This window comes from Lynx canadensis, chromosome C1 (assembly GCF_007474595.2).
Source record: "Lynx canadensis isolate LIC74 chromosome C1, mLynCan4.pri.v2, whole genome shotgun sequence".
Lineage (NCBI taxonomy): Eukaryota > Metazoa > Chordata > Mammalia > Carnivora > Felidae > Lynx > Lynx canadensis.
The window spans coordinates 7,501-264,964 of record NC_044310.1 but is presented as its reverse complement, the minus strand read 5'-3'; the positions used below and the strand labels follow the sequence as shown (position 1 = coordinate 264,964).

Below are 257,464 nucleotides of genomic sequence, written 5' to 3'. Positions count from 1 at the left end.
TTTATCAGGTAAGGTGGCATCAGGGGACAAGCGGTGGTTGTGACAATCCCGAGGGGGGCAGAGCCCGACCCACACCGCCAGGCGCCCTCACCCCCGTGGAGCAAGGCAGCTCCGGCCTGGGGCGGGGAGCCTGGGCCTTCAGGGCAGGGCGCACCCTGTGCCTAAGGTGCTACTGGGGCCCCCGAGGGGCCCCTTGTCTGATGCAACCCCAGCACCAGGAAAGGCAGGCGTCAGCTGGGCTGTTGTCACGGCAGGGAGGGAGCTCCGCACTCCTGCACCCCCTGGCGCCCCCGGGCCCCGGGGGTGGGGCCTGCCCTTGGCTCCCGCTGGCAGAGGCCTGAGCCCACCTGGGGGCCCTGGCGTGGTGAGGTTCCTTCTGCATCTCCAGGTCCTTGGGGCCCGGCCGAGTTGTCTGGGCCGTGGACCAGCTGCCCTCCCCGGTCCCCCTCCAGCGGAGAAAGCAAGCTAACGAGGCCACTGGGCCCAGCTATCCCCCTCCACCTGGGTAATTGGTCTCCAAAGGCAGAAAAGTGTCATGGAGATGCCTGAGGCTGCCACCAGGGATGGGGCTCGGGAAAATTACCACCCTCTTTTTCCACTCGTTGGAGTCTAATTGTGCTCTGGGGCCGCCCACCCGGCACCAAGCAGATTTGTTTTTCAGACACACACGAGGGAAGCCTGGCTTCCCTGTTTCCAGGGGCACAGATGCCTTCCTGAGCTGAGCCTTCCAGGGCCCATCCACACAGAAACTGGGGGGCAGCCGCCTCAGGAGTGAGAGGGCCCGGTGGCCCCAAGCAACACCTGGATCCTATTCTGATGGGATTTGGTTTGATGGGAGACGTGTTTACCAAGGGAGTATTTTTTAATTGAGGTGAAATTCACATAGCATAAAGCTCACCATTTTACAGTGAACAACTCAGTGGCATTTAGTGCTCTCACGATGTTGTACAACCACCGTCAGCATCTAGTTCCAGAACATTTTAGCCCCCTGAAGGAAGACCCACCAGGTGGCCCCCTGGCCCCAGGAGCCCCCAATGTGCCTCTGTCTCCATGCGCTGGCTGGTCTGGACACTCCTATCAGTGACCCCCACAGCGGCATTGGTCCCGCCACCCTCCCTGTGCTGCTCACCGACGCCAGCAGGAGATCCCCCCCACCCTCTTGCCCACCCTTCGGGTCGGACAACAGGAGGCGTGGAAATCCATCCACAGACGATTTGTTCACAGTCTGGGCCCTGACCTGTGGGCAGCAGAGGGAGAAGCCGGCAGGGTGCCCTGAGGGGGAGGGGTTTGGGGGAGGAGCCACTGCTCCACAGGATGGGACGGGGGGGGGGGGGGGGGGGCGAGGCTACCGGGAGGGGGTGACGCAGCACAAGGGAAGCTGGTGGCCTGGGGTGCAGTGGAAATCCGAGGCAGGGCCGGCAGGGTTGGGAGGAGGCACAGAGGACGCAGCTTTGGGAAACTGTGACATGATGGCCACCCAGACGGACCCCTAGGGTGTCAGTGGCCCGAGGACCAGCTCCCGTGGGACTCTCGGGTTCGAGAGATCGTTTGTGAAGAGAATCTATGCCCTTCGACAAGCTCGCTGGGCACGAGAGGGGCAGCGGTCGGGAAGGAGTCTGAGCTATTGTAACAAGGTGCTGAGGGTTCACCCCTGAGAAGGGTCAGGGCTCGGCTGAGCCTTCGGCTGTGCCTCGACACTTTGCTTAGAACAGTGGGGGTGGGGGGTGGGGGAGGGCATCTGGGTGGCTCGGTTGGTTAAGCTTCTGACTTTGGCTCAGCTCATGATTTCACGGCTCGTGGGTTCAACCCCCACCTTGGGCTCTGGGCTGACAGCTCAGAACCTGGAGCCTGCTCCGAGTTCTATGTCTCCCTCTCTCTCTGCCCCTCCCCTGCTCGTGCTCTGACCGGCTCTCAAAAATGAACAGTAAAAACAGACCAAAAAAGAATTGTTGGTGAGATTGCTGTCACAGCACCCGTGGCTCTGCTAGGTCTGGGTTGGCCTTTCCAAGACACTCGGATTCCAGCATAGCTGGATGGGTTAGGGGCTGGGGTGTAGCAGCGGGGAAAGAAGGGCTCTGGGGACCGGCCTGGGCCTGCCTGTCAGTGGGAGGAAGAAGAGGCAGACGTGGCCGCTGGTGCACAGGTGCTGGGACCTGAGGCGTCCCAGCCGCATCCGAGGACAGCGTGAGGGGGGAGGGCGATGGAGGGAGCTAGACCAGTGGGAGAAGGTCACTGTGACCTTGGCGGGAGGGAGGAGCCAGGCTACGAGTTCTAGAAGTGCTGAGGGAGGAGGCAGTGCGTTTTTTTGTGTGTTGCAGAGGAACAGGTTGGAACTGGAGACATCACTGGGGCCAAGCAGGGTCTTGTTTAAAGTTTATTTATTTTGAGAGAGACAGAGAGAATGGGGGAGGGACAGAGAGAGAGAAAAAAATCCCAAGCAGGCTCTGTGCTGTCAGCACAGACTCGGGGCTCGATCCCATGAAACGTGAGATCATGACCTGAGCTGAAATCGAGAGTCGGATGCTCAGCTGCCTGAGCCCCCAGGTGCCCCAAGGAGGGTCTTGTTTAGAGACCTAGGGAACCAAGGGAGCTGGCACCTTCTGACACTGGGGCAGGGCGGGACCCCCAAGGCTAGGGAGGAACAGCATAGATGGACCCATGAAGGGCACTGACCAGGGCGAGGTGGGGGGTTCACAGGCTGCAGGCCTGTTCATGGAGGCTGGGGTTGTAGGGTGGGGCAGAGAGGCCTCTGTGAGGGCAGCACGTAGTGGGAGGGTGTAGGAAGGCCTGTTACACAGAGGGTGGACCCTCGTCCCTGACCGGTGGGGACAGGAGTGGGTACAGTGAGCCCTGTTTGAGAAGCAGGGCTGTGTGGGTGAGGGTGGAGGAAGTGGGCGTGGTCATCTGCGACGGGGCCCTGGGCAGGGGCATGTGCCCCTGCTCAGCTCTGGACCTGGAGTCCGGGACACCTGGGGGCCTTTGAGGAGAGGGAATGGGGACAGTCTGAGGGAGAAGCCCAGGGCTGCTTTGATGACAGTGATGGGCCAATATCCTGCCCAGCCAGATGGAGCAGGTGGGCTGGGCCTCAAGTCCTTTCGGAAAGTGGACCCTGCCCCCACCCTGGGTCTAAGTGGAGTCTGGGGGCGGCAACACAGGCCCCTTTCCGGTGCCCGCACCTGTGCCATGGGTGGGGCCTCCTCTCCTCCCCCATGCTGTGGGCCTCTGGTCTGGCTGAGGCTTGGGACCTGACCCTATGCAGTGCCTCGGGGATCCCTGCATCACATTGGGGTGCATGGTCCTCCAGGGCCCCACTCATTTCTGCCTCAGGGTCGGGTGAGGGCTGGGCCAGGGTCCCAGGGATGTGGGAGCCTCTTGAAGACCCACGGTCCCGTTGGGTTGTTTACTGGCCTTGATTGATGGGTGTCCTGGCGGCCAGAGGTTCCTCCTGGAGCCAGATGTAAAGAGACGTCTCCAGGGCTTCTGTCTCTGGGGGTGGGGGTGAGGGCTGGACGCCTAACTAACCTGTCAGGGGCTACTGGACTGCAAAGCTGGGTTGGGCAAGACACCCCATGGCCTGTGCTGGAGACAGAGTATGGCCACTCAGCCACTGAGGCTTCTGGAACCATCCAAGCAAAGTGCAGATGCGTCTGCATCAAGTAGTGATAACCAGGAAAGCTGGAGATCACACGAACAGAAGTCACTCACAAGCAGCCTCGAGTAGTGGATGGGGGGCGGGGGGGGGTACAGGTAACGTGGGCGCCGCGGGCGAGTCCAGTGACTAACCTTAGGGGAATGTCGTGCCCTCGCGGGGCATTCCACACCTCAAACCTGCCTCGGCCACAAGGCACCCACGGCAGCCCTGTCCTGCAGACCCGGAGCTTGGGGTGAAGCAGGAGTCACTAGGGGACCCAGGGGAGGTCCCCGTGCCTGGAATGCTCAGCAGGTTCTCTCACCCTCATTCTGACTTGAGCCCTGAAGCTGCTGCCTCAGAGATGGGGGCCCAAGGCAGAGGGTACCCCATACCCATCACCCTGGCTGCTCTGCTGCCCTCAGGGGGCCCAGGGAAGCTGCCTGAACCTCTTAGGCTGAAACCAGACCTACCCCTGAAGGCAGTTCTCCACCTGATGCACAGGGATCCCTTGCCCCACGCCCACCCCTGGTTAGCATCCTGGGAAGCTCCCCAAGTCCTGGCCCCACCTGCTCCCCACGGGGCACAGATCACTCTCAGGAGTGTGCCTCTGGGCTGGGCTCTCCGGGCAGCACACCTTGGACAGGGTGTGAGATGCTGGAGGTCACGTGCTCACCCCAGGGCGTCACCCCAGGGCACGGCCTCTTGTCCGAAAAGCTCCCCCACCTGGCCGTGCCTCCCTGGGGGCATCGCCCCTCAGATCTCACTCTACGGACTCCCAGAGACTCCCTCATGTGTCCCCCCAACTCTGCCTGGGTGTTGAGAAGCACTGGGATCACACGGGGGCACCCCAGGCCCTGTGTCTAGGGTGGGGCAGTAGAGGGGGCAGCTCCTAGCCCACCGCCACTCGGCTGCCGCCCCTGGGCCCAGCTCACTCTGGCTGCCCTCCCTCCTCAGGGTCACATGGGGGGTCCTCCCTCCCCGCCAAGCACGGTGCCCCTTTAGACATGGCCCACACCCCCATCATCAAACATCCATGGACGGGGTCACCTCCGTCCCTTTGGGTTCCAGGTCACCTATCCTGCTCTCTGAGGGGGTGGCTCCCATCCGGGGTTGCTGCCCCCGGACCCCCCTGAGGCATCAACTTCTTCCTCATGTCTGGGCCCCAGGCCAGCTCTGGTCAGGCGAGAGTACACGTGTGTACACGTCAACACCCGTGTGTCCTGTGGACGGACTCCGGGAGCATCTGCGAGGGGCTTGTCTGGGGTCCCAGGGTCCTGAGCAGACTCCGTGTCAGGCGCTGAGGTCAGGATTGGGGTGCGGGTAGGGTTCACGAGGAGAGGCTCGCACACGGGCGTGCAGCGCGCGTGTGGAAATGCAGGCGAGCATCCGTAGGCAGGTAGACAGGTGTGTGGCACGGACGTTCACGTGCGGGGCTGCACACATGTGCACACGCAGCGTCCCCAGGACTCTGTCCCCGCTTCCCGATGCCAGGTGGTAACAGTGAGGGAGGGATGGCATTGGGCCATTGAGGGCGCAGCTCTGCCCTCAGAGGAGCAGGGCGGGGGGGGGGGGGGTTCCACCTGGCAGGAGCCTCTGTGCTTCTGACTGTTTGCAAGGGAGGCTTTCTGGTTCTTTTCCTTAGGGAGCCCCAGAGGAGACCAGCTCGGACCCCGGGCCTTGAGCAGGAGGGTCTGTGGTGGCTGGGAGGGGCCTCGGGCAGGGGCTGGCCGGGAGGGGCCTGAGATGCCTCCCTGTTGGGGGGGGGGGCGCGGGGGGCTCTGCAGGGCCAGAGTGGACCAGGAGGCGGCTGGGGGTGCGGTGGGAGTTGGGCCTAGGTCAGCTCACCCCAGGCAGCTGTGGGGAGGCCCCCGTTGTCAGATGCCTGCTCCCCCAAGTCTCTCACACCCCAGTGCCATCCCCATCCTGGGGAACAAAGCTGAAAGGGAAGAGCGGTCTAGGGACATCGGCCCTGACCGGTGCCCAGTAGGGAAGGAGCAAGTCCCCGCTTCCGGGAGATACGGGTGCAGGACCAGAAAGACAGAGGAGCAGACCCACAAGACGTGGGATTTCGTGCAGGAAAAGGAGGAGCTGGTGATTCACCCCCTGGGGGTGGGGTGCGCAGAAGAATGTAGATCTCTCCTGACAGCGTTCACAAGATAGGACACCCAGAGCCCAGTGCTGCAGGGAGGACGGGTACAAAGCTGACCACATAGCCTATCGTACAATACAACGCAGTGTGAACACTCACAAGAGGCAAAACACCCAGATACAAAGCACTGAGAAAGGAAAGACACCTGAGCAAACTTAAACTTCAAGACAAGGCTGGCAGAAGGGTTGTAACGAGTCCCACGGGATCAGGGGAGACTGTGCCCACCTCCTCCCACCTCATCCTCCCCCTCAAGGGCACCCCCGGGCACGTTCGCTGGAGATGTCTGGGGGTGTCCTGGCTTTTGCTCAGGACCCAGGAGTCCTGAGGCCACCCCGCCGCCACCTGACGCTCCCTGCTAAGCCTCCTTCGTTGTGAGGGACACCTCTCCCCCTTGTCCTTCCCCTTCTCTGCCTTTTGTCTTTTCCGAAGCAAATCCCAGCTCCGGGCCTGAAGCGGAAGCGAAAAGCAGCCCTGAGTGACCGCAGCCGCCGGGAGCCCAGGAGGGCGCCGCTGTCGCCAGGAGCCCAGGAACCGCGGCTGGAGAGACGCTGCCTTGGTCTCCGGGCTAAGGCCTCGTGCCGTCAAGAAGCCGCCCATAGAAATGAAGCACATCTCTGTCTAAACACAGAGCAACTACACTTTCATTGGCGGGTCCTGCCATCTTGGACCCCAAGTTCTCCTCCACGCGCTGCCCATAACCTAACGCCAGCAGCCACCGCTCGGGGCGCCCTGCCGAGCTCCAGAACCCAGATCCCCAGAAGCTAGGGCCGGGCCATCTGGTGACCTCCCCGGCAGCTGCCACGCTCAGGACAGTGCTGACCCCAAGCTGGAGAGAGCTGTGGTCCTGGCCGGGCAGCGAGCGGACTCCCGGCCCACAGACTCCTAGCGGAGAGGGCAAAATGGGGTGTCTCGCTCAGGTCAAGCCAGAGCCTGCGTCAAGCAAGGACGCAAGTAGCGAAGGGTACCACAGCTACCAGATCTCAGGGAGACCCGCACCGGCTGACGACACCCCAGGACTGATAACAGGCGGAAGCAGAGGAGGCCTGCAGGGGCCCTAGACTGATTAAATCTGAGTTTGGTTCGCTAGCTCCCCACCCCCTCTGTGTCTTGTCTGTTGTGTGGCTGCTCTTGTGTTTTGCTCTGTGTGCTGTGTGAGAAGCCAAGTTTAATCACGTGGTGAAATGTCATCGAGTTTGGAATCCTGAACTTGCTTTATAATTGTGACTAACTCTGCCTTCCGACTGGGTAAGGCTGACCTGGCCGAAAGACACAACTTGCGTGTGCGCCTTCCTAGCGTGCTCATGACACCTGGGCAGGACGGCCCCTCTGTCCTCCGTGCTCCAGGGGCTACCACGTGGGCCAGGAGCACAGCTTTTGGCCACCGTTCTGTCCCTCCCTTCAAGAAACGCAGCGCTGGCCCCACTGTCCTGACTTCGGGGGCTAGCACGTATTTGCTTGACACGAAGGGCACTCAAGACGGCTGCCACCTACCACCTAAGCAAACGAGGCTTTAACACCCGTCACCAGGGAGGACACAATCCTGGGCTGAAAGACGCTTCCTTTAAATTGCACACGCTCGAACTCAGCTTTCTGGAAAATCCACTGCATTCCATAGACTAGCAAAGCCAGGGCTGGCCCTGCTTGGGAAGGGCCTGTCTCGGCCTTGACCGGGGCCCTCCCGCGTGCCCCCTGTGCCTGGGCTCCTGCTCCACGAACCCACAGGGCTTGGAGCTCCCTGCCCCTGTCTCTCAGGGGTTCCCCTACGGTGCCTGCCCAGAGAACGAGGTTGCTGAGTTTCCAGATTGTGATGGAAGCTCAGGGAAGCGGTCAGACCCAGGGAGAGGAAGGGCCACACCCTGTTCTGAGAAGGTGGAAAGCAGGAAGGAGCTCACGGCTCCCAGCCAGGTGGAGCCCGTGTGGGTGGGACGGGCCTGGCCTGGCCAGCCGGTGAGATTGGCGGCGGGTCAAGACCGCTCCAGTCCTAGTGAGACCCAAGAAAGCAAAGCCTGTGTGTGGTTCTCTGTGAGGCTGATATAGTCAGTGTGCTGCCTCCCAGTGCCCCTCACCCCCCATAGACGAGCAGGAGGCCTGAAGGCCACGGTGGGGGTGGGGGGCCACCTCTGGAAATGAACTGAACGGGGTGAGAGGTGGATGGCCCAGGACAGGGCCAGAGGACACTGCAATGCTGGTGCCTGGCTGCCAGCTCCAGACGCACATTCCTCTGTGTGTGTGCACGCCGGTGGCTGTACATGGGGGATATGGGGGGTTGGGAGGGGGTGACCTTGTGTACGTGTTACTGGACACATGTGTGACTAGCGTGTGCGTGAGACAAACCTGAAAGGGAAGAGCGGTTTGGGGACATCGGCCCTCACAGGTGTCCAAGAGGGAAGGAGCAAGTCCCCGAATCCCAGAGATACGGGTGCAGGTCCCATATGCGGAGCCCGGAGGAGGAAGGCAGTTGGAGGCACGAGGAAGGGGACTGGGAGGGGCCCAGAAGGGCAGGGGGTGCGGGTGGCCCAGGCTCCTGACCCTCTGGGGGTGGGCTGTGCCTGAGAGGCCAGAGAGACCCCAGCCCTCCTTCCCACTAATGCTGCTTGTGTCTCCCCCTTCCGTCAGCTCCTGTGACAGAACACCCTGAACCCTTCCTCAAGGTCACAGCGATTTGGACCCAGGCCCAGAGGCTGTGCCACAGCCCTGAAGCGGGCCAGCTGGGGGTTGGAGGGGTCCTTTCTCCAGGAAGCCCCTCCCTCTGTAGGTCCCCAAAGCCCCCAGGGGGATGCTCCTGCATTTAGGCTGGGGGGGGGGGCGGTGCCTGGGACACTGCAGGTGGCCTAGTCCCCAGAAGGACCCACACAAGGCCCACTGCAGAGGGCTGGGGAGCTGAGGACCACAGGATCCAGGCCTTGTGATGGGGCGGGGGGGGGGCCCACGACCCAGCACAGGGCTGGGGAGGCTGGGGCTGTAAGGCGCCTGCCCTTCTCCAGGAAACCCGCTCCGAAGGGGTGATAGGGACACATAGGCGCGCCATGAGAAGCATGCTTGCCTGCCTGCCTTCCCCAGGCTCCCCTTCTGTCCACGGCGCAGCCTGAGAGGCTGGGGAGGGGCCCATGCAGACGTGGGGCAGGAGGTTGGGGCAACCTCGGGCCTCTTAACCCCACACTCACATCTTCCCGCCGGGTCCCCCCCCCCCCACCTCACCGCCTCGCACAGACCAGGGGAGGGGGTGTGGACACCCCGCCTGGAGGATCCGCCCCTCAGAGCCAGCGCAGGCAGGGGCGGGCCACCCGCCTTTGTCTCCCACACCTGGCAGGGCTCGGGTTTCCTTATGCAAAGCTGGGCTTCCCACCCACCCTCCCAGGATGGGCCCAGTCCCCAGGGTGAGGCCACCACAAAGCACCCTGCTTGCTTTGTTAGCTGGAAAACCAAAGAAGAGGCGGGGCTGAGGGGTCGAGGACAGGTGCCCGACTCCAGAGGCCCTGGTGCCCGTGAGTTTGCAGAGGGAGTGGGAGGAGGGCTGCCTTGGTCCCCCTCCTAGTCTCGATTGGACCCAGCCGACCAGCAGGAGTGAGGCCGCTATCCCCACAAAGGTGCATGTGGCCAAGTACTCAGGGCAAATTGAACTCCTGGGCCTGGGACAGGCCTCTGGCCCTCTTGCGGCCGTAGGTTTGCCACCCCGCCCCCAGGGTCCCAAGCAGATCGGTGGGGAGAGGGTTAAGCTGGCCTGGGTGGTGCACCTCTGTTTGCAGGAGAAATGCACCTGCTCCCGAGTTAATCCAGACAAATGAAGGTGAGACTGCATGAGTCCCCCAGAAGAGAGATCCGCCCTCCTGTCTGTCTCTGGCAGCCTCACCTAGGCAGAGGCACTCGTCTCCACCCCAGAGCCTGCTCCCACCCGCTTCCGGCCTTCCGGGCCCAGAGGGCGGGACGCAGGCGTCTGTGCACATCAGAGAAGTTCTGTATTTGGGCTGTACCAGCAGGAGTGCAGCCTCAGCACCGTGCCGCCCCGCCCCCCTGCCGGCAGCCGTCCAGGCCCGGAGCCCTGCACCCCAAGAGCTGAGACCCCCATCCCGCGCTCTGTGCCCCCTTTGTTGTCTGGGAGTGACGGGAGCCGTCCCTCAAGGTAAAGGCCCTCGTGGCACCCACAACACTGTTGCTTCAGACGCACAGCAGAGACCGGGGCTCCCTCTGCGGCTTGACAACTGACATCCCACGGGCCACCAGCAGCCTCTCCAGTACAGGTACCTCTGACCCACCTCACTCTGCTACAAGGTGGCCACAGCTGCAAATCGCCCCCCCCCCCCCCCCCCCCCCACCGCCAGCCCAACCCAGCCTGTCCACCTGGTGTGCCCAGAGCCTGGTCCCACGGTCCCGCAGTCCTCCACTCACCAGCCCCCAGACACTGTGTCCTACAGGCCTCTGCTCAGCCCAGACCTCCAAGGGCTGCCTCCTGCACCCCCCCAGCACCCCCCTGTGTTTCTCAGCTCTGCCTGCACCCCACGGGCTGCCCCTGCCCCACCTCCCCAGGGCACAGAGAGCTGGGGAGTAAGTGGCTCTCTTGGCCTCGGAGGATATGTGTGGGCACAAAGCTGCGGATGTGGACCCCCCTCCCTTAGTTCCCTCTATGGGCACCCGGGAGCTGAGGAGGGGGCCATGGCAGGCCCTCAGCCCAGGCTTGGGCACGCACCGTTACCCCTGTGGCCACAGGCCACAATGACCCCGAGGCCCTGCTTTCTGGCCTAGGGACACCGGTGCTCCTGTGTGATTCACATCCCACACGGGAGCGCGTCAGGAGGACAGGGAGTGGCTTAGGAGACACTCCCGCCTGCGGATTATTACGCCTCCCACCTCAGTGTTCACTGGCTGCACCCGGCGGCTTGAGATCCTGGTGGGTGTTTTCACTGTGGAAATGGGCAAATGCCACAACCGGGTGCCCACCCCCGGGGCCAGCTGTTAAACATTCACCAGCTTACCATGGCCTGGGACATCCCACTCCCTGGAGAGGGAGGTGGCAAGACCTTCCAGTCCCTGCCCAGGAAGTTGTGGACGGGGTGTGAGGGCACTGGCCTCGTGACCCAAATGCCCTTGGGCAGCCTTCGGCCTGGTCAGCAGGACGGTAGGAGCAGTGGACAGTGGCCTTGGGACCTGGTTTCCCACAGAGCCCTGGGGGATGGTCAGAGGCTGCAGGCGGCACACCGCTTTGGGAGGTGGGGTCACAGAGAGGGGCTCTCCCTAAACCCTCGGAAGCCACAGGCATGTTGGTCTGGGCCTAAGTTGGAGCAGCCCTCTGGTGGCACTGCTGGAGGGGAGTGTGATTATGGTCAGGTGGCCCACCCGCCCCTCCACACCACTCTCTTCCGGCCTGGAGGAAACCTGGTTTAAAAAAAGCCATGCCCCCTCACAAATGGGACACTGATGAGGCTCGGGTTTGAGCCAAGGTCAGTGTCGGCCACAGATTGGGCCCCAGCCTCCATCTGTCCTCTTCCCTGGCCTTGGTGGTCGGTCCACCCCTCCTCAACAAGACCCTGCTGTCCCCAAGGACTTCTCATGGGGCCAGTCCTTCTGTGGGACTTCACCCTGTCACCAGATCCCATATTCCACCTCTGAAAGCTGTTTCCTGGGGGCCAACACAGATGTGGGCCCCCAACATAGATGCCGGCTCTAGGGTCCTCTTTGTGACCACGTTCTGGGCACCTGTTCACAGAACACTGGAAAGAGTTGGCACCCATCCTGTGGGGGATCCATGGGGGTCCTGCAGAGTCCTTCCCAAGACAGTGAGAAGTTCTCAGAGATGCCCAGGGTGTGATGGCAGCTCTGGGGCCCCAGGGTCACGGGCCTGCCTGTGTGGGGACCTTCCCTCCCTCAAGGCCACCACACAGTGATGTCCTGGGAGGTAGGGATGGCTCTCTCGGATGTTGTTGTTGGGATGTTATTGGGGTTAACAGGATGTGAGGAATGGGTTTATGGAGAGAAGTGGCTGATCTGTTCTGGTTTTCCGAGTGGGATGGCGGGAAGGGAGGGGGCAGAAGGCCCGAGAGGGGTCTGTGCAAGGAGAGGGCAAGCCTGGACTTGGATTTCCCAGTGAGCTGATGTTCAGTTGTGCCTCTGTTTCTTAGGAGACACAGAAGCTTTCGTGTCTTCCCGACCACTAACTCTTCACAGGCCCAAGCAAGGGAACTTACGAGGAAGATGTGCGAATTAATCAAACTGTTCTCTTTCAGGAAAACCAAACACGGAATCTACTCTCTAGGACACTTCCCTCTCCCAAGACCAATGGCCCACTGGGTCAAACTCCAGAAAACTATACGCTTGTCCAAACAGACCCAGGAACCCCTAGCCTAGCCTGTCAAATCATTCCATGGGCAGACATTGTGGGTGTCCCCAAAGTTCCTGCTACTGATCCTGGCACAGACCTGACAGATTAGAGGGAAAGGCCATGGTTCTGTTCCTTGAGGTGGGGGGCGGGGGGGGGACAGGTTTCTACAGAAACAGTTAAAGCCCCACCCAGGGTTAATCAAGCAGGGGAAGGAGTGAGACATTCAAATGCAAGGCCAGTTGTCCCACTGGCTGCCTTCCCACCACTGCCCGGGAGCAGAGACTCTGAATCTAATGCAGGAGCCCCCCCGCAGGGACCAACCAGCTTGACACCGGGGCCTACCGAGCCCCTGGGCTAGTGGGGAGGACGTCATGTGCCTCCAGCTCCCAGCCCCTCTCACTCATGGCCCCCTGAGCAGTAGAGAAGATATTTGTGCACACAGGAGCGTCACGCTTGCGATGACCCCACTTGGGAAGGACGCACCAACAGCCAAAGACTGGAGACCCTGGCCCACCACCGGGGGCACTACAGATAGACCAGAACCCCTTCCCGGGCACCATGGACAGACTGCACACACTCAACGCGCCCAGCCAGCCCTTGCGAGTGCTCTCTCTGCCTCCCATCACACGCTGTGAGCTGCCGCAGGACACCTTCCCTCGGGCCTCCTTGCAGGCTCCCAGTGGAGTGCTCCTGATCCCTGCATCCCCCATAGCACGAGAGCTTGCTCTCCCCACAGGCGCCTGTGTAGCTGTCGGTGCTTCACTTGTTCGGTTTTGCAAATGTGACTCCTCCCAAGCGACACTTCACCTCCAATGAAGCCAGGTGCCCACCCAGGAACCCTTACAACAGGTGCACAGTCCCCACCGCCCAGGGTTCTCAGCTGCCTCCTGGGGGTTGTCACCCTCAAAATGATGGCTGATACTCTGCAGGGTAGCTTGGCCTGCTCCCCAAGGCCAGAAGCTCCTTCTCTGCCCAGTCTTGCTTCTCTGTTCTCTGAGGCACCCCTCCCCACAGTACTCCTCTTGCACAGGATCCCCTGCCCCAGGCTCTGCTTCCAGAAAATGAGCCAGTGTCTGAGTTTTGCCTTCCCGAGAACTAGTGAATCTGAACTTTTCTCAATTCTGATGGCCCATGGATGTGATCATTGGCTCACTGGGCCATGGGCCACTCCTATCTTTCCATAGAATATCTTGTGTTTTTCTTTTCTTTTTTAAAAAAATTTTTAAAAATGTTTATTTATTTTTGAAAAAGAGAGAGGCAGAGTGTGAGCAGGGGCGGGGGAGGGGCAGAGAGAGAGGGAGACACAGAACTTGAAGTGGGGTCCAGGTTCTGTACTGTCAGCACAGAGCCTGATGCGGGGCGCCAACTCACAAGCTGTGAGATCATGACCTGAGCTGAAGTCAGATGCTTAACTGACTGAGCCACTCAGGCGTCCCTATCTTGTGTTTTGCTTGACAATTTATCAGTTCTTAATTCTGATTCAACTCTGATTTAACTTTGCTATAGCAAGCATGACTGTAAGGAAATAGGTGCAGAAATGTATTTATCACGTTTCTTCAGAGTCTGTACAAGAGGAAAACTTAAAAAGGAGAGATTATTAATATCCTCAATGAGATGAGAGGAAATAGTGTGATCACAGTAAAAGATCAGAATGCTGTAGAAATAAATATTCAGAGAACAAAAATGTACTCTTGGAAATTAATATTACAGAAGAATGAAAAGCTCGATGAAGGAGTTGGAACACGGAATAAAAGCATTTCCTTGGAAGTGAAGCCACAATACTGGGAAAAGGAATTCAGAAAGGTCATTAGGGGCCTGCCAAAGAGGTCCAGGATCCTGATATTTACCACAGAAAGAGGAAACAGAGAAAAGGGAAGAAAAGAAATAATTTAAAATTAGTAATTCAAGAAAATTTTTTGGAACTGAAGGACAGGAATTCCCAGACCAAAAGAGCCACCGGGCATCTAGCAGAAGGGATGGAAATGAATCCACACAAAGGTCATTTTCATGAACCGTCAGATCACTCGGGACAAAAAGAAGCCCCTAAACACCTCTAGCAAGAAGAAACAAGTGGTTTCCATACCACAGATCAGGACTTAAACAACGTCGCCTTTACCCACAGCAGCATCAGAAGCTGGGAGACACTGAAACAGTTCTCACGTTATGGAGGGAAATGGTTCTATACCCAACCAAACTATCACACAAGTGGATTAAAGGTATTTTAAAGCCTTGTGTCTGCCATGTGCCCTTTCTCAGGAAGCTACTGAAGGACGTGCTCCACTAGAACAGGGACTAATTAAGAAAGAGCAAGCCTCAGATCCAGGAAAATCCAACCCAGGGGAGCAGCAAAAGGAATCTTCAGGATGCAGATCAAGGAGTTCTTGAGGGGCCAGCCCTGCCGCAGACCCAGGGAGAGCTGACCAGGCCTGGGGCAGGGCAGAAGCTCCCGGAGGTACCTCCTTAGAAATACTCCGTGTGTTTGAATTTAAGGCACTGGCAAGAATCTAAGGATGAATTAGCAATGAGTTCAGAGAAAACTCAGCAAGCATGAGAAAAGAAAGGTGATTATTAACTCCAGGGAAAACAACACGTGTGTGGGGTGGAACAATAACCGTGGCATGCCACAGGCCTGGTATGAATACAAATCTAATCCCTGAGTACAGAGCTAACTAAAATTATAACTCCATTGAAAACAGGGGGCACAAGTGTGGGGAGAGGTGGAAGGAGTAAAAGCTATTGTCCATAGAATGAATTCAGTGGACAATACCTAAAACAGAAACACCAGGAAACTGTGGTTTAATCATGTTGTTGCACAGATGCATGTAAATAACGCAAAAGTTACCTGGAATATGGAAGTTGTCTTTGGGGACAGCATAGGGGGTGACTGGGAGGCCGTGTTTGTCCAAGCCTCATAGGAATGCCTGACTCTTAAGCTACATACAAGTATAACTTTGATAAAAAATGAAATAAGGGGCGCCTGGGTGGCTCAGTTGGTTGAGCGCCCAACTTTGGCTCAGGTCATGATCTAATGGTTCGTGAGTTTGAGCCCCACATCGGTTTGCTGCTGTCAGCACAGAGCCCCCTTCAGATCCTGTGTACCCACCCCCTGCAGCCCTTCCCCCACTCACGGCCACATGCTCTCTCTCTCTCCCTCTCTCTCAAAAATAAATACACATTAAACAAATGAAATAAAAATTCAGTCGGTATACTTTGCACCCTGTGAGGCCTGGCAACCACTTCAGTAATGTTGAAATGACCTGTAATTAAAGCTCAAACTTCTCTGCTCTCCTACGATAAGTGACCTTGTCACACTCTCCACTCCTCTTTTGATAGTTGATATTCAGCAGGGACAACATCCGTTTCCCCGTGATGGGGTCTCACGGAGTCTAGCGCTCCCACCCTGAGTCCACCGTTCTGGGCAGGCATAGTCTCCGCCACATTCTGCCCATTTTGTCATGAGACCATCAAGGCTTAGCCCTACTGTGGACCGTCCTGTGTTTTAGGCCACGTCTTGTTTCATGTCCTCACATTACCGTGACACCCTGGGCTCCGAATCTCAGCAGGGTTCAATTTCAGCTTTGATGGAGGAAGCTGGCCCTACCCCAGCCAGTCATGAATTCCGCACCTTTAGAGTAGTTACGCATAGTACACGTGTGTCTTGTGAAATGGAATAACTTTGGTTTCCTTGCCGGCACTTTCTGGCCATTGTCACGTCTGGGAAACGGGAATGATCTCAGTCTTGATCCCTTTCTCCTTGGGCCCCCAGGATCCTGGCTGTCATCTTCAGAGATGGCCAGGTAATAAGTGAACATTCTAGGGACTTAACAATCATTCTTTCCCGGAGGATGCTCGAAAACACCCACACCATTCGCAGAGGGCAAAGACCCCCATTCTGCTGGGGAGACTGTGTGTCACCACATGGCCTTTGTATGCAGCCACATGGGGCTGGATTTCCAACAGGTCACAGAGCTGTGGGATCTCGGGCAGCCTGCCCAGCCAGCACAGGCCCAGTGCCCCCTCCGCCCCCCCCTCCCCCCCCCCCCCCCATGCCCCGATATCTTCCAACACTCCCAAAGATGGGCCTTGGGCACAGTCCCTCCCCCTCCCCCAACCAATAGCAGAAACACCACCAGTTTTCTGTAAGACCCCTTCAGCTGACGCAGCCCCTTCCAAAGGCCCCCACTCTTTCTCTCTTGAAAGCTCATGGGCTAGGACCTCCCCATGGTCCCTCATGTTTCAGTGCCATCGGCAGCACCAGGACATCCCAGAGACTGTGGGCTGGACCACAGCTCCGAAAGAATAAGTTCAGGTTGGTGGGGACTTTCAGGCCAGCTCCGATTACAAGTGATGAGGTCACTGTAGACCCCACGAGACAAACCTCTCCCTGACGCTTTCCCAGAAGCCTCGGTCCTACCTGGTCCCTGTGGGGACAGCTGGGCGGCGGGGCAGGTGGGCAGGTCGGCCGGCTCGGCTCCCAGGGCTGCCTTATCGTGGCCTGGCTGGGCGGAATGTGGTGGAAACCTTTGCCTGGTACAACCGGCCTCTGCAGCACAGCCCAGGAATTTTGCGTTGAATAATTTTTAACTTCTGCTCTGAGAAAAAACCAGGGCTGTATATAGTGTCTGTCTACATAGGAATGCCAAGCGGCTTTCACTTAAAAGTAAATACCTCAATAATAACAAGGAAACCTGCCTTGGGAGAAAAAAAGAGAGAAAAGAACAGAAGAGGAAAGCAGTCACAGGGGCTTAGGGACCATTCGGCTGGTCTTACCTCTCCTTCTGTGGTGAAGCCGGGGCGCTGACTCCCTCACACTCTGGGTACAAAGCCGGCTTGGCGGCCGCTCCCCCACCCCTCATCCCCCCCACCTTCCCCGGCCTCTAACTCCTCACCCAGGACTGATTTCTCTCAACAGCCTCGGATTTCAGGAAGTGCTGGGGCCAGGCACCATTTCTGCCACCTGCAGACCCCGACTTCCATACTCCTGGCATTAGTTCTATATTCTTCCAGGGCTTGGGCCTGCAATCCTGTGGCTGCAGGAGACAGAGGCCGCCTGGAGCTCCAGTGGGCCCTGGGGACGATGGCAGAGGGGACGGCCTGGCCGGCCCTGCCCAGGGTGACCATCATACAGCAAGCGGGAGCTGGGAAACTCACAGCCTGAGGCCAAAGTTTTCCTTCAAAGACCTCGAGTCTTTCTTCAGCTCCAAGACAGGCGTGACCGACACCCTCGACGTCCCGGGAGAGGCCCACGGATCCACGCAGGAGGGTGCTGGGCTGCCACGGGAGGTGGTATCACCATCCACTGCAGAGGGTGGGGAGCCAGGGGGCCCAGCTCTGTTCTGCCACATGGGCCACAGGCTCAGCTCCCGGGGAGTCGCCACAGGGAACCCTATGTGTTGGAGGGACTGAGCCTGGAAGGGGCTTAGGTCCAGCCTCTGGGGGTGGGGCCAAGCAGCGGGGCCAGATACAAGGGTCCTGGGCAGGTGGTCGGGAGGGGCTGGCTCCCACCACCCTTCCCCACCGTGGCTCCCCAGCCTCTTCACAAAACACTGTGTGGTCCCTGGACGCCCCTAGGCTTGTTCAGGAACAGCAGAAAGCTCATTTTGCAATGACCCAGCATGTGCATCATGGCAGCTACAGGCCACATGTCCAAGCAGGGCGGACACTCATCCCGGCCCGTGTTGGGAGTAAACCTCAGGAACATGCATGGGGAGCAGGGGCTCCCCTCAGGACACGCCCTCTTGCACGCTGGATGCCAAGGGGTGAGTACGGAATGGGAGACGCAGCAAACCCGGGCGAGGCCACAGGCCAGGATCCCGACGGTTGAGGGGTAACCTGTTGGGGTGTGGGCTCAGGCTGCAGGTGGCTGGGGCTCCTCGGACAGGAGAGCTCTGGTCCTTCTTACCGCGGGTGAGGGGAGAGGTCGTGCCCCCACCACTGCCCGCACCGCCCACGGGCCACAGGGTTGCTTTAAGCGTGGGCGCTGTCAGCCCCCAGTGTGCTGAGCTGGCTGACGCTCCTTCCACCTGTGTTTGTCCTGCACCGGGTTCAGGATGTGTCAGTTGGCCCTCGAGCTTCCAGAAAGGCTCCCAGCCCCGTGTGCTGCCCTCTGGGGCTGCCCGCCCACGCGCCTGCCGCTTCCCTGACAGCACGGCAGGGACGCCCACTCCCTGCTGTCCACACCCCAGCCAGGCTGCCTCGTCCACACCTGCCCACACACTCCACGTTGGACAGTCTGGTGGTGAATTCTCGTGATTCGCTTTGCGTGTCGCCAACTGCTAATGTGCTTGACCTTGTCAAGCCCCGGGCTCGGGGCCCCCTCTTCTGGAACATGCTTCCCCACGTGGGGCCCCGGGCTCAGGACCCCCTCTTCCGGGACATGCTTCCCCACACGGCCCCGGGCTCAGGGCCCTCTTCTGGAACACTCATAGCCTTTGCTCCTTTTCTCACTTTTTTGGGGTGGGATTTCTATTCTTTTCCTGTTAAGTTGCAGAATTCCTTATATACCTTAGATAGCAGTCCCTATGGATTTACTCACTTCAGTGAACTCGGGTCCCGTCACGTCCCTTGGTCAGGAGTCCCTGACCTTGATATAACCAAACGCATCCACCTTTGCCATGATGTCTTGTACATGTGTACATGTGAGGTTTTGTTTAGGGTCTCCGTCTGTCCCTCCCAGGCCACCAGGCATCAGCGAGTTCTCTGGCCCGTCTCGCGCCACGTGGTAACCCTGTTTCCCCTGCCCCGGCCCAGCTGACCTGCCCGGGTACAGCTGCTTCTCCCCCGCCGCTGTGTCTCTCCTTGCCCAAACCAGCTGGCTGGTGAAGCTGTCGCTTTGCCAAGTGCCCCCACCTCCTGGAAGAGCTGGCCCCCCTTCCCTCTTTTTTGATATTTGCTTGGTTATCCTTTTTGTTTTTTCATATCTCGTTCCCGAAAATTTTCCGTCTGTAATTTGGAATAGGATTGCATGGACTTTGGAGATTCATGAGGAAAACTTGTGTTTGTATAACGCTCACTTCCCCCATCTCAGAACCGAGAGCCTCTCGCTGGTTCAGATCAGCGTCCACAGGCTTTATTTGAGGTTTGCTGTTCTCTCCACAGACGCTGTGTGTATTCCCAGGGTGACTCCCAGATACTTGACCGTTTTCCCGGCTATCGTGAGTTCTTTGTTTTCCCGGATGGGTTAATGCTAGTTTATAGAATACTATTGGTTTTTTTCATTGTTAAAAATGAAGTGAAATTTACGTAACATAAAATTAACCTCCTTCTTCTTCTTCTTCTTCTTCTTCTTCTTCTTCTTCTTCTTCTTCTTCTTTTTTAATTTAAGTGGCCTCTGTGCCCAAACGTGGGGCTTGAACTCATGGTGTCAAGAGCCAAATGTTCTACCAATTGAGCCACCCGAGTGCCTAGGCGCCGTGATGTATTGTTTTAAATACACTGTTTCATTTGATTAGCTGCGGAGAGGATTTCCATTTTGAGAGCCAAAGGCTGCATCCCTGCCCCACAGGCCCGCGCAGCAGGGCCACCTCCCCATGGGCACTGCTTGACCTTTCTCTGCCCTGACCTCCCCTTGGCCTTCCCCCTCTTGGGTCGGGGCAGGGTCCACAAACCTCAAAGCAAACCCCAGGCTTCGAAGCACACGGGGAGGCCTGTCTCCCTGCTGCCCCTGTTCCCTGTGCTGGGCACTGGGCGTGAGGTCCCTTCCCTCCCATCCCGGGGGCATCGTGAGGCCCCTGGAGACTTGGGGGACCATCAGTAGCGTCCTCATAGCCACAGCAGGTGCTGTGTGTGCGTGTGTGTGTGTGTGTGTGCGTGTGTGTGGTAAGATGTGGATTTAGTGACATTTAAATGCTTATGCAGGTTCTCGGGGAATCCAACAAAGGGAACATTCCAGCACGCAGGGAGCAGGGAACACACCTCACCCTTTCCAAGGGAAAATATGACAGAAAAAGAGCCGAGTGTCCTTCACATTAGACATTTAAAGGACTGAGAAGTTAGAACTCCCAGGCTTTCACAGGAACTCCTCTTCAAAAGAAGCACCGGCAGGCACACTTGGGAAAATGTCCAGCGCCAGCAGTTAGAGGAGCACAGAAGCATCAGGCACCATGAGTTCAAGTTTATTCAAACACTAACACCGCTGTGAGTGTATGTAAAAAGTATACGCCAAACGGGGTGCATCCTGGGGTGTCTGCTGGCGGCTGTCAAATCGGAACCCTCGCACCCGCCTCTCAGGAAAGCCCACCAATGTTGCAGCAGTAAGACCACGCAGGGGACAGAGGAGCAGAGGGGGACCCCAACTACCCCCGGATGGAACCCACAAGCTCTGACCAGGAGCAGTGAGTGCCAGGCACTGAGGCTGTGTCCCTAAAGGACAGAGAGCAGGTCTTGGGAGATGGGGCGGCTTTAGTCAGGGGGCAGCATGTGGACTGAGCAATGAAAAGGAGGCAGGGGGTGAGGGTCTTAGTTTCGAAATGGCCTGAGTGAGCAAGTGGAGGGGGTGGGGGAGAGGGCAGGTGCAGTTTAGGAGGCCAGGCAAGGCTTTGGGAAGAGAGTTATGTCCCAGGAAGGCAGGCGTGGCCAAGGAGCAGGTACGGCGGGTGACACGTGTTGCTGGGGTGGGAGCAGGGCCAGAGCGCATGGGACCTTGCCGACTGGCTGGGGCCAAGGGTTGGATGTGAGGAAGCCACGAATGTACAGGGTTGACACAAGACGAGACGTCCCAGTGCCTGGCAGGAGTGACAAATGGGGACAGCAAACAGGCCAGGAGGAACCGTGCTTCCGCGGAACAGGTCTGATGATGGGGGCGACGAGCAGGCCCAAGCCAGAGAGGGTCGGAGAGCGGTCATTCTGGAGCCCCGACCACATCCCCAGGCAGCTGAGGGGCCAGGGAGGTTGTGTGTGCCCCACAAGCAGGGGCCTCTCACGTGTCCAGAGGAGAGAAGGGCAGCACCAGCTGTGAGCCTCTTTCAGCCCCTAGGAAGCTCCAGGACACCGGGGGAGAGGCCTCCCCACGCCCACCAGCATGTATGGTGGTGGGAACACTGCCCTGGGAGGACTGCCTTGGAGAGGGTCTGCTGGGCGTGTGTGTGCAAGTATGTGTGTGTTTGTGCGTGCGTGTGTGTGTGGTGTCCCCCCCCCCCCCATGTACGTTGCCAGGGAGGTGACAAAGGACCGGGTCCAGCCCTTTGCTGGGAAGCCTGCCCAGGTCCCAGGCTGTCTGGAGTTCAGGGAGCCTGGGCTTGGCCACAGGTCGGAAAAGTGAGACTCCACAGGCCGGGGCAGTTGCAGGGACCAAAGCAGCCAGGAGGGCCCGGAGGCCCTGGTGGGGCAGCGGCTGACTGGTGGCGGAAAATGCCTCCCCCCGCCCCAGGCCCCGGTGTGCGGGGCACCCTCAAAAGGCGGGGGGCTCACAGCTGACGGCCGTCCATTGTCCTCAAGATGGGAGGGATGCCTGTGACGTGTGGGAGCCAACGAAGAGAAGTCGCTCTCTGACGATGTGTGGCTTCCAGGAGCCAGCGGGTTGGAACGGCACCAAGCCAGGCCCATCTGCACCGAGCAAAGAGGAAGGCACCTGACGCCCGCAGCCCACGCAGGGGAGTGCGATGCTGGCCACCCTCGGCCCCAGGGCGCCTCCTGGGGGGCCGTCAGCGAGGTGGTCAGGGGTGGGCTGTGGGCGCCCGGAAGGGAACAGCCTGCTCCCAGCCGTTAGCCGCCTCCAGAACTGCACAAATGGCACAACGTGGGAGGCTCGCCGTGAGCTCTCCTTAGAGCCCGCTCGGCCCACAGCGCTGAGCTCGGCCAGCCCTGGCGGGAGGGCATCTGCAGGCCCCAGGCGGACGGCACCAGCTCTTGAAAGCGGCCAGCCATTCCCATGTTTACCTGAGCCGGATCACCGGTCACCCGCTGGGGTCCCACTGGAATACAAAGCTGGAAGCCTCACGGCGGGCAGGCGTGTGCTGTGCGCACCAAACAAGATGCGCCAGCGCACGGGGTCCCCTGATCACGTGGGAAATACGCACAAGCGGAAGAAGAAAGTCAACACCAGCGCCGATCCGCTCCTAACAGGCACCAGCACCGGCACTTTGGTGCCTTTCCTCGTAAACTTTTTCTACACGTTGACGCAAGAACTGGGTTAAAAACCAATCACGCTTTTTCGCATTCGAGACCGCACTAGATTTTCTCCCTTTTTTGTTATGACATGCTCAGCACACATGTCTGAGTAGCTGCCTGTCATGATATCATCTGCCCACAACGGGGTTTGCTCAAGTTGGTTTCTGGGGTGTCAGGCGAGCGCCTCATCTCTTGTTTCGGGTTAGAATTCTAGGGACAAGTTCCGAGGGCCAGCACCCTGGGCAGCCGGTATGCCGGTTTCTGTCGACTTACAGATGAGCCACGGGGATGCCGAGTTGCTCACCCCAGGTCTGGCCGGGGGCAGGGACTGAGAACCTGGTCCCAAGCTCTGCCGGCTGGCCATGTCCTGGGGTCCCCATGGAGGGGAAGACCCCACGCCTTCCTCGGGGTCACTGAGACCTGCCCAAGGCCGGCACTCTGGGGTGGCCGAGGGTCCCCGCTCTCAGCCAGAGCTGTGGGGCCTCCCTCGACCCCTCCTCACCTGCGCCCTCTGCCTCCCTGCCCGGTTTCCCTTTTCTCAGCAGGATGGCTGCCTTGGTGGGTCAGGACCAGCTGTGGGGTCTGCCCCAGGCTTTTGCCAACTTGAAGGCGGCTGTGTGCTTCATGTCTGCACCAGGGAACTGCAGGGGGGGTGGTTCTGTCAGCAGGAGAGTGACCCTCATCTGGGACCAGGCTCCTCCCCGCCTGGACGGCACAGTTCTCTGGAGGAATGTGAGTCAGGATTCCTCGTGCCGTGTCCCCTCCGTGTGCACAGAGAGCAGAGAGGAACGAGGTCTTGACCACGTGGCAGGCCCCAGGAGATCCCCACGGGCTTAGGGAGAGGTCAGGAGCTGCTGAGTCTGTGTGGCGGGGTCCCTAGAAGACACCTCAGCCACGACAGCCCCTTCCAAGGTGAGCACGTGGTGCCACCAGGAGAGGCCTGCAGGGTGCCCAGGGGCTCCAACTGGACACACCCTACGGCCCCCTTCCCACTGCTCCCCAGGTCTGGGGTGAGGGCAGCCGTGCCGCACCTGAGGCAACACTTCACTGAGGGCCGGCCTCAGGCGTCTTTCCAGACCGCAGCCCTCGTACAATGAAGGCTACGGATCCCTTTCATCACCTTCGCCTCCACTATCACATCATCAGCACACAGAGACTCAGCACCAGGACACGTCCTGTCCCCCACAGGCCACTGGCCACCTCCCAGCACCATGACGCCCCACACCTTCTGCACAGGGGATAGGTGTCCGAGCACCCGTCCCCATGGCCTCCTGCTCCCATCCCCCGGCGCCCTCCCGCTGCCCCCACCCTGACAAACTTCCTGCTCATGCTCTGCCGCCATGGCTCTGAGAAGCTTCTTGCGGCCTTCGTCCTGGTGAGCCCTTAACTGCCAAATAAATATTTGCCCAGGGTGGGGCTTGGTGCTCAGGGTTAAGTATTAAATGGGCCTAAAGTCAGAGGATCCTGTGGCAGCCGTATAAGGGCCCGGGCGGCCATGGGAGCACGGGAGATGACAGATGTATTGTCAGGCCACATCCTGGGCCCCCCTCTTCAGACTGGAAGGCAGAGGTCACCCCTCAGCCGACCCGGCATCAGGCAAAGGCCAGCAAAGGGACTGAGCAGAACAGAGGCACTGGGAAATCGGGGGGGGGGGGAATGTGAGGGGCACAGGAAGCCATCATCCATGCCAGAGGCCAGCCAGCCGGTGGCAGGTCCCACAGGTGAACAGAGTGTAGTAAAGGGGCCTCCATGTTGACCTGTGTCCCTGTGGCTGCATGAGCTACCTATCACTGCATGACAAGTGATCCCACGTGTTGTGTGTGCAAGGACAGGCATCTGTCTTCTTTCTGTGGCTCAGGGAGCAGAACAGTGGCCTAGGGGAGGCTGCACTGTGGTATGGGGCGGGGCTGCATCACCTCAGAGCTCGGTGGGAGGCTCCCCCAGGGCGGGCAGTCCTAGAGAGAGCCCAGAGACAGGCTGCAGCCTTCTCAGAACCAATCTGGAAAGTGCTGCCCTCGGAATTATGTTGCATCGCGTCCACCTGGAGGTAAGTGCGGAATCAGGGAGGGGAGGGGCGGCACAGGGGACAAATACCTCACAGTGGGACGCCTGAGGCAGCTTGGAGGTTGCCCACCATGGGTGCTTCCATTCAGAACAGCCACTGGTCAGGATCACTGCCCACTCCCTGTTGTTTCCTTTTGCTTTTTCCTGGAAGCCATTCATCTCATTTAGGGTGTGCTTGTTTGTGATTGGTTGGTTGAGTATCAAGTGGGAGGAGTTTCGAAAAGATACACCTTTCAACAAAATTCAACTGGGAACAGGCCTTCTCTCCAGAGACCCCAGGAACCCACATGCACGCTGAGGTCCCTGCTACCTGTGGTCTGACAACATCTTGTTCTACAGAAATGTTGGCACACGTCGTCCTTATCTGGTCTTTTCTTTTTTTTTTTTTTTAATTTTTTTTTAATTTTTTTTTTTTTCAACGTTTATCTATCCCTGGGACAGAGAGAGACAGAGCATGAACGGGGGAGGGGCAGAGAGAGAGGGAGACACAGAATGGGAAACAGGCTCCAGGCTCCGAGCCACCAGCCCAGAGCCCGACGCGGGGCTCGAACCCACGGACCGCGAGATCGCGACCCGGCTGAAGTCGGACGCTCAACCGACTGCGCCACCCAGGCGCCCCTTATCTGGTCTTTTCAAGCATTAAACAATTTCATAAGAACGGCCCCGTGTGTGGTCATTCCATCCGTTTATACTGTACCTCAGTCACTCTGCAGCACCTGAGTCTCCAAGCCAAGCCAGAATCTGGGTTGGTTTTGTGTCACCTTGGCTGGGCCACGAGGGGCCCCAGAAACGTGGTCAAGCATTATTCAGGTGTTTTTGTGAGGGTGATTTTGGATGAGATTAATGTTTGTAGAGGTGGAGGGAGTAAGGCAGATGGTCCTCTCCAGCAAAGGTGGGCCTCGTCTGATCCACTGAGAGCCTGAACAGAACAAAAAGGCCAACCCTCCCCCACTAAGAGGGGATCGCTGCTGCCTGATCACCTTCAAGACGGGATATAGGTCTTTTCCTGCCTGTGCACTGGGCCTGGAGCTAAAGCATCAGCTCTCTGGGTCTCTGCCTTGCCAAGTGCATCTTGGGACTTCTCAGCCTCCACAATCTGATGAGCACATTCTTCACAGTAGATCTTTATACAGGTTCTGTTCCTCTAGAGAACCTTGACCAACACATACCCGACACATACTTTCCCAGTGAGTGGTTGACGGTGGGTTGCATCTTGCTCATCTAATGGAGCAGAAGGGACAGGGGGTGGGCCTGCCCGCCTCAGGGGTCCAGTGTATCTATCCCGCCCACGCTGCCCCCCCGGGTCAGAGATATGCCAGCCACTCTAGACCTGTGCATCAGCCTCACATCCAGGCCCAGGGGCTGGTGAGCGACTCTGGGGGGTGAGGGTCACCTTGTGACTCAGAGAAAAGATTGGGTTTCTCAGGTCATGAGAGGGGCCTCGGCAAGTTTCCAGAAGCAGGAAGACAGGCTCCCTGGAGAAGGAGCAGTCTTCACGTGCTCGCAGAGGTGCTCAGAGTGTGTGTGTGGGGGGCGGGGGGAGTGTGATGGCCCCGGGTTTGCCAGGTTTCCTCTGAGGTGCTGGTGAGGGTTTGGGGGAGGGGGGCAGGAACCCATGATCTGGTGCTTTCGGATGCCTGGGACAGGAGGTTCTGGGTGTTACAGGTTGAAGGCAGGATCCCTTCCTCCCCACCAACCTCAGGAGCACTCTGACATTCCTCACTGTGGAGGGGCCAGCGTTCAGGCCCTGAGAACCCCCATTTGAGCACTTCCCTGAGAAAGGGTCTAGGTTCTCACCTGTGTATCAGAATGGCATGGTGTCAGGGGTCCAGGCTGGACTCCCGCTGGACAGGGACGCCACCTGCAGGCAGACTTGAGAACGTGCCGCCCCCGGGGGATGGGCAATCCAGTGCTGGCAGACGAGATCCCGTGGCCCCAGACCAAAGGGAGGATGGGGTCCCATTTCAGCCCCGCAGCAGGTGGCTAGGTGAGGCCCCGCAGACCAAGGATCGAGGTCACCGGGGCAGTATCCCTGTGCCCAGGCCCCAGCTAGGGGGTGGTCGAGCCCTAAAGGCAGCGTGACCTTGGTCAGAGATGGGGCGTGTCCTCCAGCTTCAGAGGTTTGCTAATAACAAACAGGATACTGGCTTCCCTGCAAGGCTGATTTCTTGAATTTCTGAGAAAGTTCCAGCCAAGGCTGAAGTGCTCTTTGGCTCAGTGAGTAGGGAGCACTCGGGGCCCAGGGGGCTCAGCTTGACAGGCCTAGTATCCATGAGGCCAGCACTCTCCAGGCCCTGTCCCCACCCAGCCCTGTGGCTGACTCAAGGACAAGTATTCACACTGTGTCCTCGTAGCCCATGGCTCCTGGGGGAGCACTGCCGCGTGCTGGGTTCCTGTCGTAGGTGCCAGGCCTGCCGATGGCCACCGCTGAACACCTCGAGTGGTAGGCATCCCAGCAAGGCCCCCCCCTCCGCTCACACCCTCGAAAGGCAAAGACAGGGTAGGGTAGGGCAGTCTGGGGCGTCCAGCTCGGCTCCCCCCCTGGTCTCCGCACACATGCTCCTCACACACCCCACAGCCTAGGGAAATGGGCCTGGTTGCGGAGGACAGGGTGGGGGGTGTTGTAAACACAGCAATTAAGGCCCTCTCTAATGGCAGGCAATTAATTAGCTGATGATTGAGCCTCGCCCAGCTCCCCGGCTGTTTGGGAAGAGCCACCAACTTTCGCCTGCTCCCGGTACTGTGCAGGTAGGAGGTGGATGGGGGCACCAGGCAGGCAGAGGGGCCTGAGCCTGCCCACCTCTGCACACGTCCCTGAACAGCTGTGTGGAAGCCAGGGCACCTTCCCCGGAACTGCAGGGACACTCTCCCAGGCCTGCTCCCCCTCCCCACCCCACACCCCCCTTCCCGCCTGGAGCAATGAGCCCAGGCATGCCTCTTCCCTCAGGCTGGCCCAGGAACCTCCTTCCTGAAGCAACATCATAAAGGCCTCAGATGCTCCTGCAACCCCTGGGAAGCTGGCTGTTTTGCTCAGGCTCCTCTGGGACAATCCTGGCCCAAGAGAGTGTGGCTAGTCCGGGGCTCTGTTGGCAGCTCAACAAGGGCTTCCCGTCTTTCAGGAGCCGCAGGCCCCCTTTGTCCAAATAGCCACATTATAGGAAAAAGCTGAGCATAAGGAAGGTGACTGGGTTTCAGGAGACAGAACGGAAACCGATGACCCAGAGACGGCCGGCCGATAAGCAGCAGACAGCTGCAGGTACCGCCCGGCACTCGGGCCCCCCCAGCAGTAGGACCTTCCTAAAGACATGGGGCACATCACGGCTGAGGAGACAAGCGCGTGAGCCGTGAGCTGACCTGGCCACTGAGGCTCCTCTCCTGCCCCCTATCCCCGAGTGTGGCCTCCCCACTCCCAGCAGCTGCTCCGGGACACACTTTGGAGGTGGTGAGGTGTGGACAACGCCTGCACGCGTGACAGACTCACTGAAGGCCTCTGTATACACTTTTAAGATTTGGTGCATGGGTGCAGGGATGCATTTGTCCTGGGGCTGCCCAAGACTAGCCTCTACCTAAGTTCCCTTGTTTATTAAAGCGGCCACCTACCCAGCGTCCTGCCTCTTTCTTTTGTCTCGCCTGCCCTCTGCTTTGGGGACAGTTTCAGATCTCTCCAGGGAGGCTGGCCAACCATCACCGCCCGGGAGTGTGTTTATTCTGTCATTTTATCCCACGTGGGATTCCTGTGACCTCCCTGCAATCGAGATGTGGAGTGTTCCGCCCCACGGAGACCCCTCCTGCTGCCCCTTCTCGCCATCCATGCCGTTCCTGGATTGGATTTCTTCCCCCAGCAAATGCTCATGAGATCCAGCTAAATTGTATGAAACTTATACACAGGTTATTCCAAAGCGTCTCTTAACTTTTTCAACACTGGAGATAAGTTCAGCAGGATTTCACCTTACAACACGAAGTCTGAGAAGTTTCGTCTTGTGAACAGGATTCGGTGGCAAAGCCGACCCTCTCGTGGGATGAGTTCTCTCCGGCATTACACACATAAAACGTGTTCTGATTCCGTTTCAATGCCACACACATTTGTGCATGATGACTTACTGACTGTCCCAGGCTTTCTCAGGCTGAATTTGAAATCTCTGTAGGATGGAAAGGTGTTCATGCAGGGACACAGCCAGCCCAGCGGGCCAAGGCCATGCCCCCACGCTGAGGTCTCTGCAGGATGCTGGCGGGATCCACCCCCTGACCGTGGGGGGTTCTTATGGGCACCAGCCCACGTCCCACGTTGTGTTGCTCCCTGTCCCCTGCAGGGAGCATTCCCCACATGACTGCTGAATGAGATTTTGCCTTTTTGGCCCTTAAGGTAGTAAATATATTTCTTGTTTTAGTCTAGAGAACTTTCTTCAACTTTATGGGCTCCTAAGGAGATGTCTTGTATTATCCACCTAGCCTAATAAAATCTTACATTCTTTCATATTCTCGGCACTGTCTAGCTCATGGGGTTACTTAAAATGTTCCAAGAATGTCTCTCTCGGCCTTTTCTGGGCCACAGGGGGCCACCGCCCATCAGAATTTTCACCTAATGCAGACTTTTCCTCAGTGTTTGCTGGGTGCCCTCACTGACAACAGCTTCACAGATCCTGCTGGCCTTCCCCTGCCCTAGGAGGTGCCGGGCAACCCCCGCCTGCCTTCCACAGGAGGGAGGGGCACTGGGCTGAGGATGGGCCACTGGGCAGGGGTTGGGGGAGCACTGGGGGGGAGGAGGGGCACTGGGTGGGGAGGAGGGGCACTGGGTTGAGGGAGGGGCACTGGGTGGGGAGGGGGGGCACTGGGGGGGGGGGCGGTTCACACCACCCTGCAGTTGCTTGACAGCCAGGACACGAGCTGGAGAGAATACTGCCCTCAGTGCCTGAATGAGGTAGGGGACAGGAGATACTCGTACGGCAAGGCCACGAAGGGACACATGGGGAACCAGAGACAGTCATCCAGGACCACAGCCAGAGGGCAGGAGGCAAGATGTAGAAGTAAGTTGGTCCCTCCCAGGGGCCAGGTTCCCTGACCATCCCAAGGGATGCCCAGGAAGCCTGGGGAAGAGGCTTGAGCTGGGAGGGAGGTGGGGTCTAGCAGGGGCTGAATTTAGATGAGTTGAGGGGCGTGGGGCAGAGAAACGGTCAGCCCTGAGCTCTGTCCTGCCATTGAGCAAAGGGAGAGCCTGTGGGAACCAGCAGTGATGGGGGCGGGGGGGACTGGGTGATGGAATCCTTCGGGTGAGGAACCAGATGGCTGGCTGGGAGTCAGCCTGGCTTATGGCCCAGCCCCCACCAGGGTCCCTGTGGTCAGTTCCTGCCCTCAGAGCCCTAACCCTTAGGTGGACCCCGGGTATAGCTCCTGCATGGGACCCCTCCCCCTACACCTCCACCAGCTTCCTGGGGCCGTGGGCCTGACCTTGCCCTCCAGCTTGGAACCAATCAGGACCAGAATGTTCAGAAAGGCCGAAGCCCACCACTGGGCCTAGCAGGAACAGCCCGCGTTCACCTTCCCACAGCAGCCTCTCTGGCCAGCTCCGTCGGCCCCTGGCGCTCTCACGGCAAGTCTGTCCCTGGAACACTGGCCTGCACACCTGACAGCCGTGCCTGTAACACGTCAACTGCCACAGAGGCCCCCGAGGGGCACCCTGGGCAGCACTCCCACCTCCAATTAAAAAGGCTCGGAGAATGCCGTCTTCCAAGAAAGAGACACAAAAGGACTCTCCCTCCTGTTCTCAATACTCCTGCTTGGAAATATCCTTATGCTGCAAGGCTAGCACTCTATTTTCGCTGAAAAGTCTGGACATTCAGACTTGGGAAGGACGTCCTAAGGTGCATTCTGAAGGGAAGAGAACATCCAGGACGCAGGCACAGAGGCCAGCTGGGAAGGAGGTCGCATGGATGTCCCAGAGCTGGGGAGCCCCGGGTGCCAGAGTCCTGTGGCACCCACGCCCCAGTACACTTGCAACTCCTAACCCTGACCCACACTCACCTCTCACTCAGACACCCCTAGGAAGGCTGACAGGCTCCAAACCCTTTTATTAGCACACGAGAGACTCTATCTATTGAAAAGCTGTGAGTGTGCAGGATGCACACAACTGTTCTTTTTGTCCGGGGGCAGCTCAGAAGCAGAGCCTGAGACCACACTTGTGGAAATTCCACCAGCCACGGGGTCATCCTGTTGGCACAAAGTGAACCCAGCACACTAGACACATAGATCCCATGGACTTTGGAACTCATTGTGGGGAGCAGTCACAGCCCCCTCCCCATCCATGAGTCCTTATGGCTGCAGGGTAGTCTAGTGGGAAGAGTAACCAGTCTGACTGGCCCCACCGGCTGGCACCTGTCTCTTTTCCATCTATTCCTATCCGCAGCGAGGTGCAAGTGCAGGTGAGGCCTGGGTGCCTCCTTGTGCCTGTGCTGGGGAATGGGTGCCCTTCCTGGTTCAGGCTGAGGTCGTAGCTCTCCCGGTTCGCTTACAGGCCCTTGAGGAAAACCGGTCTCAGCCCCATGGGAAAGCAGCCACTCTTTATTCATGATGACCCCCCCCCCTTTGTCCTTTCCTGTCTGCTGTGCTCTGGAGGGCCATCAGGAAGGTATAACCATGCTGGACATACAAAGGGGAGCAGTCAGTCTTACTCTGTTTTCTCCTGGAAGCTCCTTGGCATACCCTTTCTCCAGGGGTCAGCTCTGCATGCCCGCGGGAGGATGGGGGGGTTTGAAAGGCCAGCCTTGGTGTGGACCAAACACTAAGATATCCTATTTAATCCCGACCCCACCCTGTGAGAAAGGCTCTGCATCACCCATGAAAGCTGACCAAGGTCTTTAAAGCAGCAAAACTGGTCTGCAAGGTAAGCCAAGAACAAAGATTCCTTTCTAGGGCTTCACATCAAGAATTCCACAAAGAGCAAACATTTCAAAGGCCTAGTCTCTCCCCAGCTCTTCACTGGGGCCAAGGGCTGGCCTCTCGTCCAGACAGCCAGGACACAGGGGTCTGAAAGGTCTTGAAGGGGCACCCCAGACCTGAGGTAGGAAGTGGAGATTTTACAGCGGGCTTATTAGGAGACACGTCTTCGCTTCCCAAAGGAGTTTTTGCTTTTCAGTGGGCTAGTCGGCTTACTCTCCAGACAAATCATAAAATGGCATTGTCCTCTGCGGATGTTCCTGTCACGTAACCTTGTCATGTGTGTAAGGTCACACCTGTTCTCATTTCCTCTCGTAAAACCGAAAGGTAGCCCTAGAATCAGCCACACGTTGGAGCTCTCTATCCCCCGCCTAAAACCGACAGTATTTGATAAACGTTGTCGCCTTGGGGACGGACTTGGCGGTCTTCATTTCCAGGCGGCCTCCGCTAAAGCGGACATGGGCCGAAGCCCCAGTTAGCTAGGACTTCCTCTAGGGTAACGCGCCGACGCTGACTCCCCGCACCCGTCCCTGCTGACGCTGGGCCGCGGAACACATTGCCTTTCGCGCGCCGCCACCTGCTGGCTTGCATCCCGGGGCTTTCCCGGTCTCCTGGCAACGCCAAAGATGGCCGGCGCGCGAGGACTCCTGGGGAGTGTAGTTCTTCCCCTCCTTTCCATTCTGTCCATGGCTCAGCTATTAGGACCTAGGTGCCCTGGACTACACTTCCTAGGTTGCTCCACGCGCGCCTCCCACAGCCTCGCGAGAACCCTGTGCCGGAACCCATCTGGAGAGAGGGAGCTCTCGCGAGGACCGCCGGTAGTTGTAGTTTGAGGCTGAGGAGAGACTACAGAGGAGTCTACAAGGCTGAGCGGAGACTACGAAGGCGGAGAGACTACAAGTCCCAGGGGGAGAGGCGCGACCGCCTGGAGGGCGGGGGGTACGAAAGAGGAACGCGAAGGGCGCCGGGGTGAGTGATGGGCCGGGGGCGGGCGCGAGGTCTGCAGGGCCGGGGGCGGACCGGGGGCGGACCGGGGGCGGAGGCAGGGGCGCCGGGGGCGGCCTTGGGGCGCGGACGCCCGGGCCGGATGGTCTCCGGCGCGGTGTGGGGCGCGGAACCCGGACAAAGGTCCGCGGGGACCCGGCTCCCCTCCGGCTACCGAACCTCCCGCAGGAGTCGTCATCTGAGAGAGGCCGTCGGTAGCTGGACTCAGGCCCCCTCCCCCGCCCCCGAAGCCGCGGAGCCCCAGGAGGTCTCGCCCTCAGGACCGAACGCAGGCCGGGGTGGGTGGGGGGAGTGTGAGGCCGCCGGCTGTCCTTGGAAGCCGTGTTCACACCGCCACTCTCCCTGGAGGTTGCGGGATCTATTAGACCGTTTATCGCCACGAAATTGTCAAGGTTGAGTCGTTATGCAGGTTTTCGAGGAGTGTGTTGCCACCGTAACAATTTGACTGATGTGTTAGTTCCGGTGTAACTTAAGAGCAGGTCACTAGGGTACATTCGGATACGGCCTTTCAAGGGTTTGAAGGAGTAGCATTTTGGCAAATGCAGCTTTGCCCAAAAACCTGTTTTCTGACAATTCTTAACGGTTTCGTTTGATTCGAAGGTGTCAGCCTTGGCCCCGTTTTTCGTTTTGTGTTTTTCTTAGTATTGCTACATTATAAGGAGGATGCTGACCTAGGTCTTCATCTTTCTCGTGGTTTTTAACCTGAGGAAGGCCTGGACGGGTTCCCGTACCGGGTGGTCAGGGAGCCTGCCTGGATTACTCCCACTCCCGCTCCCAGCCAGGAGCCACTGGATAAGTAGTCTGTGTTCAGGCAGAATCTTAATGGCCACATTGTTTTCAGAAGTTCCTAGAAGGAGATAGAATCTGAATTATCCAAAAAGTTTCTTTTCGTAACACATGCCCCCGCCCTGGTACAGTCCTCCCCGGAGCAGAGCAAACAGATGCATTGGTGGGTGATCACCTGAGTGGGCTGGTCCACAGGGGCACCGCAGGACCCCAAAGGCACCTCCCAGCCCCTCGCTTACTTCTGTCCTCCAAGACAAGCTGTGACCGATCACGTGACTCATTAGAAGCATGAAGGAGTCACCACAGCGCTGAGAGTTCTGCACCTCCAAGGCGAGGGATGCCTTTGAGTGGTTTTCCCGCATGCAGGCCCCAGGCGGAGGCTGCAGGGGTCCACACCCCTGTCAGGTGTGCAGAGGCCGCAGAATGGTGGGCAGTGGGTGCCACGTGGCATTTGTGGCATCGGCCACACGTGTCAACAGACCGGAATGTTTCCTTTCTATCCGGTCAAACCGTGGACGCCATTTATTTTCCATCACAGCTCGAGATGGGACTTTTAGATCGGGAAGCATGTTCGTAAGTTCTCAACGGTTCTTGTCTTCCCGAGAGACGAGTTCCACGTTGGCTTCCTTTGCTTGCTGAGAAGACCATCGGCAGTACCTACTCTGATTGGCGGGGAGGGGTGGGCAACGGGCCTGTGTTGTGCTTCATCAGTGCCTCAGAGCCTGAAGCTGGTGACCCCCTGTCCCCACTCTCCTGTCCTGCCACAGCTGCCTGGAGGCTTGGGGAAGCGAGCTGCAGTGAGCACTTGTGTGCTCACTCTGGGTGAAGAGCCTTTTGCAGGGTCCTCCCCCCAGCCCTAACTCCTTATGGAGGGACCGCAGATAACCCCACCCAGTCAGCCCTGATACATTACTTGCTTAGGGTCACAGCGGCCTGGAGGCTTTATTTCTTCACTGAAACCAGTTCTTCTAAGGAAAAATGAGCTGTGAGAGAACATACAGTACAATTTAAATTCTCACCAAGTTTTGGGGTGCGTGGGTGGCTCAGTCGGTTGAGCATCCGACTTCTGCTCAGGTCACGATCTCCCGGTTCCGAGTTCGAGCCCTGTGTTGGGCTCTGTGCTGACAGCTCGGAGCCTGGAGCCTGCTTCGGGTTCTGTGTCTCCCTCTCTCTGCCCTTCCCGCCGCTCGTGCTCGCTCTCTCTCTCTCTCTCTCTCTCAAAAATAAACATTAAAAAATTTTTTTAAATAAATTAATTAATTCTCACCAAATTTTTCATTGCCACGTAGAAATATTTTTATCCAGTTACTTAACTTTTTCGCTCTGATACGATCAGGACGAATCACATCTATTCAGTCGGTTAGTGAGGTGTAATTCACATGCAGTTACTGACAGATGCACCCAGCTGTGTAACCTGCCCACCGATCATGATAGAAAACATTTCTGTCATCCTGGAAAGGTCTCTCGTGTTGTGGACTGAATGGTGTGTCCCCCAAATCCATATGTTGAAGCCCTAACTCGCAGTGTTTTGGTATTTGGACGCTGGTGGGGCCCTTGGGAGGTGGTCAGGGTTAGATGAGGGCACGAGAATGGACCCCATGGTGGGATTAGTGCCCTTAGGAGAGAAGAGAGAAATCTGGTCACAGGCACAGGGAAGGCTGTGTGACACCGAAAGAAGTTACCATCTGCAGGACGGGAAGGAGGCTGAGCCAGACACGGAATCTCTGGAATCTTCCGGCATCTTGGAGTCTTGGCTCCAGTCCCTCCATGTTGCTGTGTCAGCACTCCTGGGATGTGCACCCCTATCAGTCCTGTGGTGGCACTTGGCTTAGGTGACTAAAGAGGTTATGGACATTGTGCACATCTGTGGGTGTGCTTTCCTTTCTCTTGGGAAAATCCCTGGGAGTGACGCTGCTGGGTTGGGTCTACTGAGCAGAGCAGTGTTTCGGGGTGGCTTTAATTTGCATTTCCTTGAGCTTAGTGATGCTGAGCACCTTCCCACCTGCTCATTACTGCTCACACCTCTTTTCTGAAATGTCTGATCCAGTCTTTTGCCCTTTTTAAAAAATTACCAAGTTGTGAAAGTCCTTTCTATCTTCTGGATACATGGTTTGCCAGATATATATTGCAAATATCTCTCATTCTTTGACTTGCTTATTCATTTATTAATGTTACATCTTAAAAATTAACTTTAAAAATTTTGGAGGAGTTTTAGATTTACAGGAAAGTGTTAAAGATAGCCAGTTTCCCCTACTACAGACATTTAGGTGACTATGGTGCATTTTTCAGAACTGAGAATAGCAGTGCTCACATTCCAGACGGCAGGTGTCACTCAGGTCCACAGCGTCCCTGTCCGGGTCCCACACTGCGCTGAGTTGTCGCAGCTTCTTTGTCCCCTCCGGGATGTGTGTCTCAGCTTCTCTTGCTTTGTCATGACCTTGACAGTTTTGAGGAGGACCACACAGGTGTTGTGTCAAATGTCCCTCGTTTCGGGTTTGTCTCTTGTGTTTTCTCATGGTCAGAGGGGGGTTGTGGCTTGGGGAAAGGACACCCCAGAGGTGAGGTGGCCCTCTTGTCACATCCTATCAGGGGGTCCTGTTGGCCGGTCACCTGGTTCGGGTGGTGCCTGCCGGGTGTTCCTCCTGTCTTCCTGGGCAGCAGCCACTCAGTGAGGCGGTCTCCCTGCGGGGCTGGGGATGAAGCTGTGCCTCCCTCCCGGGAGCGGGGGGGCGGGGGGCAGGGAGCGGCGGGGAAGAACCGCTGTAGTATTTGGAATTCTGGAGGGAGGAGTTCTGTCTCCCCCACGTGCTCACGTTTATCAGCGGTCCCCTCCACCAGCAGGGACTCCTGGATGTGTGTCGTGTACTTGGGGTCCAGTCCCGCACTGTGTTGTTTTGCCCTGGCCGTTGGGGGCTCTTTCATTTGCTTGTTTCGGGGGCACCGCCTTACTTTGTGGCCCTGCCGGGGGCTCCAGGTTCATCTCGTCGTGTGCCCGCCTCAGCCGTAGCGGCAGCCACGTCTCCAAGGAGCCCTGGTGTCTTTTATTGGAGGACGGTGTTTAGAAGCCAAGATCTGGGCACTGGTGTGCAGCTTGCTGCAGCTGTCATGGCCTGAGGTCTTGTTGGCGGATGAAGTTAGATAACGTGTGCGACTCTTTGTCTATGTGTATGTGTGTGTGTGATCTGTGTGTGTGTCTGATCTGTGTGTGTCTGTGATCTGTGTGTGTCTGTGATCTGTGTGTGTGTGCGCGTCTGTGGTCTGTGTGTGTGTGTGTGTGTGTGTGTCTGTGATCTGTGTGTGCGTGTCTGTGATCTGTGTGTGTGTGTGCGTCTGTGGTCTCTGTGTGTGTCTGTGTGTGCGTGTCTGTGATCTGTGTGTGCGTGTCTGTGATCTGTGTGTGTGTGTAACCTTCCTGTGAGAACCTGGCTCCTACAGCCGCCATCGGTTTCTTATCTCTAGCCCCAAGGTGCACACAGAGGCAGTTTCAGAACTGCTCACCCACATTCCACCCCGACGAGAAACAAATTTACCAAGTTGAGTGCAGCTTAAGTGTGGTTCTTTGGATCTTTAGCTTCTTAGTCAAACACCGTTTTCCAGGGGTGCTGAGGTCAGCTCCTTGTTTTGCATCCCCTTCGGTGTATTGTCATATATTTGTGACCCAGTTAGAACCATTGGTCACAGTCTGTGTTCTGTCTTGAGATCCCCAGCATTGTTTGATTTGTGTACATTAAACTTTACTCTCTGTGATACATGATCCTACGGCTTTTGACAAGTCCTAGTCTTGTGTCCACTGTGATGGTGTATTTTGATGAGCAGAAGTTTTTAATGTTGATAAAGTTTAATTTATGAATCGGTTTTCTTTCTTGGTTCATACTTTCTGCGTCCTTTCTAAAAGTCTTTGACTAACCAGGTCACCAAGATATTCCCCTATATTTTCTTCTAGAGGCTTTTTCTGGCTTCAGATTTTACATTTAGCTTCATGATCCATTTCTTAGTTTTCATACTATGTGAGTACAGGTCCAGTTTTTTTTTTAATGCTTATTTATTATTTTGAGAGAGACAGACAGACAGACATGAGCAGGGGAGGGGGCAAAGAGAGAGGGAGACACAGAATCTGAAGCAGGCTCCAGGCTGTGAGCTGTCAGCACAGAGCCTGATGTGGGGCTTGAACCCATGAACCGTGAGATCACGACCTGAGTCCAAGTCTGACGCTTAACCAACTGAACCACCCAGGTGCCCCTGTTTTTATTTATTTTTGAGAAGAGAGAGAGAATGAGCGGGGGGAGGGGTAGAGAGAGGGAGACACAGAATCTGAAGAGGCCCAGGCTCCGAGCTGTCAGCACAGAGCCCGACATGGGCTTGAACCCACGAACCGCGAGATCATGACCTGAGCCAAAGTTGGACGCTCAACCGACTGAGCCACCCAGGTGCCCCTGTATTTTATTATTTTTTAAAAAATAAGTTTATTTATTTATTTTGAGAGAGAGAGAGAGAGAGAGAGAGAGAGAGAGAATCTCAAGCAGGCTCCGCACTGTCAGCTCGAACCCGTGAACTCTGAGATCATGACCTGAGCTGAAATCAAGAGTTGGACGCTCAACCGACTGAGCCACCCAGGTGCCCCTTGATCTTACATATTTTAAAATAAGTTTATTCCCACAAACTATGTTTTTGAATGCCATTGTAAATTATATTTATTTGTCATTTTCCAAATAGTTGTTGCTAGTATATAGAAATAACAATTGATTTGTATGTTCTTAGAACATTGCTAAATTCACTTATACTAGCTTTTTTCTGTAGATTTCTTAGGATTTTCCATATAAATAGTCATGCCATCTACACAGAGACAGTTTCTTTGTTTTCTCTCCTTATTATACGGACTAGCACCAAGGATATTGGATATCTTGATTCCTTCAGTCTTTAGGGGGAATGTCCTATATTTCAGCTGTAGGTTTTTTATAGGTATCTTCTATCAGGTTGGGGGTGTTGCCTTTTATTTTTCGTTTGCTGAGAGTTTTTATTATGAATGATCCTGAAATTGTGTCAAAAGCTTGTTTTGCAGCTACTGAAAAGGTCATATGATTGTTTTTCTTCTTTAATCTGTTAAAGCATTGGATTGTAACAACCGGTGTTTGTGTGGCAAGCCAGCCTTGTGTCCCGAAAGGAGCTCATTTGGTCACGTTCTATCACCTTTTTCATGTGTTACTGTATACAGTTTGCTAATATTTTGTCAGAGTTTTTGGATTGATGTTCATGAAGGATAGTAGTCTGTACTTTTTTCTTTGTAATGTCCTTGTCTGATTTCCATCCGGGTTATATTGGACTATCTTTGAGTCTTGCTGGCCTTATAAGTGAGCTGGGACATGTTTCCTCTTTGTTTTCTAAAGGACTTTGTGTAATATTGGTACTTCTTCCTTAAATGTTTGATAGACTTCATCAGTGAAGACACTGTCTGGGTTGTTTTCTTTGGGGGAAGCTTTAAAATTGTGAATTCAGTTTCTTTAATGGCTATAAGGCTATTTATATTTTCTGCTTCATCTTGTATCATTTTTGGTAATTTTTATCTTTAAATAAATGAGACCATTTCATCTAAGTTGTTGAATTTATTGACTTAAAGTTGTTTATAATACTGACTGATTATCCTGCCATGTTTGTAGGATTTATAGTGATTTCTCCCCTTTCATTTCTGATATAGATATTTTGTATTGATATTTTTTCTTGATTATTCTTGCTAGAGGTTTGTCAGTTTTATCTATTTATTTTTATAGAAGTATGATTAACATACAGTGTTATATTAGTTTCTGGTGCAAAGTGTAGTGATTCAACAATTCTTATGTTACTCAGTGTCAGTGCTCACTGCAGTCAGTGAGGTCACCATCTGTCCCCGTGCAGCACGTCTACTATCTATTGACTGCATTCCCTGTGCTGTACTTCCCACCGGTGACTTACTTATCTTGTAACTGGAAGTTAATCCCCTTTATCTATTTTACCCATCCCCCACCTGCCTCCCTCTGACAACCACCAGTTTTCTATATTTAAAAGTCTGAGTTGGGGCGCCTGGGTGGCTCAGTTGGATAAGCGTCAGACTTTGGCTCAGGTCATGATCTCGCGGTTCGTGAGTTCGAGCCCCGCGTTGGACTCTGTGAGGACAGCTCTGAGCCTGGAGCCCGCTTCGGATTCTGTGTCTCTGTCTCTCTGCTCCTCCCCCACTTACACTCTGTCTCTGTCTCAAAAATAAATAAAGCTTAAAAAAAAAGGTCTGAGTTTATTTGTCTCTTTTTTTCTTTTTTCTTCCACTGTTTTGTTTCTTCCATCCCACATATGAGTGAAATCATATGCTATTTGTCTTTCTCTGTCTGATTGTTTCACTTAGTGTAATTTGCGCAAGCTCCATCCGTGTTGTTGCAAATGGCCGAGCAATATTCCATTGTGCACGTTTCCCCCCTTCCTTCTCCACTCACCTGTGGAGACACTTGCGCTGCTCCCGTACCTTGGCTATTGTAATTCTTGTAATTGGTGCCGCTGTAAGCATGGGGTGCGTGCACCTTTTTGAACTGGTGTTTTTGCTTTCTTTGGGCAAATACCCGGAGTGGATTTACTAGATCATATGGTAGTTCTATTTTTAATTGTTTGAGGAACCTCCATACGGTTTTCCACAATAGCTGCACCAATTCACATTCCCGCCAGCGGTACACCAGGGTTCCTCTGTCTCCATATCCTCACCAGCACTTGTTATTTCTTGTCTTTTTTGTTGTAGCCGTTCTGACAGATGTAGGACGATCTCTCATTGTGGTTTTGATTTGCATTTCCTGATAATTAGTGATGTTGATGTTTTCACAGATCCAAGTTTTGATTTTACTTTTGTTTCTAATTTTTGTCCATTTTCTATTTCATTAATTTCTACTCTTACTTTTATTATTTCCTTTCTTTTCCCTAACATGGGTTTAATTTGATCTTTTTCATCTTCTTAAGATGGAAGCATAGGGGCGCCTGGGTGGCGCAGTAGGTTAAGCGTCCGACTTCAGCCAGGTCACGATCTCGCGGTCCGTGAGTTCGAGCCCCGCGTCAGGCTCTGGGCTGATGGCTCAGAGCCTGGAGCCTGTTTCCGATTCTGTGTCTCCCTCTCTCTCTGCCCCTCCCCCGTTCATGCTCTGTCTCTCTCTGTCCCCAAATAAATAAATAAATAAATAAACGTTGGAAAAAAAAAAAAAAACACAAAACCTTTAAAAAAAAAAAAGATGGAAGCATAGATCAATTATTTTACATGTGCCTTCTTTTCTTACATAAATATTTAAACTATAAATTTCCCTCTAAGCATAGCTGTAGCTTCTTACACAAAATCTGATATGTTACACTTCATGATCTTTCTGTTAAAATGGGCTTTTATTATTTATTTATTTATTTATTTATTTATTTATTTAAGAGAGAACAAGTGGCGGAGGGGCAGAGAGGTGGGGTAGAGGATCCAAAGCAGGCTCTGCGCTGACAGCAGAGAACCTGATGCGGGGCTTGAACTTACAAACCGTGAGATCATGACCCGAGCCAAAGTCAGACGCTTTACCAACTGAGCCGCTCAGGCTCCCCCCTTTCTGTTGAAATGTTTTGAAATTACCTTTGTTTCATCCGTGACTGGCTTAGAAGTCTATTGTTTAATTTCCAAATATTTGGAGATTTTCTAAATATCTTTTGTTATTGATTTTTAATATAATTCCATTGTAGTCAGAGACTATGCTCTATGATTTTGATCCTTTGAAATTCATTGGTATTTGTTTATGGTTTAGCATGTGATCTCTTAGTAAATATTCTGTTTGCACTTAAGAAGAATGTGTATTCCATTTTTGTGGAGTGTCATGTTCTACAATTATGAGTTGAGTTAGTTGAGAATTTTACCCAAATCTTTTATATCCTTACTAATTTTGTTTTCTACTTAATCAGTTATTCGAAGAGGGATGTTAAAGTCTTCAACCATGGTTGTAGATTTGTCTTTTTCCTTTTCACTCTGCCACCTTATTCTTTATGTATTTAGAAGCCTTCTATTAAGTGCATACGTATTTGAAATTGACTTATCTTCTTGGGGCACCTGAGTGGCTCAGTTTTTTTTTTAACGTTTATTCATTTTTGAGACAGAGAGAGAGAGAGAGAGAGAGCAGAGAGAGAGAGTATGATCAGGGGAGGGGCAGAGAGAGAGAGGAGAAGACACAGTATCCGAAGCAGGCTCCAGGCTCTGAGCTGTCAGCATAAAGCCCAACATGGGCTCAAACTCACGAACCATGAGATCATGACCTGAGCTGAAGTCGGACCCTTAACCGACTGAGCCACCCAGGTGCCCCTCCTTTCAAGATTTTTAAAGTTAATCTTTAGTTTCCAGTAATTTGAAAATGATGTGTCTAAGTGTGGCTTTATTATATTTGTCCCATCTATGTCTTCCACCAAATTTGGAAAGGTTTTAGTCATTGTTTCTTCACATATTTCTTCTGCTCCACTATGTGTCTCTCCTCTTCTTCTGGAATGTATAATTACCCATGTGTTAGATGTTTCATACAGTTGTATTGGCCCCTATACCCCTCTTGGCGCTCTTCATGGTTTTCTCCCAGTCATTTCTCTTTTTTTCCTTCAGACTATGATTTCTATCAATCTTTGATGTTACCAAGTATTTCCTGTCACTCCCATTCTACTAAGCTGTTTAGTAAAGTTTTTATTTCAGATGCTATATTTTTCAATTCTAAAATTTCCATTTTGCTCATTAAAAGTGTGTGTGTGTGTGTGTGTGTGTGTGTGTGCGTGTGTGTGTACATATACATATATATCTTCTATTTCTTTGCTGGGATTTTCTATATTTTTATTCATTTTGAGTGTATTTTCCTTTATCTCATTGGATATAATTATTAAGTCTGCTTTAAAGTGTTTGTTTGATCAATACCTGGGTCATAATATAATTAGTATCTGTTGTGTGTCTTTTCCCTTGAGAATGGCTCGTATTATTGTGGTTCTTCATATGTTTGATAATTTTGGATCGTATCCTATATACTGCAAATGTTATGTTGTGGAGACTCTGGATTTGATTATATTCCTCTGAAGAGAGTTAATGTTTTTGCCTAAGCATGCAACTACTTTCATTAGATTCAAAATGCAAATTCTGTCACACCTGTGATAAGTTCTGGCTCAGATCTCAATTCAGATGGCTTCTCAGCCTGGACTGCACACAGACAGTTCAAGACTTGGCTGGAAATCTGAGCAGAGTTTATACACAGAATCCCTCTTTCTCAGATTTCTCCTCTCACTCTTTAGCAGCACTGGTTGCCCAGCTCCTTCTCCTGGTTTCTCTAACAAGAAAGATAGTGGGCTTTCTATCAGAGTTTTCATCACCTAATACCACCACTGTGATGACTGTGCTGCCCTCAGGGTAAAGACACGAAAACAGGAAATGCATTCCGGGCTACTTCCTTTAAGTTTAAACTGCCCTCAAAATCTGCCTGTTTTTGTTCAGAGCCTTCAGGTAGCTGTTTTTGTCCAGAATGCATAATTACCAGTGGGAGAGTCATTTTGTTAGAAGCCAATTCTTCCATACTGGAAATAGAACTGCATGGCTTTTGTATTCAGAAACCAAAGCAACTTTAGTTTCCAAATGGGGGGCACAGGTGTCGTTTCCTAAGCACTACAGCTGTCAGCAACAGAACACTTGCAGGGAACTGCTGTGCCCCTAGAATATCATCTTCACTGGGCAGGAATTAGATAAAGACAGGCTTCGTGTGGGCCTCAGGACAGTAAACTAAGGATGCATGCTAAAAGACACTCTTATGGGATAAGAATATGAATCTAATTGCAAAAAGATAAATTTGAGATAATAAGTTGCACTTACCTTACTTTAATAGCCCCTTTTATCTTTAAAGCATTCTTCAAAGAACAACCAAATTAATAAATAATATTCTGACATTTAGTCTCCTATGAAGTGTTATTTTACGTCCTTAGAGACTGTATGTGAAGCTAGGGCTGGCCTTTCATGCCATATTGGTTTGAGAAGTATCAAGAAGTCTCTTTTTGTTGGGGTGTCTGGGTGGCTTAGTCGGTTAAGCATCTGACTTCAGTTCAGGTCATGATCTCACGGTCCAGGAGTTCGAGCTCTGCATCCGGCTCTGTGCTGACATCTCAGAGCCTTGAGCCTGCTTCAGATTCTGTGTCTCCCTCTCTCTCTGCCCCTCCCCTGCTTGCACTCTGTCTCTCTCAAAAATAAATAAACATTAAAAAAACAAGTCTCGGGGCGCCTGGGTGGCGCAGTCGGTTAAGCGTCCGACTTCAGCCAGGTCACGATCTCGCGGTCCGTGAGTTCGAGCCCCGCGTCAGGCTCTGGGCTGATGGCTCAGAGCCTGGAGCCTGTTTCCGATTCTGTGTCTCCCTCTCTCTCTGCCCCTCCCCCGTTCATGCTCTGTCTCTCTCTGTCCCCAAAATAAATAAATGTTGAAAAAAAATTAAAAAAAAAAAAACAAGTCTCTTTTTGCTGTAGATCCTGGTTCTCCAAGGGACGTGAATCTGTTCACTATCTAACAACAGCAAGAACAATGCTTATATAGCACTGACTGTGTGCCAAGCACCACTCTGAGTGATTTACATACAAGAACTCATTTTACCCTCTCAACAATGCCTATTATCAACCTGTTTTAAAGAGGACAAAACAGGTTTACAGCAGATCCCACAGCAAGTACAGGCAGGGTAAGGAATGGGCCTGGCCTCTAGCTCTAGAACCTCTGCTCACCAACCATACTAAACTAGCATCTGAGAGTTTTTCAGCTGGAGCCAATGAATATGGCTTGTTTTACAACATTGAACAAATAATATGTTTTACACATCTGCCCAAGTATGATGCAGTTCTACAGAAATTCTCAATTTAACAAGTGAAAGTACCCAAAATTGAAAAAAATATATATAATACATCTTTAACTATTATTTAAAGACTATTAACTGAAGTAAAAATAATAACAGTCTGTTGTAGAATTTTCTCACATATGTAGAAGTAAAAGACATGCCAACAAGAGCTCTAGGGGTAGGAGGTGGTCTGGGGCCTGCTGTAAAGGTTCTCACATTGCTCATGAAGTACAAGAGTATTTTTTAGACCACATAGACAATGATGAGTTTGATATGCATATTTAGTCTGTAGAGGAACCGCTAAAAAATAGCATAAAAAGGGAGAATTAAAAAATCAGTAGAGGAAATAAAATGGACTTTAAAAACTTGATTCACCGCCCCCCCCCCCCCAGAAAAAGGGAGGAAGAACAGAGAACAGAGGGGAAATACAGAATTCAAACATTAAGGTGGTAGATTTAAACTAAAATACTCTAATAACTGCATTAAATGTAAATGGATTAAATACTCCAAATAAAAAGTAGAGATTAGCATTTCTAATCATCAGGGAAAATGCTACTTTGCATCCATGAGGATGGCTATGATAAAAAAACAGAAATCACAGATGTTGACTAATTTTTTTAATTAGTCAAAATTTTTAATTTTTGAGAGAGAGAGAGAGAGAGTGAGAGAGAGCATGTGAGTGGGAGAGGGAGACACAGAATCTGAAGCAGGCTCCAGTCTCTGAGCTGTCAGCACAGAGCCCAACGTGGGGCTCGGACCCATGAAATGTGAGATCATGACTGGAGCCAAAGTCGGACGCTTAACTGACTGAGCCACCCAGGCACCCCCTAACCCCAATTTTTTTTTTTTAATCTTGAAAGCAGAGAGAAGCAACATATCACATATAGTATAGCATTGCAAAGACTGAATCAGGGAACATGGAGGCCAGGGTCAAGTGGTATTGCACCCTGAAATACTAAAAAGAAAGAACTGTCAACACAGAATTCTGTACTCTCCAAGACTGAATGTGAAATGAAAGCATTTTCAGAGAAAGGAAAACTGATAGAATTTGTTGCTATCAAATGCTAAATGCTAAAAATGCTAGAGAAGTGTTTGTAGACTGAAGGTAAATACCAAAGTGAAATTCAGATCTTATGAGTGAATGATGAACATCAGGAATGGTAAATATCTGGGGGAAATGTTTTCTTTCAAGTACGTTTTTTAAGTAATTAATTTATTTTTAATGTTTATTATTGAGAGCACAAGAGTGTGCAAGTGGAGGAGGGGCAGAGGGAAGGGGACAGGATCCGAAGCAGGATCCGCGCTGATGGCAGCGAGCCTGATGTGGGACTCGAACTCATGAACCTCGAGATCATAACCTGAGCCAAAGTCGGATATTCAACCAACTGAGCCAGCCAGGCACCCCTCAAGTACATATTTTTTAAAAAATTAAAACATCTCTTGTGTTTGCAATGTATGCAGATGTAATAGGTATGACAGTTGTAGCACAAAGAATAGTAAAAGATACACGAACCTATAGAGTTGCAAAGTTTCTAGATTTTTTAAAAAGTTTATTTATTTTGATGGGGCGCCTGGGTGGCGCAGTCGGTTAAGCGTCCGACTTCAGCCAGGTCACGATCTCGCGGTCTGTGAGTTCGAGCCCCGCGTCAGGCTCTGGGCTGATGGCTTGGAGCCTGGAGCCTGTTTCCGATTCTGTGTCTCCCTCTCTCTCTGCCCCTCCCCCGTTCATGCTCTGTCTCTCTCTGTCCCAAAAGTAAATAAACGTTGAAAAAAAAAAAAAAGTTTATTTATTTTGAGAGAGAGAGTGCAGGGGAGGGGCAGAGAGACAGGGAGAGAGAGAATCCCAAGCAGGTTCCATGCTGTCATCCCAGAGCCTGATGCAGGGCTCAATCTCATGAACTGTAAGATCATGACCTGAGTGAAAATCAAGAGTCCTGTGCTTAATTGACTGAGCCCCTTAGGCACTCTGCAGTGTCTACATTAAAAAAAAATTTTTTTAAATGTTTTATTTATTTTTGAGAGAGACAGAGAGAGACAGAGTGTGAGTGGGGGAAGGGCAGAGAGAGAGAGGAGACACAGAATCTGAAGCAGGCTCCAGGCTCCAAGCTGACAGCACAGAGCCTGAGGCGGGGCTCGAACCCATGAACTGTGTGATCATGACCTGAGCCAAAGTCGATGCTTAACTGACTGAGCCACCCAGGCACCCCTGCAGTGTCTACATTTTAGTAGAAGTGGTGCCATATTCTAATTAGGCTGTGAAAAAGTAAGGATTGTATGTTGCAGTCTCTATAGCAACAGCTATAAAAATACGCAAAGAAGTATAACCAAAGAACCAAAAGATAAACTGAAAGAGAATTTTTTTTTTTTTAAATTTTTTTTTTCAACGTTTTTATTTATTTTTGGGACAGAGAGAGACAGAGCATGAACGGGGGAGGGGCAGAGAGAGAGGGAGACACAGAATCGGAAACAGGCTCCAGGCTCTGAGCCATCAGCCCAGAGCCTGACACGGGGCTCGAACTCACGGACGGCGAGATCGTGACCTGGCTGAAGTCGGACGCTTAACCGACTGCGCCACCCAGGCGCCCCTGAAAGAGAATTTTTTAAATATTCAAATAATATAAAAGAAAGCAGGAAAGAGAGAACAGAGGAATAAAACACCACAGAGACCAAAAGAAAACAAAATAGTAGCCATAGTGTCTTTATACATTTTTCAAAGCCCACATACACATCAAGAGTGACCATAAGGGTGTTTGGGTGGCTGAGTTGATTGAACATCTGACTTTTGATTTTGGCTTGGGTCCTGACCTCACGGTCTGTGAGTTTGAGCCCCGAGTTGGGTTTTGTGCTCTGTGCTCTGACAGCACAGAGCCTGCTTGGGATTCTCTCTCTCCTCTCTGCTCCTCCCCCATTCACACGTGCACACGTGCACACACACTCTCTATCAAAATAAATAAGTAAACTTAGAAAAACAAGAGTGACCATAGTGTAAATATGGACTTTGGGTGACAATGATGTGTCGGTATAGGTTCATTGATTATACCAAATTACAGGATGTTGATAGTGGAGGAGGTTCTGCTTCTGTTGTGGTGGGGGACTTATGGGAACTTGCTTACTTCCTGCTCAATTTTGCTGTGAACCTAAAACTGCTCTAAAAATATTTTATATATTAAAACAAAATAGAGGGACAAGCAGAAACCGGACAATAAAATGGCAGACCTAAGTCTCACAATAGTGATAATTACATTAAGTGTTAATGGACTGAACTCTCCAATTAAAAGGTAGAGATTGGGGCACCTGGATGGCTCAGTCGGTTTAGCGTCTGACTTCAGCTCAGGTCATGATCTCACAGTTCGTGAGTTCTAGCCCCGCATCGGGCTCTGTGCTGACAGCTTAGAGCCTGGAACCTGCTTCGAATCCTGTCTCTCTCTCTCTCTCTCTCTCCCTCCTTCAAAAATAAATAAAAACATTAAAAAAAAAAGGTAGAGATTGCCACGATGGATACATAAGCAAGACCTACTACATACTGTATATAGGAGATTCACTTTAAATATTAAAAAACACAGGTTGAAGATAAGATATATAGATGCAAAATATATCTATAGATCTAAAAATCCATCTGTGTTGCAAACAGTGAATATCAGACTGTATTGGCTGCCTTTATATCAGATAAAATAGATTCCAGTATATTGAGTATTACCAAAGATAAAGGGGAAATATCTGATAATAAAAGGGTCATTTCTTCAAGGAGACCTATCAATTTATGAATGTGCCTAATAACAGAGCCTCACAATAAATGAAGCAAAATTGACAGAGTTAAAAGGAGAAATAGATAATTCCATGATTATAATAAGAGAGTTTAACGTCTCTTTCTGTCACCAATTATTAGAATAAAACAGCAAAGAAATTAGTAGAGACATAGAGGATGTGAACACTACGCTCAGGCATCTTGACCTACTTGATATTTGTAGAAAGCTATACTCATCAAAAGCACAATACAGATTCCTACTAAGTGCACAATGTATATTCTCTAACATAGACCAATTGCTGTGCCCTAAAACAAGTTTCAAAAAACAACTAAAGAAGTAAAGCTGTATTTATTTGCAGATGACATGATTGTTCATGTAGAATAATCTAAGGAATCTACAAAAAGTGCTAGAACTATCAAATGAATTTAGTAAGATTTCAGAAAGCAAGGCAAATGCACAGATTTTAATTGTATTTTTATGTACTAGCAGCAAACTATTAGAAAGTGAAATTAGAAATTCAATTCTATTTACAATAGTACCAAAAAATAAAATATTTAGCAAGAAGTTTGACAAGCTCACTTATTAAGTAGTCTGAGCTCATGTATAGGACTGGCTTGTTCAGAACCCGCTTCTGCCCAGGACCACCTCTTCACTGCAAACTACAGAATGTTGCCGAGATAGCTTAAAAGAAAATGTGAAGAAATAAATGGAGGGTGATAGCACATTCATAGATCAGAAGACTCATGATTGTTAAAATGTCCATTATTCTAGCCAAAATGCCACCAGGCTCTTTTATAGAAATTAACAAGGTGATTTCGAAAATACAAAAATGCATATGACCTAGACCTGACAGAGCAAAGCTTATGCTACTGGTTTACAAGCTTTCAGGAAAGCTTCAGTAATCGAGACTGTGGTGTTGGTGAAGGACAGACACATAGATGCATGGGGCAGAGTAGAGTCCAGATGTAGACCCATACATATACACTCGGTTGATTTTCAACAAAGATGCCTTGATGGAAGATGCCAGAAGGAAAGTCTTTTTACATTTTTTATTAAAAAAAATTTTTTTTAATGTATGTTTTTGAGAGAGAGAGAAAAATAGAGTGTGAGCGGGGGAGGGGCAGAGAGAGAGAGAGAGAGAGAGAGAGAGAGAGAGAGAGACAGAGAATCCAAAGCAGGCTCCAGGGTCTGAGCTGTCAGCACAGAGCCCGATGCAGGGCTTGAACCCATAAACTGAGAGATGATAACCTGAGCTGAAGTTGAACGCTCAACCAACTGAGCCACCCAGGTGTTCAGTTTTATTTTTTTATTTTAGAGAGAGAGTGCATATGAGTGGGGGAGAGGGCAGAGAGAGAGAGAATCTTAAGCAGGGCTCAATCCCACGACCTTGGGATCCTGACCTGAGCTGAAATCAAGAGTCAAATGTTCAACTGACTGAGCCACCCAGGTGCCCCAAGAAGGAAAATATTAAAAAAAAAAAAAAAAAATCCCAGGGACAGGTAGGCTGTTTTAATTTAATTTTAATTTTTTAAATTAATTAATTTATTTTGAGAGAGAGAGAGAGGGAGGGAGGGAGAGAATGAGTGGGGGAGGGGCAGAGAGAGAGGGAGAGAGAGAATCCCAAGGGTGCTCCAAACTTCAGTGTGGAGCCCAGTGTGCGGCTCAGTCCCACAAACTGAGATCATGACCTGACCCCAAATCAAGAGTCAGATTCTCAACCAACTGAGCCACCCAGGCACCCCCACAAAGGATAATCTTTTTATCAAACAGTGCTATAACCCCTGGACACACATATGAGAAAAATGAACCTTGATCTTTGCTTCCAACCATACACAAAAGTAACTCAAAGTGTAAAACCTAAAACTCTAGAACTTCTAGAATAAAACACAGGAATGACCCTCGGGGCAAGGCAGAGATTAACCTTAGGACACAAAAAGCAAGAAATGTAAAAGAAAAAATGGATGCATTGGATTTTATCAAAGTGAAAACATTTGTTCTTCTGGATCCCATGTGAAAATGAAAAGTCAAGCCGCAGATGGGAGGAAATACTTGCAATATACTTACATCTGAAAATACACATATCTGACAAAGAGCGTGTGAAGAGCTATTATGACTCAGTGATAGAAGGACAGCCAGTTAAACAAAATGGACAAATGATTGAAGAAGACATATGAGGGTGAGGAACCATCATTAGTGACCAGAGAAATGCAAGTTAAAGCAACAGTGAAATGCTCACGGCACAGCCACTGACACAATGCCCACTGTTGGCAAGAATGTGGAGCCGAAGAGCCCTCATACCCTGCTGGTGGGAGCGCACGTGGCACCACGGGAGACTGATCGGCAGGTTACACTTCCCTTGACCCCGTTGCCGCAGTGCTGAGTGCTTACCCGAGAAATGAAAGCAAATGTCCACGCAAAGATATGTATAAAAATGTCCACAGTAGCTTTATTCACAGCCACTAAAATCCAGAAACAGTCCAGGTGAACATCAGCAGGTGGTTGGGTAAAGGCAACGTTGCGTATCATTCAGCCATAAAAGGAACGAGGTACGGATGAATCTAAAGATTATTATTTCAAATGGAAGGAGCCAGGCACACAAGTGTACACACTGTGTTCATTTACATAGAATTCTAGAAAATGCAGGCCGATGCAGTGACAAAGTTCAGCCCCATGGGTGCATGAAGCCAGGGTTGAGGGAAGGACGGCAGAGGGGCTCAGGCGTCGTCTGTGGGTGGCAGAGACATCCTGCACAGCGTGTCCGAACTCACCGAGTTGTGTGCTCTACGTGGATGCGGTTTATTGTATGTGAATTATACCCTAAGAGGTTGACTGGCTAGCAGATGATAGTGTTGGTTAAAATATGTTCTTCTGATTCCTGAATTGAAAGGGTGTTTTGTGACTTAGTATGACCCTGGGGTTGCCTCTTAACCACAGATTGAGCTGAAGGTCCCATGACATTTAGGGTTTCCACAAGGCACGGAGAGATAGATGGCCTCTGCTGAGCCAACCTTACGTGGGCAAAAATGGAAAAGATGTGATCACGCCCTGTAGATGAGGGTCAGTGCGTCTGTGACATCAGCAGTTGCTGTCCTAGAAAGAAGGTGCACTTCGAATAAAGCGTGCATTTTGAATGGATGGCATGAGTGAGGGGCAGCAAGGGGGCTCTTAACAAGGCCTGATAGTTGTTTCTGCCTGTGTAGGGCTTCTAGCATGAAGCGGATAACAGGACGGGGCCCCGCCCTTGTTCCTATACCGCCCTCCTGCATGTGTCATCCTGCCTTCACCCTCCCTCCCCGCCACGCTCAGAACCCTGGGGCCCACAGTGCAAGGGGCCTGTCAACCATCCTCGGCAGTGGGGCTCTTCCCCAGGACCCCCAGCCAGGAGCTCGCCCACCGCCTGGTCTTGATGGGCCCTCGGCTGGCTGAGGGGGTGGTTTCTCATTCCCCGGCTCCAAATGTGTTCCTTGCCGACCCACCTTGCCACTGTGGAAGCTTCATCTCCAGGAACCTGAACAGGTTCCCTGAATAAGCGGCTCTTTCTGTCAAGTAAAAAGTCCTTTAATTTTTTTAAAAAACCTTTTTTTAATGTTTTATTTATTTTTGACAGAGAGAGCATGAGCGGGGGAGGGGCAGAGAGAGAGGGAGACACAGAATCCCAAGCAGACTCCAGGCTCCGAGCTGTCAACACAGAGCCTGACGCAGGGCTCGAACCCACGAACCGTGAGATCATGACCTGAGCCGAAGTCGGACGCTCAACCAACTGAGCCACCCAGGCACCCCGTAAAAAGTCCTTTTAGAGTTGACTTTTCTATGTCCAAATATTTAGCCAGCTGTGTTTTGGACAGATTATAATTATGGTTACCACCTTGTAAGTTAACAGAAATTTGTTCAAAACTGAAACAATTCACTGCAGGGGTTGTGCGGGTTAGTGGGTTTTCTCTGACCACATTGGAAGTGTGGCAGTGTAAGCACATCTCACGGGCTGTGGAGTTTTGAATTTGCTGGTGTCAGGAAACTTACCTACTGCGTGGGGCCCCATCAGCCATCAGAAGTCCTCTGCTCTGGAGTTGTCCTCAGTTGTGGTTTTAGGTAGTACTTTTATCACCCAAGCTGACATCTTTCCTGCAGTTTCCATGACAAGAACAGGGTGAGTAGCAGAAAATTATAAGACTGCAGGTCCCTAACTGGCCCGTGCTGGCCCCAGAGGCACCTCGCTGCCCAGTGTTCTGTGTCTTGGCGAAAATGGTTGAGTTGGGGTTTCCCTAGGACAGAACAAGATGGCGGATGGACAACATCCATCTGAGCGCATGAGTAGGACCGGCTGGTCCAGAACCCCCTTGTGCTTAGTCCTTTCAGGAGGCAGTGAATGGCTGAAAGCTTTGGAGGAAGCAGTGAGTCTATCCAGCTCCAGCTCCAGCCGGACTGAGCACAGCCCCTCCAGTCCCCCAGCTCCGGGGGCTCCTTGTGGTGAGTCCAGTCGACCTGGGAACAACGGGCCTCAACTGTGTGCCTTGGTTTGCAGGCCCGGGACCAGGGATCTGCGGCTTCTTAGCAACCCCACCCTGCCCCCTGAGCACTGGGCGACAGGCTCTGGATGTCTGCAGCTCCCATCCCAGAAGGCCAGGTAAGGGTCCGGCACCTCGGCCCCCACGGTGCCCCAGAAGGAGGTGCCCGCACCCACACAGTGCCCCTGTCTGTTGCAGACCCTGCGCTCTGGGACATGGAGCTCCAGCGCGCTGTCCTTCTGGCGGGTCTCCTGGTGGAAGTTGCTAGCAAATCCTCAGAAAGTGTGGTAGGTGACGCGTCACGGGGCAGCATGGGTGCCAGGAAGTACAGTCTTCCCAGTTGCTTGCCCAGAGGGGCCTCACCCTTCGACCTTTGGGGGTCACCCTTGCCCTGGCCCCAGAGACACTGACTGTGCCCTCTGTCGCGGTCAGGGAGGCCTGTGCCACATGGAGGTCAGCAAACACATGCCCCCAACTGTCACCTGTTCTGTTATGTCCCCTAGAACCTCCTTTCTGTCTCTGCCAAAGTGAACCTGTTGCTGTAGCTGAAATAGGGTCTCTACACAGCTGCCCCCCACTGGCCCTGAATGGAGCCTGCGGGCTCTCTGCCCGACAGCGGGGTGGTTGGAGACTGCTTACTCCAGGCAAGCAGTGGCATAAGGCAGGGTCTGCCCCAGGCTTCCTGTGACCAGGTGCCCTGGCTCTCCCAAGCCACACGTCATCCAGGCCAGGTGGGGCCTTCCGCCACTCTGCCTCTGCTAGGGTTGGGTGGAATGGGATGGCTGGGGTGTCCCTCCTGGGCTGGGCCTCAGCTGTGAACCGGCCTTCGACACTTCCTGTGGTGGTGTGGGTACTCCGTGCCATTCCTTAGACACCTTACCGTTCACTGTGGTCTTGTCGCAAGAAACAAAAGCTCAGCTACGATAAACACACTGCGCCGAGCTCCCCTTAGAAACCCCTCAAGTCTGGTCCCGTAAACGCCAGCGCTTGGCATGTCTGTCCCCCGCGTGGTGCACTCCTGCGTGCTCACCCAGCAGGTGTGAGGTCATACCCCACAGCCTGCCCTGGTCTGGGCACTTCCTCTTCGAGGGCCAAGCTGAAAACCCCCGGTGGAAGGCATCCGTAGCATTTCTGAGAACATCGGTGGACCAACCAGGACCCAGGGGGTGACTATTTTGTTGGGAGTGAGGGGCAGACACACCTCACCAGGGAGGCCAGGGCCGCTTGGGTTTATCTTCATATCTTATTATAGCCTAGAAAAATGTGTGTGTCCTTTTTTCATGAAGGAGTCCACATGTGGCCCCGCAGTAGGGTTTAGCACCTCTGTCGTCTGGCAGGTGGCGAATAGCCAGGCACACCTCATTTTATCGCGCTGTGCAGATACTGCATTTTTCCAGATTGAAGGTTCGCGGCCACCCTGCGTTGAGCGAGTCTGTGGGTGCCACGTTTCCACCAGCATCTGCTCACAACATGTCTCTGCGCCACATTTTGGTGATTCTCACAATATTTAGACTCTTTCATTACTATCACATTTGTTACGGTGACTTGTGATCAGTGATTATGACCCGCTGAAAGTTCGGGCGACGGCCAGCATTTTGCAGCAGCAGAGCAGTTTAATTAAGGCACGTACATTGTGTTTTAGACACGACGCGATTGCACGCCTAATGGACTATAGTGTAAACGTAACTTGTACACATACCTGAAACCAGAAAATTCACTTGACGCGCTTTATTGTGGTCTGGAACTGAATCCGCAGTACCTCTGAGTAAAGCCTGTCAATCATTTCTTGGACTGAAGTGCCCCACCGCGTATCCGCCTGTGGTCCACGGGGCGATCGGCAGCAGCTCCGCCCCGGACCCGAGACCCACCTGGAGAAAGGGCCACGGCCCCCACCACCTCCCAGGCGAGGCCTTGGGTGGTCAGCCGGGCAGGCATTGGAGGGAAGCGACAACATAAACCTCGGTCCCGGAAGTGTTCCCGGGACCGCTCCCTGCCCCTCCTCGCTGCCCCAGGCCAGGGCCGTTCCCAGCCTGGCCTGCTTGTCCTGCCCGAGGAGCGTCCGGCTGTGGGGTCTGGCAGCTCACCACCGTCTCCCCTCTAGGGCCAGCAGCCTGAATGTTGTGTGGACTTGGTGGATGTCAACACCACCTGCCCGAGCACAAGCCCGTGTGGCCCAGGTAAGCTGCTTTGGCATGAGCCAGCCCTGACCGGTCATCACCAGCGTGGTGATGAGGACAGTGCTCACGTGAACTCTGCTGAGCTCACCGCGCCTGGTGTGAGCAGGAGGGCACACGGCCCCTCAGGAAAGACGCTGGAGAGGCCTGGGAGCTGGGCCAGGGGCTGGGAGAGCGGACAGAAGCCGCAGGAAGGGGACAGGACCGCGTCTGAGCCTCCCTCCTGGCCAGCAGCCCGGCTGCCTCTTCTTGGGCAGAAGGGGCAGGACCCCGTGAGGAGACTGGCTCCGGGCAGTGGGAGGTGTGGGGGAAGCGAGACTCTACCTCTCCTCCTAGGGCGTCCGGCCGGACGATTCGCGGGGACAAGCCCACAGCCCGAGTAACGTAAGCTTTATGTGACACGGGAGCCTCATAAAGAAGCCAAGACGGGAGCGCTCACGCGCCAGGCTGAGCAGGGAGAGGCGATTGCGGGAAAGTAGGCTGTGTGTGGGGTGGAGGCAGGTGAGGGCGACCTTAACGAGGTCCGCCGGGCTCGGGTCCCTGGCGATGCGCGCGTTCCTTTCCCCCTGCTGCGTGGGCGTCCTCCACGTGGGGCCTTTGTCCCTGCTTCTCAGGGAGAGAAAGCGACGCCAGAGCCCTTCTTGCTCCTGTGTTTTGAGGGTCTTCAGCTCAAGATAATTTTTGTGTGAAAGAGGCATATTTTGGGGTGACGTTCGGGTTCCCTCAGCCCCCCCTTGAAACTTCATCCTCAGAACGTTTCACACATTAAAAGCCAAGCTGGTAGCTGAGGGAGATTTGCTTGGAAGTTGAGATGAGGGACGGGCAGTGGGAGAAAGAGCGTAGGTGGAGCGGGCAGGAAGGAGCGGGTCTGAGCCCCTGGTGGCACGCCTCGGGCTCGGTGTCCTGGTGGCCGTCCGCCCGGTGAGACCGATGCTCAGGCCGGGCCTCCACCGGAACGGGGCCTCGGCATGGCGTGAGCGGGCAGGTGTGTAGTCAGAGGCGTTTCTGGGGAAACAAAAGAAAACGGATGTGAATGGTGGCAGCGAGTTACAAACCTGCTTTTTCAGTCTAGAGGCCAGTCTCTAAGTACCTTTCTGGATGCTGCGCTCAAAGCCCGTTTGGGGGGTGAGGACAGCAAGAGGCAGTCTGACGGATTTCCCGGGTTGCACTGCGGCGAGTGTCTCTGGTGAGGTCGTGGGGCTTCTTGTGAGCTTCCCGAGTGGCCCACACAGCAGCAGGCACGAGGTTGTCCACACGTGAGGTGTCGAGGTGACTTCTGCAAGGTTCGTGTTAAGACATCCAGCCTCAGCTTTGGGGAGACGGCTGTTTTAGTTGTTTGGTTTTTTTTTTTAATGTTTGTTTATTGCCCGCCTGGGCGGCTCAGTCAGTGAAGCATCCGAGTCTTGATTTCGGCTCAGGTCACGATCTCACGGTTCGTGGGATCGAGCCCTGCGTCAGCCTCTGTGCCTGCTTGGAATTCTCTCTCTCTCTCCCCCTCTGGCTGCCCCTCCCCCTACTCGTGCGTGTGTGCTCGCTCTCTCTCTCCAAATAAATAATAAACATTCAGCACGGAGCCCGTCGTGGGGCTTGATCCCACGAACCGTGAGATCATGGCCTGAGCTGAAACCAAGAGTTGGATGCTCAACCTACTGAGCCACCCAGGCGCCCTGAATTGAATTTGTTTTTAAAATAAGTCTAGCCTCACTAAACTTGGCCCGATTACCTAGCTAAGTGCAGCAAGAATAGTGATTAACCATTTAGACTTTTAAGTCTGGACCTTTTCACAAGGAATCTTGGGTTGGACTCTCGAGGCTGGGAAGCCAAGCCAAGGACTTGCCATCAGACCTTACCTGCAGTACCTATAGATGTTGGTGAATTCCTCTCTCCTTTTTTTTATGTTTATGTATTTTAGAGAGAGGGAGAGAGAGAGTATGTACGAGCAAGGGAGGGACAGGGAGAGAGGGAGACAAAGGATCTGAAGCAGGCTCTGAGAGTGCACTGCCTGACGTGGGGCTCGAACTCACAAACCGTGAGATCATGACCTGAGCAGAAGTTGGATGCTTCACCTATGGAGCCCCCCAGGCGCCCTGAATTCCCCTCTTCTCAAGGTCAAAATACCCTTAAGTTTCCTGGATTGGCCAGGAAGTGAGCTTCCTTACTCACCTGTAAGTGAGGCTGGGAAGTATCAGGTGGTTTTCCTTCCTTCCTTCCTTCCTTCCTTCCTTCCTTCCTTCCTTCCTCCCTCCCTCCCTCCCTCCCTTCCTCCCTCCCTTCCTCCTTCCCTCCTTCCCTCCTTCCCTCCTTCCTTCCCCTTTCCTCCCCTCCCCTCCCCTTCCTGTCCCTCTTTTCCCTTCACCTCTTATCTCCCCTTCCCTTCCCTTATGGATTTTTTTTTTTTTAAGTAATCTCTACACCCATCGTGGGGCTTGAACCCATGACCCTGAGATCAAGAGTCACATGCTCCACTGACCCAGTCTGCCAGGCACCCCTCCTGTGGTTTTTCAAAAGCGGCTTCATTGGCTTCGTAAAGTCAACCTTAGCTCCTTTGTCTGGTCACCAGTCCCGGCTCTCTAACTGTGCCTTGTCGCTGCACAAAGCAGCCCAGCCCTGGGCCTCCTTGGGGCCGGCTGCACCGCTTTGCCCGGTTACCCTGCAGCCGGTTGGAGGGGTGCTTCCCAGAAGAATGGCCTCGCCGGCACCGGATCTGTTCCGGGACCCCACGCTCCCAGGCCTCCTGGTGTGGTGCCGGGCCTGTCTGCCCGCGGTACCACAGGAGTAACCGCTGGTCAGTCTTCAGGCCTGCCATCCACTTAGCGTCATCTCACAGTGACACATTGTGTAGATTAAACGTCGCACCCGAGTCTGGGGCTTGTCCCTGGACACTGCCCCAGCGGCCAGCGCTAGCATTTAGGCCCAGGTCAGTACCTGCAATCGAGCATGTGTTTGCTTAGCTCCTGTGCTAAATGTTGGGGATGCTAAGAAAAAATAAAGGTACAAGACACAATTCTTGCCCTTAAGGGGTGCCCTGGCTACTTGGCAAAACAGACTGTCCATGAACCGCTGGCCGGTGAGAGCTGGGCTGCTCCCAGCACCGGGGGAGGGGGAGGCTGCTGGCCGGCACATCAGTCTGGGACCTCCCCGGGGAAGGGTGCGGAGGGCGGGGACAACACGGGGGCAAGGGTCACCCCTGGGCTGGAGGCAGTGCCACTGACGGGGCAGGGTGAGGGCCGGCGGTCAGGCCATCGTGGTCCTCCCACGGCCGTGCGTGGCGCCCGCCTGCAGGATTTTACGAGACGTCCGGTAAAGGAGCCCGCAGGAGCCCCTGGGTGAGCGAGCTCGCCGCGGCTCCCGTCGAGTTTGTTTCTTTTTCTGAGAGCAGGTATGCCGCTCCATCCAGACCTGCAGAACGCACATTCTTGGACGAACTCTCATTTCACCAAGTCAGAATACAGAAAAGCCCCCTGAAGACAGCTGGCGTGGGTCACTCGCAGCTGAGTCACTGTCTCTTGCACAGGCTGCTACAGGCACCGGAACGAAGACGGCAGTATCAGCTGCGTCCGATGCAGAAATGGCACCTACCACGGCTCCGAATGCAGAGGCCGCACGTCGCTGCCCGGCCGCCCCGCGGCACCCCCCACCGGGCCCGCCTGGCCTGCTTCCCGCCGAGGGGCCTCATCTCCAAGTTCTGGAGGAACGGGTGGGAGTTGCGTTTCTTGTTCCCACAGCAGCGGGTGGCCCACCTCGCCCGGGACCACCAGCCGTCGAGTGAACGCCCTCGCTCGGGTCCCCTCTGTGCCCAAATCCTTGTCCCTGCGGGACGGCCATGGGGCGAGGGCAGCTGTGTCCCCATGGCCACCTCCCTTTCTGGTTTCTGGCCCGTGATTCCCCGCTGAGCTGTGTCTCTGGTCCCCTGGGTGTCCTCAGCTGGGTCCCCGTGCGTGGTCCAGACCTGCCCAGGGCTGCCCGGGAGCCGGCACACTCACACGTCTGCTTCCCCACAGCCGCTGGCTGGGGCACGCACTTCCCGGTGAACAGGAGCACAGGGACACCGGGGCGGCCTGATTTTGGTAAGTCTCTGGCTCACCGGCCCAGAGCAGGGCTTCTGCCAGGTCTCGGTGGAAAAGGGGGCGTTCCTAGTGCCTGTGACCACTTACGCCGGCCTCAGCAGGGCCACGGCTAAGGCCAAGGTCGAACTGCAGCCCGGCCGAGGGATCTATGTGCGAGAACCCTGCCCGATCACAGAGCGGGGCTGGCGTCAGTGGGCACAGGCAGGAGGCCTTTGCCACAGCACTCACACGTGCCCCCGAGGTTCTAGTCAGTGGAAGGCCACCTCACCCGTGGCCTCAGTCCCGGCCCACCCAGCCCCTCAGTCCGCAGAAACTCTGGGTGTGCGGTTCTCTGGAGACTGGAGGGTGCCCTGAGGTCCCCTTGCCTCCCTCCGCTGTGGCTCTTCTGGGGATGTGGGGTCTGGCCTGCAAACACTGCGTGCCAGGCCGAAGAGCCCTTCACACCACCCGGTCCTCAGGGCCAGACACAGGCCCCTCTCCTGCACACTCTGTCCTCAGCCTGCTCCTGATCACTGGGCGTCCCATCCCGTCCGAGATACGGCACGGTCCTGCCACGGAGGTGTGGCACCCCAGCCGCTGGGGCCACTGCAGTCGGGGAGCAGGACCGGCCCCGGGAGTGGTCGCCTCTTCTGAGGTGACCAGGTCGTGACGGGGTCTCGTGACCTGCAGACGCTGGGCCTTCAGCAGAGGACACATTGTACGTGGACTGAGAGGGCTCTGGCCTTCTGCACAAGTTTCAGGACCAGAAGCAAGTGGCTTTGTGCTGACCTGGACCACCAAGGTCGGCCACCAGAGGAGGAGTTTTAGGGCGGGGTCAGCAGAGACGGCCCCAGCCTCCTGTGATACCGTGCCGGGCCTAGCAGTGGGGGTGCTGATGGCGGAAGGCCGCGAGTCTGGCTGTCGGGCCCATTTTCACTGCAGCAAGTTTGGGGCGGGACACCCTTGCCAAATGAGCTGGAATTCATCCCCGCTTCTAGGTTCCAGTGTAGCCGCAGCCGCGCCTCATGCCTGTCCACAGGCAGTCTGAGAGCACTTTCCCCACAGTTGCCATCCAGAGCCCCCACCCACGGGCCCAGCCAGCCTGTCCTGCTGACCCGTGTAGGTAAAGATGGGCAGGCATCGTGGGCCCAGGGTCCCCTCTGCTGACCGGCCCCCAGGAGGGGAGGATGTCGTGGGAACCGCTGCCTCTGAGTCGAGGGCTTTGACCTGGATGCCGGGGGTACGGGAGCCCACAGTCCGTGCCGAGCCTTTGGGAAGGAGACGGGGACCCCGGGGCCTGCTGTTCTCGGGGGCTGAAGTCCTCAGCCCTCTCCATATCCCACCCCCCTGTGAGAAGCCTGAGGCCGAGGGAGGCTGAGCACCTCAGCCCCACAGCCCCAGTGTGTTCAGGAACAGGGGTCTGGGGGGTCCCCTGAGGCCTGTCCAGGCTTGCCACTGGCTGCCACTCACTCTGCTCACAGGGGGCCCTCAAGTGGCAGCCTCTCTCTTCCTGGGGACATTCTTCATCAGCTCTGGCCTCATCCTCTCCGTGGCTGGGTTCTTCTACCTGAAGCGAACCAGTAAACTCCCCAAGGTCTTCTACGGAAGAAACAAAGGTATTTCCTCCTACCACCTTGGCAACACCCTGCTGAGCCAGAGGGTCCTGCCCAGTGCACACACCCGCACGGAGCCACGGGTACTGCCTGGGGGGCACGGAGAAGTGGGGGCCGGGGTGGCGAGATCCAGGGTGCCCAGCAATGAAGACTCCTCACAGAATGACAGGAAGGGGACTGGCTTGTCACGTGGTTCTTGTGTCTGAGAGTATGAGGGGCAGCCACTTCCTAGGGAGGCTCCCGTGTGGATTCTGTGGGACTCTCAGGGTGGAGGTGTTGGCGAGACTCCACCTCAGGGCATCACAGCGGGGTCGCTGATGCGGGGTGGGAGGGGTGTGGGGAGGGGGTGACATCCCTGGTCGAGGGGCCACCTGCCTGCAGCTCCTCCAGCCAGCTGTCTCCTCTCCCCGTCCTGCCTCCCTGGGACTGGGGGGGACAGGCAGGCTGGTGCAGGGACAGTGGGGCCCCATGCCACTCCAGCTTACCCCGGACTGGATTGCAGACCCGCCTCCCTCCCGAAGATATGGGTGTCACTCCTGCCGTGCCCTCGGGTGTGCCGGGCAGATGGTCTGGCCGACGGATCTGATCCTACAGTGGACAGTGCTGGGGGTGATTAGCTAGAGCTTCCTTACCTGGCCTCAGTGAGACCCTGTCCACCCACTGATGGCCAATGCTGGGGCCTCCGAGGGGCTGTTGTAGCTCGAAGGTCCTGAGAGCGAGGGGCCGGGCCCCCACGCCAGTCAGGATGGGCACTCCGAGTCCGCCGTGGGAGTCTGCTCCGCTGCAGTGGCCACGGAGGTCCTGGTGTGTCAGTGCAGTGGCCGGGGCACTCCCACTCCGAGCCTCCTCCCTACCGCCCCCAGAGCTGCTCCTGGGCAGCCTAGGTGCCCACCAAGAGCGCAGGGGTGCATAGCGGCCTACCCAACGGAGGTGAGAAGTGGGCACTGTGGTGGTCTCTTGAGGCGGGCCCTCAGCCCTGGGCCTCACCTGGAAATGCAGGCAAGGGTGGAGCCTTCTCTGTCTTCCTGACGGTGCTGGAGACCAAGAGAAATGTGCCTGCTGAGGGCTGGCTTGTGGCTCCGCCAAGAGGGCCTGGGAGGGCGGCTCTCCCTGGGGTGCTTGGGGGCCCGTCACCCCAAGTGCATCTGGGAAGTGTGGCCGGACAGACCACTGCTAGGCTGAGGGCACTGCTGGGCAGGTGTGTGGAGGTGGGGCTGGGCTGAGCCTGGAGCGGGGGAAGAGCCTCTGCAGGCCCTGGGGACCCCCTCCCCAGGCGAGGGACCCCCGCCCCGGGCGAGGCAGCTATGTGGCCTCCAGGTGACGCCTGTGTTTGCCCACAGCCCCTGCCCTGCAGCCTGGCGAAGCTGTAAGTAACCAGAAGGATGGGCTGAGTGCCCCCGTGTCGTGGGCCTCTGTGCTGGGGGCCACCTGCACTTCTCACTGTGCCTTTTCTCCTTTTCAAGGCTGCTATGATTCCCCCGCCACAGTCCTCAGGTACGTCAGTCCTCATCTCAGGGTGAAAGATTTCAAAATTGTCCCTCCCTTGGGATCAGCCGCCCTTCAGGGACCACTGCAGGACTGGGCTCTGCAGGCACCTGGCCCTGTAGTTCTCGGGACACCAGGTTCTCCCACCGTCAGCCACGGGACACTGGGTTCCCCCGTCGTCAACCACGGGACACCGGGTTCCCCCATCGTCAGCCACGGACACCGGGTTCCCCTATGGTCAACTGCAGCTCTCATGCCTTTTCCTTTCGTTCCTGACATGCTGAGTCTGTCGGGAGAGAAGGAGAATACCCAGCAGAGGGTCTGGGGCCATCCCCGGAAGCCTTTGCTTGGCCCTCCCCAAGTCCCAGCTCTAGCTGGGCGGTAGGTGCAGGGAGCAGGCCGGCCCCTCCGGGTGGCTGGCACTTCAGTTTTACTGGGTCGGGTGTGCCCCACCTTGGATGATTCCGGGAGTAGGTACACATATGAACCCTGTTATGGATGACGCCATGACCACAGAGAGGTTAAGTGACTGGCCCGTGGTCACACAGCCACAGGCCATGCAGCAAGTCTCCTGGCCTTCCCAGTCTTGTTCTTACCTCTGTGCACAAGTCTGGAGTGGGGGCAGGGTGGGTGTCCCTCTTCTTTGGGCACAAAGAAGTTACTTGGTCAAGGCTAGCTCCTCCCTGCCCCATACAACGCTTGTCTGTGATGTCTCTAAAGCAGTACCATCTACAGGCATCTTGAATGTAAGTTCCTTGCATTAGCACCCTGGGGCCGTCATAACAAATGCCCGCGAACTGCAAGTGCGGGGCTTGAAGCGACAGAAATGCACTCCGTCCCAGCTCAGGAGGCCAGAGGTCAGAAATCAAGGTGGGGGGTGGGGGCACTCCTTCCCGAGTCTCCAGGGGAGGGTCCGTCCTGCCTCCTCCGGCCTCTGGTGGCTCCAGGCGTCCCTGGGCTGGTGGCCACACCACTCCAGCCTCTGTCCCCCATCTACACGTGACTTCTCCTGGGTCTCCTCTCTCTGCCTCCCTCTTGTGAGGACGCTGGCCATCGGATTTAGGGCCCACCAGATAATCCAGGAGGATCTCATCTCAAGACCCTCAATCACATCTGCAAATACCCTTTTTCCAAGTAAGGTCACATCTGCAGGTTCTGGGGCTCCGGACGTGGACACATTTGGGGGGACACCATCCAGTCCTATTGTGCCTCATGGGACCTGTTGGCCTCTGTGTTTCGGGAGAGCAAGGTGCTCGTCCAGGCCAAGGTGCTTGGGGTGCAGGGGCACCGAGTGTCCCAAATGAGCGGAGCGTTCGTCACAGAGTCTCCCCTCAGCTGCGGCCACTCCGCTTACAAGCTGGAGCTCAGTGGGATTCCCTCCCCCTCGGCTGCGGCCACACCCCACTCCTGTGAGCTGTGCTGAGAGCCGACACCGGGGGCCATTCCTCCTGTCCCAGGCCCCCCTCTGACCCTGCCCGTTTCTGACCCTGTTTCAGTGCGGAAGCCGCGCTATGTCAGACGCGAGCGGCCTTTGGACAGGGACACAGGCCCCACTGCCATCTCCTCGGTGGAGGCCCGGGTCAGCAACGTCTGACCCAGGGACCCACCCACAACTCTGCACACCGCCTCGGAGAGAGCCCAGCACACAGAGGGCAGGTCTGGACATGGCCCCTGGCTCAGCTTGACCGTCTCCCAGCAACAGATGCCCAGTTGGAACCCGCCCAGCTGCTGGAAGGTGCTTCTTCCCACCCCACAGCTGCTCAGTGTAATGGAGGGGGAGGCGCCCCTGAGGCGGGCTCCAGAGCGTGGCCATGTGGGGTCTGGGCCCCTCAGGAGAGACAAGGACTGCTGGGCTTCTCCGTGCTTGGCAAAGCCGGGAGCTCGGCCACCCTGCCTATCAGAGCCCACAGCGGGCAGACGTCCCCCGCACCACCAGGCCAGTCGGCCTCCTGGCCTCCCCGCCCGGACGGTGTCCGGACCAGGGGAGGTGGGGCATGAGAACTGGCCCCTCCAAGGCTGAGGCGCCTACAGGGCCATCCTGTAGCCAAGAGCCCCGCCCCCTCACCCCGAGCCCCAAACCACAGATTTCCAGGAGCTGCAGAGGCGAGTTTCTTGGTTTGCTACTGACTTCTGTCAGTTTGAAGCAGCAAAGGCGGAGGGGCCCTGCTGTCCTCTCTGTCTCCTGCTCATCACCTGCTCCCCACACGGGGCCCACGTGCTGCAGGGACTTGTCCACCCAGGGACTGACCTGAAAGCTCTGGAGGCCAAGGCCAGGCCCCCTGAGGGACGTGTCCACCCAGGGTCACATTTACCTGTGACTGCTGCCTGGGTAGCCTGGTCTGGATGGACCTGTGGAGGGCCGTGCTGTCCCTGGCTGCTTGCACACAGAAAGGGGTTCCCGAGGAGAAAGGAGCGATTGTGGCTACCTCCCACGCACTGTCCTTCCCAGATTCTCAGTCGAGAATGATGGCTCCTTCAGCACCTGGTCCACATCCCAGGGTCCCGAGGCAGGGCCTGTGTGCTCAGCTGCTGTGCCCTTCTGCACCGTGACACGTGGCCCACGCGTCTACAGTTTATGGGTACGAGCTCGTTCGAGACTTGAACCCGCGACGGGCCCAGCACTGAGCGGGGTGCAGCAGCTCAAAATCAGTGTCAATAAACTATTCAGGGCTTTCCCCATCCTCACTGCGCCAAGGGTCCTCTGTTCCTCAGTAAGGGTGAGGCCCCGCTGTGGCCTGGCCCCACCTGCCCCACTGTGGGGGAGACCTAGGGGCGCCGAGAAAGCCAAGTCCCCCACGGTGGGCCCCCAGCCAGGCTGACGTGGACTCCTTCACTTCTCCAGGAATGGTGACCTGTCCCTGTGGGCACTGTTGTTCTTTCCTCTGTCCCCTTGGTGTGAGGAGAAGGGGACCCAGAAGGAGGTGGGGAGACCAGGCTCAGGGTACCCCCCCCCCAGCTTCAGGGACCACGGGGAAGTGAGGTGACACTCCACTGCCCATCTGTGCCGATCGGAGGCTGGGAGGCTGGGGCTGAGAGCCAGAGGAGAACGTGCAGGACCGTCCAGACTCCCTTGGTTTCTGTGGCCCCCGAGGTCGGTGGGGGGGGGGCGTCCCATCCTGTGGATCCTTGTGGGGAGGGAGGCAGACGTGCGAAGACACTCGCTCGTCCCCGTTCCCACATTTGCACCAAACCCTTGCTGCTAATCTGGGGACAAAACAGGAAATGAAGAGCCGTGTTCAACCAGGACAGCAGGTACAGCCAGTCAGGCCCTGAAGGCCCAGGCTGGGCACAGATGCCCCCCACCCCACCTCCGGCGGCCTTCTCTATTTCCTCCACCCTAAGCTGCAAACTGGAAACCTGGGGCCATTCCAACATCTCCGAGTCCTCCCCCACCCCCAGCCCCCAGCCCCAGCTTTGCCGCATCCCTGGCAGCAAAGGCAAGTCTGTATTTCACCCTGCAACCCCTCTGGCTCCTACACTCAGGATGACCTTCCCCTGACATTCAAGGCCTGGGTGGCTTGGCCTCTGTGGCCCTCAGCCACGCCAGCTGAGCCCCCGCCCCTAAGCCTGAGACCACAGATTTCCAGGAGCTGCAGAGGCAAGATTCTGCCACTGGACACCCCGGGGCCTGCGTGCCACTGTTCTCTAGGCCCCAGTGGGGAGTGTGGTCACTGGACCAGTTCCATGACCCTAATGGGCATTCAGGCTAGAAAGCTTGTGAGTGGGTGCCATAGGGTATGGGGGCACCTGAGCTGGGGGCGGGTTAGCTGGCAGAGTCAAGGCATCCCCAGTGGGGCCCTGCCAGCCACTCCCATGTCCATCCTGAGCTCCAGCCGCAGCCAGCCCTTCCCTGGATCCCAGCTCTCGTGTAAGAAGGCAAAATGAGGCCGATTTATGGGGTCATCGCTCAGGCCAAAGGCAGGTGGGGTACCTGTCACCTCCTGACCCCCCACCATGTCCATTGCTTTGGAGATCCCCCTCACCCTGGGAGGTGAGCATGGTGTGGGCGGTGAGCAGTTGGCACGGTCCCCGGGTCATAGCTGGCAGCTCATTCATTCGTTCGTTCACTCAGCACTAGGAGAATCACTGAAAGCCGGAAGAGGTCAGAGGCCAGCAAGAGGAAGCACTCCAGCAGCATTAGGAGGTGGGTGCACAGAGCAGGAGCGAGTGGGGCGCAAGGAGGTAATGTGAGTGCAGAGGTCCTGGCCAGGAGCCTGGGCACAAGACCCCAGAAGGAGTTGGCCGCAGCATGATGGGGGAGGGCTGGCCGATTGACCTAGGGGACCCGGTTCTCCATGCTGGGCATGAGAGGGACAGGACTGGCTGAGTCCACCGGACATCCTGGCAGGGTTTCCTCATGCCCACAGGGCAGTGCTGAGCCCATCCAGAGCCCCGGGCCCGTTCTCTGCCCATGTCAGAATCGCAGCCCGGATGTGTCCCAGAGTCTCTCCGGTATCACTGTCCCTAGCTGGTAGGGATGGGGCAGCAGAGCAGTTGACAGATCAGCCAACACTGGGCAGGTAGGGTTGGGGGCTCAGCCCTCACACCCCCAGGCCACCTGGGCCCCAGATGAGCCCCGAAGGGCCTCTTCGTGCAGTGGCCATTGTGTGTGTCCTTGACAGCACTTGGGGTTTGAAGCCTGTTCTGTCCCAGTCCTGGGGGGGCGGGCCCATAGCCGAGGTGGCCCTTGGGGTACAGTCCTCCCTGCTCATCTGGCCAAGGACAACGTCTGTGTCCAGCCCAGGACTCCTAGGTGTCTGGGGAACCCCACATCTCAAAAGCCACAGATGGACAGGGGTGAGGTGCTCATTAGGGACATTGTCTTCTCCTCAGCACAGCGAGTCCCAGGCCTGTGGGGTCACACACTGAAAGCCATGCTCCCTGCACATGTGTGTGTGTGTGTGTGTGTGTGTGTGTGCACCTGCACCCGAGGGACACATTTGTGCTCAAACACAGCCAGGTTGGCCTGTTGGCACACATATACCCCCTTACACAGAGAGCGTGTGTGGCCCCGCATCCACGCAGCACAGCTGCCCATCGCTGGGTGGAGTATGAGCAGGGGTGTGGGTACCAGCTGGGTCAGCCAGGTCCTGAGCTGCCGAGATCCCAGTGCCAGGGTCTGGCCCCTGCTCCCGTGCAGTCAGGCCTGGCCACTGCCCCAGATGGCACCTTCCTCGGGTCTTCCCTTTGCCTCTGGGCACTGACTTGTCCACTGAGGAGCTCAAGTGATCTCAGAGCTTGAATATTCCCAGAAGCCCTCAGGAGGGTGTTCTCAGAGCAGAGAGACAGAAGGCACTTCCTGGAGGCAGCATGTGGCCCTGAGTCACGGTCCCCTTGGGAACCGGCACCCTGTCACGCAGACGCTGGGCCAGGCCCACACAGTAGCTCCCCACATTGAGCCCCCAGCCCTCTGAATTTCCACCCCCTCTCTGGGTCCCTACCCCCTGGCTGAGCTCCCCCTCCCCTGGCCAGCCGGCACACCTCTGTGAACGAGCGGGGTCTCTGGTTTCCCACTGTCAGAGCAGCTGCGACATGGCTGTGAGGGGCACAAGCCGTACCCCTGGCTGGGCCTCAGCCCCCCACGTCCTCCACCCAGGCCCCCAGGCCCCCGGGCCCTCCATTCAGCCCCCCTGCCTTAGCCCCGGGCCTCTGCATAGGCTGGCCCTGGGCTCTGCGAGGACCCCACGCTGGCTGAAGCCATGACCCCTCCTCCCAGGAAGATCTCCAGGCCTCCTGGCTGTGTCCGGGCTTCCTTGTGCTCCAATATCCCTGCCCTTGTGTGTAACTGAGGGTGTCCCCAGCAGACACTCACCCAAAACAAGTCCTATGGCCAGTCTGATCCCTCACTCGTCCTTGCCCTGACTCCACCCTGGGGGTGCCCAGCCCCGACCTCTCGCCCCACTCCCTGGACCCAGAGCAGGAAGTTCCCTCGCGGGTGTGTACGTTGGGGTGGCACACGCATGTAAGTGGGCAGTGTGGATGAGGTGGGGGGTGACGAGCGAGGCTGAGATTGGGGGTGGGGGGCTCCTCGGAGAGGCCCTCCCGGGAGGCCCACCTAGTAGCTCAGGTGCACCAGGGCCTTAAACAGGGCTAGTGGGTGGATCGGTTTCTGGACCGGCTCCTCCAGTATCCCAGGGCCTGCTGCGGGGGGAGGTTCTACCCAGGCATCCGGCCCGACCATGGAGGCCTACGCCGACCCCCAGCCTCACCCCAGACTCTGATCTCTCACCTCTGACTTCCTGCCCGCCGCTGCCCAGCCTGCCAGGGTGAGGACAGGAGGCCAGCCAATCCCGGAGGCCCCAGGCCACGCCCCTGGCCTGCATGACCTCGAGTGTATAAATACACCTGCCAGGAGTCCACACCCAGAGAACTCACACCTGCTCAGATGGTGCTCTGCATCTGGAAGAGCACACACGCTCCCCCGAGCCCCACCTGCCTGGGATAGAGAAGAGGGCACGCTTGCCAGACCGGTGCCACCAGGACAGCTGCTGGCAGCCTCTTCCGTAGGGGGACGCCTGCCAGGTGGAGCACGGGCCGGCCCTGCTGGGCAGGAGGACTCAGGGCCTGGCCGTGGCCCAGCCAAGAGGATCATGCCCAGCCCTTGCTGAACCCCGGCCACCAGGTAAGGCCAGCTCGGCTGGCACTCACCCCTCACTGGTACGGGCTCAGGGTGGGGTGCCTCTGAGGAGGGCCGGGACCTCAGTGCCAAGGAACTGATCATGTGGGGGCATGCTGGCCTGGAAGAGGTTAGCCAGCGGTCCCCTCCCAGGCCATGCCGAGGCTGCTGCCATCCCCAAAATGTGGTGACATTTCATGTTGCAATGCTGGGAGCACTCGTGACATCACGGTGACCTCACCGTGATTCATGGTGGTCACGGTCATCATGCAGCAACACCCAAACCTTCAGGACACATCACCACGGAGTCATTCCACTGGTCCACCTGGATTAACCAGCAAGTCAGGGTCAGGGGTCACGTTTGGGGGCGGGGGGGATTCCTTCTGAGCTCCATGGGATTCCTTCTGAGCTCCACTGTCCTCCTTGCCTTTCCTCCTCCAGGCAGGGCCCTGGGCAGCAGGCAGGTCACCTGAGTCCTCCCCGGTGAACAGAGGCCCGGTCTGCTGTGGAAATGGGGGTCAGGAGGGTCAGGAGGGTGGCGGCCGTGTGTGCCTACGGGACCCTGCAGGGGGCCGGGTTATCCTGGAGGATGGCTGGGGCTCCCCCACCTCTGGCTCCCGGGCTGAGGTGCATTTCCAGGCCCCGCGGGCCAGCAGAAAGCCCTCGTCACCAGCCGGACATGCTGGCCCTACCGGTTCAGGCAAGGCCGGGAAACGAACCATCCTTAGGACGCCGGCCCCCACCCCTGTGCGGCCGGCCCTGCTTGACTTCCCACAGCCTACCAGCTCATCCTGGAGCCTAGACCGAGTCCGGACTCTCACCCAGTTGGGCCTGGCACCCTGCCCTCACGCACCTGCCCGAAAACTGGATGTGTACCAACAAATCAGATCCCCGTGTCGGGATCCACGTTCAAACCCATTTCGTCTGACCCAGAGTCACACTCTTCCAGCGAGAGCCCAGGCCCTGCCGACCTCTTGGCCAGGTGACCCTGGCTGAGTCACTCCACCCTCTAAGGTGCCTTTTTTATACCGTGGCTCTTGTGTCACGTGACCTGGGCCCAGTGTGGCAGAGCCCAGATGTCAATAGTAACGATTGTGGGCCATCGTCATCAACTTTATTTCTGCCCAGATGGCACAGCCAGGTAGGACAGGCCCCGTAGGTGGCGTCCGCTAAGCAGTCAGCACGATGCCCTTGCGCGCACGGACTCCGTGGCCAGGCCATCCGTGGGCCGGTCAGACGTGGAGCACCCCCACCCGCAGATGCTCACCCCTGACTCGGCATGCGGGGGAGGGCAGGATTACAACTTGAACAGGAAGACCTTGACTTGGGTATGGGGCCTTTCTAGAGTGAGCCTAGCAGAGATCTCTGGGGCCAGTGTGGGTGAGAGAGACACAGGGTGAAAAGCAGCAGACCGTGCAGGGAAGGGGCAGCCTGTGGTCACTCACAGCGCACTCCGTTCGTCCCACAGCTCGGAGGCATGTCGTCAGGCCAGCAGGCGTGGCATACGGCCACGCTGGCCCCCGGTCGGACCAGCCCTGCAGCCACGGTGCCCGGGTCCCCCAGCTCGGCCAGCAGCCCCAGGTCCCCCAGCACCCCGAGCTCGGAGAAGGCGGCCTCCCCGCTGGAATGCTCCATCTGCTTCTCGGGCTACGACAACCTCTTCAAGACGCCGAAGGAGCTCTCCTGCACACACGTCTTCTGCCTGGAGTGCCTGGCACGGCTGGCGGCCGCCCAGCCAACCGGCCAGCCCGGCAGCGAGGCCGTGCCCTGCCCGTTCTGCCGGCAGCCTACGGCTGTGCCTGCCGCCGGGGCCCCCGCGCTGCGCACCAGCCGCCAGCTGCAGGCCAGGATGCCGGCGCACCTGCGGCGGGAGGAGCCCGTGTGGCTGGAGGGCACGAAGCTGTGCTGCCGCCCACCGCCCTCCGCGCCGGGCCTTCCCGAGCCTGGCTTCGTGTGTGTGGACGTGGGCCTGAGCAAGCCTGCCCAGCCCGCCGCACCCACGCCCACTCCAGACCCCGCGCGCCACCGGGGCCGCCTGGCCCGCTGCTGGGCCCGCTGCAGGAACTGGAGGCGGGTGGCGCTGGTCACAGCCCTGCTGCTGGTGCTCTCCTGTGTGGTGCTCTGGCCCGTGCAGTGCGCGCTCAAGACTGGGAACTTGCACTGCCTTCCTCAGCCCTCCGCGGCCGCGGCCACGGCCACCGCTTTCTCTTCTGGGCCCCTGGCTGACAACTAGGGTCAGCCACCCCTGCCCCAGCTGCCCGCGTGGGTCCCTTGCCCCCCGCTGGGTCACAGGTGCAGCAGCTCTTGGGAGTTGGTCCCCTGGAGGAGCCCCAACATCTCTGAGGACCCCATTTCCCATTCGACTCACCTTCCTTGCACTCTGTGGTGCTGGGTCCCGACGGCATGAATAAAAGGGTCCCCGAAGCCTCCAAGAATCACAGGCTCGCACGGATCCCAGAGCCCACCTTCCTCTTTCCCAGGGTGCAGATGGAGACCCGGGCCCAGGGGAGACGGCCTTGGTCAGGTCCCTCCCTCTACGCTGTGAACCGCCTGCAGTGGGAGCCCTTGGCTGAGAAGGGAGGGGACTCGCCATCTTTATTTTCACATTTCACCCATGGCCCCTTCCCCAGGCAGGGCTGGCCCCTTCCATTGTGCGGGAAGTGGGGAGGGCGAGGGGGGGGGGTGGCGACCAGGGGGACAGAGGGCAGCAGCAAGAGGCCGGGTCCCCCGGTGCCCACCCCCCTCTCCTAAACTGTACATTTTTAAATAAATTATTTTGTATCCACATTTGGTAAGGGGTCCTCACCCTGTAAGCCCTCCTCCCTGCACCACCGAGCCTCTCCCTCCCAGAAGAGCCAGGTCTGCCCCTGCCTCAGAGAGCTTTAAGCCAAGCGGACACCCCCACCGGATTGAACTCCCAGCAGCCCCCAGGGCAGATAGACCCCAGGTTCTAGGGTGTCCAACTCCTGTTCCCTGGGCTGTGGATGGGTTGGCGCAGTCCTGCCCTTCCCCTAGAACTTTGAGGCTCCCCCAGGAAGATGGGGAGGGGCTGGAGCAGCTGGGCCAGAGTGGGGCGGGGCCCTGGCGTGGTTCAGAGCCCCCCCACTATGGACACAGCAGGTGGCACCCCAAGAAGTCGTAGAACCCCAGGACTGAGCTCCTGGGAACCAAGGCCTGAGGGTGTACAGAAGCAGAAGTGACCACCAGTGTGTCCCTGAAGATCTCTCACAGACCCTCCCTGGGCCCGGCCTGGCTGGTGAAGCCGCAAGGTGCGGCGGCTGGATGGATGGGCGGGAGGCCGCCCGGACCCTCTCCTGCTGTCGGCCCCAGGAATCCCGCACCGCCAGTTAGCACGGAGAAGAGAGGCCAGGCTGGTTCCGGCTCGCCAGGCCTCAGACTCCTCACCCCTCGCCCCAAAGCCCAGGACTTCCTGTTCCAACAGCTGGGTTTCTGGCCGGCCTGGGATAGGGAGGTGTGCTCAGGGAGACCCTCGAGAAGCTGGGCCCCAGACACCAACGAAGACGCGGAACTGAGAACGAGGCATTTTATTGAGGATCCCACAAAGCCACAGGGCCTTCCGAGATGGGAGGGTGTGGCCACAGACTACATGCGGGCGACATCACACCCGTCACACACACCAGTCCACGCGTGAGACCCACGCCAGGCACGTGACGTCGCACACGCACTCACACGGGCATCTCGCACATTCCCTGATGAAGCATTTTCCACATGTAACCTGTGCTGTGGGTCGGGCTGAAGACCAGCTCTGAAGGGGGGTGGTTGGGGTACAGGGGAGCTAGGCACAACGCCAACGGCTACAGTCCCGTCAAGCACAGACTGGCCACTTGCTCGTCGCTGACTCACGTCACACATACAGGCCGACACTCAAACGTGGCACACGTGGGGTCGCACTGGTCACTGTGCCGTGCGGGTGGTGACTGGTGGCCCCCCGGTGAGCGACGAACCACCGCCCTGAAGCCCTGCTTCCCCCTCTTCCCTCACCTGGGAGCCCCAGAAAGGGCAGGGGCACTCGGGGCTCCCGACTGCCCCTCCCCATTTCTAGGCATCCAGGCCCAGGCCAGGGAGGGTCTGAGGGTTCCGGGACCCCTCCCCCAGCACTCAGGGACAAGCTCCGGGCTGTACAGTGCTGAGCACAGTCTTTTGAGGAGTGCGTCTTGCTGGCTCCCGCCTCCAGCCGCGGCTCCAGGCCCTGGGGGGGTGGGGGTGGGGGGCGGCGCACGCGAAGACCGTCACCGCCCGAGGCCCCGCAGGTTCTCTACACGCCGCCGGGGCCCTCTGGGGTCCTGCGGGCGGAGAGAGGGTTCGGCCGGCGCAGGCGCGCGGGATCCCGTCCCCCCACGGCCTGCCCACTCCCGGAGACGACGCTGTCCCGCCCCCACCCCGGGCCCCGGGCCCGCGCCCTGACGGCCCCACTCACGCCGCCGGTGCCCGGGACGACGCGGGCCCAGGGCTGCGGCCCGGGTCTGCCGACGCGAGGCCCGCGTTCAGATGGTCGTGCTCTTCTGGCGGCTGGCGCGGGAGGGGGGGGTCGGGGTGAGGGTGGGGTGGGGGGACACCCGCCGGTCACCAGGGTGCGGTCGGCGCAGGCCCCGCCCCAGCCCGGCCCCCGCCCCCACCTGCTCGCGCAGACGCAGCTGCTCGTCCTGGATGTACCGCTGCAGCGCCAGGTACACGAACTTGTACTGCGCCTCGGTCTGCACCATCCCCGAGCGCTGCCGTCGCACCAGCTGGATCGTCTTGGGCACATCGATGTCGCAGTCCAGACCTGGGCACGAGCGCGCTCAGGGCGGAACGGGGCGGGGGCGGGGGGGGGTGCGGCGGGGTAGACGGGGGGCGGGGCCGGCGCCGGGGAGGCGGGGTAGCCGGGAGGAGAGGGCCTAGATAGGAGGGGCTGGCCTGCGGGAGGGGGCCGCGCGGCTCACCCTGCCTGCGGATGATTTCCACCAGGATGTCAATCACGATGATGGTGCCAGTGCGTCCGATGCCGGCGCTGTGGGGACGGACCAGGAGGCCTGGGAAGAGTTTAGGGGCGAAGGCCGCGGCCCCGCCTCGGGTTGCACCTGCGTTGCCCGCCCACCCCATCCCCGATCGCACCTGCAATGCACCACCATGGGTCCGGCCCCTGGCATGCTGCTCTGTGCCCTGTTCACTTGGTCCAGGAAGTCGAGGACGCCGGCCGGCTCCGCCGGGACCCCGTGGTCTGGCCAGCTGAAGTACTGGTAGTGCTTCACTGTGCGCGGTGGCTCCCCCTGGGCAGGGCGGGCTGGTGAGTGCCAGCCAGGCCAGAATGAGCAGTTCCCAGGTGGGGCCGGGCCACAGGGTCAGAGTGGCACTGCTGTGACCTCCGCACCCCAGGGCATGAGTGGGAGGAGGCGGGGATTGCCATAAGGAGTGACCAGCAGGGTCAAGGCTGAGCAGAAAGGCTTGGGAGGGAAATAGGGAACTCAGGGCGTGGGGGCCCTCAGATGGCCCCAGGTGGCTCAGGCCCCTAGGGGAAGGAAGAGGGTGTGATGGGGTGAGGGAGCAAGTTTCAGGGACAACGACCTCCATTTGGGAAGAACCAAAGGGATGGTTAGACATAAGGGACGGGGTGGGGCATGGGAAGGGATCTGTGCCTGACACGAAAATAGGTACCACTGGCATATGAAGGGCACTGAACCTGCTCAGTTGGCGCAGGGAAAGACTGGGGAGGGCGAGGCGGTGTGGGTGTGAGGCCACCCTGGAGTCGGGCACCTGGGACCAGCGGCCTAAGGTTGAGATTGTGGCCTGCCTGTGAACGCTGCCCAGTAGAGCCCAGGCCAGGACTGTGCCCACTGGGTTGAGGGATATGAATACCCCCAAGGCCAATGGGCTTGGATGGAGCCACATGGGTGGGTGGGTTTTCTCTCCCAGCACAGGGCTCACCCCAGCGCAGACCTGGGGACTTCCTGACCACTGTGACCCTGGCCCTGCATATCTTGTGGCCCTCTAGGCTCACCTGATCTGGCCGCCACACCTGCAGTTCCCGCACACAGTAGCCCTGGGCCTGGTACTCAGCCAAGTTGCAGACACACACACGGCCATGTTCTTGGCGGCCATGCAGCTCTGGCCAATATCGGAAACATTTGTTCTGGGAGGGAGGGTGCATTGCATCAGCTGTGCTGGAAGGCCACCTGCGCCCTTGCCCCTGTGCCCTGTGGGGACTCATGCATGCACATGCATCCGCAGGGGCTTTCCAGAGTCGTCCGCCGCTCCCCCAGCTTCCCAAAGGCTGCAGGAGAAGAGAGCTGGGCCAGCCACCACACGAACACGTGGTGGGGACAGGGCTGTCAAACCCAAGCTCATACCCGGCCTCGCTCCACCTCCCTTGTGGCCATGACAATGACACGTGTGTTCTCCTGGTGCACCATCGCCCAGAAGGCAGCCACTGTGGTCTGCAGACAGCCCTGGGTAGCGATGTATACCTTGCCCTGTCCATGGCCTGGCTTCTCTTCTGGATCACTCTGTAAGGGATGGGGGCCAGGTGTCTGCAGTTTCCAGGATTTTAAAGTGCCAGAGGGCGATGCAAGTCTATGCAACGATGTGCAAAGTAGCAGCAGGTGGCTCACACACAGCCCCTCCTGCCCTAGGTGAGGGAGGAGCTTAGGACCAATATTTAGTCCGGCCCACTCTGAGGACTCCTTGGAAACCACCACAGTCCCTCTCCAACAACGTCTACTGTCCTGTCAGGGTCCATGGATCGTTCCTGGGCCCGCCAGAAAGAGCTCCAGGTTCATAATAGGGGGATGGGGTGACTGGTGTGTCCACACGTGGCTCAAGATGTCTGTCGGATCCATGCAAGACTACGCACACAGCCGGCCACACACACCTGTCTCTCGCACACCCACCCTGATGTAGTTGGCGTTGATGTAGTTGGCTCCAGGCACGCTGTCGTCCACGTCATGCAGGGTGACACGGGTGGTATCAACTGGGAAGGGGAAGATACTGCTCGGGTCCCGGGGGGGGGGGGGGATGGACCCACCTGCCTCCTTGCCTGCTGACCCCATGGTGAGCAGAAGGAGGGAGGAAGGAGCCCTGAATGTGCAAGAGGGAAAAAGTCACACCGGTGGTGGGAAGTGACATCCGGCCTCAACCTCCCCAGGGCCCCTCCTTGCCAGATGGGCCCCACATGGAGTGGATGGAGCTCTGGCCCCCAACGAAGCCCCCGCCCCTGGCCCTCACATGGAAGGATGTTCTTGTAGCGATTCTTGGCTTTGTTCTCCAGCCGCTGTCCCTCCTTCCGGGGATACAGGAGCTGGCATTCCTGCTGCTGCAGCATCTGGGCGGGGGGGGGGGGTGGGGGGGGGCAGAAGCTTCAGCCTGCTGCCCCACCCTCCCCCAGAGCCTTCAGTGACTGACCTACCTCCCCTCTGCTGGCCCTCACCCCAGCACCAAAGGACGGGAGTCCGTGGGAGAGTGGGTGGTGGGGAGAGGGGCGGGCACCTCAAACTCCTCCCAGAAGCCCTGCTTGGCCTTCTCGCCGGCGTCAGTGGCCCCGGTGAGCTCCTGTACTCGGCTCTCGATGCTTGCGGCATTGATCCTCGTGGCCTTGAGGGGCTGGCATGGAGAGGCCTGCGTCCAGACTTAGCAGGGTCCAGCAGACCCCACAGCGCCCCCCAGGGGCGGCTGCTCTGGCCCCAGATTGGCCACCCTGCCCTCGGCACTGGCTAGCATCCTTTTTCCTGGGCACCACTGCCCCTGGGGCCCTCCCACCCCAGGGGTGCAGCTCGCTCCGGATCCTAAGGGTCATGTGCCTTGGGGCGTACCTGCTTGAGGTGCACCACGACCCCCGACTTCTCCACCATGGGGTTCTTCTTGTAGCACTCCACCAGGTCTCTGAGAGTGTCGAACCGTTCCCCACCTCCCACGTCATACGTGCCGTCTGGCTGTAGGGGCAGCAATGAGGGGCCCGGCCGCTGCCCGCCTCCAGAGTCACACCCCTACCTCACCCCTGCTGCCACCTCCCACCTGGAAGCGGATCATGATGTGTGTGACCCGCGGCCGGCGGTCTGCCTTGTCTAGCGGCTGCGTGAGCACCGACAGCACGAAGTCCCCGGGTTTGCTCCGACTCTCCCGCACCAGGAAGGTGCCCGGACGTCCTTTTTCCATCAGCAGCTGCTCGGCCTCCTGTCCAGACAGGTGCCCATGGTACCACCTGGCCCAGGTGGAGGTGGGAAGGAGTGCAGGTGAGACTGGAGGCCATGGCCTGGCCAGGTGAGGGGACACGGACCCACCTGCAGCCAGAAGGCTCCAAGCCAGGACACAGACACAGGGACAGACAGACCCACTCAGACTTCAAGGGCCCCGGCAGTACACCTGCCCTGCCCAGCTCTCTGACTCTCACCCTACCCAGGAGAAGGCAGGAGTCAAGACAGGTGGGCTCTGCGGGGCCCAGGGTGGCCACCAGGTGGCAGCCTGGTCCCCAGCAAGGAGGGGCAGGGCCACCTTCCCAGACCCGCTCCATGCCCCCTCCCTGGCAGACGCGGCCTCTTCAGGCCTCAGCAGGGCAGGCAGGGAAACTGAGGCTGGAGAAAACTGCCCACGTGAGTCACCAGCCAGAGGGAAGTTACAAGACTGGCTACAGGGCTCCTGCTGTACACTCCCACCCCTGCAGCGAGTGCCCAGAACCCAGGGGACACTCCCTCAACTTTGCTGCAGCTGTGCCCAAGCCTGAGCCTGAGCCGTGGAGGGCAGAGGACGCCCGGGGGCCGTGCCCAGCACACCCGCGCCCCTCGGACACGCACACGTTCACAAACATGCAGATGCCTGCCGCTCACCGCTCAGATGTGGGGTCCCGGCAGCCCAGTGGGTGCCGGAGCTCGACGGGGGCCCCGCTACGCTCGCGGAGCAGCCCCCCGTGCTGGCCTGTGTGGTGCTGCACCAGCTCGGCCAGCGTCGCAAACTTCTCCCCTCCGTAGAGGCCATAGTAGTCGCCCGTGTTTTGGATCTGATGTGTGTCACCTCATCATGGCGCCTGGAAGGGTGGGCGCACCAATCACTGCTGTGGGGGGGGGGGTCTGTCCCACAACCCCCCTTCTTCCATAACGCCCTCAGTTTCCAGAACAGTCCCTGAGCTTTTCCAGCCCTGACATCTCTGCCTGTGTGCTCTTCCTCCATCAGGAACAGCCAAGGACAGGCCCCTCCGTGTCCAGCTAGGGTGGGGGCCCCACCGTGGGGGGTGGCCACCCCACCCCTGCTGCCTCCTCCCCACCGTGCAGTCAGGACTGGGCTCTTGCAGACCGTAGGCTGATTCTCCCTTGGCTGGAGGCAGATGCTAAAGCAGCCCTCCGCAAGGGGCTATGCCTCACCCAGACCACCTGCATAGGGGCTCCAGCTGACTGGGGACAGGGCCCTCAAGATGGCTCCCCAGGGTCACAGCATGTGACGCTATCAGGGAAGCCCCTGGGGGGAGAACCTCGGTCTCTCCGAGGTGGAGGAAGTCCATCCTGAGGGCTGGCATCATGACGCCTGCTGCCTCGGTTTTAGCAGAGAAACTGGAAAGATCTAGAGGCCTCTGGAAGCCCCCCCCCCCCCCTGCCCTGATCACCACTCTGCTGGTTGCAGCCCTTTCCCATTCCTCCTCCCTACGCAGTGGCCCTTTCATGGCCTCAGCCAGACCCCCTGTGGGCAGCATTTGCGAGCATCCCCAGGACACGGATCATAATCAGGCCACCGAGGCCCACGACCAGCACGCCGACCCCTCGGAGGGCGGGAGGGAGGTCCTGACAACTCTTACCTCACCGGGCCCTTCTAAATGACTCCCTCCTGCTCAGAAGCCATCTGGTCAGGAATGGCAGACTTCCACCACCCCTTGCCAGACCGTTGGCTCCCCCCCCCGACAAGACCCGGATTCTTGGATGTCCGGCCCCAGCAGGGACCCTTACTGCCCAGGATGATGCCCAACACCCCTCTGGGAGAGAGGGAGACTGATCCCCACCTGCCCCCCAGCTGAGGGTGTTCAGACGGCTGAGGCTCCTGGAGCCTCAGGCCCGTTCACACCTGGCCGTAGCACCCACCCACCTTCACCCACCTGACAGACAGCGTGAAGGCCCCTGGGCGGCTCTTGCTGGGTCTTGCCAGGAAGCTCCCGTGCTGGCCCCTGGACAGGAGCAGCCTCTCTGCCTCAACTCCACTGATGTTGGGGTGAAACCACCTGGCACGAGGACCACAAGTTGGTGATCCCAGACAGCTGGGGTGACACTAACACTCCGGCCCCCTCCCCCACCCCCCAAATCCCGGCCCACATCCAACCTCCACCCCACGGGTGCCTGTTTTGGCCCCCCTGCTCGAAACCCGCATGGGTAATGACCACAGGGCCCGAGGCCTGTGTGGAAGGAGGTGGGGCTACGGGGTCCTAGGGACACAATGGGCAGACCCCTGCAGCCGGGGCGGGGTGGAACAGACACCCTCAGCACCTGCACAAGATACCATTAGGAGCCTCGCCTCAAACTCTGCGTCTGGTCCCTCCGGCCTTGCCAGGGCATCCCAGCTAGGCCAAAGGCGCTTGGGTGCTCCAGTGTCACCCAGGGCTTCCTTCCTGCCCTCAGAGCCCGTCGACAGACCCTGTTCGCTCCACCCCTTCGGTTGTGGTGTGGATACCACGTTCTCCAAGGGGCACCGGCCGCAGCCCCAGGAACCGCGCCATAATGTGTTAGTCGCTTAGTCAGCCCTCCCAGCCACCCTTGTCCCCCGCCCCAGAACAAAAGCACAGGCTCAGGTCTACCTTCCGCCCTGACCCCTCTCCCAGCCCTAGCTCCTCACTCACGTGAGGTCATTGACCACAGGGCCTTTATACTAGCTGTTCTCTGCTCCCTTGGCCCCACATCCATATGGCTGAGGACTCGTCTCATTTCTCATCCTTTATTTTATTCTGCTTATCTTTCTTCATAGTTTTTGTCACCTTCTGACACCTGATATATTTATTGGTTTACTGTCTATCTCCCACTTAAGGATTTAAGCTCCAAAGGGCAGGAATGTTCTGTGCAGTGCTGTATCCAGGGCGAAAACAGTGCCTGGGTATTAGTGACTGTACTTGAATTAAGAAGTGAATGAATACGTGGGGCGCCTGGTGGCTCGGTCAGTTGAGCGTCTGACTTCGGCTCAAGTCACGATCTCATGGTTCGGTTCATGAGTTCAAGCCCTGCGTCAGGCTCTGTGCCGACAGCTCAGAACCTGGAGGCTGTTTCGGATTCTGTGTCTCCCGCTCTCTGCCCCTCCCCCACTCGTGCTCGGTCTCTCAAAAATAATAAACGTTTTAAAAAATTAAAAAAAAGAAGTGAATGAATACGTAAATGGATGGTGGGGGCATGGGTGGATGGATGGGCTTCACTTGAGAGAAAGGCCTGGGCAGCTGCAGGTCAGGTCAGGAGCTGTCTTCCTTCTGCCAACCGTGGGGCCCGATACAGACTGAGGCAGGTGTTGGTAAAGGACTAGAGGTGAGGGGGGAGTGTAGGTTGAGAGGGACCCCGCCTCTGCCCCCCGCCCTGCCTCCCGGGACTGTCCTCCTTCACAGCCTCTGCCATGAAGTGGGGGACAGGCCAGGAGGGCCCTCGCTCAGGGCTGTGCATAAGCCCATGGCCAGGGTCAGAGCTGCTGTGGTCTTTGCCCTCGTAGCTTTTTGCTTCCCTGTTACGGCAGGAATTTCTGGCCAGGTTTAGATCTGACCCAACAATGGGAGCAACGATGGTCCTGCCCTGTGGAGGCTTTTCTACAACGGAAATTAGACCATGTGTCTAAAGCTGCAGGACCCTTCTCCTCCGGGCTCTTCTCGTCCATCAGGCTTCCTTTCACTCCTGCCTTCAGGGCCTGTCCTGACGCCTCCAAGGAGCTGTCTGTGTGCACAGTTTGCACGGGCGTGCCCAGCACAGCAGCCTACAGCACGCTGAAATGTGAATGTAAATGAATGAAAATTCAGCAAAGTCAAGACCTGGTTCCTCAGTCACACGGCCACATTTCACTGCTGAGGGCCACGTGTGGCTCCAGAGACCATTGACAGTGGTAGGAGATACTTCCCTTGCTCTGTGCTGCTCTCCACTGTCCGCCCTTGCCTGAGTCCTCACAGACCTGTTTGCCCTCCAGCCCTACTGAGACCTCAGCACTGAGGGTGCCCATCGGGCTCGGGGGACCTGTGGTTCGGGCCTCAGTCCTCAGCAGCATTTGACTGACACAGGCACCCTGCCTCCTTCTAGAAACATGTTCTCCGCTCCCCCCTGGTTTTCTGCCTCACCTGGCCAGGACCCTTTGCTGGGCCCTCCTCTTTCTGACCTGTCAATGTCAGAGCTCCCCACCTGTGCCCTGCGTGTGCCTACGCATCCGTGCGCCTTCTACACCTCCAGCCCCACCGGGGCTCATAGGTACTTCTCCCCTCGGCATCTCTACTTGGAAGCGTAGCAACATTTCTATCTTAACATTTGCAAAACTGAAAACTCCTGGCCATGCCCACAAGCCCCTGTTCTTTTACATGGTCCTCACTCAGTGAAGGGAGCCGCCACCCCTCACAGCTCTGGTCACCAACCCGCAGCCCCTCCGTGCTCTCTTCCCCAGAGACCTCTTGTCCTACCTTCCAAACGCTCCCAGCACCAACCACCCCTGCTGGGCACGGCTCACCGTCTCTGCATTTTACTGCAGCCCCCACTGCTGTCCTCCCTTCTACACAGGACATCTGTTAACAGCCCACGGGCACCTCCACACTTTTGTGTCAGCCTTGTCTTCACTGAGGGCAGGCTCAGTTCTGACCTTGATGGCTCCCCAGGGTCCATCTGTTGGTTCAGAGAGGCCTGGGAGCTCAGGTGGCCTGCCTGGGGCCACCCAGCCTGAGCAACACTCCTGTTTTCCACTCTCCCTGGGGAATAGGGGTTACCGCTGTCCAGGCACTTCCTGAGCACATTCTGAGCATAGCGTTTTGAGTTCTCCCTGACATGGGTTTGTAGGGGAGCCGGACCTGGGGGCAATTTTTGGTCAAGTGGTCCAGCAGGTGAGGCTGCCAGGGAAGGCTTCCTAGAAGAGCAGATGCCACATGGTGACCTCCAGAGCCCATCACAGGAGAGTGGGCGAGGCCACCAGGAAGAGGGCAATGGCTTTGTGCTGTCGCCGGACCTGTGATGAGATACTGTGGAGGCGGGGGGGACCCGAGCCCAGGAGAAAGCTTCCAACCACCCCTCCACCCTGGGCCACCTACTCTGCTGAACCACATCCTGTGCCCAGATGCCCCCTCGCCCTGGCCACAGCAGCCTCAGATTCCAGTCCAAGATGGGCAATGCCCAGAGTGTGGGACAGGGGTGGAGGGTGGAGGCCCAGAGTCAAAGCCACAGAGAGAGGTGCGGGGTACCTTGTTGTCCTTCCAGGGACTCTCAGTCACACTTTCCACTGCCCTCTCCTCCCCACAAACTGCCGCTGGGTACATCAGGTGGAAATCTCCAGGGGTGGGGCGTCCTGAGAGGTTGCAGCCACTCACACCACCGCCCTCCAGAATCCCAGGCTGAGGCAGGGCCTCACATCCCCCCAACCAAGCCTCGAGGTGGAGCTGACGCCCGGGAGGCCAGGAGGCTTGCTGCCCCTGGCTGAGGGGGAGGGGGAGGTGGGGAGGCTACAGGTCCCCACCTCCGAGTCCCATACCCTCTCTGTGCCAGGGCCCAGGGTCACCTCTGTGCCAAAGCGCTCCCTGCTCTGTGATGGGTCAGTGACTCAGCTCTGCCCTGGTGACATGTCCCTGCAGGCCCAGGGAAGGGGGGCAAGCAGGGTGAGCAAGGCATACTGGGCTCCCAACAGGTCTAATGGCCCGGACTCCTCAAGGCCCAGCTGAGCCCCGTCAGTGCTCTGGAGCCCAGGGACAGCCTGTGTCACCCAACGCATCAGCCTGAACCCAGACAGGGCACTGGCTGGCCTGGCTCCCTGTGTGGCCTTGCTCCAACCTTGGAACCCTGGAAGCCACACGAACAGCCTGTCAACACGCCTACACACACGATACAGCGGCCGGACACTCCTGCAGGGCAGATGCTGTTGTGATGGTGGGGAATACACAGGCCAGTGGAGAAGGATTCTGGGTTAGAATTGCAGGCCTCAGGACCCCCAGAGCACAGCCAATAATCCTTCTCTTCTCCCTGCTCCCAGCGCCCATCTGCAGACCCTGACCCTTCTGGTCCAAGAGGAAACTGAACCAAGGTCCACCCTGTCTATATAGAACTAAATTAACCAGAGATGCACCTTCTTCTCCAACTCCTGGAACAGAGGGTAAGCCTGAGGGGTGTAGCAGGCCCCCCACCCCACTGTAGGATCCAGCCCCCTCCCAGGCATCAGTACCAATGTACCTGCACCCAGTTCTGCCCCACAGCACTAGAGGCCCCTGAGTGAGCAGAGCTGACAGAGGTGCCATTGGCTCACAAGCCAGAGGGTGACTGGAAGGGGACACGAGGCGGAGTTGGGCACAGGGGGATAGATCTTACTTGGGTTTTAGTCAGACCTGCCCAGGCCTGACAGGGGTGTGTAAGGGGCCCAGGGGCCAGAGGAGTGACATTCCAGATGGTCGCCACAGGGTGGGGCAGACAGGGGTTGGCAAGGGCGGGCAGAGCCCCACTCGGGGCTTTCCCAGGCTGGAGCAAGGTCACAGGCATGTGACACAGATGGGGCCTTCTCTGAGCACCAGAACTTGCCTGGAGAACAATTAAGAGTGAGGCTGAGGTGAGTCTGAGAGGTCATTCCAACCAGACCTCAAAACCTCCTCCTCCCTCAATTTGGGCTATTATCACAGAGCTTTGGAGCTGACAAGTTCCGATTTCCACTACTCCTGAGCCTATGACCTTGATGGAGGCCTCTGTGCCTGGCTGCTTCCTAACCACATCCCTCATAGGGATCCCGGGACCCTCATCACTGAGGCACTGCTGGTGGGAGCTGTGGGGAGGCAGTGGCGTCCGCCTTGGGCTAAGGATCTTGCTCAGGCCGAGAGATACCCTTGGACCCTGAAGCCCAGACCCTGTCCAGCCCCTCATTGATCTAGGGAGTCACGCAGCGTCCTAGCACGACCCCTCCTGTGACCTCTGGCCTCACCCAGCCCCTAGTGATATGTGTTTCACACCTGTATGACCCCCCACTCACATCCACATGCACGCTAGAGTCTGAGCTCACATGCGTGTGCGCACACATCCAGATAGCAGGGATCCAGCAGAAAGGGCAGGAAGTGCCCAGTTCCTGTCACATTTCCCATTTTCCCTCTCCACGGAGGCAGGAAGCTGGCTTGACCTGCGGCCGCTTAGGCTCTCGAATCCCTTCTGTGAAGGTTGCCCCCTAAACCCGGCCCCAGGAGGGTCTAGAGCAAAGACGAGCCTCTCCAGGGGGAGCTGGTCCTTACAGTGAGGCAGGGTCAAGGGACCGAGTCTAGAGCAGGGGAAACTAGACCCTGCAGGACCCCTCAGTGCTACTGCCCTGGGTTTCAGGCCCGCCCGGGGAAGGAAGAGGTAGCCCCCACCCGGCAGAAAACAGCTCCGATGGCCCAAACAGAGCCAGGAGCTGGGCAGGGTCTACACCTGCCGCCCATTCTAGGCTCCAACGACTGTTGCCCACCACCTGCAGGGCATGCTCTGTTCCCTAGAGTTAGGGTACCTCTGACCTTCACCCAGGCCCAGCCCCTCTCCTCCCATTAAGAAAGAGTCCTTTCATTTGCCTGGGTGAGGCCCAGCCTCAAGGGCCTGGCAGTGGAGAGAGGCTGCGCCAGGAGGTCAGGCCTGGGGACATGTCACCGCTAACCCGTCGGTGCCCGTCGGACCCGAAGCACATCTCCAGGGGTCGCGGCGTCAAGCCACCTAGCGGCCCTGGCTCACCTGCGCGAGGTCATGTCTGCTCCACGCTGGGCGCTTGGCGGGTCCAGGCGGCCGCGCCCTCGGGCCTCTTCAAGAAGGCCCCGCCCCCAGGAGCCCCGTCCACGCTGAGCCCCGCCCACTCGGAGCCCAGTCCCTGAGCTTCCTTAAAGGCGCCACGCCCACACGTCTCTCCGCGCTTGGGAGAAGTTGGGATAAAAGCAAAAGTTTTCGAAGGCGCCCAAATTCAGAACCAGGGGATTCACGCGGGAGTCCCGGGATCGGAGGACGAGGGAGCCGGGCGGCAGGGGTCCGAGTGGCCCCTAGCCTGGCCAGCCGCCTCCGCCGCTCTGCGACAGCGGATCAGTCCCGGCCCCCGCGTGTCCCAGAACCCGCAGACCTTTCCTGCCTTGCCTCCTTAATGGGGGGGAGGGGGGATGTGCTCCCCTCAGGGGGAGTGGGGGGAGGGGACTCGGAGCCAGAGGAGGAGACCCCTGAAGTGTTGAGGTGGAGGATGGGTTCCTGGATCCACTGTGATAACCGCATCTTCCTCTAACCCCTCCTACCTAACGGGGCTTCCCTCGCCCCCCTCCACCTCTGCCACTCACACCAGTCTCCGCACGTCCTAGGTGATGCTGACACCCCCTTCACCTCAGAGCCTTTGCTTCTGCTACAGCTGCCCCCTGTCTGCTTGTTTCTTGCCCCCACTGGCCAAACCACCTTTCATAAGCCCCTTGCGGGGGAGCACCACCCTAATTTATCTGGGCTCTCAACCTTGAGATTCCCTCATTCGGAATTTTGGGGCCCTCTCCTGTTCAACTCCCCTCTGCCACCTTTTCAGGAGTGGTACACCAAGGCATGGAAACTTCTGCAGCTTCCAACCCCTGTTCCTAGATCCCTACGCACCAATGTGGAGAGCAGTCGGCTCTGGCTACCATGCTTCCTCTCCCACTCACCCAGGTCACCTCACCTGGCCACCTGCGGGTCCTGACCCTCAGCAGCAGTTACCCTGAGAGCCCCCTCCTTCTGGAAGCATCAGCTCCCAGACGCTCTTGGTCTTCCCGGCCTCACCGGCCCACCTTCTCCTTAACCTCCTGGTGTGAGGTCCTCTTCTCCCCTCACTCGACGCCCAGAGCAGTCCACCTGCTCCCTTATGTGCTGGACTTCAGTTCAGCACCCCTCCCACCTGGTACTACATGGCTTCCTGGGCTCCATTCAGGTGGCTCTCAGCTCCTCAAGCCCGGCCTCTCCACATGAAATCAGGGTGGTGCCCACCCAGGCGCCCTAGGGCCTCCATCAGTGTCCCCTGCCCAGCCCAGCCCAGGCCTATCCACTCTTCTCCCGAATCCCTCTCTTCTCTTTTTTAGAGAGAGTGCGAGAGCGAGAGCATGCGTGCATGTGTGGGGGAAGGGCAGCGGAAGAGAGAAAGAATTTCAAGCAGGCTCCGCGCTGTCAGGACAGAGCCCAATGTGGGACTCGATCCCACGAACCTGGGATCATGACCTGAGCTGAAATCAAGAGTCAGATGCTTGGGGGCACCTGTGTGGCTCAGTTAGTTAAGCGTCCAACTCTTGGTTATGGCTCAGGTCATGATCTCACAGTTTGTGAGTTCGAGCCCCTCGGCGGGCTCCAGCAGGACAGTGTGGAGCCTGCTTGAGATTCTCTCTCTGTCTCCCTCTCTCTGCCCCTCCCCCCCCACTCTTTCTCTCTCTCAAAAAAAGTTAAAAAGAGTCAGATACTCAACCAACTGAGCTCCCCAGGTGCCTCACCCCTCTTCTTTTTATTAGTACTTGGGACCCAGCACTCTCTCACACATCAGGAGGCCTTCTCATGAAGTCCGAGCAACGCCGGCTCAAACCACCCCCAAGATCTGTCCTGTCCATCTTCGCCTGTTCCTACCAGCTTGGCTGTTGGCCTCACGGTCCTGCATGTGTGGCCTCCAGCTATTTGGGCTGGCCCTGCACTTTCTCTTTCCACCTCAGGCCTTTACACCCTTGCTCCAGCAACTTGCTCATCCTCAGGCCAGGGCCTGAGCACCAGGCCTCCTGGAACTTTCACGGAGCCCCAGGCTAGTCCCGCCCTCCTTTCCTCCATCTCACCTGCCAATCCCTCCCTAGCACTGGGGGTTTAGGGGTTCCCTCCCCTCCATCCCCAGTACCTGACAGGTGACCAGGTGATGGGAACACAGCATCTACTCCATACACGTCTCCTGAACAAAACAGTGAAAGAATAACGGATGAAAATGTGAATGCCCAAGGGCTAATAGGTCACCCAGGTCCTGTGTGTATGGGTATTTTTTTTCTTACATTCATTGTGGGTTTTTTTTCTATTAACGCAAAACAAAAAAAGAACATTTAGTTATCTTTAATAAAAGTCAGGAGTTCCAGAGGGAAAGCCACTCGACTCTCCCTTTTTCCCGTTCCTCATTAGAGGCTCTCAGCAGCTGGGGGGGCTGGTCGGTCACAGCTCCCCAGGACCAACGTGGCTCAGGCTTCCTGCTTAGGGCTCACAGTAGGGCCAACGGCTGCCCTCCCTCCTGAGCCAGTGGAAAGAGCAGCCTGCCCCACCCACCCACCCTGGCTGACCCCCAGGCCCCCCTCCTTCCCTCCCCACCTACCCTGCCCCTCCACCCCGTTGCCCCCTCTCCTCACAGTCCTCCTTCCCATCCTGTGCTCACAGACGCATGCACGTAGATGACATGTGCAAATATGCACACACACGCGCACACACGGGGGTTGCTGCCCGCAAGGTGTCACATCCGAGGCTGGCCTCCATGGCCCTACCCCCATCATAACCAGCACTCTGTGAAAACCAGCCCTGATCCCCAGTGCATGGCACCCCCCTTCGTCCAGAGCCTCCTAAGAGAACTTGCAGCCTGTGCTATACCATACAGTTGAATGAGAAGCCATGGGACAGAAGCCAGCCAGGTGGGTGATCACCGGGCCAGGCAGGGCTCAGGCACAGTGTCTGGTGTGGACAGATGCCAGCAATTCTTTTAAAGTGTTCAGACTTTAATTCACGGTGATTGACACAGACACAGACACAGACCGGAGTTAGTAACATGACACAGTCCCAGATGTGGGGGTGTTGGGGCTGCTACCCCCACGGAGGGGAGGGTGGGGGGGGACAGGTAGGACGCGGCGTAACGTTGCGGTTTTTTCTGCTGCCTCTACACCCACCCCTTGGCCTCGGTCAGACACTCGGCTGACCCCTGGTCATTCTTGGACAATGACAACTACCCTCACACCAGGACCTGAGAGGGAGTTTGCCGTGTGGAGTCCTCAGCCGCCCTTGGGCCAGGACAGGAAGAACGACGGCCCTGTCACTCCACGTGGCAAATAAAATCAATGCATAAAGGTGGGTGGTCAGGCCCGAACATCCATCCTTGAGAGGGGGATGCCGGCTGCCCAAACAAGCAGGCGGCGGACATCAACCGCATCACACAGCGGTCCTGCTCCCTCTCAGGACTCCTCATGGGACCTGGGGTATCAGGGAGGGGACACAGCTATGTCCAGGGTGGCTGGACGGACAGGCAGGCCAACTAAGGGCCAAGGTGCCCCGACCAGGCCTGGCTTGGCCTCTGCCTCTCCAGCACTCTGGGACTGGTGGACATAGCGGGAAGGAAGGGTACGATATATAGCCCCAACAGTAACATTGCTTCTAAGTCACAGTATTGGCACAGGAGGCCTGGGAGGGGCCAGTCTGCGCTCGAGGCTAGCCCCGGCCTACCGCACACGCCAAGGGCAGGAGCAGCTCAAGTGGGAACCGAGGAGGCCCCTGAGGGCTTGCGAGGAGGAAAGGCCCCCTCAAGCCCCAGCAGCGCCTTCCTGCTCTGGGGACACAGGCCCGGTGGACACACAGGGAGGCACAGCACGAGGGGCCGGAACAGTGGCCTGAGGTGGAGAGGAACGTCCTGAGACTAGCGCTGGAGTCAAGCCCTCCGTGCTGCCTGCACCACCTCCCCCTGCAAGTCCCTTGACGCAGAGTTTGCCTCTGTAGCTTGTCTGTCTGGATGGTAGGGAGGCCGGTCCAGCAGTCCCTCTGGCCAACATACAGGCAAGAAAACCATATCAAAAAAGTAATGAGTTTACAAAAATAGAAAATAATGACAGCAGGGTGGCTGGTGGGCTGTGGCGTATGTTTCACGGGGCGGCGCAGGCCCGAAGCCCCGGCTTGGTGACAGCATCTTCCAGCAGGTGCAGTGGGCGCTGGCCCACCACTACATCCCGGAGGCAGCCCACAAAGCCTGTGCTGTAGGCTTTGGGCAGGGCCTGGCCCATGGGCGGCTTCTCCAGGCCACCTGCAAGAAGACAGAAGGAAGGCCACCCGACTGTGACACGGGGATGGGCAATCTGGGACGCTAGCCAGCGGACAGACCCACGGGTACTGAAAAGGACAGGTGAGCTACCTGAGGCCTGTCAGTGCCCTGGGGGGCCACGTGGCCAGGAGGCTGGAGCATTTCTCCTGGCCCCATAACCGCCCAGGGCCTAAGACAAGAGGGGACAGGACTATCCCAGCCAGTGGGTCGGCTGTCCTGGATGGGTGACTCAGATGGCACTGAGTTGCCAGCCCCAAGGGATGAGGTCTTCCCTCAGATTCTGAGACCCCTGGGTACCCCTTCCCTGGCCTCCCCCAAAACACTCACCCAGCCATAGGGCTCCGTCTGTGTCTAGCTGTGTGGCACCCAGCGGGGAAGAGCCAGTCACAGGGGCCTCATTGCCCACCTGGAGGGATCCTTCCCTCTGTTCCCTGGGGGTGTGGTGGGGTGAGGCCCTCAGGTGGTTCCAGAGGGCACACCCTGCCACCCCTAGATCCTGAGCCCCCAAATCCCTCTCGCCAGAAGCCCTGCCCCGGGCCCGCTGCCATCCCCCCTGGGGGCCAGAATGGGTGGCACTGATCCCCAGGAGTGCACACTGTGGCTAGCGCAGGGGAGCCTCCTGTGGGTTAAACTCTGCTAAAGGGATGGCCAGGCTCAGGCTGTATGGACAGGTCTCCAAACAGCGTCTGGGTAGAGCAGGGACTCTCTTTTCAGATCAGGGGTTCCCTGGCCATAACTGCCTCTCCCGTGTGTTCCGGTCCCTCCCCCCATCACTGGCAGTGACCTCGGGTGAGTTAGCCCTGCCCCCACCTCAAGCCTGTGCCCTGGCTACAAGCGACTGGGCGCGCCCTGGCTGGGCAAGTCCAGGCAGTGCCCGCCACTATTCCTGGCGCGCCCCGGGCTTCTCACTGACCTGTGTGCCCTCACCCGCAACCAGCGGTTGGTGTTGACCGGCACGGTGGAACGCAGCACCACGGGCTGGGAGCCCAAGTCGTAGGTCAGCTGCAGGCGCCCATCCACGATGGCCAGAGCGACGTAGTCAGCCCGCTCTGTGGCCTTCCCGCTCCACAGCACCAGCCCCTGTGTGGCCTCTGTGCGCAGGCTCAGCTCAAAGTGGTTGCTGCGCACTGCCTTCTCACTGCGGGGCAGAAGGCTGGTCAGCGCCTCCAGGAGGGCATCCTGGGATGGGACGGGGGAGGCGGGAGGGCAAGGGCCATGACAGCAGCTGTGATGAGACCGGGGAGACCGGACGGGCAGGCAGGCGGACAACCACACGGAACCGACAGGCCGAGAGACGGACGGTAGGGGAGGGGGCCAGACGGGCAGACACACAAACAGAGGAGCAAGGTGGACAGACAGCGGGGGTTGGGATGTCACTGCTCACCTGGGGAGGGCCCCGGAATCCGGAGCTTCGGGACTTAGAAGCCGGAAGAGAGGGGAAGCAGGTGAGCGAGGGACAGACAGGCTGTAGCGCAGGGTCGGGGTGGGGGGGGTTGTGTGGGGCGACCTGGAAGCCCCGCCCCATGTCCCCTTCCCAGCAGTGGAGAGTGAGAGAGCCAGCACGCACGGAAGGTACACGGAACCCCAGGGAATCGGGTCTCCCACCACAGAGCCGGGGCAGTGACATGTGGGTACACGTGGGGCTGGCGGGCATGACCCAGGCCAAAGATGGACAGGTGAGGCATGGGGTGGCGTGGAATGAAGACCGAGGGCTCACCCGCCTGGGAGAGGCCTTTGTCCAAACACACGCGACATACACACGCCGCACACGGACCCGTGTGCATCCACATACTCAGACACACAGGTACTCTGATGCGCACACACACGTGCACACTCTGCTGGGGCCCTCTGTCAAGGGCAGTGGCTGCTGGGGTGGACGTGGTGACTGGGCTTCAGCACGGGTCCTGGGAATGGGGATCTTCCCACTGCCAAGCTAGGGAACTAACCCTTCCATGGCACGAACGGCAGCCCAACCCCACTCTCCTCCACCAGGGTGGAAAGTTTCGCCCTTGCCCTCAGTGGGGGTGGGGCAAGGGGCATGCTGCCAATGGATGGGGAACTGAGAACAGGTGAGAGTGAAGGCGGGGATGGGGGCCAAGGTGCTACTTACGCTGGGATCTCATTGGTCAGCTCGCTTGGAAACAAAGAGACAGAGGTGGTGAGAAAGGAGGGTGGAGGAAGGTGGTGGGTGGCCGAGTCGATAGGGGGGAGGTGGGGGGGGGGGCGCTGGGCCTTCCCCTCTTGGCCACAAAGCTGAGGGTGGCTGTGGAGGGTCTGGGCATCTTACCCAGCACAGCACGCACAGATAGGACCTGACACACAACAGAGGGCAGAGGAGGTGCCCAGCTCCCGGGCGGCACGTTACCTCTCGGTCACGGCATTGAGATATTCAACGTAGGTTTGTCCGTCGAAGGCTAGGGCATCTAGATCCCCTGCCGACTTCTCAATCAGCCCTGAGAGACAGTCGGGGTGAGGGTCACCTTGGGCGGGGCTCCACCCAACCCAGCCTCAGCTAAGCGCCAAGCAGCGCTCACCCTTCTCGCAGTGAAGCCCCGAGAAGCCCCCGGGACACAGGCACTCATAGGAGGCCTCCCGAGGGAGGCAGGAGGCCCCATTGAGGCAGGGGTGGCCCGAGGCCTGGGTACAAGGGTGGTGTGTGAAAGACGAGACGTCCACTGCCCGCAGCACGTGCTCCTGGGTCAGCAGCTGGTGGCCTTTCAGGGAGACCTAGGGAGATAAGAGGTGGAGAACCTCCGTCCTGCCGGGTGTCCTCCCTACCATGGCAGCCCCTGCCCCGGGACAGAGGCAACTCTGGGACGGGTGGGCCCTTCCTCACGACGCCACCACCCCTGCCCCTACCCCACGCACCAGCTGGATGACGCCGTCAAAGCCGGAGGACACTGCAGCTGCCCGGGCCAGCTTGCTGAAATCAGGAGCCCCTCCGACATAGAGCGGCTCCTTCAGGTTGAGGACTGTGTGTGGCACCTGAGGGGAGGTGCTGGGTGAGGGAGCTCACTGGGCAGGGACAGGGACGCTAAGCCCCAGATCAGCAGCCCTGCTGGCCCGCAGTGATCCACCCCCCCTCGCCCGCCAGCCCGCCTAGGAGGCAGTTAATCACACAAACACGGCCGATGTGGGGACTTAGTGGGGGTAGGGGCTACTCTAGAAGGTGAATGAGCAGGATGAGAGCAGAGACCAGTACCTTGCGGGACTTCTGGTGTCCGAAGAGCAGGGTGGGGGTTGCAGAGCAAGGGCCAGAGAGCAGTGAGGGCAGAAAGAAGACAGACAGACAGACAGACAGACAGACAGACAGAGGCACAGGACAGACGGGGGAGAAAACAGTTCAGTGAGAGCCAGCTGTGGGGTGGGGGCTGCCATGCCTCCCAGGAGGAGGAGGAAGAAGGAGGCAGGGGTGTTGGTGGTGGGAGGTCCATGGCCCCGGGGACACTCACCGGGGACTCCCCCAGCACTCGGGGCCCGTCACTGACACGCATGGCGCCCTTGCGGCCACTGCGCTCCAGTGAGACCCTGGTCCAGGTGTCCAGGGCCACTGGCTCCTTGCTCCTGGTGAGGAGGGGGTACCGTGAGCGGGCTCTGGGCCCTGCCAGCCTGCCCACTCAGGAGCCTGAGTGACACTGCCGAGTGTCCCCAGTCTCACCCCCACGCCCACCCAAGAGGATGCACCTGATGACCGCTGCCCCCTTGCCCAGGTCATAGCGGAACTCCAGGAATCGGTCATGCAACGCCAGTGACACAAAGTCCCCCTTGCCATCTGTCTTCTGCCCATTGTAGAGGAGCAAGCCACTGGGGCCACGGGCCAGGAACACCACCTCCAGCGCCATCTTCTCCCTGGGGTCACGCGGGGTCAGGTGGGGGCGTCTCAATGGCTGGACGGGGTTGGCGGGACGCTTCCCCCTCGTCCACCCCTTCTGTCCCTACTGACCCTAGATCTCGCGCAAACGTATGCAGGCCTTCCAGCTCCAGGTAGGAGAAGCCGCTGAAGTCAGCCAGGAAGGGCCGGGGATAATCCTGCTTGGAGACTGTACAAGACAAGAGAGCAGTCACACAGGGGGCTGGGCCCTGACCCCCGGGGTTCCCTGGAACCCCACTGATCTATGCGCCCCAGGCCTAACTCAAGCCCTAGCACTAGCCTGACCTCCGATCCTAACCCCAAACCGAACCCACACCCTAATGCTCAATCCAAAACCCCTCCTCCCCACCCTCCTCCCAGCCCTGACAGCCCAGTGCTCCCACCTGTCTGACAGAGGGCGCCCCCTCGTCCCTGGGGGCATTCGCACTTGGCCTCGCCCTCAGGCAGCACACGGCAAGGGGCTGCCCCGTGGCAAGGGTTCGGCTCACAGGGGTTCTCGCCATCACTACAGGTTGCACCTGGAAGGAGACAGGAAGGGGTCCCAGGAGACTTGAACCCTTGCCCACAGACACACAGCTGTGCCCCCTGCCCCAGCACCCGGCCCAGGCTCCACCCTCACCACAGCGGCCGGGTGGGCACTGACAGGGGAACAGACCAGCCTGCAGTGCCTGGCACGGAGCCCTACGGAGGCAGGGGTGGTCCCTGCACTCACCCACACCAGAGCTTCGGGTTACTGTCCCCTGCCAGCTGCTGAGCTCCAACCGCTGATTGTTGATGTCTAGCAGGCGGATGCAGCCCTTGAGGCCAACACTGACGGAGGTCCTTTCGAGCACCCTGCCGCCAAGATGAGGGTCAGGCGTCAGAGGCCAGAGACCAAAGGCATCCTCCCTCACAGCCCCCTGTGACACTGCCCCCCGCCCCCCAGTCAGCCAGGATCCCCAGCCCCAGCCCCTCTGATGTTCACAAGATGGCTAGTCCCACAAAGAGGACAGAACCAAGAAGTGGGTTGAGGGTCAAGGCTCAAGGTGGAAGGTCAGGGCCAGCTTAGTCCCTCCTTGGTGGTAACACAGCAGCCAGCAGGACCATTCCTGGTCCTCAGGGATGCCACCCCAGGGGTGACAGAATCAGGATCAGGATCAAATCAGGGTCATTGCCATCATCCACGCTCACCCTTCCACCCACAAGAGTCAAGGGTCAGGACCAAGGTCAGGGCTCCAGGATCAGGGGCACCCCACCCTCCTTGATGCTCACACGGAAGCCTGGTCCGCTGGGACGCCGCCCACAAAGAGGTCTGTGTCCAGGTTGAGACCATCTGTACCACTGGGGCTGTGGCCCACAACAGGGGTCTCACCATCCACTGAGAGGGTACCCCGGCGCCAGTGCCGAGACAGCTCCAAGCGATGCCAGCGGCCAGGCTCTACAGGCACTGAGCTGGTCAGTACCGCGGGCCCCGAACCTGTGTCGAACCTGGGGGATGGGAGCAGGCGGTCAGCACAGCGAAAAGGAGTCAGGTCCACTGCTCAACCTCAGCCTCCCACCCTAACCCTGAGCCGCCTCACCTCCATTCCTGACCACCCCCGCCCCAGTATGCCCGGGCCCTGATCCCACCCCGGCCTAGGCAGCCCTGCGTGCTCACCTGAGCTGCACGCGGCCCCCCAGCAATGTCAGCGACAGGAAGTCCTTGCCCCGGGCATTGCCATTGTAGAGCAGCAGCCCCTGTGGCTCCCATGTCCGGAACTCGAGCGCCAGGCGCAGTGTGTGGTAGGCACGGAGGGTGGGGAAGGCCAGGAAGGAGTGGCCTCCGAAGGCTGGCAGCGAGGGCTGCAGTGCTGCAGGGGGACGGGGAGGGACCGGCTGCAGGGTGCAGGAGACCCTGGCCCCACCCTGCGTGTTCCTCCAACCGGAGATCCCCAGCCCTGTCCCCGGCTCAGGGGTGCCTAGCCCCCAACTCCTGACGGTGGCTTGGTGCAGCCCCGACCCTTGCCCCTTGCCTCTGTCCAGTGTGAATGACCCTTACCCTTCTCGCAGGTGTCTCCCCTCCTGCCCACTGGGCAGCTACAGGTGAAGCCTCCACCTGAGTCTTGGTCCCGGCAGGTCCCTCCGTGGAGGCAGGGCTGGGAGTCACAGGGCCTTGGTGGCTGCTGGGTGCCTGGGGGCAAGGGCCGGCGTCCAGGCACATGACGGGGGGCAGTGGTGGGGAGCTGGCGTGTCGTGGGCAGGGCTGTGGTCCTGCCAACAGGCCGGCTTGTGTGACTGGGGTAGAGGGCCCGCTGGGTCACAGCAGAAGGCAGGTGGGCCACAGTGGTGGCCCTGGCCGTGGCGGCGGCAGGTGTGGCTCCCGTGGTGGCTCCCGTGAAGAACGCAGGAAACCAGTCTGAGGGTTACGGAGACTGTCAGGATACCCAGAAGGCAGAGCACAGGGAGGGCCAGCAGGGACAAGGGTCCTCGGGGCCGCAGGGGATGACGGGACAGGCAAGCCACAGCACTTGGCCAGACAGGGCACTCACCAAAGTCCATGAAGCGCACGTGCTCCTGCAGTGGCCGCCTGACCCCCAGGGACCGGCGCCTAGAGGCCTGTATCTGCCGGAGCAGGGCCTGGCCCACGTCGGGCGCCCTAAAGGTCGTGGCTGAGAAGGAGGGCACACTGAGCACGGTGGAGCCCCACACAGCGCCCCTATTGTCTCCTGGGAGGGCCCAGGGCAGGGAACTCACCAGGATCAAAGTGCACGTCCACAATGGCTCGGACTGAGCTGCCAGGCCCCAGGTCCCGCAGGCGGACACTTCGGAAGTCCTTCTTAACGTCTGAGTTCCGGAAGAGGTCACCCAGCTGTGGGTGCGGCGCGGGTGAAGGCTCCGGGGAGCTGCCCAGGCCGGGCTGTCAGGCCCTCCCGCTGCAGCCCTTCTCTGGGTCTGTCCCGGGAGGGAAGTGCAGCCCTGCTCTGTGGGCCCCGTACGTACTGTGCTCTCGATACTCCTAGCGGTCTCCCCAAAAAGCTCTGACTTGGGGTCAGCCATCTCCGGTGTATAGAACAGCTCTTGCCCCTCGACTCCCTCAAGCTCCAGCACACCCTGGAACGCCTTGGTGGCTGTGGAGGAGGGGGCAGTGAGGCCCTGCCTGGCCTCTGAGCTGGCCATGGGCACAGGCCCCAGCAGCAAGCCACACGGGGTGCAGGGCAGGTGGTGGTTAGTCAGATGATCATGAGGTTAGTGGGGACCCGGGGCAGGGCTGGCATCAGTTACCAGGCAGACTTCTTGGAGCAGTGCCCGAGGCCGGCTTGCAATAGGAAAGAAGTTAGCCACGGGGTCCTAGGCACCCACACGTGCATGAGGGCCGAGGCCACACGTGTGCATGCCTACACCGAAGCCCCAAGACCACGCACGTGTGTGTGCCAAGACCAGAAGACTGTAAACCCTGAGGGCCCACCTGCTGGACAGGCCTCCTGTCTGCGGTGGGGGGAGACAGCATTCCTGGCTGTGTCCAGGCCACCATTCACGTTCCACCCCAGCCCCCGGCTACCCACTCACCAGGACAGTTGGAACCTTCTGTGTCCAGCGAGGGCGTCTTGCCATCCGAGCAGCAGCCCAAAGGCGAGTTGTAGCAAGAAGCCCTCTCCAGGGGTGGCCCAGGGGTCACAGCGCTGCCACCTTCAGGGGGCTCGAGTCCTGGGAAAGGACAGTCGAAGCCTAGCCCCAGGGGTGGCCCTCCTGGGCCCTGTCCCCCACATCCCTGGGCCCATGCTCACCCCCTGAGCCCGTCCCACTGGCTTCCAGGTCACCACTCAGTTCCTCATCGCCGCTCCCATCAGCACTGCCAGATTCGCCAAAGGCAGATGTGGCGAGATTGGGGGCTGTGGCAGGGGCCGTGGGGGGCATGGTCAGCACGGGCCTCGTGGTTGTCCTGGGGATGCGGGCAGTGGTCCAAGGTCCCGGTGAGGGTCGAGGAGTGGGCCGGCTGTGAGGGGTACTGCCGGGAGTCAGGGGGAGGGCGCTGGGTGGGGGCGGCAGCGCCCTGCTCACGTTGAGCCCCAAGGTGGCCACGGGTGCCGGAGATGTTGGGCGGGCACCAGAAGCAATAGCCTCTGCAAGAAAAAGAGAGTCTGAGTGGAGGGCTGGGTCAGGTGGTCAGCCCAGTGTCAGGCCTTCGCGGTCAGTTCTGGGGCGGTGGGTTGGGCCTCACCCTGGCATGGGCCAAGGCTCTGGATAGAGATGTCCAAGCCCTGGCGGCAGGCGATGGTCCTCAGTTGGCACTCATTGCCGTAGGTGACTCCGTCCGACCCACAGACCTGGGGCACAGGGCAAGGATGCTGGGGGAAGGCCCCTCACCTCTCCTACCACCTTCCACATGCCCCACCCCTCACCTTGGTGGCACTGGCCTCTGGACAGGTGGGTGTTGGGCACACGCAGTGTGCGGAGCCAGCTTCCTCCACGCAGGATGCCCCAAACTCGCAGCGCATCTCAGCACAGGTCTCGGGCGCCAAGGAGTCTGGGGCAGACACGGGGGGCCCTGCTGGCTGAGGAGGCCTGGCCCCTATGACGGCCCCGCCCCCAGCAAAGGGAGCCAAGGTCAGTGCCAGGCATGGCCCTCACCTGTCTCACAGCCAGCAGGGCCCAGGGTGTGGCCGTCCGGACACTGCCCGCACTTGGGTCCCGCCACCCCAGGCTTACATGAGCACAGCCCTGCCATCTGCTCACAGTCGTCCCGCACAGCACCCCGGGGGTCACAGCTGCAGGCTGGGGGGCAGGGGGAAGAACCTGAGGTCCACGCCTGGTTTCCCCACTGGCTCCAGAGCCCAGCCCAGCTCCTGCCTGGTGCGGATCAGGCCAGGGTCTGAGCAGGTGAGACGAGGAACACAGTGACAAGGTGGACAGGCAGGAGTGCCCACCTGGGAACCGACCGTCGCCCCTGTCACTCACGAGTGCAGCCGCTCCGGCCATCGGTGACAATGCCACGGAAGTTCCAGAAGCCAGGCTCACAGCGATCACACTTGAGGCCCCCGACCCCTGGGCGGCAGGAGCACTGGCCTGTGGCTGGGTCACAGGTGCCACTGTAGGAGCCATGTGGGTTGCAGTGGCAGGAGCCTGCAAGGCCAGGGCAGGATAAGATCACTGCAGCTACATGGCTCCACCCGGCTGGGGGTCAGTGTCGGGGTCAAATACTCACTGGGGCAGCCAGCCAGGCCCACACCGCGGGCAGCAGTGATGTTGTCCTGACAGCAGCCGTAGGGGGTCTGGGTGCAGTGCGGGGGAACTGCAGGTGGCAGCGGGGCCAGGGTGGGGCCTGCAGGAAGGGGGCAGAGGGTTCAGATGTCACGCATTGCCTGATGCCCACTTTGGGCCTGGCCACTCCGCCTCAACCTCCCCTGATGCCAACTCCCACCAGGACCTGGGTACCTGGGGCTCGGACCACACCACTTATAAAACACGTCTGGACGCATGGGACCAAGAGCATGCAGAACACCCAAGGTCACGTATGTACACACACAACCGGAACCAAACACGCTTAGGGTAGCACGTTTTCACAGACTGGCATACACACATACAAACACACGCACGTGTGCACATTTGCCAACATTCCTCCCAAACCACGCGCGTTCAAACACCCCGCAGACGTGCATGTGCACACACGTGCGGGAGTCCACGCGCATACACCCACGAGCACTCGTGCACACGTAGAAGTACATAAACGTGACGTATCTACTGGATCACCGTCAGTCTTCCCCCAAAACAAAGTGTCCAGAGCGTGGGCCTCCCTAACACGCGGCCTCCCTGCACCAAAGCCCAGTCTGGCGCACAGTGGGTGCTCAGTGCACCTGCTGACTGATAGGCACCCTACGGGCACGTGTGCAACTACACAAACACGAATACTCGCCAACACTGCACGTTTAAAACACTTACGTGCGCGCACGCCCCACACGGCACACGCGCAGCGCTCACGGGGACGTGCCTACCCACGTGCCTCACACGTGTGTGCACACACACCAAAGCACATTCACACACAGGGAACAGGCCACACACACCCAGACGGAGCCGTGTGCCCACTCACCACGGCAGGTTCCCTGGGCCGCGACGTACAGTTCCCGCTGCAGCTCACACCGGGCCTTCTTCAGCTCGCACTCGGTGCCGTAGGTGACCCCGTTGGAGCCACACACCTGGAAGGGCAGGGTCAGCGTGGGTGGCCACAGCCACTTCCCCGCGGCCCGCCCGGAGCCGGGGGAGGCTGGGGGGCGGGGGTTGCTCACCGGGCTCCTCGGGACGCTCTGGCAGCTGAAGTCACAGACGCAGGGCCCGTCTTCCGAGTCCTCGTCCCAGACGCCGCCATGCTGCCGGCACAGCTCCTGCTCACACTCGCCGTCCTCTCCAGAGCCAGAGCCTCCAGAGCCGCACTCGGCTGCGGGGAGGGGGCCGGGTCACCCGTGGGGTCCTGTTTGAGGCGGGTGCACGGCAGCCCCTGCCGGTCGTCCCCGAGCCTACCCTGCTCACAGGGCCCTGCCCGGGCCTCCTCGATCCGCGTCTGCTGCTGGCAGGCAGCCTCTCGGAGCTCACAGGCGCTGTGGTAGGTGACACCGTCACTGCCACACACGGGGCCGGGTGGGGGGCGCTCACACCGGGGACACACACACCGTCCAGCCAAGCACACCGCGCCAAAGGCACACACCGTGTCTCCGCAGGTCTCTGTGGAGGGCGGAGCCAGGCGGAGGTCAGCGGACCCCAGCCGAGGGGGAGACCCAGGACCACAGCCTGCCGGCCCCCACGGCCCCACTCACGGCAGCGTCCAGCCGAGACCACACGCAGGCTGATCTGATGTGTGCAGGCGTGGACGTGTAGCTCACACTCGCTGGCATACGTGTGCCCATCAGAGCCGCACACAGGCTGGGCCAGGGCCACGCACTCGGAGGGGCACACGCAGCGCCCGGTCTCAGCCTCACACAGAGCTCCGAAGCGGCACTGCCCACAGCGGTCTAGGGAAGGGGCTCCGTCACCACGGCGACCAGGACCCACAACCCACTAGCAAGACCCACTTGCCCGCCACTGACCACAGGGTCCTCTGCGAGCCACCCGGATCTCCCGTCCAAGGGTGCAGGCCGTGGCTTCCAGCTCACACGTGCTGCCGTACGTGACGCCATCACTGCCACACACAGGATCGTAGATGCCCGAACACGCCTGCTGGCACACACACTCAGCTTCCCCGTTCTTCACAGCACACACTGCCCCAAACGGGCACTGCACCCCAAGGCACGGGGACAGGGGCTGGTCTGGGGAGGACACAGGCACCCAGTGAGCTCCACCTGTTCCCCCGGGCTTATGCACAAAGCCCCCAGCTCCACGCAGCAGACCCTCTCCCAGGGTGGGGACAGCAGAGGGGAGGTGGACCGGGAGAAGGGCCGAAATGCTCAGGACACAGCAGAGAAAGGGACAGACACACGACAGACGCGGACAGGGACACAGACCCAAACAGCCTCGGCCCCCTGCGTGAGTGGAGGGAGGGGCCGCCCCCAAGACGCAGGAACTTCCTGACTGCCCCCCCCTGCCGTGGGTTGAGGGAAGGCCAGGCTTATGCAGCCATCCGGGTCACTGACCCCTGGCCACCAGCAGCCCTGGGACACCCACACAGGTAGGGGGGCTCTCTCCCCACGGGGGGGGAGGAGTCTGCAGCCCACAGTCACACCCAGGGCCACAAGGGGGAGGAGGTGTCTGTCCACTTGCTCTGAGGACCACAAGGCCAGGCAGCAGCGAGCCACCCCCCCTCCCTGCTGTGCCGGGGGCAGACCTCGGGCTGTGGGCTCCTGGCGGCAGGCGCGGTACCTCATCCTGCCAGGTCAGGCTGGAAGACACAAGAGGCGGAGCCAAGAGGGAAGGAAGGACAGAGGAGAGAAGACAGACGCAGAGAGAGAGAGAGAGAGAGAGAGCGGAAAGACGGACAGACCGACTGACGGACACGGGGTGGGGGTTGGCAGAGCCACAGCAGCATATGCTGTCTCCACCCTCCACGGCCCGCCCCCACGCAGCCTGAGCCTGACTGAGACTTTGCCCGCACGGGGCCCAGGGGACTGGAGGGCGGAACGGCCCCACGCAGGCACCAGGGAGCCGGGCACCCGGCTCCGCCCACTCCCCGCTGGGTACTCCCGGCACCCTCCGAACAGAAGCCACCGCCCCAGAGCCTATCGACAGACAGCAGCCCGGCCAGGCCTCCCCCGTCACCGGCTCTCGCCCAGGACCCCAGCAGGAGTGTGACTCAGGATGCGGATGGTGTGTGATGACAGCCGGCAGGGACCCATGCAGGACCAGCCCGCTTGCAGCGTGGGCCCCACCCACTGGTGCTCACCACACGGGCCCTGGTGCTTGGCAGGGATGGCGCGCTGCTGTTGACACTCAGCCTGCTGGCGCCAGCAGTCACTGTCGTAGGTGTGCCCGTCGTGGGCGCACACGGGTCTGTAGGCCCCGTCGCAGACGACGCGGTCACAGGAGCAGCGGGGGCGACCCCGGCGGATCAGGCACACGGCGTTGAACCTGCACACATCTGGGCACTGGTCTGGGAGGGCAGAGCAAGGGGATCAGACCGGCCAGAGTGCCGCCTTGGGACTCGTACAGGAGGTGGTGAGTGGGCACCAGGGAGGAGCGCAGGAGAGTGTGGGGACCGGCAGGGATATAGGTCACACAGAGCGGCAAGGCTGGGCCCGCCCGCGGCCACCCACCTTGAGGCTGGCACTGGCCGGAGCGCACTTTCTGGAGGAGGAGGCCACGGGCAGCTCCCGTGCGGCCCATCGTACAGTCGTTGTCGTAGGTGACCCCGTCGTCCCCGCACACGGGTGCCTGCCGAGGAGGGCAGCTCTCTGGCCGCAGCAGCATCTCAGGGCGCCGCGTGCGTGGGTTCACACGGCAGACACGACTTAGGTCACTGCGGGCGCTCTGGCAAGGGTCTAGAGGGCAGGAGGGCGGAGGTCAGGGCGCTGTGCCGTGCACGCACACGCAGAAGTCACGCTACGCGCACAGGGGCAGGGCTCACCACAAGGGCCGTCGAACTTCTTAAAGATGTTCTCTTGGCGTGCGCACGCGTGGCGCAGGAGCTGGCACTCGCTGGGGTAGTCGGCCCCGTCGCTGCCACACACGGGGCCGTCAGGGGGCCCCCGGCAGGTGGCCGGGCACAGGCACGTGGCCGTCTGCCCGTCTGCTGAGCGCACACAGGTGCTGCCGAAGCTGCACGTCACATTGGAGCAGGGGTCCCGGGAGCCTGTGGGGGTGGGGGGGTGGGGTCACAAAGCCGTCCCCTCTGCCCTTGGGGCAGCTCCCAGAGCCCGCACTCACCGCAGGGCCCGCGGCTGAGGAGGCGGATGCGTCGCTGCTGGCTGCACTGCGCCCGCTGGAGCTCACACTCGTTGCTGTACGTGGAGGCGTCGGAGCCACACACAGGCGCCACCACAGCCGGACAGGCACTCTTCTTGCACACACAGGAGGCTCTGCCGGAACCTTCCGCGCTGGGCTCACACACGGCGCCAAAGCCACACAACATTCCTCGGCATGCTGGGCGTAGGACGGGAGAAGGGAAGGTCAGGGCCCGGCCTCTGCCGGCCCCCCGGGCCCCGGTGCACACTTCCAACGTCCACGCATCCGCAGAGACCTCACGATGCACTCAGTGTGTTCGTTCGTCAGCCCCACGGACACGTCCACACACGTCCGCGCTGGCACGCGCGGAGACGTACGTATGTGTGTCCATCGCGGCCATGCACACTCGCACCCGTGCACGCTGACAGGACCTGTTCCCTCCCCCTCTCCAGCCCCACCCACCACAGTCCCCCCCCCACCCCGCCACCAGCCCCAGGGCCTTTCCTCATGGTAGAACGTTCTCTGCCCCCCTCCCCCAAACCCCACCGCTGTGGAGGGGGGCATCCCCCAGATCTCACACCAGCACCAGGGAATCAAGTCCACCCGTTCCTGACGCACCTCCGTGGGGACCCTACACACAGAGCCACACACCTACAACCCCCAGGACGACATCACAGGGAACCGGCCCCAGGTTTGCTCAGGAACCCACCCTGCCTCCACGTCAGAATCAAAGCCCCTCATCTGACCCATGACCCACCCCTCAGAGCCCTGGTCCTGGCCCCTTCCTGGGGGCAGCTGCTCCAGGGTCCCAAAGTAGCCCAACCCCTGCCACCTCTGGCCTGAGGTCACCTGGTTTTAAGGCAGGTGTGGGGGAAGTATCCGGGGTCAGGCCACACATTCCACCTTCTGGCTCTGGGCCCCTCCTTGGCCAGGAACCTGGGGCCCCGACCCCAGGCCTTCCCCTCAGGTTTCCTTTCTCCCCACATCTTTTCCACGCAAGCTCTGCCTCTCGGGCTTTTCTCGGCCCACCCTGCGAACCTTCCACACCTCTCTGGGTCCCTCAGCTATGGTGTTCTCAATAGGGCCTTCTCCAGGGTTCCTGGCCCTCCCACCCTCCCGGCCTCCCCAGCTGAAAGCTGACGGGGTCTCTCTCTGAGGTCCCTCGGGCGCTCACACACCTCCCTCTCCCCCCGTCTGTCCTCTGCGGCCTCCGTCTCAGTAAATGTCCTCACCCTCCTCCCCAGTCCTGCTGCCCACCCCCCAACACTCTCCACCGTGACCTCCTCTGGGAGGCTGAGCACAGGGACTCTGCAGATCTGTCACCCTCCTCTTTAAACACTTCAGTTCCTAACCCTGTAGTTAAAAACTGTTGTGTGCCCAGCACACACCCTGTGGCTGAACCTCTACTCCCTACAGCAGCCCCAGGAAGTGTTGCTCCTGACCCCACCGGTGAGGGACCACAGTCCCTTGGACTGGAGGAATGAAGGCTCTCGGACATTTAAACCCAGAGCCGTCAGAGACAGGTCCTCCTGAGAAGACCCAGGTAGGCTGACTGCTTAGGACCCCCACCAGGACCCCCACCAGGACTGCACGCCCACACGAGTGCAGGCCCGATATAGGCTGCAGCTGTTTAGACGTGGTGAATGTTTAATCGGTTCCAATTATCGTTAATAAGTTATGGTGCAGAGGGTGGGGTGGCTCCCCCCATCACCTCCCAGCAGGCCCAGGAAGTGGGGCAGGAGGGGGAAGCACTCCATTCCGGGGAGGGCAGGGCCCCAAAGGGAGCTGCAGCCAGCTGTTGCCACAGCAACAGCCCACCCCAGGCTCCTCCGGGTCTGACTGGGCGCCCCTACCCCCACCCCACACAGGCTGAGTGAACAGAGGCCTGAGGCAAGGGCGGGGCCGGTAGGGACACGCCAGCTTGGAGTCCCTGCAGCCTCCTGTACTCCCCTCCCACTGACACTCCTGTCTTCCTCCTCCCCACCTCACCTGAGCCCCTGCTCCTGCAGAGCCCAGAGCCAGGCTGCCTCCAACTCTGCACTCACCCGCCCGGCGACTGTGGGCAAGTTATCACCTTGCCGCGCGTCAGTATCTCCTTCTGTGAGTGGGGACAGTGGGACCTGCCTCCCAGGGTTACCGTGGGGCCAATATCTGCAGCGGCTTGGAGGGCGCCCAGCACGTAGCTCTACGCGGACCGTAACAAGAACTGTCGTTACATCAGCACCCCGCTCTGTCCCGCCTCAAACCAAACTCAAATCCCGTCTACCCACAAGCCCTCTTTACTCTCTGTCTCCCTCCAACTCCATCTACTCTCCCCTAGCACCTTCCTCTCATCTTCCTTGCCCAAGGCCCCCGGGACCCCCCGGGCAGAATCCACAGGCACTTGCTGATATCCAGCGGGCCGTTTTATTTGGCTTCAACTGGACCTACCGACCAAGGTCTCTTCCAGAGTACTGGACCCTGTGGCAAAGACTTGGTCGTCACCTCATTACACCTCTGGTTCCTGGGCTGCCCGCCGTGTGTCTGTGCCCTTGGTTTGAGACCTCTCTCCGTCTGATCACCCCCACCCGTCCAGCCAGACCGCTCCAAGGCTCCCACCCCTTGGACAAAGACATCTACGCCTGGATGACCAGCACGTTCCTTGCCCACCAAGACCTGCACCCTCCCTCCACAGCCCAGGGTTCTGCTTTGTCCCCCCAAGATAGCTACTAGTGGGCGATGGTGGCGTTGACAATGGCAGCTAACCTGTGATAAGCAAGGCTGGGGCACTGGGTCAGGTGGAGGGAGGATGATGGGCTGCAAGGTGAGGGGGCTGGGGGCAGAGACCAGAGATGTCTCGGGGACAGGGTCCTTGGAACCAGCTGTTGGACTGAAGGTGGCTGAGGGCAGAGGAGAGGCCAGGGTGCCTCTGGGGGCCATCAAGCTCAGGCTCCCGCACTGACTCCCAAGTCACACAGGCGGGTCCAGCCCCAGCGCTCCCACCTGCCACCACTTTGTGGAGCCCACACCGCTGTCAGAGTGGTGGTTCACCCGGGGCCATCTCCTGGCTGCAAAGTGGGGGTAGATCTCGCGGCTCCCAGCACAGTTACAGCCTTTGGTGACGTGACGTGGGCAGAGCAGAAGCCTGGGTTCACGGCGCTCACCCTGGCCAGGCTGAAATGGTTTCCCTCCCCGGACCCGTGCTCAGGCCGTCAGGCCAGGCGAGGGCTGCTCTCGCGCGTAGCCCTGATACAGCTCCACAACTGCCCGTCCCCATGTCTGCTCTCCACGCCCCCCGGGTCTAGGGAATCACAGAGGCTCAAGACAAGTTTCTTGATCGGACATAAAACACGCACAAGCACACACACGTGCACACGTGTTTGCTGGCAAGCTCATCACAACAGCTGTGCCCTGCACGTGGCAGGCACCACTCGAGCCACGCCTGTATTAGCCCTTAATCACCCCATAAACTGCCCCTCATAAATGCAGGCAGGGCACCCATATACCCACGAGCCACGTGTCCTGCCGCATTCGCCCCAGGCTAGACTCCTACAGGAGCCTTTCCTCGGCCACTCGGCTTCCCTGCGCAGTCTTGCTCCCTGCACGCCCAAGGGCTCCCTCACTCGTGCCGTGCTGGAGGCGGCAGCGGCTTTTTATAACCGCCGGTTGGAGTGAGTATATTCAACTCCTCTCCTGGTCTCGGGGGGGGGGGGGATGGACTGGATACCCCAAGCCCTGCCCATGGCCACAAGTACGCAGTGTGTGTGCCTCGGAGGGATGATGACGGCCGTGGCACGTAGCTGTCCCCAAGGGGGCAGTAGGACCAGAGTGTGGGTGTGGGGGCCCACGCGTGCGGCTGCAGGGAAGACCAGGGTGTGTGTAAAGCAGAGACGCAGCTCTCACGCTTTAGGAGAGGAGACTGGGGACACCGGGAGAGGGGAAGGTGCCTCCCGACCCAAGCCCCGCCTTTAAATCCAGACAGCTCCAGGACCCTGTCCCACAGCCCATCCCATACACGGATACCCTCCTACGTGTGACTTCTGTGGACGTGGCCAGGCACCTGCCCAGCAGGGGGCTCAGTACTGACAGCAAACCTGGTAGCTCTCCATGTCCCCACCCAAGGAGGGGACCCCAAGCCGCCCTCTCTGGTGGCATCAACAGCTTCCTCCCCTCCCCTTCCCGTATTAGCTAAATTACAGTGGCCTACAGACTAGCAGGCCTCTCAGGGAGGCCAGCCCATAAAGTGGGTCAGGAAGGCCAAGCCCAGGCTGTTCGGTCTCAGGGACAGGCCCTCCAATCCCTCCTCAGTCACTGGTCCTTCACACCCACCCCCTGCTCTGCACATGTTGTCTGACCCATCTTACAACCTGCAGGCCCCAGGACTCATTCCCAATTTTTGGCCAAGAAGTGCAAGGCCCACAGAAGTTGGAGACATGCTTGTGTGCGATGGCCCTTGGCCAGGACAGGGCCAGGCCCAAGGACTCCAGACCCGACACGCCCTCTGCCCGTCCACCACTGTGATATCCCAGGAAGGACCCAGGCTCCCTCATCCAGCCTCATCTGTTCCAGATACACCTGATACGTCTGGTGTGCACACCCTAAGAATGGCTCCCGATCCCCAAGAGTGCCACTGTCCCTCTAGACACAGTCTCCCAAGTGCAGCCTGTCACCATCGGAGGCCCCCCCACTCACTCACCGTCCGGAGGCACTGGAGGTGCTGGTGTGAAATGGGTCCCAGGTTTGTCTGGAAGAAAACAAATGTCTGAGTTAGGCCTCACTGAGCGGGCTTTGCCATAGCTGTCCCTTTGCCCAGTCTGGAGGGGCCACCCCTGCACACCCACACCTGCCCTCTATGCCCGTGCCCACCCCCACCCCTGGCCCCATTCTGAGCCCTGAGGGTTGGCCAAAGCCTGTGGGCAGACAAAGGCAGAGGCCCTTGCTTTTCTCTGCCTCTTCAGCTGTGTGGCTGGACACCTGACAGCGGGCTCCAAGAGCAGGGGTGTGGGCAGCCTCTTATTCCCATAGGGGCCCAGCCCCAGGCCCTGCCAGAGCCCCCACTTCCAGTGCATTCAGCCGCTCCCTTCCTCCCCAGCTCCCAGAACGAGTTGTCTCTGCAGCTCAGGGTGAGGGTCAGCTCCCCATGAACGCAAGGACAAGCTCTGACAGGCCCAGGGGTCCAGAGAATGACTCATCCTGATCCTGATCCCCAAAAGATGCAGATGGCCCATCGGAGCCACCTCTCAGCTGGTCGCCTCTATTTGACCCTGCCTCTCCCCCAGTCTTTGGTGGCTGAGGCAGGGGAACTCAGCCAGCAGAAGGAGGGTCACACGAGCCGGCCCCGGGGGGGAGGGGTGGGGGTGGCCATGCCCGCAGCCACGTACAGTTGTTGAGGAAAAGCAGCACGGCGAAGCCCAGCGTAGAGGTGGCCAGCAGGATCAGGCAGACGTTGCAGGGGATCATGAAATACCGCACCAGCAGGGAGACCCCGCGCTGCTGCCGCGGGTCCCTCTCCAGAGGTAGTGGAGGCATGGCCCTGGGCTCCTCAGCCCCCACTCTCAGGGTGAGCGGGTCGCTCAAGGGGTGCCCTTGGGCCTCTTCGGGGCAACTCCTCCCATGCTGGGTCCCCTGGGGCAGCGGACAGCAGCTCTGTTCTCAAAGTTCAACGCCGGTCACAGCCCAGAGAGCCAGGACACCTCCGCAGCCTTTGAGGCTCATCATGGGAGATGTGCAAAATTCTCCCGGAGTAGCACCCCAAATGTGGGCTCAGAGGGAGGCGGAGGAGAAACTGAGGGCCCGCCAGCGGCCACCCCCTGTATCCACAGCCCGGTAGTCGTAGGTGCCCGCAGCTCCCCGGCGTGCTCAGTCTTCCCGGAGCCCCCGGGAGCCCCCGGTCCCGCCCGCCGGGCGACCCCGGAAGGGCCGGCCCGAGGGGTACTGGCGGCGAGCGGGCCCTCGCCCGGGGACCCCGTGGGGAGGCGCGGGCGGCCGGGCGCGGAGGGTCTCGGGTCCCCAGCAGAGGCGGGAGCGGCGCAGGCAGCGAGCGGGAGGCAGAGAATAAAGAGCGGGTGCGCGGAGGGCCGCGCCTCGGCTCCGTCGCCCTCGCCGGGGCTGGGGCGGTGAGTGAGGGGCGAGGGGCGCCGCGGAGGGAGGGCGGGGAGCAGAGACAAAGGAAGCCGCCTCCGGGGACCCCGGTGTCCGTGGGGAGTCGTGGCTCACGGCGCAGAGGACCGCGCGGAAGAGGACGGGAGGGCGGGCGGGGGCAGCAGCAGGGGCAGGCGGGGGCGCTGGGGTGTGGGGTGGGGTGGGGGGGTGAGGTGGGAGGGAGCCGGGGCCGGGGCCGGGAAGGAACAGGGGTGGGGGGAGAGGAGGCAGGTGCCGGGGCGGGGCGGGGGTTGGGGGGTGGGGGCCCGGCTCGGAACCGGGTGGGCGGAACCAGAAGGTGTGGGGCGGGGTCAGGGGCGGGGCGGGTCCCCTTCCGCGCCCACCCGGCTGCGCCGGGCCGTACCGCGTGCGTAAGCGGCCGAGGGCGCGGCGGAGGGCCGGAGGGTCGTTCCGAGCGCACGCAGCGGGGCTCAGGCCCGCACGCAGGCCCCCACTCTACGCTACGGGCGCGTGTGCCTGTGCTGGCCCCGCCCTGGCGCGCGCATGTGGGGGAAGGGTCCCCAGGTACACGCTCAGGTGGGGAGCGGGCTGCGCCCAACGTGGAGGGTGGAGGGGGCAAGATGGGTCCACCCTCCCGGGAATTGGTGGCAACACCTCAGACCACCCGCGTGCCCCCCACCTCCCTTCCGGCCGTGGAGAGGAACATGCAAATGAGTTTCTTGTAAAGAAGTGTTATGCAAATAATCGCGGGACTCCGGCGCCGTCCCGCCAGCCTGGAGCGCCCCCCAGAGGCCACCAGGGAACGTCGGGGCCGTGACGTCACAGCCGGGCCGGGGGGCGGGGGGGGGGGGTGCCTGGTCCTTCCCGGAGTCAGGCCTGTCCACATCCGCCCCCAGAGGACGCCCCTTTCCTAGCCCCTGCCCGGTTGGGGAGGAAGGGGGGCAGGGGTCGCGCACCTTCCCCACCACCCACACCAGTCACCCTCCGCAGCCAGGATCCCATTGGTGGCGATCTCTATGACCAACACCTTCACTGCCCTGCACTCCCATCCCTTCACGTCCCACAGTCCTCTGGAAGGAACCCCTAAGCGCCCACTGCCACACCCACCACGGCTGGCCGCTTCCAGCCTGGACCTGGTCGCAGGCCCTTGAGTCTCTGCAGTGACCTCTGTCCCTCTCTTGGAGTCTGCCAGCCCTTTCTGAGGAGAGAGGGGGAGGAAGCTTGCCCTCCAAGGCACAGTGGGTCCCTCTTCAACTTGGGATCAGGCCTCCCCCCCCCAGCCCCATCCTAGGACCCCTTCTGGTCCCTATCCCAGCTGAAAAGATGTTAATTGCACCAGTTCTCCCCCCACCCACCCCCATGCTCAATCATACCCATCTACACATAGTCCCACACTCCACAGACTCACGTACCCGCCCACTCACTCAGACCTACACCCACACTGCACTTAGGACTCTGCAGGGTTATTTGTAAGTGAAGTCAGCAGGTCCCCCTTCCGGCCAAACCGCTATTGCCACAGCCACCAGTGCCGCCCTGGTCACTCTTAGGTCTCCTCTCCGTCCTCTCTCAGGTCTGTGGGGCTCCTCTGCCCTGGAACAAGCCCTTCCTGGTGCCAACTCTCCACTCATCCAGAGTAACACCACCCCAGGGCACCGACAGGTGTCTTAGTGCCTCAACTCCCACCAAGCCTCCAATTGGACTCTCCCTAAAGTCCCTCCACCCGACGATGTATTCCTCTGTGACATAAACATGTTCTTAACCACCACCACCCCCCCCCCCCGCCCCGTCCCCTCTGGTCAGGTAGGCTCCTCCACACTCCACCCAACCTTCTGCCCGCCCCCCCGCCCACTTCCTCAGCAACAGCAGCCACCTGCCAGCCAGCACCCAGTTCTATGAGGTCCATCTCCTTCGACTCCTTTCCATCTGGTGGCCACTAGTGGCCACACTAGTTAGCCCATCTAAGGGTTAGCCCATCCTGTCAGGGTCCCCCATCACCAACAGCGGAGGTCTTCAAACCTCTTAGAGCCCTGGAGCCTGAGATTCTGAGGAAACTTTGCAGGAAAAGCCAATAAACAAAGTGGTTTCTTCACCTCACAGTGCACTGGACCCAGAGCAACAATCCGTCAAACCACCTGGAGACCCCGGCCCCTGGTCAGCCCACCTTCATTCACCTCGGGGGTGCCTCCCACCCTCTACCTCACCTCACGGGACCTTGGCAATGCTTACCACACTGATAGTGCCGGCAGCTCCCCAGGACGTCACCCTGGACTGGGAGCACCCAGGGCAGGGTCTGACTTTTTATCTTCTCAGGGCAGGGCTTGGGTCAGAGCCCAAAGACTTGGTGTAGTGAGCCCAGGCAGTTCACACATTTTCTCATTTACTTGTCACTGCAGCTCCCCCAGGAGCTTGGCTCAAAGAGGACCCACAGACAGTGCTGGGGTCAAACCCCAAGCAATGTTCACATGCCCACACATGGACCCTGTCTGCTGCTGCCACCGTTTCATGGGTGGGCTTTGCAGGAGGAGGGGCATAAAGGAACCAGGGTGTGGGAGGAGTAGGCCCAGGGATCAGTATAAACCTGGGGTGGGTGGGGGCTGGCAAGGGATTGTCTCCGTGGGCAAGTGGGCTGGCCTTCAGATGCTCATTTGAAGGGGAGAGACTGGTCCACCCGGCCAGCATGGTGGGGGGCGGGGGGGGGGGAGCTTAGGGCCTGGCTTGGGGGAAGGGAAACCAGCAGGCAGCCTGTCCTTCCTGGCCCCAGTCAGAGTCTGAGCCCCCCACAGGGGCTCCATGCCTTCAGAGAGACAAAGGGCCATTGAGGCCCCAGACCCAGTAGGGGGAGGGGAGTGCAGGCTACCAGAGCTATTTTGGGATCTTCAGACTCAAAATCATTCAGCCCTGACCAGCCCACTCAGGCACATGCCCTAGGAAGGAACAGAGGATATTCTGAGCCAGAGATTGGCCCCTCTGGTCTCTGGGCTCACACACAGCAACATGTGACCGCACAGATGTGCACATACACATTCGGTGTTCCAGGTGTCACCCAAGCAGAGACCCAAGTACACGCACTCCCTCAAGTTTGCACTGGGCGTTGTACAAGTGTACAACTCACTGGCATGAACACACACTGGTTGTCTCACACACACGCACATGCCCACACACACACACACCTCTAATGCTGAGGCCTCCGCCCCCACCCCTGCCAGTGCCACCTCCAGCCTGTCTGTCCGCCCCCAGTCCCCGGGGATCTTGAGGTGCGCACCACACTGGTGCGCAGCCGCCTGTGGAGCGCAGCAAGAGAACATAGGCTACCTAGCTGGCCCAGAGTCACAGGTGTCTGGCTGCCCTGGTGGGGGAGGGGAAGAGGACCAGACAGGGCGGCCCCACCCCCAGGCCCCAGCTTCCTGGTGTCTGCTCTCAGGCTGCAGCCATTCCCTCTCCCGGGGCCTCAGCAGACAATGGGCACTTCACAGCGGGATGTCGCTGCTGGCCCAGGGCCAGCCACTGGGAAGGAGGCCTCGTCAGGCCCAAGCCTGAGTCTCACCTCAGGTGCAGCCCAGAGGTACCCATGTTTGACTCTGCGGGCTGTGTGCCCACCCACCCAGCTACCAGGCAAGGCCCACACTTCCGCTGGGTGGTCTACGCTGCAGGGTGGTGGCATTAAATGACAGTTTTGAGGAGGGGGTCAGCACGGCTGGATGCTTGGACGCCCACTGCCTGACCAGCAGTCTCTGTGCCCAACCCTCGCTCCTTACACATCGCTATTGGTGCCCCAGGCCCTGTACGCACTAGCCTGTCTGAGCTCCTCCACTGAGCTCCCACTGAGCTCCTCCACTAGGGCTGAGGATACCCCGAGTCAGGTAGGTTCTCTGCCCTCAGGGAGGGTACAGTGTAGGGGGGGGGGTGGTGACCTAGATTGGAGGGACTGGGGGATGACATCTACAGAGACCTGGATGATGCGGAGAGGGATTTGCATAGACCAGGAGGAAGAGCTTCCAGAGGCAACTACAAAGGCCCAGGGCCCAGGCCCACAAAAGACCAAGTGATGCCAGTGTGGTGAAGCCTGAAGGTAACAGGCATTAGGAGTAGGAGATAAGGAGCCAGAGGGGCAGATCCTCAGGCCTGGGGAGGACAGGGGGAGGGCGCCCAGTTCAAGGCCTGCACACCTGCCAGGATACCAGCTGTAGCCACCAGGGGGCGCCATCTGAACAGAGGTGGAGGAGAGTAGGTGCCTGGAGAAAAGAAGGTAGGGATGGAGTGGGGCTGATCCACACCCTCTGTCCCTCTTCTCCAGGACGGCTCCAAGTCCCCCTCTTTTTGGTCAGGCCCTGGCCGTCTCCAAGAGGAAAGGAGAGCTGGGAGATCCAGGGAGCCACCCAAGTGTGGACAGTGTGTGGTGAGTCAGGAGAGTCAGGTGAGTCAGGGAGTGTTCTGCTGAGGGCCCGGCTGTGTTGAACTGGGCACCATGGGGGGTGCACAGACTGGCACCAAGGTCTGAGTGGCGGTGCTTTATGAAGGTGATGATTGGGTTGGCGTCAGGATGCAGAGGAGTGGCAGGCAGACACCGGTGGGGCGGGGAGAGGCAGGGAGAGGTTCAGAGAACAAAGGGGCAGAGAGAGGGAGCCCCAGAGAGGAGAGAGCTGCAGACAGGAATGGGGTCTGCAGGCGTGCTGTCATCGTCTGGGAAGGCGCAGGCTCAGAGGGCGAGGGCCAGCTTGCTCTCTCAGCCAGCCGGTTGTAGCAGTGGGTTCCGGTGTTCCAGCCCTTTCTCCTGTACCACGCCCATGGCGGCTTGCTCCCACCCCTCACTGAAGCTATGCCCTGCACCCACTGAACCTGGTGCTGTCCTCTCTGCCCAGAACACCCCTGCCCCTCTGCCTTCACCTCCCAACACCGAGCTCACCCCATCTCCATGGGAAGCCCATTCAGGACCCCAGCAGGGCCTGTGCAGGTGGAAGCAGCTTCTTCCAGGGACCCCCCCCCCCGGCCCCCCCCCCCCACACCTTCCAGTGAGCATCTGGTGCTGGGCTGTGAATGGATGTGTGGATGAGGAAGGAACCACTGGATGGATTAATGAACGGGCATAGCCTCACTGCCTCCCCCTCCAGGAAGAGAGAGACATACCCTCTTCTCTGGCAGGTGGGCACAGGCAACAATCTGGCCCAGATGTTTGTGCTTTTACTTCTCCCACATGTGCACCGGAGCCTCTCGTATCTGTGGACGGAGGGGCAGGTGCCTCCAGCAGCCGCGCCAGGCTGTCTGCTTCTCCCAGGGCAGGTGGTCGGGTGACTGAGGAGGGGGGAAGACTCAGGCCCACCTGAGGCCAGATGCAGACTTGCCCCTCCTGACTTGCCCAGCTTGACTCCTTAACTACCCTGCCACCCCCAGAGCCCTGGGTCAGACTCAGGGTCCCACAGGCACATGCTGGGATAGTGAACCTGAGTGGCCCCCAGGGACCACAGCCCTTTCATCTCACCGTTGAGAAACCACCGTGGTCACTCCCAGAGGAGAGCCTGCAGGACGAGGTGCCCAGTCTTGGCCAGGCACAGGGTGGGCAGCAGGCAGGAAATGGGACAGCCATAGCAAACAGAGGCCGGGTCCTGTTCTAAGGCCCCTGAGACACAAGCAAAGGTTGTCTGCAACCAGCCAGTTGGCAGACCACCTGCAGGGCTCCCACCCCAAGCCAAGCCCAGGGAAACAAGGGCGGCAGAAACCACAAGCCCCCAGCTGGGGCTCTGACCAGAAGTCTCATGTGCCCAGATCAGTAGGTCTGTGGTTGCAGGCACACGTGCATACAAACACACGCATACACACGTGTGCAGGCCACACAGCTGGAAACAGCTGGCTGCATGTGAGGACAGAAATTTCCCCCTCTCCAGAGCCTCGGCTCCGTGGGGGGCGGGGGGGGGGGGAGTGTTGACCAGGAGGGGCCTTCTTCCCCTTCCCAGATCCAGCTGTAAGCAGCCCCTGGCAGGGGATCTTCCTCAGAGGAAGTTCTCAGGGTCTGCTCTGGGTAGAGGGGCCCCTCTAGGGGAGCTTCTCTCCCCACGGGAGGCTCCACCAGAGGCCTAGGTCACCCCCTCTCTAGATCCTAACCACAGCCTCAGGCTCGAACCTGACCCCTCTTAAGCCCCAGTGTAGAACCGTGGGGAGCACGTTACCCTCCTTCACTGAGCTGTCGCTATCATTAGGGTAACTGTCACTGGGGTGCTGTCTTGTTTCTCTGAGCCCCCTTTTTCTTGTCAGTCAGCGCTTCCAGTGAGAACTTCCTGGGACTCTGAGGTATACGGCACTACGTGGGCAACTGTGGTGAGAGCGCCTGCAGCCTCCAGCCCAGCCCCAGCCAGGCCTCAGTGACCTGAGTGGGAGCTTTGATTCCCCAATTCCAGTGGCAAGGGGAGTGCCAGGGCCAGGAGGGCAGAACAGGAAAGGGAGTCCATTCTCTACCCCGTGCCCAGGCCTCTGGGCAAGGGTAGAACTTGTGGGGATGGGGGGCATGCAGGGTGGTGCAACTGGTCTGGGTCCCGCAGGCAGAGGCAAGGGACTCGGCGGGGGGGGGGGGGGGTGGAGAAGGAGGCCTGTTTCTACAGCTGTTTTCCACCCTCCTGTGGTGATAGGGGGCAGGCTCTGATTCTCATGGGGTTGGGGGTGGGGGATTAACCCTTCAGGAAGGAAGCAACACAGCCAGGATGGATGGAGGAGGCCGTGCTGGACCGTTGGTGCTGAGGTCTGGGCCCCTGTCCCATTAACTTCCCTGGGGCAGACCCATGCTCCCCTCTGCTACCCTGGCACTCGGCCTGTGAGGACTGGTAGGGTGTGGGCGGGTAGCCGCCAGACCTAGGCCAGCTAGTGCTGACCAGGTGATCTCCCATTTCCCCATCTGTGCACAGGAGTCCCAGCACCCACAGAGATGCTGCAAGGGCATAACCAGCCCTACAGGAGTATGTCCGGCCCGGCACAGCTCGGGGAGGCCCAGTGAAGACAGACGGAGAGGACACGACAGTTCCAAAACAACCTTTTTTTTCCATTTCCAGTCTGCAGGGGCTGGGGCTCTTCTCTGGGTGGGGAGCCAGGGGGTGGGTGGGTCTGGAAAAAGCCAAGAGCTGTTTTCACTGGCTTAGCCCTGCCAAAGTAGAGACATCCCAGGGAAGTAACAGGAGAGCCAGCCGTCCATTTCAGCTAGCAAAGCCCACTCCTGGGACTACCCCAGCGAAGGTACACTAAAATCAAAGCCAAAGCCAGCAGGTGCCCGGAAGCACTGGACTTCCTGCCAAGGACTCCCTAGGTGGGAACAGGACTGCATGGTGGGGGGGTCATCCCCCACCTGGGCAGACTCCCTCCCCCCAGCTGTGGAAGGGAAGAAGGGAGAATAGGGCAGGCAACCTCCAGTCTGGGCCTGCCTGCTCTCAGCCCTCTTGGCTGACCTGCCTGGGGGAGGGGCTCAGGAGGACACTGGGTGGGGTCTGCAGGGGGTGGGGTGAGAACCCAGTCTAGAAGAGAGCAGGAGAGGAACAGGGAGAAGCTACCTCCCACTTCAGCAGGGAGGAATGTGGGGGGAGTAGGGTATGAATGGGGGGGGGCGGAATGCAAAAGCTAACTGCCCAGAACCCTCCCCTGAACACCTACCTGCCCCCACACTGTAGAGAGCTGGTCTCCGTCTGGGGGTGTCTCCACCCACACCCAGCTCCAAGGCCTGTAGTGCCTGAAAGAAGTCAGAGGGCCCAGGACCCATTGCCTCTCCAACTGGACCGACAGCACTGCCCTCCTTAAGGCCCTAGACAGCTGGCCTGGCAGGGAGGAAGGGACGGTGCTCACTAGAATCAGGCCTGCCAGGTTGGGCTGGGGATTGCTGCTGCCAGGACCCCCTTCAGGGCTGGGCAGGGCTGGGCTGGGCCAATGCCAGACTCACTCTGACCCTGTCCCTGTGCCAGGGCCCCAGAAGGGCAGACAACACTTCCTTTCTCTGCTCTTGGCTCCTAGTGGGGAGGCAAGGGCCCCAGGACTTCAGACAGGCCTATGTCCCTCCCCGGGGCTACAGAGAAGCCCCAGGACCAGTCTTCTTGAGGCAAGGGTGGGGAGAGTAGTGGGTGTGTGTGGGTAGTGTCCAGGCCCGGGCAAGGTGGTCGAGCACTGGGGGAAATGCCTGCTCAGCTGCCAGCCTGGGCAGGCTCGCGGTGCGTGGGCAGCTGGCACTGGAAGAGGCCAGGCTACTTCCCTGACAAAGCAGGGGGCAGGGGTCTCCCTCTGGCAGAGGCTGCCCCGGAGCAGCAGGCCTCCCTCACCCAAAGGTGGCGCACAGGGAGGGACACATACCTGTCTCAGTTATGCCAGGAATGTGGTTCCCCAGGCGGGAGGACAGGGGGAGGAGGAGCCTTCCTGGGGGCTGGAGGCTGGGGAAGGGGGCCTGACCTGGCAGAGTCAGAAAGACCCTGTAGGCCCTGGGGGAGGAACTGAGAAAGGCAAGTCCTAGAGACGCGTGTGCTGTGGCAGCAGGTTCCCCTTCGGGACACTGCCAGGAGCAGTGCTCAGGCAGTGACGAGGAGGGAGCAAGCCCAGGGTGTACCCCAGGAGGTGGGCCTGGACGGACACTGCCCCCCACCCTGGCTGCTCTGGGCCTTTAGGAGTGGGGGGAGGGCGGCACTGGGGAGGGAAGTGTGCTAGGGATAGGGGTTTCCTGCACGCAGTGGGACCTGGTGGATTCGTGGTGACTTCCGCAGATTGGGGGCTGCCCAGGCTTCACCCTGGGGCTGGGACAACAATGCGGCCCCTGGGAACAGAATGGGGTCAGAGTCAGATAGGGAGGGGTCAGCTTAGCTCAAGCCCTGTCCATCCATCTCCCTCACTAGGGTGAGGCCCTTGATTCCCAGAGCACCTAGGGCGGAGTCCTGGGGTGGGGTCCAAGGTCCTTACCTAACACAGAATAGGAGGCGGGCCAATCTCCCACCCTCACCCAGCTTGGAAAGGTGGGCACGGGATTAATACTTGCCCAAGCCTGGCCCTAGCCCCTCGGGATCTTGTGCCTCAGGCCTCCGGAGCCTCAAGGGGGAGGCACCCCTTCACCCTGGGCCATTGGGATGCAGCAACCCTGTCCTAGCACCTGGCCCTCCCAGCCCGCCCCGCCCGCCTCCCCCCACCATGGCACCCTGGTTTGCTTTCAAAGTAGAGATCTATGTCGCCCAGCTCAAAACTTCCCAGGCGCCTTACAGTGGAACCCAAGCTCCTCCATCTACACCACCCCCCTCCCCAGAAGGTTCTTGCCTCCACCTGGCTCCACCTGCAAGGCTCCAAGCTACAGTCATAGCAAATGCCTTTCTCTGGGTCTCCTCTTCCCAAGACCACCCTCCCTAGCAGGCCCACCCCAGGAAGAGTACAGTGGCTCAGCCCCTCCTGGGTGCACACCAGTTGCTGCACACTGGCCTACGGGTCCAGCACTACCCCTTCTCCAGCTGGACTCGGGTCCTGGCCTGGTACCTGAGTGCTGGCTGCCCAGGGCACACAGTAGGTCAAGTCTCACCCAGTGCTGGTGGGGGGGCTCTCCCTGGGTACCCTCCTCTCCAGCTGTCTCTGTGCCCAGCCTGGCATATACAGAGCCAGGGGCTGCCATGGGTAGAACAGGCTTTGGCAAGATGCCAAACCTTGTTCTGCCCAGGGTGGCCCTCCCACCACATGCCCTCTGACCCCATAGAAGGCCACAGTTACTGAGTCACAGACCCTCAGGCTGGACCCGCCCAGCTGTAGAGTTGATAATTCACTCTCTCTATCTTATAGGGACAGGGGACTTTCTGTACCCTGACCCCTCTTTCTCCGGCCTCTCCTTAGCCCCCCCACCACCACCCATCCCCCAAACTGGGTATCACCGTCTCACAGCCTGCCCCATCTCCATGCCACCTTCCCATCTTTCCCCCCAGAACACAAACACCCAGAGCAGGGCAAGGTTGTAAGGTGTGAGGGGGCCGGGCTGGGTCCCCCTCATCTGAGCCAGTGCTGGGAAGGGACCGGGAACACACAGCCCTGCCGGCTTCTCTGTGAGATGCTGTGGCCCAGGACCCTGGAGCAGGCTCAGGAACAGATGATCACAGCGGGGGCAAAATGCCACAGGGCTCCCCATTTCAGGTCCTGCCCCTACCCCTGCACAGTCCCTCTCAGACCACCATCCAGGACCCCGCAAAAACCAAGCCAGCATCACAGCAGTAAGTTAGATAGAAAGTGGGACTTCCCTGCTGGCCAAAAGAACAAATCAGAGGACAGGGTTGCCTTCCCGAGAAAGGAAGTCACAGACCCTTCCCACTGCCCTGAGGAGGAAATGTTCTTTCCACCGCCACCCCCCTCCGATGCATCCCTTCCCAGGCAGCCTTGAGAGGACAGACAGGATGTGGGGGCGAGGGGCAGTTCCTACATTCTCCCTGCCACATTCCCCAGCAAAGGATCTCAGCCCCCAACTGCGACTCTCCTGGGGCAAGGGGGTGGGGGGGGGGGCGGCGGCAGGGAAGCCCTTGGTCATGTGATTCCAGCTCACCTCCCAGAGGCTGGGCTGGGGGAGGGGAGCTCTTGGGCCACTCAGAATAGGCATGTGCTGTGTGGACAGCAGACATGGAAACGTTCTTCGACTCAATTAGAGCATTTCACACCCACTCAAACCCCCAGAAGTCCCCACCCCACACAAACTCCCCCTTCTAGAAATGACAGGCCTCTTGGAACACATAAGGGGGCAGCCCCCTCCTCCAATCCCTATGCCCCACTCTGAGGGGTTTGCTCAACATCTGGGACCTGTCCAGACAGATGTTTGGGCTTCTCCAGGAACATAAACAGCTGGTGTTCATTCACCTGGTCCCCTCCTCCCACTCAGAAAAGGACCAGGAGGGAGAGGGTAAGCAGAAGAGGAGGAAGCCTGTCCCCTTTCCAAGACCGGGGCTTGCTTGGCCCTAAGACAAAAGATGGTGGCACCGTGGGACCGGGGGTGGTTAGTGGGGATCCCTGCTAATGTCAGAGATCGGAACTGTGACCTTGCGATGGCCAGACTCAGCTGGGAGATGAGGGAGGAAGGAAGGAAAGCAGACTACCACAAGACACATGCGCTCCTGCCTACAGCAAGCTCTCCTCTGCTCCCCAGGGCATGATATGGAGCTCCTCCAAGCCTGCCCACCTCAGTCACCCTCTGCCCCTGGTCAAGTCCCCACATACCTTCCACACAGTGCTCCACTTCCTCCAGATTCCGCAGAGTGATACGCATGAGGCTAGAATTGAGCATCAGCTCGTTCTTGTGGGCTGGCCACAGGTACGGGGGAGCAGGGTTCACAAAGAAGATCCTGGTGTCCCCAGTGGACACCTGGTTGTCACAGATGAGGGGATCTCCAAAGCCGCCAATCACCACCTTGTTGCCACCATCAAGCAGGCTCTCTTGGGTCACCATGTGTTTGCCCTTCAAGTACCGCCAGACCCGAACCTGGGGTGGACATGGGGGGGGGGGCAGGTATCAGTGATCCTCTTTCCACTGGGGAGAGGAGGCCACAGAGTCCAGGAACAAGTACAGACTGGGCGCCTGGGCTTTTTCTTCTCTTCCCACCTCAGTTGCTCAGGCCAAATGTCCAGAGTAGACTCAAAGCCCGGGCAGAGACGTGCATAGATCTTTGGGTCAGGCCGCAGGAGGGGGCTGCAGGGAAGCACACACCCTTGATGGATGCCACAGCCTGTGCGTGTCACACAGAAGGACGTGTGCCCTCACCCAGGAGGCAGCACTCCCACCCACTAGGTCTAACTGACCTCAGCCACCCCGATTCCTATAATGTCCGTCTCAGCTCAGGCTGGAAATGGGAAGGGGATCCACCTGGCCTGGGTGCCTGCTTTCCATGTCCTTACTTTCTCCACCTACCCACCACTACTTTGGGCCCACCCCTGGGGACAGCCAGGAGCAGCGAACATGGACAATGGGGTGTAAGGGCCATGGGCCCCGAGCTCAGGGCTCTGGGCCAGCTTGGCTTCTTGCAGCCCTGTGGGTGGGCTAAGACACCCTCTCCCCCCACACCCCTCCACCCCCCAGGAGGCGAAAGACCCCTCCTCCTGCCAGGCTCCTACAGTGAATGCAGTCAAGGCAGCCTCCGAACCACAAAATCAAGTTTGGGCAGCACAGGGCAGCCCCACCCTACACACTCTCACTCCTGGGGCCCTGAGGGTACCTGCTCTGACAAACCAAGCCCTGAGACGCCCACAGCCCGGGGAGCGAGGGGGGTGGGTGGGTACAGGAGGGTCTCAGCAGCTGCAGGCTATACTGGGATGTTCTCCAAGGAACAGATCCGTGGGGACATATGCACAGGGGACACGAGTCCACCACACATTCCCTGAGAAGAAGCCCCTTTCCTCAGGAGCTCTGGGGATCTGAGACTTCTGCAACGGGTGATGAAAGACAATGGTGGCCTGCCCACCTGCCAGGTCCCTGCTGGGAGCCTCAGGAAGGCAGCATCTTAGGGACTCCCTCCACCTTCCAGTGGCCCAGTTGTCCAACCTTATCCCTCCCAACCCCAGACACACAGTAGGCTCCAGAAGGATGATAACCAGCAGGGAGAGGACTGGGCCGCTTTCCTCGCCTCCCCCCACCCCAGCCACACCCAGGAGCAGCGGGGAGGAAGTCGGGAAAATCCTGCAGGGACTTGGCAAAGTGCCCTGGCGTGGTGGAGGGGAGGGGGCTGGGCGGGGGATCCCAGCTGTAGCCAACACAGGCCAATCTGAAAGAAGCTGTCCCCCCCCCCACCCCCATCTCCATGGAGAAGGAATGATCCGATTTCTGGTCAGGGAGGTGGTTTTAGGGGCCAGAGCGGGGATGGGCCCTGGATCCCCTGAGTCCTCCCTAGGAACGTGTTATGGGAAAAACCCACCATACCTAACCCAGGAGACTCCCAGATCCAGCTGAGGGAGAGGCCAAGCAGCACCCCTCCCCTGTGGCCAGGGGGATCCAGTTCTCCCAGGAGCAGGATGGGGCACCTGTCCCTGCACCCCTCCACAGCTGAGGCTCAGCAACGGTTCCACCCACTTTTCTGCTCCTGTCCCCACACCTAGTCACTGCAGCACCCGCCGCCAGGATGCCTGGAGGTGGGAGATTCTATGTGCACTCCACTCTCTCCAGAACCCCCCCACCCCCACCCCCCCGCCGCCCTCTGGCCCTGGTAAAGGCCTCTGGGAGGGAGTAGTGACAGCACTGACCATAGGCCAAATTCCCACTTTCACCCCAAACAGCAGGCATCACCTCTCCTTGTCCCCGTTCCTTTCCTATGGCTGATGGGGAGGGGGTGCGATAGCCATACAGTTTCCCTGGGGGACGGCGCACTTGTTTCCAGTAAGGTGGTGGGCTTGGAGGTGGGGGTGGGGGCAGACACGATTGGGTCTCCCGGCCCTTGGCACCACGAGGTGGGCCCGCAGCGGTGCCGCAGGAACTTTCCCTCCGGCACTCGCGAGTTTTCCGGGACCCCGCGCCCCACCCGGGGGCCCGGCGGTCGCCAAGGGAGCGGGAGCGAGAGCTGCGGAGCGTCTGGTGCCCGTTCCCACGGCCTGGGATGAGGGTCCCAGTGGGGTGGGGTGGCCGGCCTCCGGGCTAGGGGCGCAGGCTGGCGGAGGAAGAGGCCCCCAGCCCCGGCTTCCAGGAGGGGCTCTCTGGGGCGAGGGCGAGGGGTCCCGGCGGGGGCGCACCTTGCACGAGTACGTGTGCTGCACCGGGTCCACGTTGAGAATCTCCTCCACGGTGCCGGTGAGCACCACGTTCGCCTCCTCCTCCCGCCGCTCCAGCGCGCGCTCCGGGCACGTCCCGTCGGCGCGGGGCAGGGCGCGCGCGGCCACGACCAGGAGCAGCAGCAGTGGCTGCAGCAGGGCTGGGCCGGGCGGCCGCAGGCTGGCCATGGCGCGGGCCGACGACGGCGGAAGGCGGCCGAGCGAGCGCGCGGGCCTGGCCGCGCCGGGAGCGGGACTGGACAGGACGGGACGCAGCTCCCGGGAGGCGGCGGGGGCGAGGGCGGCGCGGGGGCGGGACCCGGGGCAGCCCCGCCCCCTCCCCGCCCCTTCTCCCCCCCCCCCCCCCCCCCCCCCCCAGCCCAGCTCCCCAGCCCGCGCGGGTCCCCTACCCTCCCGGCGCCCAGCGTCCCGCGCCGGCCGCGAACAAAGCGTCGGGACAGCGACGCCGGGCGGAGGCCGGGCTGGTGGGAGGGCGGGGGTCGGACTGGGTCGGGCCAAGGTGGGTGGTGCGACTTGCCAGGGCCGAGGGCGGAGGGCGGACGGGACGGGGGGGGGGGGGGAGTGGGCGGGCCCGGGAGGTGCTCGCTCTTCTGCGGCGCACCCCCGTGGACGCCCCTCCCCCTCCTGCGCGGGCGTCTCTCCCCCACCCCCACCCCCGCCCAGGAAATGCGGCTGCAATCGGGTTAATGCATAATCTGGAGGCGACGTGACGGGACTTCCAAGGGGCTCCGGGCTGCGCCGGGGCCAGAGCTGCGGGAGCTCCTTGGCCGCGGGAAGGGGCTGCCAGGTCCTGGGGCCCCGCCGCCCCTCGGACCCTGCAGGGCTGCGCCCCTCCCCTGGCGGGAACAGCTCGATGGCACACCACAGCCCCTCTCGGGAGCTGGGGACAGAAACTCGCCCGGGTCCGGGACCCCCAGCAGGTTCGGGCGAGGAGGCGGCCCCAGCAGGCCGCGCCCCCGGCCGGCTAGGACCAATGTGGACCGGTGGCTGTGGTGATTGGTCAGAATGGAGCGCAGACCCGCCCACCGCCCGGTCCCGGGTCGGCCCCGGCCTGGCTGCAGAGCGGAGGGCTCCCTCTGTCGTCCAGCCGCGACTGTGTCGGCTCAGCAGGGGACGGCCGGCCACGCCCCCTCCTCAGCCTTCTCCAGCCAGCCTGTCTAGGTACATGGGATCAACTGAGATCCAGAGAGTACAATTTGGAGCCTAGCTTAGCTGAAGATCGAGGGGGAGGGGGAGGAGACCCCTTCTGTCCGTCCAGGGCTGAACCTGTGGCACACCCCCTCACCCCAAGCCATCCACAGATCTCTGAGCCAGAAGCAATGCAGGAAGTAGCCCCTCTGGGAGAAGGTACCTTACCTCCCCGACCCTGGTGGGAGGGGTTCAGGGAAGGAGGATGGCCCCAAGGATGTATGCTCACACCTGCTAATTTGTAGTATGACAAAGAAGTGAGGGTGGGGACCCAGGAAATGAACCTGGAACCAAGAGAGCACCCCTCCCACATACATACACACAGCTGCCTGTCTACACATATTGGTCACAGATGAGCAAGACCTAGAAGTCTCTCAGCCCAGATACAGACCGCCCCCTCCCCTCCTGCCCCCCCCCCCCAGACCAGAAAGGGGCTTCTGGGTCTCCAGCCAAATTACTCTGAACAGACTGAAGGCTGAGGTCTGAGTCCCCAGAGTCGTGGACTTTAGCCCAGAGAAGCGTATGGGTATGTTCTGTGTCTCTCCCCCCACCCCCATCTTGCCTGTGTCCAAAGCTGACTCAGTCCGGCTCCCGTGGAATTCCTGGGAAATTGGTATAGAGAGAAACAGTCTACGTGGAAGCAGGTGTAGTTTGTGTCAAATTAGGTGCGTGCCCTCCATCTGAGACAAGCTCTTCCACATTGGACCGAAGGAATCGCCCATTCCAGGGGGGCCCCTCACCTGCTGGCCATGGTCTCTCCATTAAGGTGTATTTGTTGGAGAATAGTCTCCATTCAGCAGCTTGCCAGATGGTAATGTGTGTGTTCAAGGCCCTGCCCACACCCCTCCCTGGACCAGTGCAGGCCGGACAGGGCAGGCTGATGGGTTCTGGAGGGCCATGAGTGCCAGTGGAGGAGCCTGCCTCACAACCCAGCCAGGCAGGCCCTAGGGCCTCACCCTCTGAGCACTTCCAGGGGTGCTGGTCCTAGTAAGAACCTGACCACACCTTTCCCTCCCTGTACTGTCTGCTGACCCAGATGTGGGGGATGGGAATCAGTTATGCAGGGGCTGACTGAGGCTCAGCCTGGAGGTAGGGGTGCGCGCCAACGATATGTCTCTTCTTTCTCTAGAATTTAATTTCTCAAAGGTGAGGGGGCATCTTCAGTTTCTCCGAGGAGTGGCTGGGAGTGGGTCACTATTTTGATCTCATTAGACTTGTGCCTTAACTTACTTGGCAAATGCAGCCTAGTGACCACCCGGTGACCCTGCGTCTCCTTATCCCACTTCCTCCTCTGCCCCTCCCCCAGCCTCATCAGTAGGGGTGCAGAAGCGAGGGGTGCTGGGGGAAGGAGGAGGGCAGAAACGGAAGGAGACGTTTAATTTTGCGTCAACTTTTATTACCCACACTTGGTCAGGGACTTGGGTGGGCAGCCCTCCGCGCTGCCGTCCTGGTCCTGCCTCACCCACCCCGCAGGCGCAAATTCATGATCAGAGTGCACTGGGGTGTGAGTTCATACTCCCCAAGCCGGTGCTGGTCCTCCATGGGCTTCCCCTCGAAGGTCAGCCAGAACAGGTCGGCCTGCACATGCTCCTGCTGGCATATCTGCTGCTTGAGCTCAGCCACCGTCTGCGTCAGCCGGACCTCGTAGGCAATGGTGCGACCCTTGTGGTTCCTCACCAGGATGCCCAGGGGGTCCTTGCAGCTCTGCACCACCAGCAGGACCGTGCTGCCGGGGCTCAGGCCCTGGCTGAGGAGGGGAACCCCATCGCGCAGCACTGTGCCGGCAGGGTGGGTGGCCAGTCTCTGCTGGAATGCGGGCACGCCAGTTTTCTGGGCGATCTGCTGCTTCAGCTCCGACGCCAGCATGTTGTCTCTCAGGGGCACCAGGAACTCCTCACCCCCCAGCATTTTCACCTTCAGGTCCCCGCCCTGTGGACATCACACAGACTCACAGACCCTGGCATCAGTCCTGGAGCCACTGCATGCATGGCATTGGCCACAGGGCAAACTCCTAGGGGCTGGGGATGCTGCTCTCCTCCCCACCCACCACGAAAGGGACCCCAGGTGCTGGAGGCGAGCAAGGAGCATTTCCAGAAGAAAGGCAGCCACTCGCAACCGTCACCTCACCTCCCTTAACCCACGAAGATGCCCCTCTGTGCCAATGCCCAGGGATCTCAGGGTTAAACACTGGGCAAGACACACTTTCCAAGACCCAGACCCTGGCGTCAGAAGGAGCTCTGTCCACCACCCCGCACGATTAGGGACCTGAGGGAGCTCTGAGCACCTCCACTTGCCTGGCACACAGTGAGTGCTCCACCCCTGGGAGACCCCAGCGATGAAATGGGAAAATCGACCGGTACAGAGCCCCCCTGCCCCCACCCGGCAAACCCCCCTCACCATGGCTGTAGGCTCTGGCACCAGGTCCTCCACAGGCACAGACGAGGAGGCTGCCTCTCAGCTTCCAGCTCCCCTGCGGCTCAGCCCTTTTATGAACCTGAGCTGTGCACGTCAGGGGGCAGTGTCGGGAAGAGAGCCTCACCAGTGGCTGAATTCAGCTTCGGTTTCAGTTTCCTTTTCCCGAGGTGTGCCCCATGAGTGACAGAAACAAAACAGAGTGACAAGGGTAAAAGCCGGGACTGTCCACTTGCCCCAGCACTCAGGACCTGCCCCCGTGTGCATTCAGAAACCCCCTAAATGCCCATCACTTCAGGTCCTTTACAAGATGCACAGAAGTCACAATAACATGAGCTAACGATTGGAACTTTCACTTTCCATTTACCAGTTTGCAAAATTTGTAAGTATGGAACACATTGCCACAAGTGATTCAGAAATAACAAAAGAGTGGCAATCCAAACTACCCAGAGATAATCACCATTGGTTTAGGACAATATTTCTTCAGATAGGTTTTTTTTTTTAATGAAAGAGATGTATCTCTTATTTTCCATAAAAATGAACTAATGGTCACTATCCAGAAGGTGAAAAGATTGTTCTCAAAATGGAAGAAAATGTTTGGAAATCATATGTCAGATAAGGGTCTAGTGTCCATAATATATAAAGAATTCTTATAACTCAACCATAAAAAGATAAGCAACTCAATTAAAAATTGGACAAATGTTTGAATAGATATTTCTCTGGAGAATATATAAATGGCCAAAACCACATGAAAAGCTGCTCAACTTCATTAGCCATTAGGGAAAAGCCATTAGGGAGATTCAAATCAAAATCACAATGAGATGTTATGTCATACCCATTATTATAGCATAACTATAATAATAATAACATATTAGTATAACAATAATAATTCAAAAAGAACAATAGGAAATGTTGAGGAGCATGTAGAGAAATTGGAACCCTCATATTATTGCTGATGGCATATAAAATGGCCCGGCCACTGTGGAAAACAGTGTAGTCGCTCCTCAAAAAGTTAAACAGGATTTTCATATGACCCAGCAATTCCATTCCTAGGTATATGCCCCAAAGAATTGAACACAGGTGTTCAGACAAATACTTGTAACCAAATGTTCATGGCACCACTATTTACAATAGACAAAAGGTAGAAACTGTGGGAAAAACCAAATCCATCAACAGCTGGATGCAGAAACAAAATATGATACACCCTTACAATAGAATGTTACTGAACCATAAAAAGGAATAAAATACTGATAACTGCTACAACATGGATGAACCTTGAAAACATTATGCTAAGTGAAAGAAGACAGATACAAAAGGCCACATATTATATGATTCTACTTATATGAAATACCCACAATAAGCAAATCCATAGGGCCCAGTAGGGATTTCCAGGCATTGGATGAGAGCAGGAATAGGGAGTGATTGCTTTATGGATATGAGGCCTCCTTTGGGGGTGATAAAATGTTTTGGAACTAGGTAGGGGTAATGGTTGCACAACGTTGTAAATATACTGACACTAAATTATACACTTTAAAATGGATAAATTTTTGTTACGTGAATTTCACCTCAGAAAAACAAAGCTAAAAACACACATTGGGGCACTTGGGTGGCTCAGTCTGTTAAGCTTCCCACTCGGCTCCGGTCATGATCTCAGGGTTTGTGAGTTCGAGCACTTCGTCAGGCTCTGTGCTGACAGGCTCTCTGCCCCTCCCCCGCTCACGCTGCGTCTCACTCTGTTTCTCAAAAATAAATAAATGTGAAAAAATAAAAAAAAAAAGAAATCAGAAGATATCAATACCATGTTTAATAATGGTCATTTGGGGGAGATGGGGGAGATTTTCACATTCTGTATTCTTTATCTCAATAAACATTTGTGGTTTTCTTTTCACAATACCAATATTACTTATGCAAGGAATGGGTCAAGATATAAACTTAAAATAATAAAAAGAAGAAAAATTAAACCCCTCTGGTTTTTGTGTGTTCACAATTTTGGAGTCCTATGAGATTTGGGAGGTGGGTGGTGAAAATAGGGAAATGAGATGGGAAAGATTTATATTCCCAACATTTATTTTTCCACTCTTTTACTTTTTTTATTTCAAAAATTATTTACTTTCTTATTTACCTAAATTTTATTTATTTTTAGCTCACTTACGCCTGCTATAGCTATTTGTATTAGCAAAAATTTGGGAACAACCTAAATATTCAACAATATGGGATTGATTAACTAAATTCCCCTCTATACTATAATGGATTCATTATGCTATGGGAAACACATGTAGCCATTAAAAAATTGTTTTGCATAAAAGTATCTATTAATATGGAAAAATGTTTATGATACACTATTTGAATGAAACAGGTTACAAAATGGTGAGAGTAGGATGTGTTAACTTTTTTTTAATTCCCTTTTCCTTATTCCTTAAATTTTTAAATGTTTTAAATGTTTTAAATTTTAATTTTAAATTTTTAAATGTTTATTTATTTTTGAGAGAGACAGAGACAGAGCACGAGCGGGGGAGGGGCAGAGAGAGAAGGAGGCACAGAATCCGAAGCAGGCTCCAGGCTCTGAGCAAGTGGTCAGCACAGAGCCTGATGTGGGGCTCGAACCCACGACTGTGAAATCACAGCCTGAGCAGACGTCAGACGCTCAACCAACTGAGCCACCCAGGTGCCCCAATGTCTTCTGATTTCTTAATACTGACATAATGGCACTAGACTCTTCGTTTTCTTTTAGTTACTTCATCCCATTGTCACCAGTTGTCTTCCTGCTTTTGATAGGAGGAACTAAATGCAAAGTCATTAAGGAAGCAAACTGACAGAACCTGTCTCAGTTCCTGGGGCTGTCATAACAAACTACCACAGACTGGGGGGCTTGAAACAATGGCAAGAAGTCTGAAATCCAGGGGGACTCAATGGCCAGTATTGTCAGGCTGGTTAAAAATAATCTAATTTTATGTAGCTTACAGAAGACAGGAATCACCTGAAACACAAGGATACAAGAAATTTGGAAGTAGAAGGATGGGAAGAAACATACCACATGACTATTAACTAAAATGAAGCAGTTGTAGCCATATTAACAATTTTATTAACATATCAACAAAGAAACTTTATATGCAAAGTGTCACAGAGATACAGAAGGTAACAATAAAAGGTTGAGTTCACTGGTAAAAGAAAATAACTGTAAACTTGTATGCACCTAATAATATGGCCACAAATATATAAGTTCTAGTCTCAAACATTAATATTCTACTTATGAAATTATAATGGTCACTTAGAAGGGGACCTTTAGTTAATATTTTGTCTCATTTACAAACTAACTTAAACTTCCTTAAACCTTTAAAACCTTTCAAGTCATTTAACATACTTGATTTTATTTTTAAACCCTTCACTATCTAAAAACTGCAACAATAAAAAAACCTTTCCAAGAATGTCCACAGTTCTTATCTCATAGAGGTTTTAGTCTCACAGCCCAGACTCTTCTATTAGTTGCAAATCTACCACCTTTACCTTTTATTTGTTTGTTTGTTTGTTTATTTATTTATTTTACATTCAAGCTAGCATATAGTGCCACAATGATTTCAGGAGTAGATTCCTTAATGCCCCTTACCAATTTACTCCATCCCCCCTCCCACAACCCCTCCAGTAACCCTCTGTTTGTTCTCCATATTTAAGAGTTTTTTTACATTTTGTCCCCCTCCCTGTTTTTATATTATTTTTGCTTCCCTTCCCTTATGTTCATCTGTTTTGTCTCTTAAAGTCCTCATATGAGTGAAGTCATATGATATTTGTCTTTCTCTGACTAATTTCACTTAGCATAATACCCTCTAGTTCCATCCATGTAGTTGCAAATGGCAAGATTGTATTCTTTTTGATTGCTGAGTAATACTCCATTGTATATATATATCCCACATCTTCTTTATCCATTCATCCATCGATGGACATTTGGGCTCTTTCCATACTTTGGCTATTGTCGATAGTGCTGCTATAAACATTGGGGTGCATGTGTCCCTTCGAAACAGCATACCTGTATCCCTCGGATAAATACCTAGTAGTGCAATTGCTGGGTTGTAGGGTAGTTCCATTTTTAATTTTTGAGGAACCTCCATACTGTTTTCCAGAGTGGCTGCACCAGCTTGCATTCCCACCAACAACGCTAAAGAGATCCTCTTTCTCCATATCCTCGCCAACATCCGCTGTTGCCTGAGTTATTAATGTTAGCCATTCTGACAGGTGTGAGGTGGTATCTTATTGTGGCTTTGATTTGTATTTCCCTGATGATGAGTGATGTCGAGCATTTTTTCATGTGTCGGTTGGCCACCTGGATGTCTTCTTTGGAGAAGTGTCTATTCATGTCTTTTGCCCATTTCTTCACTGGATTATTTGTTTTTTGGGGTGTTGAGTTTGATAAGTTCTTACAGATTTTGGATACTAACCCTTTATCTGATATGTGATTTGGAAATATCTTCTCCCATTCTGTCGGTTGCCTTTTAGTTTTGTTGTTTCCTTCACTGTGCAGCGCTTTGCAGATTTTATTTTGATGAGGCCCCAGTAGTTCATTTTTGCTTTTGTTTCCCTTGCCTCCAGGGACGTGTTGAATAAGAAGTTGCTGTGGCCAAGGTCAAAAGGGTTTTTGCCTGCTTTCTCCTCGAGGATTTTGATGGCTTCCTGTCTTACATTTAGGCCTTTTCATCCATTTTGAGTTTGTTTTATTTTTGAGTTTACCTTTTAATGAGACACAACAATCTTTGCTCTCATTCAGATCTGATTCCTTTCCCCTACCTTTCCACCTGGCCAATCACTGCTCCCTGAGACGATCATCCTGGATGACGTCTGATTAGCTAAGGGCCTTTGGTCACAGTTCGAAGGTCACGCGCTGTGGAATGATGAGGGTGGGCTGCCCCCACAGACCTCCTGATGGACAGATGTTGGAAGCCCAGGCACACCATGACTTGCTGAGAAAGTGGCACAGAGCTTGTTAGTCACCGTGGCTGACCAGGAAAAGTGTTGTCAGAGACACCGGGTGGGCCAAATTTCCACTTATTGTTGAAGTCTGATTAGTTGTAAATATCTGCTGGCTGAGCTCATTAAATAGGCAGCCCCTCCTTTCCGTGCTCTGAGGGAAAAGTGTCACTCTGTTTCTCCACCCAGCACTAGGAAGGCCGAGGATCCCCTGACCTGGGCCACAACCTCACTGTCCTGGACCCCATCCCTTCTCATGCAAGAGCCTCACCACCCACTTTGTGGACACATCCCTCTCCTAGCCACGGCTCCTTGTAATGTGTGTCCAGGGAAAACAGGACTCAGTGGAGGACAGAGAGTGGAAATAAAGCTGCTATCCCCACACTGACCAGCTATCCTAGAGGGCCACTCAAACAGCCCCATGTCTGGCTCTCCCCCAAACAGATTCTGGGATAGGGGTGGTTGGTCCTCAGGGAAGTCAAGCGATAGTCTGCAGATGAGAAAGATTCCTTTTGCTACAGGGATGGCCTATGGGGGCGGGGGGGGGGGGAAGAGAAGTAGAAGGCAGACCTGAGATGCAGGGGTTGTGCTAACCTGGGGAGGCAGTGACTTGGAGCTGTGGTATGGGAGGAACAAGGTGGGGGGCACTGGACTTAGTTCAAACCCACAGGAGCTGGTGAGGGCAAGGAAGAAGCACACCTGGACTCTGCCCCACATGGCCCCAAGACCCAGACACACCCTGTAATCCTATGTGGCCATCTGTGTGCTAGGGACAAGTCTTCTGAGTTCTGGACCACGTGAAAACAAGGCCTGGAGTCTGCAGTGTGGAGACCCAGGGCCCGTTGCGCTGGAGGTACCGTCAAGGGGAGGAGGGGCTTGGATTGTGCCCAACCAGGCTCCCTGACGTCCCTTGCCACTAAATGACACTTTCATCCCTTCACCCCAGACCCAGCAGGGAAGCAGCAGGCACCTGACCAACCCAAGGCTGATGGTGAAGGACACAAAACAGAAAATCCAATGGGATGCATCTGTGGGCCTGACCTGTTCCGCACACGCTTTCGATGGAAGAGGAAGTGGTGGGGAGGGGGAAGAGAAGGAAGGATCAGCCATCTTATCCTCCCTCTCTGCAGAATTCGCCTCAGGAGACAAAGCCCTGATACCCCATGAAGTCTAGCCCTTGCCCTGAGCCACACCACACAATCCTTCACTCTACCTGGTTGGGATCTGGGCCTTGGGGCCAAAGCGGGGAGGAGGAGACTCAGGTGGGATGGTTGGGGGAGAGGCCACCAGTTCTTAGTGTTAAGAAATTTATCCTAAACTTGGAAATCAGGCACAAGGATCCTTCCTATCCTTGAAGGTCTCTCTGGAGGTGCCTTTGCTGATATCCTTGAAGTTACAAGTTAATACGGTGTAGACATCTGTCCCACCAGACCCAGGGGACGTCAATCCTGGAGAAACACAGTCTTACCGCCCCATGTGACATCTGCCAGTGTTGTGCTGACCTGTACTCCTCCCTCAAAGCCTCTTGGAACCTGTTGGTTTCCTCTTTGGTGAGCTAAACAGACGCTGGACATGGGCTCGCTCTGCATTTGCATGGAAGTCGTGTTTGCTTTTTGGGATTTTTTTGCCTTGAAAATCATAGTTTGACATCAGGTATCGGAAGGTATCCCTCCATTGCTCAGATGCCAGTGGAACGGTCACCACACTGATTTTGGGAAAAGATGGTATCATTGTCTGGATGTTGGGAGATATCATCTCTGTCACTCACTCATTTGGCCAACACGTCTTTACGGAGTACAAGGCTACATGCCAGGTACTACCCTGGGCAAGATGGAGCTCATGTTCTAGTGTGATGGACAGACATCACACGGGATGGGGAGGTGCAGATGGCACACGTTGTTGACAGGGATAAGCAGGAAGAAGAAAGAGCAGGAAAGGGGGGAGTGTAAGTCCTGAAGTGGGGGAGGCAGAGAGGAGATACCAAAGTGGCCTTTGAGTAAACACCTCAGGGAGGGAAGAGCGTCCCAGGCAGAGACACGGATGCTGCAAAGGCCCTGAGGCAGGAGTGTGTCTGCACGGGAGTGAGGCAGTGAGGCTGGAGAGTGGATGCAGAGAAGTAGGGCATGTGGCTGGCCACTGAACACACCAGGCTTTCACCATGGAGGGTCCTGGCCTGATTCCACTCAGGCCTGACAAGATCATCAGGACAGCTGCTTGAAGTGAAAGACCTTGGGTCAGGAAGGGAGCTGGAGACCAATCAGGAGATTCTGTGGAAATCCAGGCAAAAGGTGACGGCGACACAGTCAGTGGCAGGAGAGCAAATGGCCAGAAGTGGCGTTCGGATATATCAGGGAGCTAGAGCTGCAGTAGGGCCTGATGGGCCACTGTGGGGAGTGGACTCCAAGTGTTAAGCGTGACGGCAGAATGCTGGCCTGAGAATTCCAAGAAAGGTCAGACGCAGAGGAGGCAAGGAGCCTCAGTCAGGCCCAATCACCAGGCAGAGACACTGCCCGCCCCGGTTGTCTAAACAGAGAAATTAGCGTAAAGACTTATTCACGAGGCATCAGAAGCCTGAGGCTACATCGGAGAACATGAAGACACCTGCTAGTCAGTGCAGGTGAGAGGCTGGGCCAGAGAGAAGAGGCTGGGGCTGTGCAGGGTAGAGGCAGGTCAAAAGTAGTCCCGAGGGAGGTTGACCTCCTCACCTGTGCCCCTGTGGTCAGGGCCTCCTAGTGGGTGGGAACTCCAGGTTGGGTGTGAAACTAAGAGCATCGGTCAAAATCCAACACCACAGGACACTATCAGGAACTTGGTTATGGGCATGTTGCAGTCGAAATGCCTATTAGACTTAAAATCAGGTAAAGGATACAGCCTGGGGTTCACGGGTAAGCCCAGGCTGTGGATACCAATTGGAGTGCCACCAGCAGGAGCCTCAGTGAGGTGTGCAAGGGAGTGGGGACACACAGAGAGAGTGAGGACTCATGGAGAAATCAGAAAGGCAGAAGGAGTGGCAGTGAGGCAGGAGGGCAATCGGGGGTTGACAGGTCTAAGAAGCAGCGAGGGATGTGTAGGCACCTCGTCACTACTAGATCAGCCACGGGGACATCCTGGTGACCTTGGTGAGCTTGGTGTCCATAGAGTCTTGGCAGACCGGGAGAGAGTTGGAGAGAAGGGAGGAGAGGAAATGGGTTCACGAAGTAGGTGGTCGCTCTGGGATCTTTGCCACAGAGCAGCAGTGGCAGATGGAAAGTGAGGTGGGGACCTGATAAGTTGATGCCGTGTGTGCTTTTCTAACCCTGAACAGCAAAATGGGAATGAATGCACAGGGAGAGGGATTGAGGGTGCAGAGAGAGGGGATGGTGCCAGGTACCAGCCTCGTGCAGGAAGCACCAGTACACGCAGAGCACGGGGCTCAACCAAAGGACGTGTGATCTGCAGGCCTGCGTGTCCTCAGCTCCATATCAGATGAGAGCAGGACAGGGAGGAGGCACTGTGGGAGAGAGACCAAAAGTGTGCTAGAGCTGTTCAGGAGCACGCTGGGGAGGGGCCAGGAAACGTAAGACGCCTGGGCAGCATCAGAGCCACGAGAGGCCCGTGGTCCAGAGTGTAAGGCAAGGTTGATCAGTGGCTCGGTGCCTCTCTGGCCACATGCAGCTACAGGATGTCAGAAGATTGACGTGACTGATAGAGAAACACGGCCACGGCATCTCACTCTTGAATCTGGCTGGCCTTGTGACCTGCTTCAGCTGATGAAATGTTGGCAGGAGTTTCACCGTGTGAGTTCTGTAGCCCAGGCCTCAAGAGACCCTGAGTTTCCGCTTCACCCTTCTGAAATGTTGGCCAAGCCACGTTTGGTCCGGCTTGGGCAGGATGGGGCCACGTGGCAGAGCGCCAGAAGCCCAGTGACCACAACCCCACGTGTCCATACATAGTGCCACTTGTATCCTCGCAGCCTAGCTGACCCTCAGCTGACAGCACGAGTGGGGCCCTGGGGAAGCCACCAGCACCACCCAGATCCACCAACTGTGAGAAGGAACAAAGACACAGAGATAGCTGGGATTTAACATGGGTTATGGTTTGGCCAAGTGAATCTGATGAAGCAAGAGGAGGGGGGTAGGGTTAGGGAGCAGGCACAGTGGCTGATCTGGAGAGTCTCTCTTGATACAGAGGAGGGAAAGGCCATCAGGGGATGAGAAAGTACTAACCTGGGTCTTATCCAAGGACCGCAGATCTCGGCGGGGCTAAAGGGGAGTGGAGGGCATGAGCTGCAAGGTTGGGAACTCGTCAGAGAATGTGGGCCTTGAGGTTAGACTGTGGAGAGGCTGCAGTTGTGAGAAGGACCCTGGCCAGGGGAGCGAGTGGCCAGCTGGGAAGGTGACAGGACTGCTGAAGGGGAGGATGTACAGAAGGTTGGAGAATCCCCCGTGGATTCTGAGATCACCAGGAACTATGACAGGAGTGGTTGGGGAAAGTGACAGGGAATCAGGAGTAAAACAGGAAGGATTTTAGGGAAGCCCCCAGGCATGCAGAAAACTTCAACAAGTTAAGATCTGATGATATGAGGTTCAAATCTAGGGCTTTTGTGCTAGGAAAGAGACAGGTCTGGAAGTGCCAAAGAGGAGGCACAAGGAAGCTCACCTCTCACCAGGTGCAGCGGTCCAAGAAGAATGAACAGCAGCACCCGGGGGAGCCAGTGGGCCAGGCAGTGTCCCATGCAGACAGAGCTTGGAGGGGCTTCTGTCACCTCCCAAATGTAGAGAGGTGTCAGTGCTCAGATTTGGGTGAAAGCATTGATAACACCCTGACCACTCAGCGGGTACTGGGGGTCAGTGCTGTCACTCAGCGGGTGCTGGGGGGCGGTGCTGTCACCCAGCAGGTGCTGGGGGGCGGTGCTGTCCCTTAGCGGGTGCTGGGGGGCGGTGCTGTCACTCAGCGGGTGCTGGGGGGCGGTGCTGTCACTCAGCGGGTGCTGGGGGGCAGTATTTGGGAGCTGAGGGAAGGTGTGTCAGTTCCAGGTCCTGTAAGGGAGGAAGATGCCCCTCTGGCCACAGAAGATCAGGGTCGTCCTGGAATGTTAAAACAGCGTCCACAGCCTGTGCTCCTGGCCTCTGCCTGGGTCCTGGGCATTATGCTTCCCTCACCTCTATCTTGCATCCTGGATCCCATCAGCCCTGGCCTCTGTCACTTTACAATACCAGCAAACACCAATAAAAGACTCAGCCCCTAACTCCCACCTTGCAGGAGAGAAACTGCAACAGTTCTAGCCTGGTCACTGGACAGCTCTGGTCCCAGCTGCCTGAGCCAATGGGCTGCTGCCTCTTGGCAGGAGAGGAGGGTACATGGTCGGGGGGGGGGGGTAGGGACAGGGGCAGGTGGTGGTCTGTGGTGTCTCTGATGTTCTGGAATCCATGCGCCAGAGGAATGTGAGGGGCAGGGTGTAAATACAGTTGTTAACCCCATGTCAAAATTTGTGGTGGAGGGGGATGGGGCTGTTTATCGGTAGACAGCACTTCACAGGCCCTCAAGGGACATTGGCTGAATACTGTCATGTGGAATGCTCACAGTGGCCTATGTGAGACCTCCTGCCCACAAGGCTGGAGTCCCAGGTCTGGCCTAGAAGATACCTCTGTCTTTCCCCACAAACTCCCACACTGACTATCTTGCTTTGGCCCCCCCCCACTCCGCACGACCACCAGTGGGCCCCAGAGATGCCCGCTGGACCATCAGCCACCTGGGGCTTGGCCCACTTGGGCCTGGGTACAAAAGACAGACAGCTGACCTTTGATGGCTCCAAGAAGCACCTCATCAGATGGAAAGCCAGGGCTCAAAACCACTGAGCCTCTGTAAGGGTTGGAGGGGCGCCTGGGGGCTCAGTCGGTTAAGCATCTGACTCCTGGTTTCGGCTCAGACCTTGATCTCACATGAGATCAAGGCCTGCATCGGGCTCTGTGCTGATACAGAGCCTGCTCAGGATTTTCTCTTTCTCCCTCTCTCTCTGTCCCTCTCTCGTGCACGCACGCGAGCTCTCTCTCACTCTTTCAAAATAAATAAATAAACTTCAAAAAATTAAGAATGCTGAAGAAAATAGGGAACGAGGACAGCGAGGAAGAGGTGGGTGGGAGGAAAGGGCCCCTCTCCCGGGGTCCAGGGCTTGGTCCATCCAGCTATCCCAGTTCCTACTACTGTAGTCAATGACCCCAAGATGTCATAGTAAACAACCGTCCTGTGAATCAACAATTGGAACAGAGGGGTGCCTGGGGGGCTCAGTCAGGCAAACATCTGACTCCAGCTCAGGTCATGATGACATGATTCGTGAGTCTGAGCCCCGTATCAGGCTCTATGCTGCCAGCACAGAGCCTGCTTCGGTTCCTTTGTCCCCCTCTCTCTCTGCCCCTCCCCCACTTGCGCTCACTCGCTCCCTCTCTCTCTCTCTCAAAAACAAATGAACTATTAAAAAAAGTTAAAAACAATTGGAGCAGAGCACACAGGGCAGCTGGGAAAACATAAAGTGGGTGGCATGGCAACTTCGGGTTAGGGGTTCACTCACGTGTTTGCTGAGACGACTGGGCTATTGGCTACAATACCTACGCCAGGCCTTTCCATGGGACCTCTCCTTGCGGGCTTTCCATGGCACCAGTCTGTGCTTCCTTGCAGAGGCAGCCTGAGGGACAATGGCCCAGAGAGACAAGACCATACAGATAGCGGGAGTGCGGCCCTGTGGGAAAGACACAGTGAGGACGTCGGTGGTGAGGCCGTTGGGAAAGCTCTGGCCTAGAGAGGGCTCCTGGCTGGCTGGGGCTGGAAAGGCCAAGACACAGGCCCCTGGAGACCCTGGGTGGGGGCCTGCTTCCCTCTCTGGCCAGTGTCTGAGGATGAGCCTAGGGCGTGCTCAGAGTGTAGAGAGCCCTGTGGGGCACATGATGAAGCTGAGGACAGGCATCCCACTGCCTCAGTCTCCCCTCTATCCAGTTGTCTCCACCTTCCTGGGTCTCCCCTCTACTCAGTTGTCTCTCCCTGTCTCAGTCTCCCCTCTCTCCAGTTGTCTCCCCCTGCCTGGGTCTCCCCTCTACCCAGTTGTCTCCCCCTGCCTCGGTCTCCCCTCTACCCAGTTGTCTCCCCCTGCCTCGGTCTCCCCTCTACCCAGTTGTCTCCCCCTGCCTCAGTCTCCTCTCTGTCCAGTTGTCTCCCCCTCCTGGGTCTCCCCTCTATCCAGTTGTCTCCCCCTGCCTGTCTCCCCTCTCTCCAGTTGTCTCCCCTTGCCTGGGTCTCCCCTCTACCCAGTTGTTTCCTCCTGCCTCGGTCTCCCCCTCATCCAGTTGTCTCCCCCTGCTTCGGTCTCCCCTCTACCCAGTTGTCTCCCCCTGCCTCGGTTTCCCCTCTACCCAGTTGTCTCCCCTTGCCTCAGTCTCCCCTCTGTCCAGTTGTCTCCCCTGCCTGGGTCTCCCCTCTAGCCAGTTGTTTCCCCCTGCCTTGGTCTCCCCTCATCCAGTTGTCTCCCCCTGCCTCGGTCTCCCCTTTACCCAGTTGTCTCCCCCTGCCTCAGTCTCCCCTCTGTCCAGTTGTCTCCCCTGCCTGGGTCTCCCCTCTAGCCAGTTGTTTCCCCCTGCCTTGGTCTCCCCTCATCCAGTTGTCTCCCCCTGCCTCGGTCTCCCCTTTACCCAGTTGTCTCCCCCTGCCTCAGTCTCCCCTCTGTCCAGTTGTCTCCAACTTCCTGGGTCTCCCCTCTACCCAGTTGTCTCTCCCTGCCTCACTCTCCCCTCTGTCCAGTTGTCTCCCCCTGCCTGGGTCTCCCCTCTACCCAGTTGTCTCCCCCTGCCTGGGTCTCCCCTCTACCCAGTTGTCTCCCCCTGCCTGGGTCTCCCCTCTACCCAGTTGTCTCCCCCTGCCTCGGTCTCCCCTCTACCCAGTTGTCTCCCCCTGCCTCGGTCTCCCCTCTGTCCAGTTGTCTCCCCCTGCCTCGGTCTCCCCTCTGTCCAGTTGTCTCCCCCTGCCTCGGTCTCCCCTCTGTCCAGTTGTCTCCCCCTGCCTCGGTCTCCCCTCATCCAGTTGTCTCCCCCTGCCTCGGTCTCCCCTCTGCCCAGTTGTCTCCCCCTGCCTCGGTCTCCCCTCTGTCCAGTTGTCTCCCCCTGCCTCGGTCTCCCCTCTGTCCAGTTGTCTCCCACCTGCTCCCCTGGGGAAGTAACAACAAGGTATCTGACATGTACCCAGTTCTCTCTACGTGCTGCACGCTTTCAGAATAGGGTCTCATTTATCTTCCCAATAATCCTGGAATAAATAGAAAGATGACCCATTTTACAGGCGAGGACGCAGGTATAGGAAGGTAAGTCAGCCCATCTAACAACTAGTGAGGGAAAGAATGGCCAAAAACGTAGTTCCTCAGGCCTCTCCTTCCAGTCTGAATCCCCTGCCTATCTGGCCTCCACAGGAGGCTAGGGGCCCCCCAGAGCCCACCCACATCTGGTCCTCCTGGAGGCAGCTTCCTCCATCACTCCCGGAAAGAGGAGGAGGCGCCAGTGGCCACCGAAGGTGCCCGCGGGCTTCTGTCCTCTGCAATCCTCATGACCTCCTCGACAGCAAGACTAGTCTGAGCCACGCCTGTACCGCCGGACCAATCACGCTCCCAGGCTTTTCGTGCTAGCAGGGTCGGGGGGTGGGGTCCCCTTCGGAAGAACCCTGCCTGACCCCAGCGGCTTTCCAATGCCCCCTCCACTCCTCCCGCATGCTCCTCTGAGGCCGGAAAGAGGAATGGGTGGCCTCATCTGGGTGCCCGTGTGCCACTGTGTGGTGGGGAGAACTTTAGCTGCCCCCTGCCCCATCCCTGCACCCCAGGCCGACTGTGGGGGGCATCGGTAGAGGGCAGGGGCAATCTTTGCCTGGCACTAGACTAGAATCAGCCTCGGAATGGGACGAAGGCCTCTGGATGGGACCCCAAAGTGGGACCCCGGGAATGGGTGTTCGGTCAGGGGGCAGCACCAACGACACTCACTATGGAGACCCACAACAGTGGAGGGAACCCTTTCCGAGCTGCCATTTGGCTCATTGCCTTGCTCAGAAAAGGCCCCTGAGGCTCTCAGATCCTTCCTGGAGCCAGAAGCCTCTGCCCGCCCCTTCCCCTCCTCCCTTGGCCTCCGTGGTCCCTTTCGAATTCTAGGGATGCCACTCCCTCACCCTGGGGCCTTGCAAAGCTGCATTCTGCCCAGAAGATCCCACCTTGACGTGAGGTGAAAGGAAAGATTTCTTCTCTCCCAGCAGCCCACCCATTTCTTTCTATCACTTCCAAAGGAATGACTATTTTGCTTGCCCTGTCATCCACCAGATTAGAAGCCCCAGGATAGGCTTCCCCCACCCCCAGGGCTGGCCAGGCCCACAGTGAGCCCCAGAAATGTCTGTGGGATGGATGGCAACACTGCCATCAGGCCACAGTGGACTGGAGACTCTGAGTACTCGAAAGAGTATAGGCCAGCAATATAATTCAAAATGAAAATAATATCACAGTACCTGGCTGGCTTGGTCAGTAGAGCATGCGACTCTTGATCTCTGGTTTGTGAGTTTGAGCCTCGCCTTCGGTGTAGAGATTACTTAAATATAAAATCTTAAAAAACCAAAAACCAAACAAAAAACAAAAAGCCAAACCAGAACAAAACCCACCAAAAAAGCCCCCAGAATGAAAACAATATGGAACAGGAAGATAAACATAGTCCTGTTTTTCCCACTATGTCACTTTGAAACAGCACATTTTTTTTTAAGAGAGACAATTTTTTAATGCGTTATTTTAGTTTTTGAGAGACAGAGACAGAGACAGAGTTTGAGCAGGGAAGGGGCAGAGAGAGAGAGAGAGAGAGAGAGAGAGAGAGAGAAGAGAATCAGAAGCAGGCTCCAGGCTCTGAGCCATCAGCACAGAGCCCCATGCGGGACTGGAACTCACTAAGGCGAGATCAGGACCTGAGCCGAAGTCAGACGCTCAACTGACTGAGCCCCCAGCACCCCTGAAATAAGCAGATTTTAGTAACTGTTCCTCATTTTTTGTGAGCCCTACTTTGCTGTTGGGTAATCTAGACGAATGTGACATCACCAGCCCCATGACATCCCCTTGTCTGGGCTATCACCATGTACCTTCACCAGAGATATCACCTCTGTTATCTGGTGGCATCGCCAGCCTGACCAGGTGACATCCTTACATCTTCCTGCGTGACTGGTGACATCCCTCTACCTGCAGCAGCACCCTCATTGGTTCTACGTCACAATTTAAATGTCCCGTGACGCCACCCTGCCTGCCTCATGACCTTGGGCAGCGGACCTCTGTCCTGCCCAGTGGCTGGTGTTCACTGTGTCACAGGCCTTGAGGAGGTGTGCGGGCCGTGGGGACCCCGGGAGGCTAAGCGCGTGGCAGGTCAGATGAGACCCTAGGCCCTGGTGGGGACTGGCGATGGCGGAGGAAAACGGGAGGCTCGTGGACTAAAGCTCGCCAATCCTGGGGCGGGCGGGGGTGGGGCGTCTGACCCACTTCCCCTGGAGAATTCTCCTTTCAGATTTCCCGCGCCGCCCACCGTGAACTCCGCGCCCCACCCCCACCCCGACTCCGCTGGGCTTCAGTGAGGGCCCCGCGACTCCGCCCCGCCCGAGGAGGGGGGGCGGGGCGGGGCGGAGGGGCGGGGTCCGCTGCCCGGGGCGGGCCGGAGAGGCCCGGCGCAGGCGTGCGGCTCCGGCCGCGGCTGCAGAGGCGGGGGCAGGCGCCCTTCCCGCGTCGTCCCGGCCTAGCTGGAGGCGGGCGCGGGCAGGGCGCCTCCAGTGGCCTTTGTCGCGGGCCCGGAGCGCAGGCTTGACTGACGTTTGGCGGGGGCCGCGGCCGGGGGCGGGCGGCCCCGCGCGCAGCCCGCGAGTGTGCTGGGGGGAGCGGGGAGGGGGAGCGCAGCCGCTCATTGGCTGGCGCGAGCGTGGGAAAGAATGCGGAGCCGAGTTCACACGCCCTGCGGCCGCGCCGCCTTAAGTAGCCCGGCGGCCGGCGACGCTCCGCGCGGGCCCGGAGGCGCGGGGGCGCAGCATGCCCGCGGAGACCCCGGGGAAGCCGAGAGCCTCGCCGCCGGCCGGAGTGCCGGCTAAGCCCCGGAGCGCGGCGGAACACCGAAAGGTGGGGACCTGCCGGGCGCGGGGTGGGGGGCGTGGGGTGGGGCGGACGCACGCGGGACTCAGCCACAGCCCGGCCCGCAGTCCTCCAAGCCGGTCATGGAGAAGCGGCGCCGAGCGCGCATCAACGAAAGCCTCGCGCAGCTCAAGACCCTCGTCCTGGATGCCTTCAGGAAGGATGTGAGTCGGGGTCGGGAGGTGAGATCGAGGGGCGGAGGGGGGGCGGGTGCCGGGAGCCTCGGCGCGCCGCTGTGTTGCCAGCCGCCCACACCGTCCCTGTCCCCAGAGCTCCCGCCATTCGAAGCTGGAGAAAGCGGACATCCTGGAGATGACCGTGAGGCACTTGCAGAGCCTGCGACGCGTACAGATGACAGGTGAGGCGCGGGCGGGGCGCGGGAGGGGGAGGTGACGGGAGGCGCTCAGGGCCACCGCGGCGGGAACCGACCGCCTGTCCCCTGCCGCCCCCGCAGCCGCGCTCGGCGCTGACCCCGCCGTCCTGGGCAAGTACCGCGCCGGCTTCAACGAGTGTCTGGCGGAGGTGAATCGCTTCTTGGCCGGCTGCGAGGGCGTCCCGGCTGACGTGCGTTCTCGCCTGCTGGGCCACCTGGCGGCCTGCCTGCGCCAGCTGGGGCCCTCGCGCCGCCCCGTCCCCCCGGCCCAGGTCTACGGCTGCCCGCCGTTCGCGGCCTTCGACGGTCCCTTCTTCCCCCTGCCGCGCCCCGGGTCGGTCTTGGCGCTGCGGCTCCCGCCAGGCCTGACCGGGGCGCCCCTCGCCGCCCCCAGGGCTGGCCTGCAGGGCCGGGGCGCGCCCTGGAGGCCGTGGCTGCGGTGAGGACTGTAGCGGAAGCTGCACCCCGTTCTAGGGCCGCGGCCTTTGCCGGGAGTGGACCAGAGAGTATTTGTTTCCAGGGCCCACACTGAGAGAGTTTTTATCTTTTTTTGTCCTTGTGAAGAGTCTAGTCTGACGTCTCTTTCAGCGCTTAGCTGGGGGTGGGGGTGGGGGCGGTCTGCTGGTTACTTTGCGCTGGACTTCCGGGGCGGGACTTCGGGTTGCTCTTCCCCACAGTCTGCACCCTCGGGTGGGCCCTTCCCTCCGTCCCTTCCCGCCCCTCCTCCCGCCCCCCCCCGCCCCCCGCCGGGCCTGGCTGGTGCGCCTGCGATGGTTCAGAGGCCAGCGACCCTCCTAGAAGTGGAAGTGGCGCGGCGGGGCAGGGGGGGGGTGGTGAGAGGCCCCTCAGGAGGTTCAGGCGGGAAGGTGACAGTCATCACGTTTCCCAGAATGTGTCTCAGCGTGGGAAAGCAGTTGTGCAGCGTCATTAGGCAAGATGTTTGTTTGTTTGTTTTTGTTTTTTTAAGGTACTTTACCCCACTGCCATTTCTGTGGACCTTGGAAGGTGGAGACATAGTCACACACTTGTCTTGGGCAGCTGAGCTGTGGCCAGAGCCGAAAGCTTGCCTTGAAGTTTCAGCACTGGCCTGGTCCACTTCCTACTTTGTTCTCTTGGTTCCTTCAACACAAAGCTCCTTGGACTGAGTCAGCCCCAGGGCAGCGTCTGCCCAGGAGAGGGTGTCTGAGTCTTGGGGACAAGGAACTGGGGCAAGACTGGCAAAGAACACTTAGTGCCAGCGGTGGGAGGGGGAGGGGTACTCCCCCACCAGAGTCCAGTCTTGACGTGTGCCCTGGGAGGGGAGGTCTCTGCTAGTGGGAGAAGACTGGAGGGTGGTCCTGCCCATGCCTTTTTCCTGAGTACCTACTGTGTCAGCCATACAGTGCCAGGCAGTGATACTAGGCAGCATTGGACATCAGCCCTGGAGTCACTGTCCTGCGGTCCCAGGTCTTCCTGAGCTGCTGCAGGGGGCTGTGCTCCAGGTGCAACGAGAGGTGTTCTGAGCCACATAAGCTGAGACTGGAGTGTCTCACCCTGAGCCCATCTGAGGCTGAGCCAAGATTCATTTCCAACTGCAGCCGAGTTCATCAGATGGTTGCCTGCCTCCTGCTTGGCCAGGGCTCTTCAGGGAGAAAGAGGGTGGGTCACTGACAGAGGTTAGTCTGCTGCTCCTCCAGTGGCCTCCGTGGCCGTGTCGTAGGCAGGAATCACCTGGTTCTCCTACACTCAGCCATGCTCACCTGTCAGGGACTTCCAAGTCCCCACCAAGCCTGTCATCCCTGCCCTCTGGCTGCTTTGCCCATCTCCCTGAGAGTCAAGGACCTGGGTCGGTGGTGCTAGATGGTGGCAGCCACGTGGGCCTTGGAGATACACACGTTCAGTGATCCTGGCCGTGGGGGAACCTCAAAGTAGTGCCTCTGTCTCGGAGCTGCAGCTGTGGCAGGGCTGCGGGGAAAGAACAGTTGATCAAGGCCTGGGAAGCCCTCTTTGGCAAGAGACCTGCCCAGGGTCTATTGCTGGAGCAGGGAGCTCAGCTTGGTTGGGGGAGAGCAGTTGCTCAGGGAGGGCCTCAGTGCAGAAGAGGGGTGGGGTGGGGAGGTGAAGCCTGGTGGGGGGGAGGGCTGGAGGGTGGGTAGAGTTTGTACAAAGCAGGGGCCCACACACCCTGCAGGAAAGAGAGGGTCCTCCCTACCTGTGTGGCCAAATGAAAAAGAGCCACCTGGGGAAATCACCTGGAACTTGGGGCTGTCATGCTCTCCCTCCTCCCATAAAAGGGCAGTGATAACTCTAGACCAGATCCCTGGTGTCCCATTTCCTGCCTGCCTTACTCCCTGTCCTTCCCACCCCCACCTGCACCCCCATGCTACCTTTACTTCCTGTTTCTGGTAATGTCTTAACGCTGTTGCCAAAGGGAGATTTGCAGTGAGGACCCTCCAAGGGTCTCTCAGGCTCTGTCGGGGACCACACACAGTTCCTCAGCCACGCAAGCCCCTTCTGATCTCTGTGTCTTTGAACTCAGCCTCCTGGCTGGAATTCTCTCCCCACTTTCCCACCGGTCTCCGTGGGCTCCAGAGGCCAGGGCCATGTCTGTGTCAACCACCTTTGTCCTCACAGCTGCTTGGAATGGCTCAATTCATACTGACTTGATTAATTTGGGTGGAGTCAGGAGGTTTGAGAAGAGTGTCTTTTGTCATTTTTGAGGTATAGGTGATGTACAATGTTACATTAATTTCAGGGGTACAACATAGTGGTTCAACAATTCCATACAGTGCTCGCTGTGATTGGAGTAGCCACCGTCAGGGTACAAAGTTATTACAGTATTATTGAGCATATTCCCTGTGCTGTACTTTTCATCGTGACTTATTTATTTTATTCAAAAAAATTTTTTTTAATTTATGAGGTTTATTTATTTTGGGAGAGAGGGAGAGCAGGGGAGGCGCAGAGAGAGAGGGAGAGAATCCCCGCAGGCTGTGCATTGCCAGTGCAGAGCCCGATGCAGGGCTCGAACCCACGAAACAACGAGATCATGACCTAAGCTGAAACCAAGAGTCAGATGCTTAACTGACTGAGCCACCCAGCTGCCCCAATTTAAAAAAAAAATTTTAAATGTTTATTTTACTTATTTTGAGAGAGAGTGTGAACAGGGGAGGGGCAAACATGGAGGGAAAGAGAATCCCAAAGCAGGCTCCTTATGGTTGGTGCAGAGCCCGATGTGGGACTCACACTCACGAACTGCAGGATCATGATCTGAACTGACGAGAGTCAGACACTTAACCGACTGAGCCACCCAGGCACCCCGGTGACTTATTTATTATATAACTGGAAATTTGTACCTCTTAATCCCCATTGCCTGTTTCACATAGCCCCCCACCCACCTTCCCTCTGACAACCACCAGTTTGTTTCTCTGTATTTGAATCTGTTTTTTTAAAGATTTTATTTTTTAAGTAATCTCTACACCAAATCTGGGGTTTGAACTCACAACCCCGAGATCAAGAGTAGCGTGCTCCGATTAAGTCAGCCAGGTGCCCCAGGAGTCTATTTTTCGATCATTTGTCTTGTTTTTTAGATTCCACCTGCAAGTGAAAGCACATGGAATTTATCTTTTTCTGTCTGACTCATGTCACTTAGCACAATACCTTCTGGGTCTATCTGTGTTGTCACAAATGGCAAGATCTCATTCTTTTTTATAGCTGAGAGGGGTGTCATTCTTGCTTAGATTCGGGAGGTCTGAGCAAGCACAGCTCAGGCTGAAGCTGGCCCCCTCCCCAGCAGCCTGCCCCTTCTCAGAGCTGAGGGCACCTGGTTTTCAGGAACAGCATCCTTGCCTCCAGCTGTGGAGAGCATCCCACCCCTCCCCACGCCCAGCCTGGACACCAGCCCAGTCCAGCAGACCCCCTCCAGCAGTTTCTACAAGGCCTCAGTGGGAGGAGTTACGGCCCCAGGTTTGCAGTAATCCCTCCCTCATCAGGGGTTCTCCTTCCCACACTCCCCACTCTTCCACCCGTTTCTGCCCCCTCCACCCCCACCCCCACCCCACCCCCCCAGCCCCCAGATGGGCTCTTGGTTATTCCTTTGACTCCAGCCTCCTACCCACCCAGCCAGCTATTTCTGTCTCAGCGTTTGTCTTGCAGACACTTAGGAAGCACCGTCTCCTGGCCAGGCTGTGTGGTAGGAGTGGGGGAGGGGTCCGGACCTCCTCCTCCTGGGTCGGTTCCCTTCCATAAGCAGGCAGAGTCTCATTCAGTATCTGCGTTTCCTTCCAGCCCAGTTCCTGGCAAGGATCAAGGGTCAATAAATGTGTGCTGAATCCATACGCACGGTCAGCAGAATTGCCTGCCTCTGTGGGTGTGGGAGCCCTGTTTGTCCGGGTCCCTTCTGCCTGTGGGGCCAGAGCTGGGGGACCAGTCGATGACAGCAAATCCTAGGTTTTTGGAATTTGGAGAATCGGTCCCTATGGTGACAGAAGAATAGGTCCATGAAACTGCAGTCAGTTGGAAATTCAGAGTAGGGGAGGGGCTGGGCTGTTTGGAGCCCTGATTTGTGAGAGGTGAGGCCTTAGCTCTGGCGCCAAAGCTGCAGTGGCCGCCCTGATTGTCTCCAGGCCCCGGCAGCCTCCTCCCATCACCTGGCAAGCTCTGCCTCGCTCTGACTCCAGGACCTGCTCCTTTCCAGAGGGGAAAGCTGAGCTGAGAGTTCCCATAGCTGTGTCTGGCTTCTCTGTCTCTGCTCCCCAGACTGCATCCATCCTGGGATGTACCGTGGTCAAGGAAAAAGGCCTTGGAGTCGACCACTTCCTGGAAGGCCACCAGTGGTCCCCTCCTGGTTTGCAGCCTTGTGAATGTGACCAGTAAGGTCCTGCAGAAGTGACGGGATGTCTCTTTAAGGTTAGGCTGCAGGTACATCTTGTTCTGTGTCTGCCATATTCACTCTGGGGGAGGCCAGCTGTCCTTTAGTGTGGAGAGGCCAACACGGTGTGGACCTGAGTGAGAGTGAGTTTAGAAGTAGGTTCTCCAGCCCCTCGAGGCTTCAGGTGAGATCCCAGCCACTTTCCACGTCTTGACAACAACTTAATGAGAGATCCTGAGCCAGAACCACCCGGCTGAGCAGCTCCTGGACTCGTCTCTCAGAAACTGTGTGACGTGTCGTTTTAAGCTGTTATACTTTAATTTGTTATGTGGCAGTAAGTAACAGTAAGTTGTACGTAAAATAAATAATAGCAATAAACAGCTAACGTACCCACGGTCACCTGACAAGTCACCCCCACCTGCCTTCCTGACAATGGAATGGTGGAAGAGGTTGGGTGGGGGTGAGGACTGGACTTTTGGGGAGAGTAACCCCAGAAATAGTCCCTACAGCTGTGGTCATAAGCGGAGGGTGGATTGATTCTGCTTTTGGCCAGTCTGGCTTTGATCTGGAAGCAGTTCCTAGCAAGCCCCAAGTGGATGGGTACAGTGACAGGTCCAGAGCCCTGCCATGGTGCTGACCAGCCACAGGCCGGGTCCACCCCTGAGGGATCCAGGTGAGACTGGGGATCGTTTCTGTGGTGTAAGTGATAGGGCACCCTGAGTCAGAGCATGGGGTTGGGGATTCACAGGCTACAGGTTTCCAGTAGATGAGGGATGCTTCATGCTAGAGCCACAGGGCGTACCACCCTGGGTGGGCAGCTGGCCCTGCCCCCCCCCCCCCCCCCCGCCCCAGCAGTGGCGTGCCTCAATTCTTTTGGCAGCCTGGTAACCATGGTTACCAAAAAGTACCTGGTTGCTGCTGCCTGGAAGGTGTTTCCTCCTGGTGTCCCACCTGACGCCCGCCTACCTGGTCGCTCTGGGCTCATTTCCTGGGCCTCCACAGTCGGGAGTCTTAATGTCTGTGTGGGGAGATAGGGGCTCAGCGAGGAGTAGAAAGTCAGTGCTGGATGCCCGAAGCCCTGGGCTTGGTCCTCATCAAGCCCTGACCTTAATGTAACGGAGGTCCACACGCCTGAGCCAGCAGGAACATCCTACCCGGTGGGCCAGGAAGGGGAGCCTCCCTGCAGCTGCTTGTGCCGGCCAGAGGCTGGTGGAGAGGAACGCTTCTCCAGCCCTGCCTCTCCCCGCACTCACGGTCCCTCCCGCCTCCCTTGCCCTGTTTATTTTTTAATGTTTATTTACTGTGTGTGAGAGAGAGAGTGGGGAAGGGGCAGAGGGAGAGGGAGAATCTCAAGCAGACTCCATGTTGTCGGCGCAGAGCCTGACGGCAGGGCTCGATCCCACAAACTGTGACCTCGAACTAACAACAAAAAAAGTGCCCGGGAGCCAAAATCAAGAGTCGGCGCTTAACCGGCTGAGCTAGGCCCTGCCAGGCCCTGTTTAGCACAGTGAGGGGGAGCTCAGCAGCCCCTGGATGTAGGGAGGTGGCAGTGCCCATCCCAGCCCCCGCGCTCACCCCCCAACTTGTGCCACACGCTCACACCCAGAGGGCGGGGGGCTGACTGGACTCCCTTCTCATTGTTCTTTGAGGCCGCGCGCCCTGCAGTGGGTGCCCTGGACCTCAGCTCGGCTGCCGGTCTAGGGTCAGGAAAAGTGTCACGTATGTAAGTTCTGGCCGAGCTTCTTTCTGTACATTGAGACCAGCTCTGAATGCAACGCTGGGGTGGGACAGGCCATCGTCTGGCTGCGTGAGCAAGCAATTTCCTCCTCTCCTTTTCTGCTTTGGGGAAAGGGAAAGTTCCATGAATTGGCTCTAGGAGTTTGGTTTATAAAATTAAGAGGTGAGGGTCACATCCCAGGATCTGAGCTGACCAGTCTGCCCACTTAGAGCTGGCAATCTTTGGGCAGACTTTTCCTGGAAGAGGGCCCTCGCCAAAACCAGACCCCCTCTGGCACCCTGATCTCGGACTTCCAGGTTCCAGAAGTGTGAGACATATGTTTCTGTTGTGGATAAGCCACCCAGCCTGTGGTCCCCAGAGGATTAGACACCAGAGCTAACTGTTACCAAGTAGACTGGTGGCAGGAGGCTGTTGCTGACTTTCCAGAAGTCGCCGGGCGAATGCCTGCCCCTCTGAAGACAGAAACTAAGGTTCGGGTGTCTAGGCTAATGCTCTTTTGTGTATGTGGCTCCTCCCTGGCACTAGGGTACACAGAAGGACCCCCCCACCCCCGCAGAGGGCACACACGGGGTCCTTCCCTGGCACACAGGCACAGACAGTTGGGAGGGTGGGGCCTGAGGAGCCGCGGGCTTCCCCCCAACCCCCATGAGCCTCATCACCTGCCTCCAATCTGACCTTTTCCCCAAAGGCGGCAAGGCAGCTTCCTCCTGGGTGGGGAGACCTGCCTGCCCAGCATGAGCCCCAGAACCCTGGGGAATGTCTGGGCCACCCCCGTCTGGAGCCTGGGAGGGTTGTGTGAAATGAATGAAATAGTGCCAGAATGTTCCAGTCCCCAAGAAGTTCGTAGGGCTGGCAGCTGTGACTGCACGGCCTGTGGCCGTGGAAAACCAAGGTTTCTTGGCTGCCATCCACTGGAGTCTGGGGGGCACGGTCCCCTCAGAGCTGCGATGTGATGTCGGGGGAAGTTTGGAGAAGGGAAGGTGGGGAGGAGGGAAGCAGTTACCTGCTGTTCCTAGAGCAGCCCCTGCCTCTGGGCTTCCAGGGATTGTCCCACCTAGAACTGGGCGGGTGACTGAGGGGGACAGACACGCAGTGCCAGAGACACACAGTCCCATGGTCAGAGCTAGAGACCGAGTTACATAGAGATAGAGACCCCCTCAGAGGTGGCCAAGGCCTTTCCCACAAAGACATACAGACTCAGACCTTCTCTCCCATGTCCTTGAACTTCCTTCAGTGTGCTCTGTGTTTGGGAAGGCCACAGACATGCATCCCACACCCACAATCTCTGGGTGGGGCGCCCGTGTTGGGCACCCCCTCAAGGTCTTGTCAGCACAGGAGTGGTTCAGGGAAGGCTTCTAGAACAGACTGATACTGAATTTTATTTCTGCTGTCACTTCGTTGTGTGACCTTGGGCAAGTTACAGAATCTCACATGTAAAATAAGGTTAGTAATAGTACCTCCCTGGTAGTGCTGTGTGGTTGAAGGGATTAAGTAAATAATCTGCATAACGATAGTTGTTTCCAGCAAAGATGGAGTAGCAGGGACCAGATTTACTTTCTTGCCTGAAACAACTAAAAACTGGACAAAATATATGGAATAGTAGGCTTTTCCCTCAGTGGGTCCCTGAGAAGTGAGAAACCAGTGAAGTGAGCCCTGTGTTGCCCCAGCTGTCAGAAGACGGTGTTTAGGCCTTGACCTCAGGGAGGGGAAGCCAGGCAGAGTCCAGGAGGCAGAGCTGGCAGGGTGGGGCTGGGGGGACCACTGCGGCTGGAGTCCTGTGACAGAGTGTCAGCAAGGCGAGAGAAGCCACGGAGGGGACTCCAGAGACATGCAGAGGGTCTCCCTGAAGGCTGATTGGATCACACTGGGAGGAAACTCCTTGAGGCCAGGAAAGGAGCCACGAGAAACGATTGGAGAGAAAAATCCTCTGAGTTTACCCAGGCTCATCTCTAGCCAGATTGGAAAAGCCCGTAATTCATAGGGCACCTGGTAGAGTATTCGGAAGGACTTGTTCCAGTAGTGAGGGATAATTAGCCTTACCGCGAGTGCCGTTCCTGATAAAGTTTATGAACAAGGCCCCAGGGGATCAAGCTGTCTCCAGACAAAGCCCCAGAACAAAGCCCAGGAATATTTATTGGAACACAGAAATATCCAGCACCCAACAATTACTATTCATGATGTCTGGCAGCCAGTAAAAAATTACCAGGCATACAAGGAAGCAGGAAAATATGACCCATGATAGGAGAAAAATCGATCAATTGAAGTAAACCAGAAATGTCACAGGTAATAGAAACAGTGGACAAAGACATTAAAACTATTGTTACAGTCATACTTCATATGTTCAAGAAGCTACAGGAAAGACTGAAGGTTTGAGAGACCTTCATAGAAACCCACTGAGCTTCTAGACATGGGTGTGATGGCAGATTAGACGTTGAGGAGGAAAATACTAGTAATAGTGAACTGCAAGTATACCCATAAAACCTATTCAAAGTGAAAGAGACTTAAAAAGTAGAAAAGAAGCAAAGACAAGAAAAGCACATTAGTTAGTTGTGGGACAACTTCAAGTGGCTTAGTATACATGTAATTGGAGTCCCAGAAGGAGGAGGAAGAGGAGGGAAACAACAACAACAACAAAAACCACTGAGAGAAATAATGAATAGAATTTTTCCAATATTGATGTAAACTATAAACCCACAGATCCAAGAAGCTCATTGAAACTCACGCCTAAGAAATTTGAAGAAAACTACGTCAAGGAGCCACATAATCAAACCGCCGCGATACGGGGCTAAAACAGTGGTGTCCATTCTTGCCACTTCTGTCCGGCGGTGTAGGGAGTTCAAGCCAATTAGGCAAGGAAATGAAATAGATGTCACCCATATTGGAAAGGAAGAAGTAAAGCTGCCTGTGTTCAAGTGACATGACCTTATATGCAAAGAAATCCACTAGGAAAACTATTAAAACTAATACATGAATTAAGTGAGGTTGCAGGGTGCAAAATAGATATTTTAAAAATCAGTAGTATTTCTAAACACCGGCATCGAATACTTTTGAAAATGAAATTAAGAAATCTTTCACTAATAATAACATCAAAAAGAATAAAATACTTAGGAATATATTTAATAAAAAGTGCAAAACTCAGGCTTTAAAACAACAGAACATTTACTGAAAGAGATTAAAGAAGTTCTAAATAAATGAAAAGATATGTCATGGATCAGAAGATTAAACATTGTTCAGATATTGATACTTCACAGGGGTGCCTGGGTGGCTTAGACAATTGAACATCTGGCCCTTGATCTCAGCTCAGGTCATGATCTCATGGTTTATGGGTTCCAAGCCGCCGCGTCAAGCTCCGTGTCTCTGCTTCTCTCTCTCTCTCTCTCTCTCTCTCTCTCTCTCTCTCTCTCTTTCTCAAAATACATAAACTTAAAAAAAAAAGATGCTAATACTTTACAAATAGGCCTTTGGTTTTAATGCAATCTCTAACAAGGTTTTAGCTAAGATTTTTGCAGAAACAGACAAGCTGAATTTCCAAATTCATATGGAAATTTAAGCAACCCTGAATATCCAAAATGGTCTTGAAAAAGAAAAGCAAAGTTGGAGGGCTCAAACTTCCTGATTTCAAAACTTATTACAAAGCAATAATAATTAAGACAGTGTGGAACTAGCATGAGGTTAAGCATAGTGACTGGTGGAATAGAACTGAGAGTTCAGAAATAAGCCGTCATATTTACAGTCAGTTCATTTCCAACAAGAATGTCAGGACAACCTAATGTGGGAAGAGTCATTTCAACAAATGTTGGGACATCTGATCAGCCATTCCCTTCTTCACACGATACGCAGAAATTAACTCAAAGCAGATACTACACATAAATGTAAGAGCTAAAACTTTCGTAAAATTTTTAGAAGAAAATGATCCTGGGTGATGAAGGGCCTTAAGCAAAGCCTTTTTAGGCATGATACTAAAAGTGTAAGTGACAAAAGAAAAAGGATAAATTGAACTTTGTAAAAATTAAAACTTGTGCCTCAACAGGCGTTATCCAAAAAAATTTGAAAGACAGAGGAGAAAAACATTGCAAAACATGCATATAATATATAAATATGTATTAATAGGTATTATATATATATATATATATAATATATAGGTAACTCTCAACTCAATAATAAAAAGACAACCCAACTAAAAAAAAATGGGTGAAAAATCTGAACAGACATTTCTCCAAAGATATATAAATGGCCAACAAACACCTGAAAAGCCACTCAGCATCATAGCCATCATGGAAATTTAAATCAAAACCACAATGAGATACCGCTTCACACCCACCAGGATAGGTATAATTAAAAAGGGGCGTCTGGGTGGCTCAGTCGGTTGAGTGTCTGCCTCTTGATTTCAGCTCAGGTCACGAGCCCAGGGTCCTAAGATTGAGCCCTGCATTGGGCTTTGCGCTGAGCTCTGAGCCTGCCTAAAATTCTCTCTCACCCTCTGCCCCTCTCCCCCACTGGTGCTCTCTCTCTCTCCCTCTCAAAAAAAAAAAAAAAAAAAGACTGGCCCCATCAGTACAGCATATGACTCTTGATCTCAGGGTCATGAGTGAGAGCCCCACATTGGGTATAGAGATTATTATTTACTTATTTTTTTTTAATGTTTATTTATTTTTGAGAGAGAGAGACACACACACAACTCCAGGCTCCAGGCTCTGAGCTGTCAGCACAGAACCCGAGGCAGGGCTCAAACTCACGAACTGCAAAATCATGACCTGAGCTGAAGTCGTACGCTTAACCGACTGAGCTACCTAGGTGCCCAAGATTACTGTGAAAAATAATAAAATAAAATTAAAAAAAATTTTAAAGTACAGATGGGGGTGTTAGCAAACTTGTGGAGAAATTAGAACACTTTTACATTGTTGATAAGAATGTAAAATGGTGCAGCCATTTTATTTATTTATTTGATATTTTCCTTTTTCAATTTATTTTTTATTTTTATGGCTCAAGCACAATTAGTTTTTTGTTTTTTATCCAAGTTAGTTAACATGCAGTATAATAATGATTTCAGGAATAGAATTTAGCGGTTCATCACTTACGTATAACACCCAGTGCTCATCCTGACAAGTGTCCTCCTTAATGCCCATCCCCCATCTAGCCCATCCCCCCACCCAGTGCCCCTCCAGCAGCCCTTAGTTTGTTCTATGTATTTAAGAGTCTCTTATGGTTTGTCTCCCTCTCTGTTTTTATCTTACTTTTGCCTCTCTTCCCCTATATTCATGTTTTGTTTCTTAAATTCCACATATGAGTAAAATCATATATTTATCTTTCTCTGACTGACTTATTTCTGTTAGCATAATAGTTCTAGACAGTGTCACCTAACTATAGTTACCAAATGCAGATTGGTGGTTACCTTGGGAGTAGGGGAAGGAGGTATCACCAAGAGCATAGGAACCTTTAGGGGTGATGAGCGTGTTCACTCTCTGGATTATGGTGATGGCTTCCTGGGCATCACAAATGTCAAAACTTAGCAAATTTTACAGTCAAATATGTGCAGTTTATTGTATGTAAATTATACCTCAATAAAACTATTTTTTAAAAAGTTAAAAGCTCATAATTTGTGTAAAGCGTTTACGACTGCTTGGCATGTGGGGTGTCTGGCTGGCTCATTTGGTAGAGCATGGGAATCTTGATCTCAGGATCTCAGCCTCGTGAGTTCAAGCCCCGTGGTGGGAGTGGAGTCTACTTAAAATAAAACTTAAAGAAAAGAGAAAGACTCCTTGGCACATAATACCTACTCATCGAAATTGGCTTACTTTTACTGTCTCAAGTTCAAGGGCTCAAGGGGACTACATGGCTTCAGGAAAGGGAGCCCAGCATCCCCTAAGTGTCCATTCCCTCAGACCTGGTAAGGGCCGGAAGGGCTGAGCTCTGTCTGCTTCCGGTGGAATTCTGGTGCCCTCATGTGGTCCTTGGGGGTACAGCAGGCTGCCCTCTACTTCCCTCTCCCTGCACCTTTCCCCCTGCTTGGGCCCATGCTCCCGGCTCCATGGAATGTGTGTCTGACTGCCCATCTATCCGTCACTTGTTCCCCCTGGCCCAGGTCTCCACCAAGACTTAACATCCACTGTGGAACATATCCTGATGTGCTATAGAGCTCTACCTGGTTTCCTCATCCTACAGCAGACATCCCTCCACTGCCCCCCACGATGAGGTCCTCCAAGATTGGGTGGCAGAGGAGGAAAGGAAAGCCTCTGGGTAGAGCTCAGTCCTCACATGGCCTCACCCTAGTCCCCCTGGTCCCTCCCCGCAGTCTCAGAGCTGGTCTCCCTGCCTCTCCCAGGGCAGCCAGGGCAATTGTTAAAAAGCCCCTGTCCCAAACCCTCCAAACCTCCTCACCTTATGGGGCTCCAGCCCCATGTGGGGCTGTGCTGCTTTGCCCCTGTAGACAGATAAGCCCACACACGTGTGCCACCCAAGCCCTTGACATGGCACTGGGCCAACTAGGTGTCCACACGGAAACAAAAAAGTGTGGCAGGACCTCCCATCAATACCAGGTGGGTTGCAGATACAATTTGAAAGCTAAAACGGCAAAGCTTTAACAAAATATACAAGGACACCTTTATGAAATCTTTATGACTTTGGGGCAGGCAAAGGTTCTTTAAGAGAACAGAAATGGTGATACCATAAAGGAAGCTGTTGATCACTTGCACCATATTAAAATTTAAAACTGTTTACCAAAAGGCACTGTTAAGAGAGTGAGAATGTGAGACTGAGGGAAGGTATTGATAATACAGACAGCGGTGAGGAGTTCTCGTCCAGAGTGCACAAGCCCTACAAACCAGTGAGGAGAAGGCATATGAAGGTGGCACAGGCACCGGGAAGACACACCCTCGAGGGAATAGAAAGGCCAGGGGCCAAAGGGAATGTGGATTAAATGGCAGTGTGGCATGACCACGGAGCCACCAGAGCGCCGAGTGGCAGAGACGGCGGTCCGTGAGGATGCGCAGCACAGAGACGACCCGCGCGTGTCCTGTAGTCGGAGCAGATGCACAGCCACTCGGGAAACCGTCAGGCAGTGGCTTCTGAAGCTGAACAAGCTCGCCCCCCGACCCGACCCTCTGGCCTCTCCGAGGCCAAGTACACAGGTTTTCCGAGAGAAACGTTCGGGCATGTTTGCGACTGTGAAGTGGAAACAACCCAAATCTCCTTCCACAGAAACATGATGCAGAGACGAGGCCACTGTTGGTGGTGAAACTGACCAGCACAGCCCCCAAGGTGCCTGACTCCGAATCACGTTGAGGCTCCGAGGAGGCAGATGTGAGATTGTAGAAAATACACATATTCGTTTCTGCTCCCAGTTCCTGGCCCAGAGCTACTGAAACCCTTGTGAATTCCTAAGTGATAAGAGCACCAGGACCACCTTTTGTTCTAATGAGCTGATTCCGGGTGGGCTCTGGGATAGAGATACTCACCAGAAGGACCAGCCGTGATTAGAAGCTTGGAAATTTCAGCCCCAGCAACACCCCCTCTTCCGGAGAGAGAGGGGCTGGAATTGGATTTAATGACCCATCATGCCTATGTGAGGAAGCCTCCATAAAATCCCGATCGTATGGGGTTCACAGAGTTTCCATGTTGCTGAACATGTGCAGGTGTGGGGGGAGTGGCACCCAGGCCATAATTCACCCCACACATCTCTTCCATCCGGCTGTTCATCTGTACCCTTTATCATACCCTCGTACAGTAAACCGGTAAACGTAAGTAAATGTTTCCCTGACTTCCGTGAGCTGCTCTAGTAAGTTAATCAAATCCAAGGGGGAAGGGTCATGGGAAACTGGTTTGTAGCCAACAAGTTGTGGGTGACCTGGGGACCCACTACCTGTGACTAAACTCGGAAGGGGGGCGGGCAGTCTTGTGGGACTGAGCCCTTCACCTGGGGATCTCATGCTGTCTCCAGGTAGATGGTGTCAGAATTGAGTTAAACCGTAGGACACCCAGCTGGTGTCAGAAACAGAAGTGAAGTGTGTTGTGTGGGTAGCACAGGAGACTCACAGGAGAACAGTGTGAGTAGGAAACTAGTTTTTCTTTTTACACAGACGCGGAAAGGTTCTTAGGGCACAACTCCACTTATGTAAAGTTCACTATGGGCCAGGCTGGCCTGCACGAGGTGGCCGGGTGGCACACACCGACAGGCAGGGTCCTTTCCTACACAGTTTGTGCCCTTCCTGCACATGTCATACATTGGCTGGCTTACTGGGAAGCGAAGCGCCCCGGCCTTGCTCCCCCTGTGTGAAGCTGCCTCTCCACCATCACCCTTATGGCCTTGGCCCTCTCTGTCTCCCACCCACTGAGTCCTGTCCCTCAGGCTCTCAAGGGCCTTTTAGTCCAAGGCCCTCTCCTCAGAGAAGTCTCCAGCCCCTCCAGGGCACCCCTTCTCTCCACAATACTTCCTTCTTCCATTGTGTTGCTGTCGGAGATGATCTCATCTACCTGTCTGTTTAGATGTTTGCTGTCTGGCTCCCTTACTCCCCCTTCACATCCCTTATAGCCTGGAAGCCACAAGTGTGTGTTACAATGACCTGTGTGGGATGGGCACTATCAGCCCTGAGATCAGGATGGCCTGGAGCGCAGCTAAGGGCGCTGGGTCCTAGCTCTGCCGTTTGCTAGCTGTGTGGTCAGGCAGGAGTCGCTCACCCTCTCTGTGCCTCACCAGGCTCAACTCTGAAAACAGGGTCTTCTTTGTGCCCCCTCCCAGGATGGATAAGTTTTGGAAAGAGTGCTCAGGGAGGCCTGGCAGAGGAGGCGCACTCTGGAGGCCCATCTCTGAGGCACTGTTACCCCTGCCTGCCTACTCTTGGTGACTGGTTGCGCTGGGGGTGGCAGCACCAGGCCCCCTTTCTTGAAGGAACAGACTCTGTTTTGCCTCCTCCTTCTTGTGCCCACCACCGGCGTCTAGGTCAGGAGAGATGCTGGTGCAGAGTAATGCACTTTCCTCCCCTGAACCCTCCCAACCCTCTCTAGAGGCCAAAGCCCATTCCCCTTCGGCATGCTGGCTACCAAGAGCCCTCAGTGGCCCCACTTGTCCCTTTGCCCCCACCAGCAGGTGCAACAGTGCTGCCTGGGAAGGGGCCAGTAACCCTCTGGAGGCCGAAGGAGAGAGGTGCACACCTCGCTCCACTATTCCACACCCAGTCATCAGCGGCCCACCTCCAAAGGATCTCTAGGAACATTCTGGAAAGGTCATTTCCCCTTTATCATCACTCAGTAACCCTCTCTATTCCACACAGACGACAGGGCAAGGCCCTAAGACCCAGACAGGCCTGGGCTGGTGGGAGGTGGGGGTGGCGCTGCTGGCAGGGGGGAGGGTTCACAGCAGGTGAGGCCACTTTAAGAGGAAAAGTCAGCCCGGGCCAAGAGTGCAGTGTGGCCTTCAGCTTGGGAAAGAGGAGGCCCGTGCAGAACTGATTGCAGGTTCGCATTCTCTGGCCAGCATCTGACCTGCCCAGGAAGGTGTCCCTCACGTAGCTGGAGGCCCCTCAAATGCCATCTATTTGTGGCCTGGACCTTGACGGCTGGCAGGAGACATGTGACCACAGGGATGGGGTATTTTTGGCAGTGGGGGTGGGGCCTGTGTGGTGAGCCCAGCACCATGCCGCTCTGGGACAGGCAGCTCGGACGCCCAGCTCCACTGCCCTGGCTGGCCACAGGGTCCCAGGTATGACACTGTTAGTCCCTTGTTCCCACCCCAAGAAGTCCGAAAGTCAGACAGCCCCAGAGGGACTTCCCCAAGGGCCAGAGAGGAGGGGACATTTCAGTGGGTCAGGAAGCCACAATGCTCTGGTCTCAAGGAATCTTCATCTCAGCACCGGCCTGACCAGAGTGACCTCCCACCTCCCAGGGTGCGGTGGTGGCTGGCCAAAGGTCAAAGGTCACCTCCCGTAGGAGGCTGAGACACTAGGGGCTCTCAGGCAGTTGGGGTCGCCTTTGTTCACAGAGATGAGGCAGACGAGGGGGCTCTGCTAGCTGGGCAGGCCTGGGTCAGGGACGCAGGCCTTGAGGATGGCTCCAGTAACCCGCTGGGAGTTAGGAGGCTCATTTCTGCTCTGTGACCTCCTGCCTAAGCAAGGGGCAGAGCCAGGTGCTCCCTGGTGACCTCTGAGTGGGCTCTGGCCAGCACTAGAGTGACCTTGAACTCAGGGGAAGCCCGGAAACCTGTCCCAGCCAAGGATGGTGGAAGGTCATCCCCAAAGGCTGGTCGCTTGCTGGACGCTGCCACCCCCCCTCCGTGGCCAGCTGCCACCGTGGGCCCGTGGGGACAGGCCAGAGTTGACCATCCCCCACGTGAACTGACTCCCAGTGAGTGACCCTTGAAATGGGTTTTGCTGTATGAAGTTTACTTTGGTACCTACCGTTCTGCAGGAAAGCTGGAGAAGGTGAGGCTGACCTAGCTGCACAGAAAATGCTCAAAGATGAGACGTAAACCACTTCTGGGGACAAAAATTCAAACACAAGGAACCCTGTTTTCTTAGTGTGCCTCACTATTTGATTTGCAGAATGTAACGTATGTCATTACACGGTTATCATCAGGGGTCAGTTTGGAAGCAGGCAAAGCGGGAGCCACGCGTTCTCTAACTCGGAGGAAAGGTCAGGTTTGACAGCAGCTCAGCTTCCCTCCGGATTCCCTTTTCTGCTCTCTTGCAGGACATAGATGGAGTGCCGGCCCCCGAGCCGAGGAGGTGGGGGGCACCCCGGGGACTGGGCAGGGTGGTGGCAGCGTATGCTGGCCTGTGTCCGGGGCCCGGGTCCGTGAAGATCCCACCTAGCCTCAGGCTGTGCTGCTCAAGCGCCTCTGCTGACCTGAAATGGAAAACTTCCAGTATAGCATCCAGCTGAGTGACCAGGACTGGGCCGAGTTTGCAGCCACGACTGAAGAGTGTGGCCTCCCGCAGGCCAGCCTGGCCTCTGCGGATGAGCTCTTGTCCAGTGACATTGACCAAGGGGACAGCAGTGGCCACAGTCCCCCTGGGCCTCCACCCCTCCTCGAGGGGCAGCCGGCTGCTGGGGGGAGGGCCTGGCCTGGTTTCAAGAAGGAGGACAAGGCCGCTGCCCGGCCACTGGTCAGCAGGTCTTGGCGTGAGCCTGTCTTGGCCCCGGGGGCTGATCAGCAGATGCCCGGCACGTCCGCACAGTCAGAAGCTTTGCCGTCCCTCGCATCTGACGCCGCCCCTCTAGGTCACAGCTCGTCGCTCCCAGGGCCAGCGTCTTCCAGAGACGAGATGCAGAGACTTCTGCGGGGGCCAGCCCCCCAGGACCCTGATCCTAGTCCCCCTGGTGAGTCTCCTCAGAGCCCCGAGTCTCCCGGCTGCGCCACTGCTCCCCAGAGGCCCCCCGGCACTCCTGGAGCCGCGCCACGCAGCCCTGGCCGGAAGAAGAGGCACGCGGCCGGAGCCAAGGGGGGCCGGTGCTCGAATACTCCGGGCTCCGCTCCCACCCACCTGGGCTCCCTGCTGCCTGCTGAGGCCAGGCCCAAGGAGGACCTTGGTCTGGCTGGGTCCAGGGGGAAGGGTCTCTCGGCTGGAACAGCAGAGCAGACACCAGGAACCAGGCAGAATGGACTGAGTCCAGAGTCTGCAGGAGCGCCTGCGCAGATGACCAAGCAAGGAACAGATTTGGGTCTGTCTACACCAGTCCCTACGACCGAGCAAGGTACGGACCCACTCAGAATGACCCCCAGAGCCGAGCCACACACCGCGTCCACACCTGCCCAGGAGACTCATCCAGATATCTCCGAAGCTAAGTCAGATGTGGCTCCGTCTACAGTCGCCTCCAAGCTTCAACCTGACATGGCTCTGTCTATACCTGCCCCCAAGTCTAGACTGGACATGGACCTACCTGTGGTGGGCCCAGTGGTTAAGCCAGAGGAGGACTCATCTACACTTGCTCTGCCTCACCTTGTTTCCAAGACCCGATCCGATGCAGGTGTGTCTACACCTGCTCCCCTTCCCCGGGCTGGGCCTGACTTGGTGGAGGTGGAGGCTGCCCCAGTGGCCAGGCTGTGTTTGCGCTCTGTTGTGTCTCCAGGAGGACACCAAGAGAAACCCAGAGGGGAGCCTTCGGCAGGTTCCCCTGGACATCACTCGGGGGAGCCCCCCCCACCAGGCTCTGTTCAAGCACCCAAGAAGAAGAGAGTGCGATTTTCCATGGCCGTGCCCAGCCCCGAGGAGCCAGGTTTGGGAGAAACCTCAGGCCCGCCCTCACCAGCCACAGCCCGGCCCGCGCCTCCCAGGACAGCAGCCGGGGGCCGAGACAGGCCTGGAGGCTGGGATGCCGTGGCAGTCGGGCCCCGGTCCCCCCAGCCTCGGATCCTCAAACACCTGCCTTCCCCTCCCCCCTCTGCCTCTGTGGGGTCTAGGCCCAGGAGCAGCTTTGCAGTGACCCTCCCAGAGGCCTACGAGTTCTTTTTTTGTGACACTATTGAGGAGGAGGATAAAGATGCCGTGGAGGCGGCAGAAGCTGACCAGGCGCTGGCCGGAGTACAGTGGCCGGACACGTGCGAGTTCTTCTTCCAGGACCGCCGAGCCCAGAGGTCAGGGCACTGGGGGGGCCGCTCCGTGGCCCACCCCCCACAAGCTGAGCCTGTGCCAGCCTGTCCGCCTGGAGACCCCGTGCCCATCTCCATCCCCGAGGCCTATGAACACTTCCTTGGGGAGGACGTGTCAGGGGGCGTGCTAGAGCTGGCTGCCCTTCTCCAGCTGCAGGCCACAGAGCCCTCCGGGTCGGTCCCCTGGGGAGTGGGGTCTGGAACCTCACCAGAGCCTAGCCCAGTCACAGCAGAGCCACTCAGCCTGGCAGTCAGGCAAGCAGGTGAGTGTCGCATGGGCCCCGGGGCTGTCCAGGTCCCGGGATCGTACTGTCCAGAGAGTTCAGCCAAGCAGGTGAGTGTCGCATGGGCCCCGGGGCTGTCCAGGTCCCGAGAACGTACTGTCCAGAGAGCTCAGCCAGGAGGGCTGCTGGGGAGGGGCAGGCTAGGACCCCGGGTCATGAGCCCTTAGGGGGGCCTTAGGGATGATCCGGGAAGGAAGGACCAGCTCCTGGCCATCCCAGGACACAGTCCAGGTGGGGTGGATTAGGCCAGACACCACGGCCACTCAGGAACTTGTCTCTGCACCGACCGTCATTCTGTATCCGGGCCCAGATGACAGCAGTGCCGTGCCCCCGGCCTCTAGCACAGTAGACACCGGGACAGCTCACGCTCAGGCCTTGCTGCCTGCTGGGTCGGGCACTCAATAGACTTTCTCTCACATTTCCCTGCAAGATATTTTACAAACCAGGAAATGGTACCCCAGCGGCAAATCCTGCTGAGGTCAGCTTGACTCAACTGCGCCACACACTACCCTGTGTCTTGGGACGGGGTACTACACGGAAGAAGTGACTCAGACAGCGTGTCTGGGACAGACGAGCCTGGGTGGAGCCGGAGCACAGAGCATGCTTCTTTTCCCTAGGAGAGCCCCGGGAGCCTCTCACCTCGTTTACCTTCAGCCAGAATGACATGTGCCTGGTGTTCGTAGCCTTTGCCACCTGGGCTGTGAGAACATCAGATCTGCACACCCCAGACGCCTGGAAAACAGGTTTGGGGGCCCTGGGGGAGGAGTGGGCTGGTGCCCAGGATGACAGCTGGTGTCCAGTCTCAGCTGCCGGGCCAGCAGGGATGAGGGGTGCGTGGAGAGGCACAGATTTCTCCCCGACCCACCCCTAGTTCCGCTGGCCTCCTCCTGCCCTTTGAGGGCCAGGCCATGTGGATAGAAGACAGTGGCCAGACCGGAAGGCAGCCGGCACTCAGGAGGCTCTCTCGTGCTTCTCTTGCAGTCTTGTTGGCCAATATCGGTACCATCTCCGCCATCCACTACTTCCGCCGGCACGTGGGGCAGGGGCGCCGCAGCCGCAGGCCCAGCCGCAGCCGCAGCCCCAGCCCCAGCTGGTAGGATCCAGGCTTGGTCCAGGAAGACACAGGACAAAGAAGTGGCCCCAGGGGCTCAGGACGAGGTGCCGCCTCAGGTCTTGCCCTTTGATCCCTGTGTCCTATGGCATCTAGGAAGGAGCCAGTGTCCTCGGTCCTGGCTCCCTTGGATTCCACCCAAAGGTCTAGCCAGTGGCTGAGGCCAAGGCTGTGCTCCACACCTGGAAAGAGGGAGATTCTGGAAGGCTGGGTGGGTAGGGCTGAGCAAGGAGCTGGTTAGTAAGGTGGCCAGATTAGCAAATAAAAACATAGGGTGTCCGGTGAAACTTGCATTTCAGACATGCAGTATTGGAGATTGTACTAAATTACGCGTGGCTTATCTGAAATCAAATTTAACGGGGTGTCCTATGTTTCATTTGGTGAGCTGGGGTGAGAAGCAGGACAAAGTGTTGGAAACTAGAAGGTGTCAGTGCAGCAGCAAGGCTGCAGCTGGAAATCCGGGCAGGGGGCAAGGGCGAGGAGACTGGGTGGCCTTCAGGTGGAGGGGGGGGTGTCCCAGAGACTGTCTGCCCTCTTTACAAGTGGACTGGGGTAGTGAAAACCTCTGAGGCCTCTTTGACCCCTGAACCCCAGGGGCGTGTGGCCAAGGCCTTCTGGGCTCCTGAGACCGTGAGCAGGAACCCACAGGGGCCTATAGGAGGGCGGCCCTAGCAGGGTGAGGGTCCGTAGGGCAGAGGCTGGAGCCCCTCCTGTGGGGCACCCTGGACGAGGTACAGGGGCAGAGTATGGTGGTGTCAGGTAAAGGGACTGAACATTTGGGGTTGTCCCGGGGCTTTGTGGAGCCAGAGATGGGGCAGGAACGTGGGTGGGAGGCTGGTGGCGGCAAAGCAACGGAGGCTACCAAGCGGGGTGCCGGGTCGGCGTGTGCACAGGGTCCCCAGGACAGGGGACTTCTGGCTGCTGAGTGGAAAACGCGGGGACACGCAGCACAAATAAAATCTTTATCTTTCTTGTTTAGTCTCTTGTCAGTTTCTCCCAGCCGGCCGCAGTCCACTCACATTTGCCCGGAACACCCTCCTGCCTCTGCTCGTGATGTCTCAGACTTCGCTGACCTCCTACCCTTGTGCTCTCTGACCTCACGTGCTCTGACCCTCACTACTCTTTCTCAGCCCTCTGGCCTTCACACCTACGCTGTTCTCCCCCCCCAGGTAAAGCCTGCACCAAGTGGCCTCCCCGTGTCTTCCCTGGAGGAATGGTTCAAGTTTGGTCCCTCCATGCATCCTGCTCTGATCTGTGTCTGACCTGAGCAGTGTCACCAGGCCATCTTCGGTATGAGGCCCTCTGCCTGGCCCCTCCAGAGCCCAGGGAACCTCAGAGTTCTGGAGACCCCTGCACCCTGCTGGGGTCAGACCCTGACTCAGCCTTCGATGGCGTTCAGGTATTGGATGCTGGTCAGCCTGTGGCCCTACAAAGAAAGACCCAGCTCTGCTGCAGACCCCCACTCCCGGGTTAATGCTGGCGGGTAGTCCCAAGAACCAGCCGGCCCAGGGGCCATCAGATCCACTGGATGAGCCCCCCACCAGCCTCAGGTGCTCCGCGGGGCCAGCGCTTGTGGGAAGGAGATGAAGCTTTGTCCCCGATGTTGTCAGAGCTCCTGAGGGGATGGCCACCTGCTGGGGGGGGGGGGGGACAGAGATGCATGTGCCTTCAGGAAGCAACACCCAGAGCTCCCTTCAGAAAGAGGCAAGGGCCTTCACTCACCTGAGGGAGGCAGCAGGGGGTCAGGTGAGACTTCTCTCACAGGGGAGACCTGGGGACCCCAACCACAAGTCTGAGATCTGAGCCCTGGGGAAGGACGCTTGGAGACCAGCCCACGAATCTGCCAGATCCCACCCCTACCTTTTCCTCCCGCATCTACCCTTCCTACAGCCTCCCCCCAGCCTGCTGCTGCTTCCTGTCCTTGACCTGCCGTATCTTCCCCGTTTCCGTCTGTCCTGCTCCCCCAGGGTCCCCGAGGCCACACGCTGTTTCCACCTCCCTGCAGAACCCTTTGCCCGGCAGGGGTGGGTGCTGCTACTCACATGCTGAGGGGAGTCTGGGGGTGGTGGACCCTGGCCCTGGACAGAGCCTCGGTGCCGCTGAGAGGCTCGCGGCTGCAGGGCTCCCTTCTTGGAGAGCAAGTGGGGACCGGAGAGCCCAGAGCTGGGGTCAGAGACAGGCACGGACACAGGGACCGAGGGGAATGCGCTCGAGGACTCGGGTCCAAGTGAGCTCTGCATCGCGCTGAGGAACTGCAAGAAAGGGGTGGTGACCTGAGGCTCTGGACCAGAACCTCGGTAGAGCTGAGGGATCCCTGTCCCCGAAATGCCTTGGACCTCAGCCTGTGGACACATCCGGCCCTTTCCATCCCCCACAGGGAACTGACCTCATCCAGGCCCTGGACATCTGCGATCTTGTGGTAGGAGGTAGCAGGTGGTGTGTAGGGATCAGCATAGAGCGGGGACCGTGGGGCCTCCGGAGGCTGGTCTCGGGCCTCGGGGTTGCCCTCCGGGCTGTGCTTGCTCAGCTGCAGGCAAGAGGCAAGAGGGACAGGTTTCCTGAAGAGGAGGTGGCCTGAGTCCTCCCTTCTCTGAGCAAGAAGGCCTCTAGGTGGCTCCAGGGCCACCCGGGCCTGAGAAATGGAGGCCAGGGAGATGAAGGGTGGGATGGAGAACTGGGTCAGCGTGCTGGGCTCACCTTGGTCAGGTCCAAAAACAACGCGGTGGCCGGGCCGGGCCCCTCAGCCCGGGCCTTGTTCCTGGGTGACCGACTGCTGCTGCTCCGTCTCGGCTCTGCCCTCTGCCTGCTGGTGCCGCTGCCGCCTGGGTTGGCCTGGTCCTGTGGGGACCAAAGACCTTCCAGAAGGTTCCCTAGGGCCCTGACCCACTCAACCCCATGAGGCTGCACAAAGTTCCCTTCAGTCTGAGTCTCCTCCCCTGGGGAACTAGGGTCCTGCTTGAAACGGGGTGCCATGGGGGTCCAGGTTCCCCAACACAAACTGTCCTCGTGGCTCCCTGCCCCCTTCTTCTGCCTATCCCTCCCCACTCCCAGATGCTCACAGGCACAGGCTGGGCGGGGCAGCCTGTGGTGGACGGCACTGAGGATTCAGGGAGAGAGTGGCTGGTGTGCGTGGATGGGGGTGCTGGGCACCCTGAGCCCCAGCTGGTTCGTCCATCTGAGGAGAGTGAGCCTCGGCCACCACCCAGGACCTGGGCACCAGGGGGCAGGCAGAGGGGAGGTGAGACAGACAGCGGGACCCCTCTCCCTCCCCACCCACCCTTCTGCCCAGAACCTGAGAGGTGGGTGCAGCGTCTGGCCTTGCTGGCCCCTCACCTGTGAGGACACCCGCAGCCCTGGCAAGCTCTCAGGGCCAGGCGGTGGGGGAGCTCCGTCCCCGTGGGAGACCGTCTGCAGGCAGAGCAGCCAATGGCTGTAGTCCTCGTAGCTGGCACACAGCACGCGAATGGTGTTGATGAGACGGCCTAGCACACGGACACTGTGAGGGGGCCTGGCAACAGAAGCCCCCCGCAAGGCCCCACTGAAGAGCTGGGGCACCCGGGAGGCCCGTGCCCGCCCTCCCAGCCCAGGCCTCCAGCCACCTTCGATGAGGAAAGAGCGGATCCGCTTCTCCTTCTCCTCCAGGTTGATGTGGATGGCGCTGAGTGGGAGCTCCCCCTGTGGGGGCAGTGATGAAAGACGGAGCCTCAGTCTGGGGTGGGTGCAGCCCCTGTGCCTCTGCCTGGGCCCATAATTCTGTCTCGCCCTCCAGAGCCGGGCTGGGCCCTCAGAGCACAGGCAGGGGGCAAGGCAGGCTGCGGCTGGCATCCCCGAGGGAGGTCAGTGCTCCCCGTCTCTCCTGAGGGATACCTTTACCCCTGGACTCTGGGTAGGGCCTCCATCAGCCAATGGCAGGCACAGATGGATGCTTCTGGGGACTGGTCCCCTGGGTCACCTATTAAGACTGGGGGTAGGGTGGGAGGGATCATGCAGGAGACCCCTGTACGTTCCTCAGTGACTGAGGGTAGAAGGTTACTGTGATACACGTGACAGACACACTCCAGCTCGAGAGGACCCTCACACACACACACACACACACACACACACTGGAAAATGTCCGCTCGGAGGTATAGGCCCCTCTCAGAGATACTGGGGGCCAACACAAGAGTGCCTCCCAGGAGGGGTTCTGCCCCCATGCACCCTGCCTCGGTGACGGTCCTGCTGGTGGTGGAGGATGCTCTGGCATAATAAGGGGTCCGACGCAGGGGTCCCTCCTTAGCCACATCACAGCTGAGACCAGACTGACCAGGGCAGCGGGCCAGGTGGGTGGGGCCAGCACACTCTGTCCCAACAGGCCCCGAAATACAGGTTCCTCCGGAGCCACTGCCCTCTCCCACCCCCACACACAGGGTGTCTCCCTGGGGCAGGTCCACAGTGGGGAGGGACCCACCTTAAAGCAAAGCCCATCTGCTTCCTCAGAGAAAATGGCCAGTGATGTCGGGTACAGGACCAAGAGCCGGTCCCACTGTTCCTGCAAGGGAGTCAAAGGCAGAGGGGGGGCTCGACCAGTGTGTGAGAGGGCCTGGACCCCGTTCCTCACCCCCCCCCCGTCTTTTGCCCCCTCCTCCATTCCCCCTCCCATCCGTCCTGTGCCCCCATGTCTTCATCCCTGTGGCCCCATCTCCTGTCACCCCTGGGCCCCCCCGCCTCCCACGCACCTGTGAAGGCAGATGCTGAAGCTTGACCCTCGAGGCACAGATGGCACTACCCACCATCTGACGCCCCGATGCTGTCCGCAGCCGGGTCAGTCTGCGCTGCAGAGTCCAGGGCAGCTCGTCCTCAGGGAGGCCCTAGTGGAGGGGGGTCGGGGGCAGGCAGAGGGTGTGGGCGCAGGGGGGATGGAAAGGGGGGTGGGGGTTCCTGGCACTCACCTGCGGGGGCGATGAGTGGCAGTGCTGCAGCCCTCCCGCGAGGGCCATCTGCTTTTCCAGGTGGTACAGCCAGCGGCCCAGCTCAGCCTGGCTGGAGCAGAGCACGAGAAGGGGAGCAGGCAGCGGGCCTGGGGGTGGAGGAGTGGAGTGGGCTGGGCCAGCAGCCCACAGGGAAGGCCCTGCCCAAGGGATCCGTGGGCACCCCAAGGCCTGGAACAGGAGGAGCCTGTGACACCGTCTGGGACCATCGGCCACTAACAGCCCTGGAGGTCCCCTACCCGCTACCTTGCACCCCTGCCCAGCAAACGCTCGTGGGCACACTGGAGGAAAAGCCAGGATCCCCCAGTGCACTCAGGGTCCCTCCATTGTTCTGAAGCTCAGCCAGACCGAGGTCCCCGAGCAGCCCCAGCTAGAGGTCCCTCCTGGGGGCCAGGTCCACTCACGCCCCCCACACACCTGTGATCTGGAAGGCAGGCTCTCTGGATCCCTCGAGCGGGCAGACACTCAGCTCCATCAGTGGTAACAGCCCCTGCCAGAGCACGTGGGGGAGAGGAGGGCTGGGGGACCCCTAGTGGGACGTGGATGCCCGCCTCCCAGGAGGCTGCTCTCTTCCTCTACCCCTAGCCTCCGCCCTTTGCCTGTTTCCCCGCACCTGGAAGGTGAGTCCTTTGGAACCGTGGGCCTGGAAGTACAGGTAAGAGGGGAACAGCTCCAGGAAGCAGTCGCTGATGTCCTGGGGGAGAGCAGGGCTGCCGGTGTGACGGGCTGGGGGTCAGGCCCCAGGCTGGTACCCGAGCACCCCTGCCCCCTCCCCGCTCGGCCCGGCCTGGCCCCACCTGGCTGTGCTGGAATCGCAGCTGGACCTTGGCATAGTGTATAACCTTGCCCAGATTCCTCACAGGCACCCTCGGCCGCCCCTTCTTGAACACACTCAGGAACGGCTGCTCTAGATTTTCTCGCTGGCTCTCCAAATCTGGGATGTCCTGCGGGGAGCAGAGCTCAGGGGAGGGGGCCTGACCTGGGACCAGCTGCCCCGCCCATACACACCCCTACAGTTACACAATACAAAGGTTAGGAACACACACACACACACACACACACACACACACACCATCGCTCATAGGTACAGAACCGTATACACACTCACAGCTTCTTAACGTGGAAGTAGTGGGAAGATACACACCCGAGCGAACACTGCCTGCCAGTCATAAAATTACATGGCCCAGTGGTAGAGACAGGGAAGTCTGAACTCAGCGGAGATCCAACCCTCATTTTAGACATTTCCTCAGCTGCGTACCCTTGTGTCAGTTACTCAGCCTCCAAAGACTTGTCGGTCAGAGGGGTTTGGGGGCATCTGACGGAGACGGTGCTCGAAACACTCCCATGCTTGTAGTGTTGGCTGTAAATATTTAATACCTGGTTCTACAAAGTGGGGGAGGCGATTTCGATGTAAATACTCCCACCATGGCCCATTTCAAACTACCAGCATGGGGACTGGTAGTGACTGGGGAGCTGGAAAAAGATGCATCAGATCAGCCCTTGAGAGTCTGTGCCGACAGCTTTGGCACGCCACGGCGGGCCCCTTAACCTCACCCACAGAGAAGCCCAAGGTCCTGGAAATGGCTCAAAGGGTCCTCTGTGATCTGCCCCCTCCTCTAGTCCTGTTCTCTCATATCAGGCACAGGCTGCCTCAGGGCCTTTGTACTTGCTGTCCCTCTGCCTGGACTACTCAGGCCAACTCTCTTCTCACCCATCAGGACTTGGCTCAGATATCACCTTCTCTAGGAGATCCCTCCTGGGTAACTTTGTAACCTTCCCTGATCCCTCTGCACACCTTTCCTCCTTTACTTTTCTCCTTAACGCCACCACATCTGACTTATCATATCTTTTACTTGTTATCTGGCTCTGTCACAGGGATGGGAATATCAAGAGAATGGGGTCTTTGTCTATTTTGCCCACTGCTGTATCCCCAGGGCCTAGGCCAAGCCTGGGATGTGCTGGAGGTTCAGTGCCTGTCTGTTGAGGGGAGGGGTTGTCAGTGCCCACACACGCTTAGCTGATTCTGGCACACAGGGGATCCTCTGTAGTCGGGGGGGTTAATCATCAGATTGGGAGTCGGATAGGGATGGGTGTTGACCTGACACCCTGGCTGGAAGGGCTGAGGTCTAGGGGCTCAGGGGCGAGTTGGGGCCATGCTTCATTTGGGTGCTAGCAGGGGCCGTCTCAAAGGCTGCTGAGTCCCGGCCAAGCTAAGCCACCCCTTGGGCAAGCCCAGGAATGTGAACAGGCTCACGGCTTCCTGGCCTCCCTGACTCTGGGTGGGGCCTCCTGTACCCACACCCAGTGTGGGGAACAGCTCAGGGATGGGACCCATGAAAATTAGGCCATGGAGCAGGAAGGGCCACACAGCTGTCCCTGTGGCCCGGGCCCAGCCTTAGGGCCCAGGGAGGAGTTAGCTCATAGCTGTGGCAAGGTTGGTTCATTTGTAGGTTCAACCTGCCTGGTCCCCTTTCCTGCTATGTCCTGGCAAAAGAGGACCACCAGGGCCACCACACCTCACGTGACTCCACCAGGGTCACATGATGTGTCCCAGGCTGGGACAGAGAGAGTCGAGGTCTGAGATGCGACCACATGGAGGGACTCCAGCCCAGCCCAGCCAGACCCTGGACAGAGTGCCCTGCCCACTTCTCTGAGGCAGCATGGTTTCTCAAGCCAAGCACTTTGCCTGCGGAGAGCCCCGGGATCACAGAGGGCAAGAGAGGGGACAGGGGTGGGCTTCCCAGCCTGAGAGGAACACGTTGGAAAGGTGAGCTCTGGAAGCCCACGCCAGCTGCTAGGCCTCAAAGGGGCAGTGCGAGGACAGAGGGATGCAGGGCGTGGGCCCTGGCCCAGAGTCACAAATGTTACTGCTTCTATGTCTCCCAAGAAATTGGAGGCTCATTTCCCTCATGTGCCGGGGTCTCTGCACATAGCAGAGCCTCACCCCTACCCAATGCTATCCAAGCTGGGGAAGAGGGCTTGGGGTCTCTCCCCACTCAGCTAATCCTTAGCCTCAAGGAGGTGGGCAGGGTGAGAGGGGGTGGAATTCAGTTCAGAGGCGGGCCTAGCACACGGGAGCCACATCCCTACTGTGTGGCCTTGGGGGGGGGGCGGGGCACAGTGGGCTGCTGTGGAATGAGGCAGTAGTGGTTGCCGAGATACCCCCTGGGAGAAACAGGTCCAGAGTAGGTGAGAGGCTGGCTCACTGTTCACCTAAAGCCTCTTCCTCTCAGAGTAATGACAGAGGGTGGGGGTTCACAGCCACACCACCACCGTGACACCCGCGCCCACGCGGCGACATAGATACATGCGCTTGGTCCATCTCGAATATGCCTGGACGTGCTGTCCCGCGCCCAAGTCCTGGGGGTGGGCAGACACCACAGGCACGGTTCTGAGTGGACAGCCTGACCTTGGGGCCCCCTCCCGCGTAGCAGAGAGACTCCCGGAGGCCCCGCCTGTGGCCCGCCCCTGCCCGGTGCTCCCTCGCCCCACTGACTCAGTGTCTCTCAGTTTCGCTCTCCACTCAGACTTTCGGCCGCATGAGCTCCCTAGGGTGGGGCAGCGTCTGCTTCCTCACCTCACTCGGGATCTGACTCCCCCCCCAGGCTGAGGGGGTAAGACCCTGGGCTGAGCGAAGATAGGACAGGCACACACAGCCACACGGAGACCACCGCCACCGCACCCCCGTGAGCTGGGACACGCCCACCCGCCTGCTCACCGTCCCGGGGACGTAGTAGAAGATCTTGTCAGCAGTGGTGTCCCCGTCAGGACCGGCCTCGGTGCCAAACAGGCCAGCCAGCTTCCTTGCGCCATCCTCTCTGGGGACAAGTGAAGTGGGGCTCACAGCCTGGCCCCAGAGGCAGACTGAGGGACACCCTGTGACCTAGTGGCTGAGGCTGAGCTCCCCCCCCCCCCCGCCCTCACCTATTTCCCTTCAGCGAGGGCTTTCTGGAGAAGGAGGCCCGGAGCCTCCTAGGGGCCTGAGGGACGCAGTGGCTGTTCCCCATGGGCGGCGGTAGTGGCTTGCCCCAGTGGAACAGGTCGACTGGTCTGTGTCCCTCGGTACTGAGCCTCACGTCCCGCCTCCCAGGCGGGGCTCTGGGAAGTCTTGCCCTATACCTAAGGGCCGGACGAGGGTGGAGCCTTTCTGGGAGGGACCCACCCTTCCCTGGGCCCAAGCTTTCAGCTCTCTGACCTGGTCCTCCACACACACAGGCTAGGCTGGAGTTGGGGTGGGGGTAGGGGTGTGGGGGGTGGGAAGAGTCTTCTCCTGGGGTCCAGCCAAGAGCACCCATCTTGGCCTCCAGTCTGTACAGCAGTCGCCTCAAAGGCCTGGTTTATGAGTATGTGGCCTGCCAACACTCGGGTTGGGGTTGCCTGGGGCTGGAGCTCCGTGAGCCCAAGGATCCCCCCCTCTCTCCCCTGCCTGATACAACCCCTCCCCACTGAGAGCACACATCCTGTTTCCACCCAAATGCCATTGAGTCACCACTGACTAAGGGGGTGTGTGCTTACTCCCAGCTGCTGAAACAGGAGTGTGCAACTTCAGGGAAGGGGAAGCCAGGACCCTCCCGCAACCTCTCCGTCCCTGGCCAATGCCCAGAAAGGAGGCCACAAACCTCCTGGGTGTCCCCAGGACCATCACGGTGAGGCAGGGGTAATGCTGTGTACACCCACCCCCCTCTCCAGAGCCTGGGATGATGAGATGGGACCACGAAGGCCTCTCCAGACCGTGCTGACAGCAAACCACACTCCTGGCTGGGTGCTTGTCCACAACATCGCCTCCCTGTCCCACCTGGATGTGACGATGCTGCCTCAAAGCCCCCAGCTGCCAGCGCAGAGCCTCACCCAGCCGCACGCCTGTCCCCGCGCCCTCCCGGTCATTCCAGGCAGGACCCCAAAGGGTGGAGATGTACACTCAGCCTCAAGCCCCCAGAGCCCAAGAAACATGTTTATTGTTCAAGTTGGCTCATATTGCTGTGTGGGGTCTGTGGCACGCTTGTGCTCAGCTCAGTGCAGGATCCAGAAAAGACACCATGCCCACGAGAAGGAAGCCTGCTGCTTCATGACTTCCTTGGGAGTGTGCCTGGCTGGGCATGGTAGGGGTGGTGTGCAAAGCCCAGGCTGGAAGGGTCTGCACCTGCGCAGAAAGCCCCCACCCCACTAACCCTGGCCTGCTGCTCTGCATCTGCCCCTCAGTCCATCTAGGTCTGCAGAGTCTGAGTTCACCCCTGACCCATCTCTCCCTGGTGCCCCCAGTGGGGCCGCAGGACTCAGGGGAAGGCAGCTTGGTCCCAGAGACACAGGACACTTCAAGGGGAAACTGTAAACTGGTGGGTGCTGCGCTGCTCATCGATCAATAAACAATGAATAAACCAACCATTAAGTAAATAAACGGTACACACACAAACACTGAGGAACGAACACGGAAATGGACAGCCTCGACGCAGAGAGACAGGGACACACAGGGCAGGACTTTCCCAGTGGGGGTCGAGCACCCCGCCCCCGACACACGAGGCGCTGGGGCCACCCCTTGGGGCTTAAGGCATGTGGGAGGCCGCGGGGCTGGGTCTCTGTGCAATCCGCGCGGCGGCTCAGAGGCTGGTGGACGACACGGACAGCGTGGGTGAAGAGGGCGGCGGGAAGTTGAGCAGCTCGAGCACCGCCGCGCCCACGCTGCTGCGCCGCGTGAACATGCAGGACGCGGCCACCCACTTGTTGGTCCTCGGGTTATACTTCTCGATGGAGTTGAGGCTGGAGCTGCCATCGTTGCCCCCCACCGCGTACAGCCAGCCGTCCATGGCCACTAGGTCGTGGGTGCTCCTAGAGGCGTGGGGGTAGGGTAGGGGTGGTGAGCCTTGGGGGTGGGGCCAGGGAGGAGCTTCTGGGGGCGGGACCAGGAGAAAAGCTTCTGGGGGCGGAGCCAGGGAAGGAGCTTCTGGGGGCGGGGCCAGGAAGGCACTTCTGGGGGCGGGGCCAGGGGCGGAACTTCTGGGGGCAGGGCCAGGGGAGGAGCCTCTGGGGGCGGGGACCTGGAGCTGGGGGCGGGGGGGGGGGGGTTACAGATGGGAGGGGTCGACACACCCCACAGGGGTGAGGCCCTAAGACCTATCTGCCAGGCGCTGGTAGGTGGTGGTGACGACCCCCGGGCTGTGGAGGAGGGGCGGGCGCACCTTCGGATGTTCATGGGTGCTACACTCTCCCAGGCACCCGCCTTAGGGCTGTATCTCTCCACAGAGTTGAGGCAGCTGGTGCCATCATTGCCGCCGGCCACGTAGAGAGCCCCCTCCAGCACGGCCACCCCTGCTGAGCTTCGTCGGCTCAACATGGAAGCCACGGGGGTCCACGCGTTTACCTGTGGTTGAGGAAAGTGGCTGGGGGCAGACCCACCACAAGCCTCCCTTCTCCACAGCGCAGACCCCTACTCCGGGGCAGGGTATCTGTGCGAAAGGGATGGGATGCAGAGGGTTGACCCTCTGGGTGACGTGGGTGACCAGAGTGATGACCTCAAATAGCTCTTAGAAAGGGAGATCAATGTGAGGGTTCGTACCTGGGGCTCATACTTCTCCACAGTTGCCAGGTGCGATGAGCTGTCGTAACCACCCACCGCGTACAAGTTCCCATCTGCAGAGAGTCAACATACCCATGGCGTGCTTGCTACATGTGGGGTCCTCAGGGTGGGGGCAGGTAGGGGTGGGGGTGTGGGCACTACACAAAGCAGGCTCTGTCACCCACCAAGCATGGCCACACGCACGTATCGCCTCCGGGTGCTCATGGCAGCGATGGACGTCCATGTTCCCGTCAGAGGGTCATAGCGCTCAGCACTGTGGACACCAGGTCTGCTACTGACCTTGAGCAGTGGCAGAAAGGCTGCCCTGGTTCCAGGACCTGCCCTCCCCTACGGAATGACTACAGTCCCATGCTGGGCAGTCACAGAGACTGACCCCAGAATCCCACTGCAGCAAGAAACAGGCCTTCTGGGTGGGCATGAGCCACTGGCTGGCTGCCTGAAAGACCCTGGGCAAGTGTCCACATGGGCCCAGCCCCCGGGCTGCTGGGAAGAACTTGAGAGGAAAAGAAAGGGCAGCTGGGCTGGTGCAGATGGAGAAGCCCAGGGCACCGGGTGACTCGAGTCAGGTGGGATCCCCCTTTGCTCCCCTCAGGCATGACTTCTGCAATCCTGATGCAGCCACACCTACAGCCAAACCAACCCCAAGAGGCCACCCGGCCCTGACCCCGGCCACTACCTGTTGAGGCAGGAGGCCCCATCGTAGCCACCAGCTGCATACAGGAGCCCATGCAGGGCGGCCACACCCAGGCAGCTGCGCCTTGTGCCCATGGACACCTCAGGCTGCCAGGTGTTGGTCACGGGGTCGTACGACTCTACGGTGGCCAGGTCTGAAGTCCCATCGTAACTAGGGGAGGGGTCCGTTGCCGGTCAGGATTGGCCCAGCGGGTATATGCTGAGCCCCTGACCCCAGACCAGCCTCCGCACTTACCCACCCACGGCATACAGCCGGTTCCCAACTGCTGCCACGCCCACCCGGGCCCGGCGCGTGGACATGGAGGCCACCACGTGCCAGCGGTCAGTGCGTGTGTCGTATGCTTCACAGTCCCCGTGGATGGCGAACAGGCTCCCTCCACCTAGGGATGGGGAGGTGACAGGGCAGGACAAGGGGCCCCAGGGAGGCAATGGGCTGGGGGTCTCTAGCATAGGTCAAGGTCAAGAGTATGGGGGCTCGAAGGGTGGGTGGGGGTGGGGATTGGTGAGCGGGTCACACCACTCGGGGTCCTCCGCAGGCTGACAAGAGGAGCCGGTGTGGGGTGGGTGCAGGATGTGACCAATATAACGTGGGGTAGGCTTGCGCTGGCTTACAGATAGAAGGCATAGGTCAGGGATGGGAGGGGAGAAGGAGGTGATGTGGGGGCCTGGAAACCAGGGGACACGATAGGTGAACATACCCACAGCAAAGAGCACAGGGCCAGCGCCCTCACAGCGCCGGGGCCGCGTACGGCTGGTGCCCAGAACGCCCCTCTGCTCAGGCAGCAGGTGGAACTTGAGGGCCTCAATGAGCAGGTCCTTGCAGTCAGGGTGGTGCCTCACCAGGCTCTCGGCATCCACATGGCCCAGCAGGAAGTCCCGGCTCAGCAGGGGCAGGCGCACACACTTCATCAGCTGGGGGGTGCAGGGGTGCCATGGTCAGGGGGCAGGCCCCAGTGAAGAGACTCACTCTCAGACACCCTGGACCCTTCCTGAAACACGTGCCTGCATCACTCCTGTGAAGGGTCTCTGGACACGGCAGAGCCCAGGTGCACCCAGGCCCTCAGCCACTGTGCAGCCCCTCCCGGGTACACTGGGCCCCCCCAGGCTCTGGCCTCACCCTTGGGACATGCTGTCTCCGAGAGTCCACGTCATGCTTGACCCAGCTCAGGACGGCACGGTAGACGTCCTCCTCCGAAGGCACGTTCAGGCTGTCGCTGGAGACCAGTTCCAGCACCTGGAGGTGGGGACCCTCAGACCTGAGATCTGGGGAGGGTCTTGGGGGCCCATGGAGCCCTGAAGGTGCCTGGGAGGGAGAGTCTGATAGGGAGCCCAGAGTTCCTATGAGAAGGAGCCAAGCAAGGTCAGGAGCCACAGATTTGGTTCCTGGGGACCTAGGCCCAGAGCAGTCCTGGGGATGTGGAACCAGGGACTAGAGGTTGTAGTCAGGGATGTGGTCAGGGCAGGATGGGATCAGAAGTCAAAGGTTGAACGCTTAGGTGGGTCAGAAAATGGGGATGAGGTTGTGGGGCTTGGTCAGGGGATGGGTCGTGAGCCTGGAGCGTGGGTCAGAGGTTGGGAACAAGGGTTGGGGGCGGGGGGAGGGGGGCAAAGGGCCAGGTCTTAAGGGCCAAGATGAAGGGAGCCAGGGGTCTAAGGACGGGGTCTGGGGTCCAGGGTCTAGGGACTGGGTCAGGGTCGAGGCTGTATGCCGGCTGGCACGTTACCTGCTTTAGTGGCAACAGCATGAACTCCTCAGTCTTGGCCACATCCACGAAGTGCTGCAGCACGTACCTGTGTGCTGCCTTGAGCAGGTCACCGCAGGAATGTGTGTCAGCAAAGCCCCGGATGCCCAGGCAGTTGGAGGGGTCGAGCTGACTCAGCAGGAACTTGCAGCAGGCGTCACGGACGCCATTCAGCTGCAGGAGGCTGGCAGCTGGGAGCAGAGTCTGTGGGGTGAGATGAGAGAGAGCCAGGGGAAGAGGGACGGAGAAACGGGACGTGAGGCACTGAGGGACAGGGAGAGGCACGAGAAGACACCGGGAGCTGAGGCACGAGGCCCAGGAGAGGTGCCGTGGGTTGTGAGATGAGGCCCCCTCACCTGTACGTTGCCCTCGCCCACGACGATCTCGGCAGTGTACGCAAACTGCACCAGCTGGTCCAAGGCCTGAGGGTCAATGTCGTGCAGCGTCACGTGCGTCTGGCGGCTCTCACTCATCTCATCTGTGGGGACAGCGGGTCAGGCCGGTCCCTGCCCTGTGAGATCTGCGGAGCCCCCCAAGTGCCCAGACTGGATGTGGTGGTACTTGCTTGTGAACATGGCGTGGAAGTAGGGGCTGCAGGAGGCTAGCACCACCTTGTGTGCTCGGATCTCCTTGGCTGCCACGTGCAGGACGATGTCACACAGGAGGCCACGCTGCCGCATGCGGCTCATGGCCACGAAGGCGTCGTGATAGTGCCGTTTGGAGTTGTGGGACACAGTGTGGCCTTCACGGCTCAGCAGCTGCATTGCACCCTCCATGGGGGCCGTGGGCCGGGCCTGCCGAGGACGCGCACGCTCTGCCTCTGGGCTGCAGGTGGGTAGTGCCAGGTCAGGGTGCACTCTGCAGGGAGTTGTCCACCCACCCCTGAAACCTCGGGCAGGGCCAGGACGCCCAGGAGGTCACCCCTCCGTCCAGCAGCCCGTACCTGGCTTCCATCAGGGACCACCCTCCTCAACTTTTCCTCACATACGGGGAGCCTCCCTGGAGTCCAGCAAAACTGCCCTGTCCCTGTTCCTAGTGTGAGGTTCAGTCACGCACCTGATGTCGACTGTCGGGCCTATACGGCTTCCTCTGCTGGGACCCTCCTGGCACCACACTCCCCCCTGCCCAGGTGTACCCATAAGAACCAGGACCCCCTCTGCCTGTGACTCTCCCAAGAACCAGGCTTCCTCTGCCCTCCTTGGGACCAGGTTCTCTTCTGTCTGGTGACCGGCCACCGTTCCTGTTTCCCATGAGTCCAGTGTCCTCCGCACGAGCTGGGCACACAGGACGTGCATGAAGCGAAACTGGCTAATGCTGTATGACAGCTCTGAAGAAGACCCCTATGCCCACCATCAGGCCTGACCTCACTTGACCCTCCGGAGCGGCTCCACCCGCCCCTCTTCCCCGCCCCCCCCCCCCAACACGCATCCTGCAGACAAGCCGCCTGAGTCTAAAGAGCGCAGCCGGAATTCAAGGGCGGCGGGAGAGGACAGAGCCTCCGGGAAGCAGCCACCTCTGGACGTCCTGTCCCAGGTCTCTGTGTGCGCGATAAACGGAGGAGGAGTTGTACCCTCCACCGGCCGGCCGAGTCTGCGGGGCGCAGAGGCTGCCTCCTCCGGGCAGCCTGCCAGGGTCGGCGCGCGCCCCTCCTTGTCTCCTTTCCGGACCCACTCAGCCCCAGGTCTGGCTTACGGTCCCCAGACCCTCGGCCCACTCACGCCGGCGGCTGCGGCGGCGGTGGCGGCGGCGGCGCCTCCGGCCCGGGCCCCGGACTGCCGTGCTCCGGGCTTTGTGTCCTGCCAGCCGGGCGCTCGCTGCGCGGCTGCATGGTCTCGGCCGCCGGACCCGCCGCGATCCGCGGAGAACGCACAGATGAACCGACGCACTGACGGCTGGAGGGCTGCTAGGCGGTGGCGGCCGGCTCAGCTTCCCTCGGTCCCGCCGCCTGCCCGCAGCCGCTGTTTCTCGGCGCCGCCCGCTCCGCCTCCCGCGCAGCCCGCGTCTTTGGGGACTGAACGAGGCACTCTAATCCTCCCAAATGTCTGGGCGCTCTGCCTGCCTCCTCCTCCAGGAAGCCCCCTGGGCCCCGCCCGCCGCCTGCCTAGGAGAAGCCTCACCGAACCATCATCCATCCCCGCCAATTCATTCAAGAAGCCCCGCCCCTGTTAGCACCCTGGACCCGAAGCTTGGAAGGCCCTGCTGCCCCTGGGGCCTGAGGCAGCCCAGGACCACATCCTCCCTGACCCTTTGTGACCCCACGCAGACCACTTTGCCCGTCTGGCCTTTGCTGAGTTCGCTCCATGAACCCCTACAAGTACCAGGCCTTGAACTGGGTGGGGCGGGGTAGGGTGTGGTAGGACAGGGGTGCATGGCCTGGGGGACCTGGCAGGAGCCACGACTGCTCCCAAGAGGGCTGTGGGATCTGGCTGTCCAGGCCCACAGAGCCTTGCCTTTAGGTAGATGGGTGGAGGGAAAGAGGGCACAAGCTGGCCTTCCACCTCCTTTCTTCTCCAGGCAAGGCAAACTTCCAGCCTCTGGGCCTTTGTCCCTGCCGTACCCAGGACAGGGCAGAGGAAAAGTGGCCATTCATGCCCAGCCCCGTATGTGGACTAGGACTAGTGTATTCATAGGCAAGTTCCCGGCAGAAGACTCGCTGGACTGAAGTACAGGCACAGTACTTTAAGGAAGATTTGGCCAAACGGACTTCAGTAAGGGCTCTGGGATCTGTCCATTGCCCACCCCCCCCCCTCCCGCCCCGTGATGTGGCCTGTCCAGTGAAATTGTAATGACTCTCATCATTCTCATCCTCGTTTGATCTGGATGAGACTTGCCTGTCCCTCAGTGGTTTTTTTTTGGTTGTTGTTTTTTTTTTTTTGCGAACTGCCCATCCAAGGCATTGCCTTTTCAACTAGACCGTTTTTCCTACTAGGTTGTTGGCTTTTTATTATTGATTTGTAAAAGCTTGTTGCATAGAAGTCCTCTCTGTCAAGTGTTTCCATCTGGATGCATTTTGTCCACTGTCAGTGCGTTGACATCTCACAGGCACGTGCCATGGAGCTCTAGGGAGGCTGCGGGCAGGGCTGGGAGAGGTTGCCCCAGGTCCCGGCCTCTCTTCCCTCAGACAGGTACCGCTATTACTGTCTCTTAGAACCAGGAAGGACACAGATTTGTGAGCAGCAGGTCAGGATTCTATCATATGCAGTTCTGCCCGATTTTCGAGAGCTACAGCCCCTCACTCAGTGATGTGTGCGGGACCCATGACTGAACCAGGCCTGCGCCATTAGCCCCAATTCCGCCGGCCACCGTGGGAGCCCGGAGCCAGGAGGATGTGAACGCGCCCTTCCGCCTGGATGCCTCCGGAGCCACCGCTGGAGAAACTTAGAGCCACCGGTGGGGCGCGGAGGGGCGGTATTGGGGGCGGGGCCCGCCTGGAGGAAGTGCGGCTAACGCACGGCATTCTGGAGCCGGAAGTCGGGCGCACGCTGAGGTTTGGCAGTAATGGCGGTGGTGCGGGGCACCAAGCGGTAAGTTGAGGCTCTGAGGATCGATTCGGCTTTCCAGGGGACCCTTATATTCACAGGGGCTCTCCTTGAGCTTAAACGCGTTCCTGGTGCAGCAAGGCTGGGGCAGACCGGCCTGGCAGGGAGTCCTGATCCAGATGTCGTAACCCGCAGGCGGCTGGCGGAGCTGACGGTGGACGAGTTCTTGGCTTCGGGCTTTGATTCTGAGTCTGAATCGGATCCCGAAGGAGCCCCAGAAGCGGAGACGTGGGCGGCGTGTGAAGCCGACCGGAGTGTGGATAAGCCAGGCGGAAGCCCCTCGTCCAGGTGAGGGGAGCGTTTCCCGCGGGACGTCTGTAAAGCCAGACCCTCTTCACCGTCCTGGCCCACCCGTCACGTGTATGCTGACCAGTCCTGGGGCCTGAGGATCGCTGACCCCTTCCCCAGACCCTTCGCCTTACCCATTCTTTCTTCCCGTGTTTGCTGAGGTTCTGTTCTGTGACAAACGTACATTGGTGAATAATAGGCCCTTTTCTGGTGTAGAGGAGCTCGCTCAGTCTCGGGTGATTCACGACGTGTGGTATGTGAGAAGAAATGAGTGCGGCAAACAGGAAAAATAGAAGGGGTAGAGAAATGGGGAGCATGTTGGGCACCAGCTGTTGCTGTGTTTAGTGGAGAAGGCCCTTTGAAGAGGTGGTAGTTGGACAGAGACTTGGGGGAGTAAGCCACGCAGGCGGGAAGAATGCTTTGGTATTTCATGCGGCAGGAACAGCCAAGCTCCTGAAGTGGGAGCGGGTCTGACACAGAGGTGAGTGTGTATGGAGGAGAGAGGGGGAGAGTAGTAGGAGGTGAACCAGGAGAGATGATAACGGGGTCAGATTTTGTAGACAGTTTATAAGACGTGCGCTAAAATGGGAAGCCATCTCAGGGTTTTGAGCTGTGAAGTCACGTCCTGTGACATGCAATTCAAGAGTCACTTGGGTTGCTGTGTTGAGAGTAGGTTGGAGGTGGTGGGTGTGGAGATAGGGAGAGACCACAGTGGTAATTGGGAGAATTGAGAGATGGTGTTGGTTTTTTTTTTTTTTTTTAATTTTTTTTTTGACGTTTATTTATTTTTGAGACAGAGAGAGACAGAGCATGAACAAGGGAGGGGCAGAGAGAGAGGGAGACACAATCTGAAACAGGCTCCAGGCTCTGAGCGGTCAGCACAGAGCCTGACACGGGGCTCGAACTCACGGACCGTGAGATCATGACCTGAGCCGGAGTCGGACGCTTAACCGACCAAGCCACCCAGGCGCCCCGAGATGGTGCTGGTGTAACTAGGAGGCATGAGAGGCTGTGAAGGGCTTTTGCTAATTAGGTCTCATGGCACATTGCATGCTGGGTATGAGAGGCAGAGGTTGTCTTTCACCTGAGTGCCTGTAAAGGTAGAGTTACCCACAACTGAGGTGGAGCAGAGTGCTGGCAGAGCAAGTTTGGGGGAAACCACAAGTTCAGTGTCGTATGTGGGTTTGAAATGGCAGGTGTTGAGGCAGTTGGCTGTGCGAGTGTGGAGTTTGGGGGAGAGAGGAATCTGCTGAAAACTTACTGCTGGAAATCCCCTACCTTGGTTGTGGGTAGCTGTTGTGGAGAGAGCAGATCAAGCCCTGTAGTTTCCCTGTGGAGGCTGGCGAGCTTACAGTGTGGAGGACAGGAAGCCTTACCCCACGTCCCCTACTCCCCAGTCCTGTGGGCTATGCCTGTCCTGTGGACTTGACGACCCCTGCCTTCTCAGTCGGCGTAAAGGTCGTGCGTCTGAGCATAAGGACCAGCTCTCTCGGCTGAAGGACAAAGACCCGGAGTTCTACAAGTTCCTGCAGGAGAATGACCAGAGCCTGTTGAACTTCAGTGATTCGGACAGCACCGAGGACGAGGAGGAGCAGCTGCACACTCTGCCCGACACGTTGGAAGTGAGGGCTTAGGCAGAGCTGGTGGGGGCAGGGGCACACTTATGGCCTCTGCATCCTGCTCCAGCCTGGTCCTCTGTGTCTGGCGCAGGAAGCAAGTGGGGAGGAGGAAGATTCGGATGAGGATGAGGTCCCCAGAGGACTGAAGGGGAAGAAAAGGGATTCTGCTCCTGTGACCCTAGCCATGGTTGAGAGGTGGAAGCAGGCAGCAATGGTGAGAAGTGGCGTGGTGTGGGCAGCTGGACACCCCCCACCCCTTTGGGAGTCTGCCCTTGACTCATTTTAGTTACCTGGGTCCGTGGCAGACGGGAGGAGCCCCTTCTCTGAGCCCCCACACCGGGGTCCTCTTCTGCACCAGACCTTCATGTGAAGGATGTCGCATGGTTCTGCCTTTATGCTCAGAGGCTCCAGGATTGCATTCTCCCCTTCGGTCAGAGATTCTAGGGGCTCTTTCTGCTCTCTTCCACTCAGTGTCTCTCTCGGGCTCCCTGTTCCCTGAAGTCTGTTGTGGGTTAGGACATAGTCTCTGCCTTTGTCAGGAGCTAGAGCCCTTCCTCCAAGGGTTTTACGTTGGTTTCTGCAGAGATAGGAAAGGACAGAAGGGAGAACCCTAGAAACCACCTGATGCAGGCCACCATCCAGATCTGGGACCTTCAGCCTCTCCCCTGAGCCAGGCTCCCTGCCCTTCCAGGAAGATTCTGGACTCTGGTTTTTTGTTGTTTTTCCCTGCACGTGGCTCAGCAACACTGCCTCCACCTCTGCTCCGTGTCTCAGAATGTGGGCGAGGGGTACCTTTCTGTCACAGCAGGTTTCTGGAGCTCTGGTTGCCTATTGCTCTGTCCAACACAGCTGACCGCTTCCCCAACGTTCTGGGTCCTCTTATCCCTAATTTAGCAGCACCTTACTCCGAAGCTGTTCCATGAAGTTGTGCAGGCATTCCGGGCTGCTGTGGTCACCACCCAAGGAGACCAGGAAGGTGCTGAAGTCAGCAAATTCCAGGTCACGGACAGTGCTGGTGAGCTGGGGTGAGGGGACCTGGGATGCAGGCTCTCTGTTCTGTCTTCTGTCCTGTGAGTGGTATCTGTGGTCCCCCTCATTGCAGTGTTCAACGCCCTGGTCACCTTCTGCATTAGAGATCTTTTTGGTTGTCTCCAGAAGCTACTGTTTGGGAAAGCCCCCAAGGACAACAGCAGGTGAAAGGGAAGAGGGGAGGTAGGGGGGTGTGGTCAGGACCCCGCACTGGGGAAGGCAGAGGCCTTGTGATCTGGCAGTCCCCCTCTCGACCCAACCAGCACAGAGGGATGCCGAAGACGGAACCAGGCCCTTTGCTGGGCTCCGGGGAGAGGCTGGGCGGGGCCAGTTGGGTGGCTTTGTCCTTCCTCCTTTCTGTTTTCCTTCTGAAGAGGTACATTCTCTGCCCACAGTTCCTCGGGGGGCCCCGAGTGTGTGCTTGGCTTTGCACCCCTAGTTTCTTAGGTCAGGATTCTCCCCTTTTCACTCTTTTTTTCTCTTCAAGTGAATATTTCATCCACTCTTCTGCTGTTTGCTCTGGGGATGGTGTGTGTATCTGTAGGTAGGGGCCTCATCGAGGAAGCTGACAGGTGATGGTGGAGGGGATAGCCGTTGAGCGAGTGGGCAGCAAACACACGTGTCGTGAGTGGTGCTGGCATCGGCCAGGCACAGACTCTTGTGCGAAGGGGGCCGCTGCACTGGGAGAGCAGTCATCGTGAAGGGTGGGGGGCTTTGGGGGGAGGTGTGCGGCGCGGGGGGGTTCGCTCAAGATGGGGTGGGCTTGGTCTCTCTGCAGGGTGCTGCAGCCGTCCAGTAGCCCGCTGTGGGGGAAGCTCCGGCTGGACGTCAAGGTCTACCTGAGCTCAGTCGTACAGGTGCAGTTCCAGCGGGGAGGGGGCCTCCTGTATCCCGCGAGGCCTGGCTGAAGCCAGTGGTGCAGTCCTTCCTCGTGTCCCAGACGTGAGTGGGTTTGGGGCCTCGCTGACCCTCCTGCTTCCCCAGCTGGTGGCCTGCGTGACGGAGGCGACAGCAGCGGCGGCCGTGCTCCAGCATGTCAGCGGTTCCGTGCCGTACTACTTGACCTTTCCCAAGCAGTGCCGCATGCTACTCAAGGTACCCGGCTCTCTCCCTTTGGCACTGTGATCGGAGGCGCGCGTGGCCACCCCTCCAGCGTGCCCCGCTCCCAGCCAGAGTGGGGGTGGCATCTGCGCCCGCCCCCCACCCTACGCCCTGCTGGGATTCTGTTTCGGTCAGCCCTCTGCCCTTGGTGCCGCAGGCCCGGTCGTGTGAGGCAGCCGCTTTCTGACAAGAGCTGTAGCAAGACGAGCTTTTCTTGTCTTCTAACGTGCCTTTCTGTTTAACTGACTGAGCCACCCGGGTGCCCCCTAACGTGCCTTTCTGGATGCGTGCCTAACAACAAAGCTGTGTTTTTGTGGTACGGCCTTCTTGGGGAGCCTCGTGTTACCTTTCACGTTTTTGTTACTTTTTCACCGAGGTGTAACCGTAGCTCTATCCTGAGGTGCTTTGGGAAGGGCTGTCTCCTAGCAGTGGCCACGGGGGCCTCTGGCTGGGCTTGGGGAGGCTGGGGCAGGCAGTGATGTCTCTCCTTCTGCAGAGGATGGTGATTCTGTGGAGCACAGGTGAAGAGACATTGCGCGTACTGGCGTTCCTGGTCCTCGTCAGGGTCTGTCGGCACAAGAAGGCTGTCTTCCTGAGTCCTATCCTCAAGGTAGTGTGGACCCCCGGCTCCTGCCTCCGATGCCCCCCAGTCTGTGTCCATTAGAGTCTGGGTTGAAAGTCTTGGTCTGAGGTCTGGGCGGCTGCCTTTGTGGTCAGCCCCTCTTGCTGAGGCTGTGGCTCTGGGCTGACCCAGGCCATCACTGCAGTTCTCTCCCTAGGAAGTGGGGGACAGTGACAGGGATAGGAGCTCTTGGTCCTCTGGGGCTCCACATAGACTGCTCTGCACAGCTCTCCCCTCAGCAGATGAGGACATCAGGTGTGGAGAGGGACAGGGAGCCTGCTGCTTGGCTGCACGCCTGGGGTGATGTGTCCCACACAGTGACCCTCTAGAAACCCCTGCGTGGGCCTGGCCTGTAGCTGCAGCTTTTCTAGCCCCTCCTTCCCAGTCCCTCCGTGGTCTCCTTGCCTCTTCCTGCAGTTATTCGTGCTGCGTTTTCCTTGGCACCGCACCCTCCCTGTAAGTCTCCTGTTCCGTGCGCGGCAGACTTTGTGTGGGTATACGTGTGTGGCAGCTGAGCAGCAGAGGGCCCAAGGAGCAAGTGCCACGTAGGGGGAGGGGTCTGCAGCAGACGTGGCCAGCCGTGGCTCCCACTGAGGAAAGGCCCAGGTGTCTGGCAGCGGCTTGGAGCTGGGTAGCGGGTGCACAGTGCCCTGGCAGCTCGGGTGGCCCTGACTGGGATCTTCCTGGCAGCAAATGTACATCACCTACGTGAGGAACTGCAAGTTTACCTCCCCCGGCACCCTGCCCTTCATCAACTTCATGCAGCGGACCCTGACCGAGTTGCTTGCCCTGGACACTGGCATCGCCTACCAGCATGCCTTCCTCTACATTCGCCAGCTCGCCATCCACCTGCGCAATGCCATGACCACACGCAAGAAAGTGCGTGGTTGGGCTTATGGGGTGGGGGTTGGCATGTCCGGGGTCGGGCCCCACCCCACCGTATACTTAGGGCTCCACGGCTGAGGGGCTGGGACCTCCTGGAAGCCTCCGTATTCCTGTGTAGCCCTGGGGAGAGACAACCCAGTGCCTTGGAGGGCTCAGGGCCCTTGCCGGTGGGGGCTTGGGGAACAGGTGGAGGGTGCGGGCAGCTCTGAGGGTGGGTCAGGGGAGGGGGTGGGGTAGGTGGTCGCTGCTGCTGCTGCTGGCTGGGACCCCGTGCACACCGTGGGTGAGGGAGGGCTGGATCCTTCTGGGACCCCTGGGCTGACTTGGAAACGGACTTCACTCTGTGCCCAGGAGACCTACCAGTCAGTGTACAACTGGCAGTTCGTGCACTGTCTCTACCTGTGGTGTCGTGCCCTCAGCACTGTGTACCCCAGCGAAGCCCTGCAGCCCTTGATCTACCCCCTCTCGCAAGTGGTGATTGGCTGCATCAAGTGAGTCACGGATGGGCGGGGCCACCCTGAGGGCCAAAGGAGGTCAGGGCCAGGGTTATGTGGGCTGTTACGGGGTCAGGGTTGTACAGACTGTCTTTGGACAAGGTCATGGGAGGCTGGTTTAGAGGAGAGGGTTACACAGGGAGGCATCCTGGAGGGTCAGGAGGAGCTAGTTCTCCAAGGGTATGAGCCATCCCTGGGCCCTGGGGTCTGTTACTTGGCAGCACCTGTGGAAGGACCGGGAGTGGTGCCATCTGTGGCCCAGAGGCCAGCATGGGAGAATGCCCCGGATTCATGCATTCTGGGAGATGCTGGGTAGAAGGGACTATGTGCGGTTTGAAGGGAGTTTGGGTGTCTGTCTTACCATGGGGTTCTTGGGTAGCGGGTCTAGTACAACGTGCCACATTTCAGTTGTAACCATTGAGCTTTGGTTTCTGGGGGCAGAGAATGGAGGAGCCGCGTGTGCCCAGGTGGCTGCCTTTGTTAGCCAGGAGGGGTCGCCCCTGTGCTCCTGAAGGAGGAGCCTTGAAAGCAGGGAGCTGGGAAGAAAGAAAGCTTTGAATGAACCATCTCCCGCTGCTCTCCTCCTGCATTAAAGTGAAATTAAGTTAAAAGCCGAGTGGGATGTTCTCTCACCCGATAATTGAGTGAGGAGGCAGGTCCTTAAGACCCGGATTTTAGTCGGGGACTTTTGGTCTGCCCTGTTCTGTCTGGAGGAATCAGATAGGGCAGGTGTGGCCACTGACCCTGACAGAAGTGACCAAGAGGGGCCCTTCCTGAGGTTCGAGCCCCATGGGTGGAAACAGGTCATGGGGAGCCAGGCTGGGGTGGTGAGGCTAGGGCCTCTGCTCACTCCTGCCTTTCCATGCCCCCAGGCTGGTTCCCACTGCCCGCTTCTACCCCCTGCGCATGCACTGCGTGCGTGCTCTGACCCTGCTCTCGGAGAGCACCGGCACCTTCATCCCAGTGCTGCCCTTCATACTGGAGGTGAGAGGGTGCCTGTCGCTTGGGGAGGGAGGGGGCAACACAGTGCCTCTGTGCTCTGCTTGGAGGCGCTCCTTGCTGCGCACAGACCGCCTATCCCGAGATGCAGTGTAACCCTCCTGGGTGCTGGTGTTCTCATCTGTAGAGGAGGTTTTATGAGGACATTGCTCTGTGCAGCGCCTTGCTACCTGCCCCAGCTGGGGTGTGTGTTGGCAGGCGAGTGGCAGGGAGGACAACGACAGCTGCTCTGCAGGGCTGGCCTGAGGGTGCTGGTTTTAGGACACGCTTGAGTCTATTCCAGTGGGCAGGAGAGCTGGGCTGGAACCCTAGATCTGATTCCAAAGCTGCGTTTTTTTTTGCATGCTCCTTTGTGTATGCGTGTGTCTGTGCGTGTCTGTGCGGATCTGTGTGCATGCTTGCATGCCCCGGGGGTTAGGCCCCACCCCACCTTATACTTAGGACTTCACATCTCCCTACTAGAGAGGCCCTTAGTGCCACCTGCTGGATGGGCCGGATTAGTGGCTCAATGTGGCCAGAGCTGTGGTCTGCACCGGTTTACCAAAGTAGGGGAGAGAAGGGAGCCCCTGGGGTTTCTCTTCTGATTTCGTGTTTTCTTTTTGCACAACCCTTGTGCTGGTCCCTGCGTCAGCATGCCATAGACCGGCATGTCCTTTTTACATCCACAGGTGCAGGCCTGTCCTTTCCTGAGAAAATAAGTCACAGAGGCAGAAGGAAAGCTCTTTGCCCCCAGGGCGTTTTTGCCCTTGCCTCCCTGGGTGGGTGGGAAGGGGTGCTGAGAGCAGCCCCTGCTCCACCTCAGGCTGAGCCAGGCTAGAGAAAGGGCAGTGCTCCCCTAGGGAAACCTGTTATTAGCACAGTCATGGGTGCTTTTTATCTGGAGCTGTGCTGAGCTCAGCTGTGAAGCATCATCCTCTGCTCTGTGGTGTCTTCAGCATCGGCCACCCACCCCCCTCAGGACAACATCCTGGATCACCTCTGCGTGAGGGTGGTGAGGAGGGGCCAGGCATGGCTCCCGCTCCGCTATCCCAGGACAGCCCGCAGCCTTCGGACATGGGGAGGACTTCCCTGAGAGGCAGAGGCCGATGGGCACAGCCTGTGGTCTCTGTGGAGGATGAGGGGTTATGAGCTCCTCAGGCCCTTGCTGAGACCCTCTGGCCATTGGCATATCACTCCCAGGATGCAGCCTTGGGGTTGGGACCAGGCCTTGGGAATGCAGTCATGGGTGAGGACGTTGCAGTGTCAGTGACCCTGTACAGAAAGGACCTTTCTTTTGTTTCCAGACACTGGTTCTTAGGGCTTCTTGGTCTGGTTTGAGGAGAGGGTCGGTAGCAGTGTGCACGGGTGTGCTTCTGGTCCTGCCCCCATTGGCCAGAATCCCGCTCTGCAATGAAGTGATGCCCTTGGAGGCCGGAGCTCTGGAAGGCAGGGGGTCTCTGGGGCCACAGGACTGGCACTGCATGTGGCTACCTCTCCCTGATTTTGGGGCCTCTAAGGATCTGGGGTACAGATGGGGAGGGTGGGATACAGTGGGACATGAGGCACAGCAGGCCAAGCCGAAGTGGCTTTGGGGACAGGTTTTCCAGCAGGTCGACTTCAATAAGAGGCCGGGGCGCATGAGCTCCAAGCCCATCAACTTCACTGTGATCCTAAAGCTGTCCAAGGTCGACCTACAGGAGAAGGCGTACCGGGTAAGGCTGGCCTCCAGGCCTCCTGTGGAGACGCTTGGGAAAATACCTTGGGCGGGGTCATAGCAGGATGTTCTAGGGCACCGAGGTCAGTGTACGGGGTGACTGGAGTCCAGTTAGTGTGGACGGGAGGGGGCTTGCTGCCCTCCAGTCTGTGTGGGCCTTCATGGGGCTCTTGCGGGGGAGGTGGTGCTCCTTGGCCTCAGCCATATTGAGCCAGAGTGTGGCTTCCGGGGAGGCTGTGGAGGCACATCCTCCGATTTCCACCCTGATAGCAAGCAGGCGTGAAGAGGGCTGAGTTCTCCTTTCTTCTCCGCTGCCTCAGGATGGTCTGGTGGAGCAGCTGTACGACCTCACCCTGGAGTACCTGCACAGCCAGGCCCAGAGCATTGCCTTCCCCGAACTGGCGCTGCCCGCTGTGCTGCAGGTGTGTGCCAGCTGTCCGGCTCCTTCTTCCTTTCCCAGATGCCTTGATGGCGTGCTTCGTAGCAGACTAGGCTGTCTTCATGGGCTCAGCTTCCCATTGACACAGGGGCCAGAAGGAGGCATCCTTGTCACAGCCACACAGGGTCAGTAGCAGAGCCTAACCTGCTGCGGGGTTTCATGTTGGTGCTGCCTCATCATAGGTAGCATGGACATAGGGGTGTGGAGTCCTGAGGGGTGGGGTTGGCGCAGGCGAGTTAACGGGGACCCTCGGACTTGCTAGCTCCTCCCCAGGCCTGTCACAGCCCAGGGACCAGACCGACCAAGAATTCTCTTCTAGGAGTAGTCCTGGTGGAGTAGGCTGGACCCGGCCCCCCAGCCCTGGGTCAAGCTGGTCTCCTGACTGTATATTTTCCCAAATGGTCCCGCATGCAGGTTTGGGGCAGGAGGAAGTCCCGGTCAGCCTCAGCACCAACCCTGCCTCAGTTTTCCTTCAGGTGATACAAGGGTGGGGTTGGAGTCCTTTCTCTCACAAGTCCCTTCTGGGCCTGTCAGAGGTCCACTTGCTCTCAGCCCAGGTGTTTGCCATCTCAAGGAGGCAGGGGCCTTTCACGGGAAGGGCCAGGTCCTGTCCCTGATTCTGGTGGGCAGAGTCAGCTCCCCCAGCTGTAGGCCTGCTTGGTGAGTAGGGGTGGGCTGCCCGCACCTGAACTGCACCTGGTTCAGAGGCCCATCCAGACACATGTGGCCGTGTAGGCAAGGCTTTATTTCTGGACTCCAGGTCCCAGAATCATGGTCTAGAACATGGGTCAGCAAACTGTTCTGGCAGAGAGAGCTAAATGGTATTTTAGGCTTTACAGTCATGTGGTTTCTCACAACTGCTCAGGTCTCCTCTTTGAAGTACAAAAAATCCACAGAAATGCCTAAGTGAAGGAGTGTGGATGTGTATCAATACAGCTTTATTTACACAGACAGGCTGAGGGTGGGATGTGACCTGGAGGGTAGATCCATGCCGCCTGTTCCTCTGCCCGGCCCGTAGGGTGGGCCGTCTGCTCACCAGCCTCCACAGGGCCCAGACAACAGGGGTCATGCGGCACCACGCCGCGGCCCCCACCCCACACCAACGTAACTGCCCCGTTCCCCAACTGTGTGCCCTAGGGCTGTGAGACACACGTTTCCTGCTCCCCCATCACCTCCCTGTGGTCATGTGTGATCCCGGCAGATCATGGTCTGTGCCTGGACCTAGGCTGAGCACCGCGCCCCGCCCCCCCCCCCTTCCTTTTGCAGTTGAAATCCTTCCTCCGGGAATGCAAGGTGGCCAACTACTGTCGGCAGCTACGCCAGCTGCTAGAGAAGGTGCAGGAGAATGCTGAGTATATCTGCAGTCGCCGCCAGAGGGCCTCCTTCGGTGTGGCTGACCAGCATGCAGTGGTCAGTTGGGAGCTGGTATCTGGGTGGGTGGGGTGGGCAGCACTGCCTGAGGGCACTAGTCAGTGTAGGGCTGGGGTTTGGAGGTTTCCCCAGGGTGGACATGATCCTGAAACTCTCCCCATAGGACACCTGGGAGAAGCAGACCCGAGAAGAGGGGACACCTCTCACCAAGTACTATAGCCAGTGGCGGAAGCTGAGAGAGCGAGAGATCCAGCTGGAGATCAGTGGCAAAGAGCGGGTATGTCTGCAGAGGAGGTTCGGAGTGGGGATGTGGGCATGACCACCTGGTTTGTTCTGAGACCAGGGTCTAGCACCCTGGCTCTGACTTTAAGACCAGAGTGGGGAAGGGGGCTTGTGGGAGGAAATAGTCTCAGGGACCATGTCACCAGGACGGTTGGGGCCTGTTCCCAGCTGCAGCCCGTCCTGGGGCTGCTCTGGAGGGGCAGACATCATGCATTACTGGGTGACCAGGGGGCTTCTCTCATGACCTCCAGGAGGAGGTCCTTACGCCTTGTCAGGCCTGACTGGGCTGGGGATTTGGGGGGAATAAGTGGCCAGACTGACCTTACTTCTCAGGCCAGCCTGTGGACACCAGGAGGGCAGGCAGGGAGGGGCAGGAGGAGCTGTGCCAGTGGGTGTGGCATGGTGTGACTTGAGGGGACAGTTTCGTGCTGAGTGGCATGCCTGTGACTGTATCCCTGTCCTGGTATCATGGGTCTGCAGTCCCATGACGTGATGGCTAAAGACGTGGAGACACACAGGTGGCGGGGGGGGGGGGGGGGGGGCTGTAGCTGGGCCTTCAGCCAGTGGGTGTAACTACGCTTTTGATGGTACTTAGTGGCCAGTGTGCATGGCTGGGGCCCCCTCACCTGCCTGGCAGGGTGGCTGTCCAGGAGTCCTACCCGGCGATGTCTACCAAGTTGGCCAAGCAGAGTCTGTGTGGGGGACGGGTTGGGAGGCAAGGCCTGAAGGGAAATGGAAAAGGGAATAGGACGCTGGGTTTGGGTAAAGTCTGTCTTTGGGAATGGGAGGGAAGGACAGTAGCTGCGGCCAGGGCTCTTGCTGCATGACGCGTGTTGTGACCCAGCTGTGGCTGTGAGCTAAGCCTTGAGGTGGAGGGTGGGGCCCGGGGCCGAGACATGGTGGGTTGGGGATTGGGCCAGGTGGGTTCTCTCATGGCCACCAGACCACCCTCACTACTCTGGTTTTGGGTCTTTCCAGCTGGAAGACCTGAACTTCCCAGAGATAAAGCGGCGGAAGGTGGGAGGCAATAAGAATGAAGACAGAGTGGAATTTAAGGACCTCTTTGATCTGGACAGTGACGAGGGAGACAGTGCCATGGATTTCTCAGAGAGAGGTAGGGGCCTGGGCTCCTGAGCCTGAACTCCCTGTGGGGAAGGGGTAGGTGGCCCTGGAAGGCTTCCTGACACATCTCATGGAACCAGAAGAGGGTGCCTGCTTCCCCCTGGCTGCTCCCGTTTGCGGTGCCCCTTCTCCCACCACTTCACTTGCTCTGAGGTGAGGGCCTCCCAGAGTTGGGACACGTGTCCCAAGACCTTATTCCCTCGCCTGTACTATTGGCTGGACACTTCTGAATCCTTTCCACCTGTATGAAGGGGGCCCGAGGGAAGGGTGGGTGGGTACGGGGTTCTGAGCCTGGCCCACACTCCTACATTAGCTGTCCCCAGTATGTATTTGCTGGTGGGCTTACTCCCATGGGCTCTTCTTGGTCCCCAGGGATGCCTGGGTCCCCGAGAGCTTGGCAGAGGGTAGAGGAGGAAAAGGAGGAGGAGGAGGATGGCAGCCTTAGCAGCCAAGAGGAAGTCAGCAATTCAAAGGGTGAGTGATTCCTGGGAGTGAGGGGTGGTGCTGTGGCCCTTTGAACCTGCCTGTTCAGGAACCCAAGGCTGCCGTGGGCAGTCACTTCTCGGTGGGTAGGTGGGGCCATTGGGTGGGAGAATGGCTCTAAGCTGGGCTCACACCCCTCCTTGAGGTTGCCACGCCAGCTGCTCCGTTCCCGCTGGCTCTGGCAGCCAGTAACAGTGGCACCAATAAATTAATTAGGGCTGTGATTAATTAGTGATGAGTAATCTCCAAGGCTGGCTTCTTCCTGATAAAGCAGAATTTATGTAGCCTCGGTCTCTCCCTGCAGATGGAGACCCAGACACAGAGGCGGGGCTGCACCTCGGGGAGCTGTGGCAGCTGGCGCAGGGACCAGAGGATGAGTTGGAGGAGCTACAGCTCTCTGAGGAGGATTGAGGGCTGCCGGCCTGGGGCGGGGCCTGCGGGGACTGCCGTGCGGTGTTCCCACCTTACCAGGCAGCCAGGCTTGTGTCTTCTTGGCCGGTGCTGAGACCCGAGGCCAGGGCCTGCGCGGTGCGGGGGAGGGCAGTAGATGGTGGACTGGGCTTTATTTTCGCAACATGAAAGACCGGAAAGTACCGAGCCCTGTGCAGATCCCTGGAGTGGCGGCTGTGGGGATGGAAACCAGCACCGTGGAGCCTGCCCACAGTGCATACCGCACTGCTGGGTTAGATACATCAGCCCCGTGAGGGAAGCTGGTCTGGAGTGGGACTCTGCCCTGACCTCTCACCCGATGGCAGGATGCTGAGAATCTCGCAGAGAACTGTCCCGGTTCCAGAGAGAGCCAGCAGGCATGGCCAAGGCCAGTGTGGCATGATGTGCCTTCTCTGTCATTCTTTGGTTTGTCTGCAGGTACCCAGGATGCAGAGTCCCTGTGCCTGGGCTCAGGTTTGGGTCCCCAGGCTGTCTGCACCTGACTCTACTCCCAGAAAGTTTCAGAAACTCTTTTCCTTTGATGTCATGTTTTCCTTTAAAAAAATCTTTGTTTTTGCATCCAAAACCAAAAGGAAGAGAAGCTGTGGAGTGGGTCCTTTGTATCAGAGCTGCTGGCACCGAAGGGCTTAGGGATTAGGGTGGTCCACCCACCAGGTTAGCACAGAGGCTGGGAGGGGTCTGCAGGCCCTGGGAGTAGAGCCACAGTTCCATTCTCTTGCTTGGGCGAGGCTCTCCCAGCAGGGGGGTGCCCCCCACCATAGGGGGAAGGGGCCAATGCTGGGGACAGGGCCTGCTCTCCAGAGGTGAGCTCCCGCTCTGGGGCCCGTAGTGTTGGTGGCTGCAGTGGCAAAGCCACAGGGAAGCTGGCCATGTAGAAGACTCGGCCCAGGCGCTTGGCCACCTGCGGAGAGATGGGCCTGGGTGGGGGGGCCTTCTGGGTTGCTGGCCTGCAGCCACAAAGAGCCTCGGTGCTGACCCACCATTGTGTGGAGACTGCTGCCCCCAGCTGGCACTCACCTGGGCCCGGATCTTGAGAGCAGGCCCGAGCTTCAGCCCCATGGTGGTCAGGAGGTGCTCCTCTGTCAGCAGGGGCAAGGTCTCCCCGTCGATCCCCTGTTCTCTGAAGACCTGGGGGCGGGCAGAGGTCCGGGCCTGAGTGCTGGGACCAGTGCCCGCCCGCCCTGCTGAGTCCCTCCAGCCCACCAAATACTGAGTGTCTGGGGTTGCCCCAAGGCTTTCCAGCGAGAGCAGGGCCAAGGGAAGCTGCTGGCACAGTGTGCCAGAAAAGCTTGCAAATGGAAGGAAGGTCTGTGTGTTGAGCGTGTACGTGCCAGTGTTGGAGGCAGAGGCACTGACGCGGCACAGGGCAGGGGGAAGCATGCAATAGCATCCCCCTCCTCCCCACACACTGTTGAGGAGGGGAGATGGGGAGGGGGGGGAGAGGCGCTCGGAACCATCTCAGGAAGGTGTCCCCCCACTGCCCTCACCGGTGCATATTCTCCACAGCCAGAAAGGCCCCCCACAAAGCTGCAGACATCATCCACTGTCCACTTGCTGAGGTCCTCAGGGGCTGTGGCCTCCTCCCCATCCATGAAGAGTCCCCCCATGGTGCCTGGGTTGGGGGGGGGTGGTATTACTAGGACTATTGCCAGCTCTTTCCTAGGCTCCCACCCCTGTCTGCTGACCTTTGCCCAAAATGTTCAGAGATGTTGGACTGAACACTAAAAAGGATTTTTCTTCCCATGGACACCCTCCCTGAGACCCAGGGCATGGTGGGGGGAGGGGGCGCAGAAGGGGAGCTAGGATTCTTTCCACCCCATGGAGGGATCTAAAGCATGGAGAGGGGATGCCCACCTGTGTGGAAGTAGGGGCTGACGGCGTAGGGTAAGCCCAGGGGCAGTGGAGGGGGCAGCATGGACCCTGAGAGAAGCCCCTTCCCCTCAGGGCTGGCCCCTCCAGTTGGGGCTTGGCCCAGGGTGGGGCCCTGGCCCCCGGCGGCCACCATCTCAGGGTCCTCTCCTTCTGAATCCTTTGGGGGCTCATCCTCAGAGCCATCTTGTGCCCAGAGCCCAGCCCCCGTGGTCTCCTTGGACTCACTGGAGTGGGCTGAGGCAGGGCTGGGTCCCCCCTTCCGAGGGGCTCGGCGGACAGGCTCCCGGGGAGGGGTGGGTGGGCCGGGGCCCGGGGGTCCCTGGGGGGGCAGGGCCAGCAGCGGCGCGGAGCTGTGTCTCAGCACCAGCATGGCCCCGCGCCGCTGCAACTCCTCGGCGCCGTCGGCGGGGCGCAGGGTGGCTTCGGGCGCCAGCAGCTGCGGCCGGTGCGCGCTCTCCAGCTCCTTCTGACGCAGCAGCTCTGCCGACATCTCCAGTCTGGACCAGGAAAAGCAGACGGTAGTGTGGGTCATGTGGCTCGGCAGGGCCACCTCCTCCTCACCGGTCGCCACGGCACCTACCGGGCCAGGTTCTGCTTCCGCAGGAGCTCCTGCTGCCGGGCGAGCATCTCCGCCTGGGCAGGGGGCAGGAAGCCGTAACCTGGTGGGAAGGGGACAGACCACGAGGCCAGGTGGCCGAGTGGTCTAGGGCCGCCCAAGCCCACCTGGTCCGTCCCTTGGCTTCGGCAGGGGCGAGGGTTGGTACTACGGAAGCCCTCGTGGAAACCGGGTCGGTCATAGGCAAACCCGGGTGCACCCACACCAACGGCCTCCCGGCGTGCGCGCTCACGAGCCCCTTAGGACAGGGTCGCGCACCCGCCTACTCCTCACCTGGGGTCTGGCACAGGGCCGAGGGCACCCCCAGAAAGGGAGGCCGAAGGTGGGGGCCCAGGGCGATGTGAGGGGCATTCTGGGGCGACAGCAAGGGGGGCGGCTGCGACAGTTCCCTGTGGACGACGGGGCGGTAAGAGTGCGCGCCGCAGGCCCCGGCCCCGCGCGCCCCCTCTATTCCCGTAACTGCCCTGCGCCCCACCCCCCCTTGCCGCCGCCGCCGCCGCCGCCTCTACTAATTGCCGGCCCCGCGGGCGGTCGATGCACCGCTCGTTACGGCTCCGGGTCGCGCGCCGCCCCCGCCCCCGGCTGGCGGCGCCAATTAATCTCGGCGGCGGCGCGGAGGCGCTGACCCGGCGGGCGGCGGCGACTGCAGCGGTAATTACCGCGCGGGGCGCGCCGGGCCCCCGCCTCCCCGCTCCCCACGGACCCTGGGCGGCTAGGGGGGCGGGGGCGCAATTAGCTGCAATCCTGGAGGCGGTGGAGGCAGCTGCAAATAGCGCTCCGTTGGGGGGGCGGTGCGGAGGGCTGGGGGCTCGGCGTTGTTGGGGGTTGTACCCTGGGGCCCGGCTGGAGACCACCGAGAGCCGCCACAGCCCTTCCCGCCCCCTAGCTCGCTCACCCCTTGGCCTCTGCAGGTGGACGGAGGGCGGGCGGGCGGGGGGGGGGGGGGGGAGGGCTCCCTTCCCCAGCTCTCGGCTGACTTCAAGGTTTCCAGGCCTCGCACTGCTCCTGCTCCCATCTTCTGCCTTCTGCCCCCTCCACACCCTCCTCTCCACGGACTCCCCCAATCTGCCTCTAGCCCCCACACCTACCTGTTGGGGGAGCAAAGCCCTCAGCTGTTTCTGGAGCACCTGGATTCAGCCAGTCCCACAGTTGCTCAACAGAAAGTGCCATCACCCTTAGCACCCTGCCCAGAGGAGGGGTCACCCCCTCCCGCACCCCCCCCCCCATTCTATTCCAGGAGTGTTCTAGGCCTCTGACCAACTCGGGGGTCAGACCATGAACCTAGGGCCAGCACACTGCCTGGCACACTTTCTGTACCAACATGGCTGCGTGTGACTGGCGGGGGAGGAGAGTGTGTGCACGATGGAGGGCAGATGCAGGCTGTGGACGTGACCTGCAGAAACCAGGTGCTAGGTGTATCTGAGAAGCCAGCAAAGAGAATATGGGGCCTTTTCTGATGTGGGCACCCAGTACCTCTCTGAGAAGGATGGGGTGCCAGCTGGCACGGTGCCCTCTCGGTGCTGAGCCAGGCCCTGCTTTCGGCGCTGACCTGCCGTGGATGAGGGTAAGTGGACTTCCAGGCCACTGGGGCTCCTCACAGATGCTGCTGCCACCTCTTGCCGGACCCTCAGGAGATCTGGGGAGGTTGGGGGGGGGGGTGAGGATGGTCAGTGGTGGTCTAGAGGCCAGACTCCCCCAGGGCTGGTGAACATAGGACACTGGCCAAGGACACCAAGGAGACCAGGTGCTGATGAGAGCATGTCCTTAGAGCGACCTTGCCGTTTGGTCATGGGGACGGAAAGATGAACAGAAGGCCACAGGGCAGGGGAGACCAAACCTTAACAGTGCCGCTAGCTTTGTATGGCGCTGGGAGTGGGGGTTGGGAGGCACCCACCTGTATTGAGAGAGGGGCAGGTTAGCATTGAAAGCGATGTGGGGATGCCAGTAACCAAGATGCAGTGGGAGGGAGGGGAAGGCCTCCCTTTCAGGGGCTTCTGTGGCCTCTGAATGTTGATATTGACAGGAGTTCAGAGGTTATGGAGATCAAGGCTGCAGGGGGCCTAGAGGGATGGTGTTGTGCAAAGACCCAAGAGTGAGGGATCCTCAGGCAGGCCTGCTCCTGGAGGCGTGGGGATGGGTCTCCAGCCCTGGACAGACGATGCCCAGGTGACTTCCTTCCCGGTAACACTCCGTGCACACTCGAGGAGTCTAGCCCTCTGCTCCCCATCCGGGTCCCTCCATCCTGCTCGGCCGGGCCTCTGAGTCTTCCCCCACTCCCACCGTCACCCTCCCCACCCCCACCCCCCCTCGCCCGCCCTGCGCAGCCCCAGCCGTGGCCGCCGCCGCCGCCTGTTTATAAATTAATTACCCGAAAAGCGGAGGTGGGCCCTGCCCGGGCCGGGTGCCAGCCCGCAGAGCCCAGCCGGCGCGGCCGCCTGCATCGATCCCAGCGGGGCCCCTCGCCCCCGCGCCGCCCGACGGCCTCGGTTATTTACAGTCGGCTCCGCGGCGGGGGCGGCGGCGCAGGGCCATGATTGACAGCCCGGCTCCCGGTGCTGCTCCCCGGTGGCCGGCGCCCCCTCCCCCGCGCAGGCCAGCCGAGCGGGGCCCCAGGCAGGGCAGGGAAAGCAATTAAAAAGGAAGATTTTTAAATTATTAACATTTGGTGAATTATTCAGGCTCTCGGTGCCTGACTGCCCTGGGGGACAGTGCCTTGTGTAAGGAGAAGAAATCCTGCCCCCTTTCCCAGCACCCCTCACCCACCTCCAGCCAGAAAAGCCAAGCTAGCGGCAGCACCGTGGGCTGGGGTCTGCCAGGCCAAGGTGCAGCTGGTCAGGGTGCCAGATGGTGGGTGGGTGAGGTGTGTCCATGAGAGGCAGGAAGGACAGATGGACAGAGCACAGGGTGGGGAACCGGGTGGGGCAGGGTCCCCCGCCTCCAGCTGGAGCTTCTCCTGAGCACCAGTGAGGTCCTGGTAGCCACATCCCAACTGCCGCCCATCCTGCCTTCTGGATGTCCTAGCCTGACTACTCCCCTCCTCTTGGCCCCTCCCACCTAGAGACCCAGGCTGACCCCCAGGTGAGGTGGCTAGCACAATCGCACACATGGCCCTGACAGCTGGAGTAGGAAGGACTACAGCATATAGACCCGGGGACAAAGAGAAGCTGCATGTACTGGAGAGAGGCAGGTGGGCCTGGTTCAGTCCCCACCTCCCACTCTCACCGGGGTTCACCTCAGACTCTGTTTTCTGTGTCTGTGAAATGACAGTGTTTGCGTGTCACAAGTGAGGCATGGCTCTGCTAGACAGTCTGGGAGACAGTGGGGTATGCAGGTGGGGGATCCCCCACATCTGCCCAGGCAAGTGGCTGCCTGGGCAGAAGGGGAGGAGAGTGACTCCTCATTGCCCACCTACAAGGGGCCTGTAGGGACCGAGGGGCCTACAGACCCACATCCAGACCCAGATTTGGTCTTAGCAGCCAAAGACCCCAGGGCCTCTTTTCACACTGAGCAGAGGCCTCCAGGGATAGTTAGAGCCTGGCACATGTGGGTAGACACTTGGTGGGGGATCGTGCCATGGGGAGGGGGCACATACCGTGGCTGGGGAGGCCCAGGTGGTAGAGACGCTGCGGGTCCTCAAAGGTGCCGGCCTCACTCAGGGCAGACACAAGCCGGCGGTAGTGATCCTCAGGGGCCATGCTGGGCCCTAGCTCTGGCAGCAACAGAGTCTCTGTGTTGGGAGGAGCATAAGGTAAAGGGATTCTCCTTCAGATGCCACCATGGGAGAGAGGCAGAACCTCCCCTCTTAGACCCTGCTGTGGGGCTGATTTTGCTGTGGCAGGGTCTGAGTTACCCCCTCCCTCCTCTGGGACCTGTCCCTCCACCTTGAAGTTGAGTTCCCACCTTGGGGTGGCTTGCTTCGTGCCTTCTTCTCCAGTGGGCACTCACCGCTGACGTGGGGGGTGCGGCCTGGCCTCTTGCCCAACAGGTCACCTGGGGGAGGGTAGAGTGAGCCCCGCCCTGTGTCTCAGGGCTTGGAGGGGATGGAGGCTGGGAAGGCCAGGGGCAGGGAGGGACCCAGCCCAGGCCTCGGTCCCTGCCAACCTCAGCTCAGAGCCTAGCACACGTGGGTAGGGGATCGTGCCATGGGGAGGCCCAGGTGGTAGAGATGCTGGGGAACCAAATCCATCATTGCTCAGGTGCCCTTGGATCCTGGCCAGGTCAAAGCCTTTCCCAGCCCAGGCTCCCAAAGGACATCTTGCCAGCCAAAGGACATCTTGCCAGGCTTTGGACAGGTCAAGGGACAGTTCTGATCCTGGGCTTTGGGGTATGTGTGTATGTGACAGGAGGTTTGTGGTAACAGCTCAGGTGGCAACTCAGGACCCCACAGGCACCCTGCCGCCCCTACCCAGCCAGATTAGTCTCCTGTACAAAGTAATGGCCCCTCCTGGTCATTCTGCTAAAGGGGAATGGAAGGCTTTGGTTTAGACCAGAAGCCACTTTACCTCCCCTATCCTCTACCTGCTCAGGGAAGTCCCTAGGCAGCAGGCCCCCAAGGCCACCTTGAAGCCTCCAAGGTCAGGCACACCTGCCACACCAACTCCTGGGTACCTCCACCAAGGCCACACCCCTCACTGCCCTCAGAAGGCCTGAGCCAGCACCCTGGCCTTTCCGGCCACACACCTGCCTACCTGCCTAGCTGGGCTCTGAGCTCCTGAGGGCACCCCTGAGCAGTCTCACCTGCTCTACACAGCCTGGCCATAGTAGTGGGGGGAGGGGCAGCCCCACTTCTCTCCCGAAGGCCTCTCTCAGGTCCTACATCTAAAACATACTCATCTGTCTCCCCAAGGCAGCCCCTTTCCATCCCAGGCCCTAATCCCTCCTTCCTGAGCTCAGGGCCTGGGGTGGGGGTCTCTGCTGAACAGCTCAGCAGATGCCCTGCTCTCCTGGGACCACCCCAGTGCTGGCCTCCAGGCCAGATCCTGTGCTCTGGCCCCCTCTCTGACCTGAGAGGCCGCCTGGGTGGGTGGGGTGAGGGGGCTACCCCCTCTGTGAGCCAGGCCTGCCATGACACCTCAGCAAGGCAGGCTTCCCAGAAGCCTAATTCCCAGAGCGTAATTCCTTTCTCTTATTCCCTTAATCTGTCATTTTTATCAGGCCGGGGAAGTGCGGCAGCAGTGAGAGGCCGATCAATCTCCACTTTACAGCTGACAGAATGGTGCTAATAACTTATTGATCTCAGCCACCTCGCTGCCACTGGCCTGGGCTCGGCAGCCCAACCCCTGCCCTGGGAGACGAGGTCCTCACTGCTTGGTTGAAGGGTCCCCACCTCAGTGACCTGGCAGGACAGGTAGGGGGCACAACCAGCCTGAGGGCCAGCCCCCAACAGCCTTGGGGGCTCAGGGCAGGAGGGCCACAACATCCAGCTGTGCTGGGCCTGGAAGCGGCTTTGGGCTGGGTCCACACCCCATCCTGCATACACCCCTTCTGGGTTTAGCAAAGAACCCAGCACCCTCACTTCCCTGAGTTCTGTTTCCCATTTTCCACAGTGGAACCTCCCCTTCCCCTTTCTCTTGGGGGATGAAGGCTCCCCTCTGTCTGGGGGAGGTGCTGCTGGAGGCAGAAGGGCCCACAGTGAGACTCAGCCCTGTGACTACAGTAAGATCCCGCCATGGAGATCTGGGGGCCCACCAGTCCCTGATGAGGGCCACACTCACTCATAGACCCACACACACAGTCGTAAGATGCCAGCGTGGACCCCAGCTGAGCCCCTCACAGTCCTCCGCGGCCCTTCCTGTCTAGGATCCAGGGAAGGACCAGGGCTGGGGTTGTGGGAATAAGATTGACAAGCGGCTCCCGGAGAAGCAAGAGGAGGTGACAGCAGGCAAATGTCTCCACCCAAGGGCCCACAGGCACAAGTGGAAGCCAATGGGGGACTGCAGCCCCGAGGAGAGGGCAAACTCTGACAAAACCTGGGCACAGCGCACATATGTGACACTCCATGCAGAGCACCTGTGACCCCTGACATGCTTGTACGCCCGTCTCAGCATAAAGTGAGAGTGAGGACACAGGTGTGTGGCATGGTGACACCCAGACACGGGGTGTGAGCTGGGTGCGGGGCCACGCAAAGGCCCCAGGCATGCAGCCCCAGCTGGGAGCAGGGCACGCATGCACACTCGTGCTGTGTACCGTGGGGAGGTCTCCATGTGTACGGGCAGCATGGGGAGGGCCTGCTGGCTTAGAATATCTCAATCACTGTGTGGCTCCCGCAGCTCCGCCCGATCGATGGGGCAATTAGATTTTATCAGCTGCCTGCTCAGCCGCCTCCAACAAGGCTCCAGAAGCAGCCCCCTCACACCCACCCCACAAAGGCCTTCCCAGGCACAGGCACGCGTGGGGGCACTAATGGGGGTTGACCGTCTTCTCCCCAGCCTTTCTGAGAGCTGTAGCCACTGCCGGAAACTTCCCTGCCCAGGGTCCGTAGGACTGCGAGGGGCCCCTGCCAGCTCCTCTTACCTCCCCTTTAGCTGAAGCTCAGCCATGCCCCATTCTCTGCAGCAAAGCCTTGTGGCCTAGTCCCCTCTGGCCTACTCCTCTGTTTGGGGGGGGGGGGCGCGGTGTCCCCCAGCTGCTCCCTCCTTCTGAGCTCCTGCTGCCCCCAGGAGTCGTCCCTCTGAGATGACCCCAGGAGCTTCTGAGCTAGCACTCTCCTGCCTCACCCCTGCAGAGATGCCCCCTCTCTTAGGTGATGGACCCCCTTCCTCCAGGCGCCTGTGCTCCATGGGGTCGGTGGGCACTTTCATGCATGTAGAGCGTGTCCCTGCCCTCAAGTGAGCCATTCACGATGTGCATTTCTGAGCCTCTATGAGGCCTGCACATCCGTGACTGTCCTCCTGCTTCTGCTCCTATGGGAAGGGGATGGCAGTGGCCTTGGCCACTCCAAGCCCACCCCAGAAGCAGCCACGGTGGAGCCACTGCCTGTGCCTCCTGTCTGCCCAGCTGGCCGGGATTAACACAATTACCATCACATGGAGCCCCAGGGGACAGCCGGCCTTGCCACCTCCCGCCTCCGCTGGCCTCCCTGGCTGCCAGCCAAGGCTGCTGGGGGTGGCGGCATCCAGAGCTGCTGAGCAGAGACACTGGGAGGGTGGCAGGGCAGGCTGTCCCCAGGCTGAGCTGCAGTGGCCCTGGCAGCCCTGTTCTCTGCCCCCTGCCCCCCAGCTCCTCACCTGCAGCTCCCAGGCCGATCTCCACACCACCTCTCTGGAATTCACAGCGGCTCTGATGCTCGGGCATAACGAGGTGGCGGCTACGATGGACGCTGGATATGAGGGTGGGCAGGTCACTGTCCTGGCTGTCGTGAAGCAAGACAGTGAGGGTGAGACCCCAAGAGGCCATGTGCCCAGTGCTGGGTACAGCAAATGCCTGACCGAGCTCGAGTGTGGGCACGCATAGAGCCCGAGGACAACACAAAAGTGCAAGGCCTCCTACACACCTCTCTGTGGCCTGTGACAGCACACATGTGGGCATCCCCACGGCCGGTCCCAGGGGAAACATCTAGTGGGTGTGACCTATCCAGCTCCACCCAAGACCACTAGGACCTGCCAAGTGTCTACCTGGCACGGGACCTTACACTCAGGCCCCACCATGGTCCCCAGGGAGGGCGTGTACAGAGCTCAGGAGCCCAGCTCAGTTTTGCCATGCTCTCCCCAGAGTGACCAGAGCAATCACCAGGCAAGGGGGGGGGGGCAGGGTCTGCTCATGAGAAGGTGCCCAGAGAGGACACACACTGTCATAGATGCACATATCACTTATCTAGCATTTAACTACTGTGCTTCACTAAGGAAGTTGCACGCGCTCTTTCAACTAAAACTTGTAACCACCCACAGACCCTCAATTTCTTCAAATAAGGAAACCAAGATTCAGACCAAAGTCCTGCAGCCAATGAGGTGTGTGCACACACAGGGACACGTGTACACTCACCCAAAGGGCCTAAAGAGCATGCACCTACAGACACACACAGACACACAGACATACAACATGAATTGGGAGCCTGGTCCTCCCGTGTGTTCAGGACACTCTGCTCTCCCCAAGGCTCCCAGCTAAGAGCCTCAGCCACCAGGCATGTGCGGGCCTGGAATAAGCATGTATTTAACTCTTTTGTTTTCTCATTTCTCTTCCTGCTAAATCAACTCAATCCTACACCACAGAGTCCCAGAGAAAAGAAGGAGTGAGAAGATCTCAGTGCGACTCTGTGTGTAAATGGCCCCATTTGCTGTTGATGTTCTTGGCACAGGGAAGGGTCACCCGCCATCTCACAGATACAGCCTAGAGCAACAGGAAGTCGAGACAGAACAGGAGAGGAGCAGGGAGGGCCCTTGGCGCCCCACCCTCCCCAGGACCATTGTTCCCTGGCCCACCTGTACCAGAGCAGCCTCCCAGCTGGGCCCCTGCTAGAGGGCCTCCACGGAGTGACCTGGGAACCGACCCTAAACCTCATTAAGTAGCCCCCAGCCCCCCTGGCCTGGGCGGCTGGAGTAGGCTAATCCAGGCTGGCCCCTAAGCAGATCAGTTTCAGCCCCCAAAGACTCCAGGGCTGGGCTCTAGAGCCTTCTGGGAGACCCAGATGTGGGTTCTCTCCCCACCCCCACCGCCTCTCCCAGGAGGAGAGAAGGGCCCCCCCTACGCAAACAGGAGTGCAGGTGGGGTGGGAGTAAGTACTTTATGGGATTAATTGGCAGCAATTCTCATCCCTCTATCATCCTCATCAATGCGAAGGTGTTGAGGAGAGAACTGCTGTCCTCAGCACTAGGGAGGGGGTGAGGGGGTGTCTAGAGACGCCTCCGAGTTCTCCCCTGAGGGGATCCAATTCTGGTGTCCCCAGGGCTCCTATAGGAAGTGAACCAACTACCCGCAGACCGGATAGGTGAGGAAAGAGCCCATCAGTTTGTTCCCCATGAACCCTTAGTCCAGCGCCCACACAGGGACCTTGGACTGTACCCCCCCCCCCCCCCCCCCCTCCACTATGGCCATCAGTTCTTTTACTGACAGGTCAGTTGTTCGGGCACAGGTGCTGTGGCACGGTGGAAGTGAGGCCTAGTGGGAACCAGAACACTGCCGCCCACCCCACCCCTGCTCTCTGCCTTGGGGGTTTATCCCACAGGGCCCAAGACAGCCTGGAAAACATGTTCTGGTCATCTGGCCACTCACTGAACAAAATATGCCAGGTTTTATATAAAGAACTACAAAGAAACAGCAGGCTGAAAATGCGTAAGCCTTGCATTTGGCATCCCAAGTACGAGGTTCCTGTGGCCATGGAAACACCCTCTGCTGCGTCCTGCTGTGCACAAGGGACAAAGCCCATGAGGGACTTGGGAGGCTCTCTGTGGCACCATGGAGTGGGGCTGTGTGTCAGAAGGTGAGGGGGAGAGCTTGAGTGACAGAAGGGGCTACATGGAGGAGGGTATGCTGCGAGGATGAGGGAGAAGGGTCTTGCCCCTTGGACCCCAACTCTCTCTGAGGGGCACCCTGGGCTCCTCCAGGCTCCCTCCGCGACTGTCATACTGTCCAGTCCTTGCCCATATCCTAGCCAACTCAGGGGCCTCAGGAGGGCAGGGACCATATCTTCTGCCTGCTGCCTGGGGTGCATGGCCCCTGAGGTGGGAGTTTCAAGCAGGCAGGCCAATGGATGGAGAGAGACAGACAAACGGAGAGTGAGAGATGAGGACGTTCGAGCAGACAGGCACTATCGAGTGGACGGATGCAGAGATCGAAAGGATGAGAATAGCAGAGAGACGGATGGACAGAGCCTAGAGAACAGACAGGAGACAAGGACAGACAGATGGGGCCAAAAGGAGCCAGGAAGAGACAAAGACAGAGCCGGGGAGGGGGCAGTGTGAGGCAGCTGGGCTGTGTGCCTGGCCAGAGGCCGAGGGGCCGTATCAGCAGGTAGAGGGCGGATGGGCTGTAAGTCCTCTTGACCATGCTCTGCCCCTGCCCCCAAACTGCAATCTCCTCTCTGGTAAAATCCAAAGAGTCATCCCAGCCACCTCTGGGAGCTTGTGCAAGAGTGAAGGACCCCACATGCACTTGGACTTGGCCCCTTACCAGGGGCCCCCTGCGTCTGGACACCTGGGACCTTCTCTCACTTTACAAGGCTGGGGTGGATGAGGAGGGGGCTGCAGGCAGGAGGAGTCATTCTCGGAATGCAGGAGCCTCCCTTGGGTTCCCTATAAGCTTCGCTGACAAATTTATCCTGTGGCTTCCCAAGTAAAAGGCTCATAAAATGTCATCAATGTTCATGACGGTTCATAAAAATGAACAGTTGAGTGGGCAACTTCAGAATGAGGTGGAAATAAGTTTGAAGGTGTTTTCGTTGTAATCCGGCTCCAGGACCCAAACGTTTTCAGAGATGTACCTAAGAACACATATGGCACAGGGCCAGGCTGGGGGTGGGGAGCACAAGCCCCTAACCTGCTGGGCCAGCCCCTTCCTGTGTCCTCCCTGGAAGCCCCAGGGTAAGACTTGACCCCGCTGACCAGAAACCGCAGCCTGGGCTGCAGCCACAGACTGACCATCCTCTGCCCCTCTGGAACCTGGAACTTGGGCCTTCTCAATGTCCCCCAACCTCCTCATCAGGTCCCCTCATTGTCTCTCCTTACTAAGTCTTGGGTTTGCAGCCCCCCTGCCCTCCCCCATGCTTCTACAGCCTGAAGTGCCGTGTACTGGAGCAAACCTCCAACCTCCTGGGCAGGGCCTCCAAGAAGGACCCCATCAAAACACTCTGTCAGTCCTCTGCTCAAGAACTTCTGGTGGCTCCTCACTGCCTGGAGGACCCTGTCCTACAGCCTCAGCATCCAAAGTTCTTTAGCATTCAATTGAGTCAGACCTGCCAGTTCCCCCCAAACCCCCACCCCCATCCCACACATCCCCTTGCCTTGTTCTTCCATACCTCTGCAGACTTCCTCTTTCCCTAGTAAACGCCTATGCATCCTGTAAGATCCCATGTACACACCACCATTCTCACCTCCTGGTGGGTCTTTGGGAGGGTGAGAGGGAGAGGTCACGGCCTCATCTTTGGGCAGATCGACTCAAATGGCCAGTCCCATGTGGGAAGGGGAGTGCACTCTGGCTCCAGGATTGGGCTGCCCAGAACCCATGCCTGTGCTGCTGGCAAGGCCTGGTCACAAGTCGACAGACAGACCACAGAGTAAGGAGGGGAGGAAGGGAGGGAGCTAGAGAGATTTAGCAGCAGACCCAGGGGACATGGGGCAACAGGTCTCCATCCTGCCCATGCACAGGGTATGGGGAAAAGCCTGGCCCAGACCCGAACCCTACCTGCAGGACGTCTCTCGGAAGGAGATGTTCACGTCCCAGTGGGTGTGGACTCTGCAAGGAGAGAAGCAGAGGGTCAAAGTGGCCTCTGGGACCTAGTACGTGAACAGCAGGGCATGGGTATGGCATAGCCCTCATCTGCCCCAGAGCGCTGGCCCCAAGGGAACTGGGCTGGCTCAGCTTTGTCTCCTGTGCCGTCTGGTACCAGCTCAACCAGCCGGTGGCTGACATCAGGATAGAAGCATGGGGTGGGAGCCAGTTCCTGGTCTCACGGAACAAAGAAACTGGGAAGGACGGAATCGAGGCTGCCATACCTCTGCCTCTTGGTGCAGTGAACCCAGAAGAGCTGCCACGTTGTGCAGAGGGGGCAGGGCAGCCTAAGGCTTCTTCTGCCCAGCAGCCATATGACTGAACCCAAACTGCTTGTTGTTAGAGCTGCTTCGGCCAGGCTGGAACTAGGGCACGGAGCAAGCCCCCAGACTGCCGCTAGCACCGATGGTTCAGTGTCAGCCCAGGTGGGTGCAGCTCCCTGGGTCCCAGGTGCTACCAGTCTGCCTCTTGAAAGCGAGCACCGCGCCCCGTAGGTAGGAGGGATGCCAAACAACAGTACGACAGTCAAGTAAGGAAACAGCTCTGCCCTGTGCCTGTGTCCTCACCCACAGCAGTGCTCCCAGAAAGACCCTCGGGCTGAAGGAAGGTGGTTGGAAGCCTGTGTGGGCATGTCAACTTAGCCAGCGGGGGTATGGGGGCTGGGAAGTGGGGGTGTTGGGGGTTTGGGAGGGTTATTTGAGGGTAGGAGAAATTGGAACATGTTAAAAGACTAGGCGAGAAGAGAAAAGGCCTCGAGACTCTGGGGATGTGTGACATGTGCTGGATGGACAGACAGACAGATGGAGGGATGAAGAGGTGAGTGGACAGAGGGAGGTGCCTCTGCCAGGAGGGGAGAGGGTGGGAAGTCAGGAATAGTGACCCTCAAGGCTGGAAGGGACGGTGAGAAGCCAGGGGAGCCGCTGCTTGCCAAGGAGAATGAGCACGAGCGTTTTAGGGGCTGCTCAGCCTCCTCCTCTCTGCCTGGCTGTGGTGGCGCCAGGCCATCCCTTCCTGGGTCTCCCTGACTGCCCTCCTCCTAGAGCCGCTGGCCCAGCCTCCTTCCTCCCCCCGCACAGAACCATGTCGGCCCCTCCCTCCGGGTGGGTTCTCACTACGGTCCCGTGGCATGGAGGGGTTCAGGCTATTTCAGCTTCGGCAGATACCAAGACAAGAAAATCCAAACTTGGGCCCTGTCCTGAGGTCCAAGGGCCCTCACCCTGGCCTGGCTCTCAGCTGCCTGGAGGCCCCAGTCTTGATGTCCCTCCCTCACCACCACAGCCAGAGCCCATGTGCCCTCCCCACCTGGTCATCGGTAAAAGTACCTTCTCTTCATGATACGGACATGGGGGGTGTCCTCCTGCTTCAAGCCTGGCCGCTGCCCATAGGCGGGGCCGTTCCCATCGCTGTCACCATCACTGGCCGAGAAGCTGGTGGTCAGCTCCTTCTTTAGGACCCGCGCAGTGGGGAGGGCAACCGTCCTCTTGTCTGCCAGCCGCCCCCGGTTCTGGGAAGGGAGGGAGCAGAGGAAGGTTAGGCTAAATCAGGACCCTCAGCCTCCTGGGCAGCTTGCACCCCAGGCCCAACCTTCGGGCAGGGCCCGGGTGACAGAAGCCCTCACAGCAACCACTAAGATCAAGTAGGGACCATCAAAGGCCCTGCTAAGGTGCTTCTAGCCTGCAGTGCAGGCCCCAGGGTCCACAGGAGCCCCGGTGGCCACAGGCGAAGACAGGAGCAGAGAGCTGAGGCCTGGGTCAGCGACCCCTCCACAGACCACCTTCCTTGCTCCATGCCACCCTGGAGGGGGGTGAGGCGAAGGGCTGTGGGCCCTGGCCAGGCTGCTCATGACACATGCCTTGTCCAGACTCCATAGTCCAGCCTCGCTCCCTCCACAGGCGATCAGCCTGAGTGCGGGGATGTCCACCTGGAGGCCAGCCCCGGCTTTCCTGGCGCCAGGGAGCCCCAAGAGGCCGTGAGAGCCCCCACAACAGAGGTCTGTGTTCTGCCACTTGTTCAATGTGCCGTTACCACTGTCTGCATGTGTTTGCCGGACAATCCCACACGGCTCCTGTGTGAACCCCCAACCGATGCCAGGTCCTTTTTCTGTTCTGCTAGTGCCATGCCAGGTCCAGTTCAAGGGCAGTGTGAAGCCTGAGTCTGGGGCCTGAGCCTGCTGACCCCTTGCAAACTGCAGTCCTGGGGTTCGCAGGTCACCTTTGACCCAGCCTCTGGGGGCCCAGCCTCTCTCCTGCCCCTCTCGGGGCCCAGCCTCTGGGTCAGAAACAGAGATTCAGTATCTCTCACAATACCTACTTCTCCCCACCCTGCACCCATGTTGTGAGTATGTGGATGCATGTGTGTGCCATATGCTGGGAGATCAGAGCAGGAGGCATTTGCACAGACGTGGAGGCCAGTCCGCACTGAGCTTGTCCACGCTCAGAGCATGCTCACACACCAGTGGGACAGGCAAGGTCCCTATATACCACCGCTTCCTCCAGTGTCTTTAGGTCCTGCCGCCCCAGTGGAAGAAAAAAGTTATTGATTATTTTCTGGTGGGCAGGAAGCTTTTTCTTATTTAATAACAGGTTGCTGTTTCCTGGAGGTGGCAGGGATCTTGGGATTATCTAATTCTCTCTCATCCTTTCAGTGACTGAGGCCTCCTCAGACACCCTCTTCCCTGTTGCCAGGACAATGCCACCATACCCGGGGACCCGAGGAGGAAGGTGTGAAGGAGGGTCTTGCCTCACCAGTGTCATCCTGGACCTAATGGACAGCTGTGCAGCCACCACAGTAGTCCTGTCCTCCAGAGTAAGGGTCCTTCTCTTCAGACCCAGCCCACTCAAGCTCCAGATTTGGGCAGTGGTGCCGAGAGCCAGGGAGCCCTGGTCTTCTCCCCCTCCTCAACTGGGTCTGGGGACCACAATTAGCCCCATCCCCAGACTCCAGGAGCCAGTCTCCATAAGCCAGCCCTTATGAATCCATTGGGACACCCTCATGTTCCTCTCTGTAACACACTCAATGAGATACACGGGACAGCATTGGGGTGGGTGGGGCAATGGAGTCTGAGGGTAGGCCTGAAAGATGAAAGGGCCTGCTTTGTGGCCCCTTCTGAGACCCTGGCCTTGGCCCTGTGCTCTATTGGAAATAGCAGAGAGTGGGTGAGGCTGTAGGTGTGACCGCCTGTCTGGCCGCCGTGCCTCTCTGTGCCAGCTAGTGGGCTCCAGGGGGAAGTGTTTTCAACAGCCCCTGGCCTGTCTGAAGTGTGCACTGCTGGGAAGTCCCCTCAGCCCTGCCCTTCTCTAGCCTATTGTAGCCCAAGCACCTGGACCTCCTCTCCTTTCTGCTTTAGTTAAACTATTCTCTCGAGAAGAAAAGGAAATGCATTTCCCTCTGCTTCTCATCTGTAAGACAAGGAAGAGGAGAGGGGAATGACAGCAGTAAGACTGCCACCTGGGACGGAGCCTGACCAGCTGTGCTGGCCTGGAGTGGCTCCTGTGAAGGGGAACTGAGGAAGAGGGACCAGGGCCCCAGCCAAGGACAGAGAACATACGTGCCTCCCAGGCACACCCAAGACCTCAACCCGTGCTCGGCAGCACAGATTTGAAAGCTGGGTGCCCAGCCTCTGCCCCTCGCCAAGCACTGGCCCCTCAGAGTGCAAGCGTGGGTACATGAAAGCCAGCTTGCATGGCTGCACGATCCCTGCGCCACATGCACACCCACATTCTGCCCCTGGAGTATCTGTGACTCTGAAGTGTGTACGTACCTTTGGGCCTGGCTGTGGGGGGGTGTGGAGCAAGGCAGTCTCTATGTGGCTAAGGTGGATGCTAGAAAGACAAGGAAGTCTGTGGAGCCCCTTCCTAAGGGTGAGGTACAGCGATAGGCTTGGGAGGGACCAGGTTCAGGAGAGGCAGGCCCAGGTCTGAGGCATCCCTCCTGTAGGGCAGTGACCTGAGAGCCCCAGACAAGTAGGCAGTTCTAGGCTGGGCCTCATCCCTGTCTGACCTACCCACCCACCCTGCCCCCAATCCAAGCAGTGTCCTGGGGAAACTGATACTGGGCTCAGGCCACCTGTACCCCACACTCTTGGGAGAGATCTCTGGAAGAGTGGGTTGGGAGAGGCGGGTCCCCTCCGACCCAAGGAGAAACTCCAGGCCAGCCTGGAAGGTGCCCAGAGGACTCTTCTCCAGTACCAGCTCCTTGGAAAGGTGCATATGTGGGGAAGGAACTCAGTCTCTTGCCCCAGGCAGGAACCGTGGTGGTGGGCAGGAGGCCGGCTGCCTGTGCAACAGAGTCTGGCGATAAGCCCGTGTCAGGCACGTGATTGGGATAGGTACACAGGGGAGGCGTGGCTGTATCCCCCTTCCCCTGTCCAATCTGTGCATCTGATCTGGTGTCTGTCTTCACAGGGGTGTCTGTGGCTTCCCAGCTCGCCCAGCTTAGCTACCTCCGGGGTCCACAAGGAAACCAAGACGTCCCTTTCTCCTTCCTACCTCTAGTCCAAAGCAAAGAAGCCGAAGGTGGGTGTCTCGGGTCCTCTCTCACCACCTCCTGTGAGAGGGTGCTGCTGATGGTGCCAGGAACAGCGGCATAACCCTAACTGCCACCAAGAGCCAGGGCCCTAAGTGGCTCTCCCCAGAAGCTCAAAACTGGTTCCTCTCAAGAGACAATTTCCTCTTCAGATCAACCCTCCAACTACCACTGCCTGGAGGACATGTGACATGGAAGACAGTGCTTCAGGGGCAGGCACAGCACCCCGATCTCTGCTGCTCCGCTAGGCCAATGAGGGGGTCGTATATGTCTGCGCTGGGTTGGGGACCCCACATCAGCCTCCAACCCCAGTTCTTGACACTAAAGGCCCACACTGCTCAGATTCTGCCCCTAATTGGGTTGTATCTTCAGACTCTCCTGGACATCCAGAGCCTTGCCCAGCAGGGGTCTAGCTCTTGGCATCCCAGAGACACATGTTAGTCACAGCTAAGCTGTGACCACCCCAGAATGCACATCCAGGCCAGCCAACACTGTTACATCCCAGAACAAGTTTTACCCTGGGACCAGCCTCTCTCCCAACCTGGGCCAGCTGACACAGTGGGACCCCCCCCCCCAAACATGTGACAGGCAGGATCCCCAGGCCACAGCTGGATGACATGTCCAGGGAGGACACCTTCACACCCTGTCCCCAGGACCTCAGGAGAAGCAGCTCCAAGGCTCCCCAAGGAGTGGCTCCAAGATAGGCGTGATCAGGCCCTGCATCCAAAGGGGAAAGGGCTCCCCCAGGATTCCCACCCCAAGCAAAGTCTCCCCTGTTTGCTCTTCAGGGGCTCCCTCCTGCACACTGGCACGGACTCTGGATCCTAGAAAACAGGCACAAGCTCTGCAGGGGAGAAAGAAGATCCCAAAGCCCCAACTTTTCTCCCACATCTCACCACTGGGGAGGATATTCGACAGCCTGGACAGTCGCAGATCGGAGGGTGCACCTGCAGAATCCCCTTGGACATAAGCGTCTTCAGACTTTTTCCTGTGAGGAGGGCCGAGGCAGAACCGGTGAGAGAGCAGGGCTGGGCACAGGTAGAGTCGACGCACGCAGGAACGCTTTCGGGGCGCAGTAAACTGCAAGGCCCGCTCCCCCTCCCGGCACGTATGTGAACAACCACCTCAGTCCAACTTCCGAACCCACCCCCAGGCCCTGCCGCCCACCCCACCCTCGCGGAAGCCACGGGGATCTGCAGAGCTCAGAAACTCTAGTTCCCGGCGAGCGCCCTCCCCTGACCAAAAGCCGCCTCCTCCCCGCCCCCTGCGTCCCCCCTCCCGCGCTCTAACCCTCTCCAAGCCTGTCTGCGGGGACTGGGAACCGGGCCCAGGAAGGTCGATCCAGCGCGCAGGTGAACGGCGCCGCCAGGACCCGGGACTGCGCGCGACCCCGCAGCGGGAAGAGGGCAGCCACAGCTGAGCCGCGAACCCCAAAGCCCAGCGCGACCGGGTCCCTAACTTTCTAACGACCCCCCGTCCCCGCGCCTGGCGCTCGCCGCGCCTCCCCTGCTTGCCTGCTCAGGCGCCCGCACCTCGCGCCCTCGGAGCCAGACTCCTGAATTCTCCAAGCAGGCTGCTACCAGCCCCGCTGCCTTTCCAGCTCCGCGCGCGCCCCCGCCCCGACGCGCGCCCCCGCGCTCCCCACCTGCCTGCGCCACCCACACACCTTCCCCTTCCCTCCACCAAGTCCCACCCGCAGCCCGGCTGCATGTGTGTCCCTCGACTCCCGCCGGATCCTGGGGGCTCACCGACCAGGGAGGGAAGTGTGTCCCGCCCAGCCGGTCTCCCGCAATTTCCCGAGTTCCCGTAAACTTCCCCTGAGCCACAATGCCCAGGAATCCCGCAAAGACCTTCCGAGTGGGAGGAGGGGCCGGCTTGCGTGCAGTTGGGAGCCCAGAGCACCGCGGCCCAAGCTGGGGTGACGGTGGAGGCCGAGGGAGCTCTGCCTCGGTCCACCAAGGCGACCGTGCTGCGGAGATGGGGGGGGGGGAGGGGGCAGGGGGGGGTTGGGAGGGCTGGCGGGGGAGTGTCTCTGCTGCAGCCCCGGAGCCGCAGCGCCCTCTCTGGGCGGAGACGGAGTCTCCCAGGTGGCAGAATGAGGGGGTCCCGACCCAGGGGTCCTCGGGGAGCGTAGAGGAGGGACGGTGGCGGCCGCACCTTTGTGGCGGATGCTGCGCTTCCAGTCCTTGGCCGTCTCCCGGCCGCTGACGAACTGGAACTCGTTGGGTGTGAGCCACTCCCCGCGGTGGCGGATGGACGGACCTTTGCTGCCCTGGCAGAGTTTGCGCACGTAAAGTAGCGCGCGGTTGGCGCCGCACTCCACCTCGATGCACGGCTCGCCGTTGTCGAGCAGCGGCTGGAAATCCGGTGCTGCGGCCGCAGTGGCAGAGAAGCGCTCGAGGGCCAGGGGGTCCCGGGGCAGGTGGAGGTACGGGGCGGCCTCGTGTAGGCTCAGGTAGGCGCGCGGCGAGCGGAGTGACGGAGCCAACAGCGCCTCGTAGCCGGCGGTCGCGGCGGGTAGCGAGGCGGCCGGGGGCAGGGCGGCCGAAGCTGGCAGTGGTGTCAGGTAGCCTGGGAGCGGCGGCAGTGGTAGTGCGGCCAGGGTCGGACGGAAGGCGGCCAGAGCCAGGGCCAGGTCCTCGCGGCCTGGGAGCTCCTTCTTGACCGCCGGCATGGCGGGCCGGTGGCCCTGCAGCCCGGCTCTCCGCCGCCGGCGCAACTTGCTTGGGCCCGGGGACTGGAGTTGGAGCTCGAGGGCCGGGGGCCCAGGAGTCGCCTGGCCGCGCGCCCGCCCTATCCGCTACTGCACCCCAGCACCTGCCGCCGCGCCGCCCGCCGGGCCACCTCGGACCGCTTCCCGGCCGGCTGGCGGGGCCTCGGCTGCCCGAGTCATGGTGCCGCGGGAGCTGCTATCGATCTCCTATCGCGCTCCGGAGCGCCAGGGCTCCACAGGGCGCCGGGCCACCTGCGCCCGCGCCCCGTGAGGCGGCCCCGCGCCCCGCTCGCTGGACTGCCCGCCGGGCCCAGCCTGGCAGTGGAGTCGGGAAGTCTGCGGCCCTTCGCCCCGCCCCGCCCGGGGGTCCCAGGCCCAGGTCCCGCCTCGCCGCCTCGCCGCCCCGCCGCCCCGGCCGCGCACCCGCGTACACTGGCGCGCGCCCGCCCGGCGGGGACTTGGGAGACTCCCGCCGCCGCCTCCGCCGCCGCCGCCGCCGCCACAACTTGGCCCATTTAAACGGCCCCGGCGCGGCGGGCGGGCGGGCGCGGGCTCCGGCAGGGGGTGCGTGACGGCCGACTGGGCTCACGCGGCTGGCGGCGGGGGGTGGCGGGACGGGGCTGCACGCACCCTTGCCTCATTCCCGAGTGGACGAGGATAGGAGAAAGGGAGTCCCGGGTGTGCGAAGGGGCGTATGCCAGCGAGAAGCCGCGCGCACCTACCGCGCCATTGTTGAGGGAGTCACTGGGCGCAGCTGGAGTCCGGGACTGCACGTGGGGAGGGGGCGGGCCCAGGACCCGGAGTGGGCTCCTGGCCGACGGGGGATCGGTGGTCTGGGACCGCCTGCCTGCGTGGCGGCTCTGGGTAGGAGTGTTGGCACAGCGGCGGTGGGTGGTGGGCATTACTGTCGGGCGTGGGTGGTCTCCTCTGCATCTGCAGGGCGTGAGGCTGTGGGTTTGTGGTGTGTGGCCTCAGCAGATGTGTTGGGGAGGCTTCATGCTCTGTGAGTAACAACAATTCTGTCAGCCATTGCCACCTTACTATGCGCTTTACATGCCTTAGTTCACTTGATCATCTCAGTGAGTTTTCCTCATTGTGTCATTTATAGATGAGGAAGGTGAGACACAGAGAGGTCAAGTAACTCTCTTGATGTCACACAGCTGCTTTAAATCCAGGCAGTCTGACACCAGGACAGACAATATCTGAGCCACGTTGTGGGGCAGGAAGGTGGGCTGGGCCCTGTCTGAGTGAGGGTTGGGGGATGTGGGGGAGAGGAGGGGCCAATGAATGTGGGATCGTGCACTTGAGAACATTTCTGTTCCCTATTAGGAGCCGGTCTGGGGAAGAGGAACCCGCTACATCCATGTTCACTTTGGTGTCCTGAGGTAGCAGGTCTGGAGTGGGGTAGCTTTTCCCGCCCGTCTCCCTGCACAGCAGCATGTCAGCTTGCAGCGGGAGCATTAGGAGAAGAAACAGAAACCCACTAGCAGCTGCTGAGACAGGTTTGTCTTTCCCTGGTGTGTTATTTTGGACAAGCTGGAAAGTAGCCTCAGATCCAAACCCAGCACGCAGACAGCACCCCCTCCCCCCGGCAGCCCTGTGAGATGCGTTTGGCAGGGTGTCCAGACAATGTCGGACCCTAGATGCACATTCACCTTTGGTGGCCCTTGTCTTGCTCTCAGGTGTGGTGCCTCCGTCTCTAATCGATGCAGGAGGCTGTTGCTGCCCAAGAGCCATGGCCCACGGAGCAGCCATCATGTTAATCTGTGGTCATGGCACAGTGTGGAGAGGCTGTCAGGACTCAGAGGGGGGCCAACTGTCTCGTCTGGCCACAGCCCTGACACTGCTTTCAGAAGATGATTTCCTCCACTCACTTCTTCTCATGTTTGTCTGCACCTGTTCACGGATCCTTAGGCCTCCTAACCCCTGACCTTTAAACTAAGGTTTGGGGAGGGAAGCCTAGTGAAGTATGTCTCTAGATCTGAGAAGGTACCATGTAGCCTGCGGAGGGAGCCTCCCTTCCTTTCTGCAGGACCACCCCTCACTCACCCCTGGCCTCTTTCATCCTGAACAGGCCCACAGTGGGGAAGGAGGGGCATAGAAGGCCCCAACCTTGGCTTTCAGGAGCAGGATCCAGCTGGCAAGGTATGGGGGCTAACCTAGCTCACCCAACCTAACCTCCATGCTACTGTCTTGCCCCACCTCTCTTTGGAGGACCAAGGTGCCTTCCTGAAAAGACCATGACCGGGGTCAAAGTTCCCTGCAGAACCCCTTCTCCTCCAAGGGCCACTCCCTGACTCCCAGGAGACCCCCTTCCAGGGGCTGTCCAGGGCTTTGGCTAATCAGTTCACCCCTACCCCCACCCCTACCTGTTTCCCCCTCTTCATGGGAAATAGACCTCTCTGCCCACAGGGTCAGAGCCACTTTCCCGCAGGGATCAGATGTCGTTAGTCCTGGACATTACACTCCTTCCACAAGGATCTGCTCACTTCTTCCCTCCAATCCACCTCTGTCCTGGTTTGGCATCTGGGGCCCCGTGTGCTCCACTGCACTTCTGACTGAGCCAGAGGTCAGACGGACAGAATTTTGGCTCTAGAACCACCCCTCGCCTCGCGTTCTGGCCTGGCGGCACCCCGGGGGAACACTGGTGGGCTAGGCGGCCAAAGCCCCTCCTCCGACCCGCAGAGGCCCCGCCCCCTCCCCTTCCTCCGGGCCTCCGCGGCGCCCTCGCTCCTCGCGGTACCCCCTCTGGGGGCCCTCCGCCGCTGGGCCGAGGCCGGAGCCGCGGCCGCCACCGCCGCCGCCGCCGCCGCCGCCGCCGCCGCCAGGGAGGGGGAGGGGGGTCATAAATAACCCGCGGGGCGGCTCGGCCTGAGCAGCGCAGACTGTGACCCGAGACGTCTCCGGGGAACGCGGGGCAGCCCGTAGACCCTGCTGCCCCCAACCCGGGGCTCGGCCAGCCATGACCGCCTCCTCTGGCGCTATCTGACCCTGTCCACAACTGGCGTTCCTGGCAGAAGCCTCCCTCCCATCCTGGAGTGCCTACCTACCCTCATCCCCAGACTGCTCCCCTTAAAGCCACCTTTTGAGCCATTCCTTCACCAAGCAATCATTTATTGAGCACCAGATGTGGAACCCCGGGAAGAGAGATGGGTGAGGTTGGAAGAAGAGAGGTGCAGAGGAGACCTGCTCCCTCAGCCTTAGTCTTCCTGAGCTCATCTAGGGTGACTGTCGGGGTGGGAGAGCAGGCCCAGACATGCCAGACGCAGGAAGGCATGTAGGGACAGATCACACAGGTGTGGGCACAGCTGACACAGCTGTGAGGAAGCACATCCACGGGTACACATACATGTGCCCAAAGCCACCAACAGATGCATGCATTCTCAAAAGCTCATGCCTATACGCTTCCATATGCACGCACAGCAGCTCCCCAAGCTGCACACACAGCACAGAGGCTGACATTCTCACCACAAACATGCACAGACAGTATGTGTGTTAACTTACATCCAAGATCAAAGACACCACCAACACCTGTGCAAAAGCATACATAGACACACAGGCCTGCAGCATGAGCACCAGATGGATATAGCCGTCATACCCAAGACAGCGTGTCTGGAGCAAGGGTCTGCTGGCTGGCAGCAGTGTTCCACTCGGAAGGGTTAGCCTGGGAGGTCAGAGGTCAGTGGCGAATCAGCTAGGGCTCCTTTACACTCCCTGCTAGAGTGGTCAGAGCTTCCAGGAATGTGTCGGTTCCCAGCTGCAGGTCAGACACAGGAGGGGCTGCCCTGCTAAGACTTGCCTTGCCTTCGGCCCGTCGTGAGCTGGCTGCAGGCCATGCCTCAGGAGTAGACATGTTTCCGAGGCCAGCCTGTTCACCGACCTTAACTGATGCCATATAAAGGAGTAGAGAGATAGGGCTTAGGGTCAACCCTACATTCCCCTGTGGGTTCACAGACTCGGGGCACCGACAGGGCACACGCTGCCAGAGCATTGGTAACATATACCATGATATTCACCTGCTGCATCACGCATAAGCAGCCACACACACACACACACACACACACACACACACACACAGTGACCCCAGGCAAAAACACAGTGACACAGGTGAGCTTGACACACCACAGGGTGCACTGGATACACTCGGAAGCCATACAGAGGGAGTTGTTGGTCCGGCAACGTGAATGGGAGTCCTGGCTACCACTGGCTCTGCAAGCCAAGTTCCTCTGCAGGAGGAGTGAAGACACCCGCTCACTGGCGTCACCGGGGACAGAGAGCAGCACCTGCCTCGGGCAGCCTGTCACGTGCTGTGGCCCCTCTTGGGCCTGGGTTGTGCTGGAGTTAGGCTGACACAGGTGGTAAGGGTGGCAGACCCTTCAGTGGCCTGAGATGTGGGCCCTCCTAGCCAGCCACTGAATGACCCAGCCTTCTCCGCCCTTCTCAGGACCTTACTCTCTCCATCTGAAAATGAGATAGGGGTTCAAAATCTGTGGGGTCCTTTGGCCCGGAGCAGAGCAGTCAGGGTGAAATGTGGCTACAGGTGCCCTGGTCAGCACGGTGAGGCAGGCCTAGCACACTCTTGATGCTTTCTCCATAAATGGGCCCAGAGTACAGGAGCTGGGGGATGGGTTCACCCCAAGGTAGGGCCAAGCAAAGGGCAGGAATAGAGTCTTCTAGGGCCCCCGGAGACAGAAGAATCTGTCCCAATGAATGGGCACGTGGGCTGGTTCCACCCCTTTCTGTCCCTGCAAACATCACCTGGTCTGCTGCCTGGACATGGCCTGGGGTGGGAAGGGGGTCGAGGGGACCCCTGGCTGCAGCTGTTGTCCTGCTGTGTGTCCATGGGGTTGTGGTCCTTATCCCTCATGGCACAAGCTACTGCAGCACCGTACTCGTTCGGATGTCAGGTCAGGGAGATGACCAGAGTAGAGTGGCAGAGCTATCGGAGTGGTGCTGCACGCAGACTCAGTTCCAGTCCCATTACACCCCCGCGTCTCGGGAGTGTGCCAGCAGGGGCTGATTGTGAGGGAAGAGCAGACCCTTACCCGAGAGTGTAGGGCTACCCATGTGCTCACGTGTGTCTATGCTGTGTGCTTATGCGTGAGTGTGCTTTCCTCCTCCTGTGACCACGGCCCTGCTGCTCACGCTCAGTGCAGATCCCACATGAAGGCCTTGGGGACCCATGCTCCTCCCTGTGGGGGTGTAGGCCCTGGAGGGTCAATCCCAGATGTGCTGGTCACATGTTCACTCTTGGCCTGCTCACCTGTTTTGGCCTGGGAAGACCTGTGAGCATTCGGAACCTACCACGGTCCTGATAGAGACACTAGGATGTGCCACCCTCAGTCACAGGGCAGCAGTCAGGCCTCTGGGCGGGAGGAATGGGCTCAGGCGGGCCTCTGCCAGGACTGTTAGTGGAAGTTGAGGGAGAAAGGACGTTCAGGTGGGGACCCTCGGCACAGAAATCCTGGAGGAAGAGAGAAGCTGGAGGTAAGGGGCCAGTTGGTGGAGGGCTAGGAGGGTGGGTGGCTGGAAGGTACTGCCCCCAGGCCCAGCTCTGAGAGACTCCCAGCCTCCACAATGAGCCCAGACTGGCCCTGGAAGTGACTGTTTCTGTTGGACTTCCTGCTAACTGTGAGCTCCCTGTGAGCAGGACTTTTTGTTTGTTTTCTGACATACCCACCACGTGTCAGCATTTGAGGCTTTTTACAGGGCTCCACCCTGGTGTGGCCCCCTCCACCCTCCCGGCTTGGCCTCCCTGGCCTGAGGCAGCCCCAGGCCTGCTAACCTCGTCTCCCAGCACCTGCCCACTGGGCTTCTGCCCAGGCAGGACTCTGAATACCTTCCTATCCCCAGAAGCTTCTTAAGGTTTGGCCACAGACATCGTCTTCTTCAGAGAGAGAGAGCGAAAACTCCCAAGTCTGGGGGAATCTCTTGGCCCGGCCTCATCTACCATGCTCCAGCAGGGTTGCAACTCTGTGCCTGCCTACCCTGGGAGGAGGGGTGGGTTGTTTGGGCGTACTTCACTCACAGTCCCACCATCAGGGTCACCCAGATGACCAACAGTCACCTTGTCATCATTGATTTGTCACATCAGGGATTTTCAGAAGTAGCATGCTGAGGTGGTCAGTGAGTTTTACTGTTTCACAACTGCAGCCCAGGCTGGCTTTCTGAGGTGATGACTTAGCCTGACCCCATCCAAGGCCCAGTCCTCCTTGCAAGGCTTGGATGACTTGGTGATATGCCTGCTGAGTGCAATGATGTCGTTGTGGGTGCCCGTCTGGGTATGAGGGTTCCTTTATTACTGCAACTGTCCGCGTCCTCCACCGGGTCATTTCATCTTCCGCGTTGCTGTCTGCGGTTTCACAACAGAGTAGCTCTGCACATTTTGCCATGAGAGCGGGAACTCTGTGATGTCCGACCCTTTGAAGTTCTGCACGGTGCCCCAGGTGCAGCCCCAGAAGTGTGTTGGACTGAAGAGCACAGCCTGGTGTGGGCTGAGACACTGAGCAGAACCCGCCTGCGGAGGCCGGACCCACACCTGCCGTGGGCAGGGGAAGGGCAGCGATTCCAGGGTTCTGTCCAAGGCCACAACTTGGCACTTTCTCCAGGGCGTTTAACAAAGTCCCAGGTTGGTCCTGGGGGCCTTCCCACCTGTAGACTGGCCAGGCTGCTTGGAGGCCCATGGAAAGCGCGAGCAGAAGAGACACCGGGCAGGACTGGGGCCGGTCAGAGGGGGTTGTCCCTCTGCATAGAGGAGGGTGGGCATCCCCAGATGTGGAGTCCTCATGCCCTGCTCAGAACAAAGGAGCCTGACCTTTCAAGCTCTGTGTACATGAAGATGCTAACAGATGTCAGCGTGCTGCAGACTCCTTCCAGCAGAACAGATAGACCGTTCTTTCAGACTGGGAGGCCTTGCAAAAACCTGAGTTTGCCACATGTTAGCAGTTGAGTAACTCTGTGTCTGAGTCCAGCAGGTGTGTGTGGGCTCCCGGGCTCCTGGGGCTTCAGAGACAGGATGGGGTGATTCATGACTGGTGAGGGGCAAAACCAGGACTTGGGCTGGGTCATCCCATCTTCCAGCCGGGAACATGGCCCTCAGCAACCTTGTCAGCTTCTGCATAAACCTTGTTTGGCATCAACACATTGGGATTTTCCTTGGTGCTTCTAGTTGACGCCTTGCTATGTATTAGATGAGCTGCACTCATGGGCCCTGAGACCCTCCTCTCAGCTCGGCCTCCCCTCTCATTCCTCCCTTCAGGACCCTCTTCTGCCTCACCCACCCCTCAAGCATAGGATGGGTGGGGGGATGGATTGATGGGTGAACGAGTGTATGATGGGTGAAAGGGTAAGTGGGTTAGGTTTCCACTCTAGTCACCCTTGCCTTTCACATGTACTTCTTTACAGGTTATGGAATCTGAAAGTCTATCTTCAGTCCAGACGCTCAAGAGTCTATAGCCTGCCATATGCATCCACCCCACGGTCCCCTGGGTCCCTTTTCCACCATCATGCTGTCATGCCTACCTCTCTTGCAGTCACTGAGCTGGCACTACACTCCTCCCCATGAGCCAAGCAGCTAGCTTCATCTATGCTCCCTTCTAGATTCCTCTCACTGCTGAATACGTAACCTGGCCCCTCTCACCTATCATATTTCTCTGATACTCCCAGACTCTGCCTGCGCTCACCCAGTGCCTGATGGGCACATCTGGCCAACTTGTTCTCCAGGGGCTCCTTTGGGAATAGTCCAGGACCCCTGGCCTCCAGGCCTTGCCTCTTCCCCAGGGCCCAACTTCCTGTTTCCTTGTCTCCCCTCAGTGTCTCTGAGTGAGGCTGAGTTGTTTCCTCTGCCCAGGAGTGCCACTCCCTAGAATCACTAACCAATGGCCCCGTTACCACCCGTGTAGCACCTTGTGTCTTTGGGAGTCCTTTCCTCCATTGAAAAGTTTTAAATTATAACTTATAACTCTATTGGTATAAAGATAAATATAGCCCATGATAGATTCATTCTTCAATATTCATCGTTATTATATTATTTTTTCATTCTGGTTTTAAGGGAAATTAAAAGTAAAATGTTTTGTGGTCTCTAATAGTACCAGGAGTCCAGGTTCTGTGCCTCCCTCACCTGGTGGTAATGTTGGCCCTGCCACCACCTACTTATCTTTAAGACTCACAGCAGCACCCCCTCCTCCAAGAAGCCTCCTAGGAGTACACTCCATTCCTGTCGGGGTCCCTTGTACCCCAGGACACCAGTATATACGCTTGGCGCCACAGATTTACTCCTGTGCTGCTGAGGCCCTGGGCAGATGAGGGTGTTCAGAGGGGCCAGGTGAAGTCCCCTTGGGGATGCTGATTTGGGTGACCTCACTTAGAAGCAATCCTGGCTGGCTGGTGCAGAGGCTGGGCTGGAAGTATCAGTAGCAGAGAGAGGTGGTATTGGCAGAGACTGAGATTTGGAAGAAAGACTTGACCTCTAGAGAGGGGCGGGCAAGGCCAGCAGATATTATTCCCAGTTCTGGGTGGCAGGATCCCAGGCCCAGGGTGGCCCATAGCTGCCAAGACCTTTCTGTGTCCGCCTGTGGGGACTCTGGACAGGTTGTGTCTGTACCTGCAGGTAGAGCCGGACCCCTCAGCCCACACGGAGGCTCCAGGGTCCCACCAGTGAGGGACAACGAGGGTCCCTCTGGACCACATCTCTGGAGGCAGGGGGCTTGACTTCCCTCTTTCTGCCCCCCCCCCGCAGCCATTTGGCCCCCAGAATTCCCAGGCAAGTCCCGCTTCCCCCAACCCCCAAACCCCACTCTGGCTCTGGCTGGGTTCCCAAAGGTCCACCAGGGAGGAAGGGGCACAGACATACACATGCCTGGGTGCACACCGGGTCTCTGTCTTGGCCCCTGAGTGCCCAGCCTTGGGATTCATAGTGGCTGCTCAGTCTGGTGCTCTGGGGATGGGGATCTAAGGGCAGTTACAGACCAGGTCCAGGGGATGCCTCAGTTCCTGGTGCCTGCCCATGATGACAGGAAAGACTGATCCCTGGGCACCACCAGGCTACTCTGAACAGCACAGGAGGGTTCCAGAGCAGAGGACTCACCCCTCCCCCCCAATTCTGGCGCCTGCAGCACTGAAGCCAAGACCAATAAAACACCCACCTCACAGGAGACAGCTTTATCTTGTTGATCGGAAGTCTGCCAGCCCAATTTATGATGGAACATAAGCTCTCCAAATCTGAATTTATGCGCTGTAGTATAACGAGAGGTCAATGGGATTAAAAGTGGGCTCGTGAGAGAGCCACAGGCGGCTCACTCCTCCGTGCTGCCACAGAAACCTCATGGCCTGAGTCTCTGAGTCCCAAGGGAGGACAGCCCAGCCCAGCACCAGGACAGGAAAAAGGAAGGCAGGGGAGAGACCAGCCTGAGTAGGGGGAAGAGGATGGGAGGCAGGCAGGAGAAGCAGGGGGAGCAGGGCACAGGGCTGGGGCCACTGATGGCCCAGGCCAGCAATGTCTGATGAGGCAAACACTGGGGGAGAAGGATAAAGAGAGGGAGGGAGCAGAGGTTGTCATGCAGGAACAGAGGCGCTTTCTCTCTCTGCCAAGCCCTGGGCTAGCCCCTGGCCCCGAGAACAGGTAGGAGATGGCCCTGAGGCAGGTTGAAGGGCAGAGTTCTGACCCTGGCCCAGGGGCACGGTGCCTAATGAGGTTGAAGTGGGCACACTTCAGTCACCCCACCTCTCCGTCCCCTCCTTGGCACCCTCTGTCTTCACATCCCCTTGGGTTCCGGGTGAGGGTGAAGGAGGGGTGTGCTCTGTCCAGGTGGGGGTCTGAGCACCCATCCAGCGTGAGGCTGGCTTTCTGAGCTCAGACTAGACCCTGACTTCAGAATTTGTACAAATAAACGAAATGAAAAGTGCTGGCAGTCCTGATCTGATTACGGAGTCATTCATTCTTTGGTCGTTAATAATTTGTGCAATAAAGGATTGCGGCCGCTCAGCGTGAGGAGGAGGCTGTGGCCCAGCCTTCCCTTGGCGCCGGGGCCGCGGGAGCTGGAAACATAAATTATTAGTTTCTTATCGCTCAGCCTGCCATCGCTCATGCTGCCAGGGGCCTAGCAGGAGCCAGCGGCAGTTCCACTGCCTGCCTTGGCCTGGCTCTCAGCTGCTGCTTGTTGTGGAGACTCTGGGTGCGGACCCTCGTTGTCCCTCACTGGTGGGACCCTGGAGCCTCCGTGTGGGCTGAGGGGCTGCAGCTGGCATGGAGGCCAATTCTGGAGCTAGGGGAACTTTGGGGTTTCAGCTCTTGTGCCCCGAGCCTCAGACTCTCCCTCTCTGTAAGTGAGGCCAAAGCACTGGAGGTTGGGAAAGCAACCACACGCTCCTGGCCCATGGCACGAGCTCAAGAAGGGCAGCAGTCATTATGAGCAACACAACAGAGGCCCGCAGACGGCTCCCCCTACCGACCACCTCCCCCACCCCCCCACCGCCGCCCCAGATCAGGGGAAAGGAAAGGTCTGCCTCTGGGTTTGTGTCAGCTCCTCCGAGTATGTCTCTGCCTTCCTGGGTGGGACTCAGAGCAAACACCTGTACCTGAGTGTCATACCTGCAGACTTGGCATTTGCTCCCTGGCTCATTTTGTTTTCCTGTGTCCAGCATTGGTAGGTAGGCAGGCACTGAGCAAATAGTCTAGGCAAGGGTGCTGATGGAGGCACCCAGTGCCCAAGCTGCAGAAGGCTGGGGCCTGTTGGGGTGGCTGGGAGATCATGCTGCGCCCCTGGGCTGTGCATCTGTACCCCCAGATGGAGCTCCGAGGTGTGCAGAGGAGGGGGGCTGAACGCAAAGGCTGCAGATGAGTGTTCCGGCCCAAGTGGTGATTAAGGCAATTATGGTAATTACAGAAATGAGCACCCTCAGGCAGGGCTCCCAGCCTGCCCACTGCCGTTCCCTGTCTCCACCCACAATCTGGGGAGGCCGAGGCGAGGTTGGGAAATTGGGTTGGTGGGGGGGCTCTGCCCTAGACTCCACATATCCTGGATGGAGGGTGCAGACAGAATCCGGCTGCGAATCCGGGTGTGGGCACTGACGTCTGCCTCCTACCAGCTACTGGTATCGGACCTGAACTCTGATGTGCCTCCTGCCTTGGCTTGCTTCCTGGGGGACTGGGGTTATACCCTAAGGCTACCTTGAACCCGCCAGGTTGGTGAGACCTGGTGGCTGGAGGTGTGCTGCACAGAGTGCCTGAGGCTGCAAGCCCAGGGACCTGCACCCACCCCTTCCTGGCTTCATGGCCTTGGGAAGACCTTTAACCTCTCTGAGTCTCAATCTGTAAAATGGGAATGAGAATGAAACAAGACAGTTAATATATGCTGAGCACCAGCTGTGCCCCAGGCATCCTAAGTCTGCGTACAGTGGGATGGAGATGAGGCCTCCCGGGAGCCGGGCCTGCCTGGCGGCCACCTGCAGGATCTGGGTCTGAGCCCAAGTCCCCCTGGCGGAGATGCTGCTGTGTCCACATCCAGGAAGTCTGCTCTCTTCCCAGAACTGACCTCTTCTGGGAAGCCCCAGAAGGTCCCCACTGAACACAGTCTGTCTTCGGACTTCTTGGACACCTGGAGACAGTTGTAGTGGGCCTCTTCATGCCCTTGTGTGCTCACTCCGCCAACCCCACCATTTCTGGGTCAGCATCACGTGACTGACTTTCCTTCTCATGGGTCGTGTTTTCCTGCTTCCTGCCTGGTGGTTTTTAGTTGGGTGACCAGGATTGTGAACTTTGATGGGTGCTGAATATTTTCATGAATATTCTTGTACTTTGCTCTGGACATCAGGAAGTCATTGAGAGGAAGTTTGGTTCCTCTAGGTCTTGCGTTTAAGCTTTGCTGGGAGGACCAGAGCAGCGTTTGGTCTAGGGCTAATTTTGTCCTGCTTTGAGTTGAGGTCTTCCGGACTGGCTCCTGGACCGAGCACTCTTCACAGCCCCGTGTGAGCTCCGGGCAGGACTTTCTGTGACCCTCTCGCTGGTTTTCCTGGCACGTTCGAGCACGTTCCTCACGCTCTGCAGATCTCTAGGACTCCCCTCTCCGGTGCTGCCTCCTGCAAACTCTAGCTGCCTTAGCTTCCCGGGACTCTCAGCTCCTTCTCTCCCCTCGTGGGGACCCCTGAGCCTGCCGGGTCCCCTCCCTGCACTACAGCTGGAAATGCTCTGGGAAGTGAGCTGGGCCTCTCAGGGGCTCCCTCTTCATCACATGATACCCAGTGTCTTGAAGGCCATGTTTTCTGTATTTGTCTGGTATTTGAGGTTTTTTTTGCTTTTTTTTTTTCTGGCAGGAGGGTAAGTTTGGCTGCTCTGTCTTATCCATCTTCCTGTCCCATGAGTGTGCCTACGATGTGCGCCGTACCTGGTGTAGGGCCTGGCATATAGGAAGCTCTCAGTGAATGTTGTCTGAGCATGCCTGAGCTCTTTATGTGACCCAGTTCTGTGGCCCATACAACCTGCAGCACACCAGACCCCTGGCCCCATCACTTTCTGACCCAATCACAGCCTGGTAAAGCTGGGTCATCCTGAACTTCAGCCCAGGAAAGGGGCATCAGAGGGGATTCCACGGTCAGGGGCCTGGGAGCCACAGCTCCCTGAAGCACTCCCATCGTGGTACCCACTGGCCACCTCCACCTCCAGGACCTTGGGCCAATCCCTGCTGCCTGGGGTGACTAGCAGCTTTGCTGTGGGGACCAGGAGGACAGGGAAAGAGGGAATGGGCCACAGCACAGGAACTGTGAAGGTTCACCCCATGCCTGGAGCAACAAGAGCTGGGAGTGGGGGCTAAGTCCACTCTGGGGAGAGCGCGATGGACCCTGGGCCAGGAATCCATCCCTCAGCAGGGAGGGCCTCATCACCAGTGCCCTAGGATGCTGTCACTGGGGGAGGAAATTCCATCTCGGTAAGTCCCTGGGAATGGAGAGAAGCCTTAAAGATGCTGGGTTTTCTTTATTGCCTGGAAATGGTATCTGTGGACTGTATGAACAGCAGCTTCGGTCATAAACACACACACATGTGCCACGCAAGGCTGTGCATTTGCTAACATGCGTGTACACACGAGACACAGGCAGGAGTGGACATTTCCTGAAACTGAGGTGGGTTCAGATCTTGGCCGATCGCTACCCAGGGACTCCAAGGACAGGGTGTCTCTGACATGGGGAGCTCGGAGTGGGGGAACTCTTTGCAGCTGGCCCTCTAGCTGAAGAAGCAACCTGGGGCATGGTACCTGGAAGAGGTGGACAGCTAACCTGCAGGCAAACAGGGGCCTTGACTTCTACCTTCGCAGATAGATGGGCAGACAGCATCAGGAATGGGGTATTCCAGAGCAGTGTGGAGGGACAGAAAGGAGGGGAGTGAGGGCACCATCTACCTGAGTCTTGGGTTTGAACTGGGCTCTGTTTCTTCTGTTTGGGGGACAGGTTGGATCCAAAGGCTCCTATGAGCCAGGCATTCTTTGAGTGACAGGTGAACCTCTTTCTCAGAGAGAGAACCTGGGCCCAGTCCCGAATGCCACCCACCTTCAGCACAGCCAGCGTCAGGGTAGAGCATCCGGGAACCCCATGTCAGAGGCTTCCATGGGGAAAGGATGCTGCCACCAGCCACCCCAGGGGAGCTTGGAGACCAGTGTTACTCCTGGGAGGTGACCTCTGTCCCCACAAGGCACTATTCTCAAAGGCAGTGAGTTTGGGAAGCTCAGTGCCCAAATAGCAGGCACCACAGACACTCTACAGAGCTATTTTCCTCCCCAGCCCCGAGCCGTCTCTGATGAGCCCCCTCCTTCTCGTCCCACACTCGCTCCCCTTTTAGAGTCTTGCCTTGCCCCCGCCCCATGCCTGGCCTTGTGGGGTACTGCTGTCTCTCCACTGGCCTCTCCTGTACGGCCCAGAGTGTTTGACCTGTCAGTTCTCGACTCATTAACTCCATGGCTCCACTGCCTGCAAGATGAACACACATTTGTTATTTATCCCTGGTTTGTTTCATCAGCACTGAGTCGGACTCTGTGCCTGTCACAGTGTTGCCCACCCAGGCACAAAGGTGAGTGGTTCACACAGCCCTTTCTTCCTGGTGCAGGAGACAGAAAAGGGGCTACCTGAAGCCGGTGGGACCATCCACATTCCAGGACAGCACTTTGACACCAGTCCCCTCTGTCCGATTCTACTTGTCCTTCCATGCTAATTTCAAGTGCTGCGTCCTCTTTGAAGCTTCCTAGGGCTCTCTGGTCAGAATGAGTCCATTGTCCCTTGAACATCTGAGCACACTTCGCTGCATTTCCAGAACTCTGACTCTGGATCTGGCTGGCACAGGAATCTGATATTCCTACCTGATCTGTCAGCCCCAGAGGGGTCTCATCTCTACTCCAGGGGCCAGTCAGCTCTCAGGAGGCCTGGGAAATAAGTGTCACAATGACTCAGCAGTTCACAAGCATAATCTCAAGTGCCCTTAGAGCAACCTGTGTGGTCGGTGCTCTTTCCACCTTCTTTTATAGATGACAGCTGGCAGGTGGTGGAATAGCTTTGAGATCTGGGCCTCTGGACCTCTGTGCTTTACCGAAGGAGCCCACAGCTGCTCTGGGCCACGGCGTGCCCCTGAGGTCTTCATTTTGATTATTAATTAACCCCTTAGTTATCAGCAAAGGACTTCTCACGAATTCCTGGGCTGAAAGAAGAAGAAAGCAGGGGATCCAGTAGGATCCAGAGGAGCCATCGGATATCATTCTGCTGCCTGGGACTGGCACTAAGAGGTGCCTGACCTCCAGCTGTCTCAAGGTCCAGAGGCTCCAGTTAGGATGGGCAAGGGCTCATCTGACACCTGAAGCTGTTGGAGGCTTCTTTGCTGTGCTCACCTGCAGCTACATGGCCACTGGTCGTCCTGCCTGTATGCTCATGAGCTGCCTGCTTCCTTCCCTCAGCACCAGGCAGAGCTCCTAGACACCCAGACCCTCCTCCTGTCTGCCCTAGCACCCTACTCCGTGGCTCACCACGGTTTTCTGATCCCTCCAGGCCCTTCATCTGGGGATATAGCCTTTCCTATCTGTGGCCTTGCCTAGACTCTGAATCCCAGCTGCTACAAGGCTCAGCCCCCAGCCCCCATCCCACCATTACTCTGCAGAGGATAGACACAGAATCACACGTGTCTTTTTACCAAGAGTACACACGAGGACGCACAAATCTACTAACTTGGCCCTCGCCAGGCTATGCGCTAACACAGAGATAATTCACCCCGGGTTTCCCTCACCCAGGCCCAGAAACCCTGAATGGGGCACCCCACCCCCACTCTGTATGGTCGCCTCTAGGCTGATTTCATTTATCACTGGCTGAGGATGAGTAATTTTATCGTGAAACACAGTTCAGGGTGATAGATGAGGGAGTGGGGACAGGTGATCGCCTCACTGCCTCCCTCCCCTTGGAGAGGGAGTCTGCAAGGAGATTCTTGCCCTTTTATAAAGGGAGAGCAGCCTAGGAGGGGGGAGCAGGAGGGGAGCCAAGATAGGGTGGCTGGCAGGGCCACGGTGGGAGTGGGGTTGGGGAGTAGAAGGACACAGACTAGGTCCTGGCCCCCCATGAAGAAGATGAGGCAAGGCCAAAGTAAGGAAGCAGACATGTCCTTCCCCCCAAATCTTGCGCAGGGCCAAGGCCCAGAGGGTCCTACTGGGGTGGTTGCAGGTATGTGGCTCCAGTGTCCAGACAGAGAAAGTGGAGAAAACTTTTCTCTGAAAACCTCCATAATCTTTTCCTCATCTTGATCTTAACCTTGTCTTCTTTTTGCAGTGAAACTCTCTGAATTGATACCCTTTTCACCAGTGCCCGTCTCACCGGCATGAGCACATGTACACTTTTCAAAATAACCAAGACTATCCACACTTGTCACATAGATTTAGAACCTATAGTTTTGGATTTTCTGGAGCCTCTGTGGCTCCAACTAGGATTCTAGCCTGAATGGCTGGCTGTCAGTGGTGGGGGGGTGGGGGGTGGGAGTGCTGGCCTGCTCAGCCACCACCAAGGTCCCTGGCCATAGTGGGGTGGCTGAGGGCTCCACGGGGTGCCGAGGGAACAAGTCCACCCCTGTTTGTATGGCATGCGAAGTTCCTGGGGTCTGGGAGGGGGGATGAAAGCATCCAGCCCCGGCTTTCCCCTAGGTGTGATCAGCTCCTCCCCCAGCTTCATGACCTGGCAGGTTGCCCCATGGCTAGACACCAGGACAGACAGATTCAGCCCCTACTGGAGACCTGGGACCCTGCCCGCTCTCCCGCGGGGAGGGGCACAATGTTGGCTGGCTGGCGGGCGCTCTTCCTACTGGCACGCGCTGGAGCGCGCTGACAACCTCGCTGTCACCGCGGTTGACGAGCACCGAGAAAGACAGTCCCCGCCAGTCCCCCAACGGGGGCGGGAGACTTGCGGGGTGGGGGGCTGGCGCAGGAGCAGAGCTGTCCCCAGGCAGCCGGGCAGCGCGTCCCCGGAGGCCGCCGGCGGCGCAGCGGAGGCGCCAGGCGCGTCTGGGAAGTCTGGGCGGCCGTCCGCCCGCAGCTGCCCCCGGGTCCTGCGCCCGAGCCAATCGCGACGACTCGCCGGCGGCGTCAGCTCCCCCTTCCAACCCCCTACCCGGCGCGCGCGTGTCGGTAATTTAACCCTTCCCTCCCCTCCCCGTTCCCCGCCGGGTTGGACTGCAGGCCAGGGGAGTGGCCTCTCCCATCCCAGGTGATTCAGTCTGGATGCTGGCACGGAGCTGGGGGGGAGGGGGGGGGCGGCTGGGGTGTGTGTGTGTGTGTGTGTGGAGGGTCCGAGTCTGGCCTGCGGAGCTTGGAGTGTCCTTGGGGCCTGGTTACACCGCCCAGACAGAGATCCTGGTGGGCAGCCTCAGCAGGCTGCAAGTGCGGGAACCTGCCCAGCTGGGTCCTCTGGCCCTATCTGTGGTCAGTGGCGTCTCCCAGGTCACTAAGGAGACCACACATCATTCCTTGGTCCCATACTCTACCTTACCCCATCCCCCCAGGTTCTCTGCAGCCATATCTGCACTCCTGTGGTTCTTCCCAATATCGCAATAAGGACGCACTAAAAGCAATGACTGTTTTTACTAGTATTATTAGTGTGGTAGGCACTGTGCTGTTAATTCAAGTCACGAAGCCAACGATCACGGTGTTGCCCCGGGTTGCAGATGAGGAAACGGGTCCAGAGAGACCCAAGTCACAGTAGAGGAAGCTGAACAGGGTCCTGTCTCCTGCTTCGGGACTAACGCCCCCTCCATCCCTGCTCCTGCACCTTCCTCTCTTCCCTCCGTCACATTTCTATTGTGCGGATCTACCACAATTTGCTTATCCATTCATCAGCTGGTGAATATTCGGGTTGTTTCCACTTTTTGGCCATTGCAAACAGTGCTTCAGTGGACATATGTGTATATATATATTTATTTATATACAAATATATGTATATATATTTGAGTACCAACGTTCCGTTCTTTGGGTGTATGTGCCTAGGAGTGGGATTATAGGATCATATGGCAATTCTGTGTTTAACTTTTTGAAGAACCGTCAAGTGTTTTCCTCAGTGGCTGGACCATTTTACATTCTCACCAGGAGTGTATGAAGACTCGAACTTCTGTACATCTTCACCAAGACTAGTTATTTTTCTTTTTTCTTTTCTTTTTTGTTACAGCCATTCTAGTGGATATGGAGTGGTACCTGGTGTATTCATTTTCTCGGATGAACAGTGGTTTCGGGTGGCAGCGATTTACCAGTGGGGTGGGAGAGAAGATCGAGCTGCCTGGTGATGGGGTGAGAACTGTACACATTGCCTCTGATGGTTCTAACAACCCTCTGGGAGGCACTTTTATCTCTATGACAAAATAGCCTCACAGAGGCTGGGGGACTTGCTTAGGGACATGTAGCTTCTTACCCCAGGAAAAATTCTCCAAAGCCCCCTTCTCCTCTATTCCCTATTGTCCCTATAAGTCTTGGGACATCTGGTCCCCAGATGAGCTCAAACAAAATCCCACATATATTCACCCAGAAGTGGGGGATTGGGTAGATGTCAGGAGCAAATTTCTATAGGCAGATACTTGCTGGAACATGTGCCTCTTTCTGTGAACCAGGGGTCTAGAATTTAGGGAACCTGGCCATTGTTATGATGTCTCCCCCCCCCCCCCCCGCAAGGCTTCCTATTTGCTCACTCTTATTTCCACACGTTTATTTTTTGAAATTCTTCAGCAAACAATGTGTGGGACGTCCAGGGAAGGTTGCAGCAGCATTTCAAGGAGGAGCAGCGCCCCCTCGTGGCGGCGCTGCGCTCCTTCGTGAAGGACCCACAGCAGGTCCAGCCTGGGGGATCAGGACCACGGATGGGGATCCGTGCCCTCTCAGAGACACGTAGGCAGGAGCCCATGGTATCTAGGGACAGGACACGGATGCGAGGAGGGCAGGAAGGGGCAGCCCCTCAGTCATCCAGGTACTGGAGGAGGAAAGGCAAGTGTGAGCAAGCACATGGGCCCGGCACCCCAAGCCCCACGGGTCCTGCTTCTTGGGCAATGGGAAGGGGTATCAGTGGAGCCTCACCAAACTCCTGGGAGCAGGGGCCTCTTTGGATCTCACAGGTTTGAGGGTGGAAAGGGACCTCCACACTCATATTTTCAAAGCTCTGGCTCTTGAGAAGTGGTGGCCTAGTGTAGGCCCTACCACCCTTCTGCTGCTGTCCCTGGACTTCACGGGGGCTTCTGAGAAGAGCCTGGTGACACAATAGATGAGTCGCCGAGGGGTAGAAGGCCTTGCTTCAAACAACAAAACGGTAAGACAAGAATTCGGGGACACTGGGACTCACACCATCCTGTGTGACTGGCACAGAGCTCATCCATGAGCTCTGGTGGCTTTGCGTGGCTCAGTTATTCTCACTGATAGGGAGACTTTGCAGTGACAGAGGGAACTCAGGCTGCAGTGGTTTAGTCTAGAGCTGCATCTGTCTCCCTGAGAGACCCTTCACTTGTACTGAATTCCAGGTCCCCCTAGCCCAGATCCAAGCTCTTTCTTGGGACTGGTCATTGGTGATGCTGTCTGCGGCTTGCTGATGTCCCCTCTAGTGTTGGTTCGTTCCTCACCAGCAGAGGAAAGGGCTCCCCTGGACTCTCCCCCGTGTCCTCCTGCACAAGCCTAGTATGCAACCTTTTTTCTGACATTTTGGAAATGTTTTTCTAGCTAAAGGTCCAACCTTTACGAATTACCCTCCACAATAGTATGGATTTACATAGATTAACATAAAATTATGTAAGGCCTAGTGAGGAGGCCGAGCTAGTGTCCAAAGAACATCAGCCTCTGGATTCCTTTCCAATGACAGGCCCTGGGGTCTCTGATGAGGGCCTTGTGGATGAATTGATGAGCTGTATGGGGGGTGGGGGGGGTGGGGGGAACGGTCTAGAGGAGGGAGATGAACACATGTTGGCAGATGTGGGGTGTTCATTTAGTCTCAGCTCCTAAGTGCCCAGTATGTAGAGATGCTGGCAGTTGCTCAGAGGCGGGGCTTTGAGTATACCATGAAGTAATGGCTGAAAACTTCCTTAACCCGAGGGAGGAAAGACATTTGAACCCAGGAGGCAAACAGAATTCCAAATAAGATGAACTCAAAGACACCAACACCAACACACATCGTAATTAAAATGTCAAAATTTAATGACAGGAGAGAATGGTAAAGCATCAAGAGAAAAAACAACTTATTACCTACAAAGGAATCCTCACAAGACTGTTAGCAGAGTTTTTGGCAGAAACTTGCCAGGCCAGAAAGGAGTGGCACGATATATTTAAAGCGCTGTTGGGGGTGGGGGTGGGGGTGGGGGTGTATGACTGGCTGGCTCATGCCAGTGGAGCATGCAACATTTGATCTCAGGGTCATGAGTTCAAACCCCACAGTGGGTGTAGGGCTTGCTTAAAAATAGAAATAGAAATAAAATAAAAATGGGGGCGCCTGGGTGGCTCAGTCGGTTAAGTGCCAGAGTCGGCTCAGGTCACGATCTCCCGGTTTGTGGGTTTGAGTCCCATATCAGGCTCTGTGCTGACAGCTCAGAGTCTGGAACCTGCTTCCGATTCTGTCTTTCCCTCTCTCTCTGCCTCTCCCCTGCTCACGCTCTGTCTCTTTCTCTCTCAAAAAGAAATAAACATTAAAAAAATTAAAAAAGAAATAAAAATAAATAAAATTACTTAAAAAAAATAAAACGCTGAAAGAAAAAGCTTGCAACCAAGAATGCTCTCCCTGGCAAAGTTATCATTCAGAATTGAAGGAGAAATAAAGAGTTTTCCAGACAAGCAAAAACTAAAGAAGTTCATCACTGCTAGACTAGCCTTACAGGAATTGTTAAAGGGAGTTCTTGAAGCTCAAAAGAAAGTGTGCTAATTATGAACAAGAAAACATGAAAGTATAAATATCACTGGTAACATAAAGGTAGTGGATTAATCACTTATAAAACTAGTATGAAGGTTAAAAGCCAAAAGTGGGGAAAATAGCTGTAACTACAATAATTAGTTAAGGAACACACAAGATAAAAAGAAGTCAAATGTGACATCGAAACCATAAAGTGTGTGTGGGATAGTAAAAACGTAGAGCTTTAGAATGCATTCAACCTGAAGTTATTATCAAGTTAAAATAGACCATTAAAATATATCATTATATGTAAGCCTCATGGTATTGGCAAACCAAAAACCTGTAGTAGATACTCACAAGATAAAGAAAACTGATTCTCAGCATAGCACTAATGAAATTCAAGCTACCAAGGAAGAGAGCAAGACAACAAAGGAACAGTGAGGAACTATAAAAACAACCACAAAGCAATTAACAAAATGTAAATAAGTACATACTTATCAATATTTACTTTATGTGTAAATGGACTAAATTCTCCAGTCAAAAGACATAGGGTGACTCAATGGATAAAAAAACAATACACATCTGTATGCTGCCTACAAGACTCACTTTAGATGTAAAGACACACACACTCTGAAAGTGACAGGATGGAAAAAGATGTTCTTTGCAAATGGAAACCAAAAGGAACGGGGGTAGCTATACTTATATCAGACAAAACAGACCTTAAAACAAAGACTAATAAGCAGCAAAGAGGAGCATTACAAAATAATAAAGGGGTCAATCCAACAAAAGGATATAACATTTGTAAATATTTATGTGCTCAACATAAGAGCACCTAAATGTATGAAGCAAATATTAACAAACTTAAAGGGAAAAATAGCAATATAATAATAGTAGGGGGTTTCCATATCTCACTTACATTAGTGGACAGATCATTCAGAAGAGAATAAAAAAGGAAAAATTGGCCTTAACATATGAGACCAGATGGGTTTAATAGATATACAGTTAACCCTTGAGCAGCACAGGTTTGAACCACAGGAGTCCACTTTTATGTGGATTTTTTTTTCAAGAAATACAATACAGTACTGTAAATGTATTTTCTCTTCCTTATGATTTTCTTAATAACATTTGCTTTTCTCCAGCTTACTTTTTTTGTCAGAATAAAGTATATAATATATACAACACACAAAATGTGTGTTAATCCACTGTGTATGTTATCATTAAGCCTCTGGTCCACAGTATGCTATTAGTGGTTAAATTCTGGAAGAGTGAAAAGTTCTACATGGGTTTTTGCCCTGCAGTGGGTCAGCACACCTAACCCCTGCATGGTTCAAGGGTCAAGTGTATACAAAACATTCCATCCAAAGACATCATTTTTCTCAAGTGTACATGAAATATTCTCTGGGATAAAACATACATTAAGTCACAAAACAAGTCTTAATAAATGTAAGAAGACTGAAATCATATGAAGCACCTTTTCTGAGCACAACAGGATTAAATTAGACATCAATTGTTCACAAATATGTGGAGATCACAAAACATGCTACTGAGCAACCAATGGTCAAAGAATAAATCAAAAAATGCCTTGAGACAAATGAAAATGGAAACATGACACATGAAAACATATGGGATGCAGCAAAAGCAGTTCTAAGAGGGAAAGTCATAGCGATACATGCCTACATGAAGAAACAAGAAAAATCTCAAATAAGCAACCTAACTTTATACCTCAAGGAACTAGAAAAAGAACAAATTCCAAGGTTAGTAGAAGGAAGGAGATAACAACATCAGAGTGGAACTAAATGAAATAGAAACTAAAAGGACAATAGAAAACATCAGTGAAACAAAGAACCAGTTCTTTGAAAAGATAAAGAAAACTGACAACACTTTAGTTAGAGTCACCAAGAAAAAAAGAGAGAAAGAGAGGGGTCAAATAAATAAAATCAGAAATGAAAGAGAAATATCACAAGAGACTACTGTGAACAATTATATGCCAACAAATCTGATGGCCTAGAAGAAATGGATACATTTCTAGAAGCATACAACTTACCAAGACTTAATCATGAAGAAATAGAAAATCTGAACAGACCAATTACTAGTAAGAAGATTTAATCAGTAATATAAACCCCCCCACAAACAAAAATCCAGGACCAGATGACTTCACTGGTGAATCCTTCCAGACATTCAAAGAAGAATTAATACCCAATCCTTCTCAAACTCTTCCAAAAAGTAGAAGAGGAGGGGATACTCCCAAACTCATTTTACAGGGCATTACCCTGATACTACAAGTAGACAAAGATGCCACAAGGAAAGAAAATCAAAGGCCAATATCCTGATGAATATAGATGCAAAAATCCCAAACAAAATATTAGCAGATTGAATTCAATAATACATTAAAATAATCATACACCGTAATCAAGCAGGATTTATTACAGGGATGCAAAGATGGTTCAACATCCACAAATCAATCAATCTGACATACCGTATTAACAAAATTAAGGATAAAAATGATATGATCATCTCAATAGATGCAGAAAAACCATTTGACGCATTTCAACATGCATTTCAGATTGAAAAAAGCTCTCAACAAAGTGGCTATAGAAGGAATGTACCTCAACATAATAAAGGCCATACACGACTAGCCCACAGCTAATATCAAAGTCAACAATGAAGAGCTGAAAGCTTTTCCTCTAAGGTCATGAACAAGACAAGGATGCCCACTCTCAGCACTTTTAGTCAACACAGTTTTGGAAGTCCTATCCAGAACAGTTAGGCGAGAAAAAGAAATTAAACGCACCCAAATTGGAAAGGAAGAAGTAAAACTGTCACTATTTGCAGATGACATATTATATATAGGAAACCCACTAAAAACCTGTTACAACTAATAATGAATTCATTTAAGTTACAAGATACAAAATCAATGTAAAAAATCTGTTGCATTTCTGTATACTAATATTGAACTATTGGAAAGAGAAACTAAGAAAGCAATCCCATTTATAGTTGTATCAAAAAGAATAAAATGAGTAAGAATAAACTGAACCAAGGAGTTGAAATATCTATACTCTGAAAACATTGATATAAAACATTGATGAAAGATATTGAAGATGACACAAACAAATGGAGAAATATTTTGTGCTCAAAAATTGAAAGAATTAATATTGTTAAAATGTCCATACCAACCAGAGCAACCTACAGATTCATGCAATTCCTGTCAAAATTCCAGTGATATTTTTCACGGAAATAGAAAAAAAAATCCTAAAATTTGCATGGAACAACAAAAGACCCTAGATAGCCAAAGCAATCTTGAGAAAGAACAAAGCTACAGGCATTGCGCTCCCTGATCCCAAACTATATTGCAAAATTATGGTAACCAAAGCAGTATGATATTGGAGTGAAAATAGACTCATAGATCAATGGAAGAGAATAGAGAGCCCAGAAATAAAACCCATGCAGATATGCTCAATTTACTACAAAGGAGGCAAGAATCGGGGCACCTGGGTGACTCAGTCGGTTAAGCGTCCGACTTTGACTCAGGTCATGATCTCATAGCTCATGAGTTCGAGCCCCACGTTGGGCTCTGTGCTAACAGCTCAGAGCCTGGAGTCTGCTTCAAATTCTGTGTCTCTGTGCCTTTGCCCCTTCCCGGCTTGTGCTTTGTTTCTCTCTCTCTCTCTCTCTCTCTTTCTCAAAAATAAATAAACATTAAAAACAATTAAAACAAAGGAGGCAAGAATATATAATGAGGGAAAGGACAGTCCTGCAGTAAATGGTGTTGGGAGAACTGGACAGCTACATGGAAAAGAATGAAACTGGACTACTTTCTTATGCCATACACAAAAATTAACTAAATATGGATTAAAGACTTGAATGTAGGGGTGCCTGGGTGGCTCAGTTGGTTGAGCTACCGACTTTGGCTCAGGTCATGGTCTCATGGTTTGTGAGTTTGAGCCCCACGTCGGGCTCTGTGCTGACAGCTCAGAGCCTGGAGCCTGCTTCAGATCCTGTGTCTCCCTCTCTCTCTGCCCCTCCCCCAATCATGCTCTGTCTCTCTCTGTCTCAGAAATAAATAAACATTAAAAAAAAATAAAGACTTGAATGTAAGACCTAATACCATAAAGAAGAAGAAGATATAGACAAGAAAGCTCCTTCACATTGGTCTTGGTGATGACTTTTAAATTTGGTGACAAAAGTAAAAATAAATAAGCGGGACTATATCAAACTAAAGAGCTTCTACACAGCAAAGGAAACCACCAGCAAAATGAAAAGGCAACCTACAGAATGAGAGAAAATATTTGCAAATCATATATCTGGTAAGGGGCTAATATCCAAAATATGTGAAGAACTCATACAACTCAATAGCAAACACAAATAATCCGATTAAAAAATGGGCAGAAGATCTGAATAGGTTTTTCCAAAGAAGACACACATGGCCAACAGACACATGAATAGATGCACAATATCACTCATCATCAGGGAAATACAAATCAAAAGCAAAATGAAATATCACGTCACAGCTGACAAGTGCTGGCTAGAATGTAGAGAAAGGGGAATGTTTGTGCACTATCATGAGAATGTACAATGGTACAGTCACTGTTGAAAACAGTATGGAGGTTCCTCAAACAATTAAAAACGGAAATACCAGATGATCCAGCAATTCTATTTATGGGTGTTCATCCAAAGAAAACAAAAACACTAATTTAAAAATATACAGGCACTCCTACGTTCATTGCAACATTATTTACAATAGCCAAGGCATGAAAACAACCTCAGATACAACAGAAAAGTGGATAAAGAGGTTGTGACACACACACACACACACACACACACACACACACATGCACGCACGATGGGATATTATTACTCAGCCATAAAAAGTGACCAAGTCTTGGGGCACCTGGCTGGCTCAGTTGTGGAGTGTGTGACTCTTGATCTCGGGGTCATGAGTTAAAGCTCCATGTTAGGTGTGAAACCTACTTAAAATAATAAAAAAAAGGGATTGCCATCTGCAACAATGTAGACGCACCTTGAGTGAGTTATGCTAAGTGAAATAAGACAGAGAAAGACAAACACTATGATCTCATTTATATTTGGAATCTAAAAACAAAAAACTTGAGCTCATAGATGCAGAGAACAGATTGGTGGTTGTCAGAGGTGGGGGTGGGGGAGGTGAAATGAGTGAAGGGGGTCACAAGGTACAAATTTCCAGTTAATAAAGTCATGGGGATGTAATGTATAGTATGATGACTATAGTTAGTAATAGAGTATTGCATATTTGAAAGAGTAGATTTAAGAGAGTGGATCTTAACCGTTCTCATCACAAGAAAAAAAACTGTAATATGTGTGGTGGTGGGTATTAAGTAGACTCGTGGTGATTATTTCACGACACACACAAATAATCTAATCATTACATTGCACAACGGAAACTAATAGAGTGTTGTATGCCAATTATATATATATTTATTTATGTTTATTTTTTAGAGAGAGAGAGAGAGGGCACGAGAGGGGGAGGTGCAGAGAGAGAGGGGGACAGAGGATCTGAAGTGGGCTCTGTGCTGACAGCAGCAAGCCCAATGTGGGGCTTGAACTCATGAACTGTGAGATGATGACCTGAGCCAAAGTCAGATGCTTAACTGACTAAGCCACCCAGGCGCCCCCAATTATACCTCAATTAAAAAAAAAAAAGACTATGACTTCCATCTCGTCCCCATACTCACCCTGAATAAGCTTGGTTACCGTGTTGTGAAGCAACTTCATGAAGGACAGGGACAAGGCCTGACCACAACCACCTGACTGAGTTTGAAAGTGAAGTTCCTCAGGTCAAGCCTTCAGATGAGACCATAAACCTGGCCAATAGCTTCACAGAAAGAGGGCTTGGGAGGCAAGGTAATTTAGGTTGTAAGGTCAGGAAGGGCTTTGTGAGGCAATGACATTTGAGCTGAGCTTAGACCATGAGAAGGAACCAGGCACCGGAAGGTGGAAGAGACCCGGACTCGGAACAAGCTTGGTATGTTCCATGGACAGAGAAGGTTGGTGTGGCTGGAGTGTAGTGAGTGAAAAGGAAAGAGATGCCATGGAAAGAGTTTCGGTGGATCAGGTGAGGGAGGTTGGGCTCTGAGCAGGGAAGGTGCAATGTGAGTAGTCTGGCTTGAGAGCTTGGGGCCCAAGAATGTTCCAAGGTTCAACAATCTGGGACACTCAGACTGAGAGAAGGAGCTGGCACCGTAGGCACATAGTTAACAGCTTATTACAAGGAGAGGATGTGTGCTCAAAGCTGTCCATTCTAAGTGGGACATCCAAGCAGAGGTCTTGAGTGCATAGTTTGAATACGTGCGTCTGGAGTTTAGAGCACAAGTCTGGTGTGTAGATGCATATTTGGGGGAGCAAGTATCAGCAAAGTGAAGCCACAAGTGGTTTGAAGCCACGGGAGCATTCTCTAGTGGTGTGTGTGTGTGTGTGTGTGTGGACAAAGCTCTGAAGGTAGCTAGGAAACTTTCACCTGTGGGGACAGCGACCCCTGGGGCAGAGGAGGAGAGCCAGAGGGACATTTGGAAGAGTATCCCACGAGGGTTGTATGGTCAGCAAAGCTAGTCAGAAGGCAGGGAGGAGGAGGCTGAAGATTGTCCTGGACCGGCCGCATGGAGGCTGCTAATCGCCACACAGATCCTGACGGCGGTGGTGAGAAATGGGAGAGGTGAGGGAATGGGAGCCACTTCTCCAGAGAAGGGATGCATGAAGCAGGCTGCAGGAAAGGCACTGGACTGCCCCAATCCTGGACACGGTAGCCACCAGAAGTCTGCTGAATTGAAATGCTTGAAGGTAGATAACGAACAGACTGGCCTTGTGGAGGAGTTAGCAGGCAGGGAGTCTACACCACTTGAGTGCCACCCACTGCAAGTCCTCAGATGCACCTGGGGTTTCTCTGGGGCTCCTCTCCAATTCACATTCCCATCAGTACCTTGACAGTGTGGCAGGGCACGGCCAGCCACCACCGCTGATGACTACCACAGCTGTCCTGATCAGGGACAGAGTCATGAAGGGTTTACAGCCCCTAGGCCTGATGCCCCCTGCTTGTGCCCAGAGCCTCTCAAAGCTTCCACGAGGCAGCTCCCTCTGTTTCTTACCCTCCAACAAGACTGTCACATCCTATGTACATGCCAGGCCACTCTCCCATTGTTTCCATGTCCCCTCTCTGCTCTCCCCACGCTCCCCTGCCATCAAACTCACCTTTCCTCCTTTGGACAAAAAACTACATTCCTTTCCTTATACAGGTGAAATGTCTGAGCTCCAACCCTTCCCCAAAAGTCACTGCGGTACCTAGTCTATAGTCCATGCTCATGGCTGTGTCCTGTGCAGGCAGTGCCATGCATCAGGAATGTCTGAAGTTAACCATGTCCCCAGATTCCCAGTAGGACAGTCAGCATGAGGCCTGGCTGCCCTTGGGAGGTGTCTGCAGTGTACCTGCCCCAGGTGTCCCAGCCTTTCCTTACCTGCTGGGCTTTTCCTTACCCGCTGCGCTGCTTTTTCTCAGCTTGTCCTTCCTGAGCCTTTGCTTATGTATGAGCAGTTAGCACCCTGCTGTCCTCTTGCCCAGAGCTTAGCCTGGGGGGATATTACAGTCTCCTTCCACTTTTCAACTCCTCCCTTCCCCCTCTCTCAACTGTGCTGTTGGGAAGAAAATGAAGGGGGGGGGCTAGGACCTCGGGGCTGGGGGGCATTGGGGACCCACGGAAGGAGGAGGGGACTTGGGACTCAGGGCCATTAGAAGGGAGTGGGCTTCGGCCTGGCTTGTGTTGAAAACAGATGAGGTCCCCCTGCTCATCTGCTGGGGCTGGCAGGACATCAGTCCGCTTTTCCGGGGATTGGAAGCTGCAGCCTCACAAAGTTACAGCCAGGCTCCTCCTACTGCGGTGGGGGCAGGGGCCAGAGGGTCCACACCCCGCATGCATCTCGTCCCTGGGTCCCTCCTTTCTCTCCAAGTTATACTCTCCTGCTTTTAAACAAGCGTCCTGTGTGCTGATGGCCAAGAGGTCCTGGTAAACGTGGGCAGAAACCAGGCCCTGGCACGCAGAGGTGGACCCGTTGGCCAGTGCAGCAGGACATCTATGGGACAACCCTTTGGGGGGATGCTTCTCAGGACGCTGTGCAGGGCAGCCCACACATGGCCCCATGCTGATCGCTCTCCCACTGACCTTCCTGGGGTTCCATCTCCAGCCCCACATCTGGAGGCCCAGAGACACTCAGGCTTGGCCTGTCCCAAATGAAGTTGCCCCAAAACTGTGCTCAAACAACCTCTCCGCAGGGGTCACTTGTCTGCCTACCTCTCTCCCCCTACATTCAGGACTACCTTCTAGACACCATCCCTGCCGAACCCTCCTTGAGGGGGTGGCTTGGGGTCTCACAGGGGGGATGGAGAATCTCCAGTGCTCTGAGGCCCAAAGGTTAAAATGTGGCTCTCTTGGTTTTTCTGTGTGCCATTGTCTTATTGGCTTGGGCTCCCATGACAAAAACACCATAGACTGGGTGGCTTGAATAATGAAAATGGACTCCTAACCTCTAGAGCTGTGAGCAAATACATTTCTGGTTTTGAAGCCACACAATCTGTGGTGTTAGTGACGGCAGCCTGGCAAACGGCTACAGTTACACTCAGCTGCCCATATATATCTGGAGTGGGTAGTGGTCCATACAACAGCACTCCTTGCAAACCAGCTTTGCCTTTCAGAGGGGACGCTGACAGACTTTCCAGACTCAGGTGAGAGGGGGTTGTTATTAACTGGCTCCCACTAACCCACCCCTCTGCCCTCTGGGAGGCCCATCCGCTTCTCCTTACAGGGAGCGCAGGGGAGCGCGGTTCCCGGGGCAGTTCGGGCTGAGGGGCAGAGTCACCAGGCCCAAACAGCCTCCTTCAGCTAGGATGAGACCCTGAGGGTGGGTGGAAGGCTTGTCTGCAGGAGCCTCTTAGGCTCTGCCCAGTTACAGCTCAGGACCCCAGGCCAGGAGAGCACCCCCGCCCGCCCAGTGTTCCTTCCATCTGTTTCCCATGGCACCCCAGATAGTAAGTCGTTATCTTGGGGCTATTGGTCAACTTGGTGGCACAGCCAAGGCGCCCCCAAGACTCCTTCCCTCTTATGGTGAAAACTACTTCACACTCATCACGCATGGGCAGTCCCTCAACCCAGGCTAGCGTGCGAGGACTGAACTCTCCTCCCCACCACACAAGGGCACCTCCACACTGACATCTCTTAGTAAATAAAATTACCTGCCCACCCACCATCCCGCTTAGTGTCACACTCGCTGACCCCCTAGACACCTTGCACACACAAACACATTCTTACACATGGGTGTACGTACATGGCATCCCTCCACACACATACAGATGTAACCCTGCTCCTTCACAGTCATCCGTGTCCCCCAACACCCAGTCCACATGGACCCTGGCCCACCCACAGGTTATACACACAGTACATACACCCCCTCCTCACATGTGCCCATGCCCCCATCACTTCACCCCACCCACCCTTGGTTGCCTGTGCAGACTCCTCTCTCACATAGACTCCTCCCTGTCCCACATACCTAGAAGGAACGGAGGGGTTTTCCAAGTGCATCTTTTCCCTGGGACCCCCTCCAGAGACTCTAGGTCAGGGAGGCTGGACAGAGTGCTTTTTGTGGGCCAGGGTATGGTTGGTCGAGGTGGTCTGGGGCATTTCTTTCAGAGAGAAATGGTCCTAGCCCCTCCTTGCTGTGCCTAGGAGACTTGGGGACCTTATTTGTCTTGTGTGCACATAAGTAGTTCCTAACTGGGTGGGCAGCTCAGGAACCTGAGGCCAGCACTTGCTCCCATCCCGCTTACTGATTTCCAGATGTGGCCTCCAAGGCCTTTGTCACAGAGGCTCGCATGGTGTCCGATTTGAAAAGGCGTTTGACCCAGAAGACAGGGCAGTTGAGGTCAGGCCATGGAGACCGCAAATGTGGGCTGCAGGAAAACCTGGAGGGGCAGGGCAGCAAGGCTTTTACCCCTTCATTATTACCCAGCTCTCCTAGTCAATAATTCTTTACATTCAATTTTTTTTAACGTTTGTTTGTTTATTTATTTCTGGGAGAGAGAGAGAGAGAGAGAACGAGCATTGGAGGGGCAGAGAGAGAGGGAGAGAGAGAGAGAGAGCGAGCATTGGAGGGGCAGAGAGAGAGAGGGAGAGAGAGAGAGAACAAGCATTGGAGGGGCAGAGAGAGAGACAGAGAGAGAGAGAGAGAGAGAGAGAGAGAGAGAGAGAGAGAGAACGAGCACTGGAGGGGCAGAGAGAGAGGGAGAGAGAGAATCCCAAGCAGGCTTCACACTATCAGTGCAGAGCCCGATGCAGGGCTTGAACCCACAAACCATGAGATCATGACCTGATCCGAAACCAAGAGTTGCCCCTACATTCAAATTTTATTTTTTCACTACTAGGGTGAATTAATGGGAGCAGCTATTAAAAGAATGAGCCTCCTCTAGTCAGGTTTCCTGTCCCAATCCCCCAGAACCATCGCTGTAAGGTCATTGCTGACCTCCACATTGGTAAATGCAACATGCCCTATAGTTGATCCCTTCTTCTTCCAGACCTCCAAATGCTGGAGGGCTTTGTCCTTGGGCTTCTTCTCTGTCCACACTGACTCTGTGATGATCCCATCTGGTTATACACACGCTGGTGGCTCCACACATACCCCTCCCCGCCAGCCTCCTTCTCACATGGACTTGTATTTGCGTGCCCAGCTCTACGCTCACACCTCTTCATGGATGCTGATGCTGTCAGAGCCCACCCACTTTTCCCACCTTTCCTCCACACTCGCCTGTAGCCTTTTTTAAAAAAAAATTTTAATGTTTATTTATTTATTTAGTTTTTGCGGGGGAGGGGCAGAGAGAGAGGGAGACAGAGGATCTGAAGCAGCCTCCTGCTGAGAGTGGAGAGCCCGAGGCAGGGCTCATGCTCACCAACTGTGAGATCATGACCTCAGCCGAAGTCAGAAGCTCAACCAACCGAGCCACCCAGGTGCCCGCACCTACACTTTTTTATTGCAAGCCCCTGAACTCTACTGAGGGCTTTCTGTGGTTTCAGGAACGTTCTTGTCCAACGTGCCAGAGAATTCACACTCTGGTAACAGCCTCTTACCAGAGATGGATGGGGGTCAGTGGACAAAAACTCTCAGCCATCCGTGCCAGGGTGCAAATCTGAGCTGTGTTCTGGGGTCTCCACGAAGTCTCTGAAAGGACTGAGTCTAGTTTCCCACAATGATAACCTACCTGCCCCCCCCCCCCCCCCTTAGGATACCACCCCTAAGAGAAGAAAAGAACTACTTGCACTCAGATACAGCCTAAAACCCATTCTCAACCCTAGGTTTCTGCACATCTTCACACCCTGGAATTGAATGCTACTCAGGCCAAACTTTTGGCCTTATTGCAAACTCCTCTCTTGTCACACTTTACACCCCTCTATCTGAATCTGACCCCTCTTTGTCCACCGCCACCGCCACCGCCACCGCCCTGGGCCATGTTGCTATTGCCTCATCTGCAGTCTGTTCTTGACCTCGTGGTGGGACCGCAGATCAGCTCGCGGGTTCCCCTGCGCGACTCTCTCTTCTCAGCCTTCCCCGTCCCACCCGCCCCTCCGCTCCCTCCGCCCCCTCCACCCCTCCACCCCCTCTGCCAGGTGCCTCATCTCTTCCCGCAGGGCGGCCTGGAGGGGCTACCCATCCCGGAGGAGCGCCCTCTGCCTGCCTTCTTTCTTCCTTCGCGTTCGTCCCTCTGCCTCTGGGCAGTGCAAGCATCCGGGGGGCAGGGCTCTCCTCTGTTATTTATGATGAACAGCGCCAGGCAAACCAGAAACGCGATTGTCTGTTGGACGCTTCTCCCGCAACCCGTGGCCCCTCCACCATCCCAATGACCAGCTCTGAGACCATCTGCACGCCAGGGGGATCCACCCGATGAGGCGAATCCGCTTTCTTTGCCCCAGGAGTAGCGCAGACACACAGGTCCCTGGACTACAAGTCCCAGAAGACGCCGCGCCGCCTGCGTCGTTCGTGTCCTTTCCGATGTGGCGCTGAGCCTTCTGGGAAGTGTAGTCCACGCCGCTTTCGTGCGCAGCCTTGGGCAACCAAAACGGGCCTGTACTTTTTGGCTGATCGGCTTTCTCCAGCGGTGAACCCACTTCTTCTGCCTTCTTCGCCTCGTTGTGAGGAAAGTCTTTGGACTCCCTCCCTCCCATGGTGGGCCAAGTGCCTCTCACAAGTGGCCCATTATTTGTGCGCCTTTAGTTGTGGGAGCATTTACTGTGTCCATCAACTTTATTGGCTGATGTCACCCACCTCTATGAGGACACCACCCCACGCAGGGCCCGCGCACAGCATTTTGTTCATTGATTCGATAGCGTTTGACCACCAGCTGCACACTAGGCTGTATAGGAAGCCCTGAAAACGTCCCTGCCCTGGATGCAGTTTTAACTGTATGACTCTGGCTATTGTATTTAAAAAGGCCTATAGAGGGGCAAGGGCTGAGAAGAGGGAACCTTTAAAGAAAGAAAAGCACATAGGGGTGCCTAGGTGGCTCAGTCCGTTAAGCTTCCGACTTCGGCTCAGGTCATGATCTCCCGCTTCCCGGGCTCGAGCCCCGCGTCTGGCTCTGCGCTGACAGCTCAGACCCTGGAGCCTGCTTCGGATTCTGTGTCTCCCTCTCTCTCTGCCCCTCCCCTGACTTCGGCTCAGGTCGTGATCTCACAGTTCGTGGGTTCGAGCCCCACATCCGGCTCTGGGCTGACTGCTCGGAGCCTGGACCTGCTTCGGATTCTGTGTCTCCTTCTCTCTCTGCCCCTCCCTCACTTGTGCTGTGTCTCAAAAATAAAATAAATGTAAAAAAAGAAAAAAAATCACAGGCCCAAATGGTGTCACTTAGACCAAACTGGGGCTGGATACCTAATTTAACCGCAGTTTCAACCTCTCCCAGAAATGTAGTCTTCACCGGTCAGTCAGGAATTGTTCAGTCAAGGCCCCTGAGTCTGCCACATGGGCCTTCTCTATCCTCCAAAGAAAGATGCAGATTACCTTCGCTTTTCCCTCTAAGGGAAAGTGGCGTGAAACAATCCATTCCTTTTGCTGATAACTTTCTTGTCTGACGTTCCTTCTATAAAAACCTTCCCTTTCGTACATCCTCTCTGTTTGCTAACTAGGATGAAGTCCCATTCATGAATCATTTAATAAAGCCAACTAGATCTTTAAAATGTACCCTGTTGAATTTTTGTTATTTAACAAGTCTTCTCATGGTGTGACCTCGGGCAAGTCAGTTAACACTTCTATGACTCAGTGCCCTCATCTGAAAACTAAGTATAATAATAGTATCTACCTCATAGGGTTGATGTCAAGATTACATAAGTTGTTAAAAAGAAAATCACATGCCCCAGATGGCATCACTTGGGTTAAGGTCCCAAGTTGGTTAACCAAGACTTAATACCAACCTAACTGCAGTTTCAAGCCCCCAGGAATGTCACTTTCAACCTGTCAACATGGGAATTTCCTGGTCAGCATTAGGAAATTTTCTTATAGACACCTTTTGTTCTCCTTAGGACTGTAACCTTGCCTAAAATAAAGGATTGTTTGCTACTAATTTCCTTTTTCCTGCTCCCTCTCTGTCTTTAAAAACCTTTCCTATGTCTAACTCAAGGGAACTCCTCTCTGCTTGCTAGATGGGATGCTGCCTGACTCACAAATTGTTTAATAAAGTCAATTAGATCTTCCAATTTACTCAGCTGAATTTTATTTTTTACAGAGTTAATGCAGGGGGAGTATTCAAAGCAGTGCCTAGTAGAGAGAAAGAGCCATGCATAATTTAATAATTCTCATTATTGTAATCAATGCCACTGCAGGTGAGAGGTGATAGTGGTTTTGGCCAGGTGGTAGTGACAGAGTAGGCAGTTAGTTAGACATGAGCTGGAGGCAAAGGCAGTGATAAGTAGGTGACACATTAGAAGCCTGAGGGCACAACACCCTGAACTTTGGGGGGCTGACAGACCAAGAGCCACAGGTGCAGAACACGCACTCTCCTCTTCAACCTCTGCCCCAGGGTAACCTATAGCTTCATTATAATATATTTACATTGTGGTTTCAACCTCCCCCATGGGGGAAGATGGCCCTGACAGTACTTTGTAGGGCCCAAAACTCCCTCTCTCAACTGGTAAGAAGAGTCCCTTAGGTGACTGGAAACAACCTCAGTCAGAGACCACCCTAGCTGTTTAGCAAACATAAAAAGAAAAGACACCCTTGACCCCAGTGCGGTTGCTACTACCTCCAGGCTCACTCTCCTTTTTGAGAGTGTAGTGTCCTTAATAAACTGCGTTGTGCTTGCTACCTTCCTTCTGGCTGTCTTTATTTGAACATGGGTCCTCATGTAAATCTTCCACGGGGGATCCAAGAACCAAGCCCTCCATTCACATAATGCAGACTCTCCTACCGGGAACAGTAGCAGTGGGGCTCATGAGAAGTAGTCACCTTCTGGAGTCGGTTTTCAGGTGGAACCCACACATTGTGCTAAAGAGTTGGATGAAGAGTGTGACAAGGAAGAGTTTTGGCCTGAACAACCAGGAAGGCGATGGCATAATTTCCTGAGTGCAGAAAGACTGGGAAAGGCCGGCTGTTAGGAAGCATCAAGAACTGAGGTTTGGATATGTTAAGTTTAGGATGGCTATTAGACACGTAACACAAAGGCTGAGTAGGGTTAGGGTTAGGGTGAGGGTTAGGGTTCGGTCTCAGGAGGCTCCAGGTGCTGAACCCACAGTAGTGCGGTTTTTTCCTGAAGGTCTGAGTTGAGGGCAAAAGGGTGGTGCTGGTCAGGGTTAGTCTTTGGTTCGAAGGCTAGACAACGTATGGGCCACTGGTTGGGTAGGCCTCAGGAATCCTCTCAGGCAGCTGCAGCCCTGTCTTCAAAAGGGCATAGTGATGTTCCAGGTTCTATGCCAAGTGATCCTGCACTGCTTCTGGACCCCAGGCAGGTGGTTTTGTCAGACTTTGGTATTGGGTCCCCATGGGGAGACAGCCCTAGCTAGGGTTGGGATTCGGCCGACGGAAGTCACCAGGGCGGGAACGACTGGAGTCTCGTAATCTCCCTCTCCGATGGCTGAAGCGATGACCCATGCGACAGTGCGGGTCAAGTGTAGGGTTAGGGTTCTTGATAGGGTTAGGTTTCGGTTGAGGGTTCTGGTTAGTGTTAGTGTTAGGTCCCAGGAGGCTGCAGGCGCTGAACCCACAGCACTGCAGTTGTCTCCCTGAAGGGCTGAATTGGGGGCACAAGGGAAGGTGCCAGACAGGATTAGTCTTTGGTTCCAAGGCCAGCCAAGTCTATGGGTCACAGGTCGGGTAGGCCTCAGGAATCCTCCTGGGCAGCTGCAGCTGGGCCTTGGAAACGACATGGTGATGTTCCAGGTTCTATGCTGAGTGATCCTGCACCGCTTCCGTTCCCCAGGCACGTGGTGTCATCAAATTTTGGTAATTGGTCCCTATGGGGATATATCTTTAGCTAGAGTTAGGGTTCGGTCCAGGGACATCTCCAGGGCCGAAGCGACTCCAGTCTCGTGATCTCCCTCGAGGGGTAAAGAGAGGGCCCATGCCACAGTGCGGGTTAGAGTTCGAAATCAGGTTAGGTTTCGGTTGAGGGTTCTGGTTAGGGTTAGGGTTAGGTCCCAGCAGGCTCCAGGCACTGAACCCACAGCAGAGCAGTTGTCTCCCCGAAGGGCTGATTTGGGGGCACAAGTGATGGTGCCTGTCAGGATTAGTCTTTGGGTTCCAAGGCCAGGCAACTGTATGGTACACTAGTCGTGTAGTCTTCAGTAATCCTCTCGGGCACCTGCTGCCCGGCCTCGAAAGGACCTGGTGATGGTCCAGGTTCTATGCCGAGTGATCCTGCACCACTTCTGGCCCCCAGGTGTGTGGTGTTGTCAGACTTTGTTATTGGGTCCCCATGGGGAGAGAGCCTTAGCTAGGGTTAGGTTTCGGTCCAGGGACATCGCCAGGGCCGAAGCGACTCCAGTCTTGTGATCTCTCTCGAGGGCTGAAGTGAGGGCCCATGCGACGGGGCGGCTCAAGTGTATGGTTAGGGTTCGAGATAGGGTTAGGTTTCGGTTGACGGTTCTGGCTAGGGTTAGGGTTAGGTCCCAGGAGGCTCAAGGCGCTGAACCCACAGCAGTGCAGTTGTCTCCACGAAGGGCTGAGTTGAGGGCACAAGGGAGGGTGCCGGTCAGGATTAGTCTTCAGGTTCCAAGGCCAGAGAAATGTGTGGGCCACCCTTTGGGTCGGCCTCAGGAATCCTCCCGTGCAGCTGCATTCGCGCTTTGGAAATGACATCGTGATGTTGCACGTTCCATGCCGAGTATTTCTGCACTGATGCTCTAACCTGTGTGTGTGCTTTGTCACACTTTGGAATTGGGGCCATGGGGAGAGAGCCTTAGCTAGGGTTAGGGTTTGGTCCAGGGAATTCGCCAGGGCTGAAGCGACACCAGTGTTGTGAATTCCATGGAGGGGTGAAGTCATGGCACATGGGCGGGTGTGGGTCTGGTGTAGTGTGAGAGATAGTGTTAGGTTCAGGTTTAGGGTTAGGGTTTCGGTTCTGTTTAGAATTAAGATTAGTTCCCAGGAGGTTTTAGGCCCTGAACCTACAGCAGTGCAGTTGTTTCCCTAAGGGCTGACTGGAGTGCAGAAGGGAGGGTACCGGTCAGCATTAGTCTTTGAGCTCCAAGGCCAGACATCTATATCCGCACTGTTCGGTAGGCCTCAGGAATCCTCCTGTTCATTGGAAGCCGTGCTTTGGAAATGATGTGGTGATGCTCCACATTTCACACAGAATTATCCTGCACCGCTTCTCAACCCCTTGTGCGTGCTGTTGTCAGACTGTGGAATTCGGTCCCCATGTGGAGAAAGCTTTAGCTACGGTTAGGGTTTGGGCCAGGTAACTCTCCAGGGCTGAAGTGACACCAGTCCTGTGATCTCCCTGTATCGATGATGTGAGGGCACATGCATGGTGCCAATCAGGTGTAGGGTGAGTGTTAAAGATGAGGTGAGGTTTAGGCTCACGTGTATACTGTGGGTCACCGTTAAGATTAGGGCTTGGTCACAGAAGTCTCCTGGCACTATACCCCAGTAGGGCAGTTGTCTCCCTGCAGGGCTGAGTAGAAGGGTCTAAGGAGGGTCCCAGTCAGGATGAGTTTTGGGTGCTAGGGCCACTCCTCGGTTAGGCCTCAAGAAGTCCCCTGTGGAGCTCCTTCTGGTCTTTGGAAATGACATGGTGATGTTCCAGGTTCCATGCTGAGTAATCCTCCTCTGCTTCTGCGCCCCATGTCCGTCATGTCCTCAGACTTAGGAATTGGGTCCCCATAAGGAGAAAGCTTTAGCCAAGGTTAAGGTTCGGTCCAGGGATGTTGCCAGGGCCGAAGCGACACTAATGCCATGATCACCCTGGAGGGCTGAATGAGGGTCCATGCGCGGGTGTGGGTCACGTGTAGGGTTAAGTTTAGAGTTGGGGTGAGGTTTAGTTTGAGCGGTATGTGAGTGTCAGAGTAAGTTTAGGGTTAGGTCCCAGGACGCTCCAAGCGCTGAAACTCCAGCAGGGTAGTGGTCTCCCCAGAGGATTGAGTGTGGGCCTCATCGGAGCGGGCTGTTCAGGCTTAGTCTTTGTGTGCCAGGGCCAGCCTCGTGTGTGTGCCATCTTCAGTTGGGCCTCATCAACCCCCTTGTGCAGCTCCATGCGGACATTGGAAATGTCATGATGATGTTCCATGTTCCATGCCAAGTAATCCTGCACCACTTTGGGCCCTTTGTTTGTGGTGTTCTCAGAGATAGGAACTGGGTCCCCATCCAGAGAGATCCTTAATTAGGGTTAGTGTTCCGTCCAGGGACTTCACCAGTGCCGATGTGACACCATTCCTGTGTTTCGTGTGCGTTGGGTTAGGGTTTGGGATTGGGTTTGGTGTTAGGGGTTAGGGTTACAGTTAGGGTTGATGTTAGGGGTTAGTGTCAGTGGTGAGAGTTAGGTTTATTCATTAGAGTTGGGTTTAGGGTCATGGTTAGTGTTTAGGGTTAGGGTTAGGGGTTAGGGTTTGTAGTTAGAGTTAGGTTTGGGTGTTAGGTTAGGCTTATGGTTTGGGTTTGAGTTTGGGTTTGGGTTATGGTTTGGGTTTGGGCCCCAGGCCCTGTTTGATTTCCCCCCTCCCCCCACCAGTTGGCCTTCCTCAAGGTCTGAACCCAGGCATCAGGCATTGTGTTGCCCCCAGGTCCTGCAGTCTGGACCTGACAGAGGTGGACTAGTGATATTGATAAAAAAATATTTGACATCAGGTCCATATCCTCCCTCTGGGACCAGCAGTGTGCATCAAAATCGTGGGTTGCTATCCTCCTGTCCACAACCAATCTGAGGATTCCAGAAGGTAAGTGGAACACAATAGTCTTCTCTTACATCAAATTCAAAGACATTTTCTTGTCCCAGCTTTCTTTTAATTCTGAAGAGATGGCAATTAGTAATTGAAGGCATAATGGTCCTATAGGAAATTGATCTATATGACTGATGGACATTATTTCATCCATCCGTATCCCTAAAGCACATTTCTTGGAAATATTAGCCAAGGATACATACTGTAAACTCACAACAGAGGTGTAGCTCCCTGTAAGTTGCATTCTGACCTTGTCACATATGTGTCATCAAAGATATTATTAGTGACTTTTCAGATAAGCTCTCCACATCAAGATGGTCATGTTAGAGGATCTGGTATAAATGGAATTTCACAGATTCTAAATGAGGAATGATTTTTCATTTTTAATGTTTTTTTTTTTTTTTTTTTTTGAGAGAGAGCCCGAGCTGGGGAGGGGGGAGAGAGTGGGAGACACCGAATCTGAGGCAGGCTCGCGTGGCTCAAACTCATGGACTGCAAGATCATGACCTGAGTCAAAGTTGGAGGCTTAACCGACTAAGCCACCCAAGCACCCCAGGAATGATAGTTTATTGGCAAAGAAGGAGAAATTAAAGATAGTGTAAAGGATGTCTTTTTAATTGAAATATTGTTCACACATTTGTTGTATTAGTTTTAGGCATAAATTGTAGTCATTCCATATTTCTATACATTATGTTGTACTTAACCACAAGTGTAGCTATCATGTGAAAGCATGCAACAGTATTATTACAGGATTGACTCCACTCCATTGGCTGTCCCTTGTATCCCTAGGACTCATTCATTCCATAGCTGGACGCTGGTATCTCTCTCTCAAAGGTGTCCATTCTTTATCTAACCTAAGTATTTTGGTGGTAAACACAATTACCTCTTGTTCAGCATGTGTAAATTGGCAGTCTATTTTTCTGTGAACATTGCTTAAAACATTACAAAATATGTCATTACGTCAATAAATTCGGTTTCATTCTTCACTCACAAGAAAGGAGAAGGAAAAGATTTCTTTGTGTCCCAGGCCCTGTCACTAAAACCCTTCCCAATGTGGAGAACAGGCCTAGTTGCCCAGAGCACCTTCGGTCTCTCAGCTGAGCAACCAGGGCCTTCAACATTGAAGGAATTCCCATGGTGGCCAGCAGAGAGAGCTCGAGCACCACAGACCCGGAGGGGCGGGTTCCTCTGCCTAGGCAGTGATGGCCAGCAGAGGGCGCACCATCGGCTTTTCTGAACCAGGGCACCTCAGAGCAGGAAGGGCTTCTATTGCTCCCAGAGGACTCAGGACCTATGCCACTGCCTCAGTACAGAGAGCAGAGCTGCATTTCCAGCAGGTTCTGCCCCCCCGCCCAGGGGAGACCTTGGGAGCTTAGCAGCATCTTGGCATCTCCTGAGTCGCCAGAGAGAAGCTGCCTTGTTGTACTGAGTACTAAGGAGGGGGCGCTGGGTGGCTTCCTTGGGAAAGCTGGTTGCTGAGCTGCACAGGCCTTTGCGTTTTCTGGGCTGTTCCCGTGTTTCATTCCTCCCCTTCCCGGACAGTATTTGAACAAGATGTATTTTACTAAAGGACTCGTGGATTGCGGGATCCCACATCACCTCATAGATGCAGTCGATGGTTTGTTCCAGATTCAGGCTTGTTTCCTGGAAGAAACCTTGACAGAAATTCAGAAGCATGGGAGCTGCGTTCCGTTAGGACGTGAATACATGAAATGCTCGTCTCACGACCTTCTAGAAGAATGAGCTGGGACCCACTTTCCGAGTCCTGCTTGAACCAGAGACCGAGGTAAGGGCACAAACTCTCCCCCACATGATACATGCTTTTTAAAAAATTTCATGGTTATTTTTCCAACCTAGTGAAGTGATTGAAAACTACAGAAAACCTGGTAGGTGCCTGTCATTAACCTTATGTTACCTTTTAATTTAAATTCCAGTGAGTAAAGATACAGTGTAATATTGGTTTCAGGTGTACAATATAGAGCAACACTTCCACACGTCACCCGGTGCTCATCCCAGGTGCACTTCTTAATCCCCAGCAGCTGTTTCACCCATTCCCCCACCTCGCTGTGGAAGTCCTCAGTTTGTTTCCTAGTTAAGAGTCTGTTTGTTTGTCACTGTCTCCTTTCTCCCCACCCTTTGTTTTGTTTCATTTCCATGGGTTAATGAAATCACCTGGTATTTGTCTTTCTCTGACAGGCTTATTTCACCCAGCATAACATTCTCTCGCTCCATCCACCTCGTGGCAAATGACAAGATTTCATGTTTTTACGGCCAAATAATATTACATTCCATATACTACATCTCAATTTATTCATCAGTTGATGGATGCGTGGGCAGTTTCCGTAATTTGGCTGTTGTAGAAAATGCCACTGTAAACATCAGGGTACATGTATCTCTTTGAAGAATTATTTTTGTATTCTTTGTGGAAATACCTTGTAGTGAAATTGCTGGATCATAAGGTAGTTCTATTTCCAGTTTTTTTTTTTGATGAATCTCCATGATGTTTTCCAGAGTGGCTGCACCAGTTTGCATTCCTCCCCACAGTGCGAGAGGTTTCCTCTTTCCCCACATCCTTGGCAACACCTGCTGTTTCATCATTCATTGATTTTAGTCATTCTGACAGATGTGATGTGTTATCTCATTGTACTTTTGAATTGTATTTCCCTGAATATCAGTATTGTTGAACATCTTTTCATGTGTCTCTTGGCCACATGTATGTCTTCCTTGGGAAAATGTCTATTCGTGTTTTCTACCCATTTTTAATTGGATTTCTCATTTTTTGGGTGCTGTATAACTTTATATATTTTGGACACTAACCCTTTATCAGATGTTGTTTGCAAATATCATTCTGTAGGTGTTTTAGTTTTGTTGATTATTTCCTTGGTGATGGAAGCTTTTTATTTTTACGATGTCCCATTATTTTTGCTTGTGTTTCCCTTACCTCAGGAGGTATATCTACAAAGACGTTTGTACAGGCAATGTCAAATAAGATACTACCCTTGTTATCCTCTTGGATTTTTATGGTTTCAGGTTTTACACATAGGTCTTTATCCATGTTGGATTTATTTATGTGTATGTTGTAAGAAAGTGGTCCGTTGTTGTTTTGTTTTGCAGGTTGCTGTCCAGTGTTTCCAAAACCATATGTTGAGGAGACTTTAAGTTTATGTATTTATTTTGAGAGAGAGAGCATGCAGAAGAGGGGCAGAGAGAAATGGAGAGAGAGAATCCCATGCATGCTCTGCACTGCCCTGAGATCATGACCTGAGCTGAATTCACAATCACATGCTTTGGTGACTGAGCCGCCCATGTGTACCAAGAGTATCTTTTTTTCCATTGGATATTCTTTCCTGCTTTGTTGAGAATTAATTGACCATATAGGTGTTAGTTCATTTCTGGGTTTCTATTCTATTGATCTATGCCTCTGTGTGTTGTTGTTGTTGTTTTGCCAGTACCATACTCTTCTGATCAGTACAGCTTTGTAATATAACCTAATGTCTGGAATTGTGATGTCTCCAGCTTTGCTTTTCTTCTTCAAGTTTGTTTTGGCTGTTTGGGGACTTTTGTCATTCCATACAAGTTTTGAGATTATTTGTTCCAGTTCTGTGACAAATGTTTTTGTTAGTGTGATAGGGATTTCATTACATGTGTAGATTGTTTTGAGGAGTGTAGACATTTTAACAGTATTTTGTTCTTGCCACCCATGAACATGAAATGTATTTCCATTTCTTTGGGTCCTCTTCCATTTCTTTCATCAGTGTTTCATAGCCTTGAGAGTACAGGTCTTTCACCTCTTTGGTTAGGTATATTCCTGGTATCTTGGGGTATTTGTGAACCTGTCAATGGGATTGATCCCTTACTTTCTCTCTGTGTTAATTCATGATTCGTGTATAGAAATGCAATACATTTATGTACATTGATTTCTGTAGATTGTGACTTGTTGAACTCATATATCAATTCTAGCAATTTTTTTTCTTTTTTTTCAACGTTTATTTATTTTTGGGACAGAGAGAGACAGAGCATGAACGGGGGAGGGGCAGAGAGAGAGGGAGACACAGAATCGGAAACAGGCTCCAGGCTCTGAGCCATCAGCCCAGAGCCTGACGTGGGACTCGAACTCACGGACCGCGAGATCGTGACCTGGCTGAAGTCGGACACTTAACCGACTGTGCCACCCAGGCGCCCCTATTCTAGCAATTTTTAAGGGAGCCTTTCATGTTTTTTATAGAACATATCATGTCAGTTCCAAACAGCGAAAGTGCTACCTCTTCCTTGCCGATTTGGATGCCTCTTATTTCTTTTTGTTGTCTGATTGCTGTGGCTAGGATTTCCCGTACTATGTGAATAACGGTGGTGAGAGGGGTCATCCTTGTCTTGTCCCTGACCTTGGAAGAAAAATTTTCCATTTTTCCCCATTGAAGATGAGATTAGCTGTGGGTTTTTCCTAGATGACCTTTATTATGTGCAGGTAGGTTGAGTCTCAATGTACTTTGCTGAGGGTTTTTATCATGAATGGATGTGACATTTTGTCAAATGGTTTTCTTGCATCTGTTGAAAGCATCATATTGTTCTTATCCTTTCTTCTATTACTGTGGTGCATCATGTTGATTGATCTGTGAATATGGAACCACCCTTGCAGCCCAGGGATATATCCCACTTGATTATGGTAAATACTTCTATTAACGTATTGTTGACTTTAATTTGAAGGTATTTTAATGAGAATTTCGGCATACATAGTCATCAAGCTATTGGTCTACAGTTTTATTTAAAAAAATTTTTTAACATTTAAAAAAATGTTTATTTCTTTCCTTAGAGTACATAAAAGTGAGGGAGGGGCAGAGAGACAGGGAGAGAGATAATCCTGGCCATGCTCCACACTGTCATGGCAGGGCCCAACGTGGGACTCAAACCCACGCACCGCAAGATAAGGTCCTAATCCAAAATTAAGAGTTGGACAGTAAACCGACCGAGCCACACAGGCGCCGCTGAAGTTTTCAGTTTTAGTGGAGGCTTCATCTGGTTTTGGTATCAGGGTAATGATGGCCTCATAAGATGAATTTGTAAGTTTTTCTTCTTTTTTATTTTTTGTAATAATTCGAGGAGAATACATATTACCTCTTCCTTAAATGGATGGTAGAATTCATCAATGAAGCCATCTGGCCCTGAACTCTTGTGTTGGGGGGAGATTTAAAAAAAATTTTTTTTTTCAATGTTTATTTATTTTTGGGACAGAGAGAGACAGAGCATGAACGGGGGAGGGGCAGAGAGAGAGGGAGACACAGAATCGGAAACAGGCTCCAGGCTCTGAGCCATCAGCCCAGAGCCTGACGCGGGGCTCGAACTCCCGGACCGCGAGATCGTGACCT

The 257,464-nt window shown here is 57.1% G+C and overlaps 12 protein-coding genes and 1 non-coding gene across 26 annotated transcripts; 5 read left to right on the top strand and 8 right to left on the bottom strand.

Moving 5' to 3' along the window:
• Positions 1–32,061: 32,061 nt before the first annotated feature.
• CC1H1orf159 (chromosome C1 C1orf159 homolog) lies at positions 32,062–67,740 on the top strand. 9 transcript variants are annotated; one of them, XM_030325551.2, is made up of 11 exons: positions 32,066–32,163; positions 52,111–52,212; positions 52,292–52,380; positions 54,195–54,270; positions 57,782–57,964; positions 58,269–58,334; positions 59,795–59,929; positions 61,267–61,420; positions 62,908–63,146; positions 65,484–65,555; positions 67,669–67,740. In XM_030325551.2, exons 3-11 carry the CDS (start codon positions 52,309–52,311, stop codon positions 67,734–67,736), a joined length of 1,065 nt encoding a protein of 354 aa, XP_030181411.1. In that variant the 5' UTR covers positions 32,066–32,163; positions 52,111–52,212; positions 52,292–52,308; the 3' UTR covers positions 67,737–67,740. The 9 variants fall into 9 exon arrangements, 8 of the variants coding, with proteins under 8 accessions (XP_030181413.1, XP_030181416.1, XP_030181414.1 ...); XR_003970870.1 differs by lacking the exons at positions 65,484–65,555; positions 67,669–67,740 and adding an exon at positions 62,147–62,545 and having other exon boundaries at positions 32,062–32,163; positions 62,908–62,974; XM_030325556.1 differs by lacking the exons at positions 65,484–65,555; positions 67,669–67,740 and having other exon boundaries at positions 32,063–32,163; positions 61,267–61,292; positions 61,390–61,420; positions 62,176–62,993.
• Positions 67,741–67,955: 215 nt separating this feature from the next.
• On the top strand, positions 67,956–70,807 carry RNF223 (ring finger protein 223). The gene is made up of 2 exons (XM_030325559.1): positions 67,956–68,033; positions 69,496–70,807. The coding sequence occupies exon 2, from the start codon at positions 69,505–69,507 to the stop codon at positions 70,258–70,260; it is 756 nt and encodes a 251-aa protein (XP_030181419.1). The 5' UTR covers positions 67,956–68,033; positions 69,496–69,504; the 3' UTR covers positions 70,261–70,807.
• A 750-nt stretch (positions 70,808–71,557) lies between these two features.
• LOC115520771 (tyrosine-protein phosphatase non-receptor type 11-like) lies at positions 71,558–83,917 on the bottom strand. The gene is given in 16 exon segments (XM_030325424.1): positions 71,558–72,331; positions 72,466–72,557; positions 72,665–72,813; positions 72,971–73,038; positions 73,143–73,297; positions 74,026–74,157; positions 74,375–74,530; positions 74,915–74,994; positions 75,249–75,345; positions 75,510–75,623; positions 75,833–75,952; positions 76,035–76,221; positions 76,844–77,015; positions 77,018–77,040; positions 78,097–78,219; positions 83,879–83,917. Coding segments are annotated over 16 exon segments (1,710 nt in total). The 5' UTR covers positions 83,893–83,917; the 3' UTR covers positions 71,558–72,303.
• A 2,927-nt stretch (positions 83,918–86,844) lies between these two features.
• On the bottom strand, positions 86,845–107,571 carry AGRN (agrin). Of its 2 annotated transcripts, none has more exons than XM_030325422.1 (36): positions 106,725–107,571; positions 106,040–106,087; positions 101,347–101,562; positions 101,048–101,272; positions 100,737–100,961; positions 100,367–100,573; positions 99,078–99,296; positions 98,808–99,002; positions 98,515–98,715; positions 98,283–98,431; positions 98,087–98,192; positions 97,205–97,321; positions 96,958–97,122; positions 96,631–96,774; positions 96,402–96,526; positions 96,221–96,326; positions 95,787–96,140; positions 95,569–95,706; positions 95,002–95,129; positions 94,756–94,870; positions 94,551–94,670; positions 94,061–94,417; positions 93,680–93,872; positions 93,295–93,510; positions 92,756–92,877; positions 92,427–92,561; positions 92,116–92,212; positions 91,857–92,021; positions 91,625–91,736; positions 91,375–91,386; positions 91,041–91,157; positions 90,707–90,899; positions 90,538–90,625; positions 89,086–89,310; positions 88,500–88,603; positions 86,845–88,154 (listed from the first exon to the last, which is right to left on the bottom strand). In XM_030325422.1, exons 1-36 carry the CDS (start codon positions 106,870–106,872, stop codon positions 87,997–87,999), a joined length of 5,745 nt encoding a protein of 1,914 aa, XP_030181282.1. In that variant the 5' UTR covers positions 106,873–107,571; the 3' UTR covers positions 86,845–87,996. The 2 variants fall into 2 exon arrangements, with proteins under 2 accessions (XP_030181282.1, XP_030181283.1); XM_030325423.1 differs by having other exon boundaries at positions 95,787–96,122.
• A 6,906-nt stretch (positions 107,572–114,477) lies between these two features.
• LOC115521596 (agrin-like) lies at positions 114,478–121,329 on the bottom strand. Its single transcript, XM_032594347.1, has 3 exons — positions 121,123–121,329; positions 118,627–118,888; positions 114,478–116,212 (listed from the first exon to the last, which is right to left on the bottom strand). The coding sequence occupies exons 1-3, from the start codon at positions 121,327–121,329 to the stop codon at positions 116,103–116,105; spliced, it is 579 nt and encodes a 192-aa protein (XP_032450238.1). The 3' UTR covers positions 114,478–116,102.
• A 2,394-nt stretch (positions 121,330–123,723) lies between these two features.
• On the bottom strand, positions 123,724–124,848 carry ISG15 (ISG15 ubiquitin like modifier). The gene is made up of 2 exons (XM_030325425.1): positions 124,747–124,848; positions 123,724–124,278 (listed from the first exon to the last, which is right to left on the bottom strand). The coding sequence occupies exons 1-2, from the start codon at positions 124,747–124,749 to the stop codon at positions 123,808–123,810; spliced, it is 474 nt and encodes a 157-aa protein (XP_030181285.1). The 5' UTR covers positions 124,750–124,848; the 3' UTR covers positions 123,724–123,807.
• Positions 124,849–127,344: 2,496 nt separating this feature from the next.
• Positions 127,345–127,428, bottom strand: TRNAR-UCU. The gene has a single exon. It is a non-coding gene; the product is annotated as a tRNA-Arg (tRNA).
• A 13,268-nt stretch (positions 127,429–140,696) lies between these two features.
• Positions 140,697–144,061, top strand: HES4 (hes family bHLH transcription factor 4). Its single transcript, XM_030324602.1, has 4 exons — positions 140,697–140,845; positions 140,926–141,021; positions 141,128–141,215; positions 141,312–144,061. The coding sequence occupies exons 1-4, from the start codon at positions 140,759–140,761 to the stop codon at positions 141,671–141,673; spliced, it is 633 nt and encodes a 210-aa protein (XP_030180462.1). The 5' UTR covers positions 140,697–140,758; the 3' UTR covers positions 141,674–144,061.
• Positions 144,062–157,220: 13,159 nt separating this feature from the next.
• On the top strand, positions 157,221–162,763 carry PERM1 (PPARGC1 and ESRR induced regulator, muscle 1). Of its 2 annotated transcripts, none has more exons than XM_030324598.1 (4): positions 157,221–157,508; positions 158,495–160,657; positions 161,296–161,421; positions 161,660–162,763. In XM_030324598.1, exons 2-4 carry the CDS (start codon positions 158,656–158,658, stop codon positions 161,773–161,775), a joined length of 2,244 nt encoding a protein of 747 aa, XP_030180458.1. In that variant the 5' UTR covers positions 157,221–157,508; positions 158,495–158,655; the 3' UTR covers positions 161,776–162,763. The 2 variants fall into 2 exon arrangements, with proteins under 2 accessions (XP_030180458.1, XP_030180459.1); XM_030324599.1 differs by lacking the exon at positions 157,221–157,508 and having other exon boundaries at positions 157,547–159,772; positions 159,875–160,657.
• PLEKHN1 (pleckstrin homology domain containing N1) lies at positions 162,738–170,834 on the bottom strand. Of its 2 annotated transcripts, XM_030324600.1 has the most exons (16): positions 170,681–170,834; positions 170,475–170,574; positions 167,554–167,700; positions 167,370–167,450; positions 167,174–167,246; positions 166,718–166,845; positions 166,505–166,636; positions 166,237–166,317; positions 165,389–165,464; positions 165,123–165,271; positions 164,849–164,998; positions 164,487–164,627; positions 164,176–164,316; positions 163,832–164,041; positions 163,512–163,560; positions 162,738–163,420 (listed from the first exon to the last, which is right to left on the bottom strand). In XM_030324600.1, exons 1-16 carry the CDS (start codon positions 170,761–170,763, stop codon positions 163,305–163,307), a joined length of 1,857 nt encoding a protein of 618 aa, XP_030180460.1. In that variant the 5' UTR covers positions 170,764–170,834; the 3' UTR covers positions 162,738–163,304. The 2 variants fall into 2 exon arrangements, with proteins under 2 accessions (XP_030180460.1, XP_032450061.1); XM_032594170.1 differs by lacking the exons at positions 170,475–170,574; positions 170,681–170,834 and having other exon boundaries at positions 167,370–167,466; positions 167,554–167,666.
• An 860-nt stretch (positions 170,835–171,694) lies between these two features.
• KLHL17 (kelch like family member 17) lies at positions 171,695–177,688 on the bottom strand. Of its 2 annotated transcripts, XM_030326914.1 has the most exons (12): positions 177,481–177,688; positions 176,328–176,587; positions 176,119–176,240; positions 175,745–175,966; positions 175,138–175,254; positions 174,719–174,932; positions 174,256–174,400; positions 174,004–174,171; positions 173,492–173,580; positions 173,307–173,380; positions 172,930–173,111; positions 171,695–172,579 (listed from the first exon to the last, which is right to left on the bottom strand). In XM_030326914.1, exons 1-12 carry the CDS (start codon positions 177,588–177,590, stop codon positions 172,351–172,353), a joined length of 1,932 nt encoding a protein of 643 aa, XP_030182774.1. In that variant the 5' UTR covers positions 177,591–177,688; the 3' UTR covers positions 171,695–172,350. The 2 variants fall into 2 exon arrangements, with proteins under 2 accessions (XP_030182774.1, XP_032450060.1); XM_032594169.1 differs by lacking the exon at positions 177,481–177,688 and having other exon boundaries at positions 176,328–176,624.
• A 1,534-nt stretch (positions 177,689–179,222) lies between these two features.
• NOC2L (NOC2 like nucleolar associated transcriptional repressor) lies at positions 179,223–192,690 on the top strand. 2 transcript variants are annotated; one of them, XM_030325597.2, is made up of 19 exons: positions 179,223–179,286; positions 179,437–179,589; positions 181,037–181,211; positions 181,300–181,422; positions 182,103–182,223; positions 182,311–182,401; positions 183,016–183,094; positions 183,222–183,332; positions 183,835–183,948; positions 184,651–184,839; positions 185,197–185,336; positions 186,212–186,323; positions 187,916–188,029; positions 188,352–188,453; positions 189,737–189,880; positions 190,005–190,118; positions 191,102–191,237; positions 191,618–191,719; positions 192,033–192,690. In XM_030325597.2, the coding sequence occupies exons 1-19, from the start codon at positions 179,261–179,263 to the stop codon at positions 192,137–192,139; spliced, it is 2,253 nt and encodes a 750-aa protein (XP_030181457.1). In that variant the 5' UTR covers positions 179,223–179,260; the 3' UTR covers positions 192,140–192,690. The 2 variants fall into 2 exon arrangements, with proteins under 2 accessions (XP_030181457.1, XP_030181458.1); XM_030325598.1 differs by having other exon boundaries at positions 179,230–179,286; positions 182,106–182,223.
• A 143-nt stretch (positions 192,691–192,833) lies between these two features.
• SAMD11 (sterile alpha motif domain containing 11) lies at positions 192,834–213,285 on the bottom strand. Its single transcript, XM_030325599.2, has 14 exons — positions 212,769–213,285; positions 211,508–211,599; positions 207,410–207,591; positions 206,001–206,051; positions 201,893–202,017; positions 198,567–198,656; positions 198,259–198,393; positions 196,140–196,302; positions 194,940–195,055; positions 194,631–194,709; positions 194,033–194,547; positions 193,666–193,790; positions 193,196–193,306; positions 192,834–193,079 (listed from the first exon to the last, which is right to left on the bottom strand). Exons 1-14 carry the CDS (start codon positions 213,283–213,285, stop codon positions 192,834–192,836), a joined length of 2,547 nt encoding a protein of 848 aa, XP_030181459.2.
• Positions 213,286–257,464: the final 44,179 nt, after the last annotated feature.

Bases quoted from the DNA above. Each gene is read 5' to 3' on its own strand.
- LOC115521596 (XM_032594347.1), bottom strand. From the start codon at position 121,329: ATGGCCAGCCTGCGGCCGCCCGGCCCAGCCCTGCTGCAGCCACTGCTG. The intron at 118,889-121,122 runs GTGCGCCCCCGC...TGTCCACCCCAG, and splicing joins AGCACACGTACTCGTGCAAG to GTTCGGGTCTGGCGGTACTT. The intron at 116,213-118,626 runs GTATGTGGGGAC...TTCTGTTCCCAG, and splicing joins AGTGGAGCACTGTGTGGAAG to GGGCCGCATTGTTGTCCCAG.
- PERM1 (XM_030324598.1), top strand. From the start codon at position 158,656: ATGGAAAACTTCCAGTATAGCATCCAGCTGAGTGACCAGGACTGGGCC. The intron at 160,658-161,295 runs GTGAGTGTCGCA...TCTTTTCCCTAG, and splicing joins CCTGGCAGTCAGGCAAGCAG to GAGAGCCCCGGGAGCCTCTC. The intron at 161,422-161,659 runs GTTTGGGGGCCC...CTTCTCTTGCAG, and splicing joins CCCAGACGCCTGGAAAACAG to TCTTGTTGGCCAATATCGGT.
- KLHL17 (XM_030326914.1), bottom strand. From the start codon at position 177,590: ATGCAGCCGCGCAGCGAGCGCCCGGCTGGCAGGACACAAAGCCCGGAG. The intron at 173,581-174,003 runs GTAGTGGCCGGG...TGGTGTCCACAG, and splicing joins GGGGCCTCCTGCCTCAACAG to TGCTGAGCGCTATGACCCTC. The intron at 173,381-173,491 runs GTGGGTGACAGA...GACTCTCTGCAG, and splicing joins CGTGCGTGTGGCCATGCTTG to ATGGGAACTTGTACGCGGTG.
- AGRN (XM_030325422.1), bottom strand. From the start codon at position 106,872: ATGCCTCCACTACCTCTGGAGAGGGACCCGCGGCAGCAGCGCGGGGTC. The intron at 99,003-99,077 runs GTCAGTGGCGGG...CCCCTTCCCTAG, and splicing joins GGCTCGCAGAGGACCCTGTG to ACCGCTGTGGGCAGTGCCGC. The intron at 94,418-94,550 runs GTGAGTGCCCTG...CGTAACCCTCAG, and splicing joins CGTGCGCTTCATGGACTTTG to ACTGGTTTCCTGCGTTCTTC.
- SAMD11 (XM_030325599.2), bottom strand. From the start codon at position 213,285: ATGCCGGCGGTCAAGAAGGAGCTCCCAGGCCGCGAGGACCTGGCCCTG. The intron at 196,303-198,258 runs GTATGTGCCCCC...CAACCTCCCCAG, and splicing joins CCTGGGCCTCCCCAGCCACG to ATCTCCTGAGGGTCCGGCAA. The intron at 194,710-194,939 runs GTGAGGAGTAGG...CCTTCCCACCAG, and splicing joins GGCCCTGTGCCAGACCCCAG to GTTACGGCTTCCTGCCCCCT.
- PLEKHN1 (XM_030324600.1), bottom strand. From the start codon at position 170,763: ATGGGGAACAGCCACTGCGTCCCTCAGGCCCCTAGGAGGCTCCGGGCC. The intron at 167,247-167,369 runs GTGCGGGGAAAC...GTGCTCTGGCAG, and splicing joins CCAAAGGACTCACCTTCCAG to GGGCTGTTACCACTGATGGA. The intron at 164,042-164,175 runs GTCAGTTCCCTG...CCTTTCTTGCAG, and splicing joins ATGTCCAGGGCCTGGATGAG to TTCCTCAGCGCGATGCAGAG.
- CC1H1orf159 (XM_030325549.1), top strand. From the start codon at position 52,309: ATGGAGCTCCAGCGCGCTGTCCTTCTGGCGGGTCTCCTGGTGGAAGTT. The intron at 52,381-54,194 runs GTAGGTGACGCG...TCTCCCCTCTAG, and splicing joins GCAAATCCTCAGAAAGTGTG to GGCCAGCAGCCTGAATGTTG. The intron at 61,421-62,907 runs GTACGTCAGTCC...ACCCTGTTTCAG, and splicing joins TCCCCCGCCACAGTCCTCAG to TGCGGAAGCCGCGCTATGTC.
- RNF223 (XM_030325559.1), top strand. From the start codon at position 69,505: ATGTCGTCAGGCCAGCAGGCGTGGCATACGGCCACGCTGGCCCCCGGT.
- NOC2L (XM_030325597.2), top strand. From the start codon at position 179,261: ATGGCGGTGGTGCGGGGCACCAAGCG. The intron at 183,095-183,221 runs GTGCAGTTCCAG...CTGCTTCCCCAG, and splicing joins ACCTGAGCTCAGTCGTACAG to CTGGTGGCCTGCGTGACGGA. The intron at 190,119-191,101 runs GTATGTCTGCAG...GGGTCTTTCCAG, and splicing joins AGATCAGTGGCAAAGAGCGG to CTGGAAGACCTGAACTTCCC.
- HES4 (XM_030324602.1), top strand. From the start codon at position 140,759: ATGCCCGCGGAGACCCCGGGGAAGCCGAGAGCCTCGCCGCCGGCCGGA. The intron at 141,022-141,127 runs GTGAGTCGGGGT...CCCTGTCCCCAG, and splicing joins TGGATGCCTTCAGGAAGGAT to AGCTCCCGCCATTCGAAGCT. The intron at 141,216-141,311 runs GTGAGGCGCGGG...CCGCCCCCGCAG, and splicing joins GCGACGCGTACAGATGACAG to CCGCGCTCGGCGCTGACCCC.